Source organism: Chiloscyllium plagiosum, unplaced genomic scaffold (genome assembly GCF_037043375.1).
Source record: "Chiloscyllium plagiosum isolate Xiang-an unplaced genomic scaffold, Cpla_swu_hap1 HiC_scaffold_24, whole genome shotgun sequence".
In the NCBI taxonomy this organism is placed as follows: Eukaryota; Metazoa; Chordata; class Chondrichthyes; order Orectolobiformes; family Hemiscylliidae; genus Chiloscyllium; species Chiloscyllium plagiosum.
Genome location: NW_028270162.1, coordinates 40,369,534 through 40,657,891, shown reverse-complemented (window position 1 = coordinate 40,657,891; position 288,358 = coordinate 40,369,534). Strand labels below are relative to the sequence as shown.

The following is a 288,358-nucleotide window of genomic DNA, read 5'->3' as shown; positions in this document are numbered from 1 at the left end:
GTGATGCCCTGGGGTTGAAGTGTTCCATACGTTTTCAGGGTGGAGTTGGCTGGCATTTTATTTTCCCAAGTATTGCTGGTTTGGATAAAAACTTGTGAATCTAAACTAATGTTCATTATTTCGTACACATTGTGGTGTCAACAAATCAATAAAAATATTGTCACTACTTTTAATTCAGTGTGTACACTTACTACAGAGAGACAACAAAAGCAAGTGAACTGCTCTGCTTTGGAAAGTGTCTGTCTGCAATTTGCATTATCTATTTATTTTATTACTATTGTGCCAATCTGGCTCAGTTTATAGTAATTTCCCTTCGGAGTCACAAGGTATGTGTTCGAGCACACTCCAGTTGTTTGGGCATGTAATTCTAGGCTGACGCTTTGCAGCAGAAATGCCAACTTTTGCTTTTTCAGATGGACGTAAGGTATGCCATAGTGTTACTTCAGCAATGAACGGGAGATTTGTCTAGTACCCTGGCCAATGTTTACTCCTCAACTAATTTCACAAAATGGGTTAGCGCAGGTAGGTTTCATTATTCTCTTCATTGGCACTTGCAGCAGGAAAACTTAGTTGCTGCATTTCCATGTTACAACAGTGACTGCGTGTAAAGTATCACATTGGTTGTGAAGTATTTTCAGACATCTCTTTGTTGTGAAAGGCTTATACAAATGCAAGTCTTCCTTTTATCTGTAAACTTGTACTATACACTTCTGATCTTGCTTCAGTTTTGTAGTTGAGAGCTGTTTGAACGCAATTACTAGCTCAGTGACTACTGTCATCATCTCTGGCAAGTCTTATTTACTCCAAACATCGATTTTCTGTGCTGACGTTTGGAAATTATTGTCCTGCCCATTGTGGTCACAGGTGCAGACACAATATTCACTCTCAAGATCACAAAGCCTTTATTTGTAAGCAGCAAGAGAAAAGAATTAATCTGTTTTTGCCCAAGAACCTTGAATGGTATCTGCCTCATTAGTGCTGTCTGTAACCTTGGTCACATATTGAGAAGAAAACTTGCTGATACCCTAATTGTGTGTTTGGTTGCTATAGTAATAAATGCTGTTTTCAATATGAAAACCATACTGTACTAATTTATTTCGAGAGGGCTGAAGGCTTGAATAATGTCTTTTATCTCCCTCTGTGTGCCGGTTGCATTTTCAACTCAACCACAAACGTGCTGTGACATTTCGGAACAATCTGATAGGCTTCTTTGACATTCCGTAATATCTAAAATTAGTAATTATCAGGTCATGTATCAAAAGTGGGCTGGTGGTTATGGAAAGTTTATTAAAAGCCATGACTTGGGAAGTTTCAGCATTTTGAAGTCATGCTGATGGAATTATAAAAGACACTTTGTTTTTACGTACTTCAAAGCATGTGGTTCACTTGATTTCTTCACTCTGGTGAGTGCCATTTGAAAAAAAAAGTTAACTTGTGTTGTGTGATTGCACAAAGCATCCTTCCGTGTTGGATCAGAAAGGAATCCTGTGCCATCTTTTCAATTTCCATTGTCTGCTCCCCTTTCACACTCTCACCCTGCCAGTTCATGTGAACTCTCCCATACTTTTGATTCCATCCTTTATCCATTTCATGTATCTGCTAACATATTTATTTCTCCAATAATTGGGCAGCATGGTGGCTCAGTGGTTAGCCCTGCTGCCTCCGAGCGCCAGGGACCCAGGTTTGATTTCAGCCTCAGGTGACTGTCTGTGTGGAGTTTGTGCATTCTCCCTGTGTCTGCATGGGTTTCCTCCCACAATCCAAAGATGTGCAGATTAGGTGAAGTGACCATGCTAAATTGCCCATAGTGTTCAGGGACATGTAGATTAGGTGCATTAGTCAGGGGAAATGTAGTGTGATAGGGAAGGGGAATGGGTCTGGTTGGGATACTCTTCAGAGGGTTGGTTTGGACTCGTTGGGCCAAATGGCCTGTTTCCATACTGTAGGGATTCTACGATTCTACTTGCAAATAGCCCCAATATTGTGACTGATACCTGAAATCAAAGCAAATGGATCCTTTTTCAGTCTCAAAGATTGATTCTCTCTGGCTGCCGCCATTGTTTTTCTGATTATCTCCACCCCTTCTTCCTCCTCTATCATTTCTAAAGCCATAGCTTACCGAATACTGTTCCGTGACTCAACTGGTTGGCCCCTCATGACTGACTCCCAATGTTTTGGATTCAAGTAGGGCTCAATCAGAAAAATCATAACTGTCGAGTAGTGAAGGTGTGCTAGAATGTTAGAGGTGCAGTCTTTCCAATAAGACATTAAACCGAATCCTATCTGCCTGCTGAGACCGAAGCACCAGATCCCAAGGAAAAAGAACAAGCGAGTTGACCCAAATGTCCTGGCCAATATTTATCCCTCAATCAGAAACAGAACATCTCATCATTGTTACATTGCTGTTTGCAGGAGCTGTGTGCAAATTGGCTGCTGTATTTCTTAGATTATAATAGTTTCTGTATCTCAAAGTAGCTCATTAGTAATGAAGCCCTAAGATATATTCTTAGGTTGTGGAAAGAGCCATTCAAATGCAAGCTTTTTCTTCACAGTTTAATTAATTCTGTCCCTTCTGCAACTAATTTTCATTAACCCTTTTAGATTTGAATATTGCTGAAAAGAGAGACATGACGCCAAAGCTTTTTATTTGCACTCATCAAGACAAATGCAAGAAGTCAAATTTCAAAAGCTCACAACAATTTATACTGCAGAAGGAAAGGTTGCTCATTGTTTGGCAAGTTGACTTTCATTGGTTGAACTGCTTCCATGGAGAATTCCTTAGAGATTGCATGCTTCCAGGTCATTTCAAAAATGCAAGATTCAAATATATCCCTTTTGTTTGCAGAGAGCTGGTTCCTGCCTACAAAGGTATATCACTTTAAACAAGGAAATGAGCCATGTTATGTGTTTGTTAACCCTGAGCTAGTGTAATCCACACCATAGACCCGTGGGTATAGTTTTCTATGCAGTCTCAGCATCCAGAGTTTCCTACATTCTACAATCTTGAGGTATTGTCTGTTTTGTCATTGTCTATATTGTTTAATTGGTGTGCGGCAGTGAATTCTTTATGTGCTTATTGCATGAACTGATTCATCTTTAATACTAAATTACAGTTAATAGATGCTGTGTTGCTGCCTTTGCTATCGGCAGGTGAGTTTGAGATATCTTCACGCAAGGAGTTTGGTTCAAACTCAAAGAGAAACAGAAATTGCTGGAAAAATTCAGCAGGTCTGGTAGCATCTGTGAAGAGAAATCAGAGTTAATATTTTGGTTTCATTAAACTCAATATTGACAAAACAGTCGAGCAGAATACCTATGTTCTACCTGCAAAAAATGACCCTGAGCTTCCAGTTGCCTTCAACACCCTGCAATGTTTCCTGGCCAGCATCTCTGTCTCAGGCTTGCTGCAGTGCTCCAGCGAAGCTCAATGCAAGTTAGAAGAAAAGCATCTCATTTCCCATTTAGAGACTGCAGCCTTTGGGACTCAAAAGTACTTTGTCCCATGTCCTTACCCTAACACCCACATACCAGGCCTCATCATCACATTGGCTGCTATCAGACACAATCCATTGCCAGTCATTAATAGTCCCCATTAGCAGCTGTTCATTCTCCTTGGCTGACTATGACCCATTCCTTTGTCCATCCAACTGGTTTTCTCTCTTTGGGCTCTCTGTCCACCTCCTCCCACCACATCTTCTGCATAAATACCAAGCTTTTCCAAGCAACCATCACTTCTGAAGAAGGGCCACTGGACCTGAAGTGTTAACTTTGCTTTCTCTTCAAATTTACCCCCAAACTAGCTGAGCTTTTCCAGCAATTTCAGCTTTCACTTCCAGCACCTGCAATTCTTTAGGTTTTTTTTTGTTTGGTTCAAACTGTTAGATTCAAGACATTTGGAAAACCTGGTACTTTATAAGTGTTTTTGAATTCTTGTTTCTATGACAACCATGCAAATCAAATCATCTTTGCTCCAAGACCATTAAGAGTTAGTAAAGTGACAATCTTAGACAACATGACTGTACTGATGATGATAACGAAGGTCTGTCTTTGCTAGTATCTGCATTGAACCTTAGGCAAAGTATCTCAAAGCTCTCCACATCATGACAATTATTTGGATAGGCAGATCATGACTTTCTTTTAAAACAAAAATGTTTTATGGCAAATACCGATTGCAAAGTAACTATAGCAATTGTAAAAATCAGAGGGATCCCTGTCTCTTAAAGAGACATTTCCTCTAGATCTCAAATGACCTTTTACTGATTGCGTTTTCTATGAGCTGCTGTTCTTTTAGCCATCGTTGTGGATTACTTGCCTCAGATGTGATTGGTGCATGCTGCCTCTCACTGAGAGAACACAAAGGCACAAACAGAATTGAGTACCTACTGAGGATATCAAAATGTAGCAGGACAAAATATAGCAAGCTCATAACTTGTCACAAACAAAATTTGTGATTCAGAAGCAATAGTGCCAGACTATGTTTAGTGTACATGTAATATAAAGCTTTTGGATATCTTTTCATTTTTATATTAGTTCATTCATAGGCCATTCTTTGGGATTAACGATGACTTTCACATTGGTGCCTTGCATTGTGAATATCTGGGATAGCACCGTTTTTGAGTTATCTCCAATAGGAGGAATATCTGTCACCATTACTTTTCTTTTCTGTTATATGTATGGCTAGATGAAATTCATACCATTCCCTTGCCATTTGCAAATAGATCACTGCACACAAAGGCAGTTCAATATTGTCTGTGGTGGGAGCATTTATTCTCCCATTTAAGAAACCCATACTGTACCAACCTGTGTATTTATACTGTACCAACCTGTGTATTTATACTGTACCAACCTGTGTATTCCTACTGTTACCAACCTGTGTATTCCTACTGTTACCAACCTGTGTATTTATACTGTACCAACCTGTGTATTTATACTGTTACCAACCTGTGTACTTCAGTCAACAGCAGCTAGAATTCTGCAGAGACTTTCTCCTTCTGTGGGACATGCTAATGGGCACCTTCCCAAACAGCCCAGATAATATAAGTGTTTATACAGTATTTTGAATCCTCACTTAACAATGACCCGTTGATTAGCACGCCTCATTGTAACTGTGGCGAATGGGGGTTGTCCTAAATAGTGGATCCATTCGATGTTTCAGTATTCTGCACTGGAAAGTTTGGACGCCAAGCCTAGTTTCCACTATTCTGTTGAGAAACGGAATAACATCAGATAGTTGCTCTAACTCTTCAAGCCCTTTACAGCAATAATGCTGTGTAACGCAAAGCTTGATGACATCCATTTTACAGGCAGGTTTAAATGACCTTTAAAATCAAGAAACATTTGACCTGAGTGGTAGCCCCAAGAGATGTTTGCAAGACAGCCATTTAGGACACTCTGCACCTGCTTCTCGGATGCTGCCTGACCTGCTGTGCTTTTCCAGCACCACTCTAATCTAGACATCTTTATCAAATACTGTTGCTTCACCTTTTCCACCAAGAGAGAGGTAGTTTGTCAGAGATATGCTCAACTTTGTGTTGGAATATAGCAGATAATGTGGTCTCAAGACGTGTTGACGTAAGCACACAGTAGGTGGGGCCAGGTTAGTGAGACTAACAGTTAAAAGTCTACTGGTCCTTTATAATGTGTCCCACTATTGCCTTGATGAGAAATGCTTGATGTCAGTTGGAGGGCACAGTAATGATACCTTGTACAGAGGATAGCTGCATGTACAAGATTGGGTCATCCAGTGACAAAAAAATCATTTGGTTGAAAATTTCTCTTGAAACATCTTTTGCATATAAATACTGCATGACTACAATGTTGTTAAGGCACTTTAGGAAGCTTTCTGTAACTTTCATGTGGATCTGTACGCATGATGTGCACAAGCTGTCATATGACATTTGGGAGCCAACTATTATGGTGCTGAATAGACTCAGAGCTACCAAACCCTTCAGCTCTACAGTCCAAGGCAAGGTGCCTTGCAGTACTCCCTACCTTGTTGTTTTCAATGGATTTTCACCCTTTCTGTGAGTGGGTGTTACTTTATAATACAACAGTTATTCAGTAAATATTTTTCATGCACAATAATTTCATTGTGTGCTAGTGTGTCAGGTTCTTTGCTGTATGCATGTTAGTTTTCAAATGTGTGAGCTCAACATCCTTAATTTAATCTTCCTCCAGGAGACACTAACTGCATTGACATGCTCTTTTCTCTTGTTTTGTGTTTCAGTTTCACTTTTAGCATTGTCAGTTCGCTTCTACAAATTGGGTGTAAATGTCATTTTATATTTTGTGTTTTTATGGCACCTTCATCATTGAATTGTTAGCATGATGTTCCATGACAATAACAAGTTTGTTGTTTGATACAAAGTGTTTAATTTCCCTTCACTTCAAACCGAATGGATGGCCATTTCTTTGTTGAACTGTCCTAAGGACGTTAAATCCTTATCAATGCTTCTGATGAAATCTAAGTTGAAAGAGCTAAAAATGATGCCTGAAGGGTCAAAGAGGAAATTTTTAGTGCTTTCCAGCTGAAGTACCTTTTGCAAGGCCAACACATTTTTAAAAAAAAATTGATCATAAATAGAGTAAACGAAGGATAAGTTTACTTGAAGAATCCAGAATTCTGCATTTAAAGGAAAATCATTTGCATTACTCATACTATGCAGATCTTACTGTTCCATAATTTGACAGTAAGAGCAGCAATTCAGGATTGCTGCTGCTTCCTGAATAGTGGTGCATGATAACAGCAGCTGAGCTGTGTGATGTCAAAAATCATCACTCATGCAGCTAACTGATGAGAATGTCAACCTCTGCGGGGATTATGTCTTCAACTGGTGAACCAAGTGCATTGTTATTTTGTTGCTGGGCCTTGTTTATGTTAAGTATGAACTTTACATCATCCTTTGCACCTTAAGGATTGCTCAGACTCATTCTAGTGAATGCTGCACCCATTGTAGCCTCTGCAGCAGTCCTCACAACATACCTCACAAAGAACGATAAGAGAAATCATCAGATAATCTATTTCAGTAGCTTTGGTTGATAGATAAATGTGGGCAAGATACTGGGAGAAGGGGCCAGCTAATGTTTGAATATTTTAATTAGATCTTCTTTGTCCACCTTTGTTGCAGCTTATCTAAAAGGCAGCCAATGAAGTTGTAGAATTGAAGTGTCAGCCTGGATAATGTGCTCAACTACTGAGGTCTATGAACCCACTTTGTTCTGACTCAGTTAAATGCAGCATGGTTGAGCTAAGGGCTGATACCTGGATGGGACATTTTTGTAACAGACTGTATTTGACATGTCAGCTTGATATTAATAAGAACAGAGGTGGTGACGTGATCTATCAGACATTAAAAGGGTCCTGATATTTAGACAACAATAGCATAACTATAACTTGTTATTCCTCTGAGCCAGGAGGTCCCACTTGCTCCAGAGATGTATAATAACATCTTTGACAGGTTGATTTGAAAATATCTGTATTTGGTTTGGCGTGTTTAGTTGTAATTATAATGCTGCATTTGTCTATATCCTTCGATAGTTAATTAATGTTATTTCTTGCATTTCTGTTGCAAATATTGCTTGAAGACAAACTTTGGAATTCTGAACATACAGTCATAGTGCCTCAAAGAAAAATGTTATTGATCTGAGAAAGACACTTGTTTTTAAAAATCAATGACTAATGGAATTTTCTATATGCCACTGAATCATGTGGGAATCTGTAGGCAGAAAATATTTCCATGTCGTATTAAACAGAGTTGAAAAAAATAAGGTGCTTATGACTGCATCAGTTGACCTCCAGGGAATGGTTTCAAGTTAGAGGCTATGCAAATACACAGGAGACTAAAAAGATTTGCTTCCTCACTCACTAGGTCATTAACAGCAGAACATCTGAGATCCCTGCAAGTGCTAACGGTCAACCTAAAGGAAGTGATCAGTCAGTATGAAAATTTGCTTTTGTGAAAGTTCATCACAGCTTTGCATGTTGTCCAATGGTCTATAATGCATTTTGTAAACTCTTACTTGAAGAGATGATGGTGAAGATGGGATGATGGATGTGATGTATATGGTAAAATATGGGTCAAGGAATATAGATAATTTATAATTTATGCTTGGGGAATTACAAAGGAAAACTTGGAGGAATTGAGCCTGAAAAGAAAAGGAAAAGTAATATTGATAAGGGGAAAGGAGATTGAAAAGCAACTATATTTCAAGATGTAAGTAAGGTGGAACTTGAACCTAGTAGGACATTGAAGTTACATTCCAGCAGGCTCTGTCTGAGATGTAATTTATGCCGGTCAGGATCTCGACAAGATGAGTTTGTCTTGCTATTTATTACAGCCCATCCCTGAGCATTGGTTTCCAATTTATTACCATCTTTGGTAAGGAGTGAAGAATTAACTGCTCTTCTTTATTCAACCCCCTCTGTCTGTAGGTCACAATATGATTAACTTAAAGGAGTTCTGCAGTTCACTGTGGCTTTTGACTGGTCACTTGCTCCCAGAAATCAGAGGGAGATTTTGCACTCCTTTCCTTTTTTTTTAATAGATATTTTTATTAGAAATTTAACATTTTTACAAAAATAAACAAAACTCTCAGATATAAACATTGATATACAATTAGCTCAAATATACAATAGCCAAAATTTGACAAAAAAAAACAAAACAACAAAAAAAAAGAAAAGAAAAAAAAAACAAACAAACAAAACTCAACTATCTACTAATCTAACCTACAACTAACCAGGGTGTATATTTAAGTCTCTTACATGCTCGGGATGTGTTAGCATCAGACATAATAAAACCCGTATTCGTGCGGGATTCCTCCCCCGAGGGGCCGCGGACCAGCCAGGTTTGTAATCTCAATTAAATAAAAGCCCTTGTTAGGATAGCCGAAATATCTGTATTTATGTAATTCAAAAAGGGCTGCCATATTTTATAAAATAATTCGGTCTTTCGGTGCACCATATTTGTAAGGAAGTCAAGGGGAATACATTCCATAATTAGTCTGTGCCAATTTGAAAGTCCAGGGGGGCCCTCCGCCGCCCAGTTCACCAAAATATTTTTCCTTGCACAGAAAGAAAGAATAGAAAATAGTCTCTTCCCGTACGTGTTCAGGGAGGGAAAGTTCGAAAAGCCCAAGAGGAGAGATACGGGGTCCACTTTTATTTCCGTTCCTAAAATTTCTGTCAGGGTACTTGCTACTTTAGTCCAATATCTACGGATCTTATGACAGGTCCATAAGCAATGTACAAGAGTGCCCACCTCTATTTTGCATTTAGGACACATTGGAGATGCTCCTGCCTTAAATTTTGCCAATCGAACTGGTGCTATATGGGCCCTATGAAGTATCTTCAGCTGGATAGCCTGGGTTCTGTTACAAATAGTAATTCTTCTAGCATTTTCCCAGATATCATTCCACATTTCTGTGGAGATTTCTAGTCCCAGATCCTGATCCCATGTTTTAAGCAGATTATCCATATCTCCCGATACTTCATCATGTAGTAAATGATAAATATTACTGACGGAAGATACCCCCACTGGTCGTAGGACACTACATTCTCTATCGGATTTATAAAGACTATCTAATAACGTAGTCTTCTTCTGTATATAATCTCGAATTTGGAAGTATCGAAAGAGGTCTCCATTGGGTAATCCGAATTTCTGACACAGCTGTCCGAAAGACATCAGGACCCCATCTTTAAATAAATCCCCGAGACATGAGATACCCCTGGATCTCCAGAGTTTAAAAGTGGCATCTGTTAACCCCGGTTGGAATCCCCATGCTCCCACTATCGGTGCATAGGGGGATGTTTTATGTGAATTACCCTCATTTTGCCGCATTATATTCCAAGCCTTGATTGTATTTAGTATTATAGGGTTTTTACAGTGATCTGTAATGATTTTCCTCTTGTCTGAGAATAAAAGGTTAATAAGTGGGTATTTTACTTGAGAAGCCTCGATGTCCAACCAGATTGATTGTGGATCAGACAAGACCCAATCAGCTATGTAACTTAATAGGGAACTTAATTGATATTTCCTAAAATCTGGGAAGTCCAATCCACCTCTTGCCTGTGGAAGCTGTAGCTTCTTCAGCTTAATGAGGGGCCGCCTATAATTCCAGATAAAGGAACTCAGCCAGCCGTATAATTTACATAAAGCCGTCCTCGGCAGCATCACCGGAAGCATTCTCATAGGATATAGGAGACGGGGCAGGATATTCATTTTGATTAATGCTATTCTACCCAACCAGGAAATTGGCAGGTCTCCCCATCGCTGGAGGTCCTGCCTTATCCTTTCCAATAAATACACAAAATTAGCCTTATACAACTGACCAAATACTGGAGTAATAAAAATGCCTAAATATAAGAAACCCTCCAGGGACCAGCGAAAGGGAAAAAGGGAACCGTCCGCTAAGCGGGGTATCACAGCAAGGCCACCCATTGGCATAGCCTCCGATTTTAAAAAATTAATTTTATAGCCTGAGAATGCACTAAATGTATTAATAACTTGGATTAAGCGAGGTATGGACATCAAAGGGTTACTGAGGAATAGAAGAACATCATCTGCATAAAGGGTAATTTTATGTTTACCTGTACCAATCCTTGGGGCCACTATATTAGGATCAGCTCGTATAGCTTCTGCTAGTGGTTCAATTATTAGCGTGAATAACAATGGCGAGAGGGGACATCCCTGACGGCAGCCCCTACCCACACTGAAGCTATCCGAGCCTAATCCATTGGTAACCACAACTGCTTTGAGATCACTATACAATGTTGAGATCCATTTGGTAAACACCTGTCCAACACCAAATCTCTCCAATGTGTAAAACAAATATGACCATTCGACCCTATCAAATGCCTTTTCCGCGTCTAATGAAACCACTACTCCTGGTATCTTTCCCTGATGACAAGCTTGAATCATATTCAGAGCCCTTCTAACATTATTGGATGATCTACGGCCCTTAATAAACCCCGTCTGATCCTCCTTTATAATATGTGGCAGTATCCTTTCTAGTCTCAGTGCTAACGTTTTAGAGAGGATTTTAAAATCTACATTTAGCAAGGATATTGGTCTGTATGATGTACAATCTTCTGGGTCCTTTCCTTTTTTAAGGATAAGAGAGATATTTGCCTCTTTCAGCGAAGGCGGCAGACAGCCCTGACTATATGCATAGTTATACATGTCCAGAAGTGGACCAGCCAGTATTTCTATAAATTCTTTATAGAATTCAGCTTGAAAGCCATCTGGGCCCGGCGCCTTACCATTTTGAAGGTGCCTAATTGCATCAACTATTTCTTGGGGTGTAAGAGGAGCATTTAGGACCGATACTTGTTCCGGAGTTAGGTCTGGAAAAGTCAAATTTTTAAAAAATGACTGCATCCTCTTCGTCCTATCTTCACAATCCTGTGATTTATATAACTCAGAATAGAATTCTCTAAAGGTCGCATTAATCTTTTTATGATCATGAGTCAAAATACCCGTACTTTCCTTGATAGACATAATAGTCTGAGGGGCCTTTTTTTTCTTTGCAAGAAATGCTAAGTATCTACCCGGTTTATCGCCATATTCATATAACCTTTGCTTTGCAAATAATATTTCCCTCTTAGCCGTTTGAGTAAGTGTAGTGTTTAGAGCTGTCCTAAGAGCTGTAATCCTTTGCAATTTAATAATAGAAGGTCTATCAGTGCATGCTGTTTCAGTCGCTTTTAAGCGGGCTTCAAGCAGACGCTGTTGTTCTCCCTTTAATTTCTTCTGGGTCGCTGAGTAGGAGATGATCAAGCCTCGCGTGTAAGCTTTGATGGTCTCCCACATCATTGACGGGTTGCTAGCTGTACCTGAATTAATTTCTAAAAAAGTTTTAAATTCTTGAGAGAAGTACTTTACAAATTTACTATCTTTCATTAAGAAGGGGTCCATACGCCAATGCCGAGGGGATGTCCCACTGTTCCTCGCCTTAGTTTCCATATATACAGCAGCGTGGTCAGAAATTGCTATATTACCTATTTTACAGGATGATATGGAATTTAAAAAAATCGAGGGGGCAAAAAACATATCAATTCTGGTATGACATTTACGTGGATTAGAGTAGAAAGAAAAATCTCTACCCTGTGGATGAAGACATCTCCATACATCTACTAATCCTAATTTTTTGTTCAGATCCATCAATTGTCTAGATCTGGGAGATACTCCTGCAGTACTCTTGGGAATCCTGTCTATTTCCGGATCCATAATACAATTAAAGTCTCCCCCTATAATTATATGACGGGCATCAAAAGCCATCAATTTTGAAAAGGCTTCCGTTATAAATTTAAAGGGGTGTGCCGGGGGGCAGTACAAATTTAAAATCCCATATTCCTCTCCATTTATGAGGGCTTTAGTCAAGATATATCGTCCAGATTCGTCTTTTATCTGCTTTAGGATTTTGAAAGGGAAATTCTTCCGAACAAGAATAACAACTCCCCTGCTTTTTGAGCTAAAAGAAGAAAAAAAGGCCTGATCAAATCCGCCCTGTCGTAATTTCAAGTGTTCTTTATCTGACAGGTGTGTCTCCTGTAGGAGAGCTATATCAACTCTTTCCTTCTTAAGATTTGATAATATTTTCTTCCTTTTGAGTGGCGAATTACTCCCCTTGACATTCCAGGTGCACCACTTAACCGACTGATCAACCATAATCCTCTGGGCCAATCCGAGACCCCTCGGGAGGGGGAACCCTATCCAGAACATCCCGAGCGTGGAACATGTAAAATTTACAAAAATAAAGCCTCTTTAATACACCCACAACAGTACAGTAAAAACTATTTCTAAATAAAAAAAATATAAAACGTATCTAAGTGGAGACTTTCCCCCTTGTTCCCAGGGGGTGTCACTTCCTCTCCAAAAGTCCCTCATATCCTCTCCCAACCAATGCCCCACCCTTGATCCAGGCACTCCTCAATAAAATGAGGAGAATTCAAATATAATACAAAGCTAGAGTTAACCGTGAGCACCCCACCCCCACCCATACCAACACCTGGGTATATTTGGTAATGTTAATACCATATATAAACATATAACTATAAAATTACCACTTCAACAAATAATAATTAAATATGATAATATAAAATAACGAAGGGAAAACAACCCCGCTCCTAAAGACAGAGATAAAATCGAATAAGGTAACCACCTCCCCCCACCAACATTAACCAAATCCCCCAGCTTATATATATATACATATATATACATACACATACACACATACACACACATATATATATATATACACACATACATACACATACACACATGTACACACATATACATACATCCCTCATATATACATAAAATAATAACAGAAAACAACTCCAAGGGGGGGGGGGGAGAAAATCAAATCGCTCTCCCCACCCCCCATGATAATATTAAGCAGTAAGGTAAGAGAAAAAAAAGGGAGGGGATATAAACCAAAGCGGGGGGGGGGGGGGGGGGGGAAGGCAGACCAACATCCATTATGTCCTACAGTTTATCTAAGAGAGTCCAAGAATTCCTTAGCCTTTTCTGGTGATCCAAAGTTATATACGGATCCTTCATGGTTAAAGCGTAACATCGCTGGGTAGCGTAAGGAGTACTGAACATTTAAGTCCCTTAAACGCTTCTTCACCTCGTCGAATGCCTTCCTCTTTCGAACCAGAGCCGGGGAAAAGTCCTGAAATAGCATGATCTTGGATCCTTTGTAGATCATAGCTTGGGGGTCTTTTCCGAGATTTCTAGAGGCTTCTAGGAGTATCTGCCTCTCCCTGTAGCTCTGCAGCCGGAACAGGACCGGGTGCGGGCGCTGGTTCGAGCCGGGCCCGCGTATTGCTACCCGGTAGGCCCATTCCACCCTTACCTGGCCTGAGCCAGCTTGCAGATTTAAAAGTTGTGGCAGCCACTGCTCCAGGAATGCTGTAAGCTGGCCTTCCTCTTCCCGTTCGGGAAGGCCCAGCAAACGAATATTTTTTCGGCGACCTCGATTATCGAGGTCGTCAATATGATTTTCCAAGGTCCGGATTCGCTGCTCGAGAGTCCGGACCTGATCCACGGCCGATTGAGCGGTTGTCTCGGAGGTCGCGGCCTTTAACTCCGCCCCTCCGACTCGGCGTTGAATTTCTTCAATCTCACGGTCGTGTTTTTGCAGCGCGGCCGAGAGCGACTCCCAACGGTTTCTGGATTCGACAATAAAAGCATCGATCTTCGAGTCAAGCTTGGAAAGCATTTCTGCAAGGCTTGCTACTGTTGGTAAGTCCCCCGGGGCGGCTGTGGATGCCTCTGCTGCAGCTGGAGAGTGTGGGGGAGGGGTTCCTGCTTGCTGAGAGCTGTGGGCTCCCTTCCCTTTAGTCATTTTAACTTAGGATTAAGTTGTTTAAATGTTTAAACACAACTAATTGAGTTACTAAACTATTATAAATGGTTTGGTGAGTTTGGTAGGGGGTAGGTGACCCACTGTGCCCAAGTCTTGGGAGGAGCACTATAGACTCAGTCTTACTGGGTCGCCGCCATCTTGGATCCCCACTCCTTTCCTTTTTAACATGCAAGCATGCAGGTGTCAAGTAGATGCTCTTCAGCTATAGCCTTCATAGCACACTCTCATCCAGTAGCACACTGACTCTTGAACTCTGGACTAGAACATGCTGTAAGTGCAGTAAGTTTTCAACCCCTTTTCCTATGTATACATGACAAGGTAAACACAGACCTTTCTTTTTCAAGAGAGATTTATTTTACCTCACGTTATATCCACTATCTGGGAACGTAACTCTCAGACTCTGGTCTAGGTTTTGCATCATACCTCTTCCTTAAAAATGTCTCTTTGAAGTTCCTTGCCACCTTTCTGGATGTTGCATTTTATGCTTTCACTCTTGAGGCTGAATAATCCATACAGGAATGTTCTAGACAGTCACTGAGCTGCATTATTAGGTATCTCTGTTTTGTATGTTGTTTTAGAAAAAAAAAGTCTCACTGAAAAGTTTGGTATGTCTATGTAATTTAGAACTTTGATCTATTGTCATGACAATATTGAGTACAAGAATAACAGCTTATATTTATAAAGCAAACATTCCCAACAAAAGCATTATCAGCAAAATTTGACACAACTATCTGAGATGATATTAGGACAGATGGTTAAAAGCTTGGTTGAAGACCTAGATTATAAGAAGAGTCTGAAAAGAGGAAAGAGACGTGAAGAAAGATTTGTGCAGAGCCTATGAAACTGAAAGCGAACTCACCAATGGTGGTGCAAGCAAGGTTGGAGATGCTGAAGGTATGAATTAGGTGAGTGCACACGCCAGAACAAACTTATGGAGCAATGCAGGAGTGGGAAAGAAACAATTGCAGGCGATTCTCAGGCTGTTTAGAGAGAGAAAAATGGGACAAGTTGATTGTAGTCCAAGCCAGCTGGGCAATGACAAAAGGGTGTTGAAGGAGACTGGGGTGATCAACCTGCCAAAAGCTGTGGCCACTTTGAAAGGAATGAAGAGGAAGAGGTGAATGAGAAAGTGTTACTGCAGAGTCAAACAGTCTTCTCTTCTCAACGTTTAGATTTCTGCAAGAATTCTGATAATCAGATTTGTTAATATCTATTTCCAAAGAATCATTTCCAACCTTCTTTCTCCAAACTAACCTCATCATTCAGATGTTTTATTCTTGCAAAAGAAGGTACACATCTGCAGTGAAAACATTTGGAAAGGAATTCTTTTCATCCTCCAGCTAATTTCAACTAATTTGTAAAAGCAAATTTCTAAATATTGTTCAACTCCTTAAACAAAAGAGAATTGATGCTACAGCAATGTCCTTCCGTTGAATTGAAATGTGGAAAGGAAACATCGGACATTAGAGTAAGATTTGGATGATTCTGCCAGAAAGTGAAGAAAGTCTAGAAAGTGAGACCAGGATTAATAAAACTCTTAGAATTTAATCAGCTTTGATGCAATTTCCTCTAGATAGGAACTCAGTGATGAAAACCATGCTAAATTGTCCATAGTGTTAGGTAAGGGGTAAATGTAGGGGTATGGGTGGTTTGCGCTTCGGCGGGTCGGTGTGGACATGTTGGGCCGAAGGGCCTGTTTCCACACTGTAAAGTAATCTAAATCACTTAACAGGGGGACGAAAAATTATTAGAGGAATGAGGATATAATGAAGTGGAAAATGGCCATCATGTGTACAGAGTCAAGATTAGAGTGGTGCTGGAAAAGCACAGCAGATCAGGCAGCATCCGAGGAGCAGAAAAATCGATATTTCAGGCAAAAGCCCTTCTCAAAACGTCGATTTTCCTGCTCCTCGGATGCTGCCTGACCTGCTATGCTTTTCCAGCCCCACTCTAATCTTGACTCTGATCTCCAGCATCTGCAGTCCTCACTTTCACCAAGTGTACAGATGCAACTTTAACAAGATATACCATGCAATGAAATCTGATGATTCTCGAGAAGCCACCCCAGGCGCTAGAAAGGAGGCAATGCAGAATGAAGGTGAATAAACGTGTAATGCTTTTGTGTGCTGCGCACAGCTTTACACTTCTTTAATGAGAATGAAGTACTGCAAAAAAGTACTCAAATGGAAATAAACAATGGACCCATTACTTTTGACCTAATCTACTCCCTCAAAAAGAATTCCTGTGCCTTCAATTGCTTCATAAGGATATGTACCATGTGGTACTGTAGTATGTTAGTTCTAGCCTGGTTGAAGGTGCAATCCCTTTTTTCTGTTGAATTTGGATGTGAATGTGACAACTGTTACCTCAAGGTTAGAGAGGGAATCAAATAGCTTTCTCTTCTAACTGCTGTCAAGTAACTTCTGCAAAGGTCCTGGATGTGGACAGCAGGTCAGTCCAGGATTAGGTTCAATTTTGATGCCTTTTATGATTGGATGAGTTGATGAATGCAGCAGGAATGATGAAAAGTTGATAAAGTCTGGCTTCAACTTAAAGTTACCAGAGATGACAGCAGTGAGTGTGACAAGCAATGACATGCCTCAACTTGTACTTACACCTGTCAAAAGGACAATGTAGAGGTGCATGTAAGTAAACAAATTCAGGAAGATTAAGCCATTTGACTGTGTCACCTGACAGGATTTCAGTACTGTTCCAAATGTTTGTGTTCAATGATTATCTGTGCTTTGCAGTGATTATTTTGGGCTGTCAAAAAATATCATTTATTTCTTGACAGAATTTAATAAATGCTGCTGCCAAATCTAAAACCATTATCTGACTCATAGAAAATTTCACATTGTTAGTGGCTTTCCCAAGAGCTTTTGTGATGCAATGGTATTTCCCATCAGATACTCTTTCTTTATCATAAATTTACAAATTTGTTGTGTCTAATTTCATCAGTCTAACTAGAGCACAGATACTGCACCAACAAATGAGATTTAAAATGTAAGGTCAGATAAACCTGATTGTATAATTAAAGATTTATTACAAAGTAGAATATAATTTGTAATTGCTTCCATTAGAGTGTATCACTTTAATATGCGATTTAGTGCCCCATTTATGAAATGGGAAACTTGACATGAGATAGATGACGTCATCTGTTTTCTTGCTTCAAATAGAGGATCAAAGTTGTTAAACTAGAGTCTGAGCTGCAGATATTCCCAGGCACTGGAGGAAGGGACAATTCTCGGGACATTTATTTCTCTAGGAGATAGTTACACTCCTTTGGTTAAATACAACATTAGAGTTGGTTAGTGATCAAGAATAGGATGGAGTGATTGCGAGTCCAACAGATAAGATAATTCTAGATTCCCCCTATCTCCTCATCCCTTTGACCAGGAGGTAAGGGTTACTTCTATCCATGTGGATGAATGAGGATTGCAGAGTTAGATGGGCAAACTGACATGGCATAATGTTGTAGGACTCCATTCAAGTTGGGAGACTGATGAGGAATGTTAAAGTTACGGAGTAGATCTGAAATCATAACTTTAAATTCTTAAGGTTGTATTGCCTGTCGGGTCCTGGGTTAAAGGCATCTCATCACAGTTGAAAGTGAATTGGACAGTCTAGTTGCTATGATCCACATTGGAACCAAAGATACACATTGAACTAGGACTATGTTCTGTGCAAAGTGTTTGAGGAGTTAGAGTCCAAATTAAAATACTGATTTCAAAGGTAATAGTAATCCATGGATTGTTCCCTGAGCAAACCATCCATTGGCATAAGATTAAACAGTTAAAGAATTACATTGTGTCTCAGAATGGTGTTTGAAGATGGGGTGTTGACTGATTGGTATCTGCAATGGAGAGCGAGGCAGCTACCCTTTGGTGGAGGGCTCCATTTAAACTTTAGAAATCTAAAGGGGCAATCAAGTCGTGTAACAATTTGAGTAAGGGCAAGGAAATGAACAGAAAGGGTCAAAAGAAATTAATGGTAATAGTAGATTAGCAAACACATTTAGTGCAAAGAATCATAAAGGAATAAATTCAAAGACTCTATCTGATGGCATGAAGCATTTGTTTTAAGGTCAATGAACTCATGGCATAAAGAAAGATAAAACTGAGGCATTGCAAGGTGATGAAAGAAAAATAAATATTACACAGTACACAACATTTTGTTAAAAAAAAGAACAAAATGGAGAAGGAGGAGTTGCCCTTGGACAGCAATGAAAAAGATTCTTGGCTCAGAAGATCAAGAAAATAGATTCAATTGGAGAACAAGAAAAATAAACATCAGGAAATGTGAGTGGGAACAATTATAGACCCTCTAACAGCATTTACTACATCAGGCACAGCATTAAGCAAAAAAACTATTTGAACTTGTAAAACTGAGAGTGTAGTAATTGAGGAATATCAAGCTTTATATAGATTGGACAAATCAAATTAGTAGTTAATCTGGAAAATGAAATTGCAGAATGTTGTTGCGATAGCTTCCTAGAACATTGCATTGAGGACTCAATGAAGGGATCAAGCTACTTTAGATTTAGTATTGTGTGATGAGGCAGGATGGATTTGTAAACTTATGGTAAAAGATCTTATGCGAGAAAGTGATTGCAATGCATTTGAATTCCATTGAGATACAATGACACAAATCCTTGGATTCTGGAGAAGTAATTGAGGATTGGAAAACTGCAGATGTGACACCCCTATTCAAAACGTGAGGAAGGCAACTGTAGGTTGATTAGCCTAACATCTATTATTGGAAAAAGATTGTGATCAATTATTAAGGAAACAATAGCAGAACATTTAGAAAATCATAATCTAACCAAGCAGAGTCAGCATGGCTTCATAAAAAGGGCGTTGTGTCTGACAAATATATTAGGGTGTTTCAAAGAAGTATGAAACAGACTCAAGAGAGGGGAACTATTAGACACGTTGTATTTGATAAGGTACCTCACAAAAACTTAAATCATAAGAGCCCATGCTGTTAGAGGTAGTATATTGGAATGGCTAGAGAATTGACTGATGGCAGGAAACAGCAAATGGGGCTAAAGGATTCTTTTTTTCAGATTGGCAACCTGTGACCAGTGGGGTTCCATGGGAATGAGTGCAGGGACCACAACTCTTTACAATATACAAGAATGACTTGGAAGAAGGAAGCAAATGTACTGTAGCCAAATTTGCAGACAACCCAAAAATAGGCAATTTGCGAGATGGATACAAAGAATTGGCAGGTTAAGTAGGTGTACATATAAATTGATAAATAAAGTATAATGTGGCTAAATGTGGAGTTGTTTAATTTGGAAAGTAAAACAAACAAGTGATATTATTTAAATGGCAAAAATGAACTTGGAAGTACTTGTGCACAAAACATAACTTGCAAACAGGTGCAGCAGGTAATCGGGAAGGCTAACAGAAAGGGCCTTATTTCAAGGAGATTGGAATATATGAGTAGGGAAGTCTTCCTGTAACTGTGCGAGATGCTGGTGAGACCATATCTGGATCATTGTGACAGTTTTGATCCTCTTATTTAAGAGAAGATATTATTTCATTGGAGGTAGTTCAAAGAAGGTTCACTTGGATGATCCCCAGTGTGGAGGCATTATCTTATGAATAATGATAAACAGGATAGAACTCTACTGATTGATATGTAAGAATCCTGTATGTCTCATTCTTGTAAAGTTTATGGTGTCCTTGACTTCCCTCTGGTCCTAGACACACTCATGAGGGGAGACAAATTTTCAGCATTTATCCTGACCCATAAGAATCCAATATGCCTCAGCGGAGGTTCCCCTCATCAGAGATTCAAAGGTCTGAGGAGATAATGAAATGAGGGACAGCATTCAATGTGGCGAAGCTCAGTGGGCAGCTAGAGGATTGGAAAGCCTTTAAAAACTAGCAGAGGGCAACTAAAAAAGTCACTAAGTGGAGAAGAAGTTGAAATTTGAGGGTAAGTGGGCTAGTATTATAAAAGAACATTGCACGAGTTTTTGTTTAGATATATAAAAGATAGAAGAGAGGCAAGAATGGACATTGGACCATTGGAGGAGTAGAAATGGGAAAGGAACCAAATAGATACTTTGCATCAGTTTTCACAGTAGAAGATACAAGCGATGTACCAGAACTTCGAGAGACAGGCAGAGGTGAGTGTAGTGACCATCACTAAGGCAAAGGCACTGAAGAAGCTGAAAGGTCTAAAGGTGCATAAATCACATGGACCAAATGGACTACAGCCCAGAGTTCTGAAGGAGATAGCTGAAGAGATTGTAAAGGCATTGGTCGTGATCTTTTGCTAGAATCAGGGAGGGACCTAGATGACTGGAAATGGCTCATGTAATGTCTCTGTTTCAGAAGGGAGTAAGTCAGAAGAGGAAAATTACAAGTCATTGGTGAGGTTTTAGAGTTCAATATTAAGGATGAGATTGAGGAGTACTTGGAAGTGCATAGTAAAATAGGGCTGAGACAGCATGGCATAGTGAAGGGGAGGTCATGCCTGACAAATCTGTTAGAACTCACTCTCTCAGGAGTTAATGAGCAATTTGATCAAGAGAGAGCCAGTGGATTTGGATTTCTAGAAGGCCTTTGACAAGGTGCTGTTCAGGAGGCTGTTAAATAAGATAACAGTCCATATGTTAAGGAGAAGATACTGGATGGATAGAAGATTGGCTGACTGGTAGAAGGCAATCGGTGACTAGTGGAGTTCCGCATAGGTCAGTGTTGGCATCATAACTATTGATGGTGTGCATTAATGATCTGGACAAAGGAACTGAGTTTTGCAAAGTTTGTTGTTGACACAAAGATAGATGGAGGGGCAGGCAGTGTTGAGGCCGTGGAGAGGCTGCAGTAGGTCTTGGAGAGGCTAGGAGAATGGGCAAAGAAGTGGCAAATGGAATTCAATGTAAGAAAAAGTGCATACTGGTAGGAAGAATAAAGGTGTAGAGTCTTTTCTCAATAGGGAAAGGCTTCAGAAATCTTAAAGGGACTTGGGAGTTCTGGTTCAGGATTCTCTTAAGGTTAACCTGCTGATTCACTTCAGTTAAGAAGGCAAATACAATGTTTAAATTTCATTTCGGAGACCTAGAATACAAGAGCAGCCATGGGCCATATAAAGTTCTGGTCAGACAGCATCTAAGTATTGTGAGCAGTTTTGGACCCTGTGTCTAAGGAAAGATGTGTTGGCTTTTAGTGGAGGTTTTGAAGAATGATTCTAGGCATGAAAGGCTTGTCATATGAGGAGTGGAGGAGAACCTTGGGTCTGTATTTGATGGACTTTAGAAGAATGCGGGGGTGGGGTGGGGAGTGGTTGTAGTGGTGGTGGTGGAGTCTGATTGAATCTTACAGAATATTGAGAGACCTGGATAAAATGGACATGGAGAATATGTTTTCACTAGTAGGAGAGACTAGGGTCTGAGGACACAGTCTCCGAATGAAGGGACAATGTTTTGGATTTGAGATGAGGAAGAATCCCTCCTGTCAGAGGGTGATGAAGCTGTGGGACTCATTGCCACAGAATGCTGAAGAGGCCAAATAATTGAATGCATTTAATGCAGTAATAGGTTCTTGATTGGTAAGGTGATTAAAGGTTATGGAGGAGAAGGCAGGAAAATGTGGTTGAGAAAAACATCAGCCACAATTGAATGGCAGAGGAGATTGGGTGGTCTAATTCTATTCCTTCATCTTATGGTCTTATCATTACTGAGCAGGTGCTGCTTAATAGCACTGTTGATGACACCTTCCATCACTTTACTGATTGTGAGTAGACTGATGGAGTAGTAATCGCCCAGGCTGGATTTGTCCTGCATTTTGTGTACAGGACATTGTCAAGTTGATGCTAGTCTTGTAGCTGTACTGGAACAGCTTGGCTGGGGGAGCACAAGTCTTCAGTACTATTGCTGGAATGTTGTCAGGGTACACAGCCTTTGCAGTGTACAGTGCCTCCGATTGTTTCTTGAAATCACGTGAAGTGAATTGAATTGGCTGAAGATTGGTATTTGTGATGCTGGGGACCACTGGAGGAGGCCAAAATGGATCATCCACTGAGAACTTTTGGCTGAAGATTGCTGCAAAATCTTCAGCCTTATCTTTTGCCCTGACGTGCTGGGTTCTTCCAGCATTGCGGATGGGAATATTTGCAGAGTTTTGTCCTCGGGTGAGTTGTTTAATTGTCCACCACCGCTCACGACTGGGTGTGGCAGGAGTGGTAGATGGAGTTTAATTTGGATAAATGTGAGGTGTTATATTTTGGGAAGACAAGCCAGAGCAGGATCTATACAGTTAATGGTAGGGCTCTGGGAAGTGTTGCCAAACAACAAGACCTATGGGTGCAAATGCATATCTCCTTGAAAATGGAGTCGTACGTAGACAGGGTGGTGAAGAAGGAATTTGGTATGCGTGCCTTTATTGGTCAGTGCAATGAGTATAGGAGTTGGGAGGACTGGAGTTTAATTTGGGTAAATGTGAGGTTTAAATTTGAAAGGGTTCAGAAAGGATTTGCAAGGATGTTGCTGGAACTGGAGGGTTTGAGTTATAGGCAGAGGCTGAATAGGCTCTTTTCTCTGGAGCGTCAGAGGCTGAGGGGTGACCTTATAGAGATTTATAAAATCATGAGGGGCATGGTTAAGGTGAATAGGAAAAACTTTTTTTTTTCAGGTGGGGGAGTCCAGAACTAGAGGGCATAGGTTTAAGGTGACAGAGGAAAGATTTAAAAGGGAACTAAGGGACAACTTCTTTGCAGAGAGTGGTGCGTGTATGGAATGAGCTGCCAAAGAAAGTGCTGGATGCTGGTACAATTGCATCATTTTAAAAAGTATCTGGATGGGTATATGAATAGGAAGGGTTTAAAGGAATATGGGCCAATGCTAGCAAATTGGATGAGGTCAGACTGGGATATCTGGTCAGCATGGACGAGTTGGACTGAAGGGTCTCTTTCTGTGCTGTATGACACTATGAGTCTATGACTTCAGAGCTTAGATCTGATCTGTTGATTGTGGAATCATTTAACTATGCTATCACTTGCTGCTTTTGCTTTTGGCTTGCAAGTGGTCCTGTTTGAGAGCTTCACAAACAGGACCACCTCATTTTTAGCTATACCTGTTCCTGCTATGCTCTTCTGCACTCTCCATTGAACCAGGATGGATAGGAATAGGAAGTATGTTTTGCCCTGTTGATGGTTCCCTCACTAACTGCTGCAGATCTAGTCTAGCAACTCTATCCATTAAGACCTGACCAGCTCACTAATGTTCTTCAGAGAAGGAAATCAGTCTTCCTCACCTTGTCTGAATGGTGATTATGCTGGGCTATGAGGTTGCAGATTGTGCTGAAGTACAATCCTGCTGCTGATGGTTGCCCAAAGCATCTCTTGGATGGCCAGGCTTGAGCTACCAGATGTGTTTGAAGTCTGTCTCATTTACACGATCATGGACAATTGAATCTGCAGCTAGCAAATTGGTAAGAATGAGGTCAAGTATGTTTTGCCCTGTTGATGGTTCCCTCACTAACTGCTGCAGATCTAGTCTAGCAACTCTATCCATTAAGACCTGACCAGCTCACTAATGTTCTTCAGAGAAGGAAATCAGTCTTCCTCACCTTGTCTGGCCTTCATGTGATTCCAGAGCCACATTTGCTCTCCGAAATAGCCTAGCAGTTGTTTCAATCACTACAGTATCTCAATGAAGTAAGTCTGCCAGATGGACCACTTAGCATCTATTTGGTCACTGGAAAAGACAATGGCAAAAACAGCTCTGTTGACCCTGCAAAGTCTTCCTTGCTAACATTTGGGGCCTGGTCCCACAATTGGGAGAGCTGTCCCACAGACTGGTCAAGCAACAGCCTGACATCTTCTGTTCTCACAGAATCCTATCTGACATGCCATGTCCCAGACACCATTGTCACATCCCTGAATATGTCCTGGCCCCACTAGCAGAATAGACCCAGTGGAGGTGGTGGCACAATGGCATACAGTTGGGAGTAAGTTACCCTGGAAATCTTCAACATTGTCTGCATGGGCAAGGAAATCACCTACTGGTTACCGCATACAGTCCTCCCTCTGCTGATGAATCAGTACTCCTCATTGTTGAACAACATTTGGAGGAAGCAAGTGGCTCCAACCGGAACTCTATCAACAAACATATTGACTTGGATCCCATTTACCACCCCCTGAGAAGAAGCACAGGAAATGACATCACCTCAGGAAATTACATCACCAACCCAAGGGAACCTAAACACATAGATGGAAAGTGGGCAATGCCACCAGTACTTCATCTGGAGGCTCACTGATGATGTTACCTAGTATGGTGACAAAACGTCTGAAAAAGAACCTTCCAGCTCAGTGAGCAAATCTACATCCAGAACCTCAAGCTAACATACAAATCCTCTCAAAATTAGGAGAATTATCCACTCCCCTTTCATTGTTTGAATGTTTTTTTTTTCTGAAAACTTGAAAGCCTTTTGCTTGAAGCAGTATCTGTTAGCTATAATCAAATTGGCCCTAAATCCCACCCAAGCTAGACTTTTCAGAATCACTGCTTTTACAACCTCTCTGAACAAAACCCAAGGACAACATAACCTTGTACAAGGAGCAGCATTATCACACCAAAAGCAGAGAGTAAATGACAGCTGATCAAAGTTAACTTTTTAAAGTAATCAGTATCAATTGATAAATGGCATTTTAGAACCTTCAGAGACAAAGATCTCTCCAATCCCAACAATATAATCGCCTGCACCTTTGGCTCTAAAAGTGGGAGCTGTTGAGATCCTTAAATTGTACAAATATATGGCATTGAAGGAGGCTATTCAGCCCATCATATCTCTGCTGACTGGCGAGGAGCCATTTAGCCCATTGTCACTTTGTGCAAAGCTATATGTGTAGGTTAAATGAATGTCAGATGCAGTGTAAAAGCACCGTGGAACAATTAATCTCGATCAGAAGCAAAATGTAGAATGTTGTGTATGAACAAATATTAACATAGATTTTGAGGTGCCAGTGTTGGATTAGGGTGGACAAAGCTAAAATTCACACAACACTAGTCCAACAGATTTATTTGGAGGCATTAGCTTTCAAAGCGCTGTTTCTTCAATAGGTGCCAACCACTGGTGTTGTGTGATTTTTAACTATTAACGTAGAGGATAGCAAGTAATTAGGAAAGCAATTGCCTTGTTGGATTTTATTGCAAGAGGGTTGGAGTCCAAGATTAATGAACATTTTAAAAATTATACAAGCTATGCTGAGATCATTCCTGGAGTACTTTCTGCAATTTTCGTCCCCATATCTCAGGAAGGATATACTTAGTTTTTAAAATGGTATGATGAAGGTTCACTAGGTTGGCCAAATTGAAAAGGTTTAAGCTCTGTGAAGAGATCTCTTTGAAATATACATGATTATTGAAGTGATTTTTTTTTGCACACTGGTTACTTCTCCTAGTTATGGAGAGTGGTGTTCCCAAGTGCTGTTGCTGTATTAAACATTCCTGCTTGGATCAGTGAACCTCTGGGACTTAAGATCATTCTGTTCTCTGAGTAAATGGTGAGATCACTGTTTCCTGCCTGCAGGGAAGGATCAGCTTCTCCAGTATGTATATGTTGTGAAGTTGTATCTGTTTTTCACATTCATTACATATTGCTGAGGTGACAGCTCCTCCGTACAGGTACTGAGTTGCCAAACGGGCTGAATTTTGTTGAGTGCATTGAGTATCTGCACTCGGACAGGCTCCCTTATCAAAGTCAAATTTGGCTTTTTGCTATTTCACCTAGATTTTACGAGTCAATATTTCACTATTTCTAACTTTAGTAGTTTGTTACAATTGGAGGAGTTTTTTAGTCCAGTATCGTTGCACTCTTTGGGCTGGATTACTTCCCAGACCTTCAGGGGGTGCATTTGTCCTTTCAGGGATTGCCTTGTATAGGTCAATGTTGGATATTCTCAATTTCTTTCTAGTCTCTTTGGTGTGTATCACTGCCAGCTCAGCCTGTCCCTTTCAGTGCCAACAGTGTAAAGCTGATGTATGCTGTTGAGTTTCTCAATCTTTTATGAAGCTCCTGAAGGTCTCATTTGTGCATTATAGTTTATTATAACTCATCACAATGTGTGAATGCATGTGTTGGACGTTGTTCAACCCTGGTAGCTGGTTTGATTCCTAGTAGTCAGAATAATAGTTAATGGTGATAAGATAATCCGTTCCTATGGGAATGACTCCAAGCATCATCTATGTGCTGGTGGGACATCATTTGTCATAAATGGCTTGTTTTGCATGGTATTAATTGAAGCACTGCACTGGTTGATGTGGCCCTTAACCTAATTGATCATGTTTGGTCAGTAGAGCACTTAGTCTCCTCAGATTAGACTAAATTCCTTGATTACTTACATGATATGCTTCAGCATTTCTCTTCTCATCTCTTTATAGATAATGACACTATTTCCTGTGAATTGGTTACCCACCCTCAGGTATATTTACTCTCTGAAAGCCCAATGTTATCTTATAGCAACATTGCGTGATCTTGATACGTTCAGTCCATCCTTTCATCATCACTTTCTGCACCATTTGGTGAATTACATCTTGTTGTAATGTTTATTTGACTTGAGCAAGGTGCTTGCAGACTTAATTTCTCTGCTGGGTTGATGACCACCAGATCATGTCGAGCTATTGGTGCTTGTCAAGGTGGGAAGATTTCACACTGACTATCTAATACATTGATACTCTTCTGAAGCAGTCCAACAAGACAAAGAGCATGTTCAACCATTTGTATTTGCTGAATGATGTGCAGCACAATATTAGAAAGCCAGATGTACTTGGCAGTAAGCATGCTTCCCCTCAAACACAGTAAAGACTTGGCAAGCTTAAGCAACATTTCTTTGATGGTTGTTATGGGGCAGTGAGATCTTTTTAAACTTTTGTTGAGATCCCTTGCATCTTTACATTCTCTCAGTTTTCCACATTTCTTTTTCACTACCATGCTGCTAATCCAGTCTGCAGGAGTTGTCATTTTCTTAACTACTCCTACCTTTTCTACTTCCTCTATCTTGCCTGTCAGATTGGATTTGACAGGAGAAGAAACTGTCTTCGGCAGATGTGGCATTGCTGTCAGCCATTTATCCACTTTGAGATGATAACCATGAGAAATACATACAAGAGCCCTGATGCTCCACACTACATATCCTTCCTTTTTCTTGAATGTGATGTCTTGCACAATACTTACTTCTGTTTTATAGCCTTGATCTTCTTGCAAGCTTCTCTGTAAATAATTCCTAATTTTCCCCAAACCCTTTTTCTCATTTGGTCTGGAATATCTTTATGCTGAAAGATATGCCGTGTGGGCGGCACGGTGGCACAGTGGTTAGCACTGCTGCCTCATAGCGCCAGAGACCCGGGTTCAATTCCCGCCTCAGGCGACTCTCTGTGTGGAGTTTTCACATTCTCCCCGTGTCTGCATGGGTTTCCTCCGGGTGCTCCGGTTTCCTCCCACAATCCAAAAATGTGCAGGTTAGGTGAATTGACCATGCTAAATTGTCCATAGTGTTAGGTGAAGGGGTAAATGTAGGAGTATGGGTCTGGGTGGTATATGCTTCGGCGGGTCGGTGTGAACTTGTTGGGCCGAAGGGCCTGTTTCCACACTGTAAGTAATCTAATCTAATAATGCAAAGCCTTGTATTGCTTCATGAACATCCTCTGGCTAATGATTGATGATCTCGGAGATTCTGTACATGTTGCTAGCTTTCTTGAGAGTGAATTTCTCCCGTCTTAGCTGATGTGCTCTAACTGCAGGCTCGCATATGTCCAAGACAGTTCTATCCCTGATGGAGTCATCTTTCAGTTGTTCAAACTCTCAGCACCTACCTACACACATCAGTGTAGTCATATGCCAGTCAGTAGTCATCTGCTGCCCTTGAACTCTGATGTTGAACAAATACTGTTGATGATAATATTGCTTTCAAAGTTGCCTGCTGAATTGTAAAATCTCTGCAGTCTGGCGTTTCCGTTGCTCACTGAGAGCTAGTTTAGTCTAGCTTGTAGCACTCATTTCCTAGCACTGATAACAGGTTTAGTGCTCTAATTTGTTCTACTTTGACTATAATTATATAACTCTTTTATTTTTTGGCAGTCAGAATGAAAGAAATTTCAATTCTACCTCATAATACCTTTCATGCACAATAATTTTGACCCTAAGCAATTCAAATGCAGAATGTTTTGTGCTAATTGCTTGTTACTTATTTCAGTAGAAGGTTCTTACAACTCTGAAAATCCACATGTAAGCTATACCTTTTCAAATCGTAGAACCCCTACAGTGTGGAAGCAGGCCATTCGGCTCACCGAGTCCTCAGTGACCCTCCGAACAGCATCTCCCCCTAATCCAGCCCCTTAATCTATTCCTGTAACCCTGCATTTCCCAGGGCTAATCCACCTAACCTGCACATCTTTGGACTGTGGGAGGAAACTGGAGCACCTGGAGGAAACCCACGCAGATACAGGGAGAATGTCTATGTGGAGTTTGCACAGTTGCCCAAGGCTGGAATCGAACCTGGGGTCCCTGATGCTGTGAGGCAGCAGTGCCAGCCATTGTGCTCCCTAATTACTGATTCCATAAGTGATGTGGCGTAACTAGCTACCAGGGACAGTACACGCAGGTGCTCACAGCAGAAGTAGCAGTCAGGTGTTGTGATCAGTCTCTCGGAGATGGTCCCTAATTCATTATAGTCCCACGTGAGAAGAACTGAAGTGGCTTCCCTTCTTTATTTAACCCCTTTCTCAGTTGGTCACAACTGTATTAATTTATAAACATTCTTTCTCGTCTGGATGTCTTTTTCCAGCCCAAATGTATTTCTGTTTTAAAAGGAATCAATTTAACCAGGCTCTCTCGAGTTAAAGTATGCGTGAGTGTACGAGCTTCTGAAATGCAAGAAAAGATAATACACTCAGATTAGTAGTGAATGATGATTCCAAAAAGTAAAAGACAATAACTGTACAAATCAATCTTGAATTGGCCCATGATGAATAAATAGTGCAATGTTGTGGTTGTAAAGGTAGCACTGACTTTGGCAGTTGAGTAGCGGTTTGGAGATTCACAACTCAGCAATTGGCTAAAAGGAGTTTATTCAATTTCCTTCAACAATGATGTCACTGGTTTGATTTGGTTTCCAGCAATCAGCAAAATTTTATTTCTGCTTACCTGCACGCATAGATATGCAGAAGGAGCTTTCATCTGTTGCCCTTCACATCTTACTTTAATATAGTAGAATTTAAACTAGAGACTAGCACATTAGCGCACAGTGACCGGGGATTTCGGTTCTGTTGCCCTCTATTTTTTTAATATGTTTCTGTTTTTTTTTTGCTTGTATGTCTTTCTTTTAAAAGCACATGTGCTTAAAGGTTGAATATATCCAAAGTAATTTGGGGTTATGATACATTATTATGACACTTCTCCTACATGATGAATGAAATGAAATTTTTTATTCATTCATGGGGTAAGGGTGTTGCTGGCTTGGCCAGCATTTAGTGCCCATCCCTAGTTGCCCAGAGGGCAGTTCAGAGTCAACCACATTACTGTGTGTCTGATGTCACATGTAGGCCAGCCCAGATAAAGATGGCAGTTTCCTCCCCTAAAGGACATTAGTGAACCAGATGGGTTTTTCCAACAATTAGCAATGGATTCATGGTCATCACTGGATTCATAATTCCATATTTTCATTGAATTGAACTTTACCTGGGTCTCCAGGTTAACAGTCCAGCAATAATACCACTAGGCCACTGCCTTCCTGATCAATCTCATTTAATTACAAAAGGAGGAAATGGTCAAGTATAAAGCACAGACACCTTCATTCATACTCCCAGCTTCAGTCGGTATTATCTCTCACGTTATCTTAAGCAGCATTAAAAATTGATCATTTTCTAGAACTTTCTCATAACTAATCCCAAACTGTCGATTCCCTGTATTTCAATATTTTCCAATGTAAATAGTGCAGCGCAAAAGTGATAAAGAATTACTAACTGGAATAATAGAATGAATGGATAAGATGTATTGATTTTTATCACCATTGGCCCAAAATTGTCGCCACTGGCAACTGTCCCCATCGGAGATTGGGACACATCCCATATAACGATACGAAAGAGGCCCATTAAATAATTTGGATCTCATTTTCTTAATAAGCTAACCATGTACAGTACCATATAGGAGACAAGATCCAGAACTATCCAGCTGCCGAGAATTTTCTCACTTCTCTGGACCTGAGCATGATACAAGTTATTTTGTGTATCATTTTCATTTTAATATTTAATTTAAAAACATGCACAGCACAAGCGTCTTAAATTTACAGACACAAAGGAATATATTTCTTTTAAGTGTACAACAAACTTCTATTTCCCCCATGCCTGAATCCAACTTTGGAGCCATCATATTCAAAGGTTTCATGTTTGCATTGAATCATTCCTTTCACAGGGCTGCTCATTGTAAACTGTGTTGAGGTTTCGTTAATTGACGTCACAGCTTTTCAGGGAATTTTGTCTGTTGCTTGGAAATTAAAAAAAGTTAGTCCAGAAAAGTATGATATTTCTTAAATGACTAATATTGTGTGTTTTATAACTACCTCTTTACAGTATTGACATTTGCCTATTGTCTTGAGTGTGCTCAGCTGGTTGAAGGCTGGAATGTTGGAGCCTGGATTTACATCCCTCCTGGGTTTGTATTTCAGATGCTAGTGAATGAAATGAATACCACATGGAGAGCAGGAGACTTCAGACAATGTGTGTATAGTGCTTTTCTCCTTGTTACAACTACAGAATTTAACTTCTAACTATTGGGAATGTAGATTATAGACAATGGTGCCTCATGCTGCCACCTAGTGTCTGGGAGACCAGTTGGTTGGAAGGTCTGTTTTGGGAACATGGTCAAGTGATGTGTCTGTTTGGAAATGGCTACAGTAACCAAATAGATTAAATGGATCTCTACATTTGGGCTTTGTTGGCATGCTTTTAGCCAGCAACAGGATCAAATTGGCCAAAATCACAGCTGTTTATTGCAACATATTCTTTAGTGCATTAATATACTTTTCTCATTTCACTCATTTCAATCAATATTTGATCGCAGTATTAAACTGATGTGAACTGTGTTAATTCATTGAGTGGCAGTGATAGTTTAATGGGTTTTGTTGGCACTCAGCCTCAAAGTTGTTGATGACTTGTTGATGAATACACACTGGAAATGTGTTGCTGGAAAAGCGCAGCAGGTCAGGCAGCATCCAGGGAACAGGAGAATCGACGTTTCAGGCATAAGCCCTTCTTCAGGAAATGGCTTATGCCCGAAACGTCGATTCTCCTGTTCCCTGGATGCTGCCTGACCTGCTGCGCTTTTCCAGCAACACATTTCCAGCTCTGATCTCCAGCATCTGCAGACCTCACTTTCTCCTCGATGAATACACACTGCCAGGATTAGACTATAATTTCCATTTTGATTTGATATGGTTACTCGGATGGAGAAATCCATCAAGATTCATTCTCCTGATTGGCTAAAAGGGATTCCCCTGAGAAGGATTTGAATTTGCGCAGATTGCTGTGTAACATGAGGATCAGGAATACTGTTTAAGATTGAAACTCCAAAGAGAGAAATAAGTATTGAAAAGGAGTAGCTAGGTAATTAATAATACAAATGTTTAAATGCTAATAGTGGAAAGTATAATGAAGAAAGTGAGAATAGAACTGAAAATAGAGCAGGACGAGAGGTCTGTGATTGGCAATACTGAATGCTACAGATGAGGGAGAGATAAATTGAGTTATTATATTGTTCTTCTCTTCTGTCGGTGAACAGAGGTGTTTTATTTTAGCAGAAGTCTTATTCTTTTTCCCTTCTGAAAAAACCTTTGAACTGTGTTACCTGGTGCCCCAAAAACAAAAGCTATTTTTTGTAGTGTGGTTTATTCATGCACTCAAACCCAGAGTATGACTGTCATAACACATGCTTACATATACACATGCATATGTTTTAAAACTCAAAGGTACACACCATTAATTCAAATGACCTTTGACTGAGACCAGAAAGTCCACATTCAGTTGAAGTTCCTTTCAGTAGGCATTCGAGTTCAGATGGGTAAAATTGTCTGGAAGGATAGAACTCCTTTAAAGTTTACAAAGTCACAGAGGGATTCTGTTGGTGTCCATTTTACCAGGTTTTCTCCAAAGCTAGATTTTAAAGGAGTTTTAGATAACAGCCAAGCATAGCTAAGTCTGCATTCTGGCAGTTGTGTTCTGCGTTCTGACGCTAGTTTCTTAGTAGAGTGACTCCTATAGAACAGGTACTAACAGAAGGCCATCCAGATGTTACAATTCTTCTCTCCAAAAGCAAAAAGATTTTGTTCATCTGACTGTTCCTGTAGTTTGACCTGGAGTTTGTTTCTGCTCAGGATGGTTATTTATTTGTGTGTGATCTGTTTTAACATTGATGAGAGGAAAGGGCTCAGGTTCCATGACTCCAGCTGCCATACCAACAGTATAAATGTTTATTGAATCACTGAAATGGTTGATTTATCTCTCTTTTGTATTATACTCAAAATAAAAGGAATGGCCAACAGGCTTTTTTAAAATGAGCTCTAAAGTAACTCATTTATTATAGGCAAAAGCTATTCCTTAAACAAGTGCCAAAATGGTCAACAGTTAAGCTACTAGTGGGTGGCACAGTGGTTAGCACTGCTGCCTCACAGCGCCAGAGACCCGGGTTCAATTTCCGCCTCAGGCGACACTCTGTGTGGAGTTTGCACGTTCTCCCCGTGTCTGCGTGGGTTTCCTCCGGGTGCTCCGGTTTCCTCCCACAATCAAAAAATGTGCAGGGGTTAGGTGAATTGGCCATGCTAAATTGCCGGAAGTGTTAGGTAAAGGGGTAAATGTAGTGGAATGGGTCTGGGTGGGTTGCGCTTCGGCGGGTCGGTGTGGACTTGTTGGGCTGAAGGGCCTGTTTCCACACTAGGTAATCCAATCCAATCTATGCAAAATTAAAATATAACCCCTTAATCCCAATCACACACATTCATAAACAAATAAGACAACACAGCTCTGCAAAGAGAGATGTAAAAAAAAAAGCATATAAGGAACAACACACCTCTGGGTCAAAAGTGTACGAATTCAGAAGTTAGAATAGATTTACTTCTCTGTTCTTCAACTCACTGAAAACAAAATCAACTGCTGATAATCACAATTGATGGGAGATTTTCAGAGCAGATTTCAGATTCAGATGGAACCAGTTAGAAGTCCTGATCTTTGAAACTTTGTCAGATTTTCAGACTATTTCACTGAGAGAGAGCTGTCAACTGGCTTTGTTTTAAGATTTGTCACTTACAGATCGAGGGATGCCTTCTACTCCAATCTGTCGCAACAACCGTCCACATTAAACTCTGAAAACACACAGGAGCCTCCATCCACAGGCTGTTATGAAGCAATGGACAGTACTGATTCCGATGGACAGTACTGATTCCAATGGGCAATACTGATTCCAATGGGTAGTACTGATTTCAATGTTTTCCAAGAATGTTAGTCCAGAAATTAAGGACCATATAATTCACCTTTTGTCTCTCTCAAAGGCTCCATTGGATTCTTCCCACAATTATTTGCATTTCCATTAAATAGCAGATAACAAATAGTTCTCTATGACCTTTTGACTTTTCATCATACTCCAAAGCCTCTTCAGGCCAAAAATGTTCAAACAATTCCATACTCTGGTTTCTCATTGGAATGCATATATATTGCCTTAAAAAAAATCAATGGTGGGTTGTTAACTCCAGTTCAGATGCAATACATTTCACAAGTTCACATTTGTTCAGAATTGACTGGGGAAACATCTTGTATGCTGGTCTTTTGGTGTTTGTAGACCAAACTGTCCACACATTGCAAATGTATGACATTCCAGGAAGATGAAATAAACCCTATCCTGGTTACTGCTGATCAGAACTTTCTAGAAGTGTAATCCATGTGCATCATGTGATAAGTAGCAGCCACCTTTTAGTCCAGTAAAGTTTGTTTTAAAGTTTAGATGAACAAGTGTACTTTTTAAGCCAGTTTATGATCTATCTTTATGTGTGGATGTGACACTGAGGAAATGATCTGCTCTTTGAATGTGTCAGTCAGTACCATCTCCAGGCTCCCAGAATCCCATTTTACAGTCAGCACAGCTCCTCACAATATCTTCCTGAAGATGGACAATTGAAAGTTTACCTCTCAGTTTGCCATCCAGTTAAAGATGGTGGCCAAATCCTTGAGGTTATAGGTTTAGTCAGCAGCCAAGAGAGGAGGCTGTCACTGCTGAAGGGCTAATGTGTGGTGCCCTCTGAAGCAGTCCAAATGTAACTAGGTAAATAATAACTTCAGCTAGGAAGGCAGGAAGTGATGGTTGGGGGAGAATCCTGTGTCTGGGAGGGATGGGGCAGGGAGGGCAGTTCAAACTGAGGTTGTATGGGATGCCTCAGGCCAGCAGCTGGCAGACTGCTCCAGGCATCTGCTGGGCCTGGCCCTCAGCTGGGTGCATGTTTGCTGATTAAAAATTTTCAGATGGTTTGACCCCAGTCACTTAACAAATTGGAACTTGCTCGAAGGTAAAGTCACCATAGTCTTACCAAAATGCAGGATCGCTCTTTTGTTAGAAAGAGAAATATGATTGGTGGTGGTTTAACCTGAGGATGACCATGTCTCAGGCGAGGGGAGAGGTTGAGAAGGAGAGTCCTTCATGCTGGTGCAGCGATTACGCTGGCATTGCAAACAAGCCATTCAGCTAACCGAGCTAACTGACCACTGCACTAAATTATGCAGATTGACTGTCCAGCTCTGCTGGTGCTGACTCATCTCCAAATAGCTGGCTTTATATTTCTCTGAAATTTTGCATTGAAGTTCCCATCCACATTTTTGGAAAAATGTACCTGGTAATTCTCTTTCTCTGCACACATTTTTCCAGACCTGTTGAGTATTTCCAGTATTTTCAGTATTTGCTACTTTTTTCCAACATCTGTAGTTTGTTCCTTCTTTACTAGAGCAGAAGTAACAGTAGCAGCAGCAGAACAGCAATATAACTTGAATATTAAGTGATTTCAAGAGTCTTTTAAATGTTGCACTGTATGAGCAGAAAGCTTTAAAAGCAGTTACTGTAGTAACTTGCGAGTTCCCCAGAATAGTCATTCATTTTTAGTATAAATCCTCGTTGGAACTGATGTTTGACTTAATTAATTTGTTTTTATGTTAAGTTAGTGAATTAAATTCTCTGACAGAGTCTGCCTGGATGGGAAAATCGAATGCTTTTAAGTATTCATTTTCTTACTAATAAGATTTTTCAAGTTATCAGTCATTCACAGTTAGAGAACAACTTATGTCCCCCACCCTTTTGAAGTGTTTCAAACAACACCCCATGCCTGTTTACCATGATTCTAAGAGCCATTCTTAAAAATACAGGCTCTTCCTATTAAATCACAACATTTTAATTATTCAATTATTAATTTTCCTTTCCAAAGCTACTTTCCTAAATTATTTATGTTGTTACATTCGAATTGATGGCAAGTTCAAAAGTGACCGTATTGTCAGTAGAAAGTAGATGAAGGAAAATAATATTTTATTGGGGGAAATAGCTCTTCCCTGTCCACTCCATCCAAACCCCTCAATATCGCGTACACCTTAATTATGTCAGCTTGTCAGCGTCCTCTATTCTTTGAAAGCAATCCTTGCTTATCAAATCTTCCCCTCATAGTTGCAAACACCAAGCGATGGCAGCATTCTTGTCAATCTCCTGTCGACTCTTTCTGCAGTAATTCTATCCTTCCAGTAATGTTGTGACCAGGACCATATGTGCAATTCCAGCTGTGTCCTAACCAGTCTCTTATGTAGTTCCAACATTACATTCATGCTCTTGTATTCAATGCTTCACCCAATGAAGGAAAGGATCCCAGACGCCGCCTTTATCATCTTATTGACCTGTCCTATCACCTTCAGAGTTTTGATGTTAAGGGGTTTGTGAATCACAGTTATCTAATATACACAGTTGCAGATTTGTTGCAATTTTCTGAATTTATTGAAAGCAGCAGTTTAGAAATGGTACATTAATTGGCAAAGAAAAGAAATATATGACGGATAACAGAAGTGAACATTTCCCCGATTGCAGAGTTGTTCTTTAGAATGTGGCTGCACACTTCCACATCCCACTGTTCCAATCCCCTTTGTCGTGATCTCTGATGGGATCAATGTTGACAGCTTTGTTCATCCCTCAGGTTGATGCAGGGGAACTTCTGGTCAGGTGTGGCTCATCTCCCTGGATTTTTCTGCACCTTTCTCCTCTCATGTTCCTGGTTCTTTACCTCATTTTGGAGGCTGGACGTCAATGCTATGTCAACCACCTGTCTAGCTCCTCCTCAGGCCACTGGCCATTGGACAGCTTCTCATGACATCACTGATCATTGTCCCCTTGACTGCCTCGCATGAAGGTTAGTTGACCATTCTTTCTCATAACAAATGCTTACGTTTGAAAAAAAATCATGCTGATAATAGGATGCATGTAACACCAGATAAATTGTTTGTTCAATGGCCACAATGACCTCCATGTTCCTTCCCTTTGTTTACACATGCTAGAATTTTGGAAAGCTAAGTACTGTTGACTGAAGTCTCAGATTACACAGTAAACGTTCAGAAAAGTTCAGTTTGTAAGGGATCTAAGGACATGCACTCCATGGTGTTTTGCTTCCCCTACACCTCTCAATTGTCAGTGCAGTGCTTTTGCATCTGGGTCAGGCCAGCAGGAGATGCCAAAGACAGTGTCAGAATTCCTGAGTTGGGATCAATAAAAATCACAGTAGGTCCATTTAATTCTGAGCGGTGAGTTCCCAAAGGAAGTGCTTGTGTGTAGATGGTGGATAAGGACAAGTTGGGATTTTCATCGTGTGTGTTTGTTTGTGTGTATGTGTGTGTGTAGCTCTGTCAAAGAGTTTTGCGATCCATTTTCAGATGCAGTGATGAAGCTTTTGTGTAAAAGGCTCTGACCACTTAGAAATTAAATAAACCACTAATGGGATTTATGTACCAGTTGTCAATCTGTATTAGTATGTGATTGAAATAATGTATTCACACAATTTTGTTATACCAATTTTATTTTTGAAAAGCTTGCCACTTGGTTAATGTGACTGATGCAGAGATAGTTGGTCTACTCTGCAGACCCTCAATCCCCATACTCTTAGCTAACAGAGGATAATGTTTGGTAGAGCCCACATCAGGAAGGCATATACTATTTTGGATGTGAAATTATTCTTTAACAGTGAAGTTACAGACATGAAACAGCTAAATTTGAGACTATTTTTGATGTTGATACTTGATTGGATGCTCGTCACACATTCTGCTTTTCCAGTTTTTGCACATCTGCACATTTTATATCACGTGTGTGCGTGTGTGTGTATATGCCCTGTTTAAATTCCTGCACCTCTCACCTTGAAAAATTGCTGCATTATATTTGCAGTCTATTGAAATTAACCACTAATGGCTTGAAAACATTAAGAGTACACACCCAGGTTCTGGACTGATTTCTGTTACGGTGTTGGTAACCCTGGGTGATGAATTCTCGACAGCTGCCACTTGCATCAAAATTGAGCTTTTATGCTTTTGGAAAATTACACCTGCTTTTTTAGAAGGACGTATTGCTTTGCTAAAAGGTCTGCTTGTATAAATAAGAACTTTGCTTTTTAGCAGTCAAACGCCAAAGACTAATACACAGTCACCAGTGTTGCACATAGCCTGCACTGAATACAAAGCCTGATCAAGCTCTCTCTCACTACTGCCATCACCTGAGATAAAGATGACTCTGAATTCTGCATCCATGAAATTCAGAAAAGGTTCTCACACCTCAACCTTCAACTGTTTACTTACATAAGCTGTCTGTTATTTCAAAATCTGTTTGAATCACCTGAGGGGAAAGGTTGTGGATTAACTTTTTAAAAGGACTATTTAATTCCACATGAATGCACAGCATCATTTAGACTACCCATTTTCATCTTCCTGACAATGCATCATTTGTCACAGTTTGTTTATAAAAACACAGTTATGGAAATCAAACAATGAGATCTACAGAAAAAGAATAAAAAAGAAATTTCACTTGTATGGTGCCTTTTTATGTTGTCAGTACATTCTAAAGTATTTTGCAGTCACTGAGTTCCATTTTGATTTGTAAGCACAGGTATTTTGCATGTCAGCTATGCAGCGAATTCGTGGACAGCAAAATTGCACAAACTGCAATGAGTTAAATCTTCAACTAATTTGGAGGTTTGGGTTGAAGGTGGTTGTTGGCTAAGAGAGAGTCCTCCCCTTCTCCCCTTGGAATTATGCCACAGAACCTTTTAGAGGCACTTGGGCAGGCCACTGGGATCTTGTCTCAGTGCATTTTATGAAAGACAGCACTGACCTGAAGTACCAGCCTCTACATCGTTCTCAAAACAGTCGAGTGGAAATCATGGGCATCTGAGTCAGAACTGACAACCCTACCACTGAGTGAAGCTGACAGTAGTTAGGCTTCATTGAATTTTCAAATTGAGAGACATTAGATTATTAAAATGGCCACTGCAGGTTAAAACACCATTTGAATCAACAATAGTAACTTTTATGTAATTTTCTGCCTGCGCAGTGTGGGAATTGTGGGAAGGATGGGAAATATGATCAGAATAAAAACATCAGATTCTTGACATAAATAAAAAAAACCTTTGGGTTTAAACAGCAAGTTCTCAATCTCACTACAGCATGCTGACTACCTTACTTCCATGTAGTGCTTCTCCGTATTAGCTAAGCTTGCCTTGTTTCTCTACATCTCCGAGTTCTCCCTTCCTTCTCCAAGAAGCTGTACAGCACCTAATCCCCAGTCTGTATGTCAGACCGGTTACTTGGCAGTAGTATCTCAGACCCTTCACAAAATTCCATCTTCTTGGCCATTTCACTATGTGCACTATCATACCCCCATCCACCGGCCAAAACCCAGCCAAGACACTGTTCTATTCCCCATGTTGTCCACACAATTGGGCATTACCAAACTAGCAGCCTCACCAAATCATTATGGCTAGTTTCAGACCAACTCGTGCACTATTTCAGCCCTTTAGGTCTTTCCTTTGAAGTTTAGTGATACATATGCCATTGCTTGCAGCTTCCGGTACACACATACACCCATGCATAAAGCATCATCCATTGGATTAGCTTGCTTTGCTTTTGCTTTCACTTCTTCACTATTCACTTGTTTGGTGTCAGCTTGTTTGGTTTGCCTGGCTTTTCAACCCAGAATGAGAGACTGACAACTTGTTACTGCTCAGAGCACTGAGCAGTTAAGGGATGAACATGCTGTTGTATGACATTTTGTTGCATCATTGTCCTGTAGGTCAAGTGCCACTACTGCGAGGGTTACAGGAAGGTTAGTCAGGGAAAAATGTGAAGCTCATATCTCGGATTGGATTCATTGAATTGGATCACTGAGGGAATGATTATAGTGAAAAGGGACAATTCAGGACAGCCGGGTTGGATAGAGTATGGTGTGTTGCAGGAAGGGGGGAATTTTACAAATGATGGTGACTTTGGCTTCTACATGTGGAGAGTGTGTGAGCAAATAAAAGCATAGCAATTTGCTAAGCTGTGGCTGCAGGGTTTAGATTGGACACTTTAGTAGTCCCCATGTAAGGGGTGGACATAAATGGAGAAAAGCCGAAAGGTTAGTGGGATTACAGGTACAGCACCACAACAGAGAACATGAAAGATGGGGACTTATCGATTGGCTCTGGTGGAGCTTGCAAGTCAACTTATGAGGATCCAAAGCAAAACCTTGCCATCTTGGATCTGAACTCAACTACACAATCATGAGACACAATAGCTATCATTGCATGCAGAGCAAGTAACTGTTTCTTCTTCAGAGGTGGAGTCTTTGAATGCAAAGTTCTCCTAGGGACAATTACATTAATCATGCATCCATTGATTCTTCATATCACCCATCAGGTATCAAACTGTAATTCGCTGGCAGATCATTCTTTTTGCAAGAATAAACATTAGAAATAATGGCCTCAAACAATTATGCCCATTGTATAGTTCCTTGTCATTGGCAGATAAGGAAACCTATACAGACGGCGACTTAAAAGTATCAGATGGGTTTACCATTTCTGAGTGACGTTTCATTTCTGATATTGGATGATAATGCTTTGGAGCAGCCATGTTTACAAACTGTAAATATAATTAGATTTGAATATATAAGGCAGAGAGTGCCCATAGGCTATTTAGAGAATGAGGCTGAGGAATAGGGAACCAGGAATTAGCAGAGGAGTTGAAGAAAAGCTTTGCATCAGTCTTCACAGTCAAAGACACTCACAGAAGTATTCAATAATCAAGAGCTAAAAGTGAATGTGGGGAAATAAATTCAATAACTATCACTGGAGAAAAATTAGGAAGGAAACTAGTTGGGCGAAAGATCTGATCAGTTGCATCCTCCAATATTAAATGAAGTATTTACAGAAATAGTAGATGCACTGATAAAAATCTTCTAAGAATCTTTCGAATCTCAAAGTCCCAGAGGCTTAAAAAACTTCCAACATAAAGCTCTTCATCAAACAGGGAAGGAAACAATAAAGGTAACTGTAGACGAATTAGCTTAGCGTCTGTAATTGGGAAAATGTTGGAGTCCATTGATTGTAATAACAGAGTGTGAGAGAATACAGGGAGAACTAGCCATTTGGATACAGAACTGGCTCAAAGGTAGAAGACAGAGGGTGGTGGTGGAGGGTTGTTTTTCAGACTGGAGGCCTGTGACCAGTGGAGTGCCACAAGGATTGATGCTGGGTCCTCTACTTTTTGTCATTTACATAAATGATTTGGATGCGAGCACAAGAGGTACAGTTAGTAAGTTTGCAGATGACACCAAAATTGGAGGTGTAGTGGACAATGAAGAGGGTTACCTCCGATTACAACAGGATGTTGATCAGATGGACAAATGGGCTGAGAAGAGGCAGATGGAGTTTAATTCAGATAAATGCGAGGTGCTGCATTTTGGGAAAGCAAATCTTAGCAGGACTTACACACTTAATGGTAAAGTCCTCGGGAGTGTTGCTGAACAAAGAGACCTTGGAGTGCAGGTTCATAACTCCTTGAAAGTGGAGTCGCAGGTAGATAGGATAGTGAAGGCGGTGTTTAGTATGCTTTCCTTTATTGGTCAGAGTATTGAGTACAGGAGTTGGGAGGTCATGTTGCGGCTGTACAGGATATTGGTTAGGCCACTGTTGGAATATTGTGTGCAATTCTGGTCTCCTTTCTATCGGAAAGATGTTGTGAAACTTGAAAGGGTTCAGAAAAGATTTACAAGGACATTGCCAGGGTTGGAGGATTTGAGCTATAGGGAGAGGCTGAACAGGCTAGGGCTGTTTTCCCTGGAGCGTCGGAGGCTGAGGGGTGACCTTACAGAGGTTTACAAAATTATGAGGGGCATGGATAGGGTAAATAGACTAAGTCTTTTCCCTGGCTTCGGGGAGTCCAGACTAGAGGGCATAGGTTTAGGGTGAGAGGGGAAAGATATAAAATAGACCTATGGGGCAACTTTTTCATGTAGAGGGTGGTACATGTATGGAATGAGCTGCCAGAGGAAGTGGTGGAGGCTGGTACAATTGCAACATTTAAAAGGCAGTTGGATGGGTATGTGAATAGGAAGGGTTTGGAGGGATATGGGCCGGGTGCTGGCAGGTGGGACTAGATTGGGTTGGGATATCTGGTTGGCATGGACGAGTTGTACCGAAGGGTCTGTTTCCATGTTGTATATCTCTATGACTCCATGACTCGATGCATAATATAATCAAGTCGAGTCAGCATGGCTTTAAGAAAGGGGCAATCATGCCTGACAAATTTATGAGAACTGTTTGAGTTGTTAACATGGATGATATTAAAAGAGAATGAGTAGATATTATATTTTTAAATTTCCATAGTGTTAGGCTATGTAATGAGTTAAGAATCTATGGTATTGTGATTGTAATTATCATGCATAGAAGACTGGCTAACTAATAGAAGACAGAGAATTGGGTGAAAGGGAGCATTTACAGGATGGCAATCTGTAACAGTGAATTTCCTCTGGCATCAGCTGGAGTTGCAATTGTTTACAATTTATGTTAATGGCTTGGATGAAGGAACTAAATTTAGCGTGGTCAAGTTTGCGGATCACATTAAAGTAGGTGAGAAAGCAAGCAGTGAGGATGACACACAGTCTTCAGAGGGCTATAGATAGGTCAAGTAACTTGGCAGATATACTATAACATGGGAAAATTTGTGCGTATGCACTTTGGCAGGAAGAAATAAGAACTGAATACCATTTAAATGGAAAAAGACTGCACAAAGCTGTAGCACAGGAGGTTTTGTCAGTCCTCCTGCATAAACCACAAAACTAGCACGCAGGTTTCCCAGATAATAGGGAAGGTCAGTGGGTGTGTTGGCCTTTATTTCAAGGGAATGGAATATAAAAGTAGGAAAATCTTGCTAAAACTATACAAGGCCATACCTAGAATACAGTGAACAGCTTTGTTCTCCTTATCGAAAGAAAGATATACTGGCTTTGGAGGCAGTCCAGATAAAGGTCACTGGTTTGATCCTGTGTATGGAGAGGTTGAGTAGATTGGGCATGTAATCACTTGAGTTTAGAAGAATGAGAGGAAACCGTTTTGAAACATATATGGTTCTTGGGTGGCTTGACAGGGTAGATGTGGAGAAGTTGTTTCCCCTTGTGGAAGAGTCTAAGACCAAATGGCATAATCTCAGAGTAAGGAGTGACTCATTTAAAACAGTGATAAGGAGGAATTTTGTTTCTTGGATCATGGTCAATCTGTGGAATTCTTTACACATAGGGCTCGACTGGTCATTAAGTACATTCAAGACTGAGAGAGACGGACAGATTTTTAATCAGTAAGGGAATCAAGGTTATGGGGAAAGTGAGGATTATGAGATTAGTCATGATCTCTTGAATGGTGGGGCTGTCTGAATGGGCTGAATGGCCTACTTATGCTCCTACTTCTTATGGCCTTATTGTCCTGAGCATTTCAATGACTAAGCTTCCACAGTCCACTGGGGCACCGAACATGTTCACTGGCTCTTTTTTAATAGCGTGCCTCTACCAATCCGAATTGAAATGTCAATGCAATATAATTTTCTGTTCCTTTTTGAAATTTGATATTCTTGTGAATCTGTCCTGATGAGTATAAGACAATAATCGTCAACAACATGTCATTTTTTTTTAGCAATAATCAAGTTCTACACCATCAAACAACTAATATTCGTGCTTCTGTCCCTGTTCCAAAAGTGGATTGAGCAAAAATTCTCTGTGAAACCATTGTTGAAAGTTTCAGTGCCAGTTTAATACCCAGGTTGTACTATGACTTCAATGTTGAACTTGTACGTCTGGATAGAGATATTGAATTTCACTCCGTGATATCCCCAGTGAAATCCACTCTCTGTTGTAGTGTTGCAGTGGATCATTACCATGCTGTCAACACTGCCACTATCATCGGATTGAGTGAGTGCTGTGTAGTGACTTGTTATTGAGTTATGAGTGTGAACTCTCCATGTAGAGTTAATCTTAATTTGATTTCTGATGGATCAATGGTTTCAATGGTGCCAAAAACTGATACTTTTGCACTGTGGTAACACTCTTCCTTGGGTCAGAATTGAAGTGTTGACAGTATAGTAATTTATTCTTACATGTATTTATGAAAATACAATAAAATGTGTATGTTGCCATAATTAACCCAGTGTCATTTTAATTACATAAATTACAAAAAGGAAATAATACATACAAAAGTTAAAACAGGTTACATTTTTTATTCCAATTCCTTGATTTCATAAGTGGCCATGGGACGCCACATTCCACAGTCACCAAATTATTCCCTCAGGGTATAGTACCAAGGAGGAAGCACTCTGAAACAGACCTCCACAACCGCTGACCGGACCCAGAACATCACTGCTGCTAAAGCTGCTTCATTGCTGCCATTACTCCAGCTGTTGCCAGGAGACTGTCCCAGCCGATGGACCATCCAAATGAACTCCCGAGGATTGAGGGATCATTCACTCCGCTGTTGTTGCAGATGCCACTGAAATGCCTGAGGTAAAGAATGGGACCCCAATTCATCTATACCGGAGCCATTGCTCAAACCATGACCACCATGGCCATTAGGAATGGCCCAGATCCACTGTTCCCTCCAACCTTTCTCCTCCACCACCATCGTAGATGGAAGAAAAATTGAATTTGATTCAAAAGTTAAATGCAGAAAATAATGGTAGAGAGGTTGGTGTCTTTCTACTGCTTTGATTCCATTGATGCAACTGTGGTAGGTCATGTCAGATGGGAGTGAATACTCCTCACAATCACCCTTCTCTACCCCAATGCCCACATGTGGGTGTTTCTGGATTCCCAACAGCCATGCTGCCAGAGGGCCCAATAGGTGCCCATGGCTTCAGAGAAGGGTAATGATGCCATTCTGGTCTGGCTAGGAAGATATGACTAGCCACCTGAGAGATTGACTATCATTTAACTTGTTAGAATCATAAAATCCATACAGTGTGGAAGCAATCCATTTGACCATTGAGTCCACACTGAAAAGCATCCTACCCAGACACCCCCATCCTGTCCTTGTATCCCTGCACTTAGCCCTGCAATCCACCTAGCCCATTCATCACTGGACACTTTGGGCAATTTAGCATAATCAATCCACCTAACCTTCACATCTTTGGACTGTTGGAGGAAACCAGAGCACCCGGAGGAAATTCACACAGACACGGGGAGAACATGCAAACTCCATACAGACAGTTGCCCAAGGCTGGAATCTGAACCTGGGTCCCTGGCACTGTGAGGCAGCAGTACTAACCACTAAGCTACTCTGCCACCCGCATTGTTGGCCCCCTGCTGAGGGAGCAGTGCCTAGGATTGTGAGCTAACAGACCAAAATCCTGTTGCTCATGAATAATGTGGTTTTGCACCCCCAAAATCAAAGGCTCTTTCCAACCAGCCTTTGGGTTGGGACCATGATGGCACCATAGTGACTACCTAGTTACTTTTATAATGCTCATATTCTTCATGTCTACAGAAAAATAATTATTTAGTGAAATAACTTCAGGTCAGAAATGGTTAAAAAGGCACATTGCATTTAGGAAGGTCAACATACCTTTTCAAGTTGTGTCTATCCTCCTCCTCCACTGCATAGTGAGGAGGGTATTCGTTGTCCTGTAGTTTTGAGAGTGAAGGCAGAAGATGGAGAAATAGGCGGGAGCTGTGTTGGGACTGCTGCCCACTGGATTTCCACTCTCAAAGAGAGTGCCCACCATCCCTGCCGGTGTTGGTGGGCATTGAGGAGGCTGATTTGGGCAAGTAGTTCATCCATTCCTGATGGCCTCATTCCTGTTGAAAGGCTTTTGCCCGAAATGTCGACTTTCCTGCTCCTCGGATGCTGCCTGACCTGCTGTGCTTTTCCAGCACCACTCTAATCTAGACTCTGATCTCCAGCATCTGCAGTACCCACTTTTGCCTAGTTGATTTTAACCTTACTGCGAATCCTCTTGCAAGATGCCCACCTTGAAGAAATTCTCCTCCTCTCTCTACAAGGATTTCAGTGAACCTCTTTCTCACTGCAACCCCCAGGTCAGGCCTCATTCCTGATTAAGGGCTTTTGCCTGAAAAGTCGATTTTCCTGCTCCTCGGATGCTGCCTGGACCTGCTAAGATTTTCCAGTGCCACTCTAATCTCGACTCCGATCTCCAGCATCTGCAATCCTCACTTTTGTTAAGTAGTTCATCCAGTCAGTGCCCACTCAAGGGTTCCATTTGGTCTTGACACCTGTGTCTCCAAGCCCGTGAGGAAAATCCTAATCCCTGTTTTGATCAACAGGTCAGTGTCTCCACAATAAACACACTTTGTAAATACAAAACTAAAGCTGAACAGGGGCTCCAATGTAGGGGCTAATTGTCTGATTGCTTAAAATATTAGTTTTATTTAATAACAGGAACGAGAAAAAGAACAAAATATGGCCTGCGTAAAGGTGAAGATTATTGAAGACTGCAAACCTGGCAAAATGTCCAAACAGCAGTGTGTGCAGCTTGTCAAGCAAGGTGAGTGATAAGCACAACCGGCCAGTTGTCATCTGGGTAACTCAGTAAGTCAGATAATTGATGATGCACAAGCAGAGTGTTGCAAACATAAGGCTGTGTGAAACTGTCTACTGCTGTGGAGAAAGCAGATAGATGAGACTTAAATAAGGATCAATACTAGTCACTCTCTGTATTGTTTACCTTTTTGTAGGTTATTATTTTATTAAAAATAAGAGCTTTTCAGATTCATCTCAGCTAAAACTCCAATATGGAATCCTCTCCCGCTTCAATTTGAATACGAAGCATTTTTTATTGGAAGAAAATGCACAGCTACCTAAAAATCATACCGCACAGAAACAGGCCCTTCGGCCCACTATGTCTATGCTGACCAACAAACACCAAGTTACTCTCAACCGCTTTACCTGCACTTGTTCCATAGCCTGTTATTCCCTGGTATGTTAAATACTCATCCAGAGGTTTCTTAAATGTTGCATGGGTACCTGCCTCCACCATCCTTTCAGGCATTAACATAAATTTACCATCCTCTGGTGGTTTATTTTCTCAATCTCCTCTGAACTATTAGTTCTGCACTTTAAACTTAAGTCCTCTGGTCTTCAACACATTGACCATTGGGCATACATTCTCATGATCTACTCTTGACTACACCTCTTAAAGGCACTATATAAATGCAGGTTAAGGTTCTCAATGCCACGTTCCTGTTTGTGAATATTTATCTGAAAACAGGACGACTGGGCAGCAAAATCCATCTTCACCTTCTTGAAGCCTTTCATTTGCATGTCTGCATTTTTATGCTATCACTAAAATGAATGTAACCTGACACAATCCAATGGACTTGGCATTTGCAAGGAAGATACAACATAAAAGTCGAAAGCGTGCTGTTACAGAATCTGATGAATATGTAAATAACAAGCAGCAACAGTCCCAGCACCAATCCCTGTGATAAACCACTGGTCACAGGCTTCCAAATAGGGGTTAAAGTGTAATGGTGGAAGGTTCCTGATGAAGGGCTGTTTGGATCCTGTTTGCTAACTTGCCTTGGATCCCATTGGTTTGTACCTTTTGGGCCAGCCTTCCATGTGGGACCTTGTCAAAGCCCTAACTAAAGTCCCTGTAAAACACATCAACTGCACTATCCTCATCAATATATTTAGTCACCTCTTAAAGAAAAAACTCAATTAAATTAGACAGACAGGATCTCCTTCTTAACAAATATGTGCTGACTATCCTTGATCAATCCCTGCCTTTCCAAATATTGACTAATCTTGTCCTTCAGAATTTTTTCCAATAATTTCCCTTCCACTGACATCAGATTAAATGTCCTTACCTGGCCAATGCCTTCTGTTCTCTTTGAACAAAGGAACCGCATTAACTATCCTTTCATCGTCTGGCACTTTGCCTGTGACGTATTAAATATATCTGCTAGGGTCTAGAATCTCCTCCCTTGCTCTAAGTCACCACAGATACCAGTGCCTATTTTTTCAAAGAATACCAATGATTGACATAATAGATTAGAAATTGTAATGTAGTCTGCAGTTGTGCAGATGTCTTTCAGTCCTGTTTGTTTGTGTTTTATTTGGAAAGAAAAATGCTCAAAGTTCCACATAGACACAAATGAATTGATGGACATTCGTCTAATGGAATATGTTGTTAAAAAGGAACATTACTTTGGCACTGGCTTCATCACTACATAGACTGAAGTAAGTTGAGTGGTTTATAGGTACATTTTGGACTCAGCTTGTTGCCTTTATAGGTGTGATTCTACGCCAGATTTGCAACTAATTTATTCTTGGAATAATGTTTACATATAGTCAAGCAAGCACTGTGACCCTTTAGCAATGAATCATGATAAAGTTTTCATACATTTTGTTTGACTAGACATGACTAAATATATCTTACACAACTTTCATGCAAGTAAAGTTCTTAGTTCCTGCAAGATATGTTATTTCTAATGGAAATGTGCATTTACTTTGTTAGAAAGATTAAATGAAGAACATTTTTTCACTCACCAGGTCAGTGGCCCAGGAATGCATCTCTATCCTGTGGTAAAGCATCCCGTCTACAAGTTAATTTAGGTAATAAAAGATTAAATTTGGCAACAACTAGGTGTTTTAAAATATTCATCAGATCCTATAACAGCACACTTTTGACTTTTATATAGTACCTTTCTTGCAAATGCCAAGTCCATTGGATTGTGTCATGGTACATTCATTTCAGTGATAGCATAAAAGTGCAGAAATGCAAATAAAGTCATAGAGATGTACAGCATGGAAACACATCCTTTGGTCCAACCCGTCCATGCCGTCCAGATATCCCAACCCAATCTGGTCCCACCTGCCCATATCCCTCCAAATCCTTCCTATTCATATACCCATCCAAATGCCTCTTAAATGTTGCAATTGTACCAGCCTCCACCACATCCTCTGGCAGCTCATTCCACACACGTACCACCCTCTGCAAGAAAAGGTTCCTCTTAGGTCTCTTTTATATCTTTCCCCTCTCACACTAAACCTATGCCCTCTAGTTCTGGACTCCCCGACCCCAGAGAAAAGACTTTGTCTATTTATCCTATCCATGCCCCTCATAATTTTGTAAACCTCTATAAGGTCACCCCTCAGCCTCCAACACTCCAGGGAAAACAGCCCCAGTCTGTTCAGCCTCTTCCTGTAGCTCAAATCCTCCAACCCTGGCAACATGCTTGTAAATCTTTTCTGAACACTTTCAAGTTTCACAACATCTTTCCTTTAGAAAGGAGGCCAGAATTGCACGCAATATTCCAACAGTGGCCTAACCAATGTCCTGTACAGCCGCAACATGACCTCCCAACTCCTGTACTCAATACTCTGACCAATAAAGGAAAGCATACCAAACACCGCCTTCACTATCCTATCTACCTGCAACTCCACTTGCAAGGAGCTATGAACCTGCACTCCAAGGTCTCTTGGTTCAGCAACACTCCCTACACCATTAAGTGTGTAAGTCCTGTTAAGATTTGCTTTCCCAAAATGCAGCACCTCGCATTTATCTGAATTAAACTCCATCTGCCACTTCTCAGCCCATTGGACCATCTGGTCAAGATTCTGTTGTAATCGGAGGTAACCCTCTTCATTGTCCACTACAGCTCCAATTTTGGTGTCATCTGCAAACTTACTAACTGTACCTCTTATGCTCGCATCCAAATCATTTATGTAAATGACAAGAAGTAGAGGGCCCAGCACCGATCCTTGTGGCAATCCACTGGTCACAGGCCTCCAAGTCTGAAAAACAACACTCCACCACCACCCTCTGTCTTCTACTTTTGAGTCAGTTCTGTATCCACATGGCTAGTTCTCCCTTTATTCTGTGAGATCGAACCTTGCTAATCAGTCTCCCGTGGGGAACCTTGTCGAACGCCTTACTGAAGTCCATACAGATCACATCTACTGCTCTGCCCTCATCAATCTTCTTTGTTACTTCTTCAAACAACTCAATCAAGTTTGTAAGACATGATTTCCCACACACAAAGCCATGTTGACTATCCCGAATCAGTCCTTGCCTTTCCAAATACATGTACATCCTGTCCCTCAGGATTCCCTCCAACAACTTGCCCACCACCGAGGTCAGGCTCACCGGTCTATAGTTCCCTGGCTTGTCTTTACCGCCCTTCTTAAACAGTGGCGCCACGTTTGCCAACCTCCAGTTTTCCGGCACCTCACCTGTGACTATCGATGATACAAATATCTCCGCAAGAAGCCCAGCAATCACTTCTCTAGCTTCCCACAGAGTTCTCGGGTACACCTGATCAGGTCCTGGGGATTCATCCACCTTTAACCGTTTCAAGACATCCAGCACTTCCTCCTCTGTATATCTGGACATTTTGCAAGATGTCACCATCTATTTCCCTACAATTTATATCTTCCATATCCTTTTCCACAGTAAATACTGATGCAAAATATTCATTTGGTATCTCCCCCATTATCTGTGGCTCCACACAAAGGCCATCTTGCTGATCTTTGAGGGGCCCTATTCTCTCCCTAGTTACCCTTTTGTCCTTAATATCTTTGTAAAAACCCTTTGGATTGTCCTTAATTCTATTTGTCAAAGCTATCTCACATCCACGTTTTGCCCTCCTGATTTCCCTCTTAAGTATACTCCTACTTTCTTTATACTCTTCTAAGGATTCACTTGATCTACCCTGTCTATACCTGACATATGCTTCCTTCTTTTTCTTAACCAAACCCTCAATTTCTTTAGTCATCCAGCATTCCCTACACCTACCAGCCTTCCCTTTCACCCTGACAGGAATATACTTTCTCTGGATTCTTGTTATCTCATTTCTGAAGGCTTCCCATTTTCCAGCCGTCCCTTTACCTGCGAACATCTGCCTCCAATCAGCTTTCGAAAGTTCTTGCCTAATACCGTCAAAATTGGCCTTTCTCCAATTTAGGACTTCAACTTTTAGATCTGGTCTATCCCTTTCCATCACTATTTTAAAATGAATGGCATTATGGTCGCTGGCCCCAAAGTGCTCCCCCACTGACACCTCAGTCACCTGCCCTGCCTTATTTCCCAAGAGTAGGTCAAGTTTTGTACCTTATCTAGTAGGTACTTCCACATACTGAATCAGAAAATTGTCTTGTACTCACTTAACAAATTCCTCTCCATCTAAACCTTTAACACTATGGCAGTCCCAGTCGATGTTTGGAAAGTTAAAATCCCCTACCATAACTACCCAATTATTCTTACAGATAGCTGAGATCTCCTTACAAGTTTGTTTCTCAATTTCTTTCTGACTATTAGGGGGTCTATAATCCAATCTCTATAAGGTGATCATCCCTTTCTTATTTCTCAGTTCCACCCAAATAACTTCCCTGGATGTATTTCTGGGAATATCCTCCCTCAGCACAACTATAATGCTATCCCTTATCAAAAATGCCACTCCCCCTCCTCTCTTGCCTCCCTTTCTATCCTTCCTGCCACATTTGTATCCTGGAACATTAAGCTGCCAATCCAGCCCATCCCTGAGCCATCATTCCGTAATTGCTATGATATCCCAGTCCCATGTTCCTAACCATGCCCTGAGTTGATCTGCCTTCCCTGTTCGGCCCCTTGCATTGAAATAAATGCAGTTTAATTTATTAGTCCTATCTTGTCCCTGCCTGCCCTGACTGTTTGACTCACTTCTGTTCTCAGCTGTACCCGTCTCAGATCGGTCTCTTTCCTCACTATCTCCCTGGGTACCCCCACACCCTCCCACCTTATTAGTTTAAATCCTCCCGAGCAGCTTTAGCAAATTTCCCAGCCAGTATATTAGTCCCCTTCCAATTTAGGTGCAATCCATCCTTCTTGTACAGGTCACTTCTACCCCAAAAGAGATTCCAATGATCCAAAAATGTGAATCCTTCTCCCATACACCAGCTCCTCAGCCATGCATTCATCTGCTATATCCTCCTATTCCTGCCCTCACTAGCTCGTAGCACTGGGAATAATCCAGATATTACTACCCTTGAGGACCTCCTTTTTAAATTTCTCCCTAACTCTCTGTAATCTCCCTTCAGAATCTCAACCTTTTCCCTTCCTATGTCATTCGTTCCAATGTGGACAATGACCTCCTCTGGCCCCTCTCCCCCGTGAGAACATTCTGCACCCTCTCTGAGGCATCCTTGATCCTGGCACCAGGGAAAAGCTTTAAGAAGGTGAAGGTAGATTTTGCTGCCCAGTAGGTCCTGTTTTTGGATAAATATTCACAAACAAGAACTTGGCATTGAGAACCTTAACCAGCATTTATATAGTGCCTTTAAAATAGTAAACCATCCCATGGTGTTTCACAGGAGCATTGTCAAGTAGAATATGACACCAAGACACACAGGGTATTGGAACAGGTGGAGAAAAGTTAGGTTTTAAAGGAGAGAGACAGAGACAGAGACAGAGACAGAGATAGAGATAGAGAGACAGAGACAATTGGTGACGTTTAGAGAGAGAATCCAAGAGAAGATGGTTTAGGTTGCTGAAGGTACACCTGTCAAATGGAATGAAGAGGGTAATGCGATATGCCCTGAATTCTGCCCGAGTTGCCTCGCTTGGTAGCTAAATGTTAAAAGGCAACCAGAATTGATTTGCTGATAAGGCAGTTAAAATATTTATACTTGTAAATCATGGCAAGAGTTTACATACTGGTTCTTCAGATCTCAGGGAAGTGTTAAGAATGTCAGGTTTAATAAATGGTTCTCACTTAAACTATCTATGTAATCCTAAACGAGAACTGATCTGTGGGTTTAGATTTTGGTTATTAACATTTCCGCTTGGATACATGAACCACATGAATCACATTGGCATAGAGATGGGCTATGAGACAGGAAGAAGTCATAGCAAGCCATTGTAGTATTGATTTACAGAGTAAAGGAGGTATAGGAGTCTTCAGTGCTCTGGGAGAGGGAGAAGAGAGTTAAGAGGAAGCCACATCTGCAATTCACAAACCCTGAATTTATTATTCACCACGCAGAATATGTGTAGGAGCTTACAACTGTGGTTGAACAGAGAGAAGTTCATGAAGAATTAAATGAGATAACTTTGGGTAAACTAGGAAGAGGAATCTTGAGGGTAACCTTCAACGTGAAATTCCCTTCAGAAATTAGATAGGAAGGGAGAAAGGAAGCAGTCAGAAGGAATTGAGAGCAACTTCACCTTGGTTCCAAAAGGGTTAAGGTATCTGCTTAAGAAACTGAATAAAACAACAGTGAGAGATTTACAGTTATTTCAAAAGTTAGATGTGGGGAACTCTTCTGTAATGGGCAATGTTGTTTTTCATTTATTTTGTTATGGAAAAATCTTAAAACTTGATAACCTGTCAATGAGATTCTTTACTTAAGTGACTGGAAATTCAAATATCATTTAATGAACTATTGGTCCCGAGTAATTATGATAATGGGAAAAGATTAGCAATGGGTTATATTTTATTCTGTCCCTTACATCAACACTATATTCTCCTTCAGCCAGTCCAAAGCTATTCCCTGCTCTAATTGGTTGATTCCTTTTCATTTTTTGAGGAGGTTGTGGAAATCCATACCCTCCCGTGTTCAAACATTGTATCCTGCAGTTCTCTCAAAAGCACAACAAAAGCAGGCACTGACTCAGTTATGCCAAAGTTTGGAATCACATCTGCAACCTGCTGTCAGAATGAGTACAGCATTGCCCGAGGAATCCAAGCTGAAGCCATAAATTAGTTCAGTCTGGCTCTGCAGCAGGAGAGAATTGTAACCTTATTCAGGCAGCAGTCCGTGCTTGCATCAATAACTGCGCATATATCTTTAAATAATAAAAGGAAATATTTTTAAAAATTCAATCTTGGTATCTGGGTGTCTCTGTTGAGGCCAATATTTGTTGCCCATCCCTAATTGCTCTTAAAATGCTGATCTGCCTGGTTAAGGGAGGGAGATCCAGCATTTTGACACAATGTAAGCGAAGAAATGGTGATATATTTCCAGATCAAGGTAGTGATCAAGTTGGCTTAGAGAGTAAGTTGCACTGATATGTTCCAATGCATCTGCTGCCTTGTCCTTGTAGCTGATAAAGTTTGCAGGTATGGAAGGTGCTATGTAATGGGTATTTGAGAGTTGTTGTAATGCTTAGATGGTATGCACTGCTGCCATTCTACATTGGTGGTAGAGAGATTGAATGATGAAGGTGCTACATAGAGTGCCAAGCAAGTGGCTGCTTTGTCCTGGGCGATTTGATGTTCTTGGGTATTGAAACTGTATGCATTCAGGACATCCAATTAATTAGTATGATTGATGAAGTGGGGGGAAGGATGGTGATTGGAATAGGCATTAAATTGGCATAGGTTAGGATAGCCCATAGGATGGGCAGAGGGCATTAGTTTGCATAGGTGAGGCATGAATGGGAATGATGGCTGGTGGAGGGTTGCATATATTTTCCCTTCGGAGAGATACAATGCCCATTTCTAATCTCATCCTTTCGGATTGTGAAGAGTTATGTTTGTGTGTAAAATGTGCATAAATGTGTTAGGACTTGCAAAGTTCTCAAAATTTTCCAGAAAATAATGTGTTGTCAATGATAGTCTGGCACTCTTGAATACTTTGTGCTATGTAAAACTATTTTAGAATTTGAACTGCGTGACTGATTTTCCCAAACTACCAATCTCCCAAGGTTAAAAATCACACAACACCAGGTTATAGTCCAACAGGTTTAATTGGAAGTATACGAGCTTTTGGAGCGTCGCTCCTTCATCAAGTGATAGTGTTGGACTATAACCTGGTGTTATATGATTTTTAATTTTATACACCCCAGTCCAACACCGGCATCTCAAAATCAATCTCCCAAGGGAGGGCCTATTGAGGGATAACTCCACTTGCTTATTGAATGGATATGTATTCTGGAATAAAGTTGTTGAGGTTTTGTAGGACTACTGCAAAACTGAGTACAGTTCTGTATGCCCAGTTATAGAAAGGATATTCTCAAGCTGGAGAGGGTTCAGAAGAGATTTACCAGGATGTTACCAGGTGTGTAAAGCTTGAGTTATAAAGAAAGACTGGAAAGGTTGGCACATTTTTCACTGGAGCCTAGGAGGTTGACAAGTGACCTGATAGAAATTTATAAAATAATGAGAGGTATAGATAAAGTTATTGGTAATTGTCTTTTTCTGAAGGTGGGGGATTTCAAGACAAGGGGGCACATTTTTAAGGTGAGAGGAGAGAGATTAAAGAAAGCCATGAGGCAAATTTTTTTATACAGATGGTGGTCTGCATGCGGAAAGACCGTTCTAAGGAAGTGGTGGATGTGGGTGCACTTATAACATTTAAAAAAACAGTTGGATGGATAGGAAAAGTTTAGATGGATATGGGCCAGGAGCATGCAGGTGGGACTAGTTTAGTTTGGGATTATGTTCGGTATGGACTGGTTGAACTGAACGGTTGGTTTCTGTAATGTCTGACTCTATGACTTATGTAATCCTTTGTTTACATAGGGATATGTTGGCTGTATTGGATGTTTGGTTAGTATCAGATTTGAGGGTTTTTTTTCCAAAAAGGACATAACCAATTGATTAACAATAATCTCTGTCATTATGCCTCTTGATTAATATTAATGCTGGATAAAAGGTAAATTGGCAGGAAGAGGGAAGGGCAAAGAATTTTTGGTGGAAGATGTGAGTTAGTATTGCATTGATATAAGGGCTATAAAGGACCAAGGTGACAGTTTGGATGTATGAGATATGAGGAACCATGGGAGATGGGTGTAGGTTGGCTTAGGGGCCTTGGAAATTGGTGGATGGGTGTGAAAGGGGCCAGGGAGGATGCACAGATTGGGAGGTATGAGGGGTCTTGGGGGTTCAGAGGGGTGGGGTTATACAGTAGTTCTCCCACAATGTATGTTTATTAAACACAATTTGTCTGTAACGCGATTTGTGAATTGCCGACTTTTTTTAATAAAGCAAACTCCGATTTGCTGTTATGCGATTCTCATCTCTGTCACTAGGTGTCACGGTGTGCGGAGGACTGGATGCCATGTCAGCGTCACGTGATCACGTGCGCTTTCTCATGATGAGCTTCGTGGAAGGTATTGTGACGTGTTTGTGCTAGTGGACTTGGAAAAGCATCATGAAATGTCTCTACAGCCTGAAGACAAGAAGCTGGGAGTAATCTATTAATTTAAAACCTTAAAGAGTTGAGATAAGAGTGAAATTTCACTGGAATTGACTGACAGTCAAACTCATGACCAGTGTCCAGTCCATTGTAGCTGATGGAGCTGGCTTCAAAAAGAACACACTCATTTGTCAACGGTTTGCCAATTGAATCTCAAGGATCTGGAGAATTACAGTTAGCTTTATTGTCACATGTGCACACGTGTACAGTGAAAAGTTTACAAGTCGCCACTTACAGTACCAAGGTACAGATTCTTAAGAATAAATTAGAAAAATAAAGAAATAAAAAGTCCAGCATTACAGACCTTCATGCCATTTAGGTAGAAAAGTGTAAACTCATAGGAATAAATTATGAAAAATAAAGAAATAATAAGTTCAAAATAATATCATCATTCTTCATCAAAGTTCAATCTTTCATCGGCATGGACCAGTTTAGGCCAAACCACCCTGACTCTGTGCTGTAGGACTCTATGACTCTATGCGTAGTCTTTCCAACCTAGTCCACGTTGGCACCTATGCTCTACTTTTAAGATTATGTTTCTTGTTCTGGATTTACCCTCCAAATAACTGGCCGCTGTGTATCTACCCTACATAATCTGAACCTCGTTTTGATCAAATCATCCTTCAGCCTTATGAAACAAATGATTGCATTCATGTAACTTGTCTTCAACATTTTATCTCTTGAGTGCTGGCACAATTCAGGTGAATCTGCAATCCAGTTTTTCTACTGCTCCTTGATGCCATACTAGGTCAAATGTTGCCTTGACCTCAAGGGTTGTCACTCTCACCTCATCTCTGGAATTCAGCTCTTTTGTCCATGTGTGAACCAAGGCTGTAATGAGGTCAAGAGCTGAGTGGCCCTGGCAGAACCCAAACAGCGCTTCACTGAGCAGGTACTGCTTGATAGCACTGCTAATGACACCTTCTGACACTTTACTGATGATCAAAAGTTGATTAATGGAGTGGTAATTGGCCAAGTTGGATTTGTCCAGCTTTTTGTGTATAAGGTGTACCCATCTACGTTGTTGAGTAGATGCCAGTGTTGTAGCTATATGGTAAAGTTTGGCTAGGGATCTGGCAAGGTCTGGAGCACAAGTCTTCGCTACTATTGCTAGGATGTTGTTAGGCCCCATGGCCTTTGCAACACCCGGTGCCTCCAACTGCATGAATGCAAAAGCCGTATGAATCCTCTTTGATTCTCCAATGCTGCCGTCAGACCTAAAAAAAAATGCATATACACAAAGTACACAGTTTAACTTTGTCTCTATTAGTATTTTTGTCTTTAGTTGATAGCTTATTGCCGATCACAAATTCAGAATAGGATTCATTTATTTTAATTACACAAATAAAATAACAGCATAAAATAAAATATTTTGGTGAGTGGCTTAATTTTCTCCTCTTTGCAAGTGAGAATGAGCAGCAGGTTAAAAAAAAAGTCACAGGACAGGTCAAAGTGGTTCTTAGTCGTTGTGTTTCACCCATGGCCTTCAAATGGTCAGAGTTCTGAAAGATCACACAGGATTTAATTTTACATAGTCTCTAAACCCTGTTTACTGCTCTGTAAATCCTCATTTATGGGTAGTTTGCAGTGGATGTGTGATTGAGTAGTTAGGATTTATTATTGAAAAACATTTATACTTGTCCCTTTGAACTTCCTTGGATTCACTGAATGCCTATTAGCCATTTTATCAGTGAGACAGAAATTGCTGTTCTAAATATGTCTGTATTGTAGGTCTGTGCAGATTTAACCGAATTGAACAATACAGTTAACATGGTGGCCAATTCTTCCCTTTCTTAAATTACCATACTGGTGAACCTCTGTTGAACTCAATCAGGAAAAAAAACAGGAAGACATCTGCTTTGTTACTGGGGGTTATTAAAGTAATTATATTTTATAAGGCTGTTACAGTGCATAAATAAGGCCTACTTTGGGCTTTGATACTATAAGGCAAAGTGCCTAATAAATATGGCAGCAAAGGGATGTAAAAGGTTCAGTAGTTAGAGCTGATGTCATGCAGGGACTCACTCAGCTACACTTCCAGCTGGCAGCAGGCACAGGTCACTAGAGTTGTACAATGCGGTAGGCACGGCATTTTTATTAATCATGATGTAGTGTTGCTAATTCCTTTAATCTGGGTTTTACTTAGATTTGCAACCCACAGCCTTGGTATTGAATTACTTTGATCAAAGCAAAAGCTTTGGTGGCCTGTGAAAGCTATTTTTTTTTGAAGACACGATAATGTAAGGCCTCAGACTTACATCTAACATTTGTTACTACTGGAAGGCAGGGAAATGCGTTTGTATAAATGGGAAGGCCATTTAATATAATACAAATGGGAAATACTGCTAAGTATTTCCCCTTTCTCTTTAAATGAGTAAAATTCCTAGTGTTGTTTATTTTCATAAGTAGAGAGTGATCTGTGTTAAAATCTTTCAGACGTTTACATCAAACTTTCAGCACTTTCATAGTTTCACATGCGTGCAGTTGTCTAGCTGGCAATTGCCTGCTATGGGAGGTTCATGGCTGAAGGACCCAAAAAGTATTTTACAAATATAGCAATTGTGGCTCTGATAACTATGAGGGATAGAACATGAAATGAAAGACGTAGAACGCCTTTTTAACTGCGACATTTTATAGAAAACCTTAGTTTGTTTTAATCAGCCTTGGTAATTTTGATTTGAACAAAATTATCTTATCCCTTCTATTTAAATTACTTCACTGTTTTGGAATGAAAGCAGTATGAAACTCTGAACACTTAGCACTGGTGCCGTGCTGCTTTACAACCTCCTTCCAGTCCCTGTAATACATCTGATCGGGTTCTGGAAAGAACAGCAATAAAGGCCAATTTACAGTCTTTTAAAATAAACTTTACACCCAGTACAATTTTAGAAGTAATATGCTTTAAGTAGTTAGAGGATGGCTAGTGACCCAACTAGTAATCTACGCTTCAGCTAACCCTCAAAAACTTTCTGTTTTTATAAGTTTCTTAGGTAAGTTTGCAACTTGTGTTTGAGACCCTGCCGAGAAAAACATTTATTTGTGTCGCAATATCACTATTTGTGCGCGCATTACATGTATGATCTCATTGAAATATGTAAGGTTCTGGGGGGGCTTGACAGAATGGTTGCTAAAAGGCTGTTTCCCCTCAGCTGGAGAGTCTGGAACGAGGGAGCTTATTCTGTGGCGATGCAGTTGATCATTTAGAACTGAAATGAAGAATTGTTTCCATTTAAAGCTTTGTGAGTCCTTAGAATCCTCTACCCTGGCGGGTTATGGATGTTCAGTGGTTGAGTTGTACTCAACAATGAGAGTTACAGTCAAGGCTAAGATTGATAGATACTTCAGACTCTACAGGAATGAAAGGGGATATAAAAAGCTGTTGGCATGGTCAAAGACCAGCCATGATGGTAATGAATGACAGAGTAAGCAAGCAGGCCGAAAGGTTTACTTCTACTCCCATTTCTTCTGTTTATTTTTGTCATAATGTGTAAACTTAAATGCCTATGTTTTGAAATAGGGCCAAAACATTATTTAGGTTTCAAATTAGTGTCTTGTATTCAGCTTATTCTAAAGAATTTTGCTTATTATGACATCAATTGAAGTCACTAAGTCAGTTTACAGAAAGATGGGGTAAGGAAGCATTGTATGATGGGATGCAGTTGAAAATGCAAGAAAACAAACTGGCAGATAGCACAGGAGTATGTATTCAGCACTGAGCCCACTACCGTCTCACCCACTCCATCCTGTTCTGCACGATGTAGGTGAGAGCAATAGTGTGGGAATTGCAAACAAGGACACCCCACCTTAGGCCTCTTGAAGCACTTACCTGCTCAATTAAGTAAGGCAGGTAACCACCAGAATGGACCGGAAAGTGTTGGGCAGTGGCGGATGGGGCAAAATGCAAAAGCCACTTTTGAAGCTATTTCTCTGAAACAATAGGAGGTGGGTGAACGAGGAGGGAATCATTCAAAATTTCTCCCTGGCAATCCCTTACAATCCAGGTGGAGGGACAGATAATACACTGGGAAAGGGCTAACCAGGTCAAGGGCCTGATAGTATGCTGGGAAAGGGCTATACAGGCTGAGGGTCTGATAATACACTGGGAAAGGGCTAACCAGGCTGATCTGTCAGGCAGTGTGACTATTAAGTTCTGGTTTTGCTGTCTCCATTGTCACATAAGATTGGTCAGTAGCACAAGAGAGGGATGTTTCAGGTCCACTGAAGATCGGGAGTCAGACCCTCGGCCTGGTTAGCCCTTTCCCACTGTATTATCAGAACCTCGGCCTGGTTAGCCCTTTCTGGTGAATTATCGGAACCTCGTCCTGCTTAGTCCTTTCCCAGTGTATTATCAGACGCTCCGCCTGTATAGCACTTTTCCAGTGTATTATAAGACCCTCGGCCTGGTTAGTCCTTTCTCGGTGTATTTAGATTAGATTAGATTAGATTACTTACAGTGTGGAAACAGGCCCTTCAGCCCAACAAGTCCACACTGACCCGCCGAAGCGCAACCCACCCGGACCCATTCCCCTACAGTTAACCCCTTCACCTAACACTAGAGGCAATGAAGCATGGCCAAATCACCTAACCTGCACACTTTTTGGACTGTGGGAGGAAGCCGGAGCACCTGGAGGAAACCCACGCAGATATGGGGAGAATGTGCAAACTCCACACAGAGTCGCCTGAGGTGGGAACCGAACCCAGGTGTCTGGTGCTGTGAGGCAGCAGTGCCCTTTCCCAGTGTATTATCAGACCCTTGGCCTGGTTAGCCCTTTCCCAGTGTATTGTCAGACCCTTACACTGGGAAAGGGCTAACCAGGCCAAGGGTCTGATAATACACTGGAAAAGGGCTAACCAGGCCAAGGGTCTGACAATACACTGGGAAAGGGCTAACCAGGCCAAGGGTCTGATAATACACTGGGAAAGGGCTAACCAGGCCATTATCAGACCCTCGGCTTGGTTAGTCCTTTCTCGATATATTGTCAGATCCTTGGCCTGATTAGTTCTTTCTTGGTGTATTATCAGACCCTCGGCCTGGTTAGCCCTTTCCCAGTGTATTTTCAGACCCTCGGCCTGGTTAGTCCTTTCTCGGTGTATTGTCAGACCCTCAGCCTGGTTAGCCCTTTCCCAGTGTAATATCAGACCCTCCACCTGGTTGGCCCTTTTCCAGTGTATTATCAGACCCTCCGCCTGGTTGGCCCTTTTTCAGTGTATTATCAGACCCTCGGCCTGGTTGGCCCTTTTCCAGTGTATTATCAGTCCCTCCGCCTGGTTAGCCCTTTCCCAGTGTATTGTCAGACCCTCGGCCTTGTTAGCCCTTGATGTTTTATCAGACCCTCGGCCTGGTTAGCCCTTTCACCAATGTATTATCTGACCCTCAGTCTGGTTAGCCCTTTCCCAGTGTATTGTCAGACCCTCGGCCTGGTTAGCCCTTTCCTGGTGTTTTATCAGACCCTCAGTCTGGTTAGCCCTTTCCCAGTCTTTTATCAGACTCTCGGCCTGGTTGGTCCTTTCCCAGTCTACTATCAGACCCTTGGCCTGGTTAGTCCTTTCCCAGTGTATTATCAGACCCTCGGCCTGTTTAGTCCTTTCCAGTATATTAACAGACCCTCACACTAGAAAAGTAATTAACTGACGGAAGGTCTGTTGAGACCAAGGATACTACCAGATCCACCAACATACAGCAACTTGTTGCACAAAGTATCATGGAGATTAACGGAGTAGTGGCAATTAATGATGGACTTTTGTTCATTTTCCTCCCACAGCTATTATGAAATACCCTTCCTTTTTTTCCCCAGAGTATTCACCTGCAATTTGCTAACAAAATAGCAGTAATGTGAATTGTAATCAGGATGTATTCTGTACAAATGCTGCAGCAATTCAGGCAAGAGTCAGGAATGTGATTCAGCAGGGAAATCCAAAATCTGTTCTGGATATATCACTCAGTCATTAGCTTTATGAAAGTGCCACCACGCTGTCTAACCCATCATTGAAATGCATAGGGTGTTGTGTGAAATTGCTACAATTGTGTAGTTTGCGATCTAAACTTGCCACAGAGTGTTAGAAAATAAAACAGGAAGGGTCCTTCTGAGGAAGGGTCACTGGACCCTAAAAGTCTGCTGTCTCTGCACAGATAATGCCAAACCTGCTGAGTTCTTCCAGTAATTTCTGCTTTTGTTTCAATTTTTAGCATCCACAGTTTTTTTTGTTTTTGTTGCACAGAAAGTTAGAACTGGACTGAATTGACTTAAGAACAATACAACACAGGAACAGGCCCTTCGGCCCTCCAAGCCTGAGCTGACGCATTTTGCCCTTCCATGCTAAAACTGTCTTCACTTACAGGATCCGTATCCCTCTATTTCTTTCCTATTCATGTATTCGTCCAGATGCTTCTTGAATGCTGCTATTATGTTTGCTTCCACCTCCTCTGGCAGTGCTTTCTATGTGTCTGTTTTGGAGCCATTTAACTTCTAAGCATATTTAATTAAGCCCAGAGTTACTGTCGGAGATAATAACATGCTAGTTGTTAATTACTTGCAATCAAACGCTCTGGCACTGAAAATGATATGTAATGTTTCCTTCAGGATTAAATTGCTACCCGATATTTTAAAATTGAAATGCAAAAATTTTTTTTAATTCTCTGTCTCTCTTTCTTCTACCTTAATCTAGTCTTCTTATTGTCCTCTCACTATTTCTCCTCCTGTACCTGATTTTGTATTGAATTCGCCAAATCTAATTTGCATTTCCTTCATGGTCTGATAACTTCACACTCTATTAATCTCTTTGCCTCAGGGGCTAGACAGTTACTCACCCTGTTAATTCATGTTGCCAATGTCCAGTTTCTTTTGCTGTGTGGGTATCAGCTTTCACATTTAGTAACTCGTTATGTGAAGTATCTTCAAGATCAAACAGGAAAGGAAAAGACTAACTAATGGCAGACTCCATTAGATTCATTCCTATAGTAATTTATGGCCAATACCTTTGGAACAGATTGAACAATTCATACTGTAGATGGACACCTAACAATATCTGCCTTTTCACTTGAGATGCCCCTTCAAATTTCAGCCCACAAAGTATAAGAAATTGGCCAAGAGAAAACCCTTCTCAACCACTGAAATTTAAGGATTGTGAAACAAACCCAGGGAGGTTTGAGAACAAAGCTGATTTTAAAAAGAATCAGTTCAATGTCAAATAAGCTGCTGAAACAAAGGTATAATTTTATACTTGGGATCTCTCCTGAAATTTTCAAAGGAAAGGAAATACTTGTATTTATGTGACCGATTTTCGGGTCACTCGTTGTTTCAAAGTGCTTTATAGTCATGAAGGACATTGTTGTAATGTTGAAATGTTTCATCCATAATTTGATAGCTCTGACAGTGCAGCGCTCCATCCGCATTGCATTGGATTGTCAGCTTGATTTTTTTTTGCTTAAACTCTGAAATTTAACCCAGAAACCTCTGAGTGAGAAGTAAGCGCTACCAACAAACCAAGAAAGTAGGAAGGACAAGATTCCATTCATTTAATAGCTTATTTTTAATGCTAGAAATTGTTTGACGTGAATAACACTTCTCCTAGCATTAAAAGGGTCTTGACACAAGTAATGACTATAATTAATTTGGAGTTGAGTGAATGGGCAATTAATATAGTAAATGCATTCTAAATGAGTACAAACAATACTAAGCTGGGTGGCAGTGTGTGCTGTGAGGAGGATGCTCAGAGGCTGTAGGATGGTTTGAACAGGCTGGCTGAGCAGACAAATTCTTGCAATACACTGCGGATAAATGTGCGGTTATCCACTTTAGTGGCAAAGCCAGGAAGGCAGATTATGGTCTGAATGGTGGCAGTTTAAGAAAGGGTGAGGTGCAATGAGACCTGGGTGTCATGGTGGAACAGTTGCTGAAGGTTGGCATGCAAATACAGCAGGCAGTGAGGAAAGGTAATAGCATGCTGGCCTTCATAGTGAGAGGATTTGACTATAGGAGTAGCGATGACTTGCTGCAGTTATACAGGGCCCTTAGTGAGGCCACATCATGAGTCCTGTGTGCAGTTTTGGTCCCCTAGTCTGAGGAAGGTCATTCTTGCTTTTGAGGGAGTCCAGCGAAGGTTCACCAGACTGATTCCCGGGATGGCAGGACTGACGTACGAGGAAGGACTGGATCGACTGGGCTCTGGGATTCACTGGAATTTAGAAGAATGAGGGAGACGTCTCTTAAAACATATAAAATCCTGATGGGACTGGACATGTCAGATGTGGGAAGAATGTTCCTGATGTTGGGGAAGTCCAGAGCTTAGGGGGGTCACGGTCTAAGAATAAGGGGTGAGCCATTCAGGACTGAAATGAAGAAGAATTTCTTCACCCAGAGAGTTATGAACCTGTGGAATTCTCTCCCACAGGAAGCTGATGGGGCCAGTTCATTCGATATATTTGAGTGGGAGCTGGGCCTGGCCCTTACAGCTAAAGGGATCAAAGGGTATGGGGACAAAGCTGGAGTGGGATACTGAGAGTGCACTATTCGTATTGAATAGTGGAGTAGGCTTAAAGGGCCAAATGGCCTACTCCTGCACCTAGTTTCTAAACTTCTATGTTAACTGAAAGAAAGCTAAAGGTGGGATGCCATTTTATCAAAGCAAACAGACAACAGTGCAAAGTTGATAGCAACTTTTGGATTTTCACATTTAACTTTACCTGTCAGAGTTACCTATATCATTGACCCACTAATAATGGCAAGCACCAAAAAAAATCTTCCCACTGAGTATACGGCAAACTCAAAGACTGCTCTCTGGTTATTTTCTTTGCAAATTCTCTGCCTGAAGGCAAATCCAACCCACAGTGCCATGACCTCCGTTATAGGCAAGGTAGTGGGGAAGATTCTGAATCCACTGCAGCTGAAGTAGGGAGTGAACCCTTTGCTGTTCGCACCAATTTGATCCAAACTGGTCAGCTAGCCATCTCCCCAAGGAGTCTGAGTGGCAACATGCACTTTTATATAAATGCATGTTTAGTCTGGAGCATCGGTAGGGGCGCCAATTTCTTTCTATTATATGGCTGAGTAGCAGGCCATTGACGTATGTTGAAAGAATTTACAAGTTGATTGTAAATGTATTTTTTGGCCATTGAGTCCTGGAACGAGACTTGAACTTCTGAGCTTCTGCTTAGAGGCAGGGATTCTTATCACTGCACCACAAGTTCTCTGGCTACTTTAGCTATTATTAAAAGTTAGTTTTCAGTCACAGTCATTTTCATTAGAGGGCTGGAAGCCTTGGCACAAGCTATAAACAACTAATCGTATTTATCAATTTTAATACACAATTGGAAATCTGAATATATAACTCCATGCTGGGAACTACACTTTGGTTTATCTTTTCAGAAAATTGTTCTCGGGCTGTGCACAAGGTGTTTAAACCCTACGTACATGTATGGAAGATATTATTAGTCAAATTTTTATTACAGGGAAAGGTTACTCATTTCCTTACACATTTGTAAAGTCTCGTTGTTCAACCATCGAGTTATAAAATCATAGAGATATACAGTATGGAGACAGACCCTTCAGTCCAACTTGTCTATGCCGGCCAGGTAATCTAAATTAATCTAATCCCGTTTGCCAGCATTTGGTCCATATCCTCTTAAACCCTTCCTATTCATATACTCATCCAGGTGCCTTTTAAATGTTGTAATTGTACCAGCCTCCACCACTTCTTCTGGCAGCTCATTCCATACATGCACCACCCTCTGCATGAAAAAATCACCCCTTAAGGTCCTTCTTAAATCTTTCCCCTCTCACCCTAAACCTATGCCCTCTAATCTTGGACTCCCCTACCATAGGGTAGAGACCCCATCTATTTACCCTATCCATGCCCCTCATGATTGTATATACCTCTATAAGGTCACCCCTCAGCCTCTGACGCTCCAGGGAAAACAGCCCCTACCTATTCAGCCTCTACTTATAACTCAAATCCTCCAACCCTGGCAATATCTTTGTAAATTTTTTTCAACTCTTTCAGGTTTCACAACGGCCTTCCTATAGCAGGGAGATCAGAATTGCATGCAGTATTCCAATAGTGGCCTAACCAATGTCCTGTGCAGCCGCAGCATGACCTCCCAACTCCTATCCTCAATGCACTGACTAATGAAGGCAAGCATATCAAACGTCGTCCTCATCATCCTACCTACCTGTGACTCCACTTTCAAGGAACCATGAATCTGCACTCCAAGGTCTCACCTTTCAACAGTGGGTCAAAAAATTCTTTTGTAGAAAATATTTCTTGATGAAACTATGGAGTGCCAGATTAGCCTTCAGGTAGGCCTTCCAGATACAACATTGCACAGAAACTAATTCCATCAGTCAGAACAAAAACAATGAGAGAAGCATTTCTAAATATTTCTCTGTTCCATAGACAGACCTATCAAATACACACGACCAAAAACCACTGGCTGGAAACTTCTTCAGAGGCAGAATAATTGCAGATGCTGGAATCCAATGTAGACAAGCAGTGGGCTGGAAGAATTAAAAAGTTTACAACATTGGTGTTATGGATAAATCCTGTATGATTAATGAATCTATATTTTGAACTAATATAGGCTCTGAGACAGTACAGAAGACTCAGTTTAGTAAATTATGCTAAGAGACATTACTGAATAACAAAGATATTCAATAATCTTTATGCTCGCATTTGTTTAAAATTTGTTCAAAATTCTTAGCTCTGTGGCTCAGTGGTTAGCACTGCTGCCTCACAGCAGCAGGGGCCTGGGTTCGACTGTCTGTGTGGCATTTGCATGTTCTCCCTGTGTCTGTGCGGGTTTCCTCCAGGTGCTCCGCTTTCCTCCCACAGTCCAAAAATGTGCATGTTAGGTGGGTTGGCCATGGTATCCAGGGATGTGCAAGGTAGGTGGATTAGCCATGGGAAATGCAGGGTTACAGGCTTGAGTAAGGGGGTGGGTCTGGGTGGGATGCTCTTCGGAGGGTCAGTGTGGACTCGATGGGCCAAGTGGTCTGCTGCCCCACTGTAGGGATTCTATAATTGTAACCTTCCCAAAGATAAACACAAAGATGATCCACAACTCAATATGCCTCCAAATTTGAAGGATAAAACATTTGCGTAAACTGTGAACATTTGTCTTTCTTACATTTGGAAATCCTTTTACATTTTTAACATTGTCTTTTAAAACTAAAATCGTGAATTTTAGGTGCAAGGAAATAGGATATACTTAATTATGTTTCTGCCCTAATTTGTTTTTCTAAGTTAAATGAATGTAGCTGCACACTGAATATCAGGTTCAAAGGTTGATGAAGAATCAAAGAGAACAATTTAATGGGATAAAATGTGAAATATCCAGAATGTGCCCTTTTTTGTTTAATCTACTGGGTGGCGCTGTTGACACATCACTTGAGCAGCAATCATCAGTTTGTTGAAGGCAGCATTTACACGATCGGTTTCCTTAAGTTTCCTTTCACCAGCAATTGGCAAAAGATGATCTGAAAGTCTGGTCTTTGACTCTATCAACAAAATTTATTCATTGTTTAAGGCACTGACATTTTTAACTGATCAACCCAAGCCCCATTTCAGAGGATTTAAACGTGATTTGCTCCTGAAGTCAAAGTTCAGTCTGCCTAAATATCAGCTGTCGGCAGCTGGAAGGCATTAAGGTGGCATTTACTGTTTTAAAGAAATATAAGATTAAGACAAGGGGTAGTTACTGGGTTGGCAAGTCCACTAGCATACAGCAAGGAAATGAAATCATGAAGGGGGAAGACACTGGCATGAAGAAGGTGAACACGTAAAAGCAAGATGGAAGTTGTATTGTGAAGTGCTGATTTTAGATATTGAGTATCTGTTCTACCCAGAAACGTAATGATTCCTGCTGGTACTATTTCTAGAAAGTTTTAGAATGAGATTCACATGTAAGCTGTATTTCCATTACCATAAATCACAACCTAAGCATTTCCAGATTTTGGAGAGCAGCAACAGTTTAGATTAATGGGTTAAAACAAAGTTCATATAAATTATAGGCTAGGCAATATCTCCGTTTTTACTTAATATTCTGATATTATTTCCGAAACTTTGGTTCACATTTATAGTGTTCTAAAAATGACTGCCATTAAAAAAAAATCATTACTAATAGCTCTACTTCAATTAATTACTGAGAGTATAATGTGAACTTGCACAGGATTTAACATAATGCAATAATACTTATTCAATGCCACCAATTATCTAAGAATGTAAACATTCATACATGCTAAACTTAATCTTAATGGATTAAACAGGAAAAGAAACTTTTTAGTCCAATGGTTGTGTAAATTGTGTAATTTGCAGTTGAACTAAAACATCTATCCAGTTAAAATATGTTAGCCACTTCTGAGAGTTTAACAGATGCAAAAAAAAATGTCATTAGATTCCCTACAGTATAGAAACAACCCCTTCGGCCCAACAAGTCCACACCGACCCTCCAAAGAGTAGCCCACCCAGACCCATGCCCCTACCTATATTTGCCCCGATTTGGCAATTTACCATGGCCACTTCACCTAACTTGCACATCTTTTGGATTGTGGGAGGAAACTGGAGCACCCGGAGGAAACCCACGCAGACACGGGGAGAATGTGCAAACTCCACACAGACAGTTGCCCGAGGTGGGAATTGAACCCGGGTCACTGGTGCTGTCAGGCAACAATGCTAACCACTGAGCCATCATGCTGTAAATGGGTTTCAGTTTTGATTTAATCTTTTTTAATCTTGCTATGTTTTTGATTCTTGTTTTAGCAGTGAGAAGTCCAGCTAAGGCTGGTGGCTTAGAATACTAAATTTCTTACTGTGTATTATCACCAAGTTTGAGGTGAATAGGACAAGTGAGATCAATAGGGAGGCAGAGTTGGGTGGCGTTGAGCATATTGCAAATCTGGGAGAATTTGTCTGAAAAAAAGCAATGAGTACTTATTTCATTAAAGAAATAGATTTAGCAATTGTTTCAATCTCGTTTCAAGAACACCTGAAATCTATTTGAATTTAGGTGCTGTTAAGGACACAACAATGTTTCTCAAGTGAGATTTTAACAAGGTGTTATACAAGTATTTGGCATCAAAATGTAAATATCTTGATTTCTGACGTTTGTACACAATTAATATATTTGGTATACATTCCTGTATAGGCTATTTCAACAAAGACACTGAAAATTAGTGCATTGGAAACAAATGTGATTTTTAGATGCACTGTTCCCAATCTTTTGTTTTGTTGTGAGCATGTAATAACCAAATTTATGTTTGAAAATTTCAGCTTATTCAAAAATTACCCAAGGTTCTCAAATGTTATAATTATATTTTGACCCCATCCTGAAATATTAATATTTAAGCAATTGTGGCTGGAAGTCTAATTAACTTTTAATCATGGAGGATAAGTCAAGCTCCATTTTTCTTTAAGTGCACACTTGCTCCAAAATGAGTTTGTGGATCAGTATTGCAGAATGAATAATGTCCACCTCAGCAACACGATAATAGCAGCCGAATAAGACAATTGTGAATAAGACCTATCCTATTGTGGTTATAAAGCATATGAATAAGAAACCTGAGTAATCATTAATGTGCCTGAATCCTAAGAAGTACCCTGTTTTGAAACCAATTCTATTTTTTGGTAGATTTCATTGGAAAACTACTGTTGAAATTTATCCACTCGTTATTTAGTTGGAAATAAAATGTTGTGCACAAGGCAGGAAATCTCTCGTGCTGCTTTTATGCTGAGTGGCAAGTTAAAAATCATGTCCACCAAGTTACAGTTTTGATCCTTTTTCTCTGCCATTATTTTGGGTCAGGAAATGGTGTGATGGTCAGGATCAATGTGTGAGATACTGCACATCTACTGATATATGTTACCCTTGCTGAAACATTGGCAATTATTATATAATCATTGCAAATTTAGTACGTGATAATCTCCAAATGATTACACCAAGTATCAGAAAGTAAACCAGTCAGTATATAATAAAGGAAGAGTGCACAATGGTGAGTGTCAGTTTATCTCCAAACGAAAGGGTAGCATGACCCTAGGCTCAATATCTCACAAATGTCGTGGGCTGGAGCACATTAATGGGTCTAAGTTAAAAGGCTCTTTGCCTTAAGATAAATTGCTTCTTCAAACACTGTTCATCAATATGACACCATTCATCCCGTGGAAAGCCACTGTTTTTTCCCTTAAAAGTGCTGTGCAGAAAGTAATGTTGATCAGACAGTACCAAACAGTGAGAACTCATTTACTATTTTAAACGTGGCATTCTAGCAGTTTATGATCATCTGAACCATATGAATTCACACCTACTCAAAGAAAAAAAATGTAGAGGAGTGGAAAGGTTTTAGGAGGGAGCGGTAGGGCTTCCAGCTGAGGCAGTTGAAGACACAGCAACCCCCACACCCAGCACGATGGAAGGAGGCAACTCGTGATTACCCATGAAGCTAGAATTGGAGGTGCAGAGTTTCTTGGGGGGGGGGGGGGGGGGAGTAGGACTGAAAGTGATTCAAGAGTTGGGCAGGGATGAGGCCATGAAGGATTTGCAATCAAGGATGAGGGTTTTTAAATAGAGGTGTTCTTAAACGGGAAGCCAGTGTAGGGTCAGTGAGGATAGGAGTGCTAGTGAGGTGGAAGTGAGCTGTTAGTACCCCTTGTTAAGCTGGTTCCAGCACTAGGAGACTTCATCCTGGAACTTCAGATGTAGTTACAGTGGCCATGATTTCTCCTTTGCTCAGGAAAAGTTTAATGATCTGCATTGACTGTGTTTCCTTCTAATGAACTATAGATAATCAGTTGATAGACTCATAATGATTACAGTACATCTTGAATTCCTCTGCACAATATATAATGATGCATGAACCACAAATAGTATCCGCATAGATACTCCTCATACTGGCAGTATGAATAAACCCAATGCAACTAGAGTAATGTACATAGTCAATAGCTGGCATCCTAGCATTGATCCTTATAGTTTCCCCACTAGTCACTGACTGCCACTCAGAAAATGACCCTTTATTCCTACCCTTTTATTTCTGCCTGCCAGCCATTTCTCTATCCATATCAGTACACTACTCCCAATCCTATGTATTTTAATTTTACCTGCTAATCTCATACATCGGTCCTTACTGATGTGGTTTACTGAAGATCCCAGTAAACCACATCCTCTGGCGCCCCTTATCAACTCTACTAGTTATGTCCTCAAAGGATTCCAATTGATGTGTCAAGCATAATTTCCCTTTCGTAAATTTATGCTTGCTCAATCCAATCCTGCTGCTTTTTTTCCAAATGCTCTGCTGTTACATCTTTAATAATGGACTCCAGCATTTTTCCAGTACTGATGTCAGGCTAAACAGCTAATCCCCTAGCTTCTTGGTAATGTGCATGTCCCTGGACAGTAACCACTAACCTTCAAGTACAGTAGCCTTGAAACTTATTTCCATTGCAACATTAGTTTGAAACTTGGAAGTTGCAGCAAGCAAAGGAGACAGGAGAGCAGTGTGGCCAGAGGGCTGTTTAGACTGTGGGGTTTTAATCTAAAATGCACGTAACTTTTCATTGGGTCTTTTCAGGACAGGAATCAGGTCTGAAAGATCAGTCATTTAGGTGGTTCTTAGTTTTCAAAAACATCTGAACAATTCAAGGAATCTTGCAGCTGTTAGCACGCGGATGTTGCACCATAGCAGCCATTTCTGCCTCGGAATTCGCAGCACCAAAACTCGGGTTGCAACCCACACTTTGGGTTGCTTTGTTCTAGTAAGCATCAGTGTGGCTGATTGCAATTAGCTAAACAATAGCTGTTTCATTTGTCTCCATATGATCTGGTTCACTAATCTCCTTTACAGAGGGCAATCTCTTGTCCTTACCTGGTCTGGGCTACATATGACTCCAGATGCACAGAAATGCATTGACTCTTCAATTCTTTCTAAAATGGTCTGACAAACCACTAGTTGTACTGAACCACTGCAGCAACGTTGCAAAATGGAGTAAAACTACCTAGACATTTCACCCAGTGTTGAGTAGGCAATAGAAATTAAGACAGCACACCCAGCTGTGTGACACTGCAACTTGCTTCTTACTTATATCTGGGGTTTTCTGCCAAAATTGGGACAGTCATTCAACTGGGGAGGCAAGCAACAGGCAGGCATTGTAAGAGATCATTCCATGAGTGTAACTATGTCCCGGGCACCATCACCACCATCTCTGGGTATGTCCTGGTCCCACTGTCAGTGCAGCCTCACCAGAGATAGTGGCACAGTGGTACATAATTTGCAGGGAGTTGTGCTGAGTTTGCACAACTTTGATTGTGGACCACTTGAAGTCAAATATAGGCGAGGAAATCCTCTACAAAGATTAGATTACATACAGTGTGGAAACAGGCCCTTCGGCCCAACAAGTCCATACTGACCCGCCGAAGCGTAACCCACCCAGACCCAGTCCCCTACATTTATCCCTTCACCTAACACTACGGGCAATTTAGCATGACCAATTCACCTAACCTGCACGTTTTTTTGGATTGTGGGAGGAAACCGGAGCACCCGGAGGAAACCCACACAGAAACAGGGAGAATGTGCAAACTTCACACAGACAGTCGCCTGAGGCGGGAATTGAACCCAGGTCTCTGGCGCTGTGAGGTAGCAGTGCAGTGCCACCGGGCCGCCCACTAATAGCCCCATATCAGTTCCCCTCCTGTCAGCCAATGAATTGCCATTCCTCCAAGTCAAGCACCACCAGGAGGAAGCACTGAGTGTGGCAAGGAAATAAAATATATTTAACGACTATCACCAAAAGTGGCTCAGTCCTGAAGGATGTAATGAGACAGTCTGGAACTGCAACAACTGTTGGGGAAACCAACAAGAGAGTTAAAATGACAATATCTTGTTCTCACCAACTTTTTTTTAATTTCAAAAATATACTTTATTCATAAAATTATTTTGATATCTATACAACTGGTGATGCCATACATACATATACATTCCCTTTCTTTACATACAGAGATCAGAATTAATCATTCGTAAATACAGGTCTGTACATTTACCATCCAGGTATTTTACTGAGGCATCAGTGGGGCCCAAATGACTGTGTGGGCCCCCTGTTCTTCTTAGGCAGGCAGGCCTTACATGGTGGTCTTTCCCCACCATGCCTTGGCGGCAGCTGCCCCAAGCTTCAGCACATCCCTCAACACGTAGTCCTGGACCTTGGAATATGTCAGTCTGCAGCACTCAGTCAGGATCAACTCCTTCAGCTGGAAGATCAACAGGTTTCGGACAGACCAAAGAGTGTCTTTGACTGAGTTGATGATCCTCCAGTTGATGTTTGTCTCAGTGTGCATCCCGGGGAACAGACCGTAGAGCACGGAGTCCCGCATCACGGTGCTGCTCGGGACGAAACTCGACAAAGACCACTACATTTGTCTCCAGACTTCCTTTGCATAGGAACATTCTAGAAGGTGGTGTGTGACAGTCTCGTTCCCTCCACAGCCGCTTTGATGGCAGCGTGCGGTGCGGCTGAGAGTCCGGGCGTGCATAAAGGATCTCACAGGCAGAGCCCTTCTCACCACCAGCCAAGCCATATCTTGGTGCTTGTTGGAAAGTTCTGGCGATGAGGCATTCTGCCAAATGGCTTTGACAGTCTGCTCAGGGAACCGCTCAATAGGATCTGCCCTCTCCTTTTCCCGAAGGGTCTCAAGGACACTACATGCTGACCATTTCCTGATGGGCTTGTGGTCAAAGGTATTTTTCTTCATAAATTTCTCCACGAAGGACAGGTGATACGGAACAGTCCACTACTTGGAGCGTTCCGTGGCAGCGAGGCCAGGCCCATCCTCCGCAACACCTGGAGGATCATCAACCTACCTGTCGCAGGTACATCTATCCTTGACGGTACAGATGGAATGGCCACTACACAACTTTTTTGAAGACCACGTCCTGTCTTCACATTGAGGGTACCCTCCATTGTGTCGTGTGACACTGGCGTCATGCCAAATGGAGTTGATTTCAAATAGATCTAGCAGCTCAAAACCGGACATCCATGAGGCACTGTGAGCCAGGAACAGCAGAACTGTATTCAGTTCCATAAGCTAATGACTCATTGTATAGCCCATTCTAACAAGGGATCAACCCTGATTCAATGAATAATATAAAGGAGTAGCATGGAGTATCACCAACAAGGTGTCAATCTGGTGAAACTAAACAGCAAGTCATAGAGATAGACAGCACAGAAAGAGTCTACAGTCCACTCGTCTATGCTGATCAAATATCTTAAATTAATCTAGTCCCATTTGCCAGCATTTGGCCTATATCCCTCTAAACCCTTCCTATTCGTATACCCACCCAGCTCCCTTCTAAATGTTTTCATTGTAGCCAGCTTCACCACTTCCTGTGGCAGCTCATTCCATACATGCACCAACATGAAAAAGTTCCCTGTTAATCTGCTTTTAAATCTTTCCCCTTTCACATTAACCTATGCCCTCTAGTTTTGGACTCCCCTACCCTGGGGACAGATCTTGGCTGTTTATATCCTATCCATGCCCTTCATGATTTCACAAACTTCTGTCTGGTCACCCCTCAGCCTCTGATGCTCCAGGGAGAGTCCCAGCCTATTCAGTGATGGACAGAGATAAGCAATCCAAAAACCAACAGATTTTATACATGCAAGTAGGCCTGTCACCATACAGGGTGAGAACCTCATCTCACTGTTTGATATTTGATTGGAAAATGGGAGCTTTTCTCTCAACATTGTAAAACTTCTCACTGGCTATTCTTCACACTATTCTGTCAACTCTATCATTAATGCTCACAACTTTCAGTGGCTGAAAAACAAACTCTGTATTGTTTGTAATATCGATCATAACAGTTAGTTTACTTCTGTCTGAAAGCACAATCTGATATTAGATATATTCAAATCATTGTATTGACTGGCATATTAGGCATTAATAAATAGCTGATATGTCAGCATTGACAGTCAACAGTTAATCCAATAAGAATTTGTTGTAAAAGATTTGATGCTGAGCCAGTGACGCCCAACTCACAGAAGGATGAGATACAAAACATTGGTACATTAATTATTGAATCAGACTTGTATTCTGACAGTAAGCCTTTTCAACCTGAGAGATTCCCCTTACAATGATAGTAGGAAAAAAGGTTTCTGATCATTTACCCAGGAGGAATTATTCTCAGGTTTGGTAACTGATGATGTAATAGAGTTTGCATATTCTTTTAAAGTTTAAAGTATATTGATGTAATTCAAAAAGATGCAGTGATATAAAAATATTAAATGTTAATAAACTGTGTTATGGTCTGTTCTGATGTAATACTGAACAGTCAGATTCCAGAGTGTAACCTGATGTGAAGGACCCGAAGTTTAAGTTTGCTATTTATTCACTGTGAAGATCAGTTACTCCACATATCCATGGTGGCAAAAGGCGGCACGGTGGCACAGTGGTTAGTACTGTTGCCTCACAGCGCCAGAGACCCGGGTTCAATTCCTGCCTCAGGCAACTGACTGTGTGGAGTTTGCACATTCTCCCAATGTCTGCGTGGGTTTCCTCCGGGTGCTCCGGTTTCCTCCCACAGTCCAAAAATGTGCAGGTCAGGTGAATTGGCCATTCTAAATTGCCCATAGTGGTAGCTGAAAGGGTAAATGTAGGGGAATGGGTCTGGGTGGGTAGCTCTTTGGAGGGTCGGTGTGGACCTGTTGGGCCTGTTTCCACACTGTAAGTAATCTAATCCAATTATACAAAACCAATTTGAACTGTCTTATTATAAATATCGGAAAAAAATCAACCCTTTTACCCTTACAACAACCTCAGAGACACTTAAATCTCAGTGAAAGATCATCTGTCTCTACCATAAAAGTGATGATTAGTTAGCTGTACTTGGTTTCATTTTCAGAAAACTTTTGTGCATTCACTTGATGTTACTTTCTTCATTTAGTTAATGTATTTTTCTGAGATCCTTATACAACTTACTGACTTAAACTCATGAGTTCAATTAGCTTGGAGAATACCTTTCATTCTGATACCTCAATAGCCGCCTTGTTTTGGAACTTTTCTCTGATTAGCTTTGAAGGTCTTCAGGACTACTTCTTAGCCCATTCTGCTTGGAGGTTTTTAATAACAGCCCCTCTGTTGTCAGGGACCTCTTCTCCCTGAATGAACATTCACACTGCCTGACTTCTTCTGGATTTGTTTGTCCTAACTATCCCTTTCTTAATTTCTGTTATGGGATTCCTGTTTTTCTCTTTGACTTTAATTTTTCTAATGCACTGAACTGTTCACCTCAAATGTTTAAGAACTTATTTAAGTACATACAAACAAATCTCCACACCCCCCATACCAATCACAGAACAAATTTAAAATTAAATTAAAAACTTTGTCTTCCTTTCCTTAACACAAGATAAAATAAAATTCAACTTCAAGCTACACATCATTCCTCCCCTGTAAAATCTTTGTTGTCAGACCATACTAATGCAGTATGAAGTTTCATCACAACTGCATAAAAGTTAAAATCGCATCAAAAATCAATATAAGACCTTAATAAGGCCACAATTGGAGTATTGTATTCAGATTGTTCTCCGTGCATTAGGAAGGGGATTGGGATTGCAGAGAGAGGTTGAAACATAGCTTTTCTGTAATAGCATCGAGTGAAAAAACACAAATACAAAAACTTGGGTATATTTTCATTTGTAGGATATTAAGGGATGATTTGAAAAGATATAATTTGATAATTGGTCCATCATCAACAAGGATACTGGTAGAGTAAGGGGCAATGAGGGACGAATGTTCCGAAATTCCTTTCAGAATTATGTGCCTAGTTCAACAAAAATAATACACCAACATACCCAGTTCTTAGAAATGAGATGGATCAAGTATATTAAATGTCAGTGGTGGGACATTTAGGAGACAGTGATCATTGGATTGTAAGGTTTATAATGATGTTGCGAAATTATAATGGTCAATCCATAGTAAGAAAAATCAATTGGCAGAGTGAACTTCAACAGGACAAGAATGAAGGTGGGCAGGATAGACTGAGAAGAAAGATTGACGTGAAAGGCTGTAGTTGAGCAATGAGCTACCTTCAAAGAGATAGTCCAGGTATTACATATTTCCTGAAAAGGGATAGTTAGGACAAACAAATCCAGAGCTCCTTGGATGATAAAGGAGATAGAAATAAGATAAAGAAGGCAAATTGTGTATATGATGGGTGTATATAATTAAAAACCAAAAGAAATTCAGAAGATTCAGAGTGGAGATGATAAAATGTATAAGGGACGTAAACAAGAATTATGAGTAAAGACTGTTTAATCAACATAAAGGGAAATTCCAAAGTCTTCGACAGGTGTATAAATAGTAAAAGAGTGGTAAAAGCAGGAGGAGCTCCAATTAAGGGCCAAAAAGGGAAATTTACTCATCGAAGCAAGAAGCGTGGCCAAGCTGTTAAATGAATACTTCAGCATCTACTGCCTTGATAATGCTGAATGCATACAGATCATGATGACAGAGGACGAATCTCTGTCACTAGAAGGATGATATACCAGTGCTGTGCAATCACCTACCTGCCATTTATGAGTGTGAAGCTATATGAAAGATTATTTGAACTAATTTGAAAGAGGTTATTTTAGGGGAGGTGGCTTCAGTGTTAGAAACAACTACAGATATGATAACTGTATGGTGTACCTCAGAAAATTAACATGCAGAACAGTACTGAGTTGTCACTGGGTTCATTGTTAAAACTGGTACTCCTTCCAACATCAAACAGGACAATGCAAAACTTAAATACACAACCTCCCTATGTGGAGATGTATGTATCTGTGGTTGATTGGCTGGGTTGTCACCAAGACAACAAATGACAGCCATTGGCTTGGCATTCCCAAACTAGGAAGGAGCTGAAACATTCAGTGTTTCTGTCTTGACTGCTACCATGTGGTCTTTTCTCAGAAGTCCACAAATATGAGGGCAGGATCAGATTTGACTGTGATGTTTCTGCGGTCAAAGAGCCTGCTGAAACTTAGCCTCCTGTTCAAAGAGGAGGTAAACATAATATTTCATTATAAGATAAATAGTGGAATTTTACTAATTGCATAGAGAGTCCAACATGTATCATAATAAAAGATCCAGTGGTCAATTTGCAGGCTTGACTGGTATTGGATTAATTCTGCTGACTTCATGCTCATAAAGAAATGAGCAATCTTAAGGTTCAGTCTCGTGACCATGGAAGTGCTACATTGCCTGACTCCTCTTCAGATTCACTTTGGAACCGTACCTGCCTGACTGAGTTAAATTGGCAGCTTGCAATCATAGAATCAAATCTGATTAAATCAATGCCTCCAGCAGAAAGGAGAAAATGAAAGGGAAGGGGCAGGGTGGGAAGTGAAACTACAAATAAAGGACATTCCTGTGAGGAAATTGCATTCAAAGCAGGGGTGGCTGCTTTTCATTTTAAATTATTCCTTCAGAAAACAAGCAGCTTATGTGGAACTGTGTAGTCTACAATTTTTAATGTAGCAGTTGTATAAATAAAAAGTGTTTTGGTGATAATCATCAGGAGTGTTGATATAATATGCTTTTATATTCTGTAAAACAATATCATTGAATTATGATCAAATAAATAGGAACTGTTTTAATTCAGGTTTGATTTGGAATATCAATAACTCCTTTGGGTTGGTTGAACTGGGATCTCTCTGGATTAGTTTAACCATGGCCCTGCTGGATTCTTTTAAAGAGACATTTCAGTTGCATGATTAACCTGTTTACTGTCACAGGCAGCTTAAGCTTTCAACAACAATTTGCAAAAGAGCAATTTGTCCTTGGTTCATTTCTGTCTAAAGAGATGTTCAATGCATCTGTAAACAGAATTATTTTACTATTTGCTTTTGTGGAATTTTGCCAATTGAAATGAGCAGGGGTTAAAGCTTTGTAACAGAAGAGTCAGTGGTCAGATCAATTAGCAGATGAAAGGAGGCTTAATTGGCATTGGCCTTCTTTGGGTTTTTGCTGTCTCCATGCTCATAAAGAAATTAGTGACCTAAAGCTTCAGTGTCATGACCATGTAAGTGCTACATTTCCTAACTCCGCTCATTTGACAATCCACTGAGCCAGACTTCCACTGCAACTTTCGAGAATACCCAGTGGAGTGACTCCAACACAAAGAAAATATAAAAGTTCTTGACTTGGCTTTTTCTATGCTTACTTACACTTACACTTACAAGCAAGTATCAGGGGGATAATAAGCTTTGTGTGCGGAAATCCATTTGAAAGCTAGGGTTAGTTCAGAGTGTTATTAAAAAGCAGAAGCAGACACCTTGGGGAGGAACGGCCTGATCCTGTGTGCATTCTGCAGAATGTCTACCCAGCTGTAAAGTGTGCTTATGGCAGTTCTGAAAGGAAGGAACAAAATGAACATGATAGCAATTGCTTCCAAAGATCCAAATGTTGAAAAAAAATTGATTGCAGAGTAGCTGAGGGTAATTAAGAAAAAAACAGGCTTCCTTTTGATTTAAGACATGCCTTTAACTTACATTATTTTGTTTACTTTAGCTTGATGTGATTTGGATGAATTCAGGCAATTGTGGACCTCATCAATTTATAAGCCAAATTTGTGAAATGCAGAGTATGCTCAAGCTCAAGTGGTAAGCTTCAAGCGTTCAATGCAATGTGAGTTGGTGCCTGATTCTCTTTAGTACAATGGGTATTAGTTATCGTGTTACCTCTTTCACTCCACTAACTCCCTTGTAGGACAGTTCATATTTTGTTACATCGATTTGGAATATCCAATTCAAGAGCAAACTACATGGTAAATAGAAAAGTCCTGGGGAAAGTTGATGTACAGAGAGATCTGGGTGTTCAGGTCCATTGTTCCCTGAAGGTGGCAACGCAGGTCAATACTGGGCAAGAAGGCATACGGCACGCTTTCCTTCATCGGACAGGGTATTGAGTACAAGAATTGGCTGGTCACGTTACAGTAGTTTTTGTAACACTTCAGGACTTTGGTTCAGCCACATTTGGTATACTGTGTACAGTTCTGGTCGCCGCATTACCAAAAGGATGTGGATGCTTTGGAGAGGGTGCAGAGGAGGTTCACCAGGATGTTGCCTGGTATGGAGAGTGCCAGCTATGAAGAGAGGTTGAGTGGATCAGGATTATTTTCATGAGAAAGATGGAGGTTGAGGGGGGACCTGATTGAGATCTACAAAATCATGAGAGGTATAGACAGGGTGGGGGACTCAATTACTAAACGTCATGAGTTCAAAGTGAGAGGGGAAAAGTTTAGGGGAGATATGTGTGGAAAGTTCATTATGCGAAGAACGGTGGGTGCCTGGAATGTATTGCCAGCATGATAGCATCATTTAAGATGTATCTAGACAGATACATAAATGGGCAGGGAGCAGAGGGATACAGACCCTTAGAAAATAGGCAACAGTTTTAGATAGAGGATGTGGATCTGAGCAGGCTTGGAGGGCTGAAGAGCCTGTTCCTGTGCTGTAATTTTCTCTGTGGTTGTGCTTTTGATAGTCAGCTATTTTCAATCATTTAGCAAAAATCAAACTGCAGTTCAAAATTGGCCCAAAGGATTTAAAAAACTAGTAAAACTAGTGAATGAGATATATTAGTCTGACTTGTGGAGGTCCAATAAGACCAGTATGCTCATTTCAAGGTTTTTCTTTGCTGTTTTTTCTCCCGTGGGTGGGAGTGGTAGAGAGAAATGGGGAGAAGGGTTTAAGCTGAACTAGCATATGCAAACATGTTTCCCATTTCACAGCCAACAGTATCAGGGTTCTCAGTCACGTTCAGCTCATCTCCTGCACTTTGACCTCACCCCTTCCCCTCCATCCCAGAATAAGAGTAGACCATAACACGCAAGGGTGGAGGTAGGCCAGTTGGCCCATGAAATCCATTCTGCCATTCAATAAATTCTTGGCTGATCTAATGATCCTCAACTCCACTTTCCTGCATTTTTCCCATAACCCTTAATTCCCTTACTGATTTTTTTTTAAAAACTCTTCTATCTCAGCCTTGAATATTCTTAATGATCTAGCCTTGATAGCTCTCTACAGTAAAGCATTCCACACATTCACTACTCTGAGAGAGGAAATTTCTCTTATCTCTGTCTTAAATGACCAAGTACATATTCTGAGATAATGCCGAAGAGTGTGCTGCTGGTTCTGAGATAATGCAGTCTGGTTCTGGACATGACACAAAGCTGGGTGGGAGAGTGAGCAGTGAGGAGGATACAGAGATGCTTCAGTGTGATTTGGACAAGTTGAGTAAGTCGGCAAATATGTGACAGATGAAGTAGAATGGGGATAAATGTAAGATGTAAAGAAGGTATATGGCATGTTTGCCTTTATTGGTCGGGGAATTGGGTACAAGAGTCAGGATGTCATGTTACAGCTTTACAAGACTTTGGTTAGGCACACTTAGCGTATTGTGTTCAATTCTGGTCTCCATTAGGGGAAGGATGTGGAGAGGGCGCAGAACTAGGGCCCACACCGTGTGGGCGGCACGGTGGCTTAGTGGGTGGCATGGCGGCACAGTGGTTAGCACTGCTGCCTCACAGCGCCAGAGACCCGGGTTCAGTTCCCGCCTCAGGTGACTGACTGCGTGGAGTTTGTACATTCTCCCCGTGTCTGCGTGGGTTTCCTCCGGGTGCTCTGGTTTCCTCCCAAAGTCCAAACATGTGGAGGTTAGGTGAATTGGCTATGCTAAATTGCCCGTAGTGTTAGGTGCAGGGGTAACTGTAGGGGAATGGGTCTGGGTGGGTGCGCTTCGGCGGGTCGGTGTGGACTCGTTGGGCCGAAGGGCCTGTTTCCACACTGTAATGTAATGTAATGTAATCTAATCTAATCTAGGATGCTGCTTGGTTTAGAGGGTATGAGTTATAAGGAGAGGCTGGAAAAACTCAGGTTGGATTCTCTGGAGTGGCAGAAGCCCAGGGGAGACTTAATAGAAGTCTATAAAATTATGAGATGCATAGATCGGGTTGATGGCCAGAATTTTTTTCCCCAGAGTTGAAATGTCTACTACTAGGTGGCATGCATTTAAGGTGAGAGGGGGAAAGTTTGAAGGTCTGTGAGCAGCAAGTGTTTTACACAGACAGTCTGGAACATGCTGCCGGAGGTGGGGGGGGGGGGGGGGGGGGGTGTGGGGGCTGGTGTGGAAGCAGATATGATGGAGTTTAAGGGACTTTTAGATAAATACATGAATATGCAAGGAAGGGAGGGATATGGGCCAAGGGCAGGCAGGAGGGAATAGTTAAGCTTGGCATCATGTTCGGGCACGACGTGCTGTACTGTTCAATGTTCTACGTTCTACTATTTACCTTGGCAGCAAAGGCAGGGAGATAGATTATTATCTGAGTGGTGATAGATTGGTAAAGAGGGGTGTGTGATGAAATCTGGGTGTTCTTGTATACCAGTCTCTGAAAATAAGCAGCCAGCTGCAGCAGGTGGTGAAGGGGCAAATAGTATGTTGGTCTTGATAGAGAGAGAATTCAAGGACAGGCGCAGGGATGGTTTGCTACAATTGTGCATTACACCTGAGCATTGTGTACAGTCTGCTGATCTGAGGAAGGATATTATATCTATGGAGAGAGAGTGCAGCAAAGGTTTGCTGGACTGACTCCCAGAATGGCAAGACTGATGTAAGAAGTGAGACTGGTTTGTTTAGGAATATATTTATTAGAGTTTAGATGAGGGAGGGTGGGTATCTGAAATCTGTAAAATCCTAACAGGACTAGATAGGGTAAATGCAGGAAGGATGAGCAGGGCACTCCAGAACAATGGGCACAGTATGAAGATAAGGGATTAACCATTTAGGGCAGAGATGAGGAAAAATTTCTACACCCAGAGAGTGTTGTGCCTATGGAATTCTCTGCCACAGATAACTGTTCTGACCAGAAATATTTTCAAAAAGGAGTTATATATAGTTCTTCAGGCAGAAGGGATCAAAATATACGGGCAGAAAGTAGGAATAGGGTACTGAGTGGAATGGTCCACTCAGCCCCTCAATAAGCATATTGAGGGGCTGAATGGCCTACTCCTTCTATTTCTGTGTTTCTGGACTCTTATACAAGGGAAACAAACTCTAAGCATCTAGCCTGTTCAGCTCCCTAAGAAACGTAAGGTTCCCCTTGTCCTCACATTTCACCGCAATAACCTCCGCATTCAAAGGGTCATCCTTCACTAATTCTATATCCTCCAGCACAAAACACATCCTCCCCTCCACTCACTTATCACAATTCCCCAGGACTCTTCCATCCATGATATCAGTTATAAGGGAGGTTGGATAAGCTGGGACTTTTTCACTGGAATGTCGGAGATTGAGGGGTGACCGTATAGAGGTTTATAAAATCATGAGGGGCATAGTTAAGGTGAATAGCAAAGTCTTTTTCCCTTGGGTTGAGGAGTTCAAAACTAGATGGTATAATTTTACAGTGAGAGGAGAAAGATTTAAAAAGGATCCAAGGGGCAACATTTTCACATAGAGGATGGTTTGTATGTGGAATGAACTTCCAGAGGACATGGTGGAGGCAGGTACAATTACAATATTTAAAAGACGTTTGGACAGGTACATGAGTAGGAGAGGTTTAGTGGTTAATAGGCCAAGTGCTGACAAATGGGACTGGTTTAGATTCCTGAAGAAGGGCCTGTGCCCGAAACGTCGAATCTCCTGTTCCCTGGATGCTGCCTGACCTGCTGTGCTGTTCCAGCAATAAAGTTTCAACTTTGATCTCCAGCATCTGCAGACCTCACTTTCTCCTGGTTTAGATTGGGAAAGTTGGCTGGCACGGACAAGTTGAACAGAAGGCTCTGTTCCTGTGTCATGTGACTCTATGATTCGATATACCGAAACCTGTTTCCTCTCAATTGCATTAAACATAGAATGATACAGCACACAAGGAGTCTGTTCAGTCCATCATGTCTGCTGCAGCTCTTTGCTAAAGCTTTCCAATTAATCTGATGTCACTGTTCTTTCCACTGAGCTCTGTAAATCTAGTTTCCTTTTGGATTTGATCAAACTGAACATTGCAAATCTGCTTGTGGTTCGAAATTTCTGCCTCAAACCTTATGTTCAGGATGCACTTTATTTGTCCTGTGTTGAGCCCAAGTATCTTAACTTTCTTGGATCCTCCCTTTGTCAGCACTTCATACGGAGAGGCACCATGGTAACAAAAATGATAAGCTGAGCATGTTTGTGGTCATGTCTGCTTTCCCATGCCCTGTAGTTTTAGCCTGAATTTCCATCTCGAGATCCTTCCTTGTTGATTCAATTATTCCACTCCAATACAAATGGAAAATCCTGGAAATACACAGTGGAAAAAGCACTATATGTAGTGAGGACCTTTGGTAGAACTCAAGGAAGTTGGATGTTTAATAATTTTCAAGCAAGTATACAGGAAAGGGAAGAGAGGGGAACGCAAGAGAAGGTCATCAATTAGCGTGCAGGAATGATGCAATGACCAAAGGGATGATGGTGCAAGGTAAAACCTGTTGGTTTACTCAAGTAAAGTAGGTATTCCTTGGTATTATGGAACTTGAATTGTGTTGAAAAGAGTGTCATGTTGTTCAATCTTTTTATTTTGCACTAATCAGGACAAATGCAAAAATAGAATGCCAAATTTTAAACAATCACTATTCATCCTCGAGAAGAAAAGGGAGCTGGGTTGCTTGGAAAGGTGACTGTGTCTGAAATATTGCCATGGGCAAAAACTCCCCAACTCCCAAGAAATTCAAAGAAGATCCAAGGCTTCTGTGATCCTTGGATCCAAGATGAGGTCTACTGTGTATTGACGTGTACTGACAGAATAAAAACAGAAATTGTGCAGAAAAAAAAAGTTTATCTAACCCAGTAAGCTTATTCCAATGTTTTCTGCTTTTATTTCAGATTTCCAGCATCTGTGATATTTCACTTTGCCTGTGGGGTGTTTGTGAGCATCTTTATGATAACCTGCTCCATCTTTTCACCAGGAACTGAAAGTTTTATCTTTACTGATATCATGGGGTATCTTTGGGATATTTTCAGTGATGAGAATAACCCTCAATGAACAACTGAAAAGAAAGTGGAGAAATTTAGTCAGCAGTAAGGAATCTTTTCAATTTGTCTCTTCATACACAATGAGGCCCTAGTCAATTTGGTTCTCTGTTCATGTCTGTTGACTACCTTGTTGCTATTGTTGAGAGCCATCAATGCTAGATGCAGCAGATTGCTATCTGAGCTGTTCGTAGATGCCAGAAAGGAAAGATGCCTGAAAATGTTCAATATCCAGTTTATACATAGCTCTGGGATTGAACTGGTTTGATGTTTACCATGCAATAATTTTCCTTTCACCTCAATGGGCATAAGTGGAGGGGGGGGGGGGGTCCTTACTTGAATGTTTGATCTGAAAGACAGTACTTACAACAAAATTGCAGTGCTCCAGCTGGCTCTAGAGTTTCATTCCACCTTATGCAATCGGTGCTGATTATAGAGCCTTAATGTCTCAGGAATGGACAACATTATGCATGGTGTAGTCACCTTCTTTAACATAAGAACATAAGAAATAGGAGCAGGAAAACGCCATCTGGCCTGTCGAGCCTGCTCACCATTCAGTAAGTTCAAGGCTTATCTTGTCATAGTCTCAGCTCCACTGACCCACCTGTTCACCATAGCCCTTAATTCCTTTCCTGTTCAAAACTCGATGTACGTTTGCCTTAAAAACATTCAATCAAATAGCCTCAACTGCTTTACTGGGGCAGGGAATTCCACAGATTCACAACCCTTTGGTGAAGATATTCCTCCCCAACTCAGTCCTCAATCTGCTCCCCCCTATTTTGTGGTCTTTGTCACATTTGTGGATTTTGTGGATATAATTCAGAAGTATAATTACTTTATTGATTGCTGGAGGCTCTGCAAAGATTAATTTTAGGAGAACTAAGAAATGTCTCTTCTAACAGCTGATATTCAATTGTAAAATATAGACTTTTAATCTTTAATTCCATCAACTGATCTAATATTTATTTGGAAGAAAACAACTTTAAATGGCCTCAGATTCTGTTTTAAAATAGTCGCAATGGTAACTTGACTTACCAGAGAGACCAAGTTTCTGATGTGGATTAACAGTCAACATGTCAGGGCACTTCCACTGTAGAATTTCACCCTTGCTATTGTTTAAACTATCTGAAAAAGAATAAGAATAATAAGAAAGAGCTAATGTATCTGCACTAACAGCTTGAGACAAAGAAAATCTAACAAGCCCATTATGCAAAAGGGTGCTGAAGACACCCCTATTTGTTTCAATGGCATCTTGACAATGGGAGACCAAGCCCTTCTTTGTTGGCGTGAATTGTCTAATTGTGTGACAATATGGTTAATTACCACATAACAAAGTCTCCTTTGTGAAAAGTTATGATGATATGTTTGTATATTGATTCAGAAGTGAAAGTCACCATTGTACCTAGGACCACTGGCTACTCTTGTCATCAGAGATGGAGATGTGTTGCTGGAAAAGCGCAGCAGGTCAGGCAGCATCCAAGGAGCAGGAGAATCAATGTTTTGGGCATGAGCCCTTCTGCTCCTTGGATGCTGCCTGACCTGCTGCGCTTTTCCAGCAACACATTTTCAGCTCTGATCTCCAGCATCTGAGTCCTCACTTTCTCCCATCAGAGATGGAGAGACAACTAGTCGTCAATTTAACCTGAGGGTTACTATGCCGCAGGGGAGGGGGTGATGTTGAGAAGGCAGGACCTTCATGGTAACTTCAACTAGTATGGGAATTGAACCCACGCAGTTGGTGTGAGTCTGCATCAGAGATCAGCTGTTCAGCCAACTGAGCTAGCCAGCCCCAATTGTAGAAGGAAGTAACAGCAAAAAGGTCTGCAGAATGGGAGTGAGAGGGACCCTATCTCTTTTACAAGTTGGAATACATCACAAAGACTAGCAAATTAAAAATAGAAGGCACTTCCATTGCACCCACTCTGGAAAAGGGCAGGTTGGAATTTAAAGGAAACTGCATCCTGAAAGTTAAGTAAATTGCATTGTTACAATCCCACTGGAGCTGTAAGATCACCAAAGAAACATTGGGATGTATAAAATTCTTGTTGCTCATGAACGTGGAACTTGGAATGTTTTCTTTTTGATAAGTATGCTTTTTTAGTAAGTTTCTACTTTTCCTTGAGTGAATCCTACTTCGAAGACTCAAGATCAATAAACTTACTTCTTCATATGGCTTTACCAGTGATAAAGTCTACAGTGAATTAAGAAGTCATATCTTTCAAAGTTTGGAATATTGTGTCCAGTTCTTTACGCCCAGTTATAGGAAGGATATTATTGAGCTGGAGAAGGTTCAGAAGAGATTTGCCAGGATGTTGCCAACTATGAAAGGTTTAAGTTATAAAGAAAGGCTGGATAGACTGGGGCTCTTTTCACTGGAGTTTGAGATATGACTTTATAGAAGTTGATAAAATAATGAGTTGTCTTTTCCCTAGGATGGAAGATTTCAAGACTAAGGGGCACATTTTCAAGGTGAGAAGAGAGAGAGATTTTAAAAATGTGAGAGGGGCAAAGTTTTTACATGGAGGGTGGTTCCTGTGTAGAATGAACGTCCAGAGGATGTGTAGGTACAATTACAATGTTTAAAAGACATTTGGAGAAGTACATGAATAGGAAAGGTATGGGCCAGGAGCAGGCAGGTGGGACTACTTTAGTTTGGGATTATGTTTGGCATGGTCTGGTTGGACTGAAGGGTCTGTTCTCATGCATTATGACTCTATTAGCCCAGTTAGCTGGGTGGCTGCGTTGTGATGTAGGGTGATGCCAACAACGTGAGTTCAATTCCCACATTTACCAAGAAGGACTCTCCTCCTCAACCTTTCCCCTTACCTGAGGTGTGATGACCCTCAGGTTAAACCACCACTAGTCATCTTTCCCTAATGAAACAGCAGCTCTGTGGTCTGTTGAAACTATTAAAAAATATAACTTTAGTGATAGTCAGCTGTTGGATAAATGTCCTTTTTTCTGTTGTTCATATATTTTACTTTCCATTATTATTGTAAAATATTTACAATGAAATTTGTATACCCGTTGTATTTACATCAAATGAAATGCATTTTAAATTGTTCTTTCCTTTGAGTTTTAGTGAACAAGAATTCTTGCTTTCTTCTTGATTTATCTTGTATGGTTTTTCTGGTTGGCCTGTATTATTACTAAGTCTGAATCTGGAATATTGGGTTGCTATTGGTGGTGATACATTTATCTTTCACTTTCCTCAGACTGCTGTTCCTATGAAAAATGTAGTCAAGATAAGCTTTAGGTAGCTACCTTGCTATGGTTGGAACAAACCCGTCCCCAGTGGATCCAGTCTACTTTGGGGGGATGCTCATTCTAAACTGCACACATGTTTGTATCTCTGAGCAAAGTTCCTGTTTTCCCCTTTCCTCACGCTGATCCTGGTTTTTGAAGCATTTCCTGCCTGTCCTTACAACTAAGGTCATTGCTCTTAGAATATTATTCATCTGGGCTTTCCCAAGGCTAGCACTGTCCTCATTTGTCTCATCTGTTAAATTGCTTTGTGTGACAATTGGCAAACCAAAATTGACTAGGAGAAAGTGAGGACTGCAGATGCTGGAGATCAGAGCTGAAAATGTGTTGCTGGAAAAGTGCAGCAGGCCTCATTCCTGAAGAAGGGCTCAAGCCCGAAACGTCGATTCTCCTGCTCCTTGGATGCTGCCTGACCTGCTGCATTTTTTCCAGCAACATATTTTCAGCAAAACAAAATTGAGTCCGCTTTCATAATTGTTGTGGTCTATCCTTTGCATGTATTCATTTTTCATCCTCCTTATAGCCTGCTGATGTGATTATTTTATAGTTATCATTCTGCCCCCAGATTTCTGTTCATCACATTGTTACAAAACATTATTTGAGCTGCATTCATCATGTCATGAGGCTTGAAAAAGAAGAGGGCAGTTTTTATTGTACTTAACTGAGCCATATTATATAATTTTAAAATCTATGCAAGTTTCTCTTACAGGTGCATACATTCAAGGTTCAAACTCATGCAAATCAATCATGAGGAGAACAGATTTGACTTTGACTGTCAAAGCAATTTAAAGGTGTGAACAAATGATTTACCTGTACTTGCGGTTATATTGGCAACGGTGTTGAATTCCTTTCAGATCTAACTGCGGCACTTTGATAGTCAAAACCAGCAAAGAGAGTTCAAAGTTTGAAAGTTCTCTGGAGAAAAGCGAGAACCCACTCAGTGTCTTGCTCCTTTAGGGTTTCAGTTGCTCATCCTGTTCTGCAGAGAAAACACAAAAATGGCTAGTTGGTTTGTTACACGACTTTCTTTCTCCAAGAGACTAGTGACTCAGCTATGGTCATAGTTGGCTGGTGTATTCTTGTTGCTTTGTTTACATGATGAGATTACAGCTGTGCCTTTCATACCCACAATCCCATTGAAACAATTGGTCAATGGTCAATTGTTTAATGGTTTGTCTCCACCCCATTGAGTATCCAGTTGATCGTCCTGAAGCTTTGCTAATAATTTGCTAATGAGCTGGCTCCCATTCATACTTCTGCAGGGCAAGTGTACTTATCTCATTTTTTATTATTTGTTCATTGGATGTAGACATCACTGACAAGGCCATCATTTGTTGCCTACCCTACTTCCCTGAGGGATGTAGTGATGTGCTGCCTCCTTGAACTACTCCAGTCCTTGGAATGTTAGAATACTCCTCGGAAAGGACACAATGACAGCAATGGAACAGCAGTATAATTCCAAGTCAGGATGGTATGTGGATTGCAGGGGCGCTTGAAGGTGGTGGTGTACCAATTTATTCACTGACCTTGGCCTTCGGGATAGTAGAGGTTAGAGATTTGGAAAGTGTTGTTGAAGGTACCTGGGTGAATTGCCGCAGTGCAGCTTTTGGATGTTGCACCCTGCTGTCATGTATATCGTTGGTGAAGGGAGTGCATGGAGAAAATGGTGGATGGGTTCCCATTCAAATGGACTGCTTTGTTCTAGAGGATGGGAAACTTCCACTTATCCAGGCAAGTGCATCCACCACATTCATAGCTTGTAGATGTTGGGCAGGCGCTGGGGAAACAAGAGGTGAGTCACATAGTGCAGGCTCCCTAGCTTTTGATATACTCTTGCAGCCATAGTATTTATGGTTCATTTCAGATTATGGTCAATAATAACCCACAGTAAATAGGTAATATGGATCCAGCAATTTCAGTGCCATTGGATGTCAAAGGTTAGATTCTCTTATTTGAAATGGTCATTGTCTGTTAATTGTGTGGCGTTTTTACCTTGGTGTTTCTGTCTTTGCTATGTGTCAACATAGTTTGTTTCTTTCACTAGGCAGTCATGAATGGCGCTGAGCCTTGTACCATCATCCCACTTCTAATGTTATGATAGAGGGAAGGTCGTTGATGAAGCAGTTGATGATGGTTGGCCCTGGGACATTACCATGAGGAACTCCTGCAGAGATGTCCTGGAGCTGAGATGATTGAAGCCCAGCACCCACAACCATATTCGTTAATGCTATAGATATAACTCCTATCAGTGGAAGGTATTCCCAAATTCCTACTGATTCTAGTTTGCAAAGGTTCCATGATGGAACACTCAGTCAAATGTGGTGTTGATTTTAATTTCACTGCATCTCTGGATGAGCTATTTCAAGGCTACAATGAGGTCAGGGTCTTAGTGGCCCCTGGCAAACCCAAACCGAGTGCCAGTGAGCAGGTTAATTCTTTACAACTGCCATTAGATAATGCTGTCTTTTCCATCATTTTATTAATGATCAAGAGTAGAGGGATGCAATGGGAATTGGCTGGGTTGGATTTTTCCTGCTGTTTGGAGAAGAGTTTCAGACAGATTGCTTCCATATCAATGGGGTTGACAAGGAGAACTGAATTAGGGGTTTCCAACCAGTAAATTTTCAACTTGTGTTAATAATGCAATGCTTCATAGCCCTCTCCAATGGGTTTCATGATCATTACCGGCTTTGGACAAATTGGTTTGGGCTGCTCTGTTCTCAGCACCTGCTGTGCTTTTCCAGCTCCTGTGCTGTACTTTTTGACTCTGTTGTCGCCCAATTACGACTGAGACTCTGAAACTTGGAAAGAAAGCATGTTCAACAGACACAGCATGACTTTACTTAAAAGTAAAACACTGTAGATGCTGGGGAGCTGAAATTAAAAACAAAAGATGCTGGAGAAAGTCTAGCAATATTTCTGGAGAGAGAAGCAGAGTTAAAGAGCTGAATATTATATTTGTTGTCGAGAGTGGGGTGCTGGAAAAGCACAGCAGGTCAGGCAGCATCCGCGAAACAGGAGAATTGAAGTTTCGGGTAAGAGCCCTTTATCAGGAATTCCTGACAAAGGGATTATGCCTGAAACATCGATTCTCCTGCTCCTCGAAGGTTTCCTGACCTGCTGTGCTTTTCCACTCTTGACTCTGACCCCTCTTGACTCTGATCTCTAGCATCTGCAGTCCTCACTTTCTCTTATATTTGTTGGCTTAGTATAAATTGCAGTAATGTTTTTGAAGGGTTTTTCATTGCAAGGCCTAGAAAGTTCTCACACCGTATCTTAACAAACATATCTTACCACTGCCATTCCCAGAACAACACACCACTCTTCTGTTACCCCAGAATTGACCAGCATTTCTTGTATTTGCACCATCCTTAGTGCTTGTTCGTGTGCATAAGGACTTATCAGTCCAGAGCTCCCCTTCATGGTACCTGACATTTGCCACGGACATGGCAGACTGAGGAATATGGTGCCCCAATCTGGAGATCCAGCTGTACAAAGAGGTGGACAGGCAGGATTTTCTCATCCCCCAGGACCATGAGTGGAGGCCAGGACACCAATCTATGTCAGCTTTGTCTGAGGTTAAAGCAGACTCAGCCTTCTGAAGGAATATGCAGGATGATAGGATAAAAGTGAATTCTCTTCTTCACTCATTTGGCATAAGTACCACCATTTTCTCTCTGATACCTCATACTCGCTGTATCTCTACTACTGTAGCCATCTCCCACCAAGTGTCATGCTGTACCACTCTCATTGCCATCACCATCTTCCTGCACTTGCAGTCACCTATCGCAACTCTGACACCAATAACCCTGCATGCCCTCTGCATTGTCTTCTCACTGGCCTGGGACACCACCCAAATTGCACCAACTGTAACATCTGTGACACCCACTTAAGCATTTAGCATCTATGCCTTCATTGCTTGGACCACTGAGTACAGGAATTGGGATGTCATGTTGAGATTGTACAGGACATTGGTAAGGCCACGTTTTGGAGTACTGTGTACAGTTCTGGTCACCCTGCTATAGAAAGGATTTTATTAAATTGGAAAGGGTTCAGAAAAGATTTACCAGGATGTTGCCAAGACTGGAGATTTGAGTTAGAAGAAGAGACCGGATAGGACAGAAGATCTTTTCACTGGAGCACAGAAGGTTGAGGGGTGATGTTATAGGGTTTATAAAATCACAAGGGGCATAGATATGGTGAATAGCAAAGGTCTTTTCTCTAGGGTGGGGGAGTTCAAAACTAGGAGGCATTTTTTAAGGTGAGAGAAGAAAGATTTAAAAGGGACCTGATGGAGCAACCTTTTTTACAGTGAGAGTGGTTTGTATATGGAATGAATTGGTACATGAACAGGAAGATTTGGAAGGATATGGGCCAAGTGCAGGCAAGTGGGACTAGTATTGTTTGGGAAACTTGGTCAGTACGGATGAGTAGGACCAAAGGGTCTGTTTCCATGCTGTGAGACTTGATGACTCTCTTTGCCTCTGTCTCTCATTCCAGGAGATAAAGAGCCCACAGAAGAACAGAAAGAGTCAAGTTGGGTGGTGGGTTTCTTGACCATCGTCTCCTCACCCCTTATTGGAGAGTACCCTTTCTTGGATTGCCCTGAGAAGTCCCTGGACTGGTTTTTTGAGTGCCCTTGACTAATTGTGCTGAGCAAAGTCTATCCCCTTTGATTTGACCGAGACATGCTGACAAGTATGGCAAGCTTTCTTCTTTAGCGGCTGCGCTAAAAAGCGACCCAAGACAGAAGTAATGTGAGCATCCAGGAACTCAGTATGAGTGTGTGCTATGACAGTGAGTGAAGAGCCTGGAGTTGCAGCCTGGTCCAGTACACGAGCGAGGTATATGTCCCTGAGGTGCACAGTGTTCTTGCAGCACTATTACAGTCATAATTGCAGATGCAGTGCTGAGATGCAGAAGCGCCATGTATGTGCATCAGAGATGTGCCATGACAGTTCTAAAAGGCACAAATCAATGTCAACATCCCTGAATGTGGACTGTGATTGGACCATACCCACGGTTTACGCCACGAAATATTGTTACCCAGTGTCCACCATGGAGGTTCTTCAGAGCAGGTTGAATACAGTGGACACCTACTCTAGTTTCAGACACCTCCATCAGACGCCTACTGTAGGTTTAGACACCTATATCAGGTGCCTACTCTAGGTTCAGACACCTTCATCGGACGCTTACTCTAGTTTCAGACACCTACATCGGACACCTCCTCTAGGTTCAGACACCTATATCGGTTGCCTACTCTAGGTTCAGACACCTTTATCGGACGCTTACTCTAGTTTCAGACACCTACATCGGACGCCTACACTACGTTCAGACACCTACATCGGATGCCTACTCTAGGTTCGGACACCTACTCTAGGTTCAGACATCTACATCGGGTTCCTACTCTAGGTTCAGACACCTTCATCGGACATCTACTCTGGGTTCAGACACCTACATCGGATGCCTACTCTAGGTCCAGACATTTTCATCGGACGCCTACTCTAGGTTCAGACACCTACATCGGGCACCTACTCTAGGTTCAGAGACCTTCATCGGATGCCTACTCCAGGTTCAGACACCTTCATCAGACATCTACTCTAGTTTCAGACACCTACATTAGGTGCATACTTTAGATTCAGGCACCTTCATCGGACGCCTACTCTGGTTTCAGGCACCTTCATTGGACACCGACTCTAGGTTCAGACACCTACATCGGATGCCTTCTCCAGGTTCAGACACCTTCATCGGACATCTACTCTAGTTTCAGACACCTACATCGGGCGCATACTCTAGATTCAGGCACCTACATCGGACGCCGACTCTAGGTTCTGACACCTACATCGGACGCCCACTCTAGGTTCAGACACCTTCATCGGATGCCTACTCTCGTTTCAGACAAGTACATCGGGCGCATACTCTAGTTTCAGGCACCTGCATCGGACGCTTACTCTAGTTTCAGACACCTTCATTGGACGCGTACCCTATGTTCAGACACATACATCGGAAACCGACTCGAGTTTCAGACACTTTCATCGGAGACCTACTCTAGTTTCAGGCACCTACATTGGGTGCCTACTCTAGGTTCAGACACCTACATCGGGCGCATACTCTAGATTCAGGCACCTTCATCGGATGCCTACTCTAGTTTCAGACACCTTCATTGGGCGCCTACTCTAGGTTCAGACACCTACATCGGACACCTACTCTAGGTTCAGACACCGACATCAGGTGCCTAATCTAGGTTCAGACACCTTCATCGGATGCCTTCTCTTTGTTCAGACACCTTCATCGGGCGCAAACTCTAGGTTCAGACACCTCCATCAGGCGCCTACTCTAGGTTCAGACAAGTTCATCGGGTGCCTACTCTAGGTTCAGACACTTACATCGGACATCTACTCTAGATTCAGACACCTACATCGGACGCCTACTCTTGTTTCAGACATCTACATCGGGCGCATACTCTCGTTTCAGGCACCTGCATCGGACGCCTACTCTAGTTTCAGACACCTTCATTGGAAGCCTACCCTACGTTCAGACACATACATCGGAAACCTACTCGAGATTCAGACACCTTCATCGGACACCTACTCTAGGTTCAGATAGGTACATCGGGTGCCTACTCTAGTTTCAGGCACCTACATTGGACGCCTACTCTAGGTTCAGACAACTTCATCGTACGCCTACTCTAGTTTCAGGCACCTACATCGGACGCCTACTCTAGGTTCAGACAACTTCATCGTACGCCTACTCTAGATTCAGACACCTACATCAGGCGCATACTCTAGTTTCAGACACCTTCATTGGACACCTACTCTACGTTCAGACAACAACATTGGACGCCTACTGTAGTTTCAGACACCTACATCGGGTGCCTGCTCCAGGTTCAGACACCGATATCGGACAGCTACTCTAGTTTCAGACACCTACATCGTATGCCTACTCTAGTTTCAGACATCTACATCGGGTTCCTACTCTAGGTTCAGAATCCTACATCGGGTTCCTACTCTAGGTTCAGACACCTTCATTGGACACCTACTTTAGGTTCAGACACATTCATCGAACACCTACTCTAGTTTCAGTCATCTACATCGGATGCCTACACTAGATTCAGACACCTACATCGGACACCTACTCTAGGTTCAGACATCTACATCGGATGCCTACTCTAGGTTCAGACACCTTCAACGGACACCTCCTCTAGGTTCAGACACCTACATCGGATTCCTACTCTAGGTTCAGACACCTTCATCGGACATCTACTCTCGGTTCAGACACCTACATTGGATGCCTACTCTAGGTTCAGACACCTTCAACGGACACCTACTCTAGGTTCAGACACCTACATCGAGTTCCTACTCTAGGTTCAGACACCTTCATCGGACATCTACTCTCGGTTCAGACACCAACATCGGACGCCTACTCTAGGTCCAGACATCTTCATTGGACGCCTACTCTTGGTTCAGACACCTTCATTGGACGCCTACTCGAGGTTCAGACACCGACATCGAATGCCTACTCCAGGTTCAGACACCTTCATCGGACGCCTACTCTAGGTTCAGGCACCTACATCGGATGCCTACCCAGGTTCAGACACCTTCATCGGACGCCTACTCTAGTTTCAGACACCAACATCGGGCGCATACTCTAGCTTCAGGCACCCACATCGGACGCCTACTCTAGGTTCTGACACCTACATCGGATGCCGACTCTAGGTTCAGACACCTTCATCGGATGCCTACTCTAGTTTCAGACACCTTCATTGGACGCCTACTCTACGTTCAGACACCTTCATCGGACGCCTACTCTAGGTTCAGACACCTACATCAGGTGCCTAATCTAGGTTCAGACACCTTCATCGGATGCTTTCTCTATGTTCAGACATCTTCATCGGACGCCTACTCTAGTTTCAGACACCTACATTGGGTGCCTACTCTAGGTTCTGACACCTTCATCGGACACCTACTCTCGGTTCAGACACCTACATCGTACGCCTACTCCAGGTTCAGACACCTTCATCGGACGCCTACTCTAGGTTCTGACACCTACATCGGACATCTACACTAGTTACAGACACCTACATCGGGCGCATACTCTAGTTTCAGGCACCTTCATTGGACGCCTACTCTACGTTCAGACACCTTCATCGGGTGCCTACTCTAGGTTCAGACACCTACATCGGGTGCCTACTCTAGGTTCAGACACCTACATCGGGTGCCTACTCTAGGTTCAGACACCTACATCGGGTGCCTACTCTAGGTTCAGACACCTACATCGGACGCCTGCTCTAGGTTCAGACAACTTCATCGTACGCCTACTCTAGTTTCAGGCACCTACATCGGACGCCTACTCTAGTTTCAGACACCGTCATTGGACGCCTGCTCAACGTTCAGACACCTTCATCGGAAGCCTACTCTTGGTTCGGACACCTACATCGGGTGCCTACTCTAGGTTCAGACAACTTCATCGGGTGCCTACTCTATTTTCAGACACCTACATTGGGTGCCTACTTTAGGTTCAGACACCGACATCCGACGCCTACTCCAGGTTCAGACAACTTCATCGTACGCCTACTCTAGTTTCAGGCACCTACATCGGACGCCTACTCCAGTTTCAGACACCGTCATTGGACGCCTGCTCAACGTTCAGACACCTTCATCGGAAGCCCACTCTCGGTTCAGACACCTACATCAGGTGCCTACTCTAGGTTCAGACAACTTCATTGGGTGCCTACTCTAGTTTCAGACACCAACATTGGGTGCCCACTTTAGTTTCAGACACCAACATTGGGTGCCTACTCTAGTTTCAGACACCTACATCGGTTGCCTACTTTAGGTTCAGACACCGACATCGGACGCCTACTCTAGATTCAGACACCGACATCAGGCCCATACTCTAGTTTCAGACACCTTCATTGGACACCTACTCTACGTTCAGACACCTTCATCGGACGCCTACTCGAGGTTCAGACACCTACATCGGGTGCCTACTCTCGGTTCAGACACCTACATCGGAAACCTTCTCCAGTTTCAGACACCTTCATCGGACATCTACTCTAGTTTCAGGCACATACATCGGACGCCTACTCTAGGTTCAGACACCTACATCGGACGCATACTCTAGGTTCAGACACCTACATCGGGTTCCTACTCTAATTTCAGACACCTACATCGGACGCATACACTAGGTCCACACACCTTCATCGGACGCCTACTCTAGGATCAGACACCTACATCGGACGCCTACTCTAGGATCAGACACCTACATCGGACGCCTACTCTAGGTTCAGACACCTTCATCGGGTGCCTACTCTCGGTTCAGACACCTACATCGAATGCCCACTCTAGGTTCAGACACCTACATCGGACGCATACTCTAGTTTCAGACACCTACATCGGGTTCCTACTCTAGGTTCAGACACCTACATCGGACACTTACTCTAGGTTCAGACACCTCCATTGGGTTCCTACTCTAATTTCAGACACCTACATCGGACGCATACACTAGGTCCACACACCTTCATCGGACGCCTACTCTAGGATCAGACACCTACATCGGACGCCTACTCTAGGTTCAGACACCTTCATCGGACGCCTACTCTAGTTTCAGACAAGTACATCGGGCGCATACTCTCGTTTCAGGCACCTTCATTGGACGCCTACTCCAGTTTCAGGCGCCTTCATTGGAAACCTATTCTAGGTTCAGACACCAACATCGAGTGCCTAATCTAGGTTCAGAAACCTACATCGGATGCTTACTCTAGGTTCAGACACCTTCATCGGACGCCTGCTCTAGGTTCAGACACCTTTATCGGACACCTACTTTAGGTTCAGACAACTTCATCGGACACCTCCTCTAGGTTCAGAAACCTACATCGGACGCCTACTCTAGTTTCAGACACCTACATCGGGTGCCTGCTCTAGGTTCAGACACCTACATCGGGTGCCTACTTTAGGTTCAGGCACCTACATCGGCTGCCTGCTCTAGGTTCAGACACCTACATCGGACGCATACTCTAGTTTCAGGCACCTACATCGGACGCCTACTCTAGATTCAGACACCGACATCAGGCCCATACTCTAGTTTCAGACACCTTCATTGGACACCTACTCTACGTTCAGACACCTTCATCGGACGCCTACTCGAGGTTCAGACACCTACATCGGGTGCCTACTCTCGGTTCAGACACCTACATCGGAAACCTTCTCCAGTTTCAGACACCTTCATCGGACATCTACTCTAGTTTCAGGCACATACATCGGACGCCTACTCTAGGTTCAGACACCTACATCGGACGCATACTCTAGGTTCAGACACCTACATCGGGTTCCTACTCTAATTTCAGACACCTACATCGGACGCATACACTAGGTCCACACACCTTCATCGGACGCCTACTCTAGGATCAGACACCTACATCGGACGCCTACTCTAGGATCAGACACCTACATCGGACGCCTACTCTAGGTTCAGACACCTTCATCGGGTGCCTACTCTCGGTTCAGACACCTACATCGAATGCCCACTCTAGGTTCAGACACCTACATCGGACGCATACTCTAGTTTCAGACACCTACATCGGGTTCCTACTCTAGGTTCAGACACCTACATCGGACACTTACTCTAGGTTCAGACACCTCCATTGGGTTCCTACTCTAATTTCAGACACCTACATCGGACGCATACACTAGGTCCACACACCTTCATCGGACGCCTACTCTAGGATCAGACACCTACATCGGACGCCTACTCTAGGTTCAGACACCTTCATCGGACGCCTACTCTAGTTTCAGACAAGTACATCGGGCGCATACTCTCGTTTCAGGCACCTTCATTGGACGCCTACTCCAGTTTCAGGCGCCTTCATTGGAAACCTATTCTAGGTTCAGACACCAACATCGAGTGCCTAATCTAGGTTCAGAAACCTACATCGGATGCTTACTCTAGGTTCAGACACCTTCATCGGACGCCTGCTCTAGGTTCAGACACCTTTATCGGACACCTACTTTAGGTTCAGACAACTTCATCGGACACCTCCTCTAGGTTCAGAAACCTACATCGGACGCCTACTCTAGTTTCAGACACCTACATCGGGTGCCTGCTCTAGGTTCAGACACCTACATCGGGTGCCTACTTTAGGTTCAGGCACCTACATCGGCTGCCTGCTCTAGGTTCAGACACCTACATCGGACGCATACTCTAGTTTCAGGCACCTACATCGGACGCCTACTCTAGTTTCTGACACCTTCATTGGACGCCTACTCTATGAACAGACACCTACATCAGAAAGCTTCTCTAGGTTCAGACACCTTCATCGGACATCTACTCTAGTTTCAGGCACCTACATCGGACGCCGACGCTACGTTCAGACACCTTCATTGGACATCTACTCTAGGTTCAGACACCTACATCAGACGCCTACTCTAGTTTCAGACACCTAAATCGGGCGCATATTCTAGTTTCAGGCACTTACATCGGACGCCTACTCTAGTTTCAGACACCGTCATTGGACGCCTACTCTACGAACAGACACCTACATCGGAAACCTACTCTAGGTTCAGACACCTTTTTCGGGCATCTACTCCAGTTTCAGACACCTACATCGGACGCCTACTCTAGGTTCAGACACCTACATCGGACGCCTACTCTAGGTTCAGACACCTTCATCGGACATCTACTCTCGGTCCAGACACCTTCATCGGATGCCTACTCAAGGTTTAGACACCTACATCGGCTGCCTGCTCTAGGTTCAGACACCTACATCGGACGCATACTCTAGTTTCAGGCACCTACATCGGACGCCTACTCTAGTTTCTGACACCTTCATTGGACGCCTACTCTATGAACAGACACCTACATCAGAAAGCTTCTCTAGGTTCAGACACCTTCATCGGACATCTACTCTAGTTTCAGGCACCTACATCGGACGCCGACGCTACGTTCAGACACCTTCATTGGACATCTACTCTAGGTTCAGACACCTACATCAGACGCCTACTCTAGTTTCAGACACCTAAATCGGGCGCATATTCTAGTTTCAGGCACTTACATCGGACGCCTACTCTAGTTTCAGACACCGTCATTGGACGCCTACTCTACGAACAGACACCTACATCGGAAACCTACTCTAGGTTCAGACACCTTTATCGGGCATCTACTCCAGTTTCAGACACCTACATCGGACGCCTACTCTAGGTTCAGACACCTACATCGGACGCCTACTCTAGGTTCAGACACCTTCATCGGACATCTACTCTCGGTCCAGACACCTTCATCGGATGCCTACTCAAGGTTTAGACACCTACATCGTGTGCCTACTCTCAGTTCAGACACCTACATCGGACGCCTACTCTAGTTTCAGACACCTATATCGGGTTCCTACTCTAGGTTCAGAAACCTTCATTGGGTTCCTACTCTAATTTCAGGCACCTACATTGGATGCCGACTCTAGTTTCTGACACCTTCATCGGACGCTTACTCTAGTTTCAGACACCTACATCGGACACCTACTCTAGGTTCAGACACCTTCATCGGACGCCTACTCCAGGTTCAGACACCTTCATTGGTCATCTACTCTAGGTTCAGAACCTACATCGGACTCCTACTCTACGTTCAGACACCTTTATCGGACGCCTACTCTAGTTTCAGACACCTACATCAGACGCCTACTCTTGTTTCCGACACCTTCATTGGACGCCTACTCTCGGTTCAGACACCTACATCGGAAACCTACTCTAGGTTCAGACACCTTCATCGGACACCTACTCTAGTTTCCGGCACCTACATTGGGTGCCTACTCTAGTTTAAGGCACCTACATCGGGTGCCTACTCTAGGTTCAGGCACCTACATCGGACGCCTACTCTAGGTTCAGGCACCTACATCGGATGCTTACTCTAGGTTCAGACACCTTCATTGGACGCCTACTCTAGGTTCAGACACCTACATCGGGTGCCTACTCTAGGTTCAGACTCCTTCATCGGACGCCTACTCTAGGTTCAGGCACCTACATCGGGTGCCTACTCTAGGTCCAGACACCTACATCGGGTGCCTGCTCTAGTTTCAGACACCTACATCGGATGCCTACTCTAGTTTCTGACACCTTCATTGGACGCCTACTCTATGAACAGACACCTACATCGGAAAGCTTCTCTAGGTTCAGACACCTTCATCGGACATCTACTCTAGTTTCAGACACCTACATCGGGTGCCTGTTCTAGGTTCAGACACCTACATCGGACGCCTACTCTAGGTTCTGACACCTACATTGGAGGCCTACTCGAGTTTCAGACAACTTCATCGGGTGTTGAATCTAGGTTCAGACACCTACATCGGACGCCTATTCTAGGTTCAGACACCTTCATCGGACGCCTACTCTAGGTTCAGACACCTACATCCGAACCCTCGTCTAGGTTCAGACACCTTCATCGGACGCCTATTCTTGTTTCCGACACCTTCATTGGACGCCTACTCTATGTTCAGACACCTACATCGGAAACCTTCTCTAGGTTCAGACACTTTCATCGGACACCTATTCTAGTTTCAGGCACCTACATTGGGTGCCTACTCTCGGTTCAGACACCTACATCGGGTGCCTACTCTAGATTCAGACACCTACATCGGACGCCTACTCTAGGTTCAGACAACTTCATTGCATGCCTACTCTAGTTTCAGGCACCTACATCGGACGTCTACTCTAGATTCAGACACCTTCATTGGACGCCTGCTCAACGTTCAGATACCTTCATCGGACGCCTACTCTCGGTTCAGACACCTACATCGGAAACCTACTCTAGGTTCAGACACCTTCATCGGACACCTACTCTAGTTTCCGGCACCTACATTGGGTGCCTACTCTAGTTTAAGGCACCTACATCGGGTGCCTACTCTAGGTTCAGACACCTTCATTGGACGTCTGCTCAACGTTCAGACACCTTCATCGGACGCCTGCTCTAGGTTCAGACACCTTCATCGGACGTCTGCTCAACGTTCAGACACCTTCATCGGGTGCCTACTCTCGGTTCAGACACCTACATCGGGTGCCTACTCTAGGTTCAGACACCTTCATCGGACATCTACTCTAGGTTCAGACACTTACATCGAATGCCTACTCGAGGTTCAGACACCTTCACGGCGTGCCTACTCTAGTTTTAGACACCTTCATAAGATACGTACTCTAGTTGCAGACACCTACATCGGACGTCTACTCTAGGTTCGGACACCAACATCGGGTTCCTACTCTAGGTTCAGACAACTACATCGGACGCTTACTCTAGGTTCAGACACCTACATCGGGTTCCTACTCTAGGTTCAGACACCTGCATCGGGTTCCTACACTAGGTTCAGACACCTACATCGGACGCTTACTCTAGGTTCAGACACATTCAACGGGTTCCTACTCTAGGTTCAGACACCTACGTCAGACACTTACTCTAGGTTCAGACACCTTCATCGGGTTCCTACACTAGGTTAAGACACGTACATCAGACACTTACTCTAGGCTCAGACACCTTCATTGGGTTCATACTCCAATTTCAGGCATCTACATCAAATGCATACTCTAGTTTCTGACACCTTCATCGGACGCTTACTCTAGTTTCAGACACCTACATCGGACACCTACTCTAGGTTCAGACACCTACTTCGGACGCCTATTCGAGGTTCAGACATGTTCATCGGACGCCTACCCTAGGTTCAGACACCTTCATCGGACACCTACTCTAGTTGCAGACACCTACATCGGGTGCCGACTCTAGTTTCAGACACCTACTTTGGACACATACTCTAGGTCCAGACACCTTCATCGGGCGTCTATTCTCGGTTAAGACACCTTCATCGGACGTCTGCTCTAGGTTCAGGCACCTACATCGGATGACTACTGTAGGTTCGGACACCTACTCTAGGATTAGACACCTACATTGGACACCTACTCTAGGTTCAGACACCTACATCGGACGCCTACTCTAGGTTCAGACACCTTCATCGGACGCCTACTCCAGGTTCAGACACCTACATCGGGTGCCTACTCTAGGTTCAGACACCTACATCGGACGCTTATTCTAGCTTCAGACATGTACATCGGGTGCCTACTCTAGGATCAGACACCTACATTGGGTGCCTACTCTAGGTTCAGACACCTACACCTGACGCCTACTCTAGGTTCAGACACCGACATCGGACGCCTGCTCTAGGTTCAGGCACCTACATCAGACACCTACTCTAGGTTCAGACACCTACATCGGACGCCTACTCTACGTTCGTACACCTACATCGGACGCCTATTCGAGGTTCAGACACCTTCATCGGACGCCTACTCTAGGTTCAGATACCTACATCGGAACCCTAGTCTAGGTTCAGACACCTTCATCGGGTGCCCACTCTTGTTTCAGACACCTACATCGGACGCCTACTCAAGGTTCAGACACTTACATCGGACGCCTACTCGAGGTTCAGACACCTACATCGGGTGCCTACTCTAGGTTCAGACACCTACATCGGATGCCTACTCTAGGTTCAGACAACTGCATCGTATGCCTACTCTAGTTTCAGGCACCTACATCGGACGCCTACTCTAGTTTCAGACACCTTCATTGGACGCCTGCTCAACGATCCGACACCTACATCGGACACCTACTCTAGGTTCGGACACCTTCATCGGACGCCTACCCTAGGTTCAGACACCTTCATTGGACGCCTGCTCAACGTTCCGACACCTACATCGGACACCTACTCTAGGTTCGGACACCTTCATTGGACACCTACTCTAGGTTCAGACACCTACATCGGACGCCTGCTCTAGGTTCAGACACCTACATCGGGTGCCTACTCTAGGTTCAGACACCTACATCAGGCACCTGCTCTAGGTTCAGACACCTACATCGGGTGCCTACTCTAGTTTCAGACAACTACATTGGATGACTAATCTAGGTTCAGACACCAACATCGGGTGTCTACTCTAGGTTCGGACACCTACATCGGGTAAAAACAATGACTGCAGATGCTGGAAACCAGATTCTGGATCAGTGGTGCTGGAAGAGCACAGCAATTCAGGCAGCATCCGAGGACAGGCAAAATCGACGTTTCGGGAAAAAGCCTTCATCAGGAAGCCCTTCATTTCCTGATGAAGGGCTTTTGCCCGAAACGTCGATTTTGCCTGTCCTCGGATGCTGCCTGAATTGCTGTGCTTTTCCAGCACCACTGATCCAGAACCTACATCGGGTGCGCAATCTAGGTTCAGTCACCTACATCGAATGCTTAATCTAGCTTCAGACACCTACATCGGACACCTGCTCTAGGTTCAGACACCTACATCGGGTGCCTACTCTAGGTTCAGACACCTACTTCAGGCACCTGCTCTCGGTTCAGACACCTACATTGGACACGTACTCGCGGTTCAGACACCTTCATCGGACACCTACTCTAGGTTCAGACACCTGCATCGGACGCCTACTCTAGGTTCAGACACCTACATCGGTTGCCTACTCTAGGTTCAGACACCTCCATCGGATGCTTACTCTAGTTTTAGACACCTACATCGGTCGCCTACTCTAGTTTCAGACACCTACATCGGACACCTGCTCGAGCTTCAGACACCGACATCGGGTGCCTACTCTAGGTTCAGACACCTACAAAGGACGCTTACTCTAGGTTCAGACACCTACATCTGACGCCTACTCTAGAGTCAGACACCTTCATTGGACGCCTACTCCAGGTTCAGACACCTACATCGGACACCTATTCTAGGTTCAGTAACCCACATCGGACACCTACTCTAGGTTCAGACGCCTACATCGGACACCTACTCTAGGTTCAGACACCTTCATCGGACGCCTGCTCTCGGTTCAGACACCTACATCGGGTGTCTCCTCGAGGTTCAGACACCTACATCGGGTGCCTACTCTCAGTTCAGACTCCTACATTGGATGTTTACTCTAGTTTCAGACACCTACATCGAGTGCCTACTCGAGGCTCAGACACCTACATCGGGTGCCTACTCTAGGTTCAGACACCTACATCGGACGCTTATTCTAGCTTCAGACACGTACATCGGGTGCCTACTCTAGGATCAGACACCTACATTGGGTGCCTACTCTAGGTTCAGACACCGACACCTGACGCCTACTGTAGGTTCAGACACCGACATTGGACGCCTGTTCTAGGTTCAGGCACCTACATCGGATGACTACTGTAGATTCAGACACCTACATCGGACACCTACTCTAGGATCAGACACCTACGTTGGACACCTACTCTAGGTTCGGACACCTACATTGCACGCCTACTCTAGGTTCAGACACCTCCATTGGATTCCAACTCTAGGTTCAGACACCAACATCGGGTGCCTATTCTAGGCTCAGACACCTACATTGGGTGCCAACTCTAGGTTCAGACACCTAAATCGGACACCTACTCTAGGTTCAGACACCTACGTGTGCCTACTTTAGGTTCAGACACCTACATCGGACGCTTACTCTAGTTTCAGACACCTACATCGGGTGCCTACTCTAGGTTCAGACACCTACATCGGGTGCCTACTCTAGGTACAGACACCTTCATCGCGTGCCTACTCTGGGTTCAGACACCTTCATCGGACGCCTGCTCTAGGTTCAGACACCTACATCGGGTGCCTACTCTAGTTTCAGGCAACTACATTGGATGCCTACTCTAGATTCAGACACCAACATCAGGTGCCTACTCGAGGTTCAGATACCTACATCGGGTGCCTACTCTAGGTTCAGATACCTACATCGGTTGCCTACTCTAGGTTCAGACACCTCCATCGGATGCTTACTCTAGTTTCAGACACCTCCATCGGTCGCTTACTCTAGGTTCAGACACCTACATTGGACACCTGCTCTAGCTTCAGACACCTACATCGGATGCCTACTCTAGGTACCGACACCAACATCGGGTGCCTACTCTCGGTTCAGACACCTAAATCGGACACCTACTCTAGGTTCAGGCACCTACATCGGACACCTACTCTAGGTTCAGACACCTACATCGGATGCCTATTCTAGGTACAGACACCTTCATCGCGTGCATACTCTAGGTTCAGACACCTACATCGGGTGCCTACTCTAGTTTCAGACAACTACATTGGATGCCTACTCTAGGTTCAGACACCTACATTGGATGCCTACTCTAGGTTCAGACACCAACATTGGGTGCCTCCTCTAGGTTCGGACACCTACATCGGATGCCTACTCTAGGTTTAGACACCTACAAAGGACGCTTACTCTAGGTTAAGACACCTACAATCGGACGCCTAATCTAGCTTCAGACACCTTCATTGGACACCTATTCTAGGTTCAGACACCTACATCGGATGCCTACTCTAGGTACCGACACCTTCATCGCGTGCCCACTCTAGGTTCAGACACCTACATCGGGTGCCTCCTCGAGGTTCAGACACCTACATCGGGTGCCTGCTATCGGTTCAGACTCCTACATTGGATGTTTACTCTTGGTTCAGACACCTACATCGGACGCCTGCTCTAGGTTCAGACACCTACGGGTGCCTACTCTAGGTTCAGACACCGACATCGGATGCTTACTCTAGTTTCAGACACCTACATCGGGTGCCTACTCTAGGTTGAGACACCTACATCAGACGCCTACTCTCGGTACAGACACCTTCATCGCGTGCCTATTCTAGGATCAGACACCTACATCGGGTGCCTACTCTAGGTCCAGATACCTACATCGGGTGCCTACTCTTGGTTCAGATACCTACATCGGTGGCCTACTCTAGGTTCAGACACCGACATCGGTCGCCTACTCTAGTTTCAGACACCTACATCGGACATCTTCTCTCGGTTCAGTCACCTACATCGGACGCCTTCTCTAGGTTCAGGCATGTACATCAGGTGCCTACTCTAGTTTCAGACACCTTCATTGGGTGCCTGCTCTAGGTTCAGACACCTACATCGGACACCTACTCTAGGATCAGACACCTACATTGGACACCTACTCTAGGTTTGGACACCTACATCGGATGCCTACTCTAGGTTCAGACGCCTACATCGGACGCCTGTTCTAGGTTCAGACACCTACATCGGGTGCCTCCTCTAGGTTCAGACACCTACATCGGACACCTACTCTAGGTTCAGACACCTACATCGGACGCCTACTCTAGGTACAGACACCTTCATCGCGTGCCTACTCTAGGTTCAGAAACCTACAGCGGGTGCCTACTCTAGTTTCAGACAACTACATTGGATGCCTACTCTAGGTTCAGACACCAACATTGGGTGCCTACTCCAGGTTCGGACACCTACATCGGGTCCCCAATCTAGGTTCCGACACCTACATCGAATGCTTACGATAGGTTCAGACACCGACATCGGACGCTTACTCTAGGTTCAGACACCTACATCGGACGCCTGCTCTAGGTTCAGACACCTACATCGGGTGCCTACTCTAGGTTCAGACACCTACATCAGGCACCTGCTCTCGGTTCAGACTCCTACATTGGACACGTACTCTCGGTTCAGACACCTTCATCGGACACCTACTCTAGGTTCAGACACCTGCATCGGACGCCTACTCTCGGGTCAGACACCTACATCGGGTGCCTACTCTAGGTTGAGACACCTACATCAGACGCCTACTCTCGGTACAGACACCTTCATCGCGTGCCTATTCTAGGATCAGACACCTACAGCGGGTGCCTACTCTAGGTCCAGATACCTACATCGGGTGCCTACTCTTGGTTCAGATACCTACATCGGTGGCCTACTCTAGGTTCAGACACCTCCATCGGTCGCCTACTCTAGGTTCAGACACCTACATTGGATGTTTACTCTAGGTTCAGTCACCTACATCGGACGCTTACTCTAGGTTCAGACACCTACATCGGACGCCTGCTCTAGGTTCAAACACCTACATCGGGTGCCTACTTTAGGTTCAGACACCTACATCAGGCACCTGCTCTCGGTTCAGACACCTACATTGGACACGTACTCTCGGTTCAGACACCTTCATCGGATGCCTACTCTAGGTACAGACACCTGCATCGGACGCCTACTCTAGGGTCAGACACCTTCATTGGACACCTACTCTAGGATCAGACACCTACATCGGGTGCCTACTCTAGGTTCAGACACCTACATCAGACGCCTACTCTCGGAACAGACACCTTCTTCGCGTGCCTATTCTAGGATCAGACAAGTACATCGGGTGCCTACTCTAGGTTCAGATACCTACATCGGGTGCCTACTCTAGGTTCAGACACCTACATCGGACGCTTACTCTAGTTTCAGACACCTACATCGGGTGCCTACTCTCGGTTCAGACACCTACATCGGACGCTTACTCTAGGTTCAGACGCCTCCATCGGACGCCTGCTCTAGGTTCAGACACCTACATCGGGTGCCTACTCTAGGTTCAGACACCTACATCAGGCACCTGCTCTCGGTTCAGACATCTTCATTGGACACGTTCTCTCGGTTCAGACACCTTCATCGGACTCCTACTCGAGTTTCAGACACCTTCATTGGACACCTACTCTAGGATCAGACACCTACATCGGGTGCCTACTCTAGGTTCAGACACCTACATCAGACGCCTACTCTCGGTACAGACACCTTCATCGCATGCGTATTCTAGGATCAGACACCTACATCGGGTGCCTATTCTAGGTTCAGATACCTACATCGGTTGCCTACTCTAGGTTCAGACACCTCCATCGGATGCTTACTCTAGTTTCAGACACCTCCATCGGTCGCTTACTCTAGGTTCAGACACCTACATTGGACACCTGCTCTAGCTTCAGACACCTACATCGGATGCCTACTCTAGGTACCGACACCAACATCGGGTGCCTACTCTCGGTTCAGACACCTACATCGGACACCTACTCTAGGTTCAGACACCTACATCGGACGCCTATTCTAGGTACAGACACCTTCATCGCGTGCATACTCTAGGTTCAGACACCTACATCGGGTGCCTACTCTAGTTTCAGACAACTACATTGGATGCCTACTCTAGGTTCAGACACCTACATTGGATGCCTACTCTAGGGCCAAACACCAACATTGGGTGCCTCCTCTAGGTTCGGACACCTACATCGGGTGCCCAATCTAGGTTCCGACACCGACATCGAATGCTAACTCTAGGTTCAGACACCCACATCGGACGCTTACTCTAGGTTCAGACACCTACATCGGACGCCTGCTCTAGGTTCAGACACCTACATCGGGTGCATACTCTCGGTTCAGACACCTACATCAGGCACCTGCTCTCGGTTCAGACTCCTACATTGGACACGTACTCTTGGTTCAGACACCTTCATCGGACACCTACTCTAGGTTCAGACACCGACATCGGATGCTTACTCTAGTTTCAGACACCTACATCGGGTGCCTACTCTAGGTTGAGACACCTACATCAGACGCCTACTCTCGGTACAGACACCTTCATCGCGTGCCTATTCTAGGATCAGACACCTACATCGGGTGCCTACGCTAGGTCCAGATACCTACATCGGGTGCCTACTCTTGGTTCAGATACCTACATCGGTGGCCTACTCTAGGTTCAGACACCGACATCGGTCGCCTACTCTAGTTTCAGACACCTACATCGGACACCTACTCTCGGTTCAGTCACCTACATCGGACGCCTTCTCTAGGTTCAAGCATGTACATCAGGTGCCTACTCTAGTTTCAGACACCTTCATTGGGTGCCTGCTCTAGGTTCAGACACCTACATCGGACACCTACTCTAGGATCAGACACCTACATTGGACACCTACTCTAGGTTCGGACACCTACATCGGATGCCTACTCTAGGTTTAGACACCTACAAAGGACGCTTACTCTAGGTTCAGACACCTACAATCAGACGCCTAATCTAGCTTCAGACACCTTCATTGGACACCTATTCTAGGTTCAGACACCTACATCGGATGCCTACTCTAGGTACCGACACCTTCATCGCGTGCCCACTCTAGGTTTAGACACCTACATCGGGTGCCTCCTCGAGGTTCAGACACCTACATCGGGTGCCTGCTATCGGTTCAGACTCCTACATTGGATGTTTACTCTTGGTTCAGACACCTACATCGGACGCCTGCTCAAGGTTCAGACACCTACGGGTGCCTACTCTAGGTTCAGACACCGACATCGGATGCTTACTCTAGTTTCAGACACCTACATCGGGTGCCTACTCTAGGTTGAGACACCTACATCAGACGCCTACTCTCGGTACAGACACCTTCATCGCGTGCCTATTCTAGGATCAGACACCTACATCGGGTGCCTACTCTAGGTCCAGATACCTACATCGGGTGCCTACTCTTGGTTCAGATACCTACATCGGTGGCCTACTCTAGGTTCAGACACCGACATCGGCCGCCTACTCTAGTTTCAGACACCTACATCGGACACCTACTCTCGGTTCAGTCACCTACATCGGACGCCTTCTCTAGGTTCAGGCATGTACATCAGGTGCCTACTCTAGTTTCAGACACCTTCATTGGGTGCCTGCTCTAGGTTCAGACACCTACATTGGACACCTACTCTAGGTTTGGACACCTACATCGGATGCCTACTCTAGGTTCAGACGCCTACATCGGACGCCTGTTCTAGGTTCAGACACCTACATCGGATGCCTCCTCGAGGTTCAGACACCTACATCGGACACCTACTCTAGGATCAGACACCTACATTGGACACCTACTCTAGGTTCAGGCACCTACATCGGACACCTACTCTAGGTTCAGACACCTACATCGGACACCTACTCTAGGTTCAGACACCTACATCGGACGCCTACTCTAGGTACAGACACCTTCATCGCGTGCCTACTCTAGGTTCAGAAACCTACAGCGGGTGCCTACTCTAGTTTCAGACAACTACATTGGATGCCTACTCTAGGATCAGACACCAACATTGTGTGCCTACTCCAGGTTCGGACACCTACATTGGGTCCCCAATCTAGGTTCCGACACCTACATCGAATGCTTACTCTAGGTTCAGACACCGACATCGGACGCTTCCTCTAGGTTCAGACACCTACATCGGACGCCTGCTCTAGGTTCAGACACCTACATCGGGTGCCTACTCTAGGTTCAGACACCTACATCAGGCACCTGCTCTCGGTTCAGACTCCTACATTGGACACGTACTCTCGGTTCAGACACCTTCATCGGACACCTACTCTAGGTTCAGACACCTGCATCGGACGCCTACTCTCGGGTCAGACACCTACATCGGGTGCCTACTCTAAGTTGAGACACCTACATCAGACGCCTACTCTCTGTACAGACACCTTCATCGCGTGCCTATTCTAGGATCAGACACCTACATCGGGTGCCTACTCTAGGTCCAGATACCTACATCGGGTGCCTACTCTTGGTTCAGATACCTACATCGGTGGCCTACTCTAGGTTCAGACACCTCCATCGGTCGCCTACTCTAGGTTCAGACACCTACATTGGATGTTTACTCTAGGTTCAGTCACCTACATCGGACGCTTACTCTAGGTTCAGACACCTACATCGGACGCCTGCTCTAGGTTCAAACACCTACATCGGGTGCCTACTTTAGGTTCAGACACCTACATCAGGCACCTGCTCTCGGTTCAGACAACTACATTGGACACGTACTCTCGGTTCAGACACCTTCATCGGATGCCTACTCTAGGTACAGACACCTGCATCGGACGCCTACTCTAGGGTCAGACACCTTCATTGGACACCTACTCTAGGATCAGACACCTACATCGGGTGCCTACTCTAGGTTCAGACACCTACATCAGACGCCTACTCTCGGAACAGACACCTTCTTCGCGTGCCTATTCTAGGATCAGACAAGTACATCGGGTGCCTACTCTAGGTTCAGATACCTACATCGGGTGCCTACTCTAGGTTCAGACACCTACATCGGATGCTTACTCTAGTTTCAGACACCTACATCGGGTGCCTACTCTAGGTTCAGACACCTACATCGGACGCTTACTCTAGGTTCAGACGCCTACATCGGACGCCTGCTCTAGGTTCAGACACCAACATCGGGTGCCTACTCTAGGTTCAGACACCTACATCGGGTGCCTACTCTAGGTTCAGACACCTACATCAGGCACCTGCTCTCGGTTCAGACATCTTCATTGGACACGTTCTCTCGGTTCAGACACCTTCATCGGACTCCTACTCGAGTTTCAGACACCTTCATTGGACACCTACTCTAGGATCAGACACCTACATCGGGTGCCTACTCTAGGTTCAGACACCTACATCAGACGCCTACTCTCGGTACAGACACCTTCATCGCATGCCTATACTAGGATCAGACACCTACATCGGGTGCCTATTCTAGGTTCAGATACCTACATCGGTTGCCTACTCTAGGTTCAGACACCTCCATCGGATGCTTACTCTAGTTTCAGACACCTCCATCGGTCGCTTACTCTAGGTTCAGACACCTACATTGGACACCTGCTCTAGCTTCAGACACCTACATCGGATGCCTACTCTAGGTACCGACACCAACATCGGGTGCCTACTCTAGGTTCAGACACCTAAATCGGACACCTACTCTAGGTTCAGGCACCTACATCGGACACCTACTCTAGGTTCAGACACCTACATCGGACGCCTATTCTAGGTACAGACACCTTCATCGCGTGCATACTCTAGGTTCAGACACCTACATTGGATGCCTACTCTAGGTTCAGACACCTACATTGGATGCCTACTCTAGGGCCAAACACCAACATTGGGTGCCTCCTCTAGGTTCGGACACCTACATCGGGTGCCCAATCTAGGTTCCGACACCGACATCGAATGCTAACTCTAGGTTCAGACACCCACATCAGACGCCTACTCTCGGTACAGACACCTTCATCGCATGCCTATTCTAGGATCAGACACCTACATCGGGTGCCTATTCTAGGTTCAGATACCTACATCGGTTGCCTACTCTAGGTTCAGACACCTACATCGGGTGCCTCCTCGAGGTTCAGACACCTACATCGGGTGCCTACTCTCGGTTCAGGCAACTACATTGGATGTTTACTCTAGGTTCAGACACCTACATCGGGTGCCTATTCTAGACTCAGACACCTACATCGGGTGCCTACTCTAGGTTCAGACACCTACATTGGATGTTTACTCTAGGTTCAGACGACTACATCGGACGCTCACTCTAGGTTCAGACACCTACATCGGACGCCTGCTCTAGGTTCAGACACCTACAACGGGTGCCTACTCTAGGTTCAGACACTTACATCAGGCACCTGCTCTCGGTTCAGACACCTACATTGGTCACGTACTCTCGGTTCAGACACATTCATCGGACACCTACTCTAGGGTCAGACACCTTCATTGGACACCTACTCTAGGATCAGACACCTACATCGCGTGCCTAATCTAGGTTCAGACACCTACATCGGGTGCCTACTATAGGTTCAGATACCTACAACTGTTGCCTACTCCAGGTTCAGACACCTCCATCGGATGCTTACTCTAGGTTGAGACACCTACATTGGACGCCTACTCTCGGTACAGACACCTTCATCGCGTGAGTATTCTAGGATCAGACACCTAAATCGGTTGCCTACTCTAGGTTCAGACACCTCCATCGGATGCTTACGCTAGGTTGAGACACCCACATCAGACGCCTACGCTCGGTACAGACACCTTCATCGCGTGCCTATTCTAGGATCAGACACCTAAATCGGGTGCCTACTCTCGGTTCAGATACCTACATCGGGTGCCTCCTCTAGGTTCAGACACCTACATCGGACGCTTACTCTAGTTTCAGACACCTACATCGGGTGCCTACTCTAGGTTCAGACACCTACATTGGATGTTTACTCTCGGCTCAGACACCTACATCGGACGCTTACTCTAGGTTCAGACGCCTACATCGGACGCCTGCTCTAGGTTCAGACACCTACATCGGGTGCCTACTCTAGGTTCAGACACCTACATCAGACGCCTACTCTCGGTACAGACAACTTCATTGCGTGCCTACATCGGACACCTACTCTAGGATCAGACACCTACATTGGACACCTACTCTAGGTTCGGACACCTACATCGGACGCCTACTCTAGGTTCAGACACCTACATCGGACGCCTGCTCTAGGTTCAGACACCTACATTGGATGCCTACTCTAGGTTCAGACACCAACATCGGGTGCCTACTCTCTGTTCAGACACCTAAATCGGACACCTATTCTAGGTTCAGACACCTACATTGGACACCTACTCTAGGTTCAGACACCTACATCGGATGCCTACTCTAGGTACAGACACCTTCATCGGACGCCTAATCTAGGTACAGACACCTTCATCGCATGCCTACTCTAGGTTCAGGCACCTTCATCGGACGCCTGCTCTAGGTTCAGACACCTACGGGTGCCTACTCTAGGTTCAGATACCTACATCGGACGCTTACTCTAGTTTCAGACACCTACATCGGACACCTACTCTAGGTTCAGACACCTACATTGGACACCTACTCTAGGTTCAGACACCTTCATTGGACACCTACTCTAGGATCAGACACCTACATCGAGTGCCTATTCTAGGATCAGACACCTACATCGGGTGCCTATTCTAGGTTCAGATACCTACATTGGGTGCCTACCCTTGGTTCAGATACCTATATCGGTTGCCTACTCTAGGTTAAGACACCTCCATCGGATGCTTACTCTAGTTTCAGACACCTACATCGGTCGCCTACTCTAGTTTCAGACACCTAGATCGGACACCGACTCGAGGTTCAGTCACCTACATCGGACGCCTTCTCTCGGTTCAGGCATGTCCATCAGGTGCCTACTCTAGTTTGAGACACCTACATCGGACGCCTACTCTAGGTTCAGACACCTACATCGGACACCTGCTCTAGGTTCAGACACCTACATTGGATGCCTACTCTAGATTCAGACACCAACATCGGGTGCCAACTCTCGGTTCAGACACCTAAATCGGACACCTACTCTAGGTTCAGACACCTACATCGGATGCCTACTCTAGGTACAGACACCTTCATCGGACGCCTAATCTAGGTACAGACACCATCATCGGACGCCTAATCTAGGTACAGACACCTTCATCGCATGCCTACTCTAGGTTCAGGCACCTTCATCGGACGCCTGCTCTAGGTTCAGACACCTACGGGTGCCTACTCTCGGTTCCGACACCTACATTGGATGTTTACTCTAGTTCAGACACCTACATCGGAAACCTACTCTAGGTTCAGACACCTACATCGGATGCCTACTCTAGGTTCAGACACCTACATCAGGTGCCTACTCTCGGTTCAGACACCTTCATCGGACGCCTGCTCTAGGTTCAGACACCTTCATCGCGTGCCCACTCTAGGTTCAGACACCTTCATCGGATGCCTGCTCTAGGTTCAGACACCTACATCGGGTGCCTACTCTCGGTTCAGATACCTACATTGGGTGTCTACTCTTGGTTCAGATACCTACATCGGTTGCCTACTCTAGGTTCAGACACCTTCATCGGACGCCTGCTCTAGGTTCAGACACCTACATCGGGTGCCTCCTCGAGGTTCAGACACCTACATCGGGTGCCTACTCTCGGTTCAGATTCCTACATTGGATGTTTACTCTAGGTTCAGACACCTACATCGGACGCCTGCTCTATGTTAAGACACCTACGGGTGCCTACTCTAGGTTCAGACGCCTACATCGGACGCTTACTCTAGTTTCAGACACCTACATCGGGTGCCTACTCGAGGTTCAGACACCTACATCAGGCACCTGCTCTCGGTTCAGACATCTTCATCGGACTCCTACTCTAGGTTCAGACACCTTCATTGGACATCTACTCTAGGATCAGACACCTACATCGGGTGCCTACTCTAGGTTCAGACACCTACATCAGACGCCTACTCTCGTTACAGACACCTTCATCGCGTGCCTATTCTAGGTTCAGATACCTACATCGGGTGCCTACCCCTGGTTCAGATACCTACATCGGTTGCCTACTCTAGGTTAAGACACCTCCATCGGATGCTTACTCTAATTTCAGACACCTACATCGGTCGCCTACTCTAGTTTCAGTCACCTACATCGGACGCCTTCTCTCGGTTCAGGCATGTACATCAGGTGCCTACTCTCGTTTCAGACACCTTCATTTGGTGCCTACTCTAGGTTCAGACACCTACATCGGACACCTACTCTAGGATCAGACACCTACATTGGACACCTACTCTAGGTTCGGACACCTACATTGGACGCCTACTCTAGGTTCAGACACCTACATCGGACGCCTGCTCTAGGTTCAGACACCTACATTGGATGCCTACTCTAGGTTCAGACACCAACATCGGGTGCCTACTCTCGGTTCAGACATCTAAATCGGACACCTACTCTAGGTTCAGACACCTACATCGGACACCTACTCTAGGTTCAGACACCTGCATCGGATGCCTACTCTAGGTACAGACACCTTCATCGGACACCTACTTTAGGTACAGACACCTTCATCGCGTGCCTACTCTAAGTTCAGGTACCTTCATCGGACGCCTGCTCTAGGTTCAGACACCTACGGGTGCCTACTCTAGGTTCAGATACCGACATCGGACACTTACTCTAGTTTCAGACAGCTACATGGGGTGCCTACTCTAGGTTCAGACACCTTCATCGGACACCTACTCTAGGTTCAGTCACCTACATCGGACACCTACTCTAGGTTCAGACACCTACATTGGACACCTACTCTAGGTTCAGACACCTACATCGGATGCCTACTCTAGGTACCGACACCTTCATCGCGTGCCCACTCTAGGTTCAGACACCTTCATCGGACGCCTGCTCTAAGTTCAGACACCTACATCTGGTGCCTCCTCGAGGTTCAGACACCTACATCAGGTGCCTACTCTCGGTTCAGACACCTACATCGGGTGCCTACTCTAGGCTCAGACACCTACATCCGGTGCCTACTCTAGGTTCAGACACCTACATCAGATGTCTTCTCTAGGTTCAGACGCCAACATCGGATGCTTACTCTAGTTTCAGACAGCTGCAATGGTCGCCTACTCTAGTTTCAGACACCTACATCGGACACCTGCTCTAGCTTCAGACACCGACATTGGTCGCCTACTCTAGTTTCAGACACCTACATCGGACAGCTGCTCTAGCTTCAGACACCTACACCTGACGCCTACTCTAGGTTCAGACACCTACATTGGATGCCTGCTCTAGGTTCAGACACCTTCATCGGATGACTACTGGAGGTTCAGACACCTTCATCGGATGACTACTGGAGGTTCAGACACCTACATCTGACACCTACTCTAGGATCAGACACCTACATTGGACACCTACTCTAGGTTCGGACACCTACATCGGACGCCTACTCTAGGTTCAGACACCTAAATCGGACACCTATTCTAGGTTCAGACACCTACATCGGACTCCTACTCTAGGTTCAGACACCTACATTGGACACCTACTCTAGGTTCAGACACCTACATCGGACACCTACTCTAGGTTCAGACACCTACATTGTATGCCTACTCTAGGTTCAGACACCTACATCGGGTGCCTACTCTTGGTTTAGACACCTAAATCGGACACCTATTCTAGGTTCAGACACCTACATCGGACGCCTACTCTAGGTACAGACACCTACATTGGACACCTACTCTAGGTTCAGACACCTTCATCGGGTGCCTATTCTAGGCTCAGACACCTACATCGGGTGCCTACTCTCGGTTCAGACACCTACATTGGATGTTTCCTCTCGGTTCAGACACCTACATCGGACGCTTACTCTAGGTTCAGACACCTACATCGGACGCCTACTCTAGGTTCAGACACCTACATCGGGTGCCTACTCTAGGTTCAGACACTTGCATCAGGCACCTGCTCTCGGTTCAGACACCTACATTGGTCACGTACTCTCGGTTCAGACACATTCATCGGACACCTACTCTAGGGTCAGACACCTTCATTGGACACCTACTCTAGGATCAGACACCTACATCGGGTGCCTACTCTAGGTTCAGACACCTACATCAGACGCCTACTCTCGGTTCAGACACCTACATTGGTCACGTACTCTCGGTTCAGACACATTCATCGGACACCTACTCTAGGGTCAGACACCTTCATTGGACACCTACTCTAGGATCAGACACCTACATTGGGTGCCTACTCTAGGTTCAGACACCTACATCAGACGCCTACTCTCGGTACAGACACCTTCATCGCGTGCCTCATCTAGGATCAGACACCTACATCGGGTGCCTACTCTAGGTTCAGATACTTACATCGGTTGCCTACTCTTGGTTCAGATACCTACATTGGTTGCCTACTCTAGGTTCAGACACCTCCATCGGATGCTTACTCGAGGTTGAGACACCTACATCAGACACCTACTCTCGGTACAGACACCTTCATCGCGTGCCTAATCTAGGATCAGACACCGACATCGGGTGCCTACTCTAGGTTCAGATATTTACATCGGTTGCCTACTCTTGGTTCAGATACCTACATCGGTTGCCTACTCTCGGGTCAGATACCTACATTGGTTGCCTACTCTAGGTTCAGACACCTCCATCGGATGCTTACTCTAGTTTTAGACACCTACATCGGTCGCCTACTCTAGTTTCAGACACCTACATCGGACACATACTCTAGGTTCAGACACCTACAAAGGACGCTTACACTAGGTTCAGACACCTACATCGGACGCCTACTCTAGGTTCAGACACCTTCATTGGACACCTATTCTAGGTTCAGTCACCTACATCGGACACCTACTCTAGGTTCAGACACCTTCATTGGACACCTATTCTAGGTTCAGTCACCGACATCGGACACCTACTCTAGGTTCAGACACCTACATCGGATGCCTACTCTAGGTACCGACACCTTCATCGCGTGCCCACTCTAGGTTCAGACACCTTCATCGGACGCCTGCTCTAAGTTCAGACACCTACATCGGGTGCCTCCTCGAGGTTTAGACACCTACATCAGGTGCCTACTCTCGGTTCAGACACCTACATCGGGTGCCTACTCTAGGTTCAGACACCTACATCAGATGCCTCCTCTAGGTTCAGACGCCAACATCGGATGCTTACTCTAGTTTCAGACAGCTGCATTGGTCGCCTACTCTAGTTTCAGACACCTACATCGGACACCTGCTCTAGCTTCAGACACCGACATCGGACGCCTACTCTAGTTTCAGACACCTACATCGGACAGCTGCTCTAGCTTCAGACACCTACACCTGACGCCTACTCTAGGTTCAGACACCTACATTGGATGCCTGCTCTAGGTTCAGACACCTTCATCGGATGACTACTGGAGGTTCAGACACCTACATCTGACACCTACTCTAGGATCAGACACCTACATTGGACACCTACTCTAGGTTCGGACACCTACATCGGACGCCTACTCTAGGTTCAGACACCTACATTGGACGCCTGCTCTAGGTTCAGACACCTACATCGGACGCCTACTCTAGGTACAGACACCTACATTGGACACCTACTCTAGGTTCAGACACCTACATCGGATGCCTACTCTAGGTACAGACACTTTCATCGCGTGCCCACTCTAGTTTCAGACACCTTCATCGGACGCCTGCTCTAGGTTCAGACACCTACATCGGGTGCCTACTCCCGGTTCAGAGACCTACATTGGATGTTTACTCTCGGTTCAGACACCTTCATCGGGTGCCTATTCTCGACTCAGACACCTTCATCGCGTGCCTACTCTCGGTTTAGACACCTTCATCGGACGCCTGCGCTCGGTTCAGACACCTACGGGTGCCTACTCTAGGTTCAGACACCTACATTGGATGTTTACTCTAGGTTCAGACACCTACATCGGACGCCTGCTCTAGGTTCAGACACCTATATCGGGTGCCTACTCTAGGTTCAGACACCTACATCGGACGCTTACTCTAGTTTCAGACACCTACATCGGGTGCCTACTCTAGGTTCAGACACCTACATTGGATGTTTACTCTAGGTTCAGACACCTACATCGGACGCCTGCTCTAGGTTCAGACACCTATATCGGGTGCCTACTCGAGGTTCAGACACCTACATCAGGCACCTGCTCTCAGTTCAGACACTGACATTGGACATGTACTTTCGGTTCAGACACCTACATCGGACACCTACTCTAGTTTCAGACACCTACATCGGACACCTACTCTCGGTTCAGTCACCTACATCAGACGCCTTCTCTAGGTTCAGGCATGTACATCAGGTGCCTACTCTAGTTTCAGACACCTTCATTGGGTGCCTGCTCTAGGTTCAGACACCTACATCGGACACCTACTCTAGGATCAGACACCTACATTGGACACCTACTCTAGGTTCAGACACCTACATCGGACACCTACTCTAGGTTCGGACACCTACATCGGACACCTACTCTAGGTTCGGACACCTACATCGGACGCCTACTCTAGGTTCAGACACCTACATCTGACGCCTGTTCTAGGTTCAGACACCTACATCGGGTGCCTCCTCGAGGTTCAGACACCTACATCGGGTGCCTACTCTCGGTTCAGACAACTACATTGGATGTTTACTCTAGGTTCAGACACCTACATCGGGTGCCTACTCTAGGTTCAGACACCTACATTGGATGTGTACTCTAGGCTCAGACACCTACATCGGACGCTTACTCTAGGTTCAGACACCTACATCGGGTGCATACTCTAGGTTCACACCTTCATCGGTCACCTACTCTCGGTTCAGATACCTACATCGGGTGCCTTCTCTAGGTTCAGACATCTACATCTGACGTCTACTCTAGGTTCAGCCACCTACATTAGACACCTACTCTAGTTTTCATGATGACTTTTCACCAACATTTAATTTGTTCTATGAGCTTGGTAAGAACGTTAGCTGAATTCTAATGAGGTGAGTTGGGCTATTAATAAGATTTTTAATGAGCTATGACTCCAATTAATTGGCAACTCACCACCACATAGTGAGAAACCCAGTACATGATTTGTGAAAAGCATAAAATAAGGCTTGAGGTAGGTCTTCTCATCTAATATCACCTCAGCCCATATTGCTCAGACCCCTGTAAGAGCCTGCCAATATTTCAAGTCTCATGCCTCCTCTTTGGAAGGTATGACTTTGCATCTTATCGTTGCTCCATCTCGCATCTCACTCCCTTTGGATTTTATTGAGCTTCCCATTTACTCTTCCTCACTTACCCCTCTGATTTGCACTACTTTTTCTGGTCTTCATCATTCTCTGTCTGTTTTTTTTTTACCATTTTTTCACTTTGAGCTTTACATGTGGATTCCTTGCATACTTTATCTCCTTCCCTTCTCACTCTTAAAGTAAAGGGAGATGAAAGAAACTGAAAAGCTTAATGAGAAGATTGATTACCTTGAATCATTTTTTCTTAAAAGAGAAGGTTGATTAGCTGGATGATAGACGTGTTGGGGGGGGGGGGGTGGTTGGTTAGCTCAGCTGATTGGACAGCTAGTCTGTGATGCACAATGCTGCCAACAACATGGCATCCATTCTCACACTGGCTGAGGTTACCTCGTTTTCTAACTCGCCCCTCACTTAAAGTGAGGTGACCCTCGGTTTAAATTCATCAGGACATTTTCCTTAAAAGTGCTGAAAGCAGTAAATGGTTTGAATGAGGTGGCTGATATCAAAATGGCAAGACAAGGCAGGGATTCTGTGAGCATCCAAACAGGGTCAAAGTGAGTAAATGCAGGGAGAGAAATGAGGAGTCCAGAGGTACTCCCTGCTCTAGTCCATAACATGGGGGCTCTGCCCTGGAACAAAGTGTCCTGGCAGCAGCATTACAAAGAAAGGAGCTGGATTGGTCCAAAATGCAACTTTGGAACAGAGAACTGCCTTGTAAGTGGATCAGAGTTGTGCCATAATGATGCAGTGAGCTTGGTTCATGTCTGATGCTAACCTCTGTGGGCATGGCCAGAATGGAGCCTACACTGAGATGTTAGTGACTGCTGTCCTGAGTAGTTAGCTGGAGCCATCAGATTCTAACTCTGAGTTTCCTGTCAGGAACTGACACTATTCAGTTTCTCTCAGCAAGTGGACAAGTCGGAAAGGACATATCAGTTAGGTAAGGTTAGGTCCTACCATCGCTCACTTGTGAGATTCTTATCTTTATCATTCAAAACGTGACTGCAGAATAGCACTTTTTCCTTCTCAACATCGAAAGTCTCATTTTTTGAACCTTACCACATTTTCCCAACTGACTTGTTTTTTGTTCACATTGTTCAGAGGCTGGGAAGATTCCGCCAGGATATTTGACCATGTAACACCCCCTAAAATAGAATCTTTTGGAACATGAGGCTTGTGCTAACTTAAACCTGGAAGTGTCCAAGCCTAACTGACGCACACAGACAACTGGAAAGTGACTGTAAATGCCTCTTTGCTCCAGAGTTGAGCTGTTATGAGAAGTATTGGACTCTCAGAAAGTCATAAGAAGTCAGAGTATTTAGCCATTGCAAAAGTGTGAGAACAGGAACTTAAAGAAGGCACCATAGACACTTAATAACAGTGGTTATGCCACAGTCAACAAACAAAATATATTATCCACAGTGATTTTAAGAAATTATGTGATTCTTGTCCTCAAAGGCCTTTCAAATGGTAACATTGTGGTAATCTGCTGTTCAAAGAGACACTGCTTACACTAGAAGAGGAAAGGCAACAGAAATCTGGTTCTCTGATCCTAAGCCCGACTCTCTGACCAATTATTTGATTCATCCTGTTTTTGTTATCATTTTGTTATTACTTTGTTCCAATTCCAATTGATTTTATGAGTCATTTGTGTTTATCATATCACCTTACTAACTTGGAGACAGTGAGGACTGTGGATGCTGGAAGGCAGAGGCGATAGATGTGGACCTGGAAAAACGCAGCAGGTCAGACAGCATACGAGGAGCAGGGAAGTCAATGTTTCAGGCCAAAACCCTTCTTCAGGCCTGGAGGGGAGCCGGGGGGGGGGGGGGGGGGGGGGGTGTTGGAGTTGGGGAGGAGGATGGACAGCCCAGAATTATATAGAGGTAGGGGGTTGGGGCTGGGAGCTGGGGGCAAGGTTAGGTGGGATGGGTGATAGGTGAATGCAGCTAGAGGATTATTATGATTGGTCAGTGGGAAGGGTGGAGCAGAAAGGTGAGTGGGAAGATGGAGAGGTTAGGTCAGGTCAGGGAGACGCGAGCTTGGACATGGGATAAGGCAGGGGGAGGAGGGATTATGAAGCTGGCGAGGTCGATATTCAGGCCATTGGTCTGTAAGCTTCCCAGGTGAAATATAAGGTGTTGTTCCTCCACTTTCCATTTGACCTCAGTCTGACAATAAACCCCCACCTGCATCCACCTATCACCATCCCCGCTACCATCGACCACCCCGACCCAGCCCCACCCCCACTCCTTCTATCTAATTCTGGGCTCCCCTCTCCCTACCCAATCCTGACGAAGGGTTCTGGCCTGAAACATTGATATTCCTGCTGCTCTGATGCTGCCTGACCTGCTGTGCTTTTCCAGCTCCACACCTTACTAACTTGCTTGTTTTCAAAGTAACCTGCTGGTCTACTTCCACTAGTTTCAAACCAATAGTGAGAAGAGATTCCTTGCAATTTGTGAGTGGGTAGGACACACAGTATAGTCCCTCTCTCACTGCAACTCCCAGGTTATTTCCTCTGCCCTGAAGCTCTTCAACCATGTCCTGCACCTTCATCCCACCCCCCTCCTTGACCTGTCACCTTCATCCTCACCCCCACTCACCTATTGTACTCCATGCTACTTTCTCCCCACCCCCACCCTCCTCTCATTTATCTCTCCACCCTTCAGGCTCTCTGCCTGTATTCCTGATGAAGGGCTTTTGCCTGAAACGTCGATTTTCCTGCTCCTCGGATGCTGCCTGACCTGCTGTGTTTTTCCAGCACCACTCCAGACACTGTAAACTATTGCCAAATCGCGTTTCCATTTTAGCTTTGAAAAGAAGCAAAGTGAAAAGAACAAATGCTTTATTGCCCCCTTGCCTTGGTGCGCACGTTTTTAGTGAAACAGTGCCAGTTACATTGGCAGAGATAAGCTGCGATCATCATTATTCCAAGCTAATACTACAGGATTATGCAGCTGCTAGTTTTAATGGGACTGTTGTTGAACGCCAAGTCCACTTGCTACTGCTAATTGCAGTGAGGACATAGTTCTTTTGGTTCATCATCGGGTTATATGGTGACTCACGCTGTACAGTAGCTGTTGCTTTTCTAATTTTTAGACCTGGCAACAGATTCACATTCTTTGAATAATGATGTTTGAACTGGAACACCAATGGACTCAGGAGAGGTAGCAGGCGTGTTCTTTGAAGAGGCGATAACAACAGTATTAGAAGCAAGGCCATTACAGGAATTTCATTTCAGGCCTTTGATTCTAACCTTGGAATAATCAGAAACAGTTGGACTGGGCTTTGAAGAGCGCACTTGTATGCAAGTAGTATGCACACTTGTTTTCTTACAGAGGGACAGATATTGCAGAAATGTTACTGCCGCTAGAGGATTTAGGATTTCAGTTTCTTTTTCTGGTTGAGCATATACAAAATTAAACATTGTAAATGTTGGCAATCATGTAACAATTGAGAAATGATCCATATTGCCGGCCATCCAGCATTCTGAAGAGAGCAATGATGGCTCTGTGCTTCGGGCACAGGTTGTCTGGCAGAATTGAAGATGAAAAGATAACGCGAATTATTCAAGACAAGTTTGATAACAGCACCAATTAAAGTTTTTTTTCCTCCAGGCACTAATTGCTGTTTGCAACCATACCTTAGACTCTGCTTGTATTTCTGTATATAAGAAATGTACAGCTTCAGTGTGCTCACACAGCACACACCAAACAATGTTTCAAGGGAGAATGAGGCCAGCACTCAGGTAATTTGTGACGAAATGTGCACTGCAAAAGTAACTGTCAAAGCTGCTCTAGCCGCTGCAGGCTAATTTGACACACTGTACTAGAGAACATAGCTTCCATTTTTCTGTTCGCGTAATCCAATCTATGCTTCCCTGCTAGGATGTAAGCCCAGCTAACAGTGTATAGTTAATAATAGAGGGGCGCATACAGAATAAAGCTTGAAAACATTTGTACCAAATGTTTGTTGAAGTTGGCACATTAGCAGGTGCAACCGAACCAGATTTAGCTTTCCTTTTGACCTGTCTTCCCTTCCAGTATTGCCCAGTGCTATACAATGTGTGGTCACGCAGCCGCTCAGAAATTTAATTTCTCTTAGGATTTGTATTTTTAAAAGATCAGCATATGTTTTCCTTCCCTTATCTCAAACCATGCCAAGTCACTCTGGATAATTGTGGCAGATCAATAGAAATCATTTCCACATAGAATGCAATGGTGCAGTGAATTAAGTCCCTTGAATAGTCTTTTAATTTTATTTCTGATCATGTTGCTATGCTACTTCATTTTAAATTGTACAGTCTGGCCGAGTCTTGCAATTCTGAAAAGTTCAAATTTGTCATCTAAACTCAAAGACTGAAATGTGTTTTTAGTTAATCCGGCTTTCTTTTAAGGTAAGATTCAATCTGCCAATATTAGCCAACTACCGCCGCGACATTGACCGCCTCAACCTGTCCACCCCTCTCACCCACTCCAACCTCTCACCCTCGGAACGTGCAGCCCTCCACTCCGTCCATTCCAACCCCAACCTCACTATCCAACCGGCAGACAAGGGAGGCGTGGTAGTAGTTTGGCGCACCGACCTTTACACCGCTGAGGCGAAATGGCAGCTTGTGGACACCTCCTCCTACTGCCCCCTTGACCATGACCCCACCTCCAAATCATCATCTCCCAGACCATCCATAACCTCATCTCCTCAGGGGATCTCCCATCCACTGCCTCCAACCTCATAGTCCCACAACCCCGCACCGCCCGTTTTTACCTCCTGCCCAAAATCCACAAACCTGAGTGCCCCGGCCGACCCATTGTCTCAGCCTGCTCCTGCCCCACCGAACTCATCTCTGCATACCTCGACACTGTCCCCCTTAGTCCAAGAACTCCCCACCTACGTTCGGGACACCACCCACGCCCTCCACCTCCTCCATGATTTTCGCTTCCCCGGCCCCCAATGCCTTATCTTCACCATGGACATCCAGTCCCTGTACACCTCCATCCCCCATCACGAAGGACTCAAAGCCCTCCACTTCTTCCTTTCCTGCCGAACCAACCAGTACCCTTCCACTGACACCCTCCTTCGACTGACTGAACTGGTCCTCACTCTGAACAACTTCTCTTTCCAATCCTCCCATTTCCTCCAAACCAAAGGAGTAGCCATGGGCACCCGCATGGGCCCCAGCTATGCCTGCCTCTTCGTCGGATATGTGGAACAGTCCATCTTCCGCAACTACACTGGCACCACCCCCCACCTTTTCCTCCGCTACATTGATGACTGAGGAGGTTGAACAGTTCATCCACTTTACTAACACCTTCCACCCCAACCTCAAATTTACCTGGACTGTCTCAGACTCCTCCCTCCCCTTCCTAGACCTCTCCATTTCTATCTCGGACGACCGACTCAACACAGACGTTTACTATAAACCGACTGACTCCCACAGCTAGGAGAAAGTGAGGACTGCAGATGCTGGAGATCAGAGCTGAAAATATGTTGCTGGAAAAGCGCAGCAGGTCAGGCAGCATCCAAGGAGCATTCCTGAAGAAGGGCTCATGCCTGAAACGTCGATTCTCCTGCTCCTTGGATGCTACCTGACCTGCTGCGCTTTTCCAGCAACACATTTTCAGCTCTGACTCCCACAGCTACCTAGATTACACCTCCTCCCACCCTGCCCCCTTGTAAAAACGTCATCCAATATTTCCAATTCCTTCGCCTCCGCCGCCTCTGCTCCCAGGAGGACCAATTCCAATACCGAACAACCCAGATGGCCTCCTTCTTCAAAGACCGCAATTTCCACTCAGACGTGGTTGACTATGCTCTCCACCGCATCTCCTCCACTTCACACTCCTCCGCCCTTGAACCCCGCCCCTCCAATCGCCACCAGGACAGAACCCCACTGGTCCTCACCTTCCACCCCACCAACCTCCAAATACATCGTATCATCCTTCATCATTTCCGCCACCTCCAAACAGGCCCCACCACCAAGGATATATTTCCCTCCCCTATCAGCGTTCCGGAAAGACCACTCCCTCAACGACTCCCTCGTCAGGCCCACACCCCCACCAACCCAACCTCCACTCCCGGCACTTTCCCCTGCAACCGCAAGAAATGCAAAACTTGCGCCCACACCTTACCCCTCACCTCCCTCCAAAGCCCCAATGGATCCTTCCATATCCACCACAAATTCACCTGCACCTCCACACACATCATTTACTGTATCCGCTGCGCCCGATGTGGCCTCCTCTACATTGGGGAGACAGGCCGCCTTCTTGCGGAACGTTTCAGAGAACACCTCTGGGACACCTGCACCAACCAACCCAACCGCCCTGTGGCTGAACACTTTAACTCCCCTTCCACTCCGCCAAGGACATGCAGGTCCTTGGCCTCCTCCATCGCCAGACCATGGCAACACGACGCCTGGAGGAAGAGCGCCTCATCTTCCACCTAGGAACCCTCCAACCACAAGGGATGAATGCAGATTTCTCCAGCTTCCTCATTTCCCCTCCCCCCACCTTTTCTCAGTCCCAACCCTCGGACTCAGCACCGCCTTCTTGACCTGCAATCTTCTTCCTGACCTCTCTGCCTCCACCCCCACTCCAGCCTATCACCCTCACCCGCACCTTCTTTCACCGCATTCCTAACGCCCCTCCCCCAAGTCCCTCCTCCTTACCTTTTATCTTAGCCTGCTTGGCACACTTTCCTCATTCCTGACGAAGGGCTTATGCCCGAAACGTCGATTCTCCTGCTCCTTGGATGCTGCCTGACCTGCTGCGCTTTTCCAGCAACACATTTTTCAGCTTTTTTGTAATGTTGTCAATGTGTTACAATCTCTGCAGAATGATCGCCTCCAGAGAGAAATTCCAGGTAACTATTGAAAAAAATTATTTCACACTTTAAAGCATTTTGTATAGTTAGTGACTAAAAACACTTGACTAAACTCGTTTTTGTAAGTAGTTTATACATTGAAATTAAGAAAAGAGATCTCCTATTTAACGTTAAACAAGACTGAAAATTGCCTCCTGTGGCTACATATCAAATGATCAATTAAGTGGACATGCATGTTGAAAGTATTCCCAACTCCCAGTAGATTGCTTCCTTTTTTACTTTCACAACAATGGAATTCCTAATCCCATAACTGGCTTCAATGTTTGTGTGTTACATGGCAGACATTTTGCTTCTAGCTAAACTAGGTGAATCTTCGAGCCTTCTTAATTCTCATGAAGTCAAATCTTCAGCCTGAGTGCATCCCACACAAGTTCTGCAGGATAAACAATGGAGTCAGAATTTTCTCTGCTTCAGATGCAGGCCTGGCTGCTTTATTTCTTGCTGTCTACTTCCCAGATGGCAGCACACCAAAAAAGACAAAACTGCAAACTCGTCTGTGATGTGATACAGGTTTATGGGGAAACCCATAACCTCATCTTAAAAGGATTCCCTCTACCCCCTTCTCCATGGCAACAGGGAACACAATCAATTCTAATTCGATGAAAAGCAAATTAACTAACTTTGGTCTCATCTACCTTTCACCATAAAAACAAGTGGATAGTTAACAGCACAGTTGATTATAATTCAATGTCTATTAAATCTTTCTTGTACTTTGTATCCTCAGAGATATGGCTATAATCTGGGTTAGCACTGCTGCCTCACAGCACCAGGGGACCCAGGTTTGATTCCAGCCTTGGGCGACTGTCTGTGTGGAGTTTGCACATTCCCCCTGTGTCTGCGTGGATTTCCTCCGGGTGCTCCGATTTCCTCCCACAGTCCAAAGATGTGCAGGTTAGGTGAATTGGCCATTCTAAATTGCCCATAGTGCTAGGTACATTAGTCAGAGGGAAATGGATCTGGGTCGGAGGGTCGGTGTAGACTTGTGGGGGCGAAGGGCCTGTTTCCACACTGTAGAGAATCTAAAAAAATAAATATCTTGCACCTTCTCAGCGAAGCAATCTAAATTTTTCTTTGATCTTCACCAATCAAAGCTGAGGTCTTATTGTGAAACAGACTACAGAATAAGCCACTTAACAACCTGCATTGACACTAAATTTAAGCACACAATCTCAAACATACGATAATCTATCATTGTAACAGATGATTATCAACAAATTCTCAGTTGCATAGGTTTTGTTCCAGCCTAATATAAGAGTTGTGGGATAACATTTTTGCAAACTGTCACTTCTGTCTTGTTTCATGGAATAATTTTGGTGAGTTTTCCATGATGTGGTCACAATCTCACCTCATTAAATGCATAGCTTGTCCTATGGTACCCCTCTTATCCGATGCAGGCTGTGGTTTCCCACTTGGCATAGCCAGGTGAGCACCACAATTTGCTGGCAGGAACCATGCCATTCCGTTGGATTGGCAGGATGCAGAGGAGGCTGCCCAGGGACTGCCAGAGGATGTCACACCAACACACTCTGGCAGCCTGGGCTGAGGTTTCTACCCAGGTTAATGCAGTCTCAACTGGCTGCTGGAATGCCCAGGGTAAGGGCTATCATTTTCCCTCTGCAACCAGTCATGCACACAAACGCTACCTGGGAAGTAGACAGCAAGAAATAAAGCAGCCAGAAGAGGTGTGCATGTGAGGCAGCTGTGTGTGGCAGGAAATCAGTGTGTCTGTGTGCATGGGGCAGTGTCGGAGTGCATGTGATGTGTGGGGGGGGAAGGGGCAGTGTCGAAGTGCGTGTGTGGGGGTCAGTGACGGGGAGTGTGTGGGAGGGGGCAGTGTTGGGGTGTGTGTGTTGAGGGCGGCAGTGTCGGGGTGTGTGTGGGGGGGTCAGAGTCGGGGTGTGCGGGGCGGTGTCGGGGGGGGTGTGTGTGTGGGGGGGCAGTGTCGGGGTGTGTGTGTGTGGGGGCAGTGTCGGGGTGTGTGTGTGTGGGGGGGCAGTGTCAGGGTGTGTGTGTGTGGGGGGCAGTGTCAGGGTGTGTGTGTATGAGGGGGCAGTGTCGGGGTGTGTGTGTGTGGGGGGCAGTGTCGGGGTGTGTGTGTGTGGGAGGGGGCAGTGATGGGGTGTGCGGGGCGGTGTCGGGGGGTGTGAGTGTGGGGGCGCAGTGTCAGGGTGTGTGTGTATGAGGGGGCAGTGTCGGGGTGTGTATGTGTGGGGGGCAGTGTCGGGTTGTGTGTGTGTGGGAGGGGGCAGTGATGGGGTATGTGTGTTGGAGGCGGCAGTGTCGGGGTGTGTGTGGGGGGGTCAGAGTCGGGGTGTGCGGGGCGGTGTTGGGGGGTGTGAGTGTGGGGGCGCAGTGTCGGGGTGTGTGTGTGTGTGGGGGGGGCAGAGTCAGGGTGTGTGTGTATGGGGGGGCAGTGTCGGGGTGTGTGTGGGGGGGGGCAGTGTCGGGGTGTGTATGAGGGGGCAGTGTCGGGGTGTGTGTATGAGGGGGCAGTGTCGGGGTGTGTGTGAGGGGGCAGTGTCGGGGTGTGTGTGTATGGGGGGGCAGTGTCGGGGTGTGTGTGTGTGAGGGGGCAGTGTCGGGGTGTGTGTGTGTGAGGGGGCAGTGTCGGGGTGTGTGTGTGGGGGCGCACTGTCGGGGTGTGTGTGTATGAGGGGGGCAGTGTCGGGGTGTGTGTGTATGAGGGGGCAGTGTCGGGGTGTGTGTGAGGGGGCAGTGTCGGTGTGTGTGTGTTGGGGGGACAGTGTCGATGTGTGTGTGTGGGGGGCGGGCAGTGACGGGTTGTGTGTGGGGGAGCAGTGTCGGGGTGTGTGTGAGGGGGGTGTGTGTGTGGGGGGGGGCAGTGTCGGGGTGTGTGTGTGGGGGGGCAGTGTTGGTGTGGGGGAGGGCAGTGTCGGTGTGTGGGGCGCTGTGTCGGTGTATGTGTGTGTGGGGCAGTGTCGGGGTGTGTGTGTGTTTGGGGGGCGGTGCAGTGTCAGGGTGTATGTGTGTGTGTGGGGGCAGTGTCGGTGTGGGGGACGGCAGTGTCGGTGTGTGGGGGGTGCAGTGTCAGGGTGTGTGTGTGTGGGGGGTAGTGTGGGTGGGTGTGTGTGGGGGGGGCAGTGTCGGGGTGTGTGTGTGTGTGGGGGAGGCAGTGTCAGGGTGTGTTGGGGGGAGAGTGTCGGGGCGTATGTGTGGGGTGAGAGTGACGGGGTGTATGTGTGGGGGGCAGTGTCAGGCAGTGTGTGGGAGGCAGTGTCGGGGTGTGTGTGTGTGGGGGGCAGTGTCAGGCAGTGTGTGGGAGGCAGTGTCGGTGTGTGTGTGTATGGGGGGGGCAGTGTCAGGGTGTGTGTGTGTGTCGTGGGGCAGTGTCGGGGTGTGTGTGTGTGAGGGGGCAGTGTCTGGGTGTGTGTGCGTTGGGGGGGGCAGTGTCAGGGTGTGTGTGTGTGTGTGGGGGCAGTGTCAGGGTGTGTTGGGGGGGGCAGTGTCGAGGTGTGTGTGTGTGGGGGGGGCAGTGTCTGGGTGTGTTGGGGGGGCAGTGTCGGGGTGTGTGTGTGGGGGAAGAGTGTTGGGGTGTGTGTGTGTATGAGGAGGCAGTGTCAGGGTGTGTGTGTGTGAGGGGGCAGTGTCTGGGTGTGTGGGGGGGGCAGTGTCGAGGTGTGTGTGTGTGGGGGGGGCAGTGTCTGGGTGTGTTGGGGGGGGCAGTGTCGGGGTGTGTGTGTGAGGGGGCAGTGTCTGGGTGTGTGTGTGTTGGGGGGGCAGTGTCAGGGTGTGTGTGAGGGGGCAGTGTCTGGGTGTGTGTGTGTTGGGGGGGCAGTGTCAGGGTGTGTGTGTGTGTGGGGCAGTGTCGGGGTTTGTTGGGGGGGCAGTGTCGGGGTGTGTGTGTGGGGGAAGAGTGTTGGGGTGTGTGGGGGGACAGTGTCGGGGTGTGTGTGGGGGGGGCAGTGTCGGGGTGTGTGTGGGGGGGCAGGGTCGGTGTGTATGTGGGGGGCAGTGTCGGGGTGTGTGTGTATGTGTGTGTGGGGGGGCAGTGTCAGGGTGTGTGTGTGTGGGGGGGCAGTGTCAGGGTGTGTGTGTATGAGGAGGCAGTGTCAGGGTGTGTGTGTGAGGGGGCAGTGTCTGGGTGTGTGTGTGAGGGGGCAGTGTCGGGGTGCGTGTGTGTTGGGGGTGGCAGTGTTGGGGTGTGTGTGTGGGGGCAGTGTCGGGGTGTGTGTGTGTGGGTGGGCAGTGTCGAGGTGTGTGTGTGTGTGTGGGGCGGCAGTATCAGGGTGTGTGTGTCGGGAGGGCAGTGTCTGGGTGTGTGTGTGTGTGGGTGGGCAGTGTCGGGGGGGAGTGTGTGTGTGGGGTGCAGTGTCAGGGTGTGTGTGGGTTGGGGAGGAAGAGTGTCGGTATGTGCGTGTGTGTGTGTGGGGGGGGTGCAGTGTCAGGGTGTGTGTGTGTGTTGGGGGTGCAGTGTCTGGGTGTGTTTGTGTGGGGGGGAGAGTGTCGGGGTGTGTGTGTGGGGGGGTGCAGTGTCAGAGTGTGTGTGTGGGGAGGAGAATGTCGGGGTGTGTATGTGGGGGGGGAGATTGACGGTGTGTGTGTGTGTGGGGGGGGCAGTGTCGGTGTGTGTGTGTGTGGGGGGGGCAGTGTCGGTGTGTGTGTGTGTGGGGGGGGCAGTGTTGGTGTGTGTGTGTGTGGGGGGGGCAGTGTCAGTGTGTGTGTGGGGGGGCAGTGTCGGTGTGTGTGTGGGAGGGGGCAGTGTCGGGTGTGTGTGTGTGTGTGTGTGTGGGGGGACACTGTCGGGGTGTGTGTGTGTGGGGGGGCAGTGTCGGGGTGTGTGTGTGTGGGGGGGCAGTGTCGGCGTGTGTGTGTGTGGGGGGCAGTGTCGGGGTGTGTGTGTGTGGGGGGGCAGTGTCGGCGTGTGTTTGTGTGGGGGGGCAGTATTGGTGTGTGTGGGTTGGGGGGGCAGTGTCGATGTGTGTGTGGGGGAGGCAGTGTCGGGGTGTGTGTGTGTGTGTGGGGGGCAGTGTCGGGGTGTGTGTGTGGGGGAGGCAGTGTCGGAGTGTTGTGTGTGGGGGGGCAGTGTCAGGGTGTGTGGGGGGTAGAGTGTCGGGGTGTATGTGTGTGGGGGGTGAGGGTGACGGGGTGTGTGTGGGGGGGCAGTGACGGTGTGTGTGTGTGTGGGGGGCAGTGTCAGGGTATGTGTGTGGGGGGGCAGTGACGGTGTGTGTGTGTGTGGGGGGCAGTGTCAGGGTATGTGTGTGGGGGGGCAGTGTCGAGGTGTGTGTGTGGGGGCAGTGTCGGGGTGTGTATGTGGGGGGGAGTGTCAGGGTGTGTGTGTGTTGGGGGGGCAGTGTCAGGGTGTGTGTGTGTGTGGGGGGCAGTGTCGGGATGTGTTGGGGGGGCAGTGTCAGGGTGTGTGTGTGTGTGGGGGGCAGTGTCGGGATGTGTTGGGGGGGCAGTGTCGAGGTGTGTGTGTGTGTTGGGGGGGCAGTGTCGAGGTGTGTGTGTGTGTGGGGGGGGCAGTGTCGAGGTGTGTGTGTGGGGGGGTGCAGTGTCAAGGTGCGTGTGTGTTGGGGGGCAGTGTCGAGGTGTGTGTGTGGGGGGGGCAGTGTCGGAGTGTGTTTGGGGGGCGCAAGGTCGGTGTGTGGGGGGGCGCAAGGTCGGTGTGTGTGTGGGTGAGGGGGGTAGAGTGTCGGGGTGTGTGTGTGGGGGCAGAAGAGTGTCAGGGTGTGTGTGTAGGGGGGAGAGTGTTGGGGGGTGTGTGTGGAGGGGGAGAGTGTCGGGATGTGTGTGTATGGGAGTGCAGTGTTGGGGTGTGTGTGTGTGCGGGGGGCAGTGTCGGGGTGTGTGGGGAGGGGACAGTGTCGGGGTGTGTGTTGTGGGGGGGCAGTGTCGGGTGTGTGTGTGGGGGGGCAGTATTGGTGTGTGTCTGTGTTGGGGGGGGCAGTGTCGATGTGTGTGTGTGGGGGAGGCAGTGTCAGGGTGTGTGTGGGTGGGGGGGAGTGTCTCGGTGTGTGTGTGTTTGGGGGACAGTGTCGGTGTGTGGGGGGCGCAGTGTCGGTGTGTGTGTGGGTGAGGGAGCGAGAGTGTCAGGGTGTGTATGTGTGGGGGGGGTAGAGTGTCGGGGTTTGTGTGGGGGGGAGAGTGTTGGGATGTGTGTGTGTGTGTGTGTGGGGCATGGTCGGGGTGTGTGTGTGGGGGGGGCAGTATTAGGGTGTGTGTGGGGGACATTGTCAGGGTGTGTGTGTGTGGGGGCAGTGTCGGGGTGTGTGTGTGGGGGGGCAGTGTCAGGGTGTGTGTGTGGGGGGGCATTGTCGGGGTGTGTGTGTGTGGGGGGGCAGTGTCTGGGTGCGTGTGTGTTGGGGGTGGCAGTGTCCGGGTGTGTGTGGGGGCGTCAGTGTCGGTGTGTGGGGGGGCAGTGGCGGGGTGTGTGTGTGGGGGGTGTGCAGTTTCGGGGTGTGTGTGTGGGGCGGCAGTATTAGGGAGTGTGTGTCGGGGGGCAGGGTCGGGGTGTGTGTGTGTGGGGCGGCAGTGTCAGGGTGTGTGTGGAGGGGGCAGTGTTGCGGTGTGTGTGTGGGTGGGCAGTGTTGCGGTGTGTGTGTGGGTGGGCAGTGTCGGGGGGAGTGTGTGTGTGGGGTGTGCAGTGTCAGAGTGTGTGTGTGGGGGAGCAGAGTCGGGGTGTGTGTTGGGGGGGGCAGTGTCGGAATGTGTGTGTGTGTTGGGGAGGAAGAGTGTCGGTGTGTGCGTGTGTCTGTGTGTTGGGGGGGTGCAGTGTCAGAGTGTGTGTGTGGGGAGGAGAGTGTCGGGGTGTGTATGTGTGTGTGTCGTGGGAGGTGCAGTGTCTGGGTGTGTTTGTATGGGGGGGAGAGTGTCGGGGTGTGTGTGTGGGGGGGGTGCAGTGTCAGAGTGTGTGTGTGGGGGGGTGCAGTGTCAGAGTGTGTGTGTGGGGAGGTGAATGTCGGGGTGTGTATGTGGGGGGGGGAGAGTGATGGTCTGTGTGTGTGTGTGGGGGGGGGCAGTGTCGGAGTGTGTGGGGGGGGCAGTGTCGGAGTGTGTGTGGGGGGAGCAGTGCCGGGGTGTGTGAGGGGGAGTGTCTGGGTGTGTGTGTGGGGGGGCAGTGTTGATGTGTGTGTGAGGGGGGGCAGTGTCGGGGTGTGTGTGTGGGTGGGGAAGTGTCAGGGTGTGTGTGTGTGTGGGGGGCAGTGTCGAGGTGTGTGTGGGGGGCAGTGTCGAGGTGTGTGTGTGTGGGGGGGGCAGTGTCGGAGTGTGTGTGGAGGGCGCAAGGTCGGTGTGTGGGGGGGGCGCAAGGTCGGTGTGTGTGTGGGTGAGGGGGGTGTCACACACACACACCAATACTGCCCCGCCCCACACACACACACACACCCCGACACTGCCCTCCCACATACACCGACACTGCCCCCCCACACACACTTCCCGACACTCTCCACCCCCACACACACACACCCCAACACTTCCCCCCCCACACACACACACTGACACTCTCCCCCCCCACAAACACACACACTGACACTCTCCCCACGCCACACACATACCCCAACATTCTCCCCCCCACACACACACCCCGACACTCTTCCCAACACACATACCCCCCCACACACCGACACTGCCCCCACACACACACTCACCCCGACACTGCCCCCCCAACACACACACTCCCTGACACTGCCCCCCAACACACACATCCCGACACTGCCACTCCCCACACACACCCCCCGAAACTGCCCCCCACACACCGACATTGCACCCCCCACACACACCCCGACACTGCCCCCCCACGCACACACACCCCGTCACTCTCATCCCCCCCACACACACACACACCAAAACTCTTCCCTCCCAACACACACACACACACCCCGACACTGCCCCCCCACATACACCGACACTGCCCCCCCACACACACTTCCCGACACTCTCGCCCCACCCCCACACACACCCCGACACTTGCCCCCCCCACACACACACACACACACACACCCCGACACTGCCCCCTCACACACACACACCCTGACACTGCCCCCTCATATACACACACACACACCCCGACACTGCCCCCCTCACACACATACACCCCGACACTGGCTCCCCCACACACACACACCCCAGTGTTGGGATGTGTGTGTGGGGGTTAGTGTCGGTGTGTGGGGGGCGCAAGGTCGGTGTGTGTGTGGGTGAGGGGGTGTAGAGTGTCGGGGTGTGTGTGTGGGGGGGAGTGTGTTGGAGTCTGTGTGTAGGGGGGGGAGAGTGTCAGGGTGTGTGTAGGGGGGGGAGAGTGTCAGGGTGTGTGTGTGGAGGGGGCAGTGTCAGGGTGTGTGTGTGTGGGGGGGGCAGTGTCGAAGTGTGTGTGGGAGGGGCAGTGTCGGTGTGTGGGAGGCGCAAGGTCGGTGTGTGTGTGGGTGGGGGGGTAGAGTGTCGGGGTGTGTGTATGTGGGGGGGGGGAGTGTCGGGGTGTGTGTGTAGGGGGGAGAGTGTTGGGGTGTGTGTGTGGAGGGGGAGAGTGTTGGGATGTGTGTGTGTGGGGGGGCAGTGTCAGGGTGTGTGTGTGTGGGGGGGGCAGTGTCGGGGTGTGTGTGTGGGGGGGGCAGTGTCAGGGTGTGTGTGAGGGGGGCAGTGTCAGGGTGTGTGTGTGGGGGGCAGTGTCGGGGTGTGTGTGTGTGGGGTGGCAGTGTCAAGGTGTGTGGGGGGTGGCAGTGTCGCGGTGTATGTGTGGGTGGGCAGCGTTGGGGGGAGTGTGTGTGTGGGGGGTGCAGCGTCGGGGGGAGTATGTGTATGAGGGTGCAGTGTCAGGGTATGTGTGGTGGGGCAGTGTTGGGGTGTGTGCGTGTGGGGGGCAGTGTCAGGGCGTGTGTATGTGTTGGGGGGGCAGTGTCGGGGTGTGTGTGTGTGGGGCGGCAGTGTCAGGGTGTATGTGTGTGTGGGGGGCAGTGTCGAGGTGTGTGTGTGTGGGGTGGCAGTGTCGGGGTGTGTGTGTTGGGGGGGCAGTGTCAGGGAGTGTGTGTGTGGGTGGGGCGGTGTCGAGATGTGTGTGTGGGGGGTGGGCAGTGTCAGGGCGTGTGTGTGTGTTGGGGGTGCAGTGTCGGGGTGAGTGTGTGTGTGTGAGGGCAGTGTTGTTGTGTGGGCGGGGCGCAGTGTCGGTGTGTGTGTGGGGGGGAGAGTGTTGGGGTATGTGTTTGGGGGTCGGGAAGAGGGTGTGTGTGTGTGGCGGGGGGAGAGTGTCAATGTGTGTGAGGGGGGAAGTGTCGGGGTGTGTATGGGGCTGGAGAGTGTCAAGGTGTGTGTGTGTGGGGGGGGCGAGAGTGTCGGGAAGTGTGTATGGGGGAGCAGTGTCGTGTATGTGGGGGGGCAGTGTCGGGGTGTGTGTGTTGGGAGGGAACAGTTTTGTTGTGTGTGTGGGGGGGGTGAGATTGACGGGGTGTGTGCGCGGGGGGTCAGTGTCGGGGTGTGTGTGGGGGGTGCAATGTCAGTGTGTGGGGGGCAGTGTCGGGGTGTGTGTGTGTGGGGGGCGACAGTGTCAGGGTGTGTGTGTGGGGGGGCAGTGTCTGTGTGTGTGTGTGTGTGTGTTGGGGGCAGCAGTGTCAGGGTGTGTGTGTGGGTGTGTCAGTGTTGGGGTGTCTGTGGGGGGGGTAGTATCGGTGTGTGGGAGAGCAGTGTCGGGGTGTGTGTGTGTATGAGGGGGGCAGTGTCGGGGTGTGTGTGTGTATGAGGGGGGCAGTGTCGGGGTGTGTGTGTGTATGAGGGGGGCAGTGTCGGGGTGTGTGTGTGTATGAGGGGGGCAGTGTCGGGGTGTGTGTGTGTATGAGGGGGGCAGTGTCGGTGTGTGTGTGTGTATGAGGGGGGCAGTGTCGGGGTGTGTGTGTGTATATGAGGGGGGCAGTGTCGGGGTGTGTGTGTGTATGAGGGGGGCAGTGTCGGGGTGTGTGTGTGTATGAGGGGGGCAGTGTCGGGGTGTGTGTGTGTATGAGGGGGGCAGTGTCGGGGTGTGTGTGTGTATGAGGGGGGCAGTGTCGGTGTGTGTGTGTGTATGAGGGGGGCAGTGTCGGGGTGTGTGTGTGTATATGAGGGGGGCAGTGTCGGGGTGTGTGTGTGTATGAGGGGGGCAGTGTCGGTGTGTGTGTGTGTATGAGGGGGGCAGTGTCGGGGTGTGTGTGTGTATGAGGGGGCAGTGTCGGGGTGTGTGTGTGTATGAGGGGGGCAGTGTCGGGGTGTGTGTGTGTATATGAGGGGGGCAGTGTCGGGGTGTGTGTGTGTGTATGAGGGGGGCAGTGTCGGTGTGTGTGTGTGTATGAGGGGGGCAGTGTCGGGGTGTGTGTGTGTATGAGGGGGGCAGTGTCGGGGTGTGTGTGTGTATGAGGGGGGCAGTGTCGGGGTGTGTGTGTGTGAGGGGGCAGTGTCGGTGTGTGTGTGTGTATGAGGGGGGCAGTGTCGGGGTGTGTGTGTGTATGAGGGGGGCAGTGTCGGGGTGTGTGTGTGTATGAGGGGGGCAGTGTCGGTGTGTGTGTGTGTATGAGGGGGGCAGTGTCGGGGTGTGTGTGTGTATGAGGGGGGCAGTGTCGGGGTGTGTGTGTGTATGAGGGGGGCAGTGTCGGTGTGTGTGTGTGTATGAGGGGGGCAGTGTCGGGGTGTGTGTGTGTATGAGGGGGGCAGTGTCGGGGTGTGTGTGTATGAGGGGGGCAGTGTCGGTGTGTGTGTATGAGGGGGGCAGTGTCGGGGTGTATGTGTGTGAGGGGGCAGTGTCGGGGTGTGTGTGTGTGAGGGGGCAGTGTCGGGGTGTGTGTGTGTATGAGGGGGGCAGTGTCGGGGTGTGTGTGTGAGGGGGCAGTGTCGGTGTGTGTGTGTGTATGAGGGGGCAGTGTCGGGGTGTGTGTGTGTATGAGGGGGCAGTGTCGGTGTGTGTGTGTGTGGGGGGGGGGGCAGTGTCGGGGTGTGTGTGTGTGGGGGGGGGGCAGTGTCGGAGTGTGTATGAGGGGGCAGTGTCAGGGTGTGTGTGTGTGGGGGGGGGGCAGTGTCGGGGTGTGTGTGTGTGTGTGTGAGCGGGCAGTGACGGGGTGTATGTATGAGGGGGCAGTGTCAGGTTTGTGTGTGTGTGTGGGGGGGTGGCAGTGTCGGGGTGTGTGCATGTGGGGCAGCAGTGTCAGGGTGTATGTGTGTGTGGGGGGGCAGTGTCGAGGTGTGTGTGTGTGGGGGGGCAGTGTCGAGGTGTGTGTGTGGGGGGTGGCAGTGTCGGGGTGTGTGTGTTGGGGGGGCAGTGTCAGGGAGTGTGTGTGAGGGTGGGGCGGTGTCGAGATGTGTGTGTGGGGGTTGGGCAGTGTCAGGGCATGTGTGTGTGTTGGGGGGGCAGTGTCGGGGTGAGTTTGTGTGTGGGGGCAGTGTCGGTGTGTGGGGGGTGTGTGTGTGTGTTGGAGGGAAGAGTGTCGGGGTGTGTGTGTGTGTGAGGGGGTGAGAGTGACGGGGTGTGTGTGCTTGGGGGGACAGTGTCGGTGTGTGGGGGCAGTGTCGGGGTGTGTGTGTGTGGGGGGAGGCAGTGTCGGTGTATGTGGGGGGGCAGTGTCGGGGTGTGTGTGTGTGTGTTGGGAGGGAAGAGTTTCGGTGTGTGTGTGTGTGAGGGGTGAGAGTGACGGGGTGTGTGTGAGTGGGGGGGCAGTGTCGGGGTGTGTGTATGGGGGGGCAATGTCGGTGTGTGGGGCGGCAGTGTCAGGGTGTGTGGGGCGGCAGTGTCAGGGTGTGTGTGGTGTGTGTGGGGGGCAGTGTCGGGTTGTATGTGTGTGTGGGGGGGGCTGTGTCGGGGTGTGTGTGTGAGAGGGTAGTGTCGGGGTGCGTGTGTTGGGGACAGCAGTGTCAGGGTGTGTGTGGGTGTGTCAGTGTTGGGGTGTGTGGGGGGGGGTAGTATCGGTGTGTGGGGGGGCAGTCTCGGATGTGTGTGTGTGTGTGTGTGTGTGTGTGGGGGAGCCAGTGTTGGGGTGTATGTGTGTGAGGGGGCAGTGTCGGGGTGTATGTGTGTGAGGGGCTAGTGTCGGGGTGTGTGTGTGTATGAGGGGCTAGTGTCGGGGTGTGTGTGTGTATGAGGGGGCAGTGTCGGGGTGTGTGTGTGTGAGGGGCTAGTGTCGGGGTGTGTGTGTGTATGAGGGGCTAGTGTCGGGGTGTGTGTGTGTATGAGGGGGCAGTGTCAGTGTGTTTGTGTGTGAGGGGGCAGTGTCGGGGTGTGTGTGTGTGGACAGTGTCGGGGTGTGTGTATGAGGGGGCAGTGTCGGGGTGTGTGTGTGGGGGGGGGGCAGTGTCGGGGTGTGTGTGTGTGGGGCGGCAGTGTCGGGGTGTGTGTGTGTGGGGGGGGGTGTGGTGCAGTGTCAGGGTGTATGTGTGTGGGGGGGGCAGTGTCGGTGTGGGGGAGGGCAGTGTCGGTGTGCGGGGTGGGGGGAATGTGTCAGGGTGTGTATGTGTGGAGGGGGCTGTGTCGGAGTGTGTGTGTGTGTGTGGGGGGGGTGGGGGGCCAGTGTCGGGATGTGTGTGTGTGAGGGCGGAGAGTGTCGCTGTGTGTGTGGGGGGGAGAGTGTTGGGGTGTGTGTGTGGGGGGGTGGACAGTGTAGCGGTGAGTGTGTGTGGGGGTGGAGAGTGTCGCGGTGTGTGTAGGGGGAAGAGTGTCGGGGTGTGTGTGGGGGGGAGGTGGAGAGTGTTGCAGTGTGTGTGGGGGGAGAGTGTTGGGTGTGTGTGTGTGGGGGTGGAGAGTGTCGCGGTGTGTGTGTGGGGGCGAGAGTGTCGGGAGGGGGGTGTGTGGGGGGCCAGTGTCGGGGTGTGTGTGTGGGGGACAGGGTTGGGTTGTGTGTGTGTGGGGGCAGTGTCGGGGTGTGTGTTGGGGGCAGGGTCGGGGGTGTGTGTGGGGGGAGCAGGTTCGGGGTGGGAGTGTGGGGGGCAGAGTCGGGGTGTGTGTGGGATGGGCAGGGTTGGGGTGTGTGTGTGGGGGCAGTGTCGGGGTGTGTGTTGGGGGGCAGTGTCGGTGTGTGTGGGTGCAGGGTCGGTGTGTGTGGGTGCAGGGTCGGGGTGTGTGTGTTGGGGGGGCAGTGTCGGGGTGTGTGTGGGGGGGAGCAATGTCGGGGTGTATGTGTGTGGGGGGGCAGTGTCGAGGTGTGTGTGTGAGGAGGAAGTGTCTGCGTGTGTGTGGGGGGGGCAGTGTCAGCGTGGGTGTGTGTGTGTGGGGCAGTGTCGGGGTGTGTGTGGGGGCAGGGTTGTGGTGTCTGTGTGTGTGGGGGACAGGGTTGGGTTGTGTGTGTGTGGGGGCAGTGTCGGTGTGTGTGTTGGGGGCAGGGTCGGGGGTGTGTGTGGAGGGGGCAGGTTCGGGGTGTGTGTGGGGGAGCAGTGTCGGGCTATGTGTGTTGGGGGGGCAGGGTCGGGGGGTGTGTGTGGGGTGGCAGTGTCGCGGTGTGTGTGTGGGTGGGCAGTGTCGGGGTATGTGTGTGTGTTGGGGGAGGCAGTGTCGGTGTATGTGGGGGGGCAGTGTCGGGGTGTGTTGGGAGGGAAGAGTTTCGGTGTGTGTGTGTGTGTGAGGGGTGAGAGTGTCAGGGTGTGTGTGAGTGGGGGGTCAGTGTCGGGGTGTGTGTATGGGGGGCAATGTCGGTGTGTGGGGCGGCAGTGTCAGGGTGTGTGTGGTGTGTGTGGGGGGCAGTGTCGGATTGTATGTGTGTGTGGGGGGGGCTGTGTCGGGGTGTGTGGGTGAGAGGGTAGTGTCGGGGTGCGTGTGTTGGGGGCAGCAGTGTCAGGGTGTGTGTGGGTGTGTCAGTGTTGGGGTGTGTGTGGGGGGGGTAGTATCGGTGTGTGGGGGGGCAGTCTCGGATGTGTGTGTGTGTGTGTGTGGGGGGGAGCCAGTGTCGGGGTGTATGTGTGTGAGGGGGCAGTGTCGGGGTGTATGTGTGTGAGGGGGCAGTGTCGGGGTGTGTGTGTGTATGAGGGGGCAGTGTCAGTGTGTTTGTGTGTGAGGGGGCAGTGTCGGGGTGTGTGTATGAGGGGGCAGTGTCGGGGTGTGTGTGTGTGTGTGTGTGTGTGTGTGGACAGTGTCGGGGTGTGTGTGTATGAGGGGGCAGTGTCGGGGTGTGTGTGTGTTGTGGGGGCAGTGTCGGGGTGTGTGTATGAGGGGGCAGTGTCGGGGTGTGTGTGTGTTGTGGGGGCAGTGTCGGGGTGTGTGTATGAGGGGGCAGTGTCGGGGTGTGTGTGTATGAGGGGGCAGTGTCGGGGTGTGTGTGTGTTGGGGGGGCAGTGTCGGGGTGTGTGTGTGTGTGTGGGGGGGGTGTGGTGCAGTGTCAGGGTGTATGTGTGTGTCGGGGGGCAATGTCAGTGTGGGGGAGGGCAGTGTCGGTGTGTGGGGGGGGGAATGTGTCAGGGTGTGTATGTGTGGAGGGGGCTGTGTCGGAGTGTGTGTGTGTGTGTGTGTGGGGGGTGGGGGGCCAGTGTCGGGATGTGTGTGTGTGAGGGTGGAGAGTGTAGCGGTGAGTGTGTGTGGGGGTGGAGATTGTCGCGGTGTGTGTGGGGACGAGAGTGTCGGGAGGGGGGGTGTGGGGGGCCAGTGTCGGGGTGTGTGTGGGGGGAACAGGGTTGGGTTGTGTGTGTGTGGGGGCAGTGTCGGGGTGTGTGTTGGGGGCAGGGTCGGGGGTGTGTGTGGGGGGAGCAGGTTCGGGGTGGGAGTGTGGGGGGCAGAGTCGGGGTTTGTGTGTGGGGGGGCAGTGTCAGGGTGTGTGTGTGTGTGGGGGTGGCTGGGTCGTGGTGTGTGTGTGGGGGCAGTGTCTGGGTGTGTGTGGGGGGGCAGTGTCTGGGTGTGTGTGGGGGGCAGTGTCGGGGTGTGTGTGTGGGGGTGGCTGGGTCGTGATGTGTGTGTGGGGGCAGTGTCTGGGTGTGTGTGTGGGGGGGCAGTGTCTGGGTGTGTGTGGGGGGCAGTGTTGGGGTGTGTGTGTGGTGGGGGGCTGTGTCGGTGTGTGTGGGTGCAGGGTCGTGGCGTGTATGTGGGGCGGGCAGGGTCGGGGTGTGTGTGTTAGGGGGGCAGTGTCGGGGTGTGTGTGTGAGAAGGAAGTGTCTGCGTGTGTGTGGGGGGGGGCAGTGTCAGCGTGGGTGTGTGTGTGTGGGGCAGTGTCGGGGTGTGTGTTGGGGGCAGGTTCGGGGTGTGTGTGTGTGTGTTGGGGGGGCAGTGTCGGAGTGAGTGTGTGTGTGTGGGGGGGCGCAGTGTCGGTGTGTGTGTGGGGGGGGGAAGAGTGTCGGGGAGTGTGTTGGGGGGGAGAGTGTTGCGGTATGTGTGTGTGTGTGTGAGGGGTGAGAGTGACGGGGTGTGTGTGAGTGGGGGGTCAGTGTCGGGGTGTGTGTATGGGGGGCAATGTCGGTGTGTGGGGCGGCAGTGTCAGGGTGTGTGTGGTGTGTGTGAGGGGCAGTGTCGGGTTGTATGTGAATGTGGGGGGTGCTGTGTCGGGGTGTGTGGGTGAGAGGGTAGTGTCGGGGTGCGTGTGTTGGGGGCAGCAGTGTCAGGGTGTGTGTGGGTGTGTCAGTGTTGGGGTGTGTGTGGGGGGGGTAGTATCGGTGTGTGGGGGGGCAGTCTCGGATGTGTGTGTGTGTGTGTGGGGGGGAGCCAGTGTTGGGGTGTATGTGTGTAAGGGGGCAGTGTCGGGGTGTATGTGTGTGAGGGGGCAGTGTCGGGGTGTGTGTGTGTATGAGGGGGCAGTGTCAGTGTGTTTGTGTGTGAGGGGGCAGTGTCGGTGTGTGTGTGTGAGGGGGCAGTGTCGGGGTGTGTGTGTGTGTGTGTGTGTGTGTGTGGACAGTGTCGGGGTGTGTGTGTATGAGGGGGCAGTGTCGGGGTGTGTGTGTGTTGGGGGGGCAGTGTCGGGGTGTGTGTGTGTGGGGCGGCAGTGTCGGGGTGTGTGTGTGTGTGGGGGGGGGGTGTGGTGCAGTGTCAGGGTGTATGTGTGTGTGGGGGGGCAATGTCGGTGTGGGGGAGGGCAGTGTCGGTGTGTGGGGGGGGGGAATGTGTCAGGGTGTGTATGTGTGGAGGGGGCTGTGTCGGAGTGTGTGTGTGTGTGTGGGGGGGGGTGGGGGGCCAGTGTCGGGATGTGTGTGTGTGAGGGTGGAGAGTGTAGCGGTGAGTGTGTGTGGGGGTGGAGATTGTCGCGGTGTGTGTGGGGGCGAGAGTGTCGGGAGGGGGGGTGTGGGGGGCCAGTGTCGGGGTGTGTGGGGGGGGAACAGGGTTGGGTTGTGTGTGTGTGGGGGCAGTGTCGGGGTGTGTGTTGGGGGCAGGGTCGGGGGTGTGTGTGGGGGAGCAGTGTCGGGGTATGTGTGTTGGGGGGGCAGGGTTGGGGTGGGAGTGTGGGGGGGCAGGGTTGGGGTGGGAGTGTGGGGGGGCAGGGTTGGGGTGGGAGTGTGGGGGGGCAGAGTCGGGGTGTGTGTGGGGGGCAGTGTCGGGGTGTGTGTTGGGGGCAGTGTCGGGGTGTGTGTGTTGGGGCAGGGTCGGGGTGTGTGTGTGTGGGGGGGGCAGGTTCGGGAAGTGTGCGGGGGGGCAGTGTCGGGGTATGTGTGTTGATGCGGCAGGGTCGGGGTGTGAGTGTGGGGGGCAGAGTCGGGGTGTGTGTGGGGGGGCAGTGTCGGGGTGTGTGTGTGTGGGGGTGGCTGGGTCGTGGTGTGTGTGTGGGGGCAGTGTCTGGGTGTGTGTGGGGCGGCAGTGTCTGGGTGTGTGTGGGGGGGCAGGGTCGGGGTGTGTGTGTGTGGGGGGGGCAGGTTCGGGAAGTGTGGGGGGGGGCAGTGTCGGGGTATGTGTGTTGATGCGGCAGGGTCGGGGTGTGAGTGTGGGGGGCAGAGTCGGGGTGTGTGTGGGGGGGCAGTGTCGGGGTGTGTGTGTGGGGGTGGCTGGGTCGTGGTGTGTGTGTGGGGGCAGTGTCTGGGTGTGTGTGGGGCGGCAGTGTCTGGGTGTGTGTGGGGGGGCAGTGTCTGGGTGTGTGTGGGGGGCAGTGTTGGGGTGTGTGTGTGGGGGGGGCAGTGTCGTTGTGTGTGGGTGCAGGGTCGTGGCGTGTATGTGGGGCGGGCAGGGTCGGGGTGTGTGTGTTAGGGGGGCAGTGTCGGGGTGTGTGTGTGAGGAGGAAGTGTCTGCGTGTGTGTGGGGGGGGGCAGTGTCAGCGTGGGTGTGTGTGTGTGTGTGGGGCAGTGTCGGGGTGTGTGTGGGGGCAGGGTTGTGGTGTCTGTGTGTGGGGGGGACAGGGTTGGGTTGTGTGTGTGTGGGGGCAGTGTCGGTGTGTGTGTTGGGGGCAGGTTCGGGGTGTGTGTGTGTGTTGGGGGGGCAGTGTCGGAGTGAGTGTGTGTGTGGGGGCAGTGTTGGTGTGTGGGGGGGCGCAGTGTCGGTGTGTGTGTGGGGGGGAAGAGTGTCGGGGAGTGTGTTGGGGGGGAGAGTGTTGCGGTATGTGTGTGAGGGGGGAGAGTGTCAGTGTGTGTGTGTGTGTGTGTGTGTGTGGGCGGGAGAGTGTCAGTGTGTGTGTGGGGGGGGGAAGTGTCGGGGTGTGTGTGTGGGGAGGCAGTGTCGGTGTATTGTGGGGTCAGTGTCGGGGTGTGTGTGTGGGGGGTGCAGTGTCAGGGTGTATGTGTGGGGTCAGTGTCAGGGTGCGTGTGTGTGTTGTGTGGGGTCATTGTTGGGGTGTGTGTTTGGGGGGATGCAGTGTTGGGGTGTGGGGGGGGCAGCGTCGGTGTGTGTGGGGGGGCGCAGTGTCAGGGTGTATATGTGTGGGGGGCAGTGTCGGGGTGTGTGTGGGGGGCAGTGTCGGGGTGTGTGTGTGGGGGGGCAGTGTCAGGGTGTGTGTGTGGGGGGGCAGTGTCGGTGTGTGTGGGGGCAGGGTCGCGGTGTGTGTGGGGGCAGGGTCAGGGTGTGTGTGGGGGCGGCAGTGTTGGGGTGTGTGTGTTGGGGGGGCAGTGTCGGGGTGTGTGTGAGAGGGGGAAGTGTCTGGGTGTGTGGGGGGGGGCAGTGTCGGTGTGTGTGGGGGCAGGGTTGTGGTGTGTGTGTGTGGGGGGCAGAGTCTGTGTGTGTGTGGGGGTGACAGGGTTGGGTTGTGTGTGTGTGTTGGGGGCAGTGTCGGGGTGTGTGTTGGGGGCAGGGTCGGGGGTGTTTGTTGCGAGGGCAAGTTCGGGGTGTGTGTTGGGGGGGCAGGGTCGGGGTGGGAGTGTGGGGGGCAGAGTCGGTGTGCGTGTGGGGTGGGCAGGGTTGGGGTGTGTGTTGGGGGCAGTGTCGGGGTGTGTGTTGGGGGCAGTGTCGGGGTGTGTGTGTTGGGGCGGCAGGGTCGGGGTGTGTGTGTGGGGGGGCAGTGTCGGGGTGTGTGGGTTGCGGCGGCGTCGGGGTGTGAGTGTGGGGGGGCAGAGTCGGGGTGTGAGTGTGGGGGGGCAGTGTCAGGGTGTGCGTGTGTCGGGGTCAGGGTCGGTGTGTGTGTGGGGGCAGTGTCGGAGTGTGTGTATTGGGGTGCAGTGTCAGGGTGTGTGTGTGTGTGGGGGAGCAGGTTCAGTGTGTGCAGAGGGTGGGGCATGGTCGGGGTGTGTGTGGGGGGTGCCGTGACGAGGTGTGTGTGTGGGGGGGCAATGTCGAGGTGTGTGTGTGGGGGGGGGCAGTGTCGGGGTATGTGTGGGGGGGCAGTGTCGGGGTGTGTGTGTGTGGGGGTGGCTGGGTCGTGGTGTGTGTGTGGGGACAGTGTCTGGGTGTGTGTGGGGGCAGTGTCTGGGTGTGTGTGGGGGGGCAGTGTCTGGGTGTGTGTGGGGGGCAGTGTCGGGGTGTGTGTGTGGGGGTGGCTGGGTCGTGATGTGTGTGTGGGGGCAGTGTCTGGGTGTGTGTGTGTGGGCAGTGTCTGGGTGTGTGTGGGGGGGCAGTGTCTGGGTGTGTGTGGGGGGCAGTGTCGGGGTGTGTGTGTGGGGGGGGCAGTGTCGGTGTGTGTGGGTGCAGGGTCGTGGTGTGTATGTGGGGCGGGCAGGGTCGGGGTGTGTGTGTTAGGGGGGCAGTGTCGGGGTGTGTGTGTGAGGAGGAAGTGTCTGCGTGTGTGTGGGGGGGGCAGTGTCAGCGTGGGTGTGTGTGTGTGGGGCAGTGTCGGGGTGTGTGTGGGGGCAGGGTTGTGGTGTCTGTGTGTGGGGGGGACAGGGTTGGGTTGTGTGTGTGTGGGGGCAGTGTCGGTGTGTGTGTTGGGGGCAGGTTCGGGGTGTGTGTGTGTGTTGGGGGGCAGTGTCGGATTGAGTGTGTGTGTGTGGGGGCAGTGTTGGTGTGTGGGGGGGCGCAGTGTCGGTGTGTGTGTGGGGGGGGAAGAGTGTCGGGGAGTGTGTTGGGGGGGAGAGTGTTGCGGTATGTGTGTGTGGGGGCAGAGTCGCGGTGTGTGTGGGGGCAGGGTCAGGGTGTGTGTGGGGGCGGCAGTGTCGGGGTGTGTGTGTTGGGGGGGCAGGTCGGGGTGTGTGTGTGAGGGGGAAGTGTCTGGGTGTGTGGGGAGGGCAGTGTCTGGATGGGTGTGTGTGTGGGGGGGGCAGTGTCGGTGTGTGTGGGGGCAGGGTTGTGGTGTGTGTGTTGGGGGGGAGAGTGTTGCGGTATGTGTGTGAGGGGGGAGAGTGTCAGTGTGTGTGTGTGTGTGTGGGCGGGAGAGTGTCAGTGTGTGTGTGTGGGGGGGAAGTGTCGGGGTGTGTGTGTGGGGGTGGAGAGTGTCGCGGTGTGTTTGTGAGGGGGGCGAGAGTGTCGGGAAGTGTGTGTGGGGAGGCAGTGTCGGTGTATTGTGGGGTCAGTGTCGGGGTGTGTGTGTGGGGGGTGCAGTGTCAGGGTGTATGTGTGGGGTCAGTGTCAGGGTGCATGTGTGTGTTGTGTGGGGTCATTGTCGGGGTGTGTGTTTGGGGGGGAGCAGTGTTGGGGTGTGGGGGGGGCAGCGTCGGTGTGTGTGGGGGGGCGCAGTGTCAGGGTGTATATGTGTGGGGGGCAGTGTCGGGGTGTGTGTGGGGGGGCAGTGTCGGGGTGTGTGTGGGGGGGCAGTGTCTGGGTGTGTGTGTGGGGGGCAGTGTCGGGGTGTGTGTGTGGGGGGGCAGTGTCGGTGTGTGTGGGGGCAGAGTCGCGGTGTGTTTGGGGGCAGGGTCAGGGTGTGTGTGGGGGCGGCAGTGTCGGGGTGTGTGTGTTGGGGGGGCAGTGTCGGTGTGTGTGGGGGCAGAGTCGCGGTGTGTTTGGGGGCAGGGTCAGGGTGTGTGTGGGGGCGGCAGTGTCGGGGTGTGTGTGTTGGGGGGGCAGTGTCGGTGTGTGTGGGGGCAGAGTCGCGGTGTGTTTGGGGGCAGGGTCAGGGTGTGTGTGGGGGGGGCAGTGTCTGGGTGTGTGTGTGGGGGGCAGTGTCGGGGTGTGTGTGTGGGGGGGCAGTGTCGGTGTGTGTGGGGGCAGAGTCGCGGTGTGTTTGGGGGCAGGGTCAGGGTGTGTGTGGGGGCGGCAGTGTCGGGGTGTGTGTGTTGGGGGGGCATGTCGGGGTGTGTGTGTGAGGGGGAAGTGTCTGGGTGTGTGGGGAGCGCAGTGTCTGGATGGGTGTGTGTGTGGGGGGGGCAGTGTCGGTGTGTGTGGGGGCAGGGTTGTGGTGTGTGTGTGTGGGGGGCAGAGTCTGTGTGTGTGTGGGGGTGACAGGGTTGGGTTGTGTGTGTGTGGGGGCAGTGTCGGGGTGTGTGTTGGGGGCAGTGTCGGGGTGTGTGTTGGGGGCAGGGTCGGGGGTGTTTGTTGCGAGGGCAAGTTCGGGGCGTGTGTTGGGGGGGCAGGGTCGGGGTGGGAGTGTGGGGGGCAGAGTCGGTGTGCGTGTGGGGTGGGCAGGGTCGGGGTGGGAGTGTGGGGGGCAGAGTCGGTGTGCGTGTGGGGGTGACAGGGTTGGGTTGTGTGTGTGTGGGGGCAGTGTCGGGGTGTGTGTTGGGGGCAGTGTCGGGGGTGTTTGTTGCGAGGGCAAGTTCGGGGTGTGTGTTGGGGCGGCAGGGTTGGGGTGTGAGTGTGGGGGGGCAGTGTCGGGGTGTGAGTGTGGGGGGCAGAGTCGGGGTATGTGTGTGGGGGGGCAGAGTCGGGGTGTGTGTGTGGGGGGGCAGTGTCGGGGTATGTGTGTGGGGGGGCAGAGTCGGGTTTGTGTGTGGGGGGGCAGTGTCAGGGTGTGCGTGTGTCGGGGTCAGGGTCGGTGTGTGTGGGGGCAGTGTCGGAGTGTGTGTATTGGGGTGCAGTGTCAGGGTGTGTGTGTGTGTGGGGGGGCAGGTTCAGTGTGTGTGCAGAGGGTGGGGCATGGTCGGGGTGAGTGTGGGGGGTGCCGTGTCGAGGTGTGTGTGTGGGGGGGGGGCAGTGTCGGGGTGTGTGTGTGGGGGGAGCAGTGTCGGAGTGTGTTTGTGTGTTGGGGGGAAGAGGTTCAGGGTGTGTGTGGGGGGGGCAGTGTTGGGGTGTGTGTGGGGGGGGCAGTGTCGGGGTGTGTGTGTGTGTGTGAGGAGCAGTGTCGGGGTGTGTGTGTGTTGGGGGCGGCAGTGTCCGGGTGTGTGTATGTGTGGGGAGGGTACAGTTTCGGGGGGTGTGTGTGTGTGAGGGGGCAGTGTCGGGGTGTGTGTGGGGGGGGGGCAGTGTCGTGGTGTGTGTGTGTGGGGGGGGGAGCAGTGTCGGGGTGTGTGTGTGTTGGGGGCAGCAGTGTCCGGGTGTGTGTATGTGTGGGGAGGGTACAGTTTCGGGGGGTGTGTGTGCGCGTATGGGGGGGTGAACAGTGTCGGGGTGTGTGTGGGGGAACTGTATCGGGGTGTGTGTGTGGGGGAGGGCAGTGTCGGGATGTGTGTATGGGGGGGTGCAGTGTCGGAGTGTGTGAGTGGGGGGGCAGTGTCGGAGTGTGTGTGTGGGGGGGGGCAGTGTCGGGGTGTGTGTGGGCAGTGCAGTGTCAGGGTGTGTGTGTGTGTGTGTGTGTGTGGGGGGGCGCAGTATCGGGGTGAGTGTGTGGGGCAGGGTCGGGGTATGTGTGTGTGGGGCGGCAGTGTCAGAGTGTGTGTGGGGGGGGGCAGTGTCGCGGTGTATGTGGGGGTGGACAGTGTCGGGGGGAGTGTGTGTGAGGGGTGCAGTGTCAGGGTATGTGTGGTGGGGCAGTGTCGGGGTGTGTGTGTGTGGGGGGGCAGTGTCAGGGTGTGTATGGGGGGGCAGTGTCGCGGTGTGTGTGTGGGTGGGCAGTGTCGGGGGAGTGTGTGTGTGGGGGTTGCAGTGTCAGGGTATGTGTGGTGGGGCAGTGTCGGATGTGTGTGTGGGGGGGGCAGTGTCAGGGTGTGTGTGTGTTGGGAGGGCAGTGTCGGTGTGAGTGTGTGTGTGTGTGGGCAGTGTTGGTGTGTGGGGGGGCGCAGTGTTGGTGTGTGTGTGGGGGGGAAGATTGTCGGGGTGTGTGTTGGGGGGGAGAGTGTTGGGGTATGTGTGTGGGGGGGGAGAGTGTCTGTGTGTGTGTGGGGGGGGGGAAAGAGTGTCAGTGTGTGTGTGGGGGGAAGTATTGGGGTGAGTGTGTGGGGGGGGCGCGAGAGTGTCGGGAAGTGTGTGTGGGGAGGCAGTGTCGGTGTATTGTGGGGTCAGTGTCGGGGTGTGTGTGTGGGGGGTGCAGTGTCAGGGTGTATGTGTGGGGTCAGTGTCAGGGTGCGTGTGTGTGTGTGGGGGGTCATTGTCGGGGTGTGTGTTTGGTGGGGAGCGGTGTGGGGGGGGCAGTGTCAGTGTGTGTGTGTGTGGGGCAGTGTCAGTGTGTGTGTGGGGGTGTATATGTGTGGGGGGCAGTGTCGGGGTGTGTGTGGGGGGGCAGTGTCGGGGTAGTGTGTGTGGGGGGGCAGTGTCGGTGTGTGTGTGTGGGGGTGGCAGGGTCGTGGTGTGTGTGTGGGGGGCAGTGTCTGGGTGTGTGTGGGGGGGTGGCAGTGTATGGGTGTGTGTGGGGGGGCAGTGTTGGGGTGTGTGTGTGGGGGGGCAGTGTCGGTGTGTGTGGGGGCAGGGCCGTGGTGTGTGTGTGGGGGGAGCAGTGTCGGGGTGTGTGTTGGGGCGGCAGTGTCGGGGTGTGTTGGGGGGGCAGTGTCGGGTGTGTGTGTGGGGGGGGCAGTGTCAGGGTGTGTGTGTGTTGGGAGGGCAGTGTCGGGGTGAGTGTGTGTGTGTTTAGGCAGTGTTGGTGTGTGGGGGGGCGCAGTGTTGGTGTGTGTGTGGGGGGGAAGAGTGTTGGGGTGTGTGTTGGGGGGGAGAGTGTTGGGGTATGTGTGTGGGGGGGGGAGAGTGTCTGTGTGTGTGTGGGGGGAAGTATTGGGGTGAGTGTGTGGGGGGGCGCGAGAGTGTCGGGAAGTGTGTGGGGGGAGGCAGTGTCGGTGTATTGTGGGGTCAGTGTCGGGGTGTGTGTGTGGGGGGTGCAGTGTCAGGGTGTATGTGTGGGGTCAGTGTCAGGGTGCGTGTGTGTGTGTGGGGGGTCATTGTCGGGGTGTGTGTTTGGTGGGGAGCAGTGTAGGGGTGTGGGGGGGGCAGTGAAAGTGTGTGTGTGTGTGTGGGGCAGTGTCAGTGTGTGTGTGGGGGTGTATATGTGTGGGGGGCAGTGTCGGGGTGTGTGTGGGGGGGCAGTGTCGGGGTAGTGTGTGTGGGGGGGCAGTGTCGTGGTGTGTGTGTGGGGGTGGCAGGGTCGTGGTGTGTGTGTGGGGGGCAGTGTCTGGGTGTGTGTGGGGGGGGCAGTGTCTGGGTGTGTGTGGGGGGGCAGTGTTGGGGGGTGTGTGTGGGGGGGCAGTGTCGGTGTGTGTGGGGGCAGTGTCGGGGTGTGTGTGTGGGGGGAGCAATGTCGGGGTGTATGTGTGTGGGGGGGCAGTGTCGGGGTGTGTGTGTGAGGGGAAAGTGTCTGGGTGTGTGTGGGCGGTGCAGTGTCAGGGTGTGTGTGTGTGTGTGGGGGGGCGCAGTGTCGGGGTGTGTGTGGGGGGCAGTGTCGGGGTGAGTGTGTGGGGCAGGGTCGGGGTATGTGTGTGTGGGGTGGCAGTGTCAGGGTGTGTGTGGGGGGGGCAGTGTCGCGGTGTATGTGGGGGTGGACAGTGTCGGGGGGAGTGTGTGTGGGGGGTGCAGTGTCAGGGTATGTGTGGTGGGGCAGTGTCGGGGTGTGTGTGTGGGGGGGCAGTGTCAGGATGTGTGTATGTGGGGCAGGGTCGGGGTGTGTGTGTGTGGTGTGGCAGTGTCAGGGTGTGTATGGGGGGGGCAGTGTCGCGGTGTGTGTGTGGGTGGCCCGGTTGGGGGAGTGTGTGTGTGGGAGGTGCAGTGTCAGGGTATGTGTGGTGGGGCAGTGTCGGGTGTGTGTGTGGGGGGGCAGTGTCAGGGTGTGTGTGTGTGTGTTGGGAGGGCAGTGTCGGGGTGAGTGTGTGTGTGTGTGGGGGCAGTGTTGGTGTGTGGGGGGGCGCAGTGTTGGTGTGTGTGTGGGGGGGAAGAGTGTCGGGGTGTGTGTTGGGGGGGGAGTGTTGGGGTATGTGTGTGGGGGGGAGGCAGTGTCAGGGTGTATGTGTGTGTTGGGAGGGCAGTGTCAGGGTGAGTGTGTGTGTGTGTGGGGGCAGTGTTGGTGTGTGGGGGGGTGCAGTGTTGGTGTGTGGGGGGGCACAGTGTTGGTGTGTGTGTGGGGGGGAAGAGTGTCGGGGTGTGTGTTGGGGGGGGGAGTGTTGGGGTATGTGTCTGGGGGGGGAGAGTGTCAGTGTGTGTGTGTGGGGGGGGAGAGTGTCAGTGTGTGTGTGTGTGGGGGGAAGTATTGGGGTGTGTGTGTGGGGGTGGAGAGTGTCGCGGTGTGTGTGTGGGGGGGCGCGAGAGTGTCGGGAAGTGTGTGTGGGGAGGCAGTGTCGGTGTATGTGTGGGGTCAGTGTCGGGGTGTGTGTGTGGGGGCTGCAGTGTCAGGGTGTATGTGTGGGGTCAGTGTCAGGGTGCGTGTGTGTGTGTGGGGGGTCATTGTCGGGGTGTGTGTTTGGGGGGGAGCAGTGTTGGGGTGTGGGGGGGGCAGTGTCAGTGTGTGTGTGGGGGTGCAGTGTCGGGGTGTATATGTGTGGGGGGCAGTGTCGGGGTGTGTGTGGGGGGGCAGTGTCGGGGGGGTGTGTGTGGGGGGGCAGTGTCGGGGTGTGTGTGTGGGGGTGGCAGGGTCGTGTGTGTGTGGGGGAGCAGTGTCTGGGTGTGTGTGGGGGGGGCAGTGTCTGGGTGTGTTTGGGGGGCAGTGTTGGGGTGTGTGTGTGGGGGGGCAGTGTTGGGGTGTGTGTGTGGGGAGGCAGTGTCGGTGTGTGTCGGGGGGCAGGGTCGTGGTGTGTGTGTGGGGGGAGCAGGGTCGGGGTGTGTGTGTTGGGGCAGCAGTGTCGGGGTGTGTGTGTTGGGGGGGCAATGTCGGGGTGTGTGTGTTGGGGGGGCAGTGTCGGGGTGTGTGGGGGGGAAAGTGTCTGGGTGTGTGTGGGGGGGGCAGTGTCAGGGTGGGTGTGTATGTGTGTGGGGCAGTGTCGGTGTGTGTGGGGGCAGGGTTGTGGTGTGTGTGTGGGGTGGGCAGAGTCTGGGTGTGTGTGGGGGGGACAGGGTTGGGTTGTGTGTGTGTGGGGGCAGTGTCGGGGTGTGTCGTGGGGGCAGTGTCGGGGTGTGTGTTGGGGGCAGGGTCGGGTGTGTGTGTGGGGGGGCAGGTTCGGGGTGTGTGAGCGGGACAGTGTCGGGGTGTGTGTGTGGGGGCAGTGTCGGGGGTGTATGCGTTGGGGGGCAGTGTCAGGGTGTGTGTGTGTGTGGGGGGGCAGTGTCAGGTGTGTGTTTGTGTGGGGGCAGTATCAGGTGTGTGTGTGTGGGGGTCAGTGTCAGGGGATGTGTGTGTTGGGGGGGCAGGTTCGGGGGGGTGTGTGTGTGTTGGGGGGGCAGTTTCCGGAGGGTGTGTGGGGGGGGGGGGGTCAGTGTCGGGGGTGTGTGTGTGGGGGGGCAGTGTCGGGGTGTGGGTGTGGGGGGGGTCAGTGTCGGGGGGGGGTGTGTGGGGGGGCAGTGTCGGGGTGTGGGTGTGGGGGGGCAGTGTCAGGTGTGTGGGGGGGGGCAGTGTCGGGGGATGTGTGTGTTGGGGGGGGCAGGTTCGGCGTGTGTGTGTGTGTTGGAGGGGCAGTGTCGGGGTGTGTGTGGGGGGGCAGTTTCCGGAGGGTGTGTGTGTGGGGGGGCTGTGTCGGGGTGAGTGTTTGGGGGGCAATGTCGGGGTGTGTGTGTGGGGGGGCAGTGTCAGGGTGTGTGTGTGTTGGGGGGCAGTGTCGGGGGGCGTGTGTGTTGGGAGGGCAGGGTCGCGTGTGTGTGTGTGTGTGTGTGTGTGGGTGGGGCAGTGTTGGGGTGTGTGTGGGGGGGCAGTTTCCGGAGGGTGTGTGTGTGGGGGGGCTGTGTCGGTGTGTGTGTGTGGGTGGGTGGGGGGGGGGGGGCATTCGGGATGTGTGTGTGGGGGTGTCAGTGTCGGGGTGAGTGTTTGGGGGGCAATGTCGGGGTGTGTGTGTGGGGGCGCAGTGTCATGGTGTGTGTGTGTTGGGGGGCAGGGTCGGGGGGTGTGTGTGTGGGGGGCAATGTCGGGATGTGTGTATGTGGGGGGCAATGTCGGGATGTGTGTGTGGGGGGGCAGTGTCAGGGTGTGCCTGTGGGGGGGGCAGTGTCAGGGGTATGTGTGTTGGGTGGGTAGTGTTGGGGTGTGTATGTGTGTGTGGGGGCAGTGTTGGGGTGTGTGTGGGGGGGCAGTTTCCGGAGGGTGTGTGTGTGGGGGGGCTGTGTCGGTGTGTGTGTGTGGGTGGGTGGGGGGGGGGGGGCATTCGGGATGTGTGTGTGGGGGTGTCAGTGTCGGGGTGAGTGTTTGGGGGGCAATGTCGGGGTGTGTGTGTGGGGGCGCAGTGTCATGGTGTGTGTGTGTTGGGGGGCAGGGTCGGGGGGTGTGTGTGTGGGGGGCAATGTCGGGATGTGTGTATGTGGGGGGCAATGTCGGGATGTGTGTGTGGGGGGGCAGTGTCAGGGTGTGCCTGTGGGGGGGGCAGTGTCAGGGGTATGTGTGTTGGGTGGGTAGTGTTGGGGTGTGTATGTGTGTGTGGGGGCAGTGTTGGTGTGTGTGCGCGCGCGGGGGACAGTGTCGTGTGTGTGTGTGTGTGGGGGGCCAGTGTCAGGGGGTGTGTGTTGGGGGGCAGTGTCGGGGTGTGTGTGTGGATGGGGCAGTGTCGTGCGGTGTGTGTGGGAAGGGCAGTGTCAGGGTGTGTGTGTGGGGGGTGCAGTGTCGGGGGTATGTGTGTTGGGTGGGTAGTGTCGGGGTGTGTGTGTGTTGGGGGGCAGTGTCGTGCGGTGTGTGTGGGAAGGGCAGTGTCAGGGTGTGCGTGTTGGGTGTGCAGTGTCGGGGGTATGTGTGTTGGGTGGGTAGTGTCGGGGTGTGTGTGTGGGGGGGTCAGTGTCAGGGTGTGTGTGTGGGGGGGTCAGTGTCGGGGTGTGCGTGTGGGGGGGGCAGTGTCGGGTGTATGAGTGTGGGGTGGGCAGTGTTGGTGTGTGTGTGTGTGGGGGGGCAGTGTCAGGGTGTGTGTGTGTGTGTGCGTGGGGGACAGTGTCGGGGGTGTGTGTTGGGGGGCAGTGTCGGGGGTATGTGGGTGGGGTGGGTAGTGTCGAGCGTATGTTTGTGGGGGGGTAGTGTCGGGGTATGTGTGTGTGGGGGGCAGTGTTGGGGGTGTGTGTGTGGGGGAGGCAGTATCGGGGGGTGTGTGTGCACGGAGGGACAGTATCGGAGGTGTGTGTGTGTGTGTGTGGGGGTGTAGTGTTGGGTGTGTGTGTGGGAGGTAGTGTCGGGGGTGTGTGTGTGTGGGGGGTCAATGTCGGGGGTACGTGTGTGTGGGGGGCAGTGTCGGAGTGTGTGTGTGTGTGTGAGGGGGGGGGCAGTGTCGGGGTGTGTGTGGGGGACAGTGTCGGAGGTGTGTATGTGTGTGTGGGGGGGGCTAGTGTCGGGGGGGTGTGTGTGGGGGCAGTGTCGGGATGTGTGTGTGGGGGGTCAGTGTCGGGGGTATGTGTGTGGGGGGGGTGCAGTGTCAGAGTGTGTGTGTGGGGGGATAGTGTCGGGGTGTGTGTGTGGGGGAGCAATGTCGGGATGTGTGTGTGGGGGGTAGTGTCGGGATGTGGTTGTGTGGTGGGCAGTGTTGGGGGGTATGTGTGTGTGGGGGGTCAGTGTCGGGGTGGGTGTGTGGGGGGGGGCAATGTCGGGGTGTGTGTGGGGGGCAGTGTCGGGGGTATGTGTGTGTGGGGAGGTTGTGTCGGGGTGTGTGTGGGGGGTAGTGTCGGGGTGTGTGTGTGGGGGGTAGTGTCGGGATGTGGTTGTGTGGTGGGCAGTGTTGGGGATATGTGTGTTTGTGATGGGGTAGCAGTGGAGGGTGTGTTTGTGTCGGGGGGGGGCTGCAGTGCCGTGGTTTGTGTGTGGCTGGGGAACAGCGTGCCATTTGTTGGGGCAGTGGGCTATGGGTGTGTCTGTTACTGTTTGCTGACTATTGAGGTGCCCAGGTACCTGAAACGTGCCTCACCCTCACCCTCACCCTCACCCTCACCAATGCCAGAATTTCCTCTTCCCGCTCCTGGTGTGCAGACAGCCATTTCCTTTTCCATGACACACTGGGATTTACAGGATGAGGGAAGGTTACAACAGCTGCTCCTCAGACTGTGACCCGCAGGCTCTGCCTCGTGTCGATGAACCTCCAAACAACAACAGCCCTTTCCTGTCCGCACTTCCCATCAACCCCTTGGATATCAGAACTCCTCATGTCTCCATCCAACCTATCTCTCAGAGTCTGCATCTGCACCAACTTGCCCGACCCACCCAGCTCCATGGACTCTGAAGTGAACACGCTGGGTTGTGTAGTTCAGTGTGGAACCCTGGAAGCCCGGGTGCTGACTATCTTTACTGCTCGAGAACAATGTCTGCATGACTCCCTAGACAGGGCCAATCCTTGGACACTCCATAATGCACCATTGATGTATACTCATATTGTACGAGCGTATTGGTGATGTGGCATGATGGTGCAGGGAGGCTGGCACATGTCAGAAGCATCCATCTGTGGGTGCCCAGGAACATCTCCAATGGAGCGTGCCTGAGATATTGGTACCTGGTTTCCAAGATGGCAGTCTAGAGGAGCAAGTGGCAAGCTGAAGTTGCCAGGTACCCTCCAATTTTGTGTCGGGAATTCAATCTTCATCTATTCTCATGATGTGATAGAAAACTGCACATTAATGAATGAGGTTTGGAATTAATTAGTGATTACAAGCAACAGTCTCATTGCTTGGCGCGAAGCTTTTCTTAACATTGAAATGTAAAGTGAAAATGCTTCTGATGTCAAGAATTGTTCGATTTCTCATGGGATTGTCCAGATTTCTTGCCAGAGACCACATCTTACAAAATTCTATGTTTTGTCTTTCCGTTTGCTATTACTCAGCTATTAATATAGAATGGGGCTGCGCTACCTTCTGTAAAGTGCAGTCAAATGTTTGCCAAAGTTTATTTTTCCCAGTTTATGCAGCAATAGGTAGCAGCACATCTGTCATCACAACCACGGCCCCCTGCCCCCAAACTGGCTCGAGCTGAGGTAATAACATCTCTCTCGTGCAAGTTTGTCTGTTTTTATTATGAAAGTGCAATTCCACATTTCTTGTTTCATAAGAACAGGAAGTTCCCAGGCAGAACATCCTTAATCTCAACTTTCTGTTTAAGTCGAAATGCAAAGCCATTTAGATCATCGAACTAAGGGTAGGCTGAATTGTGCAAACTCTGATCTGTGGGGTCCCACAGTTATCTGTAATCGATAGTCTAAAGATTTTAACAGAAAGTGAAGAGGAGGAAAGCTGCAGGTTTAAGGTTACTTTCCTTATATGGCTTTCTTAGAATATATCTTTAAACAGATTGTTGTCTATTCAGAACAATCTTCTTTATGTTCTCATCTATCCAAAAGCTAAACTCAGGAGGGACTACTTTAAGACAATCTGGTTCCTGGATTGGTCTCTAATCATATAAGCTATGCTGTAAGTAATGGTTTCTGCTGGACGTGCTTCATGAGAAACCCCTCTTGGGAGATTAACAGAATGCATCCACTTGCATGAAATGTCATTTTGCTACACTCTATGGAGTAACTCTCAAAAAAAAATGTTCATGTGCAAAAGTCTGACTTTCTAAAATAAAAAGGTCACAAAGGAAGAAAGTATTTTACATTAAAAGCATTTCTCCCAGCATTCTACTATTACCTACTTTTTTCAAGTAATAACTTATGTTTCTTTTATGACTGAATGGCCAGCATCTGATTATTCAAGTTGCTTTCTTAATTAATCTTTTCTTAACTTTAAACTCTGAATATTGTGAAATAGAATATATTAACATTTACTTGACTCAATGTCTTACAGTAAAACCATTTTAAACTGTGCTTTGTTATGGCAGTTTTTAAGACCCCTTTCCCTCGAAAGGGTCATTGCACGTGTACATAAGGAAATGAAGTCTGGCTATCTGTGCTATTTCAATGATTAGTCAGACACTTTTATAAAACACTAATACTGTAGGGAAGTATAACTTCAAACGAAATTTATGAATTTGCATTTCTGTTTTATTCTTTTGAAGGCTATATATATGTGTGTGTGTGTTTAGCTGTGTATTTGCACATATGTAACATAATGGGTGTATCTGAAGAAAAATAAACAAAGGCAGATGTAACTCACCAGACGGAGACCTCCAGATCAGACTCAGAGAGTTACCAGGAAGGAGAGCCGAGACATGTGGGGGTCCTGAGGAGGCAGAAGCCAAGTTAATTTTTGTGGAGTAATAAGGTGCCAGCATAATGTGAAATGATGATGCTGTCAATGTAGAGAGAACTGGAAAGGAGCAGAAACTCTACCGGAGTCTGAATAGAACACGCGTATCTATTATCTTGCAAGTGTTTTAATGGAAAGCACTAGGACCCAAGAAATAGTATTTGAGGCAAAATTGCAATTATACTATCTACCCATGAAAAAAACATGATGTCAATGGAAAAAGCAGCAACTTTTGAAGTGAACCTTGTGAAGAAGGAAATAAACTTTTTCAAGACCAATCAGATGCAACTGAACGCTGAAGCATGGCGACCCCAATGACCTAGAGCAGAGGGCAGCAGGACTAACCTAGCCAGAGTTGAAGGAATAGCTCCAGGGCACAGTGAGGCATGTGAGGTAACCTGCCATTCCAGCCATTTCATACTGTCGCTGGGTCACACCAGGCCCAGGAATCGGAGGTTTGGGAAAAAAAGGGTGAAGACGTACAGAAGACTTTCGATTTTGACAAAAGGAAATGGCAAAATGATCAGATCTGTGCATCAACGTATGTGGTGGGGCCATCCCGAGGGACGTAGTTGCAAGACAGGACATTGATGAAAATACAGGATTGTATGATGAAGTATTGATTGGCGTATGCTAATAGAACGTGTGAAATTTAATCAGGGAAAACAAAAGCCTTGACAAAACATAGATTGTTCATAAACAACCTTTGTAGACTAGCAGCAAGTTGCAAATTTGAGAGCGTAAAGGCAGAACTAGAAGATTCAGAGGGGAGGTCAGAGAGGAGTTGATGTCAGAAAAACCACCTTGGAACTCTAGGCCAGTAGCTCTTTGGAGGAAGATCAAGGGGAAATTGAAATGTGACAGAAGAAACAGAGTGAGCTGATTCAGCCAGAAGCATGCCAACTGCTATCTTGAAGAGTCTGACGTGTGGAGGGAACAATCACACAAACAGAATGATTGCCCACATTGCTACAACTGTGACATTTTAAAAAAGCCTGCAAAATTCCAACACAGTAAACAACAGAAAAAGTCTGTGAAACCAATGCTGATTCAAGACATGAAAGCACTAAAAAGCCAGAGGAAGACCACTTTGAGAGAAATCAATTTGAGGAATCTATACGCAATATTAAACTGTAAGTAAGTGGGCACCTCCGAATGCACCAACTGTCTGAAACAGGCGGAACATACATGGTGCTGAATCCAAAGGAAACCAACAGAAAGTAAATGTTGATTTTTTTTGACACAAGAAGAGGAGGAAGAAAGTTTTATCATGTGCATGGGAGCTCGAATCAACTGGAATTCCAAGCACTGCTTCTCAATTCCATAAAGGTCCGGTAATACATACATTCTAACACGACTCTGGGCAGAGTTTCTACTCCTTTCTGATCTCTCCACCACATCATCTGCTGTTGACGTCACCATTACATTATGATGCATTCTGATGTCTATATCTCTCCCTCAGCTGTTTCTTCTCTTCTCAAAGACCTTGCCTCCAAAATCTCAGGTGTCAAATTGTTATTCTTTGTAGTGCTTTGCCTAACGTTCCTAACGTAGTTTCACTCGAGTGATTTTATCACTAGAACTGCCGTAACGTTTTATAGATGGTTTACTTTCATCCATCTCAAGTAGTAAATCCTGATGATAATGAAGATCTTGCCTTTGGACTCAAATCTTTCTTCTCTTGACTGTTCATCAAACATTAAATGTTAACATCAAACATAAAATGTAATTATTGATAGCTTCTTGTGTTTGATTTGAAATCCCTGATGACCACACTGTCCATTGTCCTCTCACACATGACACTTTGTAATATCTAAATGAATTTGATAAATTCTGCAAAGAATTTGAACCTCTCATCAGAGATTAGTAAGTTGTTGTCAGTAGAATGTCCACCTGCTCAAAGTACTTACACACTATAGCATCATTCAGTGTAAAATCTAGTCAGCCTTCCAAATCGTACATTCTTCATGACATCTTCCTCAATATATTGTAGTTTTATTTCTGTAGCCAGTAAATTTGTAGTAACTTCTGATTTGTAGGCTTAAAACTCTTTGATGAAGATGTTTTTTTTTTCCTGCTGCATTTACTGATTTTCGTGATATTATGTTTGCCATTTTGAGGTAGTCACCCTGCACTTTTCAATGATAAAATCAAATCTGACTGGCCTCCATATGAACCATTGAATCCTCAACAGCATTTTAACTATTTCTTTTGTATTTAGAAGAATGACCAATGGTTTGTGGTCTTACTTTATATTGTAGCTTCATGGTGCGGCTGAAGCCTCCTTTTCAACATTGCATAGTATTGTCCTATTATGATGAGTGATGCAGAAGCATTGTGGACATGTCGACATGTCTCTGTATCTGAAAGAGTACAGCACCTAACAGTTTTAAAGATGTATTAGCTGTAGTCATGGTTGGTAGCTGCAGATGCATATCAGAGTGTGCGAGGATTTCTTTAGAGATCAAGAGTTGATTTTGTCAAACACTCTTTCCTAGGCATCATTTCATCACCATTCTTAACCCTGTCAGAGTAGCTGTCACAAAGGCTCATTTATTTCTGCTAAGTTTGACAAAAAGCTTTCTCACCTGGTTTACCATCCCAAGGAATATCTGAAGTTCAGTAATATTTCTTGGCCGTGGAAATCCTCCAATAGCCTTGGTTGTTTTTTTGTTGGAGGTCCACCATAATAACAGTTGCCTGGATGCTGTGTCCAAGAAATGCTGTCTTGGTTTTGCAAACTTGTGGACCTGCACTCTGAAACACTTTCTTGAACATCCTCACTGTTTGTTTGGTCAAATTCCTCTTTGGTAGCTCCATGTATTAATGTGTCATCTCTGTCACATATTGCCCCATCAATGTCTTCTAATGTGTTTGATATTGTTCTTGGGAAAATGTCTGCTATGAGCCATTGCGACCATACCATGGTACACTCCAAATTGGTATGTTCCTGAGTGAGGAGGATGAATGGAATGTTCCATCTTCATTCATCACACCCTCAGTTGGTCACTACAAATGAATTTAAAAACACATCCCTTCCCTTATGGATAACTTTCTCTCAGATCCAAATGAACTCATTTTAGAAGGAGCTCATTTAGTCAGGCTTTCTTAAGTTAACAAAGAATGAGTTTATTAATTATTAAATGCAAGAACAGTCAGTATTGCAACACACATACATATGATAGAAATAAGAGGTGAGTCCGAACAAATAAATATTTTTAAAAAGCGATTTATGGATCAGTCTCTTAATTGTTTGGAAAAGGTGCCCAGTTAATCATTGTAGCCATTTCAAAACAGTTCTTTCTCAATTTAGAGTTTTAAAAAACACAAAAATAAAGAGACTCAGTCTTTTAAAAAAAAACACATTGTGAATTATGGGCCAAAATGATTATAACGTTTTGAGGTTCTGACCCATTGCTATCATAGGTTGCTGGTCCAAAAGTTAATATTTAAAAGGTATGATAAACATTGTCAGTTTCTCTTCACTAAAGATATTTGCGAGAAAGCACTGATCATACCCAGATACTCTTGGCTCATTTTGCTGGAGTTTCCTCCAGTGAAGCCATTAGGTAAATTTTACATTCCTGTAGATTCTTAATGAACAATTAGGTTTTGGTATTGTTTCCATTCCTGAACATCACTTCATCGATACTGTAACTCGTGAAAATACACCTTGTCCAAGCATAGCATCTATTTGTTCTTTGACTTTATCCAAGTGTGGTGTGGCTCTCTATGGTGTGGACACGCATTCTGGTTTTGCATCATCTCTGATGATAATGTGAAATACTGCTTTCTATTTATCTAATACTGCAATCAAATTTGGGAAGTCATTTTGGAATTCACTTCCTTGGTCTACATCTTGCTTCCAATTAAACTTGTTGGACTATAACCTAGTGTTGTGTGATTTTTAACTTTGGTCTACATCAGCGGTCTTGCCAATCTTATTAATTCATTTCAGCTTTATACATCCTATTTAACAGAGAACATGCTTGATTCTGGAGAATGGAAAAACAGGTTTCAATTATTTTACCCTTATACCTGAGCTCTGCTGTGCGCTGGCCTTTTACTTTCAATAATGTTGCTCCAGGTGATTCCATTGAGGATGCCTGCAGTGTAATCTTCTTTAGCCATTGAAGTTGGTTTGGAAAGACAGAGACACATGCTCGAATATCATGGATTGCTACTCGAGATGGATGAAAGTAAACAATCTATAAAAAGTTCCGGCAGTTATTGTAATAGAATCACTCGAGAGAGGCTACGTTAGGAAGATTAGGCAAAGCACTACAAAGGCTAACAATTTGACACCTGAGATTTTGGAGACAAGATCTTTGAGAAGAGAAGAAACAGCAGAGGGAGAGATATAGACATCAGAATGCATCATAATGTAATGGTGACGTCAACAGCAGATGATGATGTGGAGAGATCAGAAAGGAGCAGAAACTCTGCCCAGAGTCTTATGAGAATATGTGTATCTACCGTACTTTTATGGAACAAACCCAGGATTTGAGAAGCAGTGTTTGGAATTCCAGTTGATGCTAGTTCCCATGCACATGATAAAACAATCTTCCTCCTCTTCTTGTGTAAAAAAAATCAACATTTACTTTCTGTTGGTTTCCTTTGGATTCAGCACCACCTATGTTCCGCCTATTTCGGACATTTGGTGCATTCATCATATTATACAACCCTGATTTCCATGTTATAAAGACTCTTGCCTGAAACAGGCTGGCATTTAATAACCAGGCAGTATATTCCTTTCAAAACGCTGTTGGAATTGCTTGTGGGCTGTTGGTATGGGAGGGGCTTATTGCAGAATTCATCAGTAAAGGGTGGAAGGTGGGGTTTTGAAGAGTTACTGATTGTCCAAAAGCACTCATGATGAGCGTTTCTGCCTTGGTATACTTAATCCTGGAGAAGGCCTGCTCCTGGCCACTTCAAGTCTGAGAGTGATACTGATGGCTCCTCCTACCCTTCCCAAAGAAGGTGATACTGAGCTTTCCGCAGCTGTGCAGCTAATGAGTACCATCACCATTGACTGAAGCAATTACCTTTCACGTATGCAAATATGCCAAGTCATCTTCATTTAAAATTAAGTAATTTAAATATTATCACTCTTTTATCGGTTTGGGAGGGATGAACATGAGTTAACTTGTAGAGATAATCATCGGAAAATAGTATTGGGATCATGATGCATAGTAAATTCACTCCCATTTAACGTAATCTGAGCAATATTTACACTGTCTGATAATCTAGGCTGCAGGTAGCCAGCACTACCTACAGTCTTCAATTGTTGTCCACTTTGAAAGGGAGCTTGGAATCATAATTTGTTCACACCTATTAAAATTAGTCTTGCATTGTTTATAACCTGCATCTTCTAAAGGGGAGTGCACTGGTGTTGATGGTCGAATTAGGTTGTGGCAATGAATCTGAAAAATGTACCACTGAAATCAATTTATTGTCTGCCCTGTTTGTTGTCATTTATTAGGTTGGGGGGTAGCTGAATTGGCTTTGAAGTGGATTTAGCACAGTGCAGGTATTGCATTATTCTCAATGTATTACACGCAGTGCAAGTGACTCCTGCTCTGACATTCGGAGTTCTGGATAATTTAGACAGTCGGCCAGATTTGGCTGGAGTGGGGCATTTAATGGCATAACCTATTAGTTAAAATTGATAATTGATATTCAAATTTGGTAAACATTTTCCACAATGTTTCTGGAAATGCAAGTTGACAGACTCAGAGCAACAAAACATCTGGGACCTGGATGAACAATGGGACAAGCAGTGTGATATAACCAATGTGATTTAATGGTTTAGACTCAGGACTGAGAGGAGGGTACATTAGAATTGTTGAATACAATATAAAATGAACTACACAGAGAAATAGAGAGAGGGAAAGCAAGATTAGATTAGCAGAGAAAAAAATGAAGGGAAAGAAAAGAAGATAACATTTTTCAACTGAACTGAAGTAAGTCACAGGCTTAATAACGAGATTTCCTAGTGATTTGTTTACTTATCAGCAAGAACAGTGTACTGTCAATCTTTAACAATCACCACATCATTCAGAGTATTCATGCTGTTGATTAGACTTAATATTTTGTGGTGAATGGAAAGCTTTTGTTTCCTGTGACTGTGTCAGTTTGAATCCAACATCCACATGCCTCTGTATCACGTGTATTTTAATTTTTTTCTTAAATATCCACCTTACAGGACCACGTCAAATGCCTGACTAAAGTCCATGTAGACAACATCCACATCATGATCTTCATCAGTCCTCCTGTAACTTCCTCAAAAAATTCAATTAAGTTAGTAATTCCTGATTAATCCGTGGCTCTCCAATTAATCCTAAACCTCAATATTGACTCCAATAATTTGCCCAGCATCAAGGTCAGACTGACCACATTTTGATTTGGTCTGTCCCTTCTACCATTTTTGAAAAATGTGCAACATTTGCAAACCTCCAGTGCTATGGTACCTTGCCTGCATTGGAAAATTATCCTCTGAGTTTCTGCTATTTCCTCCCAGGCTTTATGTAACTGTCATGGATATGATTCATCTTGCCTTGGTAATTTATTCTCTTCCAAGGAAGTCAGTTCATCCTGTACTTCCCTTTCCATTCTGCACATTTTATCTAATATTTCACCTTCTTTCTTTTTAACTAGACTGTCTGCAGCATCCATCTCCTTTATGAAGACAGAGACAAAATATTAATTTATGACTTTGCCTATATCTTTTGCATCCACATTCAAGTTGCTATGGATATCTTTGATAGGTCCAACCCTTTCCTTAGTCATGTTCTTGCTGTTAATGTACTGATAAAACATCTTGGAATATTCTTTAATGTTACCCGCTATATTTTTTTCACATCCTCTTTGCTTTCCTAATTTCTTTTTTCACTTCACTCCTCCACTTTCCATACTCCCATACGCTTCTTAAAGTTAGAGGAGTGAAAATTGTGAAATAGTTTTCTTCATGGAGGCACTTGAATCAATTTATTTTTGATTTATTATTGCCACATATACCTAGGTACAGTGAAAAGTTTTGTTTTGTGTGCAGTTCAGGCAGATCATACCACACAAAGTGCACAGGCGCAATAGAACTGAGTGAGGAATACGATGTTACAGCCGCAGAGAAGGTGCACAAAGAGTGAGATCAACATTAAATTTCAAATTGGGCTATCCAGCTGAAGATACTTCATAGGGCCCATATAGCACCGGATCGATTGGCAAAATTTAAGGCAGGAGATCTCCAATGTGTCCCAAATGTAAAATAGAGGTGGGCACTCTTGTACATTGCCTATGGACCTGTCATAAGATCCATAGATACTGGACTAGAGTATTTTTGTAAACTTGTAAAAATGTTAAATTTCCAATAAAAATATCTATTAAAAAAAAATTTCAAATTGGGGAGGTCTATTCAGAAGTCTAATAACAGCAGGGAAGAAGCTGTTCTTGAATCTTGATGGCAGACATGTTGAAATTGCTTGTTTCCTGGAACTTTATTTATGCTTATGAGTGCATTCAATGCTAGAAGAATAAGCTCTCTCCTGTTTGCTCCATTCCTCTAATCTCAAAGCATCTTTTCATAAGCTATGAATCTCACCATCAAAACCACTTAGAAATTTCCTGTGATTAAAGCACAGCTGTAAAAATAACAGCTCCTCAGATTCAAAGCTAGCCCATATTTAGGCACTTCTGTGTTTGTTTTGATAAGACTTTTAAGTAAAATAATAGCAAAATAGCATGCATGTCACTTAAACATGCAGAATTGATTAAGTTCTACAAACTTATGACAATGGGTGGTAACATTTTTTTTCTTCCATAATGTGCCACAACAAGTTTTCAGAGATGAAAGCAGAAATATTAGGGAAGGGGAGTAATCTTGACTTGTATGTTGAAGGTTTACATAAACAGGAGCTAATATCCAAAGTATTCCATGTGTCATATAACCAGGTTGCGTTTCTATCATTTTATCTGGGAACTCTTTGAAAATTTGACTGTGCCAAGGCTTTAAGTTGCAGACTACAACTTGGACATGATTCTTCATTAATGTTTTTCAAGACACCCAACACCTCTTTCTTCTTCATAGCAGCATCTCCTAGAATATCAATTTACCCATCTAAGTCTTACCATTAGCCATGTTCTTCTCCTCCGTGAACTCCAATGTGAAATACTCATTGAGGACCTCGCCCACTTCTTCTCGCTCCATGAATACATATTCCCTCCTTTCCATTTTCAGTGAATGTGCCTTTCTTGGTGACCCTCTGGCTCCTAATGCCTTGGGATTCTCCTTAGCCTACTTACTGAGGACATTTCATGACTCTATTTAGTCCTCCTAATTTCTTGTTGAAGTTCTTTCCTTTATGTTTCTCAAGGGCCTTGTCTGATTTCAGTTTGCTAAAGCTTATGTATGCTTCCTTTTACTTTATGACTAAACTTTCAATATCTCTTGTCATCCAGGTTCCTGAATCTTCTCATTCTCACAGTAGCATGTTGGTCCAGAATTCTGATAAACAATGTCCTGGATAGAGTCAAGAGTCTGTATGATGCCTAAGCGGTGACTAGGCCTACTTTATTTTGTTCCTTCTTTTCCTCTCCAGTTTCAGAAAACCATTTGAACTTGCATAGGAATATTAATCTCGTACACTTTGCTTTCTGTAAACATAAATTGAAGCAGTTATCATGGAAAAAGTCATGGTAAGTAAAACGCCAATCAAAGCTGGCTCAGTAATGGAAACTCACCGTTATATCCTTCCCCTGATGACTGGGGCTGAAGCAGAGGCAACTCCGAGATATGATGCACTGAGGGAGAATCCTGTCCTGACTCTCTAAAACACAAGAATACGTGAGGCTGATTGTTGAGCAACTTCCAACGTTATCTTTACAGATCAACATAGCAAAACCACTCAGTGCTTAATGGGTGGTATATAAGTGGCAGTTGCTCCACTCACTCATACTGTAAAATTGTAAGCAGAATCCAAAATATGTTCATGGAACCTACATTGCATATTCCACATTGGCTTTCAACACTCCAGCCATTCCAGCCACCAATCTTAGCATTTTACATTACTTGGTGGAGCCAGTGTAAACAGGCTGAAATGACCTGAAGCTATTTCATAATATGATTAGCCATTAATAGGACATATAATGAGGTAAAAACAATGACTGCAGATGCTGGAAACTAGATTCTGGATTAGTGGTGCTGAAAGAGCACAGCAGTTCAGGCAGCATCCAAAGAGCAGCGAAATCGACGTTTTGGGCAAAAGCCCTTCATCAGGAATAAAGGCAGAGAGCCTGAAGCGTGGAGAGATAAGCTAGAGGGGGGTGGGGTTGGGGAGAAAGTAGCATAGAGTACAATAGGTGAGTGGGGGAGGGGATGAAGGTGATAGGTCAGGGAGGAGAGGATGGAGTGGATAGGTGGAAAAGGAGATAGGCAGGTAGGACAAGTCCGGACGAGTCATATAATGAGCCATGTCACCTTGCAACAGCACCAGTGAGTAGGCTTACAGAAAAGTTTTGAGATTAGAGTAGTGCTGGAAATGCACAGCAGGTCAGGCAGCATCTGAGGAGCAGGAAAATCGACGTTTCAGGCAAATACCTTTCAACAGGAATGACCCTGGGAACCTTGCAGGTGGAGAGATAAATGGGAGGGGGTTGGGGCTGGGGGTAAGGTAGCTGAGAGTGCAATAGTTGGATGGAGGTGGGGGTAAAGGTGATAGGTCAGAGAGGAGGGTGGAAACGGATAGGTGGGAAGGAAGATTGACAAGTAGGACAGGTTATGAGGATGGTGCTGAGCTGGCAGGTTGGAACTGGGATAAGGTGGGGGGAGGGGAAATGAGGAAACTGATGAAGTCTACATTGATGCCATGGGGTTCAAGGGTTCCGAGGCAGAAGATGAGGTGTTCTTCCTCCATGAGTCAGGTGGGAAGGGAGTGGCAATGGCAGAGGCCCAGGACCTGCATATCCTCAGCAGAGTGGGAGGGGGAGTTGAAATGGTTGGCCACGGGGTGGTGGGATTGATTGGAACGGGTGTACCGGAGATGTTCTCTGAAGCGTTCTGCGAGTAGGTGTCCAGTCTCCCCAATGTAGAGGAGACTGCATCATGATCAACGTATGCAGTAAATGATACATAGAAGTGCAGGTGAAACATGGATGGATGTGGAAGGATCTTTTGGGGCCTTGGATGGAGGTGAAGGGGGAGGTGTGGGCGCAGGTTTTGCAATTCCTGCGGTGGCAGGGGAGGGTGCCAGGAGGGGAGGGTGGGTTTTAAGGAGCGTGGATGTGATGGTGGAGTCACGGAGGGAACGGTCTTTAAAGAATGCGGATAGGGGTAGGGAGGGAAATATATCTCTGATGGCGGGGTCCATTTGTAGGTGACAGAAATGTCAGCGGATGATGCAACGTATATGGAGGTTGGTTGTGTGGAAGGTGAGGGCCAGGGGGGTTCCGTCCTTGTGGTTGGACAGGTGGGGTTTGAGGGCGGTGGTGCGGAGTGTGGACAGAAAGGTTTGTCCACTGTTATTGAAGTTTAAAATGCAAATTGAGTATTCCTTGAGCATAATAAAAGAAGTGATTTAAGTGGCATTCTTAAGAAAATTAAAGCAGTTAAGAGGGTAGAGAACAAGGGACGTTACCTTCATATTAGCATCAAGCAGTGCTGAGGTGATGTCAGGGAGCAAGTCTTCGCACAAAAGGCAATGGATTTCTTGAGCACTCCCCCTATAACAAGGTCTCACAGCTAAGTACCAATTGAAGATTTCAAAACTCAGATGGAGAGATTTTATTAAGCAAGGATTACAGAACCAAAGTGGAATGAAGTTTAGACAGAGGTCAACCATGATCTAATTGATGGTGGAAACAGGCTTAAGGGGTTGAATGGCCTACTACTAATTATTTCACTTGTTTTCTTGACAAACATATTACAAAAAAATAAATGTTTAAAATCTGACTGATCAAAGACATCTCAAAGTATTGTTTCTTTTAATTCCAATTTTTTTGAGAAAAACTGAATAATTGGTTTCATTTGTAGATAACTGACATGGGTGGCGTGGTAGTTCTATGGTTAGCACTGATGCCGTGTAGCACGAGGGGCCTGGGTTATCCTGGATGTTTTCTCAAATGCCTACCTAAATGTTTTGAACATGAGAATGATCTGAAGCTCTTTGAATGCTCTGATGAGAACTTAAAAAAAAAATCTATGGTAAGTAGGGCAGGGCAGAAAATAAACAGCAATTGTAATTTTTACACATTAGTAAATTGATAGGTGCAAAACCTCAAAGTAAATAGATTCTTAAGATGGTGTTAACTGATGTGCAATTAATTGAGAAAGTCATCCAGTGAAAAAGTTAGAAAGTTGGGAGAGAAATTAAATCAGGCATTAAGGTGAACAGCCTTTAAAGTGCCAAATGGAAGAACAGTGATTGCATTGCATACATGTCTCCTGGCAAACATATCACTGCCTTTTGCAGTATGGTCAATGGGAAGGAAATCTAGGTTGAGCTGTGTCAAAGAGGCAACTCTGCAGCCACCAGTTTTCCACTGGAGGGGAGGTCACTCATACTAGTTTGTAAATTTGTGGGAAAAACTACAGTCGAAAGATGTGATAAATTGTTTATTCAATAGCTAAACTGGTATCATGATGCTGCCAGGTTTATATTTCTGCATTATAACATTCTTACACTTTGTAAATACTGCAAAGGCGGTAAAACAAGTTTGCAACACCCTGAAGCTGTGAAAGGGATTATATAAATGTCTTATTTTCCAAATCTCTTTCTCAATTTCTCTCTGTTATTCTTTCTTTTCCTTCAAAATTTCTGTCTCACTGACTTTTCCTTCTCCTTTCTCTCTGCCATTCTTTTCTCTATTTCTGTATTCATTTTACTTTCTCTCCTCTGTTTTCAATCTTTATTCCTTTTTTCCTTCTTTCTCACTTTCTTTCTCTCGCCCTTTTTCTTTCGCCTTCGTCCCCTTTCCTTCCTTTCCCCACCTCAAATTTCCTTTTCTCATACTAAAATATAAGAAGTATACTAATTTTATATTAGCTGTTATTATGGGGCGGCATGCTGGCTCAGCAGTTAGTACTGCTGCCTCACAGCATCAGGGTCCCAGGTTTGATTCCAGCCTCGGCGACTGTCTGTGTGGAGTTTGCACATTCTCCCAGTGTGGGTTTCCTCCGGGTGCTCCGGTTTCCTCCCACAGTCCAAAGACGTGCAGGATGGGTGAATTTACCATGCTAAATTGCCCATAGCGTTAGGTGCATTAGTCAGAGGGAAATGGGTCTGGGTGGGTTACTCTTCGGAGGGTTGGTGTGGACTGGGTTGGGCTGAAGGGCCTGTTTCCACACTGTAGGGAATCTAATTAGGCTACAGTCCATTTTCTGGATCCATAAGCTACTCTTTCTGTTTTGACAAGTCAAAAAAATGCTGGATCTATGGAATAAAAATGTCATTTGTAAATTTTTGCCATGTTATAATCTGAAAAACACTTTGGTGTTTTCTTTTAGCACATGGTAATTTTTAATAATGTTTGTTTTTTTAATATTTAATAATATTGGTTCATGGAAGCAGAGTTGAAGCGAATAAATATCAGCATTTTAAAGTTAAAAGTAGGGGAGTCCAAAACTAGAAGGTATAGGTTTAAAGTGTGAGGGGAAAGATTTAAAAGGGACCTGAGGGGAACTGTTTCACGCAGAGGGTGGTGTGTGTATGGAATGAGCTGCCAGAGGAAGTGGTGGAGGCTGGTACAATTACAACATTTAAAAGGCATGTGGATATGTACATGAATAGAAAGGGTTTAGAGGGATATAGGCTAAGTGCCAGCAAATAGACTAGATTTATTTAGGATACTGGTCGGCATGGATGAGTTGGACTGAAGGGTCTGTTTCCGTGCTGTATATCTCTGTGACTCTAAAAGGAACAAGGATCTTTGACGAATGGATCTGGAGTTTGGCCATTATTGTATTGTTAGTGATTGCATGCAGTAGCTTCCGTTGATTTATCTGAATTCACTTTACACCCAAACAGTTCAAAAGCAGAGCTCTCAAATAGTAAAGCTTAGTTAATTATATCCATTTTTTATTTGTAGCTATTAATTACAATAACGGGTTATTTTATCTTCAGACATTTTCAGTATTACTAATACTACTTCCATATTTGACAAATTGTTATTTTCTCCTACTTCCAAGTGGTGCTTGGACAGTTTCAGATGTGGTTTTGCCATGGTTCATGCTTTTCATATTGTGTTGTGAGGAGCCAAAAGCAGGTTGAGTTTGGTTCTGTCAAATTAATTAAATTTATGATCATCAGCAAGTTTCAACCCAGGCTTCCCCAGTGATTCACCCAATTGAAGTACGGGAATTGTTTTGGCACATTCTGAGATTGAAATTCATAATTAAACATTTGATCAGTGCAGCTGCCATGTTAACATAATATTTTCAAATATTATGAACTGAAGGAAAATTAGCTTGGCCGTCTGGGTAAAGCACATTGTCATCGTCTTAACTTCCAAAAATCCTTAGATCATAGAACACCCACACCAGAATCTCCACTGATGTGATGCAAAGCTCTGATAGTGGATATTGCTGAAACTTTATGATACATGAGGCATCGTATCTGTAGAAACTTATACATTGTGATAAGAAAACATTTAAAAATGAATAGTGAATAGTAAAAAGAAAAGCAATGATGATAATGCACTTTTTCCCCTGTTCATAAATAGGATAAAAATCTTTTGCCAATTGCTAGCATTGCAACTCAGCAGTTTGAGATAAATCAATTAAATTTCACTGCCAATGAGTGGATCAACAGAGCACTGGACTGAACAACGTACTCTGTGAACAAATTAACAATCTAATTTTATACAGCTATCAAAATAGGTATTACATATTGTGCAAATCACTGTTAACAAGTGAGTGAATTGTCAAAGAAAGTGTACAAGTAATTTTAAATGAAGGTGATATTTGGTTTAATAATATTTAATAATATTGGTTCATGGGAGCAGAGTTGAAAAGAATAAATATCAGCATTTTAAAGTTAAAAGTAGGGGAGTCCAAAATTAGAGGGCATAGGTTTAAGGTGAGAGGGGAAAGATTTAAAAGAGACCTGAGGGGCAGCTTTTTCACGCAGAAGGTGGTGTATCAATTGTCAAAGAAAATGTACGAGTAACGAAAGTGATATTAATAATCCAGATTCTTTTCTCTTTAATTTTTTTTATAACTGTTTCTCATTTTATTTTAAATCATCCAATTTTTCTGCTCTCCTGTGCTGTGTATTGTTGAGAGAGCAATTAGATGTTTTGGATTCCAAACCCCAAACACTGACACTCTTAGTTCCTATAGAGAGACATTAATTAATTAATTTGCTAAATCCACTTCCAGCTTCTGGGACTTTTTTCACTGGAGGTTGAGACGTGACCTTATAGATGTTTATAAAATCATGAGGGGTATTGATAGGTTTAATGGCAGCTGTCTTTTCCCTCGGGTGGGGGCTTTCAAAACTACACGGCATATTTTTAAGATAAGAGGAGAGAAATTTAAAGAACATGTGATGGCCAATTTGTTTACACAGAGGGTGGTTTGTGTGTGGAATGAACTTCCAGAGGAAGTGGTGGACGTGGGCACAGTTACAATGTTTAAAAGACACTTAGATAAGGGCATGAATAGGAAAGGTTTGGAGGGATATGGGCCAGGAGCAGGCAGGTGGGACTAATTTAGTTTGGGATTATATTCAGCACGGACTGGTTGGACCAAAGGGTCTGTTTCAATGCTGCATGACTCTATCCAGCTGAGTTTGGGAGCTAAGTAAGGGCATTACTGACATATTTGCTTTAGTCTTTGCAGTTATTTTCCACAGAGAGCTGGATCATTGAATATGTTCTAGGCTCAGTCAGGCAGATTTTTGATGATCAGAGGAGTCGAGGGTTATGGGTGCAATCAGAAAAGTAAGACTAAGGCTCTAACTGGATCTTACCGAATGGTGATGCAGGCTGTGTGGCCCACTTCTCCTTGGAGCTTTGGTCTTTTATGCTTCACATGACTCAAAATTGCAAGAGTGCTGTGCCATCAAGCTATCAAAACATTTAAAGTTCAACTAAGCTGGACGAATGATCTGAACTCTTCGGAGGTCACTTCAATATAAAATGCAACAAGAACAGTTATTTGTGCCACTGTTTAACAATATATGCCCCTCTCAAGAAAAATGATAAGGAAAGATTTTCATGACTACCTTTGATAATCGTATGTTACACCTTGTGAGCAAATAATACCCTTAGAGCTTCTTCCACATTCCCTTTTATCTAATTCAAAAGAATGTTGCATTTCGGATTATTATTTCATATCTCCTTCTATTCATACTCCTACTCATCAACATGTTAATACAAGTTGCACAGAATCAGACTTACAGCAGTTTACAGTCCAAGCATGTAAAGTAATATTTGCAATGTTTGCTTTTGCCAAGCAGACCGGAGCCCAGGCTAGGATAGAACGCTACTCAAGGTTGGATACACGTGTGCCTGCTAGCTATGTCCCATAGGCTCATTTTTCTCTGTCACCATATCCCTCGTGGGTCGAATGATATTGCGTTTTTTTCATTAAGCCTCATTTCATTTTATCCACCCACTTGATTGTTTCTTCTTACTGTTCTGATTATGCCTCCAATTCTCCAAATTGTCACATGATTTGGTCTTCATTTCCAATGTCCAGACTTAGCTATCTCTCTCTGACAGTACTTAGCAAGCCTTTTGATTTCTTAATCTTTACTCTTGATCTATACCACCTGTTCATCCTTGTGTCCATCCAATTCACAAAAGAGTGGAGCATATCCCAAAGGTTATACAGTTAGAGATTGGAATGGGAAACATTTCAAATGTCAGGTTTACAACATTTCCAAGGATCTGAACAGGGATTTACAGCTTATCCTGTGTTGTGCCAAAATACCATGAGGTTATAGCCTCCAAGGAATCTCCTTTCTCTTTGCTCAAGAAGCAGGTTAACCTCTGCAAAGTAGCTATCACTAAACTAGCAGTGTTCACTAAACTAGAAGTATTCTATCACCATGGAAATAACACAGGACATTTGAAGCAAGATCCTGAACTGAAATTTTATTTCACAGGATTCAGCTGTGATGCCAGCTACTCCAAAGTACACAAATTTCAGAGTTTGGCTAATCAGTAATTATAATCAGCGCTCTCTTATTTGCAGTACTTCAAAAGCCTATTTTATTGATACAGCTTTTTTCACTTGAACAAGTATCTGAAGTTGTAATTTGCCAACTTTGTATGTAGAAAGTGAGTGAACAATTCCATTGATTTACACTATCCTATGTGAGTACAGGCAGAGCTGTTGAAACATAGATCATGGTCACACAGCAATGTTGTTAAACAAAAGAATCATTGCCAAATCCAAGTAATTTGAACAGATATAACAGTTTTCATGACCTCAGCATATTGCACAACTCTTAACAGCTCACTAATTATTAAGTGGTGTAGTCATTATTGTAATGTTCGAAATCTAGTAGCTAGCAAGGTCCAGAAATAAGATAATGATCAGATAATCTGGTTTGTAGATTTTATTTTAATAATACCATTTAGCTATTATCAAATACATAATCGAGGTTTCTTATGATGTCCCTTTTAAGTGATAAATTGGGATGATGACTTGTCAGCAAATAATACATGTGCCAAAGGACAGCTAGCCTCTGTAAGTTATCCTTAATGAAAATGTATCTTTGTGGTGTTTGTCCTCCCACCTCCTTTTGTCTTTTATTCAAACTTTTCCTGCACACTCAATTTTCTCCACTGATTTTCACTCAGAAAACCCTTGCTTCTTGCTTTCCTATTTGTTGGGCCACTTGGAAGCAAATCTTGAGCAGTTTTTTTCAGCAAAATAAAAACAGTAACTATTTCTAGAGTCAATGTTCACAGGTGGAATACAACTTAGTCTCTGATAACAATGTCAAACTGATAAAAGAGACTTAATTCACTTTAGTTTGTTTGTGATTTTTGGATTGATGGCAAGCGAGATTATTCAATTGTTTCTGAGGAAAACTTATCACCCTGATCACTGCAAAATGGTTTCTTTTTACTGTGTGGATGCTTTCGTTTAGTGATTCTTCTCAACTTTCTATCTTTTGATTTAAAACCTGATTGTGGGTATATTTACATTGCATAGGTTCAAGAAGATGACTCACCACCACCTTCTCAAGGACAATTTGTGAAACAAACGCTTGGTGTAGCCTACAGCGTCCATGTCGCGTGAAAAAATAAATAAAAGTAAAGTTATGTCATTCTGAGAATCATTTCCCTGAACAGGTGAAAGTGTCAGGGGATGAGTCATACAAATTGCTATGATATCCTATACAGCCACAAGTGACCCAGAACAAATGCATTTGAATGTTACAGTGCTTTCTTCTCACTGTCTGTAGTTTAACCCTCTATATAATTATCATGCTATGAATAAAACAACAATTCGTATTTTGCATCTTTTCCAGTTAAAAGTAGACTGTAAAGAAGTTTATAATACACAGCCATTTTCATGCTACAGCTTGATTCTGTTTGATTAGTTTTGCTAATAAGTAAACACACCTATGGCAAATTCATGCATAGCTAAAGTTAGAATTAGTTGCAGACCACCCAGGATCTCTATTACGTCCAAGTTGCCCAAAAACATTTTAAATGCCTCAAGACTAGGAAATAAAACCTTTGGGAAAAAGAACCTGCTTTGTTACCTCCATGCCTGCTGTGTTTGCGCTCAGAGGCTTGAATTTTGAAATGTTATTACACACTATTTCACTAAAAAAAAAATGGCCTGTTTTTTTTCAGTGAACTTGGCAAAAATAGATTTGCTATTGCTAGTGATACAGTAAATCTCTATTAACCACTCTTTAAATTGTTTTCATTTAAATCATAAAAAGTTAAGTGAAAGACAGGTTTATCCAACAAATTATAAAATCATGATTATATGATTCCAACCCCTTGATTTTCCAAAACAAAATGGAATGTAGAAATGGAGAATGAAAAAAATCTGAAGAAGGTTAAGTGTTTGAAAGACTGTGATCCTGAGCAATACACATTTATAAATATGAGCCAGGTACTGAAATGCCTGACTGGCATTGCAGCAGTATTTTTTCAGTCATGATACAGGTGAACTACTTGCATGTGTTCTAGATATACAATGTTAATTGTCTTTGAGAGCATTACCACTTTGTTGCAGGCAGCACTGCAGCAGTGTCATCTCATTCAAGATAACAGATCAGATGTGCATAGAGAAGTGGAGCGTTCTTGGCTGCCATGGTTTTATTAGGGGCTTTCCCTATAGGTCCTTGTGAACATGAGAGGAAAATTTTACTAGTAATTCAGTGGTCTCATGACCGGATCACTTTCATGAGTCTTGTCAGTATTGTTCAGAAACAGCAGTTGTGTGCATTACTGTTCTATCTACTATTTGTGTGTATGATACATATATTGTAATTGAGGATCTATACTGAATAGTTATCTTATATAAAGCATTCCCACCATACTATCTTTTCCATTGTAAATAATGCATAATACTGTCAAACATAATTCCTTTTTTTGTGAGACAGAAGCTAGCCTGGTTGACGAAGAATTAAGGTATTGGCCACCTGATGGCAACACCATACTGCTCTGTGTCCAGAGTGTAGATGGAGAAAGAACTAGAAAGGAGAATCACAACCTAGAGATAGAGGAAAGAACAGTGGTGTGAGCATATGAATTCTGGTGCAATAGGACAGAAGACGACAAAGCTGATTATCAAGCAGCGTGGATCCTGTGGATGATATTCACCAGAAAACTGAAAATGCCCCTAGTCTGGAGATTGAGTATTAAATGAAGCTATCTCTAATTTAAAGGTCTGTTCTCTATCTGAGCCAGTGATAATTCATGGAAGCAACATAAGTGTCTAACAACACTTTCAAAACGTTATTTTACTCCACACTAGGTAACTCATGAAGTCTTCTAAAGAGATAATGAGCATCTCTGGAAAGTTTCCAGTGTCTCAAACTGGGACAACAAAGTGTAATTGGCTTCAAAACATCTTTTGAGCGATTCCTGTTTAAAACATCTGAGCACACTCCACAGAACTATTCACCTCTAACAATTATGTTTATTTTAAATTATACTGTTGTACTTCTGTGTATCTGTGGCGGTAGTAGCATTTGAGTTAAACCTAGGATAATGAAATCATGCTGCAATATTGTTATGAGATCATGAATGGATTTTATTTGACCAGATTCTGATCATGCAACAGGGCAATGCACAGCCTGTCAATTAAAACTAGGTTTATGTTGGCATAAATTAATTTGAGTACAAATCATGTACTTGATACATAACCAATCCAATTAGATATCCTAGCCTTAAAAAAACATGTTTTGGAACATCGAATTAACCAGCTAGAGCACGTTTCTGTATTTGTGTTCATGAGAATGATGTTATAGTTACATTAATATTAATATGTAAGGGAGTGTTCATTCAGGGAACAAATTCTCCTAATGATGTTCACACGAAATCAAACCTGACATTGTAAAGTCCAAAACTACATGCTGCTGGCGCGGGTATACCTGGTTTGTTAAAAACAAAATTTGAGAAAAAAAAACACCGCTAAAGCTATAAGTTTGAGTCGTGCAGATTAAATGTGTCTTGCCTCGAGGCGGCCTTCATGAAAGCTTGAAATCAACATTTCGATCCTATTGTTTTTGTAGGCAATAGGTCCGGAACCTTTATTTGGTTGGTAAATTGCTCGTTCGTATGCAATCAGGAAATGACTTGTTTATTCCTTAATGCAAGATCTTGTACTAAATTAATCACCTGAAAGCATTTAGGAAACAGAGCTTTCAGCATTCGGTATACTCAACCCCCCCCCCCCCCCCTTCCCCTTCCTTCGATTAAATTCTAAATTATTAGTAATAGCGGTTACACATTGTAAACAACAAATTCAACTTCAGATCAATTTGAGAAAAGTTTGTTTAAAATAGGGGCTGTGCATGAGATGCGAAAGGTTTCAAATGTCGTACATGACAGGCTTCGAGATATCAAGGTTTCTCCGATCAATCTTCCCAAAATCTATCAACTGTCATTATAAGGGGATTTCATCCTATTACATTTTACTTGATCATGCAGAAGGTTATAATACAAATCCGACAGGTTTAAATAAATACGTTGCACACTGAATCACACACAAACGCATTTCAGAATCAAAACAATTTGCAGGGTGAACGTGTACTTAATTTTAAACTTTTTTTTTGAAAATCTAGCTCTTCTGTCAAGCCAAGCTAAGCATCCGTGCCCAGCTGGTGGCTAAGGTGATGTTGGCTGCAGCCGGCTATTTCTCTACACGCTTCTATTTTAATGCTTACAGGTAAGAAATCGCTAACACAGTCAGAAAGCGAAATCGTTGCAGTCCAAAATAAAATTAATTCTTAAAGTACCGAAAGTGCTGAAAAGTAAATCCATTCAGACGATTAATAGTTTATAATTAGTACAGAATAATATTGTGTATGTACTGTACAGAAATATAACTTCTAAAAAAAATCCAGCTATAAACGGAATATATAGCTTGAAATAATTATAAATATTTTAAATCAGAAGGCGCTTTTCTCCCATTCGTTATTAGATAAGATTTTCCATTGATGCTAAATATATATTTCTGCAGCACTAAACTGCTGTATATTTGAATGGACATACAAGGATGGTTGTTGTGTGTTATAATATGTGCTCTGCAATTCTGAGCACTCACTTTGGTAATTATATGTCGACGGGCTGGAATTTAATGCACGGAAAACCTCTCAGTTTACTCAAACAAGTTAATCGGTCGGAAGTTATTCTTGTAGTTTCCCTCTTCCAGCACAGTGCGGAGCATTTAAGGTCTCCTGATTGCTTTAATATTCGTTTTCCTATTTTACTTTTAGCAGAACATTAATGTCAGGCAAGCACGATGTCCCTGGCCCGGGGTTACATCCTTCCCCTTGTCCTTTAGAGAGCGCTCTCTGCTCGCACAGGGGAACGGGCCTTTTGCATGGACTTCTCTCCATCGTACAAGAACTTAAAGGGAGAGAGGGAACAAACACAATAAACCAAATTCTTGTAGACTTCTGTTTATTTTAAATTTAAATACACGTTTGTATTGATCAGATAAAACACATGCGTCATTAGAAGTGCCCTTCCGTTATAATTTTTGCACAATTTAGTTATTAGAAAAATATACTGATGAATTCTTCCTTTTTTGTGTTTAAGAATATTATTTTTGGTTAACGACTTAGTGTGAGAAAATAAAATCGTTTAGTGTTTCTTTCGCGCTGAGCAGGAGGTTCACAAGCAACATCTCACAAGATTTGGTCGCAGTTGAGTTTTTGAGTGACAATGAAATGTATTGGACGCCCAACCAGTTCACTGTCAAAAATCGGCCACAAGGAGATTTATTCCACCTCCCCCTCGGTCCTTTCTCTTCGAAAAGTTTAGATAGTGTTGTCAATTAACTCGATTTTTAAAATTTGAAAATCTGAGCACCGCCAATACACAACAGAGATATGTGTATTTTATTGAGTAAAAGGAGACCCCTTGTTAGTCTGAACAATTGAACTGAAACCATACAGGAGAGAGGGGAAATCATAGGCTCTCGTAACTATGAACTGCCCTTTAATAAAATTAAAATATATTTGAGGGAAAGACCGTCAAAGCAAAGCAATCCAGTAGGCAAACAAATGACAGGATGAGAGCTACGCTTAACTCTGTGCACGTCTAATCCAGTATACATGAGACAGTGTTTGGGTTAACTTGTCATGCTTAATATTGTAACATGGTTATAATATTGTAATAATAATTATACTGTAATATTCCTAGTTAAATTTTGTGTCACATAACGATTTCAACAGGATACAGAGCAGAATTAGTCTGTAGGAATTATACCCGGTTCAGACTGACATACTCCGAATTCCGTTTTCAGAGCGATTATTAATAAATAACCATCTCGAGACTTTCTCAAGTTACAGAATTCGCGTCACTCGTCTGGTTAGAAACAGACGCTCTTTCGCGTGCAAATAGGAAGAAGATCGATGCGGTGCACTGTTTACATACATAATTCAGCTAAGTAGATGCTGTCACTTTCTATGGAGTTTGTTAATGGAAATCAATAATCTATATGTGACTGGGGAGTTACGTTATGGGCTCGAGATTAGCCTCTCCAGGATTCGAAAGAACTGCTATCAGGCCGACATGAAAATCTCGGTGTTATACGGTTGAGGAAATACTACGCTCGGTGAAATGTAATGTCTGTGCTGAGTCAGTCTCACCTCTGCTATGCATCAGATTCAACACTGATACTGTAGAAATAAACGCGTTACAGTCTGGCACAAACTACTAACACAACTGCGACTTGATCGGATTTTATGTAGATTAGCACGAAACATGCATTTCTTCACTAGCTTTCTATCCTGTATGTTCTGTTTGTGGATTTGATTTATTACACAAAAACATATTGTTACCAACTGCATCTTCAAAGTGTTGAAAGGCAAAAAGCTGTGGGATTTACTTATTTCCCCTTCTAAGTAGCATAAACATTACAGATTTTTGTTTGAGACATTTGGACACTTCCATGTAAAGGGAATGAATAGACTTGCATTTTGGATGAGAAAATGAGAAGAGTTAATAGCTGTAACTGTTCTCTGTCAAAGTTCTCTTGAATATCTGTTGTATCTATATTTCTGTAGATGTGCCTACTTCTGTGTGTCTGTACGTATTTGTTTATATTTTTATGCATGCAAGTACTTGTGTTGTCTTTACATATGTGTGCCTGTTTTTCTGTCTATTTGTACATCTGTGAATGAAGGTGTGCCTATTTGCATACCTGTGTATCTCTATGCATGTGTGGATTTTTTATGTCATTATGTATATCGATTTGTATGCGTGTATGAATGCGGGCCTGTTTGTATGTTTCTGTGTCTGTTTCTATTTGTCAATGTGTATGCGTATGTACCTGTTAGTAAGTCTGTTTGTTGAGTTGCATGTTGTATGCAACTAAATATGGCTGTTTGTCTCTGTGTACCTATTTGTATGTCTGTCTCTGTGTACCTATTTGTATGTCTCTGAATGTTTATGTGCCTGTTGTACGTCTCTATGGATGTCTACTTAGATGTTTCTAATTGTCTGTGTGTATTTGTATGTCTCTCTGTGTGAGTCTGTATGCCTCCATGTATATTTATAATTTTCTGTATGAATGTGTGTGTCTGTTTGTGTATCTCTACATGTGGCTATTTGTGTGTCTCTGTATATGTATATGCCTGTTGTATGTCTCTTTGTGTGTCTACTTACATGTCTCTAATTGTATCTGTATCTTTGTGTGTATGTATCCCCGCTTGTATAGTTCAGTGCGTGCCTATTTGTAATTTTCTGTATGAATGTGTATACCTGTATGTCTCAATGTGTGCCTGTTTGTATACCTTTGTGTGCATGTGCGCCTGTTTCTATACTTCTATATGCCTGTTTGTATTTATATGTGCATCGGTGGCTATTGGAAGTCTCTGTGTGTGTCAATTTATTTGTCTCTATATCTATATAAATATATTTGTTTTATGACTGTGTGTCTGTTTATATCTCTGTATGTATGTGTGCCTGCTTGTATGTCTCAATACAGTATGTATTTATATTTCTCTTGATCTATGGTCAGCATGGACAGGTTGGACCAAAGGGTCTGTTCCCATGCTGTACATCTCGATGAATTTATGACTGTATGTGTGTCTACTTGTATGTCTCTTGTCTATTTGTATATTTCTATATGTATGTATGTGTGCCTGTTTGTATGTCTCTAATTTCTTTGTCTTTGTATATATGTGTGGCTGTTGGAAGTTTCTGTTTGTCTATTTGTATGTCTCCTTGGGTGTCTATTTGAATGTCTCTGTACCTATGCTTGTCTGTCTGTACGTCTCTGTTTCTATTTGTATGTATGTGTGCCTGTTTGCATTGTCTTCATGCATGCCTATTTGTATGTATGTGTTTGTTTATGTGCCTGTATTTCACTGTATCTGTGTTTGTATGTCATGCGCACATGCTCTTACAAGGTATTCCCGCGCAGGTGAAAACATGCAGCTAAAAATCAGTTTAAGACAAAAGCACTCCAGAAAGTATTGAATTAGCTTAGACAAAATAAGATTTGAAATAATTTAAATTGGCTGCCCATTTTAAAAAAATCCAGTTGTAAAACACTGAACTTATGAAATGATATATCTGCAGCAAACCATCCTATTAGTTAATTTCATATTTTCAATTTTTCTAAAGTTTGACCTGAATCATAATTAGAAATACAATCTCAATTGAAAATATTGAATTATGTAAAACATTTGTAGTTACTTTCTACCTCATGTTCAATACTGTTAGGATTTTTACTGAGGGAATAACAGACACACAAAACCAAAATTTAAAAACCATATGAAGGGTGCCTGCTTACGTTATTCCCGAGGAGAGAAATAAGTGAAAAACCGGTGACGGCATTAGCTGCAAACAATTGAATCATGCTTAGTTTTTATAATTAATAGCATTATACAGAAATCGCAATCATGTCAATGGATAAATACGAGAACTGACATGTATGTTTGGTAGTTTGTTTTCTCCGTCGTGTTCTTAAGTCCAAGTGTGTGTGTATGTGGTGGACGGGGAAAAGTGGCGAGACCATGAGAGGTTTCCAACAAACATGTTTTCGAGAATAACCTCATTGTGTTTTTGTAATGGTTGAGCGATCGGATTTACTCAGAGACAGTGAACAATCAGTGAGATGCCTGGGGCTTTTCACAATCAGTCTGATCGAAAAACTTAAAACTGCGAGAAAACGATTTGCGGAGCTACAGAGAGACGTGCAGGAAAGGGGAGCTATCCATTGAGGCACCGTACTTTCACCCCCGAGTTCGCCAGGCTTGTTCGCTTTGAAATGGTCGGGAGTGGAGGTGGCCTTATGACGGGAAACATGATTCCCCTCAGTATCAACTTTTCGCACCAAACATTACTTTCGGCAGATACTTTCAATGAAATAAAGTCCCCAGCCCCAGGCCAACTTTGTTTATTAAACACGAAACATGCCCTCCATAATAAAGTGTCTTGCTTTGTTTTTAAAGGTTATTTCGTGAGTTTGCCGTCCTGAAAATAAATCCAGAATGAATGTCTGTTTTGGCTGGTCTGTAAGGAGCGAGTTAATAAATACACGCAAACATTACTTTGACTCAGTTTGTGTCTATTGGCATGCTTCTCAAATGTGTGCATGTTTTTTGAGGTTTGGTTGGGCGCTAGTGCTGTCCAAGTTGCTTCAGGTAACGACAAAGCGATAGCAGTCAGACTGACTTCGCAGTTTGAGTCATGAACAGTTCAGATAAAGTTGCAAAACATTGTCTTTCTGAGTGGAGAATTAATGCAGGGAACTTCAAACAGTTATTGCACAGGCTCGAGTGAGTGTGTGAAATTACACCAGCTAATGTTGGGATTTCAACCCTTTTATTTTTAGAAAAAGTGCAAAATTTCAACAGAGGTGCTGTGATTAAGGCGGGCTGGATTTTCTATCAAGCTGTCCAGTAACACGCCTCTGGCATTGAACCCTTGGTCACTGACTGACTCAATTTTCATTTTTTTTTAAAATTTCCTCCCAGATATGTTTATTCCACAGCAGAAATACGTAGTGGTTGGCAGCAGAGAGTGCGGGCCTGCTATATAGAGGTTTGCTGGTTTCAAACAGCAAGTGTTTGGACTGATGTATTTAACCTGTGTGCCTCTGATCACTGGAAATGAATGTGTGATTAGAAGGATTTTGTCTTAAGTCTCCCTCTGGAACGAGGTGAGACGGAGACTACAAACTTACCTGGGGAGTGGGGAGTTGTCTTTTTCTGGAACTCAGCACAGGAATACAGTTTAAATATTTTTTGAATTAAAAGATCAAACCCGATTCCAGATTATTAAACCTTAGTCAAGACACACCACAAGAAACATCAGAGGTAGGGGAACAAAACTATATCCTCTAATAGCTAAAATCGCCTTTTGTGGGTTCGATACTTTTGGGAATGAGAAGCACAAGCAAGTGATTTTTATACGCATGCAAATTTAATTAAGAAAAAAGCTCAAAGTCATTAAAGACGACTACATCTACACGATCCTGCTATCAGTAGACAGGATTTCAGAGCACGTTGCATGTGTTTGCGTCTCCCGAGGTTACTACTCTCCACCAGCCCACCCCAAGTGCCGTCAGAGGTCAAATAGTTTCGGGAACTTTCGCTGAGGAAGGAAGCGCCCAGACTGACTGTGAGATTCAGGCCAGCGGTTGGGAGGAGGATGGAGGGATCCGGAACTGTTACTTTAAGAAGGTCAATATTGTTAGTCCCTGATCTAAACTCTGTGGGTGGGGTCGCTGATATTTACTTACTAGTAAACATCTCCCTTTAGTTCACTGGGTGCTTTCAAAAAGGATATGCACTGATGTATACTAAATTTTCGCGATGTTCCTAATGTTCCATTCCCCCCTGCCCTTGTGCTTATTAAGTGTCCCCACCGCTTCGCGTTCAACATGATGTTTTCATAATTGCAGCTAAAATCCGTAACAAACCCTCTCCATCCCCCTCCCCCACATCGTCAAATTCAGATTCCTTCTTTTTTTGTGTGAAAATTCGGAATTAGGTTTAGGAACAGCACCCCAGCTATCCCATTTGTCAAAGAAACCCAATTGAATTACTCACCCGATCTGAAATTGACCCGAAATCGATTGAGTGAAAGGTCCCAGAGAGAAAGGAGGAACTTGCTGCTATGCTGCGGACTGCTGGCCTGTGGCCGAGGATATCGGGGGCAGGTTTTAAACAGATACACACATCTTGCAGGAGGGGGGAACTGAAATAAAACTGTTGCTAAGTTCCGTCATTTGTGAGGACAGAGCGTTTGATTGATAAAAATGTTGCAAAGTGAGAATTCTGATCGAATGGACCGTGAAAGTTGAACCACGGCACGTATTCTAACATGCTATTGTTTACTTAATGTTGCAGTATATTCTAGCGATGATATTTTCCCATTTCAGCTGTAGAGCACTTTTAATGCACCTGGGGATATCGATGACATCAGTGTGTTGGAACCTACACGAATGTCACTGTTTGAAATATAGGACCTGGACAGGGTCATCCGTCATCAGGGGTCTCCTAGGTCACTGGGACACTTAAAAACACGACCATTGTAAATACATTATGGGAGATACATAAATAATGAGCAGGTTTATGACTGACTCTGTCTCCAAGCGAAATGCTACCTAGGTTAGTGCTTAAATGGCGATTATGTTTTTTCTTTATGAACAGGAAATAAGTTCAGGGGACCGTAGCAATTTAAGGGTTAAAATGCTACAATGTATTGTGGAACAGTGTTCAGCACTTTACATTTCCATCATGTTGGATAGAGGACAATCTTTCAACAGTGATCCATTTGAATAGAAAATAGAGTTTATAAATTAATTGTTGTTTAACACTTTAAACATAATTATATTAAAAAATTGAGCTGAATGCTGTATACAGTGGATCTAACCACTCTAAAATAATTAATTTAACTATGGCTGTCTAACCTGTATTCAGGGCTGAGGCTAAGTTTATTGATTTACAGAATTTGTATGAAGACTTTGCAAACTGAAGAGTGGTGGGCTGTTTATTCCATACCCAAATAGTGCATTTCCCTTTCATACATCCATTATAAATTTTACATTTGTCTTCTCCTTGGTTAACTTAATACATGCGAATATTTATTCTGGTGTGGTATTGGTCCAGAGGGTTTTCCAGGAGTCACATTGTTCTCAGCCAAGAGGACAAAACTTCAGGACAATTGAGCCTTGGTGCACCTGGACTGAACAGAGAAAGGCAAGTCCCAGACACCTGCTGAAAGATACCCCAATGTGCAGGTTGGGTGAGGACAGGATCGCACTTGATTGTTGACAGTCAGCAACAGGCACATTGGTAATTTGGATCAAGCAACACACTACTCTGGGCAGTTATTGAAGCAAGTACCGACATCTTTACAAAGAGGAAACAGCGCTTGTTCTGGGTAGGACGGGGGCCAGGAGAAGTGGTGGTTAATAGAAGTATGAGTTGGGGTTGGGGTGTGGGGAGGTGTGGGAAGACTATTCACATACAGGCATGGAGTCATAGAGATGTATACCTTGGAAACAGACCCTTCGGTCTAACCTGTCCATGCCTACCAGATATCCCAACCCAATCTAGTCCCACCTGCCAGCACCCGGCCCATATCCCTCCAAACCCTTCCTATTCATATACCCATCCAAATGCCTCTTAAATGTTGCAATTTTACCAGCCTCCACCACTTACTCTGGCAGCTCATTCCATACACGTACCACCCTGTGCGTGAAGAAGTTGCCCCTTAGGTCTCTTTTATATCTTTCCCCTCTCACCCTTAACCTATGCCCTCTAGTTTTGGACTCTCCCACCCCAGGGAAAAGATTTTGTCTATTTTTCCTATCCATGCCCCTCATGATTTTATAACCCTCTACAAGGTCATCCCTCAGCCTCTGATGCACCAGGGAAAACAGCCCTAGACATCTGGGATACAAATAGAAAAGGATGGGTATGTTTAAATCATAGAATCATTGAACCCCAAAACGTATTCCTAATATCACCATGTGTAACTCAGTTTGAACCTTTCTTTGATATTACTGCTGTGAAGGGTATATTGATGTTTTGCCATATTAGATACTTTATGTAAATGCAATTTCCTAATGTTATTGATAAAGGTCAGTTGCATTTAAACCACTTATATCAATTTTTGTTACACCAACCAATTGTGCACAAATATTAGGAAAAGACATAAATAAAAATAAATTGATAAGGCTGCCCAGCAACATTTTATCTGGCATGGAGGAAGTATGTGATTTTGGAGGAGATTTGTCGCTCAGGTTATGGATCAGGTTGTAAGTTTGCTCACTGAGCTGGTAGATTTGTTCCCAGACATTTTGTCACCATGCTAGGTAACATCATCAGTGAGCCTCTGATGAAGCACTGGTGTTCTGTCCCATTTGCTATTTATCTGTCTTGGTCTGTTGTGGTGGGTGATATCACTTCCGGTTTTTTTTCTGAGAGGTTGTAAACAGGATCCAAATCGATATGTTTGTTAATGGAGTTCCGGTTTGAATGCCAGTCCTCCAGGAATTTCCATGTGTATCTTTGTTTAGCCTGTCCCAGGATGGGTGTATTGTCCCAGTCGAACTGGTGTGCCTCTTCGACTGTGTGTGGATACCAATGATAGTTGGTCATGTCTTTTGGTGGCTAGTTGGTGCTCATGTATCCTGGTGGCTAGCTTCCTGCCCCGCCTGTCCGATGTAATGTTTTTTACAGTCCTTGCAGGGTATTTTGTATATGGCATTTGTTCTGCTGGTTGTTGTTACGGGGTCCTTTAAATTAATCCGGAGCTCTTTCAGTGAGGTGATAGGTTTGTGGGCTACCATGATGCCTAGGGGCCGGAGTCGTCTGGTCGTCATCTCTGAGATGTCTTTAATGTATGGCAGGGTGGCTAGAGTCTCTGGGCGTGTTGTGTTTTCTTGTCTCAGTCTGTTGTGTAGGAATCGGCGGACTCCGCTTGTCAGGTACCCATTGTTCCTGAATACATTGTGTAAGTGTTTTCCTTGGTTTCTCGTAGTTCCTGGGTGCTGCAGTGTGTTGTGGCTTGTTTAAATAATGTCATGATGCAGCTCCATTTGTGGGTGTTGGGATTATTGCTTCTTTGGTTGAGTATCTGGTCAGTGTGTGCAGCTCTCCATTGGCTTTTCATTCTACCTAGACATCTACAGGAAAGCCACACTCACTGACCAGATACTCAACTACAAGAGCAATCATCCCAACACCCACAAACAGAGCTGCAGCATGACATTATTTAAGTGAGCCACAACACACTGCAGCACCCAGGAACTATGTGAAGCTGAAGAAAAACATCTATACAACATATTCAGGAACAACAGGTACCCAATAAGCGCAGTCTGCTGATTCCTACACAATAGACTTAAACAAGAAGACACAACACGCCCAGAGACTCCAGTCACCCTGCCATACATTAAAGACATCTTGGAGATATGATCAGACTACAACGACCCCTAGGCATCATGGTAGCCCACAAACCTACCACCTCAATGAAACAGCTCCTGATGCATTTAAAGGACCCCGTACCAATAACCAGCAGACCGAACATCATATACAAAATACCCTGCAAGGACTGTAACAAACAATACATTGGACAGACGGACAGGAAACTAGCCAGCAGGATACACGAGCACCAACTAGCCACCAAAGGACATGATCAACTATCACTGGTATCCATACCCAGACGAAGAGGGACACCAGTTTGACTGGGACAATACATTTATCCTGTGACAGGCTAAACAAAGACGCGCATGGAAATTCCTAGAGACCTGGCATTCAAACTGGACCTCCATTAACAAACATATCGATTTGGATCCCGTTTACAACCTCTCAGAAAAAGAACCAGAAGTGATATCACCCACCACAACAGACCAGGACAGATAAATAGCAAGCGGGATAGTACACCAGCACTTCATCAGAGGCTCACTGATGTTGTTACCTAGCATGGTGACAAAGCATCTGAGAACAAAATCTACCAGCTCAGCAAGCAAACTTATGACATGGAGAAAGTAATTAAATAGTACCTTTCACTTTCACAAGATATAATTTACCCTTTTTTAAAAATGTATTCACTGTTGTCAAATAAACATAACAAGCCAATTATTATGATTAATAATATTACTTGTAAATGAATGTATTTGTAGCCCTTAATGTTGATTAGAATGGTTGCTCGCACAGATCACAGGTGTGGCAAGGCACCATTTTGATGTAAATAGTCATAATTGAGCAGAATCTATATGCCAGTGTTGAAAGACAGTTTTATAAGATTTAGCTGTGACTATTTAAAAATATTATGCTATTTGCTCCACAAATGCCCTAATTGTACTAGCCTGACAAAATAGTTAACAATATAGGAAGTTGCAACATTTGGCATAAAATGATGATCAGAGTCATTTATGAAATTGCTTTGAGAATATGCCACTTGCTATTTTTGCATGTTTACACCCTATATAGCATTATATTTACTTGTTAACTGAAATTATACATTGAAAAATTGATTGTCTGTTAAGCCTTTCATCTGTTAGAATACCGTGATAGTTTCACTTCTTTCATGTTTAAATCACAAAACCATTTTTTAAAAAGTTGCATTCTCGTATTAGCTGTTAACAATGTTACTTTTTGCAACTTTTTAAAAAAAGGTTTTGTGACTTACAAATGAAAGAAGTGAAACTATCACGGTATTCTAACGTATGAAAGGCTTAACAGACAAACAATTGTTCAATGTATAATTTCAGTTACATCACACTGTAAATTTTTGCTATAAATTCTGTGTTAGGATTGAGCCCTCCACTACCACCTGATGAAGGAGCGACACTCCGAAAGCTAGTGTGCTTCCAATTAAACCTGATGTTGTGTGATTTTTCAACAGATAAATAGATCAACATTTACTTCTAACTGAAGTGAGAACCTAACATCTTATGGCAACAATGTCTCTCAATATGACAAATTGGGGAAAGTCTAATTCATTTTATACAGAAGAAATAAACATGAGCAACCATACTTTCCTCTTCAGGCAGCAAAGCCAAATTACTGACCCCAGGTTCTTGATAATTAAAAGAATTACTGTCATGCAAATTAGATGCAATAGGAGGAGCTAGTGTATTAAGTATCATTCCAAAACAGCATCTCAAAAAATTAAAGTTCAGACTTGCCCACATACTAAACTAAATCCCCACCCAGTAGTTTACTCCTTAAAACTTACGGGGTTTTTTTGGTGTTTTTATGTAATGAAAGTATTGCAATTTAAAGTGTTTAATTGCTATATTTGTCAGCAAAAGACATGCACAACATTGAATGCATAACATGGAATGGCAAACGACAGAGTGAAAAACATAATAAAGCTGAGTTAATTTACGAGTCAACTGAGGAATGCAATTTCAAGTCACCACTGTGAGTGCTCAGAAATGGAAAATGTTTTCATATTTGCCAATATAGTAACAACAATTATCAAATGAGTTTTAAAGGCTAGCCCAGCCAAACAGATCCAGACCTGAAAAGTGAATAGCAAAAGGTGATGTAACCCACAGTTGTGTGGAATTACAGTCAGTTAGAACTTCCCTAGTAAACATGTTTGAATTAAAATCCTAAGCTAATTTTGTTGTTAGTTCTGTTTTCTTTTCCAATAGTTTGTTAAATTACATGTTCCATACATTAGAATGAAGGTGCCCCATTTAAAGTTTTGCAGAGGTTTACCGTGTGGTAGATGGAAATCTTTTGTTTTAGTCAAATAAGGACTTCAATGAAAGTGCCCAAAAACATTTGTCCATCTGAAGATTAAGTGACTGGCTAATGAAGTTCTTCAGTCCTACTGGCAAACGTGATGACCACTAAGACAGATAATATCAATTTCAAGACAACCCATTTGGAGTACTGTGTCCAGTTTTGGTCCCCACACCTCAGAAAGGACATACTGGCACTGGAACGTGTCCAGCGGAGATTCACACGGATGATCCCTGGAATGACAGGTCTAACATATGAGGAACGGCTGAGGATACTGGGATTGTATTCGTTGGAGTTTAGAAGATTAAGGGGAGACTTAATAGAGACGTACAAAATAATACATGGCTTGGAAAAGGTGGATGCTAGGAAATTGTTTCCGTTAGACGAGGAGACTAGGACCCGTGGACACAGCCTTAGAATTAGAGGGGGTCATTTCAGAACAGAAATGCGGAGACATTTCTTCAGCCAGAGAGTGGTGGGCCTGTGGAATTCATTGCCACGGAGTGCAGTGGAAGCCGGGACGCTAAATGTCTTCAAGGCCGAGATTGATAGATTCTTGTTGTCTAGAGGAATTAAGGGCTACGGGGAGAAGGCTGGTAAGTGGAGCTGAAATGCGCATCAGCCATGATTGAATGGCGGAGTGGACTCGATGGGCCGAATAGCCTTACTTCCACTCCTATGTCTTATGGTCTTATGGTCTTATAGTTTAAATTGAACGTGTCAGTATTTTTGTGTGTAGGAGTCATGAGATCATGATCTTTCAAATTCCAATCCCATTCAAAATTCACTTACTTGCCTGAATATTTAGGAAACATTAGGAAAGAGTTGGTTCGCTCAGTTGGCTGGTTAGCAATATAGAGTAACCCCAATAATGTGGCTTCAATTCCCACACCAGCTGAGGTTACCATGAAGGGCTCTTCTTTTCAACCTCTCCCTTTACTTGAGGTGTGGTGAGAGAGAGTGTGGCTATGATGACTTGACCTTTTACACTAGTGTGTTGCTGCTCATGACAGGGTGGATGACACATTGGCACAGAAGTTCTAATCAGGACAATGAGTTTCATATTCAAAGAATGCTAATGCATTCTTCTCTCAAAATCACACAAAACTGATTGCCCAAATAAATTGCACATCATACAAGTGTGACCGTTTGATCTCAAAGGCACTGCAGCGTAATGGGAACATATTTAGTACTTACAATAGTTACTTCCACAGGTTTGTGAAGTTATTTTTATTTATGTTTCCTTAACTTGGCTATTTCACAATGAGAAAAGAAGATTAGAAGAGAGGCAGTTTTAAACTAGTCTGCTGTTTTTGCAAACTGACGTGATGTGATTGTGCAAAGTAAGCATTATACCTGGCGAAAGTGCGTACTGCAGATGCTGGAGATTAGAGTCAAGATTAGAGTGGTGCTGGAAAAGCACAGCAGGTCAGACAGCATCCGAGGAGCAGGAAAATCAACGTTTCGGGATGAAGGGCTTTGCCCCGAAACGTCGATTTTCCTGCTCCTCGAATGCTGCCTGACCTGCTGTGTTTTTCCAACACTCCTCTAATCTTGAAACTTTATACCTTATCTGGTTTTACTCTCCTTTGAAGTCAAATAATGAGGAGAGAGAAAATTTTGTCTTCCATTCAATTTTGAGAGTTTCTACTGAGTAATTTACATTAAAATTAACTCCACAGTATCTATCCCAAGATAATACCGTGGGTGGCACGGTGGCACAGTGGTTAGCACTGCTGCCTCACAGCGCCAGAGACCCGGGTTCAATTCCCGCCTCAGGTGACTGACTGTGTGGAGTTTGCACGTTCTCCCCGTGTCTGCGTGGGTTTTCTCCGGGTGCTCCGGTTTCCTCCCACAGTCCAAAGATGTGCAGGTCAGGTGAATTGGCCATGCTAAATTGCCTGTAGTGTTAGGTAAGGGGTAAATGTAGGGGTATGGGTGGGTTACGCTTCGGCGGGTCGGTGTGGACTTGTTGGGCCAAAGGGCCTGTTTCCACACTGTAAGTAATCTAATCTAATGTAAGTAATCTAATAATGCCTCTATCGTTCAGAACAAAATGATTCAATTTCAACACTCATGATTTATAGTCACTACTTCTCTTACATTATCTCATTCAATATTTGCATAAAGCTACATTTTATCTAACACATATGTTGTATAATTCAAATTTTTAGTAATTGGTGTTGTAAGCAGTAAGGGAGAGATTTATTTTTACAGTTCTACGCATTAGAGACAGTGTTTAGAGATGAGGTAAGATCAGGAACATCAGGTGTTACAAGAAGCCAAGTTTGGGAGTCAAGAGTCATTGCAGAATTCCCAGTCTCTGAGCTACTCTTGTACCCTCAGTAATTCTGTGGCTGATCAAAATCAATTTCTGGTTAATAGTAACACCCAGGAAGTTGACAGTGGCATACTCCACTGTCATCAATGCAATTGAATGTCAAGGGGAGGTGACGTCTTTGCTTGGCACTTCTATGACCCAAGTGTTACTAGCCAGTTATCAGCCAAGCATAAAAGTTGTCCAATTCCTGTTTGCAGCCATGGACTGCTTCTGTAACAGAAATTACTGTCGAAACATGGCAGGTCTGGTAGTGTCAGTGGAGAGAAAGCCGAGTTAATGTTTCAAGTGGCGTGACCCTTCAGCATCCACAGTTCTTTCTTTTATGTTATTGGACTGTTATAGTGTCTGACAAGTTGCAAATAGAAGACAACACTGTGTGATCATAAGGGAACATCCACAGTTCCTGTGCTGTGATAGTGGTATTGGCATAGATCTTCCAGTCTCTGGGTAGTTGAAGAATGGATGTACATCCCAAGATGCAAAGCGGAGCACTATAGGAAATTCTGTATGTTAATTACATGGTAATTCTCTGGGAAATTTGAACTTACAATGGACTCTGCTTTCTTTGATTCTTAGGAAAATGTTTCTGACTCTGAGTTAGACAGAGATTTTGCATAATTCTGATTTACTTACCAGAATATTTAACCAGAAATGTGAAACAGATTAAAATTTAGCCAAACTCCTGTATGGTTCTTGAAGAGTAGGTAAGACAATGTTCCAGCTGTTGTTGGATTGCACTGGACATGTTGACATTAGCAGTTGCACAATCAACTTCAAGATTCATGCTTTGGAAAGTTCGCGGGCATTCTGTTATTCAGATTCCTTTCGACAGTAACTGAATTCCAGCATCCAGAGTGAAAGAAAATCTTTCATTGTATTTTACCTGCAGTACAGAACTATTTAAAATGGCTTTTCTCAAATTGGTGGCCCTCACAACAGCTAGTGTATCTGGCCAATAACACAAACAGACCAGTGAATGTATAATTCCTTTGCTGGCATACTCCTGGAGGGTAAACAGACATGTCTGAAAGAGGTGGATTATTGTTAAAAAGAGGACATTTTGTAGCAGTTTTTTAAATTAAAAAAGACACATTTTGGAATGAAAAGCTTAAAAAAGGTCCATGAATGTATCAGGGTTCCGATCTGTCATCATAAAACTCGGTGTGACTCCAACCAGCGAAGAGTTTTCCCTCATTTCCCAATGGCACCAGTTTTGCTCAGGCTCCTTGATACCATACTTGGTGAAGTACTACCTTGATATCAAGGAAAGTCACTCTCCTATCACCCTCTGAAATTCAGCTCTTTCATTCATGTTTGGGTCTGGACTATACTGAGGTCAAGAGCTGAATTGCCCTCCCAGAACCCAAACGGAGTACCAGTGAGGAAATTATTCCTTTGTAAGTGTGGCTTGAAAGCATCGTCGATGATCCCTTCCGTAACTCTGTTGATGATCGAGAGTATACCGATAGGATGGTAAGTGGCTAGTTTGGATTTGCTCTGCTTTTTGTGTTTAGGATGTAACTGGTCAAATTTCCACAATATAGTGTAGCTCTCAGTGTTGTAGCTGTACTGAAATAGAGTGACTAACGGCACAGCTAGTTCTGGAGAACAAATCTTCAGTAATCCTGCCAGAATGTAGTTAGGATCTGTATCCTTTGCAGCCGTCAGTGCCCTTAACTGTTGCTTGATATCACTTGGAGTGATTTGAAGTGGTTGAGGACTGGCTTCTGTGATGCTGGGGAGCACAAGAGCAGACTAAGCCGGATCATCAATTTGGCACTTCTGGCTGAAGATTGATGCAAATGCTTCTGTTTTGTCTTTTGCATCAATGTACAAGATTACCCCATCGTTGTCCATGGGAATATTTGTGGAGCCTTCTCTGTTTGTTAGTTGATATTGGTGAGACCTCTTCTGGTTCTGGGAAAGATATTATTAAGCTGGAGAGGGTTCAGAAGAGATTTGCCAGGATGGTGTTGAGTACGGAAGGTTTGAGTTAGGAAGTAAAGCTGATGATCGAGAGTATACCGTGGCTTATTTCACTGTTGTATTTTCCCTTGGATAGGGGATTTAAAATCCAGGGACATATCTTCAAGGTGAGAGGAAAGAGATTTGAAAAAGACACGAGGGGCAAATTCTTTTACACAGAGGGTGGTTCACATGTGGAATAAACTTTCTGAAAAGTTTATATGGATATGGGTACAGTTACAATGTTTAAAAGGAATTTGGATAGATACATTTGGCCTTTGTATGCAATTCTGGTCTCTCTCCTATCGAAAGGATGTTGTGAAACTTGAAAGGGTTCAGAAAAGATTCACAAGGATGTTGCCAGGGTTGGAGGATTTGAGCTATAGGAAGAGGCTGAATAGGCTGGGGCTGTTTTCCATGGAACATCAGAGGCTGAGGGGTGACCTTATAGACATTTATAAAATCATGAGGGGCATGGATAGGGTAAATAGTTGGGGGAGTCCAGAAATAGAGGGCATAGGTTTAGGGTGAGAGGGAAAAAATTTAAAAAGGATCTAAGGGGCAACTTTTTCATATGGAATGAGCTGTCAAAGAGAATGGTGAAGGTTGGTGCTATTGCAACATTTAAAAGGCATCTGGATGGGTATATGAATAGGAAGGGTTTAGAGGGATATGGATCAAGTGCTGGCAAATGGGACTGGATTAGGTTGGGATATCAGGTTGGCATGGATAAGTTGGATGGAAGCGTCTGTTTCCTTGCTGTTATATGACTCTATAAATGGGAAAGATTTGGAGGGACATGGGCAGGAGTAGGCAGATGGGACTAGTTTAGTTTGACAGCATGAACTGGTAGGACTGAAAGCTCTCTTTCCATACTGTATGACTCTATGACCATTCATGACTGCATGTAGCAGGACTGCAAAGTCTAGGCCTGATCTTTTGGCTATGGGATTGCTCTGTCTTCTCTGTTGCATGTTGCTTTGGCTGTTTGTCGCACAAGTGTCCTCTGTTCTGGGCCACTAGATTGACACCTCATTTTTAGATGATCTCGGCATGTGCTCATACACTCTTCATTAAACCAAGGTTAATCTCCTCTGTCAATGGTAATGGTGAAGTGGGGATCAGCCAAGCCATGAAGTTATTGATTGTGGCTGAATTCAACTCTGCTGTTGCTAACCTCATTGATGCCCAGTTTTGTGTTTCTAGATATATTTGAAGTCTATCCTATTTAGCACAGTGCTTGTGCCACACAAACAATGTAGATTAATCATCAATCTGAAGAACAGAGTTCATCTCCATAATTATTATTTGGTGGCCACTCCTACCAATACACATGCAAAATATCTTGCTCTACCTGGCTCAGGCCGGCCATCCAGAATGCATGAATTTAACCACAGAAATCCACTGATGTGAAACTTTGGGTGTTGCAGTGGGTGAAAATGAAACAAATAAGCAAATTTGTGAAGGGAGGGAACATGAGTGTTGTGCAGTATTGAGTTAACCTTCTTAAACGTAGCTTGTATTTTAATATTTGGCATTTCAGCACAGCTGAAGCCTTTGTCTGGTCCCTACTCGGATGAGCACTGAACTAGGACCAGTAACTTTGCCAGTGCCACTTTCTGATTCAAGCTTCAGTGATGTTCAGGAAACTTATTTCCAGCAGTGTGTTGGCCTCCCAATATGTAGCACTACGAAATAAGGGAGCTGAGTGCAAGGTAATGCTGAAATCAAATGTTACTATATGTAACCCTGAGGGCCAGCTTTGTGGCAAGGATGGGTGGGCCTGGAACCTGCCTTAAAGCTGTACTATTGTGCATTCTTGTAGTAATCTGATAGCTGGTATTTTTTGTGGCTGTCCTGATCCATTGAACTATTAAGAAATTAAATGGCTTAATAAATGTAAGTTGCATTAAATATAAATTATTAATAGCCCATCAACCCATTAGGAATAGCTCACAAATAATATCCACACATGCTTTTCCCTGGAGTCTTCCTTAACTATGCTGAACTTCAACCATTTTTATTCGTAAAGCAGTACTGCCAAATCATAATGTTTTGGCCAACGTTAAGAGATAATTACCTGCGAAACTCACTAAGAAACTCAACATTTTAAGTAAAAGGTTCAATTTTTAAACTGAAAATTAGCACACGTGCAGAAGTTTACAAAGTCAATCCAACTTCTATAAAACGCAAAATGTAGTAGAACATGGAGATCACCACCTATTGCCGAGATAATAAAAGTACAATTATGATAGTGACTGAATTCAAAGCAGCAGGCAATTTAAAATTACATTTGTCTGCTTTGCCCATAACAATTTAATAGCTTGCTTTGGACACCATCACATAATTTGTAAAATGACAGGTTGAAATAGTATCTGAGGGTCAACCAGGAGTGTTATGTATGGATTGAACCACGTGACTCAGTTCAGGACGCCTCTGTATTGCCATGCTGTCTGACCTGAAGAGGTCACTCTGACTTCCTCCCTTGATGTCACAAACAAAATGAATAAATCTCTGTTTGGCGAATGAAAACTGAGCAGCTTGGAACCAGGCACTTGTTCCAAGTACGATAGCACTATAGCACAAGCAGAGTAATGGCAAGTAATGTGGCACACCTTTGTTTTCACTCGTCGTCCAACATTCTGGAAAGAACTTCCAAAAGAAATATGATGTGTCAAGATAAAATCTTTCCTTAGTGACATACCTAAAGTTGTTTTCATTTGATGCTGTTACATCTCCAGAGAGGCCAGGAATGATTTAAATAGCAATTTAAACTTTCACTTATGAAAGCATCCCTCTTCAAGGTTTCCCATTAAAAAAAATCTGCATCAAATTACTACAAAAAGTGCTATTGACAAAACACTTTTTTTCTTGAAAGAAACTTGAGTTTTAAACTATAGTAATGAATTATGCCTTTTCTTGTCACTCGCCACACATCACAGTCCTCATAAAACTGCAGTTCTGATCGGAAACAGTTTGCAATTGCCTGCAGCATCCATAGGAACTGCTATCTTTTACTTTTCCCAGATGGAAACTTTCTAAAGCTAGAAGTAAGGGTGATAATGTAGATTGCTTCCTTTAGCTTTAAGTTATGCATATCTTTCAGTGTTTTTACTTTGGCACAAACTCAGTCTTCAAGCAAAATACAAATTCCTACATACATTCTGTGTAGTCAATGATAGGGCCAGCATTTTCTCTGCTTATGGTGCTGGCCTGGCAATTTTATTCCTTGCTCTCTACATCTGCAGACCATATAAGGCAAAAACTATAACCACCACCTGTCTGTGATTTTGCTGGGCTTATAGAGAAGCCTGTACCTTGATCTCAAAATCCTGTCCTGTTTATGACAATGGGAAACACGTTAGCCTTGTAGATTTGTTAATTAGTTATCTTTGATTCCAACTTTCTTTCAAGTTGTAAGTAAAGTGAAAGTTTATAGTATACCTATTTATAATTTGATACTTAAAACATCTTCCTAAACTGTCAAAGAAAATCCAAAATCTACCCATTTTGGATTTGGAAACCAAATTGCGACCAACTGCAAATTTCTTGAACCTGCATCTTAATAAAATAATCTGAGTGTCCCTTTGATCATTAACAATTAAACCACCCAGATCAGGCAGACTGCAACATATGTCACATAATGCCTTTTATTTCCTCTAAATTTAAGGATACTGTCCAAAATGGAACCATTTTTTAAATCAAAATATATAGGCCTTGTATGCTTATAAACCTTGCAACTGTGACAATACCAACTCAATGGAAAATTTATTTCATTGTATTGCTATGGACCTGGCACAAAGTTGCTAGCAAACACCAAGGTATACTGATTCTTCTGATATCACTGGCCCTATTGTGCTGCTGTCAGATTCATGAGAAATAGAGATTTTGAGTGTCAATTTTCATTGTGTTGTCTCAGTGTAACAGCTGGAGTTGACACAATGTGAATGATCTTTGGTAAAGTGAGTTACTGGCACAAGTGCAACCTGTCTGGTCTAGTGAACTCCCATTGTTAACAGGGTTGAACATGTTTGGGGCTAATGGAATCAAGTCAAGCACACTGAGTGCTTGTTTTAAAACTGGACGCATGAGTTTCAGGAAAAAGTGGGACAGCAGCAAAAGAGAGAAGGGAGGTGCTTAATCTCTGCAGTGATCTTTTTCCCTGTGTCTAATTTAATTTTAAATTTTTAGTGCAACCCATTAGCTAACCCTACTGATCTGACTGTGTAAGTATCTTCAGGGCGTGGATAAGTTCTGAGTCAAATCTGTTCAGTTTATTTAATGTACAATTGGACAGCTACTTTCATGAGTTTGACAGCAAGGCGAGACAGTTTCCAACTCTCTTTGTGGAACTGGCTCTCAAGTGACCTTCAGCACAATTGAAGGAAAAGTAATTGTCGGAATTGACATGTGATTCGAAACTGATATCAAGAACATTACCATTTTTCAAATCAAGTAGGAGTTTCTGAATGGAGAAAATGCTTTCAATGAAATCTTTTCTTTTATCGATTCATTTCCAAAAGGAAAAAAAAACTGATGCTATTCTAACAATGAGAGCAACTAAAATTTAATAGTCATAGTTTAAAATGGAGGTCAGTTCATCAAGTATCACTGATTACTGTTGGCCTTCGTCAACAATAGAGATCGCAGGGAACTGGCCACTGATACAGAAGGCAGAAAGGGTTGGAAGTGAACCACCTACAATAATAACATTTTTGTTAGCCAGCCATGTGGATCGTCTGATATCATGTAGATGCTTTCCTTTCGACAAATACATTATAATTCATTAGGAGGTAGTAGTGTGATTCATTTTGAATAATTCTTCCTGCATTTTGATACTTGTATTGGTTTTCTGCACAAGAGAAATAAAATTGTTGTGTAGGAAACACTACAGATTGTTCATTTGCTGTTTATTGGAACATCTTTTAACAAAACATCAGTAAAAGTTTGTCTTATTCCAAACTTCATGCTCTTAATTGTGTTGCTGGGAGCAAGTAAGATGGCCCTGTTCTTCAACAATGTGCAATAAAGTTGAAAATAGTCTTACGTTTATTCAGGCTTAGTTCCACAGGAACAATAGGCAGCAAGACTCTGCTACTGACTGCACGCCATCATAATCTCTGCTACTCCAGCCAAAGCTCATCTCCCATTGTTGGAGTTTTTCATTAAATGTACTTTGCTCAGTCTTCTTTAATCAATGTCATTGTCTTCTTCCGCCTGGTGGTATCATTCTACTGCCTCATGGGGTGTATGTCCAGGAGCTGAAAATATGTTGCTGGAAAAGCGCAGCAGGTCAGGCAGCATCCAGGGAACAGGAGAATCGACGTTTCGGGCATAAGCCCTTCTTCAGAAAGGGCTCCTGTTCCCTGGATGCTGCCTGACCTGCTGCGCTTTTCCAGCAACACATTTTCAGCTCTGATCTCCAGCATCTGCAGACCTCACTTTCTCCTGTATGTCCAGGAGGTGAGGGATGTGTCCTGCTAGCTTCAGTTATCTGTCCAATTATATTGTCTCTCCATTTAACACCTCAGATCAGCACCAGTGAAAGGTGTCCAGCTTTGATGACATCTTTGTTGTTTGCTTCAATGAATCACTTGGAAGAATTGCAGTCAGAAGGCTACTGGACATGTAATTTCATGCCATATTGTTGGCACAGAATGCCCAGATAAAGTGGTGCTAGTGTAAAACTGATTCCTGCTTTGCTGAGTCTTGTGTGAATGTCAACCTATATATAACTCTCCAAGGAAATGTTGCTACAAAGGCAGAGGAAGTGAGCAATGTCTTTGATGTTCTGCTGCCCCAATGGTAATGGCAGGGCTTTGTTGCCACTCAATCAGCATTATCATGGTCTTCTTGCAGCCAGTCTGACACTTAAGCTTCTTGATAATTTCTTGGAGATTTATCAGCCAACAGGATAATGCCTTCTGTGAAATCAGTCTGTTATCTGTTGGTGTTTCCATAGGATGCCAGAACCTACACTATAATTACATTCAACATTCCATTTTATCAATTAATTAATTTATTTTGATCATGATCATGCAGAAAAGATCATTAAAATTGAATTGAATTTAGAATCAGTATTGGTTGCTAGATGCTATTGGTTCTAGCAACTGCAGATGCTAGAAATCTGAAATTAAAATAGAAATTGCTGTAGGAACTCGGCAGGTCTGGCATCATCTATGGAGAGAGAGTAAAGTTAAAGTTTTGAGTCCAGTGACCCTTCTTTAAAACAAAAGGGTCTGAAAAAAGTTCTGAAGAAGGATCACCAAAGTCAAAACGTTAACTCTTTTTTTCTCAACAGATGTTGCCAGATCCGCTGAGTTTCTCCATCAATTCCTGTTTTTGTTGGCAATGATTATACTGTTCAGGCCTTACAGATAATCAAGTATGATCTCATGTATGAATGTCAGTGCAGATGAAATGCCAAGCATATAAGCTATAAGACTCATCAACTTGCCAATTGAATCAAATAACATGTTCCTTCAGTCGATTGGAATAGGCAGAGGACAGACCATATGCAAGCAGCCTGTGGTTAAAAAGCCCAAAGCAAAATCATAGAATAGAATCCCTACAGTGTGGAAACAGGCCCTTTGGCCCAAAAACCCCACACTGACCCTCCAAAGAGTAACCCACTCAGACCCATTCCCCCTACCCTATACTTACCCCTGACTAATACACCTAACCTACACATCCCTGAACACTATGGGCAATTTACCATGGCCACGTCACCCTAACCTGCACGTTTGGATTGTCTAATATTTGATACGATTCTGTGATTAGTCAGTACCTACTGAATAATCCTGAATTTGACAATAGTTATATTAATAACCAATTTAAGACGAGTTGAGCTCAAACCATGGCTCATTAGTGCTTAAGCAATATGTATTCATACACAGGGTCCTGTTGAATGCAAATAGAAGGAACCCTGGCCCTCTCATTCCAATTACCTAGAACTTTGGCCGCTTATAGTTCTAGTCTTACCCCGTGGCTATACCTCAGACAATCAGAGTTGACTTGCCAACCAATTGGCACACTTTCTCCTACACTAGATTGTTGATGAGTGAATGTCATTCTTGATGAGTGAATAGCATGTTTCTCTGTTCAGTAATATTCAAATTCAACATGACAAGCCACTGTTTAAAACCATCAATTGCATTTTTCCTTAAGCATAAAAGCACATAGCATCTAAGCCACTCAAAAGGTTACTTTTCTCAATGGTGACTCCACTCAATGGTGGTTCATGTACAATATTGCACACCTGATATTGGGGCTCAGTTATTGAATACAGAAAACTGTATATAACCAGCAAAGGCATCCTTCCAAGTGAGAGATGCTGCATCGACAGCCCTTCTTTGCCTTGTAATAATTCATGAACTTTCCATGGGAGCACAGCAAACTTGGGCTTTCATTTAAAACATTATTTTAGCGATTTGTTATATTACTTCTCAATGATTTGAAATATTATGCATCTATGGCTCATTTATTTATACAACAGCACATCAATTTTCAACATAAAATTAACAAGTAACACTGTCTGATTTATGGTGCCAAACTTGTTTTCGGCATGCTTTAGAAGTTTGTGTTATCTCTATTAATACTAGTCACAAGGTCATTATTGCAGACAGACAGTCTTTACACAGAATAAATATTTACATAAGAGTGACCCAACTTAGATACTTCCTCTTTATTTTAATTTCCTTCAGTGTGCTGGTGGTCCAATTTTTCCCACTTAAATTTCTTGCATAGATTTTATATGGTGTTGAATATTATTTCTCATTGGTGTAATGTACACTTTATATTACAATCTATTATTTTAAAAGATAATAATGCACTGCAGAGGTTGACTATCAATTTAGTATCCTGTGTAAGTGGATAATTTTTCATAATGTAACAAAAATATTTACATGGTGGACTAATGGATAAACTGAAAGGATATACTCTCATTATGCTGTAGAATATTAGACACAGAATTGCAAAAACATCATGCTAAGTGTAATTGTTAAGTACTACGTGTTCATCTAATTGGGCAATGGAGCTTTATTCCACTTTCTGAATGTATTGTGCTAATAGGTTAGGTAGAGTCCATGTTAGTTTAAACTTGTACAAAATGGCTTTTGCAATATTTTTCAAAAATAACTACTTCATTTTACTCCAAAATCTGACAATTTTTACCAGGTTTGGGCCACATGCTGCATTGGATGGATGAAGATTTTCTGATCCCATGACTGGAATTATCCAAAATTTAATGTGTGCTGCCTACATTTTGATTTCAAATTCAGTCACATTTGTATGCACTGATTGGTCAGCTGACTCTTCTAACAGGAGGTTGACACGATGATACCTGATTAGTGCATCATATTTTACATGCCAGCTTATTTTTTAAAAATTACAATTGTGTCAATTGGTACTGATTTGTTGGGTTGATATTGACCATCACCTACCTTCTCCCCTCAAAAAGAAAGGCTTTAACTTAAAAAATATATAAATTTAAAAGCCTTCGGATATTCCAAAGCAATTTGCAATCATTGAAATACTTTTGAAGTGTAGTCATTATTGTAACATAGGAAGGTATATTTGGATATGTACAAGCCTTAACACTAATGTGATATTGCCTGCAAAGAATTTTAGTGATACCCTCTGTATCTCTCAGTATACTGCGATCGGATCCTTTACATTAACCTGTCCATGTCTTGGCTGTGGTTCAGTCAATTGCACTATTATTTATGAAACTTACTTAAATTATGATGATTTGGAGGTGCCGTTGTTGGATTGGGGTGTACAAAGTTTAAAAAATCTCACAACACTAGGTTCTGGTCCAACAGGGATTTTTGGAAGCATTAGCTATCGGAGTGCTGCTCCTTCATCAGGTGGTTGTGGAGTTAAGATTGTTAAGATACAGAATTTATAGCCTTCCGATCTTATACTCTACAACCATCTGATGAAGGAGCAGTGCTCCAAAAGCTAGTGCTTCTAAATAAACCTGTTGGACTATAACCTGGTGTTGTATGATTTTTAAGTTATGTTATATGATTTTTAAGTTATGATGGCATATTTCTGCCTGGGTAACAGGGAGACACCAGTCTAGAATGAGTAGGTCAAGTAAGAGGTCTTGGGGATTATGCGAGAACATTGTATTTTATAATCATAGAATCCCTACAGGCCATTTGCCTCAATAAGTCCACACTGACCCTCTGAAGAGTAACCCACCCAGATCCATTCCCTTACCCTATTACTCTACATTTACCCTCAATAATGCACCCAGCCTACACAGACAGTCACCTGAGGCTGGAATTGAACCTGGGCCCTGGCAATGTGAGGCAGCAGGGCTAATCACTGAGTCACCATGCCGCCCACTGTAATCTCCACTGTACAGATGTGGATAAGGAGTGTTGCAGTACAAATGGAGCTGAAAGATCTTTACTTAAAAGTAAGGACCAAACAACCTCACTGACAGCAATTGTGCAGGCATTCAAAACATTATCTCAGACCAGTATCTCAATGGCTAGGTAGCTGCATTGGCTTAAAGTATGAGATAAAGCAGTCATCTTTGTGTCTGAAGATTGTGGGTTCAAATCCCATTCGTAAACTTCAGTATGGAAATCCAGGGGCTCACTCTCCAGTGTGGGGCTACGATGTTGAAGGTGCTGCCATTCAGGCGAAATGTAAACGAATATTCTATCTGCTTTCTCACATGGATAGAGAAGTAGCCATGGCACTATTTCAAAGAGCAGAAGTGTTATCCTAATGTCCTTGAATTCATAATCTTCAATCAGCATTACAAAGAACAGGTGAGGTAGTCAATATCATGTTTCCTCTGTGTACGTTGGTGGCCAGGTTTCCTCCAACAAAAGCATATCAAAGTGTGAAGAACTTTGTGACATCCTGAGGTTGTGAAAAATGCTACATAAATGAAAAACCTTTCTCACCTGAGAAGGTAGTCAGGCCCTCGGTTTACCATGTGATCTGAAAGATAGCAACTCCAGTAAGGTAGCACTTCTCCAGCATTGCATCAAAATGGCAATCTCAACTATCTGCTCAAGTCCCTGGAGGGGGAATGAGACTAACACATCTTGTTCCCAGCCATTAATGGGTAATGAGGTGGAATTAACAAGAGGTGCTGTGGTTAAGGATCCTCCAGGGGATGGTTACCCTAACATGGTAAAATTTCAAATTCAGTTTGAGGGGCAGCAGAGTGGGTCTCAAACCAATGTCCTCATCTGAAATAAGGACAATTACAGAGACTTGAAGAAAGGACTGTCTAAAGCATTGAGAAAATAAAGGAAAATCAGTGATTATAGAGTCAAAGGGTCATAGAGATGTAAAGCATGGAAACAGACACTTCGGTCCAACCCATCATGCCGACCAGATATCCCAACCCAATCTAGTCCCATCTGCCAGCACCCGGCCCATATCCCTCCAAACCCTTCCTATTCATATACCCATCCAAATGCCTCTTAAATGTTGCAATTGTACCAGCCTCCCTCACATCCTCTGGCAGCTCATTCCATACACTTACCACCCTCTGCATGAAACAGTTGCCCCTTAGGTTTCTTTTATATCTTTCCCCTCTCACCCTAAACCTATGCCCTCTAGTTCTGGACTCCCCGACCCCAGGGAAAAGACTTTGGCTATTTATCCTAGTATGCCCCTCATAATTTTGTATATCTCTATAAGGTCACCCCTCAGCCTCCGATGCTCCAGGGAAAACAGCCCCAGCCTGTTCAGCCTCTCCCTGTAGACAAATCCTCCAACCCTGGCAACATCCATGTAAATCTTTTCTGAACTGTTTCAAGTTTCACAACATCTTTCCGATAGGAAGGAGACCAGAATTGCAGGCAATATTTCAGCAGTGGCCGAACCAATGTCCTTTACAGCCGCAACATGACCTCCCAACTCCTGTACTCAAATCTCTGACCAATAAAGGAAAGCATACCAAATGCCTTCTTCACCATCCTATCTACCTCCGACTCCACTTTCAAGGAGCTATGAACCTGCACTCCAAGGTCTCTTTGTTCAGCAACACTACCTAGGACCTTACCATTAAGTGTATAAGTCCTGCTAAAATTTGCTTTCCCGAAATGCAGCACCTCGCATTTAGCTGAATTAAACTCCATCTGCCACTTCTCAGCCCATTGGCCCATCTGGTCCAGATCCTGTTGTAATCGGAGGTAACCCTCTTCGCTGTCCACTACATCTCCAATTTTGGTGTCATCTGCAAACTTACTAACTGTAGCTCTTATGCTCCATCCAAATCATTTATGTAAATGACAAAAAGTAGAGGGCCCAGCACCGATCCTTGTGGCACTCCACTGGTCACAGGCCTCCAGTCTGAAAAACAACCCTCCACCACCACCCTCTGTCTTCTACCTTTGAGCCAGTTCTGTATCCAATGACTAGTTCTCCCTGTATTCCATGAGATCTAACCTTGCTAACCAGTCTCCCATGGGGAACCTTGTCGAACGCCTTACTGAAGTCCATATAGATCACATCTACCACTCTGCCATCATCAATCTTTTTTGTTACTTCTTCAAAAAACTCAATTAAGTTTGTGAGACATGATTTCCCACGCACAAAGCCATGTTGACTATCCCTAATCAGTCCTTGCCTTTCCAAATACATGTACATCCTGTCCCTCAGGATTCTCTCCAACAACTTGCCCACCACTGAGGTCAGGCTCACCGCTCTATAGTTCCCTGTCTTGTCTTTACCTCCCTTCTTAAACAGTGGCACCACGTTTGCCAACCTCCAGTCTTCTGGCACCTCACCTGTGACTATCAATGATACAAATGTCTCAGCAAGAGGCCCAGCAATCACTTCTCTAGCTTCCCACAGAGTTCTCGGGTACACCTGATCAGGTCCTGGGGATTTATCCACCTTTAACCGATTCAAGACATCCAGAACTTCCTCCTCTGTAATCTGGATATTTTGCAAGATGTCACCGTCTATTTCCCTACAGTCTATATTTTCCATATCCTTTTCCACAGTAAATACTGATGCAAAATATTCATTTAGTATCTCCCCCATTTTCTGTGGCTCCACACAAAGGCAGCCTTGCTGATCTTTGAGGGACCGTATTGTCTCCCAAGTTACCCTTTTGACCTTAATATATTTGTAAAGACCCTTTGGATTCTCCTTAATTCTATTTGCTAAAGCTATCTCATGTCCCCGTTTTGCCCTCCTGATTTCCCTCTTAAGTATACTCCTACTTTCTTTATACTCTTCTAAGGATTCACTCAATCTATCCTGTCTATACCTGACATATGCTTCCTTCTTTTTCTTAACCAAACCCTCAATTTCTTTCGGATACAAATGCTACAGGAAGGATAGAAAGGGAGGCAAGAGAGGAGGGGGAGTGGCATTTTTGATAAGGGATAGCATTACAGCTGTGCTGAGGGAGGATATTCCCAGGAATACATCCAGGGAAATTGTTTGGGTGGAACTGAGAAATACAAAAGGGATGATCACCTTATTGGGAATGTATTATAGACCTCCCCAATAGTCAGAGAGAAATTGAGAAACAAACTTGTAAGAAGATTTCAGCTAACTGTAAGAATAATAGGGTAATTACGGTAGGGGATTTTAACTTTCCAAACGTCGACTGATTAAGCAGTGGCAGGCATTTAAGTAAATATATCATAACATTCAGCAAAGTATTATTCCAGTCGAAAAGAAGTACTCAGTGAGAAGGATGAACTACCCAGGGCTAACAAAGGCAGTCAAGGAGAGAACAAAATCCAAATGAAGCATACAATGTGGTAAAAACTTGTGGTCGGCCAATGGATTGGGATTTTTTTCTTAGAACCACTAGAAATACAAAAACAAACAGCAAGAGCTTCTATGGGTATACGAAAAGAAAAATATTAGCTAAATATAAGCATGGGACCCCAAGTGAGGCTATAACAGGAGAATTGATAACAGGGAAATGGAAGACAATCTAAACTAATCTGTTTCATTAATCATCATGGTGGAGGACATGTCGGAGATATCAAATAAGCAGGCTGCTGATGAGAGGAAAGATCCTGTCACTGTCTCTTTATCATAAGAGACAAAGTATCTGACAAAATAATGGGACTAAAGGCAGACAGGTTGCCAGGACCTGATGGCCTGCATCCAGGGGTTTTAAAAAGATGTGGCTGTAGAGATAGTGGAGGCGGTGGTTGAAATATTCCAGAACTCTCTAGTTTTTAGGATGATTCCAGTGGATTGAAAAACTGCGAATGTGACCTTCCTGTTCAAGAAGAATGGAAGTCTGAAAGGAGGAAATTGTAGGCCAGTTGGGTTAACATCTGTTATTGAGAAAATGCTCGAGTTCATTATTAAGGAAGAAATTGCAGGACATGTAGGAAAACTTAATACAATCAAACAGAATCAATATGGTTTTATGAAAGGGAAATCATGTTTGACAAACTTGCTAGATTTCTTTGAGGATATATCAAGCAAAATTGATAAAGGAGAGCAGGTAGATGTAGTGGATTTGGATTTTCAGAAGGCAGTCAGTAAATTGCCATATAAAAAAGTTATTACACAAGATAGGAACTCACAGTACTTGGAGCAATGCATTAGTATAGGTTGACAATTGGTTAACATGCAGAAGACAGAGAATTTGGATTAATAGGCCTTTTTCAGTTTGGAAATACATAACTAGTGGGGTGCCACAAGGATCAGTCCTAAGGACTCAATTATTTGCCATCTAATGCAGAGTGTAATGTATACCAATTTCCTGTCAATACAAAAATAGGGAGGGCATATTGTGATGAAGACTTAAGGAATCTGCCATGGCTTATGCCCGAAACGTCGATCTTCCTGCTCCTCAGATGCTGCCTGACCTGCTGTGCTTTTCCACCATTGCACTAATCTTGACTCTAATCTCCAGCATCTACAGCATCTACTTCCACCTAGAGATATGTTGAGTGAGTGGACAAAAACTTGCAATAGGAGTTTATTGTAGGAAAATGTGAGGTCTTGCATTTTAGTAGGAAACATCAAAGACAATTATTTAAATGGACAGACCCGATAAAACAGCAGCATAAAGAGATGTGGGTATACTTGCACATGAATTACAATAAGTTACCGTGTAGGTGCAGAAATAATTCAGGACATAAATAGAATTTTGACCTTTATTGCAAGTGGGTTGGAATTTTCTAACATGCAAGTTTTGTTACAACTGTACAGAGTGTTGATGAGACTGCACCTTGAGGATTATGTACAGTTTTGGTCCCTGTATTTAAGAAAGGATATACTGGCATTGGAGGCATTTCAAAAAAAGATTCACTCAGTTGGTTTCTGAGGTGAAGAGTTGACTTGCCAAGAATGGCTGAACAGTTTAGGCCTTCATTAGAGTTTAGAAGATTGATCTTATTGAAACATATAAGATTCTGAAGGAGCTTGACAGGATAGATATTGAGAAAATGCTTCCACTACTGGGGGAATCTTGTACTGGGTGCAGTTACAGAACAAGGGGATATTCATTTAAAACAGAATATGAAGGAATGTGTTCTCCCAGAGTGTTGTGAAGTCTAGAATTCTCCACCCCAGAGAGCTATGGAGGCTAGATATTCAAAGAGGTCATTGATAGATTTTGAAATGTCAGAGAGAGGAGGGTATGCTAAACTAACACAGAGGAGGAGTTAAAGGTGAAGGCAGATAAGCCAGCAGATAGATGGGATCGGCTCTAAGGGCAAATAGCCTACTCCTACTCCTATTTCTTATTTATTTTATTTATTATAATGATTCCCTGTGAACTAACACAGTGGCTCAGTGGTTAGTACAGCTGACTCTCTGTGCCAGGTCGATCCCACCCTTGGACGACTGTTTGAATGGAGTTTGCACATTCTCCCCGTATCTGTGTAACTTTCCTCTGGACGCTCTGGTTTCCTCCCACACAGCAAAGATATGCAGGCTAGGTGGATTGGCCATGGGGAAATGCAAGGTTACTGGGATAGGATACGAGGGTTTATGGGTGGAATGCTTATCGGAGGGTTGGTGTAGACTTGATGGGCCAAATGGCCTTCTTCTATATTGTAGGGATTCTATGATTCTAACTGAAATAATATTGCATTCAAGCAGATCATTGTTTTATCTTCAATCAAGGCTTTGCGATAATTTTAGTACTTAAAAACTATCATTTCAGCCTTTCTTAACTTGCAATTCACTTTGAAACAATGCAATCCTTTGTCAGTCATTGGACTGCATTGTATTCTATACAGGTGTCCAGAGCGGCATTATACTTGCATAATACCAGCCTGCACTGAATTAGCCAGCAAGGCTGTACTGTTTCTGCCAATCAGCATTTGACTTGCATCCTGCAAAAATAAAACTGTTCCAAAGTTAGAAGAGTGATGAAAGTGCCGCTTGAGGCAGTTTTGGCATTTATCTGAATTATATCCTGTTTGGACAGGAAGTGAGATTTTGATAGCAGAATACCACACGCAGAATATAATGATGATTGTCCAAATGGAGTTTGGAGTTATTGGAAGCTCAACAAGAGAAAGCAATGAACTCTTGAGTTTTATCCAATTTCAAGAGGAAGTAACATGTTAATGGTAAAATGTAAAAAATGTGCTTTCAGTCAACTGAATCAAGTGTGGGGAACAAAATTGATTCCATATATCTCATAAACTATATACAGATGCAGCTCAACAATTACTGAAGGCCTTGCCATTTCCCTCCTTCCTTCTCATTGCAAAGCTGGTGACCAGAAAAACATTTCTCGAACTGACAAACAAAACACCTACTGCTTTTTTATTTGTGTGGTTTGGACAGTTTTGCTACTGGTTTGTAGGTTTACTTTTACTTGAGAGATGAACAGAGAATTGTGAATGGATGGACAAAATGACTTCCATTTATCGTACATCCAGGGTTAAGCAAATTAAAATACTAAATCATGCACTCTTTCTCCTTTCATAAATTTAAACCTCATAACCCACATTACCTTAGGCGACTGCTAAGACTATTTTTTTTCTCTGGCACTATCTAAGACTAGATGATCCTTTCCAGTAGATTTTTGTGCAAGTGATTTTTATTTGGTAGAACTTAATGTAATAAGTTGTGTGTGTACTATAGATTTCTAAACAGTCAGGGAGAGATAGAAGGGCATACATGTAGCCAAATGTCAGAAAAGTGTAAAAATAATAAGGTGATAATAGCAGTGAATTCAACTTCCCCAATGTTAATTGGATTAGACAAAGTGTAAAAGGCTTAGAAGATGTGGAATTCTTCAAATGCATCCTGGAAAACTTTCCAAATGAGCATATGAAAAGTCGTACAAGAGAAGGGTCAGTGCTGGAACTGTTTTTAGCGAACAAAGCTGGGCAAATGATTGAAGTGTTGATGGGAGACCTCTGCGGTGATGGTGGTCATAACTCCTTTCAATTTAAAACCAAAACCCAGCAGGTCTGGCAGTCCCAGACTAGGCTCCCCAAGTGGAAAATGAAATGCTATGTTTTTCAGCTTGCACTGAGACTCGCTGGAACACTGCAGACAGAAATGTTGGTGTGTGTCTTCAAGCTTGTGCTGATGTTCAGTGGGGACCATGCAGCCTCATTGAGTTCAATAACTTTAGGCCCTGATTCTATCCTTCCATGTTTTCTTCCCACTCCACACTATTCCTATTACGATAGTCACCCATTCTTGCCTACATCTAGAGCTAGTTATTATCACATTATATGGCCTGCTATCCTTATCTCCTTGTTTACCTACTCCTTTCACACACCTCTCTCTCTCTCTCTCTCTCTCTCTGTCTCGGCTCTATCTCCACCTATCTGCTCATGTCTCCACCATGCCCCCTCACGCCCAGAATTCATCTTCAGAATAAAGAGCTGCTAACAGTTCTGATGTAGACTCACCAGACTCAAAACTTTAACTCTGCTCTCTTCCTACAGATGCTGTCAGACCTGCTAAGTCTTACCAATGATTTCTGCTTTTGTTTCCAATCTCCAGCATCCACAGTTCTGTGTTTTGTATCAATACAATTCAAGGCAGTCATGGTAAAGGACAAAGATGGATAGAAATAGAAATTTTAAACTCGGAGAAGGCTGATTTGAATATGATAAGGCAGGATCTGACCCCAGTGGACTGGAAGTAGCTACTTTTAGGAAAATCTGCATTGCAGCAATACGTAAATGGGGAATATGCAAGGCCAACATGAACCTGGAAAGATGAATAGTGGGACCGGAAATTCCATAGAATCCTGGATATCATGGAATGCACAGGATTCTATAAAAAACACATTGGCAGGTACAAGGGGCTCAGAAGACCAGAAGCCTGAAAGGCATACAGAAAGTACAGGAGGTTACTTGAATAAATGTGAATGCAAAAAGGGACCATGAAAAGCTCTAGTGGGTAAAATAAAGGCAAATTTAAAGGCATTTTAAAATGAGGTAATCGGCAACAGAATAACCATGGAAGAAATGAGTCTATTAGGGTCCTAAGTGGCAAACTCTGGCTGGAGTTGAAAGACATCGGTCAGATTTCAAATCAGTACTTTCCTTTTGTATTCACAATAGTGAAGAATGATGTATGTATAGAAAGCAAGAAAGAGGGCTGTTTGATATCTACAATCACACAGCTTACAATCGAAGGCAGGAGGTATTTGTGTGATTTTAAGGGGCTTAAAATTGGATAAGTTCCAAGGCACAAGTGATATGCATCCCAAACTTCTGTGTAAGGGCAGGGGAGCAAGCGAGAAGATTTCAAGGGATTTTTCATGAATTTTCCAATCCTCTCTGGACACAGGAGTGATACAGTTGTAGTAACCATTGTTCAAGCGGGTGTAGACATAAAACAGATCTATAGGCCAGTGAGCCGACATTAGTGGTCATTAAGATGAGAGCCCATGGAATTCAGAGCAATCAGATCCAAGCTTTGGGCGGCACGGTGGCACAGTGGTTAGCACTGCTGCCTCACAGCGCCAGAGACCCGGGTTCAATTCCCGACTCAGGCGACTGACTGTGTGGAGTTTGCACGTTCTCCCCGTGTCTGCGTGGGTTTTCTCCGGGTGCTCCGGTTTCCTCCCACAGTCCAAAGATGTGCAGGGTCAGGTGAATTGGCCATGCTAAATTGCCCGTAGTGTTAGGAAAGGGGTAAATGTAGGGGTATGGGTGGGTTGCGCTTCGGCGGGTCGGTGTGGACTTGTTGGGCCGAAGGGCCTGTTTCCACATTGTAATGTAATCTAATCTAATCATCTTTAAATCTAATCTAATCATCTTTAAAGCTTGGCTTGATGGTAGGACACAGAAGGGTGATGGTCGAAGATTGTTTTTGTGACTGGAAAGCAGGTGTCAAATGGCATTATTCAAAGTTCAGTATTGGGTCCCTCGCTGTTGTACATCAATGATCTAGACCTGCATATAGGTGGTTAGATCAGTAAGTTTGCAGATGACATGAGAATTGGTGGTTTAGAAACTAGTAAAGAGGAAAGACAGACTACAGGATGATACAGATGGGCTGATCTGATGGACAAAACAATGGCAAATGAAATTTAATCTTGAAAAGCATGAGGCGATGCATTTTGAGAGGACTAACATGTTGATTGGGAGGAAGTACAGAGGATTAGAGGGACCTTGGTGTGCAGGTCTGCAGAATTAGGAATCCTCACAGTATTTAGGAAATATTTCGATGATTGCTTGAAGTGCCATAGTAGCCAAGGTCATGGGCTGCAAAATGGGACTAGAGTAGGTGTGTCCTTGATGACTTGTGTGGGCATGATGGGCTTCTTACTGCGCTGGAAAATTCTACAACTATGCGGGAGGGTTATGATCAATCTGTAGAAGATGTTAGTTGGGTTACAGCTGGAATACTCTGCCCAGTTTGGGTTTAGTGCTGAAGGAGGGGTACAGTAGTGCTGGAGAGAGTGCAGAGATGATTTGCCAGAATGTTGCCTGGCCTGGACTGTTACAGCTGTGGGCTGAGACTGGATGGGATGGTTTGTTATCTTTGGGGTTGGGAGGATTTGGTGTTGGTCCTGACTGAGGTGTTCGGAATTGTGAGGGGCATCAATAGAGTGGATGAAGGGAACTTCTCCCCCTTAATAAAGGGCTCCCTGACCAGGAGCCATGGATTTGGGGTGTGGGGCAAGAGGTTTAGAGGATACTTAAGGAAGAATATTATTGCCCAGAAGGTGATGGGATCCTGAGTCCATTGTCTAAGGGATTGATGGAGGCAGGAACAATTTAAGAAATATGTAGATGAACATTTATAACCCCATATCATGCTGGACTGTTGACTACGTGCTGGTAAGGGGGACTAGAGTAGACCTGTCTTCAATGATTAGTGCACACATGATGGGCCGAAGGGTCTTTGTCCATGTGGTTTTACTCTATGACTCTAAGTTATTAAGATGGTTCTGAATGATAGCTCAGTTTGTAATAAAGCCATTTTTCATTTCTATTATTTCTCCTTCCTGTGGATGTCTTTAAAGAAAAGGCCAAAAGCTGATTTTCTAAAGTAAGTCTAACTGCTGGAAGTGCTCCAGCGAAGCTCAGCACAAGCTGGAAGAACAACATCTCATTTTCCGCTTGGGAACCCTGAAGCCCTCTGGAGTCAATATCGAGTTCAATAATTTTAGGAACTGAACTCTCCCTTGACCTAGCCCCCAAACTCACACACCAGACCTTGTTATACATAGTCTGCCATTACACACTACCTATTTTTAGCCACTAACCGTCTCCATAAACCGCGAGTCGCTCTCCTCACCAGATCATTATCCACTCCTTCATCTATCCAACTGTTCTTCTCTCTCTTTGGGCTCTCTCCCCACCTATTGTTTACACCTTACGCCCTCCACCCACTCTAACTTCTGCATATAAGCCCACGTTTTCCTAACCACCATCAGTTCTAAGGAAGGACTGAAAATGTTCACTCTGATTTCACAGATGCTGTCAGACCTGCTAAGCTTTTCCAGCAACTTCTGTTTTTGTCTCTTACTGATCAGGACCTGGAAGTTCTTGGTGACATTGGTACGAGACATTATATGTCTTTTGATCTAGGAATTTTAATAGTGCTCCACTTTGACCTTTATTGTGCTTTGGGCTGTGAACCATGTCATGATGTAACTGGGAATTGTGCACCAATAATCATCCACAGGCTGTCACAAAATGTATATATGTATAAAATTCCCAATGAGAAAATTCCCAGTCATCCAGATTGCCTGCCTGACTAATACACGGAGTCAAAGCACACTACATCAGATTCCTTCAGTAACAGGAAAAGGGACTCTGTTCATTGTAACACACTTAACTTTAACCAGAACTGTAAAAAGAAAGAGTTTCTAATTTATGTAACTTAAAGTAAATCTCCTCAAAACTCTTAAACATATACACTCTCAATCACCATTAAGACAGATCAAACACAACTGACTTGACAATATACAAGAATATAAAGAGAATACTGACAGGGTAAACAACATTCCAAACATCAAAAATCCAAACCACAAGGTGGAAAGCTTTTTCTCTCGTTTTGGGTTTGCAAAGTGAAGTGCTATTGTCTGTACAGTGATAATTATCCTTCACTGATGATTGGTCAGGTGATACTCTCGTATGAATTCTTTCTTTTAAGCTTTCTGGAGTTTTCTGGTTTTTTTCCCCCACATGAAGGGAGAAAGAGAGATGCTACTTGCAAACTCTGGATGTTTTCATTCTCTGGCCCTTGCAACATTTTAACACCCAGCAGCTTAGTTGAACAGAGGGATGTTGCCAAACAGAAATTCCTTAACTTCAAAGATTGTTGATGCTGTTCTTGATAACTTCTCCCTCTTTTTGATTCCAAAAAAATCAAGTCCATATTGCATCATTCAACAACATGAAACATTGTTTTTCAAGCCAGCGTTGGAGGATTTGAGCTAAAGGGAGAGGTTGGATAGGCTGGGGCTGGGTCGGAAGCTGAGGGGTGATCTTACAGAGGCATGGATAGGATAAATAGACAAAGTCTTTTCCTGGGGATGGGGGAGTCTAAAACTAGAGGGCATAGGTTTGGGGTGAGTGGGGAAAGATATAAAAGAGACCTAAGGGGCAACTTTTTCACGCAGAGGGTGGTATGTGTACGAAATGAGCTGCCAGAGAACATAGTTGAGGCTAGTACAGTTGGAACATTTAAAAGGCATCTGGATGTGTATATGAATAGGAAGGGTTTGGAGGGATATGGGCCAGGTGCTGGCAGGTGGGACTAGATTTGGGTTGGGACATCTGGTCGGCATGGACGGGTTGGAACAAAGGGTCTGTTTCTGGGCTGTACATCTTTATGACTCTTAAGTTGGAAAGAACGTTTCTGGTACTCCAGTGATAGCAGTCCAAATTCCATTTCAGTTTATAGCCACAAATGAAAATATATGGTCTGTTACATATCTCCACCCTTCAGATGGAATTTGATTTTTAAATGTATTTCATTTACAAAATACAGATAAGGTAAAGGTAAAGTTGTCAAAATCCTACTGGACCATAAGTCTGCTCTCTCATTCGAGACTTAGCTGGTATTGGTCTAACCAGCGTGACTTGGGCAAGGGGACAGCTTGCTTGTCAACATTTACATAACCCCTTTGGTATAACAAAAGGTGATATTGCCTTAGCTTTTGATGTCAATGCTACTTTCAGAAGATTAATCATGGAATGAAATGAAACATTACCAACTCTATCAACACATCTGCCAGTTGACCAATCTTTTGCTGTTATTGCTGTTACTTTTCTATATTCTGTGCCGAATCTAATTGACCCATCCAGTTTAAGAGCTAATATCACCAGTGAAATCACTGCTTTGGTTATATTCAATCAGATGTTATTGAATCTTCATTTTCAAATGAACTTGTTTTACTGAGCTTAACCAATAAGGATGTAGTTTTATCAGTAGTCATTCTCCTAAGTACACATTATGTCTCTGTTATATGATACACCCAAGAATACCTTTTAACTTCTCAAGTAATCTCAGTTTATCTTCAAATTGTCCTTCCTCTAAACGCCCAAGTATATTGTCTGACTGCATTCGTACTTTAGTATTGGCTAGTCAAATTGTAGGAGATTCAGCTTTTAAGCTATTTACCCCTCCTTACACTTCAATCTTCCAGTGTCTGTCATCTCTCACTATACTTACAAGCTGACAAACCTGTTCTTTCTTATTGTCTTCCTTATGATGGTATTGATTTAACAAGTTCATGTGATGTAACTGGTTCTGTTTTCTAATATCAAGAGTGTTCTTCAGGAAAGCAGTTGTGCTAAGCCCCAAAACCACCTTGTGTGGACAATTCATCTTGCTTGTAGAGGTTCACCTTGAAAATATAATGGAACTAAGATTTTGACTCCTGTTTGAAACATTCTAATTTGGAGCCAATATTCCCCCTAAACTTCAGATTACTGAAAGCTGGAAAGGAAATGAGAGGGAATGCTGGTTGTAGTATGTTTGTCTGCCGTTCTTTCAACTTTGTACGTGAAGATTTTAAATGCTCTTGTGCTACTTTGTATGCTCATGTGAGTCTCTGAAGAAACATGGACATGCAATCAAGCATTGAGGGTTCACCTTTTTGCCTCCTCTTTAATCAATTCTATTTATCAATTTATCTCATGATCATAGTTCAATTCGAATGGACTTAAGCCGGCAGATTGTTTTGGGGAATCACCGGTCTTAAAGTGTAGGAAATCAAATCCTCTGTCCCAGTCTTATGGGTATTGATGACAGAAGGCCTTACTTGTCATTCTAAGAGTCTGATGGTACCTCTCCAGGATTTCCTGTGTTGATGGGATATAGGCAGACTTCACCTGTTCTACATCCTGACTGTTGATTATGTCCTGAAACATTTTCGACATTAAATTAGAAGCCTGATTTGATTATACATAAGCTTGTTGTCCATAATGAGTTTAAAAAAAAAGCCACTAGTATCTTCACTGTAAATGTCTTTAAAGGAATAGTTTCTGGAAATACTGTTTTTTTGTAACAGTAAGCATATACTGGTTTTTAGTACTGGTCTTAAACAATCTACTAACACTCAACTAAATGGCTCATCATAACTAAAGGTGCTGGTTTGATTACACGTTAAAATTTTCCAACTACATGACATGTATGGCATGCATGATAAAATGTAAAATGCTTATTGATGCTTTTGTTTTCCTTTTCCTACATGTCTTGCTACAGGAATATTATATGTTTCTCACAATATCTGCTTACACTATTTGGAAGGCACTGTAATCTGATGAACAGCCATCCATTCCTATCAGACATCTTTGACTTCTTAATATAATAACACTTTGAATTGATTTCAAACTCAGCTTCAGTGTCGACTACTTGCATTAATTTACTTAATTCTAGATCTGCTTTCTGAGTCTCAAGACATCTTAAACACTTCTTTTGAATCATCTCCATCTTTTAAAAAAAGGTTTCTGCTAGTCTAGTGGCTGACTGTGTTATTACTTTGACCTCTGGTAATGAGCTTTATTCAGCCATTGCTCTGGTTAATAACCTGGAACTCGTTCTTGTAACTGTTTGTTTCTTTAAACTCATTTGGACTTCCTGTGATTATAGGTGAAGCTAAAGTCATTACACAGGAGGAAGTCAACTCCATTCCCAGGTAATTTCTTAACGATTCATGCCATAGTTTGTTCCAGAAAAAAGTCACATTCTGATTTTACCTTATGTAATAGAATTAGTATACACGTTTCCATTATCCTATTTGTTAGCATTTTGGCTTTAATTTTCCCTCTTTTTCCCCAGCAAAAAATATTTGTGAAGGTCCTGTCTCTTTTATTATAGCTATGGTACTTATTGCATTTAAAGACAAAAAAGTCATCTTTATCTTTGATAAAAATAACCTTTGTATGTCTCCCTTACCTTGTTCACCTCTCCTGCACTCACAGCAGTTTTTACATTCAGTTTTGTAATTATAGTTAAAGCTTCCCACACAAGTTCCAGTATTGTGAGCAAAAAAACCCCACTCTATTACAGTGTATGCAGTTAGACCTCTGATTTTTCACTCTATCCTCAGCACTTCTTTTCTGATCTGAGGAAAAGCGATTCTTGGGCACTCTTAGCTGTCCTTCCATTATCCTGATTACTTGCCTTCCTTTCACTCTCCCAACTTCTACCCTTCTTGATTTTATGGGGGTGACGGAAAAAGATTCACTTTTATGGACCAGCTCATGATTGTCAGCCATTACTGCTCCTCCTGCTGCTGCAACCCTTTGGTCTTCCACATGGGAACTAATTACAAAAGCTATTAAGCTGTTTGAATCCTTCCAAGAGAATGATCTCTCTGAGACGTTCATATACTCCTTTACTCCTAATTTACTCCTAATGTCCATTTCCATCTGTTAAAATTACTTTGCTTTACCCTTTTAAATTCAATGTAGGTTTGCTCAGGCTGTATCCTCAAATTTCAAACCCATTATCTACATGCTGCAGGAGCAAATGCATGCCTTGAGTAGCCTTTTAAAATGTCATAATCCATTGAAACCTGCTTAAATTGCAAGTGCTTAAAAATGTGTTGCTGGAAAAGCGCAACAGGTTAGGCAGCATCCAAGAGGCTGTGGAAGACCAAAGGGTTGCAGCAGCAGGAGGAGCAGTAATGGCTGACAATCATGAGCTGGTCCATAAAAGTGAATCTTTTTCCGTCACCCCCATAAAATCAAGAAGGGTAGAAGTTGCTGCGCTTTTCCAGCAACACATTTTTAAGCTCTGATCTCCAGCATCTGCAGTCCTCACTTTCTCCTAGTTAAATTGCAAGTGCTCTACCTGTCAACTTACTCTGAGTGAGTATTATTCAGTTTTCCTTCGATCACTTCCTTTGGCTTGCAATTTACGAAAATGACAGAAAGAATGTGCCCACATTGTTTTCCTGAAATTTTAGTTGGGCCAAATTATTTCCTTATTGGACTTCAGATTATAATTAAGATATCCTTTGTCAAAGCCTTCTTCTGCATTATTTTAGCCTGGAACTCCCTATCTGTCTCTTCTGAAATGTTTGTTCTCTATCTCTTCACCTTCAAACCTTTTATATTACAATTCCCTTTTTTATACTGCTCAATTCCTGCTTTTTCTCAAGTTGCTCCTTTTTTTCCCCTGACATTCAAGCTGCTTTAACTGTCACTTGATCTTAACCGAGGTTGCTGTCTCACAATTTGGGAGAACCCAGTCTCGTATATCCATAAAGCCCAGATGCTGTGCTAGCACTTCAATTATATCTGCTTCTTAGCTCTGGCAGTCAATTCCTCCTCGAACTAATTTGCCAATTATTGATCATAAGACATAGGAGCAGAAATTAGGCCATTCAGCCCATCGAGTCTGCTCCACCATTCAGTCATGGCTGATAAGGTTTTCAACCCCATTTTCCCACTTTCCCTCTGTAATACTTGACCCCTTTGACAATTAAGAATCTAATTATCTCTGTCTTAAATATACTCAATGACCCGGCCTCCACAGCCTTCAGTGGCAATGAATTCCATAGATTCACCACTGTGGCTGAAGAAGTTTTTCCTAATCTCTGTTCTAAAAGGTCTTCCCTTTACTCTAATGCTGTGCCCTTGGGTCCTCAGCTCTCCTGCCAATGGAAACAACTTCCCAACATCCACTCAGTCCAGGCCATTCAGTATTCTGTAAGTTTCAATTAGATTCCCCCCAGCCCCCACTCTTCTAAACTCCATTGGGTATAGTCCTAGAGTCCTCAAACATTCCTCATATGTTAAGCTGTTCTCGTGAACTGCCTCTGAATCCACAACAGGACCCATACATCCTTCCTGAGATATGGGGTCAAAACCTGCACACAATTCTTCAAATGTGATCTGACCAGAGCCAAACAAAGCCTCAGAAGTATATCCCTGCTTTTATACTCAAGTCCACTCAAAATTCCTGATGAAAGACTTATGCCCAAAATATCGATTCCACTTCTCCTCAGATGCTGCCTGACCTACTGTGCTTTTCCAGCACCCAACTCTTGACTCTGGTCTCCAGCATCTGCAGTCCTCACTTTCTCCTAGCCCTCTCAAAATAAATGCCAACATTGCATTTGCCTTCTTAACTACTGACTCAACCTGCAAGTTTACCTTGAGAGAATCCTAGATGAGAACTCCCAAGTCTTTTTGTACTTCAGACTTTTGAGCTTCCCCCCGTTTAGAAAATAGCCCATGCCTCTATACTTTCTACCAGAGTGCATGACCTCACACTTTCCTGCGTAGCCTTCCATCTGCCACTTCTTTGCCCACTCTCCTAGCCTGTCAAAATCCTTCTGCAGCCTCCCCAATGCTACCTGTCCCTCTACCTATCTTTGTATTATCTGCAAACTTAGTCAGAATGCCCTCAGTTTCTTTGTCTAGATCATTAATGTACAAAGTGAAACGTTGTGGTCCCAACACTGAGCCTTGCAGAACACCACTTGTCACTGGCTGCCATCCTGAGAAAGACCCTTTGATCTCTGCTTTCTGCCAAACAATTAAGCTTCATGGAGTCATAGAGATGTACAGCACAGAAACAGACCCTTCTGTCCAACCCGTTCATGCTGACCAGATATCGCAACACAACCTAGTCCCACCTGCCAGCACCAGGCCCATATCCCTCCATATCCTTCCTATACATATACCCACCCAGATGCCTTTTAAATGTTGCAATTGTACTAGCCTCCACCATTTCCTCAGGCAGTTAATTCCACGCGTGCGCCTCCCTCTGCATGAAAATGTTGCTCCTTAGGTCACTTTTATACCTTTCCCCTCTCAACCTAAACTTATGCCCTTTATTTCTGGACTCCGCCACCCCAGGGAAAAGACCTTGTCTACTTACCCTATCTATGCCAGTCATGATTTTATAAACCTCAGTAAGATCACCCCTCAGCCTCTGACGTTCCAGGGAAAACAGCCCTAGCCGATTCAACCTCTCCCTATAGCTCAAATCCTCCAACCCTGGCAACATCCTTGTAAATCTTTTCTGAACTCTTTCAAGTTTCACAACGTCTTTCCGGAAGGAGACCAGAATTGCATGCAATATTCCAAAAGTGGCCTAACCAATGTCCTGTACAGCCGCAACATGACCTCCCAACTCCTGTACTCAATACTCTGCCCAATAAAGGAAAGCATACCAAACGCCTTCTTCACTATCCTATCTACCTGCGACTCCATTTCAAGAAGTTATGAACCTGTACTCCTGCACTCCAACACTCCCCAGGACCTTACCATTAAGTGTATAAGTCCTGCTAAGATTTGCTTTTCCAAAATGTAGCACCTCGCATTTATCTAAATTAAACTCCATCTGCCACTTCTTAGCCCATTGGCCCATCTGATCAAGGTCCTGTTGTAATCCGAGGTAATCCTCTTCGCTGTCCACTACACCTCTGATTTTGGTGTCATCTGCAAACTTACTAACACAAGCTCTTATGCTCACACCCAAATCATTTATACAAATGAAGAAAAGAAGGAGACCCAGGACCGATTCTTGTGGCACTCCACTGGTCACAGGCCTCCAGTCTGAAAAACAACTCTTCACCACCACACTTTTTTTTCTACCTTTGAGCCAGTTCTGTATCCAAATGGCTAGTTATCCCTGTATTCCGTGAGATCTAACCTTGCTAACCAATCTCCCACGGGGAACCTTGTCAAACGCCTAATTGAAGTCCATATAGATTACATCTACCACTCTGCTCTCATCAATCCTCTTTGTTACTTCCTCAAAAAACTCAATCAAGTTTGTGAGACATGATTTCCCACGCTCAAAGCCATGTTGACCATCCCCAATCAGTCCTTGCCTTTCCAAATACATGTACATTTTGTCCCTCAGTATTCCTTCGAACAACTTGCCCACCACTGAGGTCAGGCTCACTGGTCTATAGTTCCATGGCTTGTCCTTACCGCTCTTCTTAAACAGTGGCACCACGTTAGCTAACCTCCAGTCTTCCGGCACCTTACCTGTAACTAATGATGATACAAATATCTCAACACGAGGCTCAGCAATCACTTCTCTAGCCTCCCACAGAGTTCTCGGGTACACCTGATCAGGTCCTGGGGATTTATCCACTTTTATGTGTTTTAAGACATCCAGCACTTCCTCCTCTGTAATATGAACATTTTTCAACGTATCACCATCTATTTTGATTCATTCTATATCTTCCATGTCCTTTTCCACAGTAAACACTGAGGCAAAATATTAATTTAGTATCTCCCCCATCTTCTGCAACTCCACACAAAGGCCACCTTACTGATCTTTGAGGGGCCCTATTCTCTCCCTAGTTACCCTTTTGTCCTTAATATATTTATAAAGACGCTTTGGATTCTCCTTAGCTCTATTTACCAAAGCTATCTCATGTCCCCTTTTTGCCCTCCTGATTTCCCCCTTAAGTATACTCCTACTGCCTTTATACTTTTCCAAGGATTCACTCGATCTATCCTGTCTATACCTGACAATGTTTCCTTCTTTTTCTTAACCAAACCCTCAATTTCATTAGTCATCCAGCATTCCCTATACCTAGCAGCCTTCCCAATTCACCCTGACAGGTTACTAGTACCTTGCCTCGAACACCATGGCCCTTTTCTTACTCAGCAACCTCCTGTGCAGCACTTTGTCAAAGGCCTTCTTGAAGTCCAGATAGATAACATCCATTGGCTCTCCTGAGTCTAACATGCTTATTACCCCCTCAAAGAGCTCTAGCAGAATTATCAGGCATGACCTCCCCTTGATGAAACCATGCTGACTTTACCCCATTTTACCCCACACCTCCAAGTGTTCAGAAATCCAATCCTTCACAAGGGACTCCAAAATCTCACCCAGCACTGAGGTCAGGCTAATCAGCCTGTAATATTCCATTTTTTGCCTTTCTCCCTTTTTAAATAGTGGTGTCATGTCAGCGATTTTCCAGTCCTCTGAGACCTTCCCTGTCTATAGCGATTCCTGAAAGATCACCACTAATTCCTCCACTATCTCTTCAGCTATCTCCTTTCGAACTCTGGAGTGTAGTCCATATTGTCCAGATGATTTATCCACCTTCAGGCCATTCTCCTTGGTGATGGCCACCAGACACAGCTCTGCCCCTGACACTTTTGAATTTTTAGCATATTATTCATGTCTTCCACTGTGAAGACTGACGTGAATTAATTATTCAGTTCCTCAGCCATGTCCTTGTTCCCCACCACTATCTCTCCAGCGTCATTTTCTTGTGATCCATTGGCCATTTTTTCTTCTCTTTTGGCCTTTATACATCCAAACAAACTCTTACAGTCTTCTTTTATATTACTTACCTTCATGTTTAATCTTCTCCCTCCTTATTTCTTCATTTGTTGCCCTCTGTTGGTCTTTGTAAGCTTCCCAATCCTCTGGTTTCCCACTGCTCTTTGCCACATTATATGCTTTTGTTTTGCTTTTATGCTATTCCAGACTTCCCTAGTCAGCCATTGTTGCCTCATCCTCCCTGCACCATGCTTCTTTTTCCTCAAGGTGAATCTCTGCTGTGTCTCCTGAATTACTTCCAGAAACTCCTGCCTTTGCTGTTACACTGTCTTTCCTGCTAGGCTCCTCTCCCAGTCAATTCTACCCAGCTCCTCCCTTATGACTCTGTAGTTGCCTTTATTCAGCTGTAATATGGTCACCTCTCATTCTATCTTCTCCCTCTCAAATTGCAGAGTAAATTTAAGCATATTATAGTCACTGCCTCCTAAGCATTCCTTCCCCTTAAGTTCCCTTATCAAGCCTGCCTCATTGCACAACACCAAATCCAGTATTGCCGATTCCCCAGTGGGCTCCACCACAAGCTCCTCCAAAAAGCCATTCATAGACATTCCACAAATTCTTTTCTTGCAATCCAACTACCAACCTGATTTTGCCAGTCCACCTGCATATTGAAATCCCCCATGATCACTGTAACTTTTCCTTTCTTACACACCCTTGCCTTTCTTTCTGTCTCCCGGTATATCTTGCACCTTAGCTCCTGACTACTGTTTGGAAGTGTGTACATAACTCCAATTATGGTTTGTTTTTAATCTTTGTGGTTCCTCAATTCTATCCACACAGATTCTACACCATCTGACCCTACTTTGTTTCTTACTATTGATTTACTTACATTTCTTACAAATAAGGCAACCCCACCCCCTTAGCCCACCTGCCTATCTTTTCGATAGGATGTATATCCTTGGATATTCAGCTCCCAATCCTGATTGCCTGGCAGCCTGGTCTCTGTGATGCCCACCACGTCATACATGCCAATATCGATCTGTTGGGTTTGACCTAGCACTTGTAAGTTCATCAGAGATCTTGCTTCCAACTATAAGAAGGTTTTAGTTGTTTCCAATGCTATCTTCTTTTAGTATCTGTTGTTTATCCTTTACAGTTTGCACAAACTTCACATTCACTCAGACTTTTCTTAATTCAGAAAATCCTGATAAGCCTCAAAATGTTTGTCTCAACTTAATTTGGAATAGTGCACCAATAATTCTGCCCCCCTGATCCACAGGTCGTCCCAATGTATAAAAGTCTGAATAAGATAACAATTTGCCTGACTAACTGCTCCCAGGACAACGGCTAACCACCTCAGGTTGCTTCAGTAACAATAAAAATAACTGTTTAGTGTAACACACTACGTTTTCAGAAGAACAGAAAAAAGGAAAGGATTTCTAATTAATTAACTTAAACAATATTCTTACAGTACCCCCAAACATGCAGACACTCAATCACCATTAATGCAGATAAAGGACAAAGGGTTTAACATCTATACTATGCTGGAAAGATATTGCTGGGGTAAACAACATTCCGAACATCAAAGTCCAAACCACAAAGTTCTTTTTCTCTCATAGGCCTTTTGGTTTTTTGCAAGATGAGATGTTGCTGTCTGTACGGTGATGATTATCCTTAAATTCAATGACTGATCAGGTGAACTTTGTTCTTCTCTGATATGAATTCTTTCTTTCTGGGTTTTCAGTTTTCTTCCCTACATGATGAGAGTGAGAGAGAGAGAGATGCATTTGGCACGTTCCGCATGTTTCCACAGTTTGCTCATCTTGGGACTTACAGCTTTTTAAAACTCTGCAGTTGAATCAAATAGAGGACTGTTGGCAGGAAGAAATTCCTTACCTTCAAAGATTCTTGCTAAAATATAATCCTACTCCCTTTAAAGTGCTCACACTAGTGAGAATTCTTTTCTCTCAAGCCTGTAAGGCTTTACTGTGGTTCAATTAGTAGACTTTGGAAATTGATAGCATCTTCCTGGAGTCTTCATACAACTAATCTTAAATTTTCTCAGCTTCAAATAGTCTATTTAGGCTTTTAACCAAGCACTTTTGTTCTGGAATTTTTACAAAGCTCCTTATACTGATGTTGCTAATTTTGTTTGGCTGTAAAGTTATTCCAATGTAATCAAAAATCCATTACTGTTCTGGTATCTTTCTCTCATACTGTGTTTTTAAAAAAAGTCACCATGGCTACAGAAATAATCATTAAGTCCCTTTAGACAGATGAAAAATCTGTATGCCACTAATTTAAGTTCAAGAATCTAAACTTAAATAAATGATGTTAAAATATATATATATGAATACACACTTTACATCATGCCTTCTGTTTGCTGCTGGACTATTTGAAGTGACTGTACACCATTGATAGTTCCAAGTAATGATAGAAGAATGTTTAAATCAGTCTGAAAGCTGATCTAAAGGAAACCATGACTATGGTCTTATGACATGACTGCTTTGGTCCTTTAGTTAGAGAGAGGCATCCCATTCTGAAATCAGATTTTGCAGTCCGCATGATGATAGTCTGCAGAGCGCACAATCATTTCTCTGTCCTTCAGTAGCATAATCTGTTGTTCCGGCAAAACCAGTTTCGAGCAAAGCCACCGATGACTGGTGTCCTTGTTCGTACTTATAAAGTAGGCTTTGTTTCACAGAAAGCTCTGTCAAAGTCACAATCACCAAGCATTCCACGGGGATGATGGCTATGCTGTGCCTTCATGCTGCAACTTCCAGTCTTTCCCCAACCCGTCTGAAATATGTGCCTTTGTTTTCAAACACTCAGTCTCTACATATCCGAATTGATCACTGCGTCCAGTCATGGTGGTGGCCCTGGGCACAATTTGATGCCCTTCCTCAAGGTGGGTATGGAGACCCACCTTGGATCTTTAATTGGATGTGAGGAATGTGGATGGAGACCTTTGTGCCTCATCCCTTATTAAATCCAGGTCAGAAAAGCTGATGGATGGCCTTTCCACCTTAATGCCAGTTGAAACCTTTGAGAAGGCAGTAAGGGCTTCATCCCCCCTTCTGCCGGGGCAGTCACATGGGGAGACCGCAAAGCAAACCCTGCCCTGGTTGCAGGGTTTGGGAGGATCCCAAAAAGACCCCTGTTCCCTGAAACAACTGAAACACATCTGCACAGATAAAATCTAATCGGTTCCTTCACCATTGGCATCGCCCAGGCCATGTCTAGATTTCCATGGAGATCACCTTCCCTCTGCCCTCCAGGAGGTTATGATTGCCCATGGGACTTTCATGCCAACATCTTGGTCTATTCCAGTTGTCTTCCAAAGAGCTGGCAAGTCATAGTCATTCCACACTGTGGAGGCCTTCCATCGAGTCTGTTCCGACCAATCTACACTTACCCTACTTTCCAGCCCGTAGTCTTGGAATGTTATGACATTTCAGGTTGTCATCCACGTACCATTTAAAAGTTGCAAGATTTCCGGTCTCTATTACCCTTGCAGGCAGTGCATTCCAGATTCTCACCATTCTCAAATCCCCTCTAAACCCCCTTCATCTTAATGCCCTCTTGTTATTGACCTTTTAAGGAATGGGAACAGCTGCATCCTATTCACCCTGTCCATGCCCCCCCCCCCCCCCCCCCCCCCGCCATAATCCTCTAAACCACAGACAGATCTCCCTCTCAACCTTCTTTGTCCTCTTCTCAACCCAAAGCTATTCAGCCTCTCCTTGTAGCTAAGGTTCTTCATCCCATACAATATGCTGATGAATTTCTTCTGCACCCCTCCACTGCAATCGTGTTCCTCCTATAATGAGGCAGCCAGAACTGTACATAGCTATGGCCCAGCAAAAGTTTGCACCGTATCAACATAACCTCCTTGCTGCACTAATATATGCCACAATTGATAAAGGCAAATGTCCTGTACGCCTTCTTAATTAGCTCATTAACCAACCATGCCCACCTTCAGGGTTCTGTGGACAACTACAGGCAGTTTTCCAGCTGATCAATTACTAGCCTATCTAGTTCTGGCAGAGTGGTGGGTATTGAGCTCAGCATCACCTGATGCAGAACCAGGGGCTGGAACCAGTTGGAAGGTCTGCCAGAGTTGCACTCAAACCGGCCCTGATGACTACAAAAGGTGCAACAGCTGAGGGCTAGTCCTGCGCCGTGTGGCTTAGTGGTTAGCACTGCTGCCTCACAGTGCCAGGGACCCACCTTGGGCGACTGTCTGTGTGGAGTTTACACATTCTCCCCATGTCTGTGTGGGTTACCTCCGGGTGGTCCGGTTTCCTCCCTCAATCCAAAGATGTGCAGGTTTGGTGAAATGGCCATGCTAAATTTCCCATAGTGTTAAGTGCATTAGTCAGGGGTAGGTGTAGGGGAATGGGTCCAGGTGGGTTACACTTCAGAGGTTCGGTGTGGACCTGATGGACCCAATGGCCTGTTTCTATACTGTAGAGAATCTAACCTGATCATTGTGAAACCATCCCCCTATCCCAACCTCAATCTGAAAGCTGACCAGTGCCCATTACAGGAACCCAAGAGGCTGACCAGTGTTGAGTCCGACATAAAATGTGGTATTCACCCAGGGAGGGTGCAAGAGATATATGCTATAGATGGGCGATATTAGATTGTCCCACAGTTTAGGAATGCTGCACTGCTGGTTCCTCCCCCAGACTGTGACGGACAGGTCACTGCACTGCTGGTTCCTCCCCCAGACTGTGAGGGACAGGTCGCTGCACTGCTGGTTCCTCCCCCAGACTGTGAGGGACAGGTCGCTGCACTGCTGGTTCCTCCCCCAGACTGTGAGGGACAGGTCGCTGCACTGCTGGTTCCTCCCCCAGACTGTGACGGACAGGTCACTGCACTGCTGGTTCCTCCCCCAGACTGTGACGGACAGGTCACTGCACTGCTGGTTCCTCCCCCAGACTGTGACGGACAGGTCACTGCACTGCTGGTTCCTCCCCCAGACTGTGACGGACAGGTCACTGCACTGCTGGTTCCTCCCCCAGACTGTGAGGGACAGGTCGCTGCACTGCTGGTTCCTCCCCCAGACTGTGACGGACAGGTCGCTGCACTGCTGGTTCCTCCCCCAGACTGTGAGGGACAGGTCGCTGCACTGCTGGTTCCTCCCCCAGACTGTGACGGACAGGTAGGACAGGAAACCTTCCCAAGGGGAGGTAGACGGTGACCCAACCAAAGATGGCTGGGCAATGACTGCAACAATGGGGATTTTCTACCCTGATCCTGGGGATAAGTGAGTCTTTCCCACTGCAGTCTCCATTGGGGTTAACATATGGCCACACAGGATAGAGCACTGCAAAGGGTAAGAGTGACCAAACAGGCTCTGGCAAGAGGTAATGCCCAGCGCCAGCTGCTGTAAGATGCATTGTCGCATATTTGTCACCCTGACCACATCCGTTGGTGAGTACACACATGCATTCCGGAGTGCCCACACATGTGTGTGGTGCTGGTCTTCATGTGCAAACTCTCAGTGTCTTTCCTGTCGGCACCAGGAGAAGTGGGCCCGCAACAATACAGAGAGCTCGAAGCCTAGTGATGGAGTCCCCCACGTCAGAGTACTGATGCCAGCAAGGCTGGCAATCTGATTGAGGATGGCAAGATGCAAACCATGAGCCAAGAGCATGAAGCGACAGTGGGCTCACGTGCTACTGGACCATCACAGCAGGGATGGATCAGAGGGGGAGATATAAAGCTCCTAGCCCTCAACTGTTTGTGCTATCTTACCCAGGTCTTGGCATTTCCGAAGGGTGGGTATTTGTTAAGGGCAAATTGGTCTGAAGATTGGTGGGGGGGGGAACATTTCAGGCAGGTCCTCCCTCCCCTGTGACATTAAACCCATGGACCTGTCCAAAGTAATGTGGGTCTTTGTTGCACACCTCTGGCACCCAGTGACTAGACCTGGTTCTCTCAGTATACACTGATGATTTGATTTGATTTGGAATTAAGGGCATATGATAGCCACTGCCTGACAGAGGCTTTGACAACAATGAGAGTTGGAGTACTGGGGAAGGCCAGGCCCACACTGAACCCCGACCAGACTAACGCCCTCTGGAATTGGCCACACCAAACCTGCAGCAGCAGGTAAGGGAAGGTAAAGCTGCCAGATGCTTCCATTCGAGGATGCAGGAATGCACCAACGGGCACACATGCTGCCATGTCTCAGGTGTGTGGGCGCAGGGTTCCCTGCTTTCAGAGACTGGCAACCTACCGAGAGAACCAGGTCCAGTCACTGGGTGCCAGAGGTGTGCAACAGACCCGCATTACTTTGGACAGGTCCATGGGTTTAATGTCACAGGGGAGGGAGGACCTGCCTGAAATGTTCCCCCCCAACAATCTTCAGACAGCCAACAATTGCGACACTTTGTGAGGGAGGAAGAGTAGCTGTTTTACACTCCAGGGGACTCCTCTCAAGCCTCCCAGAGTGTGGACACTATGATCCTTAACCCTTCTGCCAGTGATCTGAATGTGCTGTCTGAGAGGAGTCTGTATGAGAGCCCCTCAACATGTTCAGACACTCTGGACCTCCGGCAGCTTGAGGATGGCTGTCAAATTTGCCCAGGGACACAAGAGAAGCCGAGTAATTTCCACATCAGTGGCAAGCACAGAATCATACCTTGGAGAAGCACTTGGAGTGTGCTCAGGAAAGCAACTGGATGCACTCAGAGATTCCTGAGTGTTGAAACTTGGCGCGTGTTAAGATTTGATAAGGTATTTACAATCAATACAATTGCACAGTTACCTGTTGCTGGTGCTGATCTGCCACTGTGTTGTGGGTTTTTGCTTCCAGCTGGTTAGGTATACCCCAATGGGACAAGTCTTACATTAGTTCCTGTAACATAAAAGTAGATGTGGGTAATGCCATACTTGAATATTTGCTAGCCAATTATTATAGCTCCAATGTATAAATAAATTACAGTCACGACAATTTATGAGCCTGTTCAGGGACCGGATTAATGCTGAACTATTTAGTTGCAAGAGCAGCACATTTCCATCAGCATATCATGCTTCAGTTGGTCCCAGTTAAGATGGAGCCTGAGACCTGTATACCCTCAGGTCACGTTCAATGGTCCAGTGATGATATTGCGAGGTTGTGTCTGAAAGGAATGCAGCATACTAACAGTGAGCCATCATTGCTGCCTTGTCAGATGTCCCTCAATGGGCTCCTGATGCAGGGCCAGGCTGGGTGTGCTCAGCTCCTTAGCCCTGTCGGTGGATGTAGTGAAGCTACAATGGAGGAGGTGCTACCTGGACAGCGTGAGGCTTTATTACAAAGGCATTCATGGTTGAGAAGTTGGTACCTGTCATGATTTCCATGGTTCTGGCATCTAATGTAAAGGATTCATTATTATGTGTTTCCAGCTCACTGCCCTTTCACATCCTCCTCAAATACAGACAAACAGCATCAGCTGTACCCTCTTGAAGCAAGGTCTATTCCCTACCTGGCCCCTATTCCAAACCCCTATTCCAAACTCCCCACCACCCCACACCCATCCCAGTGGGTGTGTAGAGCACATCACACCACCGTGATATGAAAGTGCTTTACTGGGGCATATTACAGAGACACCAAATCAGTTTAGGCTAAACTTGACTAAAATAGTGGCAGACAGCTTTTGATTTGATTTGATTTATTATTGTCAAATGTACTGAGATGCAGTGAAAAGCATTTCTTTGCAAGCTATCCAGACAAATCATGCCTTACATCAGGGTAATAGAACAGACTGCAGAATATAATGTTACAGTTACAGAAAAGGTGCAGCGAAAGATCAAATCTAATGTACGAGAGGTCTGTTCGTAAGTCTGATAACAGCGAGGAAGAAACTGGTTTTGAATCTGTTGGTACATATTTTCAAACCTTTGTATCTTCTGCCTGATGGAAGAGGGTGGAAGAGAGTATAATTGGGGTGAGAGGGGTCTTTGATTATGTTGGTTGCTTTGCTGAGATAGTGGGAAGTGTAGATGGAGTGAATGCACAGAAGGCTGGTTTGCAAGTTGGATTGAGGTGTGTTCACAGTTCGCTGTAGTTTCTTGCAGTCTTGGACTTAGCAGTTGCTATACCATGCTGTGATGCATCCAGATGGGAAGTTTTCTCTGGTAGATCCGTAAAATTTGGTAAAAGTTATTGTGGGCATGCCAAATTTCCTTAGCCTTCCGAGGAAGTAGAGTTGTTGGTATGCTTTCTTGAATGGAGCATTGATGTGGATAGGTCAGGACAGATTGTTGGTGATATTTACTCCTAGGAACTTGAAGCTGTCGACCACTTCCACCTCAGCACTGTGATACAGACAGGGGAGTGCCCTTCACTCCAGTTCCTGAAGTCAATTACCAGCTCCTTCATTTTGCTGACATTGAGAGAGAGATCCTTGACTTTACACTGTGCCACTAAGCTCTCTTCCTGTACTCTGTCTCCTTGTTGTTTGAGATCCGACCCACTAGGATGGTGTTATCAGCAAATTTGTAAATGGAGATAGAGTTGAATTTCGCCACCCAATCTTGAGTGTATAAGGAATCTAAGAGGGGCTGAGTATGCAGCCTTGTGGGGTATTGGTGTTGACGATTATGGTGCAGGAGCCAAGGAGAGGACAGTAGTCTGCTCTTGGACTCAAAGGAGTAGGTTGTGTTGGAGGGTTATTAGCAATGGGCACACAGAGCCTTCGCTGATGGTGCAAAGGATTCTGAGGGAAGGCCTGCAGCACAATACAGAGGGAAAGACCAAGAGCCATACCTCTCATCCAGGCGAAAGGGAGTACTGCAGATACTGGAGATCAGAGTCAAGATTAGAGTGGTGCTGGAAAAGCACAGCAGGTCAAGCAGCATCCGAGGAGCAGGAAAATCGATGTTTTAGGCAAAAGCCCGTTCCAGCCAGACTTCTTGGATCCCCATGCAGAGGAAGAATGGTGCAGAGGGAGGAACGGCCAGGCACTGGAGGAAACCACAGTACCCACAGGAGAATGGAGAGGGCCTTTTTCTGAGTAGACAGGTTGCAGAAGGGGGCAGGCAGTAGCTGGCCAAGAGCAGTTCAACCCAAGCCGAGAGTGTTCTGGGCTAACTGAAGCCACCTGCGCTATCTGAGCGACAGTGCCACTGAAGTCTGCAATTCTCAGGGGGCACTGTCTCCGAACTGAAACGGTATTTGTGACTGTGGCTTTCAGGGATCCACTGGGAGCATGTGCAGGGCATTCCAAAGCAGTAGTTTATTGCTGTATCAAGGAGATGACTGATGTCCTAAAGAGGGCGGTAGATCTTCACAACCCTGGCTGAGAGCCCATTGGCCTCTGCGATTCCCTCCGATATCACTTATCACTGACTTGAGGTCCGTGCCTGGTTTCTGAGAGTCAGCCATAGCACCTACATGTTTCAACAGTCCCAGGCGCCTGGTTTTTCTCCAATGGATGGAACCTCAGTGACGAGAGCTACCCATTGAGGACATGCCTACTGGCACCATTGAGGACATGCCTACTGGCACCATTGAGGACAGCCAGATGGCAAAAGAGAAGAGGTCCATAGCTGTAATCTGACAATACCTCATCTCTTTGTTCCCAAATGCCACAGTCAAACAAATGCCAGCCACAATCTTTGGCTGACTTCCGAAGATGGAACCAATAGTCTCTAGCTTTAACAGGACAGGTATCTGATGTGTCATGATCCCATGTCCTGCTCATTAAATCCCAAACTTCGAAAGAAATCGCACACAATTGCACGAAAGTGAGCCTGCAGTATCTGCTCAATGATCTGGATTGGCTTCTCACTGTGTCATGGGAGACTTATCGCCATTGGTAGAATGCAAAGCCACACTGTTGGAGTTCTGATCCAGTACATTTCCCCGCAGTCCTCCACTCCCCTTCCCTGCAGTTTCTTCAACCCAACCCTGGGGGACCCTATTAAATTCTAACCCTTTTGTTTCACAGGCAGAAACTGAAGCAGTGCAGTTCAAGACAAGTTCAGTTCCTGTTGGGCATCTTTTGCACTTTAGTCTGAGACATGACCCAAACCCATTTGCTTCTAGGAAGTAAGATTAAGCCCATTAAATCAACTAAATGTTCATTGATGAGGCAGATGATAAAGAGCAGAAACTACAAAAACTGGAGACAAAGGGACTGACTGAATGAGAGGACAGTCCACTTTGAGTAATGATGAAAATAAGTTTCCCTAAGCCTGTAGAACTCTTCACCCATTGTTTTATAGAAAGCAGACCAGATTCACAAAACACACTAGTATTATTGAAGAAACAGGTGATCTCAAGCAACATTTGTGAATACCTATAATTTCCCTGTTTCGTTCTTGGAGATGGTCTGTATGAGATCTCTTGCAAGATGGGGGAACTTCAACCTGATGGGGAACTGCTTTTTAAATATTTGAATAAGGTGTTCACTCTTAATGATGTAGTGGTGGTGCAGTTGAAAATATATGTCAGATGGCCCTTGAATAGCAATTGGACACAGGCTTTCACAATTATTTGACTATTTGCCAAATGTGAGTGGTCAGTAGACGTCAAAAGGATTGCCCCTATATCTTGATTATTCTCTTCTTTTGTTATCCTTCCTCTGTTTAATTTGTGTCTTTTTCATGAAGGAACCATAATAAGGGACTCAGCTCACTCTCCTCCCCCACCCCACAGATACTTGTTACCCATTTTTCCCAGCATCTTGGCTGTTTGCACTGAATGTCTTATTGATGTGTAGTGCCTTTAATTTGCCGTGCAAACTCTTCAAAAAACCATCCAAAAGATTTGGTGTTTTTGTGTTTTCTGTGTTCCTTCAGGCTCTAAATCTATGTAGAAAATATTTGCATCCATCCTGTAGGAGACACAAAATTGAATTATCAAATCACAATGCCCCCAGTTCACCAGATAAGTGGAAACATGTCAAAACGCTGTCAGGCCCTGAGTGTGTCACCCAGCCATGAAGGCTGCAGTCACTCTAATCCCTCAGTCACTAAGGATAAAAAGCCTGAGAAATGAGAGTGATGGCTTTCCAGCTGTAACCCTTTGTAACCCCGTACAAGCTTGTAACCCTTTACAAGTCAAACTGAATTTGAAGACCAGTTTGAAAAAGAGAGTGAGGGGATGAGGGTTGCTATTCTTAAATCCTAGCTGTTCATTAAAATTCACCTTCCTCTATCACAAATCTATTTTTTTTACAAATGCCTGAGATTGGTGGTGGTGATAGTGCTGGGGGGGGGGGGGGGGGGGAGTGGAATATAACAGATATAACTGGCACACCGTGGGTCCCACTGCCAGGGCTGAATGCAGGTCATGGGTCCACGTGGCCAATTGGCAGGACTGTGGAGTGGACCTTGCCAGCACATAGCAGTTAAGAGCTCGCAACCCGGGGTGACCACATTAGCCGGTGGAGGAGAGCAGGTCTCTCCGAGCTGCCATCCCGGTCCGAGAAATACCAGCCTGGTCAGCACCGAAGACAAAGGAAGGCAAGGACGTGAATATAGCCAGGTGCCCTCAAAGAGTCTGAAAGAAATGTTTTTAAAATGTGAAGGGTCCAGGTCTCCCCATCTCTTGAGTTGATAGTAGGAAAGGGTCCTACCCAGACCAGTCCCATAGGGGGTGCCACAGCGTGTCCCTGTGGGTCACCCTGTGTGGAGGGGATAGACATTCTGATGCAGTAAAGCGTCAAGGGAAGTGTCTAGTAATAGGCTAGTGAACTGATTGAATTAGTTACTCGAGTCAGTGGACAGCCAGACTAATGCCATTGAAAAGTGTGGTGCTGGAAAAATGCAGCAGGCCAGGCAGCATCCAAGGAGCAGGAGAATCGACGTTTCGGGCCCATCTTCAGGAATGAGGCTGGTGTGCCAAGCAGGCTGAGATAAAAGGTGGTGGGGGAAGGAATTTGGGGGAGGGGCGCTGGGAATACGATAGGTGGAAGGAGGTGAGGGTGAGGGTGATGGGCTGGAGAGGGGGTGGGGGCGGAGAGGTCAGGAAGAGATTTGCAGGTCAAGAGGGCGGTGCTGAATCCAGGGTTTGGGACTGAGGGGAAGGGGAAATGAGGAAGAGGGGAGGGGAAATGAGGAAGCTGGAGAAATCTACATTCATCCCGTGTGGTTGGAGGGTTCTTAGGTGGAAGATGAGGCGCTCTTCCTCCAGGCGTCGTGTGGCCAGGGTCTGGCGATGGAGGAGGCCAAGGACCTGCATGTCCTTGGCGGAGTGGGAGGGGAGTTAATGTGTTCAGCCACGGGGCAGTTGGGTTGGTTGGTGCGGGTGTCCCAGAGGTGTTCCCTGAAAGGTTCCGCAAGTAGGCGGCCTGTCTCCCCAATGTAGAGGAGGTCACATCGGGTGCAACGGATCCGAAGCCTCCAGCAAAACTGCAACAAATCCGAAGCCTCCAGCAAAACCAGGTCATATCCAGATAGGATGTCAGGCTTCCCTCCCAACGTTTCCTACCATAATTTTATGAACACCAAGCCCCACCTCAACTGGGCCTATCTCTGGAGAGTTGGTAAAATTTCATCCATTTATCCTGCGCGGCCATTTTTTTAGTGCCATTTTGTCTTTAGCCACTGAAATATCCTGTGGAGAGAGAGAGAGAGAGTGAAAAAAAAATTAAGAAGCTTTTGAGTGATGTGTGAAAGCAAAATCCTATTTCATAAGCAGATGTATGAATGTTGACTTGTGTCAAAGATTCATTGACTATTCACACAGGGACAGTCAGTCTGCCTTCCTTGGAGTCCCCCTAACGACATTCCAACTGCTATACAATCAACTTGGATCCATTGTCATTGCAATCAGTCTTTCTCATTGCAGAGCAAGAAACCCATTAGTACGATGAGAGGGTCAAGAATTGTGCAGGAGTGTAATACTTCAAACCCCTCACCGTCTTTGAGGACAGTACAGTTGAACTAATTAAGGAACACCAGGACCATTCCTGTGTTATGGGGAGACAGGAAAGGCTGAGAGAAAGTGAGGACTTCAGATGCTGGGGATCAGAGTCGAGAATGTGTGGTGCTGGAAAAGCACAGCAAGTCAGTCAGCATCCAAACAGCAGGAGTATTGACGTTTCAGGCAGGAGTCCTTCATCAGGAAAGGCTGAGAGGCCAATGAGAAACGTTGTGGTCTATTTTTCTCAGATGTGCAGGAAGCCAATCACATTAGTCCATGTATCCCCCACTAATTCTTTTCTCCTCCAAAGACACTAGTACCAGACAGAAGCCAGCCAAACACAGTAGGCGTCATTCTCACCCCTTCGAGACCCATCACCTCTGAGTATGAAGGCACAACAGCTCAGAGAACCCACTAACAAGATGTTTTCCTGCAGCCTCCACCAACACAGAAGTAATCATCTCTGTGGGTACATTAGCTACAGTAGACTCCGGGACACAATTTGGTGAGCACGTCACTGATGAGTGTCCATAGTCAGTGTTACCTGAAACAGAGTACTGTGGGATACTTGGCTCATGTTCAGTCCCACAAGATTTGCCCCTGCATTTGACCATAAGTCACATGAACAATCTGCAGAGAGAGACAGAGGGGCTGGGAATAGCAGGCAGGCATTCCATAGGCCCTCAATAGACCAGCGTGAAAGATGGAGGAGCCCATCATCCTCTACCTGCTGTGGTGGTGCCAACATGAGAGCACAAGGCTGTCTCTATGGAAAGGATAGCAGCCTCCATGGAGTCACAGCTCAAGCAAAAGCCCCAGCAGCTGCATAGACCTTTGTTCCATCAGCATTGCCTTCTGAATGCAGAATTAATGGCAGAGCTTTCAGCAGGAGGCACTACAATCAAACACCCAGGTAGCTTCATCTCAGGACACTCCACAGGTGCCCCGCTCCTCCAGCTCCCTGGTCCCAATGATCCCATTGTCTGCTGAGGCAGAGCATGATGTGCCTACATCAGTACAGTTACAGTATACTCAGCATGCCAGGCCCCATGAGGCCCCATAGGATACCCGCCAAAGTCTTCAATGTTACCAGGAAGCACTAGTCAGCAGACTCCATCCATCCTAGCTGTGGATGTTGGGGAAGCACCTCGCTGGAATGAAAGGCAGAGAAAAATACCTGGATACCATGTTAGTGGGATGGATGTTCAAGCAATATATCTACTTAGCACTTCTGTGAATAGCTATTCACTTGCATTGTTCCAGCATCTGTTGTAGGCTTCAACCGGAGCTGGGAAAGATGTTTGAAGTCAAAGATGTGAAGCATCTTACACCATCAAAAGGATGTGCTGCTTTTCAATTGCCACACCTTGGTACCTCCTTCATAATCAACAAAGTGGGTGTTTACAGATTGCCTCATTCATCAGGTAACCACTCTCACATCTACTAGTTGAAGATTACAGTCAAAATGTTACAGATTACTCTCTGTAGCAATGATTTTAATGAGAAGGTCAAGGAGAAGCCAAACCCTGGGATATCTAATGGTGCATCCTACACAAGCACCTTATGTGAACGATGAATCTGTTATGTATCAATAGACTCCAGTAAGGAAAGGTCTGTCCCATGCTCTGGGTTCTCAAATCCATGCGAGCAAACCTAAGGAGACATGGTTTGTAAAGTCAATTGGAGGGAACAGCTCATAATGTTAGCACCCATACTACTGGCAGCATTGTCAGTGGGCACGCTCAGACATTGTAATGGTACAGCGAAGACTCCTTGCGTTCTGTAGCACTGCGGGGATAGTGAGTGTGCACGACGTATAAGGAGCAGTCTCAGCATATGCAACAACTCGTTCTTGGCCACAGGAAATGGATTGTCTAATGTCACTTTCATGTCTTTGATGCAAGGGGAATTTTAACGCAACCACCAGAAATCTCTAATGTATTACAGATGCCACAGAAACACTAGTCCAGGGCAAGGTTTGTATATGTACTTCAGCTTTTTCAGAAATGTTTAAATCAGAACCAAATTGAAAGTGAGCAGATAAAACAGCTGAAGCTCCATCTCAATGCATGAAGAATGTTGAATACAACAAATGGAGGGCTGACAGCCAATACATAAATCAAAACACAACATGTTCAGACATGATCTCTGGGCAGTTCAATCATCATGGAAGCAGTTGGTTGTAAGCTTGTCTCTGCCTTTTCTGGGTCAGTAAGACATTTCCTGTATTGTTCATCTCGTTGACAGTTGTCTTGGCCCATCTCAGGACCTTCATCCTCGTCTGCTTCCTCAGAGGTTTCCTCTCACTCCCTGCATATGCTCCTTGGTGCGGGTGCAGCATTATGTTGTGGGCTGCCCTGTCTGCATCACACTGCCTGAGAAGTCTAGGCATCAAAATGTCATTTTCAGGAGTCCTGTTGGCTGCTCTGTATTGGCCCTTGTGGAAGCATGTGCAGTATTGTATCTCTTCTCTGTGTCAGCCCATAGATTCTGTTCCACATGAGAGATCTCCTTTGAAATAATGGTTCTTGTCCTGTTCCCTCTCCCCTCTGCAGGGTATCCTACAGCTGCTGTTGCTGTTCCCTCAGGACTCTTAATGCCGCTTCCTTCATAACTGTAGGAGCACAAGGGAGGGTTGATCTGTGCCTTTGCTCTTTAGCTTTTAGGGGAACTGTGAAAGCAGTAAGTGAAAGTACACAGTCCTATTAGTGGGATGCTTCACCTCTGACCTCTTTGGCCTGAAGTTCTAGGCTCTGGACTCTCAGAGGTTACAGTTATACCTGGCCAAGTTCCCACGTGTTCTGTACGAATCTGCATTTCTTTATCTCTCTCGCGAGGCCAGATCCTTCCCACCAATGTCACAGGTGCTTGAAAGCAGTTTTACAACTAAATTTGGAAGAGCATTCTCTCTCTGTCTCTCTCTTTAATCCCACTGCTTCACAAGTCACAAGTTAACTTTATATTCTTTAACTAGTAATGGATTGTCCAAATATTTTATGTATATTAGTTTTAGAATAAAAACAAATGTCAACCAAGTTTCTTGAATAAACAACATAATTTTTAATTTGTTGTGAAAACTGAACTTATTTGGCAAAGATGAAAAGCTAATTAAGACAGTTTGAAACAGGCAAGTATAAATATTTACCCTTCTAAACAATCCAACACAGACATCTCAATGAAAAGGATAAAAAAAAGTAAGGAACTTTCTCAGCAGAGATTTGTTAAACAAAGTCTGTCCAAGAGATGTTGAGAATTCTCATTTTTTTTAGGAGAAAAGCTATATCAGGTCTCCAGGTCTCACACTGGAGTCTTCAAAAGGGGTTTGGCAGAAAGACAGAGCATGAGCAGAATGGTTTCTCTCTGTCTCTGCAGGCTGTACCCAACTGAACTCTGAGCAATACCCAAGCAAATGCTGGCATGTGATTTCCAGTAAACAATTAGATTAATCAATGTAACTTCCAAATAAAATTATCCTCATATCCTTTTAGTGACTCAGCTTTTAAAAAGAAAAGCTCCAATATCTCCTCAGATTTTCAAATGAACAACACCCCTTTGAACAAATCCTCAAGAAACTATGAAAAGCTGGTGGAATAACTTCTAGCCTGACAGGACCCCTTCCCACAGTTATCTTGATCTCACTGTATTGCCCCTAAAATGTGACAATGCTGTTTTAGCAAACAGTAGCTGCCAGGAACCTCTCCTCCACTCCCTATCCTTCCTACCCTATCACAGCAGACTTCTGCTAGCATCCTTCACCATGGCAGAGGATAGGCAAAATCATCTCCTCACCTGCTTGTTACCTGGCTCTCTTTGTGGCCCCTTTGTCCAGGCAGAGAAGCAGATTTCCAAATGAGGACCCCTAATCTGCCCACCACCCCTTGAACTGGTGTGGGGTGGGGGGAGCAAAGGTCAGGAGTATGGGGGCTTAAATACAAGCAAAACAGGAGAAGAAGCCCCCTCCGAAGCTGAGAAAGGGACTGCAGTCTATTATACCCAGAATACACATGGAACACAGACTCCTCACACCGTATAAGGCCCAGGCAGCTTGGAAATCTGAGCTACTGTATCCTTTGAATGCAATGAGCAACGTGGACACGCTGCTGAAGTGGGAATTGAAGGCAGATGCTGAACTTCGATGATCACCAGACTCTTTGATCCTGGGGTGGCCCTTCATTTAGTCTAATGTCCCAGCCACCATCTCTCCTCCCTTCTAGAAAAAAATTGTTACTTCTCCCACTCTGGGCAAACCGATTGGATTTTCAAATCAGGACGGTAAGCTTTTGAATTTGTGTTCGCTACAGAGAATTGTGGGCTCCCAGTGTAACCCACCATGTCCACTCAGTTCTGCAACTCCTCAGTTGTTCTGTGACCCCTGCTTCCCCAATGATGCTTCACTTCACTCTGTTTTAGTTGAGCCCCCTCTGTGTTACAATCATTGTCTCTGTATCACCTCTGGAGCCCCTCACAATCGAGGTGCTGAAGGCCACGTTGGCCTTGTGCTCTCCCTCTGCGCTGCCCAGAGTCACCCTGAGTACCCTTGACTCCTGCTTTGTGATAGTGTGCTCCCTTCTTCAATAATATATACTCACCCCCGGCACTGGAACCATGCCTTCAGCTAGACAATACAACCAGGCCCAATCCTGGATCTTGAGTGGCCCATAGCCTCCACAATGCCATGGACAGTTCTTATAAACACCTCAGTGCCCCTCTGCCTCCTGCCTCTCTCATCAACACACAGTCTGAATTTGCAAGATGTCCCAGGAAATAAACCAGCAAGGTCCAGCCTGGTTTTACATAACAACTACGGTTGCCACACTGTATGTTTTTCAGAAAGAGATTAGTGTGTAAAATTAAAACGCATGAGATTGGGAGTAGTGTATTAAAGTGGATAGATTGCTGGTTGGCAGACAGGAAATAAAGAGAAACAAGTTAAGGGTCTTTTTCTGAAAGGCAGTGAATAGTGGGGTGCTGCAAGGATCAGTGCTAGTACCCCAGCTACATTAATTATTTTGATGAGGGAACTAAATGTAATATGTCCAGATTTGCAGATGATACAAAGTTAGGTGGAGGATTTACTGTGAGGAGGATACAGAGATGCTTCAGTGTGGTTTGGAAAAGCTGACTGAGTGGGCAACTGCATGGCGGATACAGTATATTGTGGATAAATTTGAGGCTATGCATTGTGGTAGCAAAAGCAGGAAGGCAGATTATTATCTGAATGGCTATAAATTGAGAGAGTAAAATATGTAACAAGGTCTGGGTGCTCCCATACACTGAAGGGAAGCATGCAGGTGCAAAAAGATGGTTAAAAAAGGCAAATGATACATTGACCTTCAAAATACGAAGATTCAAATACAGGACCAGGGATGTGTTATTGCAATTATGCCAGGTCTTGGTGAGACCATACTGGAATAATGTGTGTGCAATTTTAATCTCCTTATCTGAGGAAGGATGGTCTTGCTTTGGAGAGAGTGCAGCAAAAATTAACCAGACTGATTCCTGGAATGACAATACTGACATATGAGGAGAAGTTGAATTAGGACCATATTTGCTAGAGTTCAGAAATTTGGTGGGAGGGGAGTGGGGAAGTGATCTCATAGAAATCTATAAAATTCTAATGAGACTAGACAGGAGTAGGTGTAAGTTCCCAATGATGGGAAAGTTCAGAACCAGGGGTCTGGTTAAAGATACTGGATAAACCATTTATGACTGAGATGAGCAAAACTTTCTTCACCCAGAGAGTGGTGAGTCGATGGAATTTGTGACAACACAAAGCAATAGAGGCCAAAACTTTGTATGATTTTGAGATGGGGTTGGATCTAGCACTGAGGATGAAAGGGATGAAGAGATACAGGAGAAAAGCAGGAGGAGGCTATTGAGTTAAAGATCAACTGTAAAGTTGAACACTTTCTTTACTTCTTTATTTTTCTAGCTTTATATTCTGTGTTTTGGTTTATTTTTCTGTCTTTTAAGATGGTACCAGATCGTGGTGACAGTATACCAAAATTCCCACTATATTTTGTAACAAAATACATGTGATAATAAATAAATAAATCAAATCAAGTCAGAATCAGAATGAATGGTAGAGCAAAATCAAAGGGCTGCAGACTCCAATTATCTATGTTTCTATTTAACTGCGAAAATTAAAGTCTGAAATAATCTTCCCATTATTTAAGTTCACTCCACAAAGGAAATACAATTGCAAACACTTCAATGTGAATTTTTCTGGTACTATTAAAATGCTTTCAAAGTGACATTAAAATACAGAACAGGGCTTGGTGATGCGAAATGTTGAAAGCTGCCTTAAGACGTTAGTAAAAATGCACAAAATATTACAATAATTCCTTCTCCTAAAATTTATGGCCATTCTAAATCAGTGTCATCATAAGCAAGTCCCATTTTCTACTGTTCCATTGGAGTGATGGAGGTGGGAGTGGAACGGTGTTTCTGGGCACAGCCAGCACTGAGTGAAGATTGTGACAGACTGCCAAAAATGAATGGAGGAAATTCTGATATACTGGAAAACTGGGTGCAAGTGTCACATTGAAATGTTCCTGGTCTTATTTCCAGGATATATGTATACACATATACATGAATTTGTGAGAGCTTGAAAATTAAAGGTCATTCTCTTGTTCCTAACCCTTGAGCAAAACGTCAGTGAAATAAAGTAGCTGAACCTCCAAAATGTTTTGAGGTTTAATAAACAATAAACACGAATCCATTTATCCAAATTTCAGGGTGTTTTACTGTTATTGACTGCTTTCTAATGAACAGATTTTGTAGAATGCCTACAGTAGAGGATCAGGCCATTCAGTCTGTCCATACCATGATAGATCTGTGTAAGATGAATGCAACTCGTCCTATTTGTTCTGCATTTCCCAGAAACCTGATTTTTGTCTCTGAAGGCACTCATCTACTTTCCTGTCGATAATCACGATTCAATCTGCTTTGGAGTTCCTTCCAGTTCATAAAGATTTGCTGCAAAGAAAATAAAACATCTTCAAAGTCTCTTCTCTAATTCTCAATCCTATCACCAATGGAAACAGTTTCTCCCTGTCTACTCTGTCAAGACCATTAATAATTTTGAACAACTGCAACAAATCTCCTCTCAATCTTCCCTTCACTAAGACAACATAAGCTTCCCCAACCTATTAAAATTCTGAGAAAATAATATAACTGGAACTTTAAGTAAATGCATAAGATTGGACACACAATATAGTCTATGAAGAAATCCAACCCAATAACTTCAAGAAGGTTTTGACAGGGGATATTGTAATTTGATAAACTGAGAGAAAGATATTTTAACTGTGCTTTAATGACAAAACAATCCCAGCTCACCTCGCACAAAGACTGAGGAATGATTAGACAATGCATAAAGTTCTTGCCAAAGGGGATTTTTGAGCTCTCTCTCTCTCAATCTCTGTTCAAACATTGCTCTGTGCACCATGTACATTTGAAATTCTACACATATTCTGCCCTATAGATTTGAATGTAGATCTATGTAACTTTTTAGATATTTGTTGGTTTCTTTACAAAGACATTAACGTGGCTGCAAGAAAACATTCAACGCGGGCTGGTTACAAATGGAAGAGGTTTACTTTCCAGTGCCAAGCTGATAAGAAGAATCCCATTTTACATGGAATCCTTGTCATTTCAGTTTATCCGGATAATCTTCAGAAATCTGGACCAGAGCCCACTTCAGTTAAAGTTCATATCAAGCTATTTTAGTACTTGATGCCCCAGGACTGAGGAACCCAGCGGGAGTTCATTCCATTCTGACATGGTTATCGACAAAGGGTTGATTTCTTAGATCTCTGTATAAGGAATGCGGTGCTCGATCAGCATTGAAATTAATCCATCAACAACTCTCTAATCTTTAAGAATTCTATAGTGATGTGTAATTTAAATTTATGGAGAGTGCAGTTTTGATTGAAAAGGAGATGGTTTCTTCCTACATGTTCTGGGATAATTGCACTTAGACTGGACATGGGTTTAGTGCAATGAAATTGTGAAGGAATTGAGGTTTAATTCCTTGCTGGTGTCATAGGGGAGTAAATCAGAGATTTCTTAACAAGGTGGGAGGGAACTTTGTTTGGTGAGTTACCAGAGTTGCTTTTGATTGCAAAAATTGCTGAGAAATTTTATGTATTTATAGGAACCGCACCAAAGATCACCACATGCATGCTGTAGGAGTGCCTGTTTTCACTATACTTCAGTGGCTTTAATTGGCTGCAACTCTCTGGTCCCATTGGAAACAATGGCCAAGATTTGGACTTAAAGCAGTTTCCAGATCTCCTAAATCCCAGGGTCCGGGACTGTGTAAGGGCTGGGTCTCTTGGCAGGAAAGGAAGTGAAGCCTGTTGGGATGAAGTACAGGATGGCTGAAGATTTAATGGAAAGGCTGGGAGGGGGTGCATAAGCACATTTTGGCAGGGGAGGGGCAGGGACACCCCGGGGACCCTTGAGTGGAGTGGCCCCTTTCCTTCCCACCTGAGGTCTGATCAGGGTGTCTTGCTGATGTAGAAGGTAGTGAGAAGGCATCGACGGGAATTTTATACATCCCCCCACCAGCAAACCTGTCAGCACCATAAAATTGTAAAACTATTGTTTTATTGCATAGTAATTTATTCAATTATACTGGAAGCAGCCAACAGTCATTTCACAAGGAGGGCTAAAGTGTTACAAATGCATGATGGCTCAGTGGTTAGCTCTGCTGCCTCATAGCACCAGGGAGCCCGGTTCAATTCCAGCCTTGGCCAACTGTCTGTGTGGAGTTTGCACATTCTCCCTGTATCTGCGTGGATTTCCACCCACAGTCCAAAGATGGTTTGGCTATGGGAAATACAGGGATATGGTGGGTCTGGGTGAGATATTCTTTGGATGGTTGGTGTGGACTTGATGGGCTGAATGGTCTGCTTCCAGGGGATTCTATAATTCATGATAAGAGGAACAGACGCAAAAGCCATGGGCTTGTTTTGGAATCAATTCAATGTGGCAATGGAGGGTTTCTGAGGTAAGATGGAACAAGGAGTCTGCCTCTGTGTAAATCCTGTGAGCGAAAGTCAGTCTGTTGGTATCTCCCAAGGGAGATTGATCAACAGAATAAGAGTTATGACAGGCTCTACTAATTTTTTGTTAGTCCCAGATGTGATACCTCAAATTGTTAAGTTGCTGGGTGAGAAGGGATGAACTAACTCTTCTTTATTCTCCTGCCCCCTCAGTTGGTTGTATCATGGTTAATTTAAAAATGGCCCCTTCCTTTAGATACCTTCCTTCCAGACCCAATCAAATATATGTTTTAAAAGGACCAAATTCAGTCAGACCTTTTTGAATTAACAAAAGAGTTGAGTTTATTAGTTACTAAACATGAGAAGAAATAAAAGCATGATACACATGCACACAGATTAAGAATAAAATTGAGTCCAAAGAAGAGATAAAATTTACAGAAGATGTGCTGATCAGTTTGTGAGTTGTTTGTAAAGAGTGGACAGCAGCAAAGTGGATCCATTACAATCCCAACTGGTTCACTAATGTCCTTTTGGAAAGGAAATCCATCATTCTTACCTGGTTTGGCCGAGATGTGCCTTCAGATGTTGTTGAGCTTTAGCATCCAGGCAGATGGGGATAGACAATAAATTCTGGCCTAGTCAGTGCCACCCACAGGAAGCACCAGGGTAATGCTCAGTGCAACATTTTGAGAAGAAATAAAATGCAACATTGTAATCAGCCACCATGATGTTGAATTATTGCATTTTACTGGTCTCTGTACCTTTGCTACTGACATTACAAATCTCGTCCCTGGTCAAGCGTGCTTAAGATGTAGACCTGCAGTATTTGTGTGGCTCAAGCAAAGGTTCAACTGCGCATGAAGTGGCATGTGAACCAGACATAATAAACCTTTCTAAGGCTGTGTGTGTGCCTTACAGTGATATTTGTGGTTATGTTTGTGAACACTATAATAACATAGTTAGGACATTGTACATTATGTACTTGGACAGATAGAATATGCAGCATTTGCTTTCCAGCTGAATGTTCATGAGATGCCAGTATCATTTATTATCATTTGGTAAGTACAAATTGACTCCATCGCTTCTTCCTTGCAGCAGGAACACTTTAACCTTTTCTGCTGGCTTTGTTTATTGTCATTTTCTTTCTTCCTCATTACCTCCCCTGTACGACAATTGTCTCCTTGTTTGAGGATCTATCCTTTACTTGGAATCTCTATGCATGCTGTAATTGACACTTATTGCCTCATCTACAAATAAAGGCAATTGAAAGGGATACAATTCTGCCCCATTTCCCTTGTATAAGTTTTGTTTTCTCATTTTTCAAAACAACTTGAGCAATGGTAACAAAATTCACATCGAAAGGGAGCATTATCATCATTCTGAGCATCATCGAGCCTTCTAAATCGAGTAATTTAGTTTACGGGTCAGAAGCATACAGTACAGGATAGTTCTGGGAGGAAGGTTGGTGAAAGTTTAGGAGTAAATCAAACCACAGTTATTTGTTCTCAACTTGCCGATGAGTTTGAGTTTTGAAAACTGGAAGATTAGAGGAACAATGCCACATCCTTTTTGGATAAAAGTTATGGAAAGAATAAAAGGCAACATCAAAAGTGTTTAATTTAACAAGAATGAAGTGCACAGTTACATAGATTGTATTTATTATAGTCACCTTTTTATTTTAAAATCTTTTTAAAAAGTTTGCCCTTAATTTAGAGTGAGGTTCAGGTATAATTGTTGGTATTAAATTCTGATCTTTCACAAAAGTGCAAGTGCCGTTATACACTGTCAAGTTCAATATATCCATAGAGAGTAAGTATTTCGGTTAGAATGTACTTTCAGGGCTAAATGAGTCATAGAGATGTATGGCATGGAAACAGACCCTTTGGTCCAACTCCTCCATGCCAACCAGATATCCTAAATTAATCTAGTCCCATTTTCCAGTACTTGACCCATATCCCTCTAACTCCTTCCTATTCATATTCCTTATAAAGATTGTAATTCTACCATCCTCTGCCATTCCATACACGTATCACCCTCTGCATGAAAAAGTTGCCCCTTAGGCCACTTTTAAATCTTACTACTCTCACTCTATGTCCTATGTCCTCTAGTTTTGGACTCCTCCACCCCAGGGAAAAGACCTTGTCCATTATTCTATCCATGCTCCTCATGATTTTAGAAACCTCTATAAGGTAACCCCTCAGCCAGTGACGCTCTGGGGAAAAAACTCTTACCTATTCAGCCTCTCCCTCGAGCTCAAACCCTCCAACCCTGGCAACATCCTTGTAAATCTTTTCTGAACCCTTTCAAGTTTCAAAACATCCTTCCTGTAGCAGGGAGACCAGAATTGCAATTAGAATTCCAGTGACCAATGTCCAGTACGGCTGCAACATGACCTCCCAACTCCTGTACTCAATGCACTGACCAATAAAGGCAAGCATACCAAATGCCTTCTTAACTTATTGCAGTAAATCATCAAGTTTTATTACATATCAATATGTCCATAATCATGAAAACAAAAGGTGTGTGAAAACTTCCTATTGCTAATGCCACCTATTGTTCCTTCCCTGTGCTGCATGTCTCATAGAACTTACAAGTATATTGTGAACCATTGCTGAAAACAGAAAACAAAAGCTTGACACCATTACTAGTGCTATGAACAAAATCAATCTCACCAATATTCATTAATTTTAAAATTAATTCCCCACTAATATTGCTCAATAGTCACACCGTCTGTCTCTAAGTCTCTAAGTACTGTTCAAACAATATAGTAGGTATTCGAGATGTGTTGTTAAAAAATTATTTCAAATTCTTTCTGTAAACAGATTCTGTGATTATTGTATTATCAAGTATTACATTTTAAAATTAATTGCTATCTTACTTTTCACTCATGAAGAATGCTTAACATTTGTGAGGTTCATTTTTTATTAGTTTTACAGCAGTAATATTAATTTTTATAACACCTCAATTTTCAAAGTTTGTTTTAAGATGTTCCACAGAAATATAATGAAAATCCTATATTTTTGCTGCATTTTTGGTCACCCCTCTTGGTAGCTCCTGCTCTGCATATGGACAATGAAGAAGGTTATCTTAGAGTACAACAGGGCCTTGATTAGATGGGCAAATGGGCTAAGGAGTGGCAAGTGGAGTTTAATTTAGATAACCGTGAGGTGTTGCATTTGCTAAGGCAAACCAGGGAAAGACTTATACAGTTAATGGTAGGGACCTGGGGTGTGTTGCCAAACAAAGAGACCTAGGGGTGCAAGTGCATAGTTTCTTGAAAATAGAGTCGCAGGTAGACAGGTTGGTGAAGAAGGTTTTTGGCACGCTTGCCTTCATTGGGTCAGGACATTGAGTCTAGGTGTTGGCACATCATGTTGCAACTGTATGTACATTGGTGATGCCACTTTCAGAATATTGTGTATAATTCCAGTTCCCTTCTATGGGGAAAAGATGTTGTTAAATTTGAGAAGGTGCAGAAGAGATTTACAAGGATGTTGCTGGGACTGGAGAGTTTGAGCTATAGGGAGAGGCTGAATTGGCTGGAGCTTTTTTCCCTAGAGTGTCGGAGGCTGAGGGGTGACCTTATAGAGGTTTATAAAATCATGAGGGGCATGGATGGGGTGTATAGCCAAGGTTTTTGCCTTGGGTGGGGAGTCCAAAACTAGAGGGCATAGCTTTAATTTGAGAAGGGAAAAATTTAAGAAGGACCAGGTGGAAAGTTTTTCACACAGAGGTTGTTGCTTGTATGGAATGAGTTCCAGAGGAAGTGGTGGAGGCTGATACAAAATACAACATTTAAAGGCATCTGGATGGGTATATGAATAGAGGGATATGCACAAAATACTGGCAAGTGGGACTAGGTCAGATTGGGATGATTGGTTGGCTTGAATGAGTTGGACCGAAGAGCCTGTTCCCATGCTGTATGACTCTATGACTCTATCTTGAGGGTTTAGGTTTGCAATGAGAGTTTTGCTTTGCTTGGAAAAATTGTGTCTTCAGGCATGTGAAAGTCTTCTTACAGAGGTAATGGCATAAACAAGAGAGAGGATGGAATGATGAAAGTGGCTGTTAATTATGTTGATGTTGAAGCTGACACCATGCCTGCAGATTTAGATGCCAAGAAACCACATATAGGTATGAAAAGGCAGGGATTAAGTCAAGGTGGGGAGAGAGAAGCAGGGTATAAGTGCTGCCTTTGATACATAGATAGGAGTGGAACCAAGTGAGAAAGGAATCTGTAAACTGATCACGGGTGTTGAGGAAAGGTGGTGTGATTCATCATGTTAAAGGTTAAAGGAAGGTCAAGGGGTTCATTCAATAATGATGCCCTATAGTTACTGTTATAACTGTTGTTATTCATGACCTCAATTAGATCTGTGTTAATGCTGTGTGAGGGCTGTTATTCTGATCATAAAGATTTAAACATTGAGTTATGGGAGAGGTAATGGGAGATCATGGAGAACTGCAATGGATGGAACATCTTTTCATAGTTATATTTCTCAATTATTTTTCATTTCCCTGTGTAGAGTTTTTGCACACAGACACTCAATTCCATGTGTAAAGAGACCTTTTCATTGCATTGTTTTATCTTTGAGGTTTGATGGCAAGAATCGTGCTCTTTGATTTGTGACTGAAATCAACAAACTCACCAGTTTGCACTTCTGTGCAAAGTTCTTCAATCGTAGTAGCATTTAACCATCTAACCATTTTGGGAACTTTCAACATAACTTTCCTTCTCAGTCCCTGGGGCAATTGGATTACCTGGTACAGGAATATTATGTACCAAAGAGCCCTAAGAGAACCTCTGATTTTCAATCTGTTTAAATTAAAGGCAGCCCAGTCGTCCTCGTTGTGGGAATAGGCAAACCCACTGCAATAGCTATCAATTAAGTTGTAGCATAGGATATTACACAATCTGAGTATTTTGTTACATTAACCCCTCTGCTGCCCTCTGAGCTGGGGATGTATAAGATTCATTCAATAATGGCTGCCTTCAGTGAGTCCAACATGGTGAAGTTTTCTCAGTGCATTACAAGCCATGAAGTGATGTATTTTTGAAAGGTTTCTGTATTTGCATGTGTCATAAAAGACTGTTAGCACTGTATCAGATTGAGAACAGGATAGTTTTATTGAATAGCAGTGCTAAGGGATTGTGATCAAAAGCAGGAAAATCAAGTGAGGTTCAGCTTGGTCATGATCTGATTGAATGGTGTCAAATTAGACTTAAGGGGCTGAATGGGTAACTCCTGTTCCTATATTTCAATCTAATTTTCCAATTCTCTTTACTCAGTGTCACATGAGTTATTTAGTAAATCAGAAAGTTGCTTGCAGCTGTCTTTAATCTTTCCTTTGTGATTCTTCAAACTTCAGAACTGTATGCAGTATATATTTTGCAAAATAGAAGATGTTGTGAAAGGAACTAAATCCAGTAATTGAATTTCAAGGTTCCGCTGATGTTCATGTTACCTCCTCGATTAAATTACAACCTTGTGACTCTTTCTATGGCCTCCATTAGTTCATAATAATTTCACTGCAGTGAATTAGTCTATCTCCAGGAAGCAAAGCAATCATTTTTGCCTATAGAACAAATTAGAAAGATCTGTGGTGCTGCGTTGGAAATAATACTCAATAACACAATGAACTGTTTTGGAGAAAGTAGCAGATATTAACTAGTGTAGTACCAACAGTGAAAATATTCCAGAAAGATAAATCTAACCATATGCAAAACATAATTTTCTGCTGTAATTATTGATGAAATCTCTCCAGAATTATTGCATATTAATTTTCTATTTGCTGAGTTAGAAAATGCAAATGTGGAACCTGAAGAAGCCTCACTCAATTTGTGTAGATTTGACTGGTTTAAACAAGGCAGCTATAACAGTGGTACGTTTAGTCTCAATGCTTCGTAACAAAGGAGCTGAAACATCATCTCGGATTTCCCGTCCTGATTCTTGTGAGCTGGCCACTAAATATTAGGTGAGGAATGTATTGGTCTCAGCTGAAATATTCTCTGTGATAAAATTAAATAATAGTAAACCCCACCCCACCCCACTCACTGGAATTGAATTATTTTTTAAAAGTGGAAGAAATGGGAAATTACCTTTACTCTTTAGATGTTCCCACTAGATGTTATCAATTTCACAGATGTTGCAAAAACATGATACTAGGAAGCAAGTGTAAGAAACTAAGGGCTGAATCGTACATTTCCTTGGCTAAATCAGAGTTACGTCAAGGCTTTGGAGAGTTTTTTGATGTGAGGTCTAGTGAATTCTAACATTGTATCTTACCAAACTCGCAGCATTAATTATCTTCCACATCCCGAGGGCATTTCTCATGTCCAACTCTGCTCCCATCTTACCACATGCCATTTCCAGAACAACTTACTACTCAGCAGATATCCACCGAAAGAACAGCGTGAAGTCAGTCCATCTCTCACTGCGTTATATATCGTACATTAGAGATTATGAACACATTAAATTTTGGCATGGGAACAAAATGGGAACATAGGAACAGGAGTAAGCCACTTAACACCTTGAGGCTTCTTTGTCATTGAATGAAATCATTGTCAATCCATGATCTACCTCCATGAACCCGCCTTTGCCCCAGTAATTATTTAGCATGAATTACTGTTTGTTACAAATAAATAAGTTGTAGCCACAAGTAAATAAAACTACAAAATCTCTAACCCTATTTTAACACATAAAGACAGAAACATTGGTATTCTGGGTGGAGGTAAAAACATGGGAAACACAGTTCATTAGCACCAATCCATAGGGTTTTAATTAGATTTTCCATTTGTTTCCCAAGAGTTTTGTTTCTTCAATCTCCTTTCACCAGGTACTTCCTCTTCTTCACAAGAAGCACAAGGTGATAGTTACACTAAATATAAAGTCTCTTAGTTAAAGATTAAAGTCAACAGATTGCAGCAACTGGGGAGAAAATTGGTTTTCTTCAAGTTTCTGGGTATATTTACTGCAGAGAGATAGGGACACTGAACCTGCTCTTCCTGCAGTCTTGACACTTCTCATCCATCATTATAAACAGCTAAGCTGTTCATCTGCCTAACAGCTGGTCAGAGAGTAGTTGTCAGGCTGATGATCTCCAGCAGCAATGAATGATCACGACTGCATAAACGAATCAGCTATCTGTTGCTGGTCAAAACTTACCTATGCTGTCATAATCCAGTGCCCTGTGACTTACTTCTCTTTCATTGTTTGAACAAAGCAGCGGTATAACACACAACTCACAATGAGTTCCAGTAACTTGTTTTTAAAAGTGCAACTTAAAAATAGCAGCCATGTTTCAAAAGGAAAAGAGATTTGACATATCTTCAAAATATAGGAAGCATAATTAAAAAAAGAGGGAGGGTTCATTGATTTCATTCATAATGAATTAATTTGGCTACCCGTTTTAGATCAGTCATAGAGTCATAGAGATGTACAGCATGGAAGCAGATCCTTCGGTCCAACCTGTCCATGCCGACCAGCTGTCTCAACCCAATCAAGTCCCACCTCCCAGCACCCAGCCCATATCCCTCCAAACCCTTTCTATTCATATACTCATCCAAATGCCTCTTAAATGTTGCAATTGTACCACCCTCCACCACATCCTCTGGCAGCTCATTCCATACACGTACCACCCTCTGCGTGAAAAAGTTACCTCTTAAATCTCTTTAAATCTTTCCCCTCTCATCCTAAACTTATGCCCTCTAGTTCTGGACTCCCCAACCCCAGGAAAAAGACTTCGTTTCTTTATCCTATCCATGCCCCTCATAATTTTGTAAACCTCTATAAGGTCACCACTCAACCTCCGACGCTCCAGGGAAAACAGCCCCAGCCTGTTCAGCCTCTCCCTATAGCTCAAATCCTCCAACCCCGGCAACATGCTTGTAAATCTTTTCTGAACCCTTTCATGTTTCACAAGATCTTTCCGATAGGAAGGAGACCAGAATTGCACGCAATATTCCAACAGTGGCCTAACCAATGTCCTGTACAGCCGCAACATGACCTTCCAACTCCTATACTCAATACTTTGACCAATAAAGGAAAGCATACCAAACGCCTTCTTCACTATCCTATCTACCTGCGACTCCACTTTCAAGGAACTATGAACCTGCACTCCAAGGTCTCTTTGTTCAGCAACATTCCCTAGGACCTTACCATTAAGTGTATAAGTCCTGCTAAGATTTGCTTTCCCAAAATGCAGCACCTTGCATTTATCTGAATTAAACTCCATCTGCCACTCCTCAGCCCATTGGCCCATCTGGTCCAGATTCTGTTGTAATCTGAGGTAACCTTCTTCGCTGTTCACTACACCTCCAATTTTGGTGCTATCTGCAAATTTACTAATGATACCTCTTATGCTCGCATCCAAATCATTTATGTAAATGATGAAAAGTAGTGGACCCAGCATCAATCCTTGTGGCAGTCCTTTTACCATTTCAGACCACAGTTTTTAAAAATTGAGAAAAATAAAAAATGTGCTTTTTATACTTCAGGCATAATCATTGCTTCGGGGCGGCACGGTGGCTCAGTGGTTAGCACTGCGGCCTCACAGCACCAGGGTCTCAGTTTCATTTCCAGCCTTGGGCGATTGCCTGTGTGGAGTTTGCACGTTCTCCCCGTGTCTGCGTGGGTTTCCTCCAGGTGCTCCGGTTTCCTCCCACAGTCCAAAGATGTGCAGGTTAGGTGAATTGGCCGTGCTAAAATTGCCCATTATGTTAGGTGCATTAGTCAGAGGGAAATGGGACTGAGTGGTTTACTCTTTGGAGGGTCAGTGTGGACTTGTTGGGCCGAAGGGCTTGTTTCCACTCTGTAGGTAATCTAATCTAATCTCATTTCTTTTTATATTTAACATTTTAAAAAATCCATCTGTTCAGAGATGTTGTTCCACACCGCTGGAGCAGGTGGGTCATTGGTGACCCATTCAAAACAATTTGTTTTGGGCTGACAGCACATTTGCATTTTAATGTCAAGAGTCTCACTCTATTTAGCGTGTCTGTGCTAATTTTCATGCTGTTGTCTCTGTTTCTGTCTTTCCTCTGTTTCTTTCGTACCTCTTGTACCTTTCTTTTCTCTTTATATTTTCCCTTGCCCATTTCGCTTCTCTCGTTGTGATTTTTTTACAATATAATGGGAGGTAGTGAGAATGGAGTGGCAGCAGGCTGCAATCCTCACAGGACTGGGGAGAATATAGTTTTCACCAACTTTCTTTCAATCCCCTTTCTGAAAGTTTCCTTTCACGATTATGCTTCCATCATGTCCATGACCCTGTTACCTTTGAACGAACCTCAACAATTAAATGTTTGGCAAGATGGTACATTGAGAACTCTATCGACTCACCAGCAATTAATACATCAACTAACCACATTCCGGATTGCCTACCTTCCCTCAGGTGGGAAAATAGCTGTTTTCCCAACTGGCTAGCTAGGTCAACTGCCTGCCAGTTGGAATTCCTGAAGACTGAAAATCAACCGACAGTCTTTAGGACTAGAGGCTGCAAGAATGTAAATGGCTGGCAGCTTCACGTAGACAGAATCATAGAATTCCTACGGTGTCGAAACAGGCCATTTGGCCCAACAAGTCCACATCAACCCTTTGAAGAGTATCGCACCCAGACCCATTCCCCTACTCTATATTTTCTCTGACTAATACACCTAGCTGACACATCCCGGAACACTATGGACAATTTAGCATGGCCAATCTGCCAAGCCTGCACATCTTTGGGCTGTGGGAGAAACTAGAGCACCTGGAGGAAACCCATGCAGACACGGGGAGAATGTACGAACTCCACACAGACAGTCGCCCGAGGCTGGAATCAAACCTGGGTCCCTGGTGTTGTGAGGCAGCAGTGCTAACCTCCAAGCCACGGTGCTGTCCTCAAGAGCTCCACTATGAGGCCAACAATTGGCTCAGATGCTCGCGAATCAATTCTTAACAAACTTATTGGCACTCAATCTAGTGAGTTTTCTAAGTCAGCAGTTCACGTGTCAACAGGGCACGTGTCAAAAGACAAATAATTCCACACCCACTTTCTTCAGCTGAATTGGTTGCTCAGAAACATCACATTTAGTTGCAGTTACTATAGTTACAGCCTTACAGAGAGGTCTGCAACATAGTGCATACAAAGTTCAGGAAAGATCAAATGCATTAACGTTTCAAATCCAGCACCACTGGTCTTCAACTGTGAGGACAGACACAGTTTCAAAATGTGCTCAACTCAACTCGTTCTAACTATTCGTGGCTATAAATCTGTTCCAGGTGCTGCACTTGGTTCAGTGATCTGACTTTCACAGGTGATATTTTGTATTTGTAGTATTTGTAATAGTATTATTTTTACTGAATAATTGAAATTCAATGGATCAGAATAAAGCACAAAGTAAATTGCAGTTCATCGCGTTAGTGAGTAACCTGAGCTGGCTCGTGTGCACGGAGTCTTTTCATCCAGGAAGGAAGTGATGAGAGGGATACCCCGAGCTCTGGTCCTGTCAACAAGGTTATGGTTTGTTTCTGTAACCCAGTGTTGAAGCTTCGAGCTAGCAGAGGTGTATTGTCACAAATGGTGAGAGTGTAGCATGGGGTAGAGATCCTCGGTTATTCATGTACCGCAGAAACACATATAAAGACACTTGCCCAAACTTCAGCTTCTTTGTTCAGTACACAGCAAAAAAGCACATGAACGCCGTTAAGTGAAAACTATCATGGGAGCCCAATTTTGCCCTTTGACCTCCTGCATTTAGAATGTTGGCATTTTAGAATTGAAGGAGTGACATCTCACTTTTAATCTGCTGATTACTTTTCACCAGCTTTATGTGTTGTAATTTTGCTTGGATAAATATTGTTTAAGGTGAAACAGTGTTTGTTTTAGACTGACTTTCATTCCCTTTGTCCAAAATGTCATGGCACACTGGACAGTTCTCACGGCACACCAGTGTTCTACATGCTGCAAGGAATTCATGTTGACATACCCAACAGTCAGTTCAAAAATGAGGTTTCAAGACTATTTATGTATCGATTGCTTCCAAGATTGTCATAAATGAAGCTATGACTGTAAATAATTTTTGAATTTTTAACAAGTCAAATTAAACACTGAATACAAAGAAGTTTTAATGATTCGGAGTCCTGCTTTGTGATTTTATTGCAAAACCCTCACTTGTGGAATAAACCGTACATTTATTGTGTAATGTAGACGATGTTTTAATTTTCAGGCACTGCCTTTCATCGAAGCGAGCCAAATACTATAAGTCAAAGTGGGGAGGCTTTTCCCTCAAACTATGTGCAGTGAAATCTGAAACTCATTTAAAATGCACAGGTTTATGACTGCTACACACCCCAGTTATGAAACTCTTGCCCCCAGTCTAACTTGTGGGGAAGGTGCAGGCAGTCAGTTAGCATAACTTCTTTCGAACATAAATAAATTATCCGCACTTGTCTCATTCTTCATCTTTCCAGCTTTTTAACTCCTTTTCTGCAAATCTAATTCTGCATGTCCTCCTCCAGCTAAGATGGTTGGGAGCACAGATGTTTTTGTAAATTCTGCCAGTGATGTTCAGCCAATACCAGACATCATTTACTGTATGCAGTGGGGACGAGGCCTCACAGCTAGGTTTTCCCTTCCTGTCCACGCACTGAATGATGTGAAGGACTTTCCATCCTGAGGTTATCTACTTTGTAAGCTAGCTGAGAAATGATTGAACTAATCAAGGGTAACTGAATTCAGACTATAGTTTGATCCCAGTCCCTCTAATTGGCAATTTGATACTCTCACTTTAACACGACTGAGTAATGTAGATCTGAGGGATAGCAGGTATAATTTGAAATTGATGCAATCAGAACCTACAATGATTGTAAATCAAAGACGCTGTTGGATTTATAGTCTCACACACCAAATCATGTTCACTACAGAAATATCACGCAAACGTTAAGGGGTTTGCAGGGAAAATGTGACAGCCTGTCCCAAGTTATGAAAGCAGACGTAAGTTGTCTCTTCCCATAAAACTGTTCCAAAGTGACCGCTTCCTCCATTAACTCATAGTGACTTTGGTCAGCTTTCAGCGGCTTTGTGAAGTCAATCCAAGGACCCCTAAAATATGTACTGGGGCTGAACTAAGTCCTGTTGATAATTTTAAAGAGAAGGTCAGTGTTGATAAGGAACCAAAACGGATAGCTTTTATCTAGCGCCTAGGAATGGTCCAAAGCAAACAGATGCAATGAATTAGTTTACTTGTTTTTATGAGAGCAAGTGTGGCAGCCATTTTGTGCACAGGCCAAACCCCCTGAAGTTAAAGCAATCATTGATCAAACAACTCATCTTTAGTGTTCTTGTTTAGACAGGACACAGAGAAAATTCACTAATTTCCTTCAGATAGTGTGGTGTAATATCCATCCAAAGGCCAAGGTAATTTAGTGTCTCATGAGTAGAGTGCATTTCTTTCAATACATTTGCTCACTCCTTGCAACACTAGGGTTTCAGTCAAAATTTTGAACCTAACTACCCAAGTGGGGCTTGAACTGATACAGTCAGTCTTAGAAAATTCAGAAACCTGATTTCCAGCAAAAATGGAGATGGATGATTGCTTTATATTTCTCTAATTGTTTTCTGCTGTGTGTATATCCATAGTCTGGGGATGCAGTAATTCTCCTGGCTAATAGCAACCAGTGAAATATTGTATCATTATTTTTCTAACAATAAAGGTTACTGTTTTGATTCTTGTTGCCAAGGACAGTGATTGTTCTGAGTATATTCATCTTCAAGGATTCATTACAGAAGGCAACATATTGTTGCTGTGCACAGCAACTTGGCATATCAGTCGAAAATAATAAGGAGGTGATTATTTCCATTTATGACTCTAGAATTCATAATGAATGAATTGTGAACTGTGTCAAGTGTCTTGTGGCACAAAATATGTCATGTTACAGTGCATCTTCTTAAAATGTGACTCATTTACTTTCTTCCTTGTGAGCCTTACATGTCAGGTCATTTAAGCACCTTTTCTTTGGCAGTGGTACATTCGGCAAACTCTTCATCCTGCTAATGCACTGATACCTAAGAGAAAGCATGCCGCTCAAAGTGTGCAATGGAATTGCTTATTATCTGAAAAGATTTCAGAGTAGAAATAATTTGTCTGGCCTCAGCACAGATGGGTAGTAAGTTCTGATGAAGGAATGTGTCAATGAAAGACTCTGAATCGGCAAGAGTGCCAGCATGATTCCAAACAGTGGAACCCAGCTTTGCTTGGTGATCCTTTACAGCAGTGACAGTTAGGACCCTCGTCATAATGGTTTGATTTGGGACCTTGACATTTTCCTGGACAGTGATCCAAAAGCGTGAGATTTGCTGATGAAAGACGTATTGGGCAGAACCTTCCCAGCCCCTGAGCGACATGGGCATTGGTGAGACAATTGTGAAAAAAGGATGAGATTGGCAGCAATAAACAGGAGATGCATCAACTCTCCAGCCGGATGTTGAACAGAGGTGAGAACCACGCTTGCGAGCACCAGGAGGTCTGATTTACATCAATTTGAGTGTATTCGGGTGCCATTGTTACACAATCCCACTCTTTTGTCAACAGACTCTCATTATGCCACCCACCGGATAGATGTGGACAATTTCTGACATGTAAATCAGAATGGTCACCTGGCAACTCCAGATCCTGTTTGCACCTTTCGTCATCTATCTCGGAGGGCTATCACCAACATCTGGGAGCATGCTAAACATGAGGAGTCAGTGCCCCCATCCCCACTATCCATGCTTGTTGGAGTCAGGCATATACCATTTCCTCACATCACCCTCCTAGCCCTGAGGGGATGATCCTCTGCAGCCATGGCTGATGACTCCATTTACAGAACTCCCCTTGCCTGACACCGAGTCAATGTTTTATTTGCTTACTTTCATCAGAGGCAGAAGTCATTACCACTATCAGGACCTCCTGAGATTCCTGGCACTGGCGCCATGACCAAATCAAGTGGTGCCAGCTGGGAGGTCCTCTTCACCCTAGTACACTGTTACAGTGCATCCCATTTGCCGAACAGGACCAGGCTGGAGCAGAAAATAGATCTGCTCAAGGTGAGCCCCTGCTGCTTGTTTTGGTGTGGGGTGTGTTACCACACAGGCAGACAGAGTGTGCAACCTAATCCTTGCATGCTGTGGTCTACACTACTGGAGCAGGTAAAGAGGGGTTCAGATAGATGCTGAAGAGCTGTGAGGGCAGCAGCAGTCTTCAGAGAAAGTAAAGGAGGACATGGAGCAGGAGGAACATCACCTGAACCATGACTGAGTGCAGCAGCGTCAGGAACAACAAGCCAGACAGGTGTTAAATGATACCTGGTTCCAGTAGATGACAGTCGAGAGTGTGGTGCTGGAAAAGCACAGCAGGTCAGGCCACTTCTGAGGAGCAGGAGAATCGACGTTACGGGCATAAGCCCTTCATCATAATGATTAAAGATATGACGAGCTGGTGCCATAGAGGAATGTAGGTAATGAGACAAGTATGAGAAAATAGCATAGAAATCTCACTGGGGCTCCTGGATAGAAGCCCACAATTAAACTTCGCAAAATTGACAACCAGGGCAAATAGGGAGAGTGATAAATGCCAGCCTAGCTGGTGATACTCACATCCCATAAATAAGTATAGCACTAGTTCACTCAGTGACAATGTACAGAGCTGGAGGGAAATAACTACACACAATTCTAATCTATCAGACTAAATGGGAATAAAGCAGCAATTGGTATCCTTTTTATCGGTCTAAGTCACATGACATTGCTTTGAGATGTGAATACATTAATGTTCTGATTTGCAGAAATGAGTTCAGATTTGAAATCAAGTAGCATTAGTGTGAAGGAGATTGTGTGCTTCACCTGGTGGCAAACTCACCTCAACTTGGAAAAGCTTCGGGAACCTGGAACATGGTGTTGGATAGAAATAAATTAATTCATATTAGTTAATCGAGATTTGTACAAAATCGCTTTCATGTTTAGAAATATATACACTGTAAGAAATTGGACTTTTATTCAATTACTCTTAAATATTGCCTTCACGAGCTATTGTGATCAATATGCACTCTGCCTCCTATCTGCTCATCCCTGGGCATCAGAGAACTACCCTCAATTGCTATATACTTTTCCTGTCTATTAAGCTATTGTATCAGATTTAAACAGTAGCTTCTTTATAAGCTATCTTAAAATTAATTACAAATAGTCAACTGCCAACTTTTAGGTAATTCTGTGCTCCTTACACAAAGCCTCACAACACTGAACCTGCTTGGGACTCTGTTTAATTGCATCAGATACAAGATCCTAACACCAGGCTGCTGATTTAATTTGACCAGACATGATGTCCAAGGTGTCCTCTGGCGTCGGTCAATGTTTGCCTGAATGGCTTCGTTCAACACTATAAAGATAATACTGATCTTATTAACAGATTCAGTGGAGTTTTAAAAAGTACAATGGGCATATTTAATTGAGAAAGTCTGTTGCAGACTTTAAAATGGAGACAGGAATAGTTGTTTGGACAGACAAGGTGCATTCTCAGTGATGTAGTCCATGTCTGCCCTGGGCTGCACTCTAGCTCTCCCACACAGACAACCGCTCATTAAAGGTCTCCGCAGCATGTTCTCATCCATGGACAGTAGAAACATTTTTATCAGAACTTGGTAGAATGAAGATGTGGGTAAGTCCTGTGAGTTTTAAGTTTCTTAACTTGCGTCCTGTACAATTTCCTCTGATTGATCACAATAGTCTTAGTATTGTTTAGTTATAGCCATGCACGACAGGCTTCATATAACTAACACACCATGACCGGTGGACTATTGGTCTTTTACTTCCCTCATGTTCTCATGCTCCTTATTATTCCTCTGCTTTGTCTGCTCTTAGTCAGATACTACTGCTGTACATGTGTGATCCACATAGAATGCTCTCAGCAAATTTATTTCCAATTAATTATCTAACTGATTCTTAGATTACCTTTTTGATTTGAACATTTGTATTTCCAAAACAAAATCAAATGTTTTGTGTGTATGTGTGTGTGTGTGTGTGAGAGAGAGAGAGAGAGAGAGAGAGAGAGAATGAATGAGGGAGAAGGTGCATGAAGGAGAGTATGTGTGTCAGAGAAAATGTGTGTATGTAAAATACAGGCTGTATGTGGGAGAGAGTGAGTGTGATTATGGGTGTAAGAATGTGAGTGAAGGAGTGGGTGTGAGAATCTGTTTATGAGGGAGTGTGCGTTCATTTGTTACTGGACAAATGCACTACATGTTGCTCCACCCTGCCCCACTGTAGCCATAACAAGAATAGGTCATGGCTTACTCTGCACAATACCGTTGAGCACACCAGTGTTTGGTATATGAAACAGAAGCTGACTTATGAGAAAACTCTGGTGACATCTTTATTTATCCTCAGAAATTCCTTTTACAAATTGGCAAGAATGCTGCAGCACAAAGACAAAACTGCCAGAAGCATATCACGTGACATCACATGCAGTAGATACAGTTACTTATCCAGCCCTCTTTCGGGGTGAAAATGAGAACTGAGCGGAACTTTGTTCCATAGGAAGGTAGTGTGCAACTGAGTGTTGCGACAAAAATCTTGGGTGAACCTATCCTCATTGCAGGTCAAAGGAAACTATCCTTCATAGGCTGGACTTGATATGGATTTGTTGTTCTTGGCCGAAGCCAATCAATCCAGCTCCTGGGATCTGGCTGCTGGAGGGTTATGATTTTGTCCAACAGCTCGTGGCAAACAATCATAGGGATTTGGACAATATTCAGACTTAAGCTGATAAGTGACAGGCAATCCCCATCTCCAAAGAGAGCTACTACAAGAATTATTACCATAATGCTCAATCAAGTTTTCCATTTCAAAATTCTTAGAACTCAATTCTACTTTTCTCCCTGCCAAAATCCTCGAGCTTTTCCATTCTGACAAAACTCCTTTTTTGTGCTATGGAAATTTAATAGTAGCTGAGAGGTTCTACTTGTTTCCCTCCAGTTAGTCCTGCACACACATAAAAACCAGCCTGAGCATTAAGGTGTTGTTATGCTTGTTTTGTTCTAGAAGTAAAACTGCAGAATAGATGCGAAAAATGATACGCACTCCATTAATACAGACTCATTAAATCATCTTTTCTTGCTATTATTGTGGAGGGCTATATTGCAAAACATCAGTGGAAAATGGAACTCTTCATCTTGTATAGCATTAGCTCTTGCCAATTTGTTTGAAAACATTCTCTTTTTGTTGTCAGTTGTGGAGGTTTCATGACATTAAGTCTTGCTCCCAATTGTTTCCCTTTTTTTTTACATGTCCATTGTTTTTGTAACTAATAATCCAAATGTTCAAAGAGAGTTAACAGAAGAGAGACATTTATTCTTTCACAAGCCTCTGTTTTGCTCCAGGATTGCTTGCAGCCGTGCATAGGAGATGAATTTAAATTCCTAGCCAAGGACAGGGGAGAGTTGGCAAGATGGAATTTGTTGGTATGAACATGGCCAGAGGATATTTTGACATTTCTGTGTATTTTGATCCAATTGTTTCTGCACCCTACATAAAACATTCTTGGGAAAAATTGTACTTGTAGCTGAGAGTTGCTTCTTATGGGACTCCTGACAAGCCAGATTTATGTAGTTTAGTTCCTACCATCTGTGTTAACAATCAGATTTGTAAAATATGGTCTGTTGTAATATGTGCCACGTGGTTATCATGTATAAAATAGAGCCCCAATTATTTAGGGTCTTGGAAAAGTAACCAAGAGCTATTCACACCTTTTTGTTTCTAATAATTTTCATCATGATTGTTATTGTCTTCATGATTTATTATTTTTATTGTTTTTTTTGTTTTAGTCACAGCTGCCTTACCCAGACACTGAGCTCTTGGCACATCAAAAGGTCAGCAGCAAATCTGCTGTGGCAACCACCCATTTTCTTCCTACTGTAGCTTAGTCAAATTGTCTCCAAGGAAGCCCATGGGATTAAATGTTTCGTAAGTGAAAAATGAAATCAAATCAGATTTGGATGATCTATTGCATAACTGTAACTCCATAAATGAAGTCTAAAAAGGAATCCGTAATCCTGGCCATTAGCATTGGTGCATAGCCCAGTGTCTCCTGCAAAGGAAATTATAGACTGTTCACTGTTTACTTTGTGCAGGAATGTGGCTGCTGGTGTGGTTTAAGTTCAAAGTCCATGAAGATGTCTGTCTTACAAGAAAACACAATAGTAGTGATCGGCTAATGGTATTCACCTCACATAAAATTCCTTGATTTAATTGGTATCAGTTTTTGTAGTCAAATTCATTATTGCCCAGTAATCATCTATTTACTCACCTACACTTTACTGTTTGTGTGACTTCACTAAGAGCACCCTCTTTGTTGAATAAACAGTTCCCATCTTTTAATGTGTGTCCGGTCACAAAATAGCTCTCTCCTCCAAAAAGTCAAAGGATTGTATGTTTATGTTTGGATAGGCGTGCATATATTTGTAAGTGCATGTTATCGTTTTTCTGTGCAAGTATTGATACTCCCATGTCTTTGTGTTTGTGTCAGGTTACATAGAGATTCCTACATGTAATGCGTTCGTTTCTGTTTATCCTGAGGGAAAAATAATAAACTAATGAGAAAAGCAAATGTATCAATTAAATTTTTAACTCTAAGTGAGCATCAATTTTTACAGCACTTTGGAAACAGTAAGTTGTAAAAAGAGATATGTTTTAAGGTGTTGGCTGGAAATATTTGGCTGGAGTTTGCTGTGTTTCTGTTCAGTCTGCACAGAGTCCTGTTAAGGGAAGGGAACCTATGCATCAGAAGCTTGCAAATTGGTCAAATTGTGTTGACAAAGAATGATTCTGGGTGAGATGCTGTATGTATTTTGAACTCGGATTGTTCAGGTTCACTGGCTGCATCCGCTGGTCACTCATTTAAAGAAAATACACCCAGCTACAACTTGGAGTCGCTGTCTCCCTCCCACAAGCAAAATGTGAAAGGCTAGTCATCTGATAACATGATTTATTGCTCATTGCAATCACTAACTTTGTGGAAGTACTCTGCAGGGTTTTTGGAAGCATTGTGTGGAGGAGTTCCTGTATTTGCCAGAGAGTATTGCTGCATCTTCACTGAGAGGACCTGATGACCTGCCCATATAAAAGTTGGAGCAGTAGTTGGAATGAATGTTCATGGCAGGGAAATGGAGCAGATGTTCCATGACTATTCCATCCTGTAGGCCTTCTTGATGTCACTGTGACAGCAGACTGTGGACTGTGCGAGATGTTACTTTTCTGCCTTTTATAGATTGACCAGAGAGACAGCTGTAGTCTTGTGAGTTGCTTTCAAACTGCACAGTCATCGTCCCATCAGGTAGTGGGACGTTCACCTGACACAAGAAGCTCTTGATATCAAAGGCCAGCAAAAACCAGTCAGTTTTGTATTCTTTTTTTGACAGTACAATGTGGTGTTTCAGTCAGAGCTGGTGTAGTGCCTATGTGCACTCTGACGCGACATTCTATGTCAGCTCTATAGGCAGCGGGGACACATGGCAGTCTTGATCTCCCGGGAGGTGATGGTCTTGCATTTGTTGTAAGGGACAGTCAGGAAACCTCCCCTGCAATGCACTCAGAAATATCGCTGATGGATGAGCTCGTGGCCTTGGAGGAGATGCTGAGGTTAGGCTGAACCTGCTTCATCATCTTGTACCTATAAATGGCAAAACCTTCTTTCCTGGACTTTGTCACTCTTTGCTGTCACCCTCTTCACTGCTTTCTTAACATCCTTCTCGGGCAACCTGTCCTTCCTTCTCCTCAACCATGATGACAGTCAGCTTCAGACACAATCCTGGTGTAGCCAAAGGTGATTGAACATTAATTTCTCAGCTATCGCTCCTGAATAGCGAATCCTCTATCAAATCGAAAGAGACTGTTCATATCTTGAGAAGGTCTATTCAAGATGCAGTAAACTAGTGTCTGCACCAAAGCCATTTCAATTATCTTAATGCAAATCAGTTCCTCCTCAATAGAAACAAAAAGTGCCAAAGAAATTCAGCATCAGTGGAGAGAGAAACAGTTAATATTTTGAGTCAAGATTAGAGTGGTTTTGGAAAACCACAGCAGGTCGGGCAGCATCCGAGGAGCAGGAAAATCGATGTTTTGGGCAAAAGCCCTTCATCACCACTCTAATCTTGTCTCTAATCTCCAGCATCTGCAATACCCACTTTCACCTAGTTAATATTTTGAGTCATGTTTGACTCTTGTTCAGAACTGGGCATGAAACATTAACTCTGTTTCTGTGTCCACAGATGCTGCCAGACCTGAGGAGCTTCTTCAGCAATTTTTATTTTCTTTCAGGTTTCCAACATCTGCAGTATTTTATTCACATTCCTTAGCAATGCCGTTCAGGCATCCACTTTGTAATTTATTAGCCAGCTTACAGGTCAGGTAGTTTCTACAGCCATTTTAAGCCACAGTGACCTGGCTCATTTGAAGTTATTTTCTTTCGAATTAAAGTCCCAGGTATCAAATCAGTCAATGGAGTTAAAGTTCAATAGTTCATATTTTATGATTTTTTTTGACAAATTCTATCAAATTGACCTCTTGCCCAGAATCCTTCATCAAGAAAACTATTGCCATGACACCTTTATCCATAATGTATTCAATTATGTAATTGGTCAAACATGAGATAATAACAGTTTTTTATTCATTCATGGGATGAGGGTATCACTGGTTGGCCTGCATTTATTGCCCACTCTTAATTGCCCAGAGGACGGTGAAACTCAAGCACATTGGTGTGGGTCTGGAGTCACATGTAGACCAGATCTGGTGAGAGTAGCAGTTACCTTCTCTGAAGGACTTTAGTGAACGAGATGGATTTTCCTGACAATCGACAATGATTTCACGGTCATCACTAGACTCTTGATTCCAGATTCTTACTATTGAATTAAAATTTCGCCATCTGCCATGGCAGGATTTGAATCTAGGTGTCTAGAATACTATCTGGGTCTCGAGATTAATAGCCCAGTAACAATACCACTAGGTCATGACTTATTTTAGTAATTATATAAGCAAAAATGAACTGACGACGTTTGTGTATTCTTTTAGTAGCTGTCATTTGTGTGGTCTTGCCTGCCTAGTGCTCTCCCACACTGTTACCCCAGTAGTTATATAGAATAGTCAGTGGAAAGCTGCTGACTTAAAGGTCCCCTTGGAGGATGACTTCAACTGTTCTGAGCCTTTTGCGACTGGATTCGGATTGTATCCCCTCAGTAGTGGCAACAGTAGGGGCTGGCTGAAAGACCATGAGGACAATGGCAGAGTGGCAATGGTGGGAGCATGAATGTTGTCATCCTGAAGGTTGGTGGTCTCCAGGGCCCTTCCCATTCGCCAGGATGGTGCCTCATCAATCCCAAAGACCTGCTGGTGAACAAATTGCTGGACTCCGGGAGAGTCTGCAAACCCTTTTGAGCACTGCTACCATGAGGATACAGTCTGATGCTGCAAGGCAATAAGCTTAGATCCATCTGGGTTACCACTGCAGGTTATTTTACAGGAGATGGCTACTGCCTGTTCTGCTATGGATGACAAAGACATCGACCAAACCTGGAGTCATGAAGTTAGCTGTCACTTGGGTGGACAACTTGGTTTCAAACTCGAAACACGTAATGGTAAGGTCCTGGTGAGTGTTGCTGGACAAAGAGACCTTGTAGTGCAGGTTCACATTCCCTTGTAAGTAGAGTTGCAGCTAGATAGGATAGTGAAGAAGGCGTTTGGTATTGAGTACAGGAGTTGAGAGGTCATGTTGCAGCTATACAGGACCTTGATCAGGCCACTTTTGGAATATTGCATAGGTTTAAGGTAAGAGGGGGAAAGATTTAAAAGGGATCAAAGGGGCAACGTTTTCACAGAGAGGGTGGTGCATGTATGGAATGAACTGCCAGAGGAAGTGGTGGAGGCTGGTACAATTACAACATTTAAAAGGCACTGGGATGGGTATATGAATAGGAAGGGTTCAGAGGGATATGGACCAAGTGCTGACAAATGGGACTAGATTAGGTTGGGATATCTGGTTGGCATGGACAAGTTGGACCAAAAGGTCAGTTTCCGTGCTGTACATCTCTATGATTTTATGACTCTGTAGGATGGCCTGTGCCATGTTAGAGCTAGAATCCTCCATTCTCATTAACAGGGATAGAAAATGGTCTGTTTGTTCTCCAATGCACCCAGCATCTTGGTGAGCATTCTCATCAGCTTTCTCTTGCCAGGGTGGCATGGTGGCTCAGTGGTTATCACTGCTGCCTCACAGCACCAAGGATCTGGGTTTGATTCCAGCCTCTATGTGGAGTTTGCACATTCTCCCTGTGTCTGTGTGGGTTTCCTCCGGGTGTTCCAGTTTCCTCCCACAATCCAAAAATGTGAAGGTTAGGTAAATTGGCCATGCTAAGTTGCCCATGATGTGTGCCCAGGGATGTGTAGGTTAGGTGCATTAGTCAGGGGTAAATATGGGATAATAGGGCGATGGGTCTGGGTGAGTTAATCTTTGGAGGTTTGGTGTTGACTTGTTGGGCTGAAGGGCCTGTTTCTACACTGTAGGGGTTCTATGATTCTATGTTGCTCCATTTCATCTGAGTCCCCCAGAGCAAAACTTTCTGCAACCTCAAGTTGAAGCACATACAATCATTTCTCTCTAGCCTGGCTGCAGCCCACTCATGACTGGTGACTCACCACATGCATATTCCTCTTAAGTACACGGATTGTTGAGCTACTGAGGTTGTCCTTTCATCAGTGAGGTCTTGCTTCTTCCTGTGGCAATTCTTGGATCTCTGAGTGTAGGGTAAATCAGATGAGGAAGAGGATGGGTTTGCAAGCATGTCACAAGAGCTCCATGGTCACAGCATTCTCAACTTACCCATAGTGTCAGAAAATAGTGTGAGGATGAGCTGGGAGTTGAGAAGGAACATCCTCCTCATTGTTCTCAGTGATGCTAGATATCATAGGCACCTTCATATCATCTCCTTCATGCTTAGAGTCAAGAGATGCAAATAAGCTTGTTCCCTATTGGTTCTTCTTTGTTCCTGGCAATTACTGCCCACCTGCAGGAGTGAGAGAAAAGTAATTTCTATATGGGGGCAACATGCAGGCACATCTGACTGGTCAGGAGTGTGTTGAAGCTACAGGAGCTGGATGTGATGCTGGTATAAGAATGAGATTCTGAGAGTGAGGTAGCGTCTGGTTACTAGGCCTCAGGGAGTGCTGGGCTAATGGTGCATTGAGAGGTGTCAGAGTTTGGTGATGCCATTAAGAAGGAGGTGTCATGCCCATCTGTGAAGGGTCATTGAACTTGTGGCACTGACTGCAGGACAACGGGGCTGGACCCTGGGTATAGATCTCCTTGGCTACTTCCACCCACCCCAATCCTTTCTGAAGGCTTGACAATTTCCTGGCGCAAGCTCAGACTAACAGTACAACATTTAGGATGAAGTTTGCATGCTCCTTGCCTCAGTGGCAATGGTTATCGTCAAGTCAAGAACCCCAAACAAAGCACTCGCAAATGAGAGTTTATGAAACTTTGACCTGGTAATTTTAAGAGAGCATTTGGTTACCGTGGAGCCCAGTATAGGGTTTTAATTAAACGATAGTTCACATATTCCATTGAAAATTGTAAATCAGCTTTGTAACTTACAGATGACGTTATTGGACAAAAGCTGTAATTTTATCACGATAACCTCATTGTGATAAAATTTAAATAACTCACTCAGCTTTAAGACTTGATTGCTGTTAACATTGAACCACAGACTACTTTCCTTCAACTTTGTTAATGAATAATTAATAGTAAATGTGAACATCAGATAGAATATTAATTTATGAAAGGGCAATCAATTAATATAATCAATGTTTTCTTTGTAATCTGGAGAGAAAGAAAAACAGAAAGTTGGCAGGAATTAAGTTTTCCTCAATAGCAGAATATTCATTTCAACATTAAAAATGGTGAAGAGTGAAAGAAGTGATGGCTTGACCTATGAACCTCTGTCATTTCATGTCTTCCTGTACTTAGCAATATTCAGGCTAAACTATGTTTGGCAGAGGCTGACTTATACTAATGCTAAACATAGCTCACAATGCTACAAATTGATGTTGGCTGAACTCAGCACATTAAAAGGGGTGGGATAGGAAGGACCTTGTCAGCAAAGTGGTCAAAAAGTGTATTTTTACTGCATTCAGTGGCAAGGATTCAACTCTTCCTGTCTCCAGGACAGCACTTTAAAACAAAAGTTGAAACCAGCACCCAGGGAGGATTGGGAGAAAGCCAATGATGGGCTGGTTTGGTCCATGCCACTGATGGAAAAGCCTGCAGGCACAGAAGCCCTGCTGGGCAAACTTTGCATAACCCTTTGTAATAGAAACTGCAAAGTATTTTTAGAGAAGTGAAATAGAGCTGATGCAAATTGTTAAATGTTTTGGCTCAAACAATAAAGATCAAAGGAGCACTTTTTCAAACAAACTATTGAAAAGATATCTGCACGTCAACAGTAAGGCATGCCCCTCCCCCCACCCTCTTCTTTTGATTTAACCCGATCTTTCTGGATGTTTTGTTTACATTTTTTGAAGAGGTTTGTAAAATAGTTTGCATTCAAGAATATTGGAGAAAAGGAGTTTGTAATTAATTGAAGCCATTGCGCCTTTTCAGAGCTCGTCTACTAGTCCATTTTCACCTATGATTTGTGTTCTTGATTAATATAAATGTCTTTTGCTCTGAGACCAGGAAGGATGGATCATTGCAGACCATATCATTGCTTGTTTGAACATTTTCCTTCTTTTATTTTTGGCTACCCAACTGGATAAACAAGATCCTGCACCCGGCTTCAGCGAGTGAATGGCTGCTTGGGTGGGCTTCAGAGGACTGTCTTTGGAGGTTGTCTTTTTCCTCGCTGTAGAACATTTGATATTCCTGACACCAAGGCATCCGGCATCACTTGACACAACTATCAATGATGAAATAGCCATCAACACAGATAGGAGCTCTCTGCCCATTTCCTGCTATGAAATTATGCACACCATCAGAGTGAAGGGTAGCAATGATTTACCATCAGTACATCAGCATCTCTAAGTGGGCGGAAATGAATATCCATCTGCAAAAGCAAAGTTAATCAAACACTCCATGCATGTTGCAGACAAGTGAAGAAGCCTGAAAGTGCAAGTTTTGCAAATTAAAGATGTGTTGTGTTCCTTAAAATACTGTATTCAGATAACACTCTTTTCTCATCATTATTCATGAAGGTATAATATATCGCTTGCAAGAATGGAAGTTATAGAAATTGATTGCTTTTGAGTTAGCTAGTTAGTCAAAATTTGAACCTGATGTTCCTCTCAGTCTTCTGGTTAAACTGCATCCTTTGCACATCACTTTAGTGCTTTCTCTTTACGATGGCTTGTACACTATAGTTACCATTTTCCCGACCGAGGTGATTTGTTTCTCAAAGTCATTTGTTAGTTGTCACCTACCTCAGGCTCCATCTCTTTTTTTTGCAAATATATTTATTTGCAATTTTTTTTTAACTTTACTAACATATAACATTACTGAAAAATAAAATCAATAACAAATATCAGTATAATAGAGTTACAGAGTCATAGAGATGTACATCGTAGAAACAGATCCTTCGGTCCAACCTGTCCATGCCGAACAGATATTCCAACCCAATCTAGTCCCACCTGCCAGCACCCGGCCCATATCCCTCCAAACCCTTCCTATTCATATACCCATCCAAATGCCTCTTAAATGTTGCAATTGTACCAGCCTCCACCACTTCCTCTTTCAGCTCATTCCATACACGTACCACTCTCTGTGTGAAAAGGTTGCCCCTTAGGTCTCTGTTATGTCTTTCCCCTCTCACCCTAAACCTATGCCCTCTAGTTCTGGACTCCCCCATCCCAGGGAAAAGACTTTGTCTATTTACCCTATCGATGCCCCTCATAATTTTGTAAATGTCTATAAGGTCACCCCTCAGCCTCCGACGCTCCAGGGAAAACAGCCCCAGCCTGTTCAGCCTCTCCCTATAGCTCAAATCCTCCAATCCTGGCAACATTCTTGTAAATCTTTTCTGAACCCTCTCAAGTTTCACAACATCTTTCCAACAGGAAGGAGACCAGAACTGCACACAATATTCCAACAGTGGCCTAACCGATGTCCTGTACAGCCGCAGCATGACCTCCCAACTCCTGTACTCAATACTCTGACCGATAAAGGAAGGCAATTTAAATGCCTTCCTCATTACCCTGTCTGCTTGTGATTCCAGTTTCAATGAGCTATGACTCTGCACTCCAAGGTCTCTTTGTTCAGCAATACTCCCTAAGACCTTACCATAAAGTGTACACGTCCTGCTCAGACTTGCTTTCCCAAAATGCAGCACCTCGCATTTAGCTGAATTAAACTCCATCTGCCACTTCTCAGCCCATTGGCCCATCTGGTCCAGATCCTGTTGTAATCTGAGGTAATCCTCTCCGCTGTCCACTACACCTCCAATTTTGGTGTCATCTGCAAACTTACTAACTGTACCTCTTATGCTCACATCCAAATCATTTATATAAATGATGAAAGGTAGTGGGCCCAGCACCGATCCTTGTAGCACTCCACTAGTCAAAGGCCTCCAGTCTGAAAAACAACCCTCCACCACCACCCTCTGTCTTCTACCTTTGAGCCAGTTCTGTATCCAAATGGCTAGTTCTCCCTGTATTTCATGAGATCTAACCTTGCTAATCAGTCTCCCATGGGGATTCTTGTCGAACACCTTACTGAAGTCCATATAGATCACATCTACCACTGTGCCCTCATCAATCCTCTATGTTACTTCTTTTAAAAACTCAATCAAGTTTGTGAGACATGACTTCCCACGCACAAAGCCATGTTGACTATCCCTAATCAGTCCTTGCCTTTCCAAATACATGTACATCCTGTCCCTCAGGATTCCCTCCAACAACTTGCCCACCACTGAGGTCAGGCTCACTGGTCTATAGTTCCCTGTCTTGTCCTTGCCACCCTTCTTAAACAGTGGCACCATGTTAACCAACCTCCAGTCTTCCAGCACCTCACCTGTGACTATCGATGATACAAATATCTCAGCAAGAGGCCCAGCAATCACTTCTCTAGCTTCCCACAGAGTTCTCGGGTACACCTGATCAGATCCACCTTTTCCCTTTTGAAGACATCCAGCACTTCCTCCTCTGTAATCTGGACATTTTGCAAGATGTCACCATCTTTTTCCCTACAGTCTATATCATCCATATCCTTTTCCACAGTAAATACTGATGCAAAATATTCATTTAGTATCTCCCCCATTTTCTGTGGCTCCACAGAAAGGCCGCCTTGTTGATCTTTGAGGGACCCTATTCTCTCCCTAGTTACCGTAAAAACAAACAAAACACAAATTACAATACAATTACTGTCTAACAACTACTAACCTACCCTATAATACAAAACAAACCCTAACACTGTGCAAAGCAACACCAAAGAAAAAAAAAGAAAAGCAAAAAAAACAAATAAAAAACCACAAAATACAGAACAGCTATGCTCGACGCAAAGCTCCCAAACAAAGGAACGGGAGCATTGTATACATATCCGTATTAACTCAGGCGATTCCCTCCAGGGCACAGGGCTTGACAAATCTAGCCAATCTGGTTAGACAAACACCCTAGTTAAGACAACTGACAAATCTATATCCAAATAACTCAAGTAGGGCTGCCATGTCTTATAAACATTGTCTGTTGTGTGGTGCACCACGTTTGTGAAAAAGTCCAAGGGAATGTGCTCCATTACTAATTTCTGCCATCCCAGCAAGTCCGGTGGGTTCTCAGATACCCAGTTCATCATAATAGTCTTCCATGCACAGTGTGTAAGATTATTATATAGTTTCTCCCTACGCCCGTCTACAGATGGTAAATTTGGTAGACCTAAGAGGAGAGATATCGGGTCTACTTTGACTTCAGTCCTCAAAACCCTCCCGATCTCTCCCGCCACAGCGCTCCAATAAACACGGAGCCTGTGGCATGTCCAGAAGCAATGGGTCAGAGTACCTACAGTTATTTTACATTTGGGGCACACTGAAGATGCCCCTTTTTTAAACTTCGCCAGACGGTTTGGTGCCAGATGAGCCCTGTGCAGAACTTTTAACTGCATAGCACATGTCCAGTTACAGACTGAGATCTTTCGAGTATTCTCCCACATATTCTCCCATGTTTCAGAAGAGATCTCCACTCCTCGCTCTTGCTTCCAGACCTCACATAAACGGTTAATATCCTGCCAGGCCCTGCCACCCAGCCGGCGATAGAGGACACTAACCGAAAGGGTGCTTGTGGAACGTAGCAACAACCTCTCTGTATCGGGCTTATAGGGCTTAGTGAGGAGCATAGTCTTCTTCTGGATGAAATCCCTAACCTGAAAAAAACGGAAAAGGTCTCTGCTGGGCAACCCGTATTTGCGGTTCAGTTGCTCAAAAGGCATCATAACCTCCCTCTCAAACAAGTCTCCCAAACTAGAAACTCCTCTCGCTGCCCATAGTTTGAACCCTGAGTCTATCATCCCTGGTCGGAACCCTGGCACGCCAACTATAGGTGTAAGTGGTGAAGTCTTGGATAAACAACCCTTACTCTGACTCATCGCCCTCCATGCCTTGACTGTACTAATGACAATGGGGTTCCGGCAGTGGTCCATAACTGTCCTCATCTTATCCATGAACAACAGGTTAATAAGAGGGCACTTTACTTGGGAGGCCTCAATATCCAGCCATATTGAGCCTGGATTATTACCAATCGCAGACAAAGGACAGCAGGGAACTCAATTGATACCTTCTGATGTCTGGGAAATCAACTCCTCCCCCTCCTTGAGGCAACTGCAATTTAGTAAGTTTGATGAGGGGCCGCCCATAATGCCAGACAAAGGGACCAAACCATCCCATAAGCTTCCGCAGCATTGACCTGGGAAACATTATAGGGAGCATACGCATGGGATAAAGCAAATGAGGAAGAGTATTCATCTTAATGAGATATATTCGGCCCAGCCATGAAATCAGAAGAGCCTCCCATCTCTAGAGATCTCGCTTAATATTGTCAAGCAAGTGAGCAAAGTTAGTCCGAAATAACAGATCAAACTTGCCTAGGTATTGGAACCCTACCCGTGACCACTTAAAACGGAACTTAGGGCCACCTTCAACTTCTGACACATCCTTAAGGTTCCCCAAAGGCATAGTCTCCGATTTTGCAAAGTTAATCTTACATCCTGAAATAGCCCCAAATGAATTGATACATTGCATCAAATGGGGTACGGAGGTCATTGGGTTCGATAAAAACAGAAGGACATCATCCGCATACAGTGTAATCTTGTGTGCCCACGATCCCACTTCCGGAGCGGTTATGTGGACGTTCTGACGAATGGCCTCTGCCAGCAGCTCTATCACCAACGTAAACAACAACGGTGAGAGGGGGCAGCTTTGCCGACTACCCCAACCAATCATAAAATTCCCAGACTTCACCCCGTTGGTGATGACCGTGGCCAGAAGGGGGTGATATAGAACCTCCACCCACCTAGCAAAGACCCCACCCAACCTGAACTGTTCTAAAACATAAAAAAGATACAGCCATTCGACCTAGTCAAATGCTTTCTCTGCATCGAAGGAAATCACCAACCCCTGGATCGATCGTTGCTGACAAACCTGGACCATATTGAGCAACCTTCTAATATTATTAGAGGGCCTATGGCCCCTTATAAAGCCTGTCTGGTCCTCTTTAATAATATGGGGCAACACCCTTTCCAATCTCAGGCTCAATCTCTTAATAAAATTTCTATGTTCATTTTTTTATTCCACATCTTGCAAAAGCTTTAGTTTACTTTTATAGACTCCTGGTGTCAGCTATTTGTTTGTTTTTAAAAAGTGGAAATTTTGATGAAAATCTAATGCATAGCAATTCAATTTTAATAACACCCATACTTTGCACTTCATCTTAGTTGCAAGTCTCCATCTGCCTTTGGCGAAGTCTTCCCTTCATTACATTCTCCCAAGCAGCAGTCACAGCAGTTCCTGCTGAGCTGAACACGCCCTCTTCCCAGGTCTTCTGCTTCCATCCCCATCACCTCAACTGCTATCTGCTGTCTCCCCTGGAGTTGGCCTTCCAGCTCCAGTTAGTTTCAGGTTCATGTGTGGAAAGGGCAAGCTCGTGATGCGGAAATGGGTCAGCCTCCCATTTTTCACCTCCTCTGTGAAAAACCAATCCCTGGGACCCTCCCTGGTTGGAGCTGATCCTGTCATTCTTTGAGAAGACAGAATGAGTGGTAAATGGCCTCTCATTGTGCAGCGCAACTGGCTGCTGACTCAGAACATATCTACTCCACCAAGTTGGAACCTGATTCCTCTGTGCTGCTTGTCAGTGGTGAAGACTGGTAAGGCAGCTGATGCATACAGTATCTCAATGTAAATGCTGCCTCATCCATATCCCAATCTGAGTCCTTTGTGTCCTGGAATTTCTTCCATTTTTTCTAACTGCAAGCACATGTGGCCCAACAATATATCACTTGCTGAACCTATCTCCATACTGGCTCCCAAGCTGTGTGTGGTATTGGTGGCTGAGAGAGATTCCATATGGGCATAGTAGATAATTAACGAGGCGAGATTGGTCAAGAAAACTATCTAGGCCATGTGACAAAAAACCTTCCCTAATACTCAATGCGAATTGGACTTAGCCAAAAATGCATAAGAATCAACCTGAATAAACTCATTCACTCAAGATAGACTTGTCATGTTCACAGTGTTGCGGTGGAGATGGAGGTCACTTGGCCTATCATACCTGCACCAGTGCCAATCTCCTACCTTTTCCTCATATCCTTCCACATCATTTATATCCAAATAACCATCCAATGCCCATTTGAATGCCTCAATTACGCCTGCTGCCACCACATCTCTCGGCAGCACGTTCAATATCCTAACTAGCCGGTGTATGTTTTTTTCTCAAAACACCCTTGCTTCATTTGCACATCCCTTTAAACCTACATTCTGTTGTTCTTGTCCTTTCTAGGAGTGGGAACCATTTCGCCCCACTCTATGCTACCCAGCCCACTCAGGATTTTGAAAACCTTAATCAAATCTCCTGTCCAAACTTTCTCAATCTAGCTTCATATGCTGAAGTTCCTATTTTCTGGAACCATTTGTATAAGTTACCTTTGCACAGTCTCCAGTGCAATCACACCTTTCCTAGAAGGTGGCACCCAGAGTTGTATACAGTACTCCACCTGAGGTTTAACAGGTGTCTTTTATGCAACTTCAACATCACCTCCTTACTCTTGTACTCCATTCCCCCTTCAATAAAGCCAAGAACACTGTACACTTTGCCTTCTGCTTTCTCTGCAGATCAGACAGCATCTGAGGAGCTGGAGAATTAACATTTCGGGCATTAGCCCTTCATCAAGAAGATGACGCCCTTCCTGATGAAGGGCTAATGCTTGAAGCGTCGACTCTCCTGCTCCTGGGATGCTGCCTGACCTGCTATGCTTTTCGAGCACCACACTCTTGACTCTGATCTCCAGCATCTGCAGTTCTCACTTATACACTTAATGGAAAGGTCCTATGGAGTGGTGCTGAACAAAGAGATCTTAGAGTGAAGGTTCATAGCTCCTTGAAAGTAGAGTCACAGGCAGATGGGATAGTAAAGAAGGCGTTTGGTATGCTTTCCTTTATTGGTCAGAGTATTGAGTATGGGAGTTGGGAGGTCATATTGGTTACGCCACTGTTGGAATATTGCATGCAATTCTGGTCTCCTTCCTATCAGAAAGATGTTGTGAAACTTGAAAGGATTCAGAAACGATTTACAAGGATGTTACCAGGGTTGGAGGATTTGAGCTATAGGGAGATGTTGAATAGGCTAGGGCTGTTTTCACTGGAGCTTTGGAGGCTGAGGGGTGACCTTATAGAGGTTTATAAAATCATGAGGGGCATGGACAGGATAAATCGACAAAGCCTTTTCCTTGGGGTGGGGGAGACCAGAGCTAGAGGGCATAGGTTTAGGGTGAGAGGGGAAAGATATAAAAGAGACCTAAGGGGCAACTTTTTCATGCAGAGGGTGGTACATGTATGGAATGAGCTGCCAGAGGAAGTGGTGGAGGCTGGTACAATAACAATATTTAAAAGGCATCTGGGTGGAGTTTGGGGGGACATGGGCTGGGTGCTGGCAGGTGGGACTAGATTGGGTTGGGATATCTGGTCGGCATGGACGGGTTGGTCCAAAGGGTCTGTTTCAGTGCTGTACATCTCTATGACTCTATGACTCACTTTCTCCTTCTGCTTTCTCTGTCTATTCTGCCACCTTCAATGATCCATGCAGATATACACCCAAGTATACATGGCTCCTTTGGTCTGGGGAAACGTATCCCCTTTTTAAATTAACCTTGTTGCATCTAACCAAGAGGGCGGGTGAACATGGAAGGGCTGCTAATTTGTCTGCCTTCACCCAGGAGTGTTAAGATTTTGGGAATCATAGCCATTCAGAGAGTGATCATAACGTCTGTCACCCTGGAGCCACTGTCTGTGTCGGATTAAACATTCCCATAGCTGACATTACAGCAACATTTTTGCATGGCTTTGCTTTGAAGATATATCCTGCTTTTAAGAAAAGCAGCCTGGCTGTGCCTCACGGTTTGTAAACATCAGCTGCTGCCTCCTCGTGCTCGGGACGAGAGACAAGAAGAACTGCAGATGCTGGAATCCAAAGCAGACAGGCAGGAGACTGGAGGAACACAGCAAGGCAGGCAGCATCAGGAGGTGGAGAAGTCAACGGTTCAGGGTGTAACGCTCCTTGTGCTGAGCTCAGGGGGCAGCAGTAGGTAGCATTCAGGAGGAGAATGTAGCATTGGTACTCTGCAGGTAAAACAACATTCATTCAGAAAAGGTGGGTCGGCAGGTACCGTTTCATTTGATTAGGCATAGGTGGTACAAAGGTCCTGACTCCGGTGCTCAAGATCCATGGCTAACCTATACCTAGCACTCTATTCCAGTGGATGATATGTTTTACTTTCCTTAGTTGTTCATGGCCTCCTGGCTCTTGGAGCCTCTCAGCAGCTGCTCGTATGAAAACGTGCGCAAACATACTGCAACACAGAGGACACTATCTTGATATGGAATATGTAATAAAACCTATAAATAGCTTGCCACGATTGGCCATAGGATAAGATGTCATTAAGTTTCCAGAAATATCTAAAACCACAATTGAAACCCTACCGAGGCACTGGGCTTAATGGTACAGATCTGATGTCAGTAAAAAAGGCCCACTTTGGAATTTGAATCAAATAATTATCCTTTGAATTTTTATCTCAGAACTATGTAAGATAACTAACTATCACAGTGACCCTTCTTCAGAATTGATTGTAGACAGCAAACATCTAGAAGAAATGCTGAAGGTTGGTTGAGGGGTGGGGGGGTGGGCTGAGGGGGAGGGGGGGCAATGGGGAGTACATAATGGGTGGTGATAGAGCCCAGAACGAGAGAGAGAACAACAGTTAGACAGATAATGGAATGGGGAAAGGTCAGTCTGGGGGAATGACTAGCTGCTAATGGGAACCATTAGAGCTGATCATGGGATGGTTGTGATAAGCAGCCCATGTGATGACACGGCCTGGTGTGTGGGTTTTAGGGTAAGGACATAAGAGAAGGTGCTCCAGCTCTAAAATTATTGAACTTGATATTGAGTTCTGAAGGCTGCAGAGTTCCCAAGTGGAAAATAAGATGCTGTCCTTCCAGCTTCCAGGTACAGGTAAATCACTGTTTCACCTGGAAGGTGTGTCTGGGTCCTTGGAAACTGAGGAGGGACGAAGTAAATGGCCAGATGTTGCACCTTCTGAGATTACATGGGAAGGTGAGGTTGGGGTGTGGGGAGATGTTGGGAGTGACAGAGAAGTGAACCAGGGTGTCCTGGAGGGAACAGTCCCTGTGGAAGACTGACAAGGGCTGAAAATGTGTTGCTGGAAAAGCGCAGCAGGTCAGGCAGCATCCAAGGAGCAAGAAAATCGACGTTTCGGGCATGAGCCCTTCTTCAGGAATGATGAAAGTGTGCCAAGCAAGCTAAGATAAAAGGTAGGGAGGAGGGACTTGGGGGAGGGGCGTTGGAAATGCGATAGGTGGAAGGAGGTCAAGGTGAGGGTGATCCACTTTACCAATACCTTCCACCCCAACCTCAAATTCACCTGGACCGTCTCAGACTCCTCCCTCCCCTTCCTAGACCTTTCCATTTCTATCTCGGGTGACCGAATCAACACGGACATTTACTATAAACCGACCGACTCCCACAGCTACCTAGACTACTTCTCCTCCCACCCTGGCCCCTGTAAAAATGCCATCCCATATTCCCAATTCCTTCGTCTCCGCCGCATCTGCTCCCAGGAGGACCAGTTCCAATACCGTACAACCCAGATGGCCTCCTTCTTCAAAGACCGCAATTTCCCCCCAGACGTGATCGACGATGCCCTCCACCGCATCTCCTCCACTTCCTGCTCCTCCACCCTTGAGCCCCACTCCTGCAATCGCCACCAGGACAGAACCCCACTGGTCCTCACCTACCATCCCACCAACCTCCATATACAGCGTATCATCCGTCGTCATTTCCGCCACCTCCAAACGGACCCCACCACCAGGGATATATTTCCCTCCCCTCCCCTATCAGCATTCTGAAAAGACCACTCCCTCCGTGACTCCCTCATCAGGTCCACAGCCCCCACCAACCCAACCTCCACTCCCGGCACCTTCCCCTGCAACCGCAAGAAATGCAAAACTTGGGCCCACACCTCCCCCCTTACTTCCCTCCAAGGCCCCAAGGGATGCTTCCATATCAGCCACAAATTCACCTGCACCTCCACACACATCATTTACCGCATCCGCTGCACCCGATGTGGCCTCCTCTATATTGGGGAGACAGGCCGCCTACTTGCGGAACGTTTCAGAGAACACCTCTAGGACACCCGGACCAACCAACCCAACCACCCCGTGGCTCAACACTTCAACTCCCCCTCCCACTCCACCAAGGACATGCTGGTCCTTGGACTCCTCCATCGCCAGACCATAGCAACACGACGGTTGGAGGAAGAGCGCCTCATCTTCCGCCTAGGGACCCTCCAACCAGAAGGGATGAACTCAGATTTCTCCATTTTCCTCATTTCCCCTCCCCCCACCTTGTCTCAGTCAAATCCCTCGAACTCAGCACCACCTTCCTAACCTGTAATCTTCTTCCTGACCTCTCCGCCCCCACCCCCACTCCGGCCTATCACCCTCACCTTAACCTCCTTCCACCTATCGCATTTCCAACGCCCCTCCCCCAAGTCCCTCCTCCCTACCTTTTATCTTAGCCTGCTGGACACACGTTCCTCATTCCTGAAGAAGGGCTCATGCCCGAAACGTCGATTCTCCTGATATACAATACACATACGTACTGAACAGTGAAAGTTAGCAGATATCTCAGGACTGAACCACATCTATAAACTGTTTGAAGTCATCCCAAAATCAAACATGCAAAAAGTTAGGTTAGTGAAAGACTATTATTATTCCCCGTTTCTTGTCGTGTTATTTAGTTTGTTTATATAAAACAAATCCAGGTGGAAATGTACACCAAATGTGGGATGGTTTAATTTAGTTCAGTTACTTTTAGTGTTATGTTATCACTGCATTTTTGACAAAATTTAAGATTGACAACAGCTTTCAATAACCTTCCCTGAGATTCTTCTGCCATTTATTGCAGTACTTCTGCTGCTTTATGTTGATGCAGTCAGTTTAAGGGGCGTTGATGCTCGTGTTATATCTGGTCAATATGGCTATTCAAATAATAGCTGCTTTAATCGATGTCACTTGTATAATTCAAGTGTGTAAAGTGACCTCGCCTGTATAAATGAGCAGGGGAAAAAAATGTTGCTGGAGCAAGATGGATGAAAAGACTAAATAGATATGACCACAAAGGATAATATGTAGAGTGAAGGAAATGAATGCAATAAAGTCATGGAATAACGTGATGGCTAAAGTTCTTTCCTCATTTTCCTTAAGAACACATAAATTAAAACTGTATCTTGTCAAGTAAGATACTATTGCTGTCGAATTTGTTATATTTGATTATATGTTTTTCCTTGCTTCTGCAGCCCTGGTATACTTTAGTCCCAATCTGTATGATGATAAATACAATCCAAAGTCCACCCAGAGAATGCTGCAATGCGTTGTATGTAATTGCATTACAAATCTGAATTGTGAACGCTGGACTCAACATTTTAAGAAAGGAAGTGGTTGCTCACTTAGGCAACAGGTAAGGAAGCTGCAAGTTGTAGAATTTAGTTAAAGAGAAATAAAATTATTTGATATCATCGCAAATTCTTTGATATCAGTCTAAAAAGAAAAGGAAATGAAATCAAATGCCAGCCTTGGTTATAATGAACACGTTTTAATTTTGTGATAAAAACAGAAGTTGCTGGAAAGGCTCGGCAGGACTGGCAGCATCTGTGAAGCGTCTGAAAGTTCTGAGGAAGGGTCACTGGACCTAAGACATTAATTTTGATTTCTCTTCTCAGATGCTGCCAGTCCTGCTGAGCTTTTCCAACAACTTCCATTCTTGTTTCTGATTACAACATCTGCTGTTCTTTCGGCTTTTACTTTGTGATGGTGTCTTATTTTCCTCTCATTTTTGTTAGAAACAAGAAAAGACCAATTGATCTACTCAATATTTCTCATACAAGGCTTCTTACGCAATTTGCGGATAGAAATATGGATAGATCTATGGTTCATCCAGTTTATTTGGAACTCTTTGCCATAGAGAGCTGTGAGGGCAGAGTCCCTTGTGTATATTTAAGGTAAATTTGAGATAGGTAAATTCTCGATCAGTAAGGGAATCAAGTGTAATGGAGAAAGGGCAAGAAAGTATACTTGAGGAAAATTGGATCAGCCATGATCTTTTGATTGGTAGAGTAGACTCAAGGGGCTGAATGGTCTCATTCTGTCTCTATTTCTGCAGTGTCTGATTCATGATATTGCAACTAGGAAGAATTATAACAAAGAATTGTTGTGGTAGATATAGAAAATCTCTCAACAAGTTTTCAGCGACAGGAGAATGCATAACTGTAACATTAAATTATTGTCAAAGGGAGCACAAAAACAGCAATAGGAATAGGGGAGAACAACATGTGCTGTTAACCTGTTCTGCCATTCAATATGATCATGCATTTTAACTCCACTCTTGACCTGCTCCCCATACTCTGAGACACCAAATATCTGTCTATCTCAGTCTTAATATATTCATTATGTCACACTAACAACCAAGATTCATTAACTGAATTGTCATTCCAGCAGATGAGGTGGGATTTGAACCCGTGGAACTAGAGCATGAAATTAGGGACCTGCTGGACAAGTAGTCCTTGGCATTACCACAACACCACTGTCTTCCTCCTCTATTGTCAATGACATTAAATCTTGCCTTCTAGTTACTGATCCTTTTGTCAATGGAAACAGTTTTCATTTTTGCTCAAAACCTTCATGATTTTGAAAATCTCTATTAAATCTCAATTTCATTGTCTCTTCTCTTAGGAGGGAACTGCAGAACCTTTAATATCTCCACACAACTGAAGCCTTGCAATCTAATGACTTAAATTTCTTCTGCACCTTTGTTAATGCCTTGTTTAAAGAAAATTACTGAATGCTCTCGCGGCTTTGGGAGTGAAAGATTATTGATATCAGATTAAATATAGGGGCTCTTACAGCAGAGTGGTAGTGTCCCTACCTGTGAGATAGCAGGCTCAGGTTGATGACCCCCTGGTTTGGAGGTGTTCAGGAACATCTCTGAACAAGTTACTTACACGCTATCTGTAAGATGAAGTGTAGAAGATATCATATACAAGGCAGGCGAAGCTTCTTTATGTGGGTATTGTGAGACTGTAGAATTCTCTTTGACAGTTAATAGTTGAAGCAGGAACAATGCCAATTTTTCAAGAATTGTTTGGATGAAAAATAAAGGATTTGAGGGATATGGGAGCAGGTTGACTAATAGTGATTCAAACTAATGGCTTGTGAAGAGGGTAATTCCAAATATGGTCCTGTTGATCTAAATGGCCCTTTGTACTTTGGATTCTATGAGTTGACATTTCTTTCAAAGTCGTGGCAGATCTCATGAGCACTGTTTTAATTCAACAAACTATAGATGCACTCATCCATTCTGAAGACTCATCTGGTCTCCTGTTATTCTGTCAAGTATGTATGTGGCTCCATTTCTCATTGTGCTCATCTCCTTTCTCGTTCAAGGGATTTGACAGGGGATTGAGGATAAGAGAACTGCCTGCATGACTATATCCATGTATAAACTTCGATTGAGAATATGAGTGGAATGTTCAACTGCAGAGAGCATCACTGCCAACATTGTTCCTGGCATTATCTGATGTGCACATTTCAAACAGGGGTCATGAGATAGTGAAATAGAAGTGGGAAAACTGATGGATTTATGTGTCTCTGATCTGAGAGATTCTGAACCAGCTTGATGTGGTACAAAGGGGGCATTGCAGTGAATTAGGGAAATTTTCACAACGTTCTGTAAATGTCAGAATATTCATGACTCTGCCTTATAAACTTGGACTTATCCTCTCCCTGGACGCTTTTCTCTTGGATCTTCACAATTCCCTTGTACATCCAGAGTTTGCTGAGTTGAACCAACAGTAACATTTCCTGAAATTCTGCTTGATGTGAAATTGATAATGAAAAGTAAACAATATTTATTGAAATTATTTTAAGGTCACTTTAATTATGAAGTATTGCAAAATGCGTGCATCTCTAATTTAAAGCTACCATCCATTTCTAGTTATCTCAGATTTGTCCACTGTTAGACAATGGCTTAAAAAGAGTTATTTACCTGCAATTTTTTTTGTCTTCTTCAAGATGTGGACTATATAGATGAAACGAAGTTGTACTTGTGTTAGGTTTGAGATTACTCAGACTGCGGGTAACTTTCCACTCGTTTGACTGTTATGAAGAGTTACGAGGTGTAAGTCTTTATTTCTAGAGTTGACTTAGAAATCAGAAGTTCAGCCACAGAAGGAGGAGAATACAACACTTTTCGGTGCAAATGCCAAAGTCACCCTGTGAATAAAGTCACATAGAGGGCAAAATGTGAGTCGATTCTACAAAGGAAATATATTTTTAAAATCATTTTGAATAACTTAACTCAAATGGAACCTCCTGGAAGTGCTCCTGCATTTAATAAACATGTTGACACTCTAGCTTTCCTCATTAAGTGATTGCAACCCCAAGTTCCCATAAATCATGGACCAGGTTATCAGCACCTCTGATCTTAACTGTACTAGGGCGCCCAACTGTCTACAATAAAGAACTTGAAACAGCAGGCTATAAAGGATTAACTCACTGCAACAATTTATTTTTCGTAAAAGATGCCAAGCCTTTGGTTCAAACTGCAATTAAAGGTCTCTTAAGGTGAGCAAACAGTTCACCTTCTTCGAGATTAAAATGATTTAATGATTGTGAAGGGCATTTGGAACAGTTTGGAGCTTAAATGTTTTGTCCATGTAGTTAAAAATGTTACTACCGACTGATTTTTTTAAAACAAGAGATGCCGACCTGCTCTACAGATCAAAGAACAGCAGCACATTGAGTAATCTGACATTAGACACGCCTTTGAGGAAAATAAAAAAAATATGCATGGTTCCATGGAAACATCACTGTACTATGCTTACAAGCTATATTAAAAAAACTATACATTATAATGATATAGAACTGAATTTCCAAGAGGGAATGATTTCCTGATTTAGACCAATGGCACTGGAGAGCTGGATTTATGGATGGTCCAGAGAAGCACAGTCTTATTAAGTGTATTTTGGATGTTAAATCATGAAGGTTTATGAACCACAAATGTTTTCAGTCAGTTAATCATGAGATAATAAATGTTTGTGAAAATTGTAATTGCAGTTTTGTCTCATTTCTGACTCTTTGTTCTAGAGATTACAATCTTCAAAGGTCATATGCCTAAGAAAAGGGTTATTTTACAGTCTCTTGTTAAAAAGAGAAAACAGTTGCTTTGTTCCAAAATTAAAATAGTCATCATTTTGTTGTGCAGTGTGATTGTTTACGTAGTGACTTATTTCACACACAATGTCCTAAATCTTTGATTTGAGTGTGTGTGCACTCATGACCCAGTTTAGATTTCATATCAGACAAACAGAACAATACCTGTGTGAACTGTTCAGCAAATTAGATTGCAGACTCTTGGGCATTGCAAATGGCTCCTCAAGCATGACTGATACTTGTGAACAAAACAACATCATTGAACAGCATTGTATCAAGTGCCAGAGGCAATTTAGAAGGGACCTCAAAGAGACTATGAGCAGACTTCCCATGAGAGTTGGCTTCCTTGTAATGGAAATCGAAAAGACCCATGGGACAACATTCCCCAGATATTTTAGATGCAGAAAAGACCTTGAGGAGGCCAAGTGGGATGTTGACTTAGCTCTCATTTAGTGCACCTTGGTAAAGGACTCTAAGAAATATAACAGCATTGGAAAGGGCGGGAGAAGAGCAAAATCCCATATTCTCAGGATTTGCTGGGGTCCTACCAATATTGAATAGGCACAAACTGCTTGTTAATCCTTTCAAACCATCAGTTCCCAGCATGACTTGTTTCTGCCAGTTCTGATGTTGTGCCCTCAGCAAGCCACTTCCTTATCATCAGGGCTGTGTCTTTTTACTTCCTTACACAACCACAGCAACCACCTGAGCAGGGTTGGCCACACTGTCAGATTGGTCCTTTTACTTAAAGAGGTGAAACTATCTACAACAATACTGGGAAGATTGCTTCCCATGTCTGGTCTTTAGGTCAGCTCCAACCTTCTGCCTGTTAATTACATGGATATATGTTACACCCCATTCCGTCTATTGCGCAGCAAGTTTCAATGCACACGCCCCTTAGAGATATACAACAAGCAACCTTAACAAGCAACCTGTCCTGCTAAATTTATAATCTTACTTGGAAGCATTTCAACAAAATTTTCAACTTAAAATTAACTGATGCAAAGCTGTTGGAAATGTGCCATTTCTTGATATCCACTCCAGAAGTGCAAAAGCAGAAATCCCTTGTCCACATACACTGTCCGTAACTAAGCTCAGGACAGGATTACACAGGCCCCTGCTGCTGGGTTTCCATCCTCAGAGAGACCCCATAAAATCCTCTGCAAGACCTTCCCACCACCTATACCCCACCTGATTCATGACCTGTGAGAAAGTTCATGGGCGATAGTTGAGGCCTATGGTGGCTGGTTGCCAGCTCTCTCCTTCAGTTGAGACCTTTAAATGAACACCGAAGGCTGATTGCCATTCAAATGTGACCTTTAATCCAGACGGTGAATGTCAGGGAGGTGAGCCTGGCAGTTTAAACAGTTTCAACATGAAAGGAGATTGCTGCAGCAATAGCCCCCTTGTTGCAATGGGGGACTTCCCCAAAGCCTACCCCGTTCTACTATGACGTCCAACATGTCTTCCCTTCTCCTCCCCATGCTGGTGTCCTGGGTTCCTAACATTTAGAATCTGCAGAATCCCTGATTTTCCAGCAATGGTCACCATTCCCTGCGGCACTACAGAGTTGCTGGTCTTGATATG

General features: G+C 44.4%; 2 long non-coding RNA genes across 6 annotated transcripts; one reads left to right on the top strand and one right to left on the bottom strand.

The window, feature by feature from the left end:
* Positions 1-46,134: 46,134 nt before the first annotated feature.
* Positions 46,135-185,872, bottom strand: LOC122562731 (uncharacterized). 4 transcript variants are annotated; one of them, XR_015761309.1, is made up of 8 exons: positions 174,050-174,267; positions 167,826-167,911; positions 158,997-159,062; positions 128,145-128,342; positions 89,168-89,336; positions 86,129-86,218; positions 48,454-48,503; positions 46,135-46,560 (listed from the first exon to the last, which is right to left on the bottom strand). It is a non-coding gene; the product is annotated as an uncharacterized LOC122562731 (long non-coding RNA). The 4 variants fall into 4 exon arrangements; XR_015761307.1 differs by lacking the exons at positions 46,135-46,560; positions 48,454-48,503; positions 174,050-174,267 and adding exons at positions 56,247-57,299; positions 185,792-185,872; XR_015761306.1 differs by lacking the exons at positions 46,135-46,560; positions 48,454-48,503 and adding an exon at positions 56,247-57,299.
* Positions 179,115-286,663, top strand: LOC122562732 (uncharacterized). Of its 2 annotated transcripts, none has more exons than XR_015761310.1 (3): positions 179,115-179,448; positions 282,862-283,022; positions 285,005-286,663. It is a non-coding gene; the product is annotated as an uncharacterized LOC122562732 (long non-coding RNA). The 2 variants fall into 2 exon arrangements; XR_006315403.2 differs by lacking the exon at positions 179,115-179,448 and adding an exon at positions 185,324-185,422.
* The last annotated feature ends 1,695 nt before the right edge of the window (positions 286,664-288,358 follow it).